The sequence below is a fragment of the Liolophura sinensis genome, chromosome 1 (assembly GCF_032854445.1).
Source record: "Liolophura sinensis isolate JHLJ2023 chromosome 1, CUHK_Ljap_v2, whole genome shotgun sequence".
In the NCBI taxonomy this organism is placed as follows: Eukaryota; Metazoa; Mollusca; class Polyplacophora; order Chitonida; family Chitonidae; genus Liolophura; species Liolophura sinensis.
The window spans coordinates 96196963-96433062 of NC_088295.1; the positions used below are offsets into that span (position 1 = coordinate 96196963).

The window sequence follows — 236100 nt, forward strand, 5'->3', positions numbered from 1 at the left end:
CCCGATGACGATTTAGAGTTTACCGACGTTGTTGATTCGTAGGACGGACAATATGGGACGACTGTACCCAGCGATCACGGATGAAGAGCCGACGATTACGGATGACTACCCCTTGGCCCCGACCGCGCCGACGATTATGGTTGAAAACCCCCCGGAGGGCGTGGCGCACGCCCATAGCCTGCAGTATATCAGCGAAATACAGAGGAAGCTTGAATCTGAGCGAGATCTCCGCCGGGCCTTGTACAAAAAGTACCGGCGGGGTGTCTTAGCCGCCGAGGCCCTTGATTCGGCCATGCTCACGGCCGGTTTGGGACTAGGGGTTGCAGGTGTGGGACTACTCACAACAATAATTGCAGCCCCTGCTGTCTTGGCCATGGAAGCTGTGGCCCTAGCTTGCGGTGTCTTAAATGCCGCCGGAAAATTCGTTAGCCGCCGACTTCACGCAAAGGCCAAGAAACATAACGATATACGGCTGTTGGCTGAGGTCAAACTTAACAGCATCCGTGTTCAGGTATCTACGGCATTATCTGATGGTGTTATTTCGGAACTACTCTTATCTGAAGCAGGAGATACGTGCTAAGTCTCGTAAGGCATTCAACGCCGTAGAGATCGATGAAAGCACGAAAAAACAGCTTATAGATCGCGGCCGAAAACTAGCTCGGCAAGAGCTGAAAAACGCTCTTTCCGAGTGATGTTCTGGGGAGGGCCCCGAGGTTAGGGTTGTTGCCTCATTAGCTCGGGCAGCAGCCGGTTTTCATAGTACTGCCGGATGGGCTCGGGGTGCTCCACCGAAGCGCACACGTCGTTGGTGAAGAGCTTCAGCACGAGCAGCCGGCCCGTGTGGACTTGGCCGTCTTCAAACATGCTGTGGGTGACTTCTTTGTAGCCTCGCAAGTCCGACTAACTTCGCCCAAATAGGCCGGCTGGTCGTTTCCAGCGCCTGCGCGGGAGATCCCACGATTATACATTGTATGCGCTGTATACCTAATAAGAAATTTCGATAGCCATCAGACCCTCCGCTGGGGGGGGGGGGGGGGGCTGGGGGGGGGGGCTCTATTTGTTCTGGGGAGGGCCCAAGGGGGACGTGCGCCAGAACCTGTATACTAGAACTTCTGGACCTCGACGGGAATGGGGGCTGGGAGCCTCTATTTGCCAAGGGGAGGGTGCGCCAGAACCCTCCTTCCCTATACTACTATGTTTATATCTTTTCACGAGAAGGGGCTGGGAGCCTCCATTTACCAAATGGAGGGTGTGCCAGAACTCCTATTCCCTATACTACTCCATATTTAAAAATGATTAACCTTATGATGCAGGTAATCATCGATCAATTAGTTCATCACCTACGCTGTTGAAAATCTTGGAAAGTCATATACACGACCATCTTATGAATTGCCTAGAAATGAACAGGACTAATTAGCTGTGCCCCAATCAGTCCGTATTTAGAAGATTCTATTCGTGTCACACCGCCTTAGCACAACTGACTGGTTCTTGGTCAAAGTCAATTGATTGTGCTGACATTCCATATTTAGAAGATTCCATTCGTGTCACACCGCCTTAGCACAACTGACTGGTTCTTGGTCAAAGTCAAATGACTGTGCTGACATTCCATATTTAGAAGATTCCATTCGTGTCACACCGCCTTAGCAAAACTAACTGGTTCTTGGTCAAAATCAATTGATTGTGCTGACATTCCATATTTAGAAGATTCCATTCGTGTCACACCGCCTTAGCACGACTGACTGGTTCTTGGTCAAAGTCAATTGATTGAGCTGACATTTCATATTTAGAAGATTCTATTCGTGTCACACCGCCTTAGCAAAACTAACTGGTTCTTGGTCAAAGTCAATTGATTGTGCTGACATTCCGCATTTAGAAGATTCTATTCGTGTCACACCGCCTTAGCAAAACTAACTGGTTCTTGGTCAAAGTCAATTGATTGTGCTGACATTCCGCATTTAGAAGATTCTATTCGTGTCACACCGCCTTAGCACAACTGACTGGTTCTTGGTCAGAGTCAATAATGTGCTGACATTATTGGTGCTGTCTTTCTTCACGTACGAAAAGCGTCTGATTTAGTTTGAATCAGTTTTCCGGCCATCGATGTTTTAATATATACAAAGGATCTAAATAAGCACTCCGCTGGGTGTTAAAGTTATATATTTGCTGGCAACAAACCTTTGTATACTACTGGCAGAAAGGTGGATAGAATAGAGGGAAAGCTCAATGAAGCAGTAAACCCATGGCGTTAAAATGACAAAACATGTGTTAATGCTGACAAAAGAAAGTGTACGTGTACCATCGTTACAACTCATTAAAAGATAGCCCATTTACCTAGTAAATTAAAACTTGACGTAAATTTTGGTGGTGTGCCTCTTGAAAAAGTGGAACAACATAAAGTACTAGGTTTTATGGTAAAATATAACTTATCTTGATAAAGTCATAATGACATGCTTGCAAGTTTTTACCATTTGATGCAAAGAAAACAATTTTATAACAGTTTTATTTTGCCACATATGGATTATTGTCTTTCTGTTGGGCGGATCAAAGTCTGAATCTTATTTATCAAGGTTGGAATTACTCCAGAAAAGCATTATATACGACTTACTTTCGATGTTGAGGCTGTTATAAACTCTCCTGATTTAAGTAGGAAACACGGTGGTTTCCAATAACCTGTGTTTAAATGTGCCTCAACGGTGTCGCCCCAAGTTATATGTGTAAGATATTTTTAATGTAAATGTACAGGACAAACAATTACGATCGTCCAGGCATGAGTATCGACAGAGACAGAAAAAGACGATCATCCAGTCGTGAGTATCGACAGGGTAGACAATTACGATCGTCTAGTTGTGAGTATCGACCAGACAGACAATTATGATCGTCCAGTCGTGAGCATCGACAGGACAGACAATTTTGATCGCCCAGTCGTGAATATCGACAGGACATACAATTACGATCGTCCACTTGTAAGTATCGATAGAGACAGACAATTATGATCGTCCAGTCGTGAGCATCGACAGGACAGACAATTTTGATCGCCCAGTCGTGAATATCGACAGGACATACAATTACGATCGTCCACTTGTAAGTATCGATAGAGACAGACAATTATGATCGTCCAGTCGTGAATATCGACGGGACAGACAATTATGATCGTCCAGTCGTGAATATCGACAGGACTTACAATTATGATCGTCCACATGTAAGTATCGATAGAGACAGACAATTTTGATCGCCCAGTCGTGAATATCGACAGGACAGACAATTACGATCGTCCACTTGTAAGTATCGATAGAGACAGACAATTACGATCGTCCACTTGTAAGTATCGATAGAGACAGACAATTATGATCTTCCAGTCGTGAATATCGACAGGACATACAATTATGATCGTCCACATGTAAGTATCGATAAAGACAGACAATTTTGATCGCCCAGTCGTGAATATCGACAGGACAGAAAATTACGATCGTCCACTTGTAAGTACCGACCGGACAGACAATTATGATCGTCCAGTCGTGAGTATCGACAGGACAGACAATTATGATCGTCCAGTCGTGAGTATCGACAGGACAGACAATTATGATCTTCCAGTCGTGAGCATCGACAGGACCGACAATTATGATCGTCCACTTGTAAGTATCGATAGAGACAGACAATTATGATCGTCCAGTCGTGAATATCGACAGGACATACAATTATGATCATCCAGTCGTGAGTATCGACAGGACAGACAATTATGATCGTCCAGTCATGAGCATCGACCGGACAGACAATTATGATCTTAGAGTCGTGAATATCGACCGGACAGACAATTATGATCGTCTAGTCGTGAGCATCGACAGGACAGACAATTAAGATCGTCCACTTGTAAGTATCGATTGAGACAGACAATTATAATCGTCCAGTCGTGAGTATCGACCGGACAAACAATTATGATCGTCCAGTCGTGAGTATCGACAGGACAGACAATTATGATCGTCCAGTCGTGAGTATCGACCGGAGAGACAATTATGATCGTCCAGTCGTGAGTATCGACAGGACAGACAGTTATGATCGTCCAGTCGTGAGTATCTACCGGACAGACAATTATGATCGTCCAGTCGTGAGCATCGATAGAGACAGACAATTATGATCGTCCAGTCGTGAGTATCGACCGGACAGACAATTATGATCGTCCAGTCGTGAGTATCGACAGGACAGACAATTACGATCGTCCAGTCGTGAGTATCGACAGGACAGACAATTATGATCGTCCAGTCGTGAGCATCGACAGCCGCGAGATTTTAAGGTACCGATTTCACGTCCTGCATTGGAAAGTCAATCTTTTAGGATTCAAGGTGCACGTCCTTTCAACGTACGGCCTATTATACAATTTCAGTTCAATCTCATAAATGTGCATGTAGACATGATTATTTACAGAAATTTTTAAATGCGTCATTTCCAGTTATACTTTTCACCCGTTTCATGTATCCAACCATACTTTATACTGCTCATACGTATTTATTGCAGTTCTTGTTTGTTTAATGTATATTTATTGTTTCTGCTCTCGGTCCACATGAAAACAGGCTGATCCTACATGAAGCAATCGAGTTCAAATAAAGTACATTATTTTTATTATCAAGTCACTACTATGTATGATCTAGATGAAAACTATGGCAGCGTAGCAAACACATAAAGTCACTGCTATATATGGTCTAGACGAACACTATGGCAGCACACCAATCACATCAAGTCACTACTATATATGGTCTAGACGAAAACTATGGAAACATACAGCACACATCAAGTCACTATTGTATATGGTCTAAAACTGTGACAGCGTACGGAACACATCATGTCAGTACTATATATGGTCTAGACGAGAACTATGGCGGCATACGGAACACATCACGTCACTACTATATATGGTCTAGATGAAAACTATAGCAGTATACAGAACACATAAACGAAAACTATAGCAGTATACGGAAAATTTGTTAAATCTATATATGGTCTAAACGAAAACTATGGCAGCATACGGGACATATCATGACCTTTTGTAAACGTTGTGGCGGCCATGTTTTCCTTCCCTCAGCCCTGCTAGTCATGTGACTAGACTTGTAGAGTATTTTAGCCATCTTTTGATATTTTGCTATGATGTAACGTTTTTGTTTATGCTCAGTAACATAATGCACTATTGGTTGTTATTGTCTGAGCACATTACAATGTATTTTCCGCAGATAAAGCCAGGTACTACTTGTATAACTTTGCGTAGGAACACTATTTTTGGAGGTTGTGCGGTCCTTCGGAAAGCGGGAACATTTAAACAGGTCATCAAGTACTTCCTAGCAAAGTAGGCTTAATACATGTGTACAACAGCACTGAAATACCTTTTCACTGTGTGTGTATCATATTAATTAACCATAGTTACTATTTTAATCTATTAATTATTGAAGTGTCATTAGACACTAAGAGCATTCGTTATCACAATACGCTGTTCTGTGACTACGGATTGATATACTTTTGAGTGGAAATCAGGGTACTTTGATCCTAGTATAGAAAGTCCCTTTGCATCGCAAGAAGATCCACCCGGTGTCTTCTCATATTCCTAGAACTTGTCATTGTTTACATAAGTAGTTCTTGCGTTGCCAAATTCGTCACGATTGCAACAAGCGTTGATTGGTTGACTGCTGTCACGTGACTTGACTTGCATGCCTATTAATACTGGCTGAGATGCGTATTTGGCAGATAGAATCAGAATGGCTTCCTATTAACATATCGGGATAAAAGCAATAATGCTGCTTACATTGTATATGCTATATTGGACTTTACCTGGGATATATACACTACGGCATATATAGTACCACATTTACATGTATACGTTTACACATTTACATTTACAGTAGTGTGCAGTTTAAGTTTATCCTTGTTTAAGTATACACCTTTAACAAGGATACCTGAATTTCTGTGTGCTATCTCCCCATGGCTGAACTGTGTGTTAACTAAGCCATTCATCTCATAGTCAGCTGAACTTGTTGATTTCATTCATCGACGGCCATTGCATCATCATGGGAATTTGATTCATTGCTCGATCGATTCATTTATCACAAATCCTAGCTTGGGTGGGAAATTCTAAGGTGATTTGCAGCAACTTTCACACGACTACATATTGTCTAGATGAAATCTATAGCAGCATACCAAATACATTCATTCCCTACTATATATCGACTATACGAAAACTATGGCAACATACGAAAAAAATCATATCAAAATTATATACGATATAGACAAAAACTATAGCAGCATATGGAACACATCATGTCAAAACTGTAGATACAGTCTACACAAAACTATGGCAACATATAGAACACATAAAGTCCTCACTATATATGGTTTAGACGAAAACTATGGCTAGACAAAAACTATAGCAGCATACGGAACACATCATGTCAAAACTGTAGATACAGTCTACACAAAACTATGGCAACATATGGAACACATAAAGTCCTCACTATATATGGTTTAGACGAAAACTATGGCAGTATACTTGAACACATCATGTCAGCACTATAAATGGTAACCCTGCTGGTCATGTGACTAGACTTGTAGAAAATTATGGCAGTATAAAAAAGACACCATGTCAACACTACGTATGATCTACACGAAAACTATGGCAGCATACGGAACACATCATGTCACTGCTGGATATGGTCTAGACAAAAACTGTATCGACATACGGAACACATCAAGCCACTACTGTATATTTATTTATTTATTTGATTGGTATTTTACGCCGTACTCCAGAATATTTCACTTATACGACGGCGGCCAGCATCATGGTGGGAGGAAACCGGGCACAGCCCGGGGGAAACCCACGGCCATCCGCAGGCTGCTGACAGACCTTCGGAAGGCGGCATAAGCTGGACTTGAACTCACAGCGACCGCATTGGCGAGAGGCTCCTGGGCCATTACTCTGCGCTAGCGCGCTAACCAATTGAGCCACGGAGGCCCCCACTATTATATATGATCTAGACGAAAACTATAGAAACATACAGATCATGTCAAAACTATATATGGCCTAGAAAAAAGTATGGTATCATATGGAACACATCATTTCAGTACTATATATGGTCTAGACAAAAACTATGGCAGCATACAGAACACATCATGTCACTCCTATATGTGATCTATACTAAAACTATGTCAACATACGAAACACATGTTATCAAAGGTATATCCAATCTAGACGAAAACTTTGGAAGCATACGAAACACATGTCAAAACTATGTACGACTTAGACAAAAACTATGGCAATATGCGGAACACATCATGTCACTACCATATATGGTCTAGAAAAGTATGAAAGCATACGGAACACACGTCACTACAAAATATGGTTTAGATAAAAGCTATTGCAGCATACGGAACAGATCATATCACTACCATATATGGTCTAGAAAAGTATGAAAGCATACGGAACAGATCATGTCACTACCATATATGGTCTAGAAAAGTATGAAATCATACGGAACACACGTCACTACAAAATATGGTTTAGATAAAAGCTATTGCAGTATACGGAACAGATCATGTCAAAATTAGATATGATCCATGTAAAAACTATGGTAGCATAGAGAACACATCATATCATTACTGTATATGCTCTAGACAAAAACTATGACATTGTACGAAACACAACCTGTCATTACATATATGATTTAGACGAAACCTATGGTAGCATAGGGTGAAGATTTCATATACGGAGCGTAAAATCAGAGCAGCGACGACAGTGCGATTGTTGACGCATGATTAAAAGTAACGGATGAAATACATTTCTTGTGAGTTTACCTCAGTTAGGGTTCTGTTCTAACATGCAATAACATTGCAATACTGGAAAGTAACCGCCTTTCGTGATGCTGAGTCCACCAGAACTTTCAGGATAGAGAGTAACACCACGGGAATATTATAAAGTCTATTTCTTTTAAGGTCTCGCACAATATCTGTACATTCGGTCATACTGGATACCAAAATTGTCTCGCGCAACACCGCAAGCTTTGTACTTTGACATGTAGAGCTTAAATACTGCTGCAATGAAAATGTAGATGGAACCCTTTTTATAAATTATATTGTTAAAATAAAACTGACGTAAAGTCACGTTGGTAGCAAGGGCAAATAAACTGGACTAAATGCAGCCGCGTTTCGTTCACACGAGCGACGCCAAAATGACTCAAAGCCACTTTCGAATTCAAACCAGCTTGACAACTGGCTATACGATTTAAAACGGTTTAGATTTGATTGGGATTAAATTGTGGCCGTGTGAATGGGGCATTATGGTCTAGACAAACAAGGTAGCAGTATATGGAACATCTGCTGTCACCACTATATATTGTCAAGACAAACACTAAAGCAGCATATGGAACATCTGCTGTCACAACTACATATAGCCTAGACAAACACCGTAGCAGTATGTGGAGCATCCGCTGTCACAACTATATATGGTCAAGACCAACACTATAGCGTCATATGGAACGTCCGCTGTCACAACTATATATGGTCAAGGCCAACACTATAGCGTCATATGGAACATCCGCTGTCACAACTATATATGGTCAAGACCAACACTATAGCAGCATATAGAGCATCCGCTGTCACAACTATATATGGTCAAGACGAACACTATAGCAGCATATGGAGTATCCGCTGTCACAACTATATATGGTCAAGACGAACACTATAGCATCATATGGAACATCCGCTGTCACAAGTATATATGGTCAAGGCGAACTGTATAGCATCATACTACATAGTCACAACTACTTTTGACTCTCCTGAACCCCCGTCCAGATCCGCCACTGGTGGCGTATGGTCCATGTGTCACAACTACTCAGCACTTCCCTGATACCTCGTCCAGACTCGCCACTGGCAGCGTATGCGCCATGTGTAGTTTATCTGCTGTCACATCTATATATGGCCTAGACGAACACTGAAGCAGCATATGGAACATCCGCTGTCGCAACTATATATGGTCTAGACAAACACAATAGCAGCATATGGAACATCCGCTGTCACATCTATATATGGCCTAGACGAACACTATAGCAGCATATGGAACATCCGCTGTCACAGTTATATATGGCCTAGACGAACACTATAGCAACATATAGACCATTCGCTGTCACAGCTATATATGGCCTAGACGAACACTATAGCAACATATAGACCATTCGCTGTCACAGCTATATATGGCCTAGACGAACACTATAGCAGTGTATGGAACATCCGCTGTCACAACTACATATGGTCTAGGACCTCGCCGTCGATTTAACCATAGTCATATACCTCCTTGTGCTTCCCAAAATTTCAAGATATATTCCTAAAAAACATTTCTTCTCTTTTGTAATAATGTAGTCTTTTATAGTGCGTTTAACCGAGATCAGGTATGAACTCAAAGAACAAAAGCTGCTACCCTTTCCAGGGAGAGGCAACTCAGGACTTCCCTGATCTCTTGTCCAGACCCGCCACTAGCGGCGTATTGACCATCTGTCACACCTACTCAGGACTTCTCTAATCCCGCATTCAGATACACTGGTGGCGTACGGACCATGTGTCACAACTATATATGGTCTAGACAAACACCATAGCAGTATATAGAATATCTGCTGTCACATCTATATATGGTCTAGACAAACACTATAGCAGTATATAGAACATCCGCTGTCACAACTATATATGGTCTAGACAAACACTATAGCAGTATATAGAACATCCGCTGTCACAACTATATATGGTCTAGACAAACACTATAGCAGTATATAGAACATCCGCTGTCACAACTATATATGATCTAGATGAACACTGTAGCAGCATATGGAACATCGGCTGTCACAACTATATATGATCTAGACAAACAATATAGCAGATCCGCCACTGGCGGTGTATGGACCATGTGTCATAACTCCCATGATCCCCCGTCGAGAGCCATGTGTCACAACTACACAGGACTCTCCTGACCCCCAAGTGTCACAACTACTGAGCACTTCCCTGTTCCCCCGTCCAGATCCGCCACTGGTGGTGCATGGACCATGTGTCACAACTACACAGGACTCTCCTGATCCTTCGTCCAGATCCGCCACTGGTGGTGTATGGACCATGTGTCACAACTACACAGGACTCTCCTGATCCCTCGTCCAGATCCACCACTGGCGGTGTATGGACCATGTGTCACAACTAGCCTACTCAGGACTTCCCTGATCCCCCGTCCAGATCCGCCACTGGTGGTGTATCGACCATGTGTCACAACTACACAGGACTCTCCTGATCTCTCGTCCAGATCCGCCACTGGCGGTGTAAGGACCATGTGTCACAAACTATGTATATGGCCCAGAGAAAACTGTGGCAGCACACAAGCGTAATATGTCATATCACAACTAAGTATATTTCCTAGCTAGAGAAAACTGTGGTAGCACACAAGTGTAATATGTCATGTCACAATTATGTATATGACCTAGAGAAAACTGTGGCAGCACACAAGTTGAATATGAGACAAATATATGCAGTATACCTCTTAGATGAAAGCTGTAGGCCTAGATGCGCGCAAGTAGCACATTTTCCCTGTGTAACTATGAAATATATTGTTATGGCCATTTCTGCCAGCACCGTTTTGTTTTTTCATTTTTATGTATTTATTTATTTGATTGGTGTTTTTAGGTCGTACTATAACAAATTTTCACTTATACGACGACGGACGGCATCATCATGAGAGGAAACCCATGACCATCCACAGGTTGCTTGCAGACCTTCCCATGCACGGCCGGAGAGGAAGCCAGAATGAGCTGGACGTGAATTCACAGCGACGGCATTGGGTTATTGCGCGAGCTGACGTGTTAACCTCCTGGGCCACGGAGACCCTATATTGTATTTATATATTTCATTGTTATTTACATGCTACTCCATTTTTTACTGATGTGATGGCAATGAATTTGATGTGTGGAGGAAATCACAGTGATCTCTGACAATTTATTGAAACTTTCCCACATGGGATGTACAGATAAACACACCATATATCTGTGGAAGACAAGTGATCGTCAGCAAATGTAGGGGTGTGATTACAGCCATTAATAGTGGCGATTAACATTCACTAATAAACTAAGGCTGCGTTCATAGTGATATATTGGATTATGTAATCAGTTACGTAAAGAACTGGAGAATGGATACACCATGCAGCAGTAGAGACTTTTGGAGAAAAGGGCTGCCTAAAATTCTGCTCAAAGAAACGTAAATTTATGGTCATTTATGAAAGGACAGATATTCAACTTATAATCCGTAGATGGGTAATATCAAAAATCCATCACAAGAAATACCAAAATAATTTTAGTACCGAATTACACCTGCTTAGAATAGAAAAGAACAGACATCGGATGTGAAATATTTGACATGTGAAAGTAGGGTAGCATAAAATGTAGCCCAGACCTACATACAGTGCTATTTAAACCAATATTTTCCATAAACTAACGTATTTTTTGCACATGACATTTTTTCTGATCTCTTATTAGAACTTGCAACTGCACCTGTAGATCACATATTAAATAATTAAATGAATAATTAAGAATAAAAAAATTAATAACATTTAACAACGTTAACCTGAAACTACAGAAAATGAAACCACACCAATTCATGACTGAACGCGGTCGGAACGAAAAGCACATTTCTTTTATATATTTGTTATTGAGCCTACTATTATTATTACACTCGTTATATGAGATTTGATTGTAGGCTACATGTTGACGTCATCGAAACGCAACCACAGTAGTCTTCAGTGTTGCAGTAAGGAGAATCCCTCGCATTTTCCTAAATGGCGGGGACAGTGACGTCAGTAAATGATTGACATCGCCATAGCAACCATTTACGTGTCTTCAAATTCCATGAATACGTAATGAGGTCACTCCGGATCGACCCGGCGCCATTTTGTCGGCGGAATTTGCCGAGAAATTAATTCCCTTGTACGCTAACCAGTGCTGAAATATATAACGTTGAAATCATGCCCATCGTAATGTTTTCATAAGTACCATAAGTAAATCGTATTAAAGTAACCTGACGGATATTAAAAGACAGAGCTCGCAAAATTTAAACTGAATATTTTGCGCGCCATTTTGCGACCATTCAATCCAGTCCCACGTCAGGCAAGGGAGAGTTCACCGTGTCCAGGAAAGCGGAATTCCAGGGTTTCCTGCTCTGATCATTTGCCGGAGAGAGGTGTTTTGTATTGGTGGCCAAGGATAGGTCTGGTATGTAATTGTTTTGTGTAGCAGGGCAAAACTGAGCGTTCAGAGCGATCGCGACCAGCCAGCAAGGCCGAGAGGGTTTATGTTTTGCTATTATGTCCCCCGTTTAAGTCATGTCTGATCACAGACATCGAGATAGACCCTGTTAGTTTTAAATCGTGTTAGCTGGTGCTCTCCAGAGACGTATTTCTTCGTTAGTTTTGTGTTAAATGGTTTTAAATGAATGTTGGTCGAGGAGAATGAAGCGATTGATTTTTCTGTGCTTGTGTATCGGAATTTTTAGACTGTCAAAATGCAAGGGGCGGCAAAACAGCATGGCCGTGTTGTTATCGTCTGGGCATGCTCAACTCAACTCCACTTCTGTTTTCATGTTCTTAGTTATTTCTCTTTCCCACTGGATGTTCTGGTGTCCACAAGCTGCATAGTGGTTCACTTCATTTATGTGAACATTTGTTGTGTGATATGGATATGGTGATCTCTAATGGTTTGTCTGTTCGGTCTTATTCTTTACACATCTTTGGCGTCGCACGCTTCTTTTCGATTTGACCGCCATTATCCAGCTTCCGCGTTTGATACATGTAGCTTGTATTCAAAGTAGGCCAGGAGTTCACGCGAGTGAATCATGTGTTGTCAAAGCGTGCACGATGCCCAATCGTCGCATTGTAAATGAGATTGGAGGCAGCAAGATCTGCACGTATTTGTTGTTTTAGATATATACTTATGAAGATTCCATTATTTGTCATTTTTCATCAGTGATGTCAAGTCACTTCTATATTAGTGTGATGATAGACTGGTTGCCAGTAACTGTTATTGCAGGCAGACATCAAGTCAGTAATTTCACCAGTGTCTTACAACTAACATATTTTTTGGAAACCAATTACTTCACTTTTTTTATTTTTATTTAATAAAACATTGGCATTGCACACTGCTCTTAGTTTTAGCAAAAAATAATGGAAAAACTTCAGTCAGCTGAGCGCATTCCTGGCTTGCATGCATCAAATTGCTGTGGCGAATTTCTGATCATGACGAGTTTCACAAAACCTTTCTGGTGATTCATACAGGTATCTACCAAAATGATACCAGTGTGTGAATATAACAACCATACAAGCAGTAGGTTCATGAATACTAAGGCGGTTACCAGCTACTTTCGTAAAGAAAATTGAGCAGGCATATATAGCCGCATACTTTGACCAAAGCTCCTATTTTACTTCTGTCTAAATCCCTGTCAGTAGCTGGTTATTTTTCTAGGGTAGCCTTCTGCTCCAAAAAATAGTGAAAGCCCTGCTTAAGTATAATCCAACTGTGCGACCCTACAGTGAGAAATACAAAAAAAAAAAAATTTCTGTACATGTATGTTTGCTTTACAGGGCCACTAAATCAAAATTGTTCAATATGTTGTCTGTAGTTTTAGTTTTCAACATTATGGACCCATAATCTTTCGCTACCTTTGGCTTTCTGATTTTTTCTTTGAGAAATTTATCATTGAAAAGGCCTTTCAAATTGCCTCTACTGGCAACATCAGAAATTTTACTTGTCCCAACTTAGTAACAAAAGTATTACAAAGATGTGAGCAGTGGCATGGATACAAGTTAAGCGTTTTCCCCATAAACAGTAATGGGGGAAAATGAGCAATTTTGTTTAGGACGTCCTATTATTTTGGCACCGGCCCCAATAGCACAGTTGGTAGAGCGTTCGCTTCGGGACCGGTAGATCCAGGATCAATCCTTGATCGAGTGACACCTAAGACTTTAAAAGAGGAAGTTGTAACGACTGGTTGACTTACTTGCCTTTGGTAAGTCGTCTCAGTGAAGCAGCACTAAATAAAAGAGCGGTGGAAATCCGTCCTTTAGCAAGGAGGCACATTACACGTACATGCACCCTAAGGATTCCTTCGTCGTCATATGACTGAAAAATTGTTGAGTACGACGTTAAACCCCAAGCACTCACTGACTCCTATTATTTTGGATGTACATCTGGCATACTAAAGATTTCTGTCACAGACTGCTTAAAAACGCACAAAGCATGTTCTTTGAATAAATGACGTGACTTGAGAAGTGAAGTTGATCTTTAACCTGGGTCATTGTCAGTTTTTGGGTTGTACAGTGAATAGTACATGTATATATAAAAGTAACGTTATACATTTAGAACATTTTTACACACCTTTGGTCTTTTTAGCCATGCAGTGTACGGCCATATCTTCTGAAGATATGCTCAGCGCAAAGGTAGACATTGCATGAAAAATAATTAACTCTGCATCCAGTTTCTTTGTAGATCATGTTGCTTTAAAGCAAAAATGGCAAAGCTACTAGAGAAGGAATGTTCGATTGTAATGAATTGATTGAAAACTTCTGTCATGAATTACTTCAGTGTAAATTTGTTTATACACATGAATAGCAACAATCAGGTCTTTGGGTGAATTTTAGCAGCAAGATCAGCCAACTTAGCCATTGGGTTCCCTGTCATGAATTGTGTACTTTAAACTTCTGATCTCTTTGAATCGGCTTCACTTGAGTCTGAAGATTTTGGCCAAAGATGGGAGAAAATGGAACTTGGGTTGGCTGATTTCATTGCCCTGTATATGCCAACTGCTTTCTGTTTTAGTTCGATAATGTAAACCTGTGGCTTACATTGTGCCAGTGGTTAACAATGCGTGAGCCTCTCACCAATGCGGTCGGTGTGAGACTGTGAGTTCAAGTCCAGTCCATGCTGGCTTCCTCTCCGGTCATACGTGGGAAGGTCTTCAAGCAGCCTGCAGGTTGTTGTGGGTTTTCTCTGGGCATAAGTGTAATATTCTTGAATGTGGCGTAAAACACCAATCATATAAACAAGGAAGTAAATATGTTGTGCCATGTGGATAATATTTACTTAAAAAACAAAAATAAAGCATTCACACTTTACTGATCTCGATTAAAGAACCTCAAGGCTATTTATGTTCAGAAACCAGATTTGAAGAATGTTTTTAGCAGCTTTTCAGGTTTCTTGTAAGGGGATTCACTGTACTTTTGCAATACTACTAAAAAGCTAAAAAAATATATATGATCCATTTCAATATTGAGAGCCATCTTTGTTGTTGAAATATTTTGGCATGTACAGTACTTAATATTAATACAAACACCTATTTGTTTGAAGGTAAATCCTCAATTATTGCAGCTTTTGTTGGAGAAGGCAAATTTTGCCCCTTTTCACATGTCCTGCCTATAGGCTATCAACAGTCAACTCTGATAAATGTGACATTACCCAGTGCTACAGATAATTTTTTTTTAGAGGGAGTACTCCCAGAGAGGGAGAACTGGGTAGACAGCTGCAGTACACATTTTCTGAAGTGCTTGTGCATAAATGTATACATAGGCCTACATGTACTGAGATCAGGGTTGGAAATTGTGCGGACGTGCCCAGCAAAAAAATGATCTTGTCCATCAAAATTTATGTGCAGCACGGACAAGTGTCCGGTTGAATATTTGGTGATGAAAATTTGCACGTAAATGAGACTCTTGCTTTGATCAGTTTCCCACACTGGTGTTAAGTGGATTGATACTGGTGCCTATTATTCGTAAGAAAACGTTAAATTTCTTGAAAACATCGCTACGTCGAAAAATCGCGTTTCCATAAAGTTTACCAGACTTCCTGTACAGACATTTGTTGTGACAAAAATAGATTACCCCTGTTCCGATGGCTTTTCATTGAGCAAATAGACGTGAAGTTCACGGGACAGGAGTGCCACTCTAGGAATATGGTAGTCAGCAAACAAAAATTATCGGTCCCTCAAAACGACCAGTCTTCTTAAAACTTTCAGGTTTACCAATCAGCGGACTAATGGATCAATAACTGTAGCTACGCGACGATGTTTCAAAGAAGAATGGAAGCGATATATTGCACCATGTGTAAAAATTACAATAACTGCAAATAACCCCTCTGGTCAGTTATTTTAACAGATTCTTGTCAAACTAAATACACAGTGCATTTAATCACTTATCGACCAACAGTTCAGTGCAGAGAAATTTTGTCCTGTGAGTTGGCAAAAATGTCTGGTAACTTTAAGAGATCAAGAGGACAATTGTCCTGCTGGCTTTACTTCTAATTTCTCTCGCTTTACCACTTGTTATAACATTCCAGAATAAGGTAATTATTTCAGCTCTCCCTTAAGAGGATTGATATTGAGTGAAGATAATCTAGTCATTTATTTTGCATTGATCAACCAGGGTTGGGTTTATTTCAATAACTCGCTTACTGACAACTTTGTTTTTCGCTGTGTTTTGGTAACAGTATAGGTTGCTGTTTTATTTTTGCTGTAGTAACCTTCGTATTAAATGCAACAAGTAATTCCAACCCCACCCCAAACATGTCTTAACCCATACACACTTGTTAACAACTGCCGTCTTGGGATCAAAACAGAATAAAACTGTTGTTGACATAATATAAGCCTATAGGCCTTGGCCTTTGCTAAATCCAATTGTACATAACAAGAATTTATTATTTTGTGCTTTAATTATTCGCAGTATATACTATAAACCTGAAGTGTTGCATATGTTGCTGACTGTTCTCATGATTGCTATGTATCATTGTATTAGCTTCTCTCTTCATGAAATCATGGGCACCTACCTGTATACAGCAGAAACTGGACCCTAAGTGATACTTTAACATAGCAGACTTTCCTGACAATTGATGTGGAATTGAAACCAGACATAGGAGAACGATATCAGGATAATTTTGTGCAATGCAGTAGCAGAACTTAAAGAATAGTAACCCAAATGATCATTTTTAGCCTTTGCTACATATTTTTCAAGGCAAACACTACAGAATGTCACAATTAAAGATGAATATCACAGTGTGCATTCTGCTCGTGTGCGGATGGTGGTACAGGAGGTTTTACTATAGCCTACAGTGTGGAAAACTTGCGTACATGATCCACTGTGGAGATTTACTTTTGTTTTAACAGTACACACAGATCTTTGGGCGTATACAGAACACTCTTTTCAGAAGTGTATCATCTAATTTTTTAATCATCAAGTGAGTCAGTTTGTGGAAATTTTGGTTAGATTGTGTAACTGGCCATTAACACTTTATGATGAAGTAGGCTAGCCTATTGACATATCCCTGTATGTACATGTATTAACATAGCAGTAGTCAGTTTTAGACAAAACTTCCCTCAGAATGTGATTATTTGTTTTGGCAGTGGTAACAAACTTGACCAAGAAGATGATGCTGATATCCCCATGTTATTCTATTGCTGTAATGATGTAACTCAAAATATGTAATGAGGGAAAACTACCTACTGAATATCACTTACAAGCAGGACAGGTATATACTGGTCTTCTTCAGTAAGAGACTAGATGATCATTAAGTTAAACGCATGATCAAACTTTTCTATGATTTAGGGCCATCTAAGTGTACATGTTTATGTAAATTGATTTTTTTTTTTTTTGATTGGTGTTTTACGCCGTACTCAAGAATATTTCACTTATATGACGGCGGCCAGCATTATGGTGGGCGGAAACCTGGCAGAACCCGGGGGAAACCCACGACCATCCGCAGGTAGCTGACAGACCTTCCCACATACGGCCGGAGAGAAAGCCAGCATGAGCTGGAGTTGAACTCACAGCGACCGCATTGGTGAGAGACTCCTGGGTCATTACGCTGCGCTAGCGCGCTAACCAACCAATATGTAAATTGACATGTATTTACAGATGCGAATGCAGACTGACTGATTCATAGATGTTGATAATCAAAGTCAAGTGGGACCAGTGCTTATTTTGTTCTAGTGTCTGGGACTCTCCACAAAATTCCACAGGCCTTGGAGAAGAGGACCAGTATTAATTTCAAGAGATTGATTTGAAAACTTCTACAGATAGTTAGTTTGATCAATGTGAAATGTAAAATAGTAGAATTTTAGATCTAAACTTTCAGCAAATTTGGGTGTTGGATCGTAGAATTTTACACAAAGACTAATTAATTTACTATCTTGGATGATTTCGGAATATAAATGTTTTATGCCTAGGCTTATCATTGTACTACTCGAGATTGTAGAATTTTTAACCAGGACAGTAAATTTTGAACAATCTAACACTGGAATAAGGAAAAAAATGCATCAAAAACACAATTTCAGGGCTTCCAAAACGTATAATTTTATCAATCTGCCCAGAATAATGCATCCAGAATATGCCTGAATGAACACCTTGCAAGCATGTGGAAAGTTTTTTCAACCTATTTGCATGTTTGCAAAGTAAATGATAGATGATCTGGTGGACAACTGTAAGACTGAAATTGAACGTCGTTAATCATCAGTGCAGTAAATCCCCTTTGCTGACAAGACTGTCAGCTGGTCAATTAATTGTTGTACTCCTCGTCTGGAGATTGTACAGGATTTTAGTTTAAAACAACGTGCTTAACACTCAGGCCAGTGGAGTAGGTGATTATGGGGATCTTTTTTTACATTGTAAGTGATCACTATATAAGCCTTAAAACACTTTGATTTGTAGTTGTACATGGTGTACTATAACAGTGGAGGACATGGCATGTGCTGTAGCCAAAGATCTCAGCTGTGATCTCTTTTATATGGGGTTAGGTATAGATCACAGCCGAGGAGCCTTCCAAGTTAAAATATTGGTATTTAAGAACAGCAACAAAATTTTGTGCAAAATAAACCAATACATACATTAACCTGGCAAAACTCCAATAAATTATGTTCGCCAAGACATTCTCTGTTCCTCTGCCAATTTTTTCCACATTCTGTAGTTTACGGCCAGCAAATCCAAGATAATTCACAGTTGTGACATACGCTCACATGCTGTGTTGACATTGTGACCTAATAAATCGGGTTGTTCCTCTCCACGCATGCGTGGTGGACCTTTCACAGTGTCACTGTGTTTGAATCAGCTTGTGGTCAGTTTTGACAGAAAGTGAACTGTCAAATTAAAGTTTGCATTGAAAAAGACAGGCAATCTTCGGCATCTGTTCCATTCATGGAAAGGTCAACAGCTTCTGTGCAATTGTGGCAAAGTGTGTGTAAATATTTCAGCTTTCAGAATTGCCATGCTGAATATGTGTATTCAGGATGAATCTGACGTGCATGCATCAGAATTGAACGAGAGTAACTCTTTGAAAGCATTGTACTGGAATTGGGTCCACATAGCTCTTGGGCCAAGGGTGGCCAGCAGTCCCTGCGTATCAGTATATACATATATATATATATATATATAAGCCACCCTTAGACTGAGGTCTCATGCTACATGTACTTGTGTAGTTGGGGAGTAGGGGGCCCACAGCTTGACATGCATGATTGCACCGACTGAACTCTTGCACCAAACACATTTTAATTTACAGTACAGTTTCATCTCCAGTAACTTCATCTGCATTGTTGATATGTCTTTCACGCTAACTTTAAGCTTAAATTTGTTACACGTGCGTCACATCCATAGGATGAGATGGCCATCTATCTACACGTCCATTTCGGGAAATAAAGTGGAAAGGAGTGCCATTTGGAATTGCTGTTTTCAAAACCTTTTGCATGGGAAAGATTGGAAAGAATGAAAAACTTGCTCCAATAAAATGGTCTTCAAAACTTGGGCTGTTTGGACAGTCTTGCACTTTGTTGGCTGTTACATCTATATGAGAACATCTTCATTGTGGAAGTGTAACCTCTTACACATTGTATGCTCATTATGACTACAACTGTTGGACATATTTGTGCATGTTAAAAGTGAACAGGGCAGTAAATTGCTCATGTTAGTCATGGTTGATTTACTTTTGAGTGCTCCTGAATTCTGTGAGAACAATGTGTCTGTTCTGTATGGTGATGAACATAACTAGGGTCAGTGGGTCTAGTAGGTTCATCGATTGGCGTCAGTCTATAAATGTAACATCTGATAGTGTATTCAGAGTTGTAGCAGTAGTGTGAATAATGAATTTCAGGTTGACATGAAGTTTTTACAACAAATATTTTCTGATCAAATTTATCTGCTTCTGTGTAATTTACAAAGTTTGTGTGTCTGATCCTGGGCTAAGCCTCGGCTAGTGGTGGTCAGATCATAGGTGTAGGTTTGTGCCAGAGTACATTGACTATGGCTACATGGTGAACGACCAAGCTTGAGCAGGCAGTGTTAAAATAGATCCTCAGTGCTGTGCTTGCCAAACTGCATAGGTGGATAGGGTGATGGTCCGTGAATAGATTTCAGTCATTTAAAACATCGGAAATGGAAGTAAAACAGTAGAATTTGGTGATCACACAAAAGAAAACCTGCTCCACTGTGATTTGAGGCACCCTTGACCTTACGACACCATTGTGGTACATACACTGCAGGCAGGTGAGGCTTCTCTATATGGGCGGCACAAACAACAAGAGGCAATCGTTATAACACAATGCAGGATACTGGAAAGTTACAGTAACATGGTCTAAAAAAGCTACAGATTGAGAAAATATGGGCCAGATCTAATCAAAAACACCCTTGAATTTCGGAGGAGACTTGCTAATTCAATCAGGCCTACTACAAGAAAATACTGAAGGACGAAGTTTACATGTATATGCCAAATAAAGCCAAAGGAAAAGAAGGATTTTCACTCCTAGAATGCAGAAGCTGTTAAGTTGTTTAAAACAGCAGTATGTGACATTGCATGTAACTGTAGTGAGCTGCCAGCCTCAGCCCTACAACTGCTGTAAGGCTACCAGGTGGCCCTCTGGACCGAACTGCATGCTGTACCTTGAAGCCGGTGACTGGCAAAATTTAAATTCGCATTTCTATCAATTACCAGTTTTATTCAATATAATTTCGTCCTTTTTATTTTTGCTGGTGATACTTTTTAAAACATAAAAAATTAGCTTGATTGTTGCTTTAACCTGTGTTGAGTGAAGACTGTTTCGTAACTGCCACTCACATCCCTGACAGCATGGTTTCTGCTGTAGAAATTAATATTTTGTGGACTACAAAACAGTGCGGAATTCTCCCCGGGTTCTACAATCATTCCACGGATGTCCTATTCGTGGGGGACAAACCAGACTGTAGCGCGTCCCTGTGGAGACCAGTATGTGAGCGAAAGCCTTTCCTTGTATCGCCCAGTCACTGTGATTTATACCTTTTTCAAGGCTCTAATGCAACTCCGTTATCTGTCAAAACATTTGTTGGAAAACTATTATGATTTTACTTATATTATGCTAATTAAGAGGGTATTGGGGTAATTACAGATTACTGGGGGTAATTTACAGACTTTTTTATGCCATTTTGGATTGAACTAAGAAGGTTAAAGTTGTTCTTGCAGACGGCAATCAAAATATAACAGTTCTCTCGAGAATTTCAACTCAATTGCATTTCAGAGCCAGAAGTAGGTCACACGACACTTCAAAATGGCTGTAGATGGCAAGGTTCTCGGTACTATCATAGTTCCAGCAGTCACTGTGACCACCAAGCAACAAGTTAATTAGTTTCATGGGTGAAGATGGTAAATTAAGAGGCTATAAATTATACAACTACGCCAACACAAACATTTTCTTAAAAATAATATCTATGTTAAATATGGAATTCATATCATTATGAGCAAATGAACACTTTTGCTTTGTTTAGAACAAAGTTTGACATATCTATTATGCAGAACTTGGAAGGGGCTTCAATGACCGAGGTGTTAAGGGTGCCAGCACGGCGTGATCACCTAGGAGACTCTCACTAACTCTGCTGCTATGAGTTCAAGTCAAGCTCATGCTGGCTTCCTCTCAGGCCGTTTGTGGAAGTCTGTTGATATGTACATGTGTTATTTGAGCGTTAAACCTATTTGGAAAATTTACAATATGCTGATATGTGATATAACCACTGAATCCTGGAGCAAAAACAGTTGCAGTTTGTTTACTCCACTACAGATAAATAGGTAGAAGTCTTAAAACTTAGTATCACGTGTATGATTAATATAATCAGGATTTATGAAATACACTCGTGTGTGCAACCAGGGACGGATACAGCGTTCTAATTTGGGCACCCTTTCAACCGGGGCCTACTGGCCACCGGCCCCGGTGGGTCCAGGGCGGTGCCCTGGTTGAGGGGGTCGAAGGCCCCTGAAAAAAAAATAGCGTAAAATTTTGAATGACACAGTTGAAGTACAGGAGTTTTCTGTACCTGTTTATCCAGGTCTCGGTGCTCTTTTATTGTTGGGGGAAAAAAAATACACATTTACAGTATGCACAGTATTTTTCATACTGATGGACATGTAGATCTATCAGTGGCTTATAGATTTAAGAAAGTGCAGTGGCTTTTTCTTTTTCTTTCATCAGTGTTACTTCCTTGGCATTTTGGTTAAATTTTCATGGGGGAGATGGGGAAAAAAATTGACTCTGACTCTGACTTTTTTGGGACGGTAAGAAATCGTCCTATTCCTCCACCGGTAGATGAAATCAAATCGGCAGTGCATTTCACACAGTGGACATAGCTAGAGCTTTGTATATTGTGCGATCGGCCAGTTGTTTTTGGTCTACCACAATGTAACACGCACAATGTGTTATAAACACACGAACAACAAAGACTGGGAATAAGGTAAAAGGTTGCACAGTAGTCGACGGCGCAAATGTACGACAAACGGAGGCCATGAAAACAGAGTTGAAATGAAAAACCGCGCGTTAAATTTTCTTGTATTTGCCAAATTTAAATTTGAATTGTTTTTTGAATTTGGGCTCATGTGTTAAGTGTTAACGGAGAACAAATTCAAATAGGGTATAACAGGTTTTTCTGGTGTTCCACAGGACAGAAGATATTTAACCTTGAAAACTTTTGAGCCAAATTCAATGAAAATGTGTATGTGGATTCACTGGGAGAGAGACTTGGCACAGCGTTTAAGTGCAACACCCCAAGCCCATGGCACACATGGTTGGAGAGTTTTAGATTTCCCCGCCTATTTTGCCAGTTAGTCATGTAAGTCACATGTGAGGTGGTTTGTCATCTACTTGCCATGGAGTTTGCCCTGGGCAGTCAGGTATGCTCAAGTTAGATATTCCATTAAACAACAGTAAAATGAATAAATATATGAATACATAAAATCAAGACATCACTCTACTGTCCTGTTTGGTTTGCCTGGGTTCAGTTCAGTTTCTCGGTTTGAGTGACAGAAGGCTGACCTACATGTATGTGGCAAGTTACCTGCAGCAGATGTTACATGTAGCAATACACGGTCACCTCCAAAGTCAATGATAAATTTCTATTTCTCAAGTAGTGTGGAATCATTTAAACATTTCTAGCTGGAAAACTATTGATGGTAGCTCAAATCTGTTGGTATATATTGCCCAAAGGCCATCTCTTGGGCTACAGTTTGGTGCAAGTTTCACATTTCTAGCTACCATAGTTCTCGAGTTAAAGGCCATTGACATTATGCAACTGAAAAAGGATTTTTGACCATATCTCAAAAACTTACCAATAAAATTCAATCATGTGACACCAAACAGCACTGCTTCATATGTTGGCTATTAAAAATGCCAAGTTTGCTTTTTCTACCTTTACCGGTTTTGGAGATATTGCAATTTTACGAGCTGACTATGAAAAAAATAAAGAACTTTTTAAATACATTTTAATGGCAAAACACCAATCGTAGCTGTGCGGGCTGGGGTTGATCTATCTACTGACATTTAAAAAATGACACTAAAATGAGCTATATTTGCAATTTAAAGAAAAACTATACATTTTAGGAATAAACTAAAACCACCTTTGTATTCAGCAGGCCAAACTGCATATAATTGCTATCTTGTTTTTTCAAAATTCATTCACAGGTGATCACCTGACTAAAATGACTGATAGCTAGTATTCACATTTCTCGACTGATTTGCATAAATTATTCAATCCTGATACCCCCAGTAGTCTTGTACATGTATGTGAATTTTAAATGCAATCAGATCAGCTGTTCTGGAGAAGAAGTTTTTTTTTAGATATCCATACTGCTCCAATATGACTGAAAAGTGGCTCACAGGTGGGTAAAATTTTATACTCCAGCAGCTAGCCCAAGCAATTTGGTAATGAACATGTGTAGAAAGTTGTGACATGCAGTTTTCTCGCAAAACAAAATTAAAAAAAAAAAACAGTTGTCAGAGAAGAGGAGAGATAGTCTGAGCGAGAACAATAGGCTTCTAAGCGAAGCTTGAAAAACCAAACGTCTCAGCATAGGTGCTTGGCCACCTATTTATAATTTTGAATTTTATAAGGTTTCTGTTTAACCTGATTTAAAGATACCTGAAGTAAGAATTAAGAAAATAGGACAAAAAATTTGAAGAAGGGTCTAGTGGAAAAATTGTGTATTTTATTTATAACGGATGTAATATGGAAATACATGCGTGCTATTTTTCGAGTAGACCAGTCTTCTAATTTTTTCTATTCTATCGTTAACCTGGATGGACCTAACAACCTTCAATGCTACAATTAACAGAAATATTTCTGTGAGAAAGTTGCTGACTAAGAGTGCTACATAACTCACATTTAAGTGTGTAGAGACGTTGCTATTTTAGATCATCTTGATCATATTGAAAAGGAAATGTATCCATTTAGTCTGGAATTTTAATACAGTTCCTGTGGGTACTATTGCATACATGTAGATTTAGTACAGTTTCTGTGGGTACTGTTACATGCGTGTAGATTTAGTACAGTTTCTGTGAATACTGTTACATACATGTAGATTTAGTACAGTCCCTGTGGGTACTGTTACATACATGTAGATTTAGTACAGTTCCTGTAAATACTGTTACATACATATAGATTTCGTACAGTTTCTGTGGGTACTGTTACATACATGTAGATTTAGTACAGTTCCTGTGGGTACTGTTACATGCGTGTAGATTTAGTACAGTTCCTGTAGGTACTGTTACATACATGTAGATTTAGTGGCTTTTTATTTCCTAAGATTACAGATCAATAGACTTCTCAGAAGTTTTGATGAGCAGTTCAGGCAGAAACGAGCCAGAAATGAAGACAAGAGGAAATCTCCCCTGGCAACCCAATTCACATCCCACCACACCCTACACCCCCTCGAACTCCACCCGGTCTCTTCCCTCCACTTAGATGGTGTCATGGTTGAGTTTGTGGGGACCAGAAGTGTGTATTGTTTGTACTAAATAAAGCCTCGCCTTCTTTGCCTATGCCACTTAAGAGAAGCAGTCTACATCGAGGCAGTGTCGCCAGCGATGAGACCACATGTAAGCATGTACATGTATATAACTTCCCTTACCATGTGTCATTTGTTTACCTAAGGTACTCAGGCTGTTCTATATGTATATACATGTAAATCATAGTCACTCTTGTCCCAGATTTTTGTTCAGTTTGCATCATTGTTTTTTTAACCTTTTATTGAGGAGAACTGTCAGTGTAAGCTGTGGACAGCCATTTTGTGAGAGGTATTCTTATGTGCATCTGGTTGTTGCGCGATCTGCCTGTTGACATAGCAGACAGATAAAGTTTACCCATCCCGCCTCACCCACAGCTTTCTCATTGGTCTGTGTTGTAAAGGGCTTCTTGACTGGCTGCTTGTAAATAACCTCAACAGCTTGGGGAAAACGACTGGCCAATTATGGAGGTTTGAATGACGTACATGTGACCTTTGTACAGAGCAGGTTAAGGCTAGAATTAGAAGGGGCTGAGGTAGTGATATCTGATTTGATGGATCTACACAGGGCTGTGTCTGTCAGCTGCTTGCTGTGTTGTGTTGGCCAGACAGTTGAACTGCCCAGTAATTTCACATTCAGAGGGGTGCCCGTGTTCAGTACATGGCAGGTCATCAGATGTATTGCTAGACGTCCCACATATCTCAGCTGGCTGGCTGAAGTATGTGCACCCTCTTCTGCCTGTGTTTTAGAGAGCGTGTAACCGGTTGTGCTGACTGAAGCAGTCTCACCTGTAACAGTTAAAAACCTGTGCACAGGTTGTTTGTGGATGAGCTGTAAGTCCACGCCACTTCTGTATACTACCTACATGTACAACTCTTCCGACTGTCAGAGTGAAGTTACGAACACGGAATGATCGAGGCTGCTGTCCCAGCCTGCACACATCACCAGTGCACTGGCACTGGCCACACTGTTCTCCTGTGTGCTGGAATGACATTTTTGTGATCCGTTCCCTGTCTGCTGCGGTGAGGCTCTGGCTTAATATAGACAGCAATGAAGCGAGTAAGAAGTCAGATGTGTTAGCCTGGTGTGAACTAGTCACGTTTTTAGGCTGTCCAGCTTCTCTTGTTGACACTACTTGTTGATTAACAGCCAGAGATTCTCAGGAAAGATAGACTACACTTGTATGTCATATAATTCTGCCCCAGATGTTTCTCAGTGCTTATGCTGAAGTTCAAGTTAACTGTACCAGTTGGGTTGTCTTTAGCTGTTTGAAACAAGTTATTTCCATGGACGTCAGTGCTATGAATTTAACAGAAAGGTGGGAGAGGTTTATCATTGTCTGATATAAATACTTACAGACTTTTAAGGAACTATTGGTGGGATTACCCTGTTCTTCAGGGAAAGTCTGATAAATCAGAAAGCCTTTGACTTCCTTGTGTGGGCAATTAAACAAGGAAGTAGATGCTATTAAGCTAGCAGGTATTAGTGACTAGATGTTAACGTTCCCATTGTATGACTTTACTGTGATATGGTACCAGGATACTTTGTGACCAAAAAAATAAAATAATATTTACATGGTGATTGACAGTGAGGATTGCTAATATGCGACAGTGCATTAAGGGTAGAAGAAAGGAAAGCAAAGAAGTTTTGTTTTGTAACGTATGCCAATGGTTCATGGAGAAAATGAGGAAACAAAGTTGGTAAAGTTTTTTTCAGTAATTTGTCTATGCCAGTGGTTCATGGAGAAAACAAGAGAAAACAAAGTGATGTTTTGTGCAGTGATCTATCTATGCCAGTGCTTCTTGGAGAAAACGAGAAAGCAAAGTCAGTGAAGTTTTATGCAGTGATCTTTACATGTCAGTGGTTCAGGAAGAAAACAAGGAAAGTAAGTCAGTAAAGTTTTGTGCTGTGATCTGTTTATGCCAATGGTTCATGGAGAAAACGGGGGCATGCTGGAGATGGAGAGGAATTCCATCACAGCCGATGAGTCGCTGATAGCCAATCGTACTTTGTGGCTGCGGCATGAACAGGTGGTCTACATGCAGGCCATGAAGCTTAAGCGTTAGTATTCTTCTTATTGCATAATCTCTATAGTTTGGTTACATTTGCAGAAGTTTAATCATGTTTTTGCTTCTTCCAGATTCACTTGTCACAATATGGCTGAAATATTGTCAGTCTGGCATTAAGCCATATTCATTTTTGCAGGTACATGTAGATGTAAGTTGTTTAGTTATTTATTTATTTGTTTTTTGTCATGTTGCTTAATAATTTTTCTAATTGTATGGTTTTTCTGCAGTTGTTAGTAACCCCATTGATAATTCTCATTACAATAATTAAAGATATAAGTTTATTTCTTGTTGTCTGAGGACAATGGTATATACAAATCTGGCTTAGTCTCCAGCAATGTTATATTAAGAGGTGTGTCAGGTTCTTGGCCAAATAGGTACGCTCTTACAGGTTCCACCTCATTACCCCTGCCTGTAAACCTTTATGTCGTCCAGGAAGTGACATCATATGCTTTTTGTGGTGGTAAATTTGTACTTCAATATATTCATAAATTTGAGTATCTGGATTTTATCATTGTCATGATACACGTGATGGGTGGAATTACAGCTCTTTGATACAGTTATACAAGGCTTAACAACAGGTGTGCTTTGGAAAGCCTTCTCTGTTGAACTGTTACTAAAGTTCTGGACTTCTTTATTGTTTAGACTTACACATAAGCAGGAATTTTGTGGTGTAAACAAAGCTGTAAATAAGTTTTTCCTGACATACATGCAAAAAAACTTAAGTGGCCCTTTAAAACATCTGTGAAGTAATGGAGACTTAGTGAACACAGCAGTGAAGTAGCATGTTTGTGAAAGATGTTCAAATAAAGCAAAATTATCAGGAGTTTGTAGATGTGGTAGGTGAAAAGACAAGTCACATGTATATATTATAACTGTTACTGTTGATTACCTGCACCTCAAATCTAAGGCCTCTTCGTCACTGACCATTTGATGGCAATGTGTCATACATGTACATATATGCCAAAGATGCTGCCGATGCTGAAATCTGATAGCAAGTACATGTACATGTAGCTTAAGTACAAATTCAGTGTATCATGATACATGCAGGAATGGCCGAATAAGTACCTCTTAGTGCATACTTCTAGGCCCAATTCATTGATTAAAGTCAGGAAAAAAAAAAAATAGTGCTGTAACTTATGGCTGCTCTGTAAATCAAACATGCATTCACAGTTTGTGAATGGTTTTCAAAACATCAGTTGTGATTTCATAAGGTATGTCATGGCATTTTGTTATGAAAGGTGAAAGCTCACTGGCATAGGGCAGAGTGAAGTTTTGTTGGTGAGTGGATGTTGACAACACTCCTACAGTATGCAGCTGGGGCTGTATGGAAAACTGCTGGGAGTGGGAGTGCTGTGAGACTGTGGAATGTGGTGAATGGAACCTAGGGTCTGCACTCTTTACACTTTGCTCTACAACAGATTTTAACATGTATCAGCAAGAATTTACTGCTTTTTGGCCTGTGATACATATGTATATGCCATAATTATGTCCATGCGCAGAATACTTAAAACTATGAAAAACAGAACATACTATACCCTGTCATACTATAGTATCTTTCTTTTCTGGGTAAAGAAGATTTGTAGTCCCGAAATATAGTACGCTGAACAGAAACTGAAGAAATGACAGCTACATGTACTTTTAAAAGAGGGAACAATAAGGGCTGAAAAATTGTAAATTCTAAATAAATCCTCCAACTGATGAAAAAAGTGGCTGTCACTCACTGCAAAGGGATATTTATAGTTTTCATGTCTTGAGCCAATACAAATGAACAGAACATGTATGGATAATGGTAGTTACTACATGTTAACCAAGTCACTCCTGGGATTAGACTAGAATCATGTGACAGTCAGGTGCCCCTTTTAGCCTGTTGCTATGTGGATGAGCCAGCATTAAGCAGAGGTTCTTGATAATGCGCAAGCTGTAGCCCTTCCTGAATGATTATGTAGAGCATAAGGTTATTGGGGTCAAGGTAGATAATCTACATCTGGAGTTGTCCGCTTGGTCAGTTAAAGGGGACTGCTACAGTAGACACAATATATACAAGAGGCATGTGCGCACACAGTTCTGACCTAACTGAGCGGTGTATGAGAATGATCTGCATGAACCTGTTAGCTGTAGTATTGCTACAAGGGAGCTCAGCCATGTGCACAACCCCATCCAGACTATATGCAGCATGCCCATACATGTTATAAGGCTGGGTTTCTAGGAAGTCTCAAGCATAGGTGTCGCCAGGAATTTTCTGTAGGGGGGTCCAGGATCCCTGCTCAGCTGGAGAAAGTCAAGGGGCAGCTCAGGAGTTGACTGGAGACCCGTCCTGACCACTTCACTGATCAGTGATCAAATGGTGGAGAAACGTACGATTTGTGGATGGGGTTGAAGCAGTGGGATTACTGCATATGGAGTATGCATTAGAGTTGGCGAGCTCTGATATTTTCAAATAGCTGCAGAGCTCTGTTTTTGGCAATTTCTGGTGATTTCAGCTTCAAATTATAATATGAAGCTGGTATAAATTAAATATGAGACCTAGTTTTAATGTTAGATTCCTAATGTTTGCTGGTTGAGACAGCTGGACTATTAACCTATCCTAATAAGCAAAGGTTCCAGGATCCGCGCAGTCCAAAGAAGCACTGTTTTGAAGATATTCTGAGGCCTATTTCATGCGACTAAAACTACATGTATGAGATGAAGCCTGAATAAACTGTGTATTTTCTTTTTGTTTTTATTATTTTGTTTAATCGTCAAGATTGATAAATTTTGTTAAGTGTTTTGTGTTAGTGCACTATATGTATGCCCCCAGCCATCTAGTAGTCCCCTCTGTAGATACCATAGATAATGATAGATACAGGATGTTCATGAAAGACGGTACTGCCAAACGTGGAGACCTTGTTGTGTGAAGATTTAGCCGGTGATAAGACATCATGGAAAACGCATGTTCATGCTAGGATTGGGCCTGGACTTTGGATCAGAGTTTTTGTCAGCTGTGACCAGTTCGCACTTTTATATAAGTTTTGAAGAACAGATACATGCTGGTCGTGTTTTTCTTTCTTTCTTTCTTTCTTTTTATGTTTCGACCATGTACCTGTACAGGAGCACTCCCGGTCAGCCTGCTTATGTTTTCATGTGACTGTATACCTGTACAGGAGCACTCCAAATCTTCCTGACTGTGCTGTCATGTGACCTCTACAGGAGCACTCCAATGCTTTGATATCTCTCTGGACCGCATGCATTCTAAAAGACAGCAGACTGCACTGTCTTTATAGAACAGGTTTTCCCTGCTGTGATGTTTGATGAAGAAATATGAGTCAGTCATGTACATGTATATACTCAGAGAAATGCTGCAGTTTGTGGATTAGCGTTGTGCTAAGAGTAATGCAAGCTGCATCCATAAAAAAATGAAAAAAAAAAAAACAAAGAAAAAAACAAACAAAACACACAAGTGTTAGTGATTTGTTTAATTCTGATCAATTCCCCATGTACACATGCTGACATGCAGTGAGTTATACATAGCTTCAGTATTCTTTATGACATGTGAGCAGATCTTCTGTGTGATGCCTGCAATGGAAAGTGTGTCCAGTTAGCATGTAAATTGGGCAGATTGAATCAAATAACAGGTGCCCTGTAATAGCACTTCATTAACTGCAGGTAGGAGGCTAAAACTTGTTGTGCTTCCAGTTCTGCTGTTCACAAGTTAGGACTGTTTGTACAGTGTCCACAGTTAACCCAAGGAATCTCCTTAAACCCATTGCTAATTTGTCCATTTCAAAGTGTCATGTAAACACTGGTAGAATTTAATATAAGATTTAATTGTGGGTTCTCCATTTATGCACAAGGAAACTAAAGTAAATGTATGTTGATTGTGCCCTGTGCTTTGTTAATGTTAATTGAGGAGATTAGCATTGATCTTCGATGTTCATGTAACCTTCAGCTGCAGGATTAATATGGACACTTCTGTCCATTGTTACATTATGAATAACTTCACTTATATTAGACGTATCATTTACACCTGGGGGCCCAGGTAATGACCCAGGAGCCTCTCAACGATGCGGTCGCTGTGAGTTCAAGTTCAGCTCATGCTGGCTTCCTCTCCAACCGTAAGTGGGAAGGTCTGCCAGCAACCTGCGGATGGTCCTGGGTTTCCCCTGGGCTGTGCCCGGTTTCCACCCACCATAATGCTGGCCGCCGTGGTATAAGTGAAATATTCTTGAGTACGGTGTAAAACACCAATCAAATAAATAAATAAATAAAATTTACACCTGTATGGGCAGACTGAATCTTGCTCGCACCCTACTTTTACTTTGAAGAGTTAATAGTGATATCTGTTTTGCAGCCTTCAAGCACCTCTACAGAATCCTGAACACCTTGATTTGGTCACATAGGTCAATGTAGGCTAAGTTTACTGGCTTACATGTACCGAGTGTCTGTTGGGCAGAGTTACATGTATGTGGTGGACAACCGGTTGTCTGCAGTACATGTAGATTGAGCTGACTGGCTTACGTAGTGTCTGTTGGGCACAGTTACATGTATGTGGTGGACATCAGGTTGTCTGCAGTACATGCGGATTGAGCTGACTGTCTTACCTAGTGTCTGTTAGGCAGAGTTACACGTATGTGGTGGACATGAGGTTGTGTGCAGTACATGTAGATTGAGCTGACTGTCTTACCTAGTGTCTGTTGGGCAGAGTTACATGTATGTGGTGGACATAAGATTGTGTGCAGTACATGCAGATTGAGCTGACTGTCTTATCTAGTGTCTGTTGGGCAGAGTTATGTGGTGGACATCAGGTTGTGTGCAGTACATGTAGATTGAGCTGACTGTCTTACCTAGTGTCTGTTGGGCAGAGTTATGTGGTGGACATCAGGTTGTGTGCAGTACATGTAGATTGAGCTGACTGGCTTACCTAGTGTCTGTTGGGCAGAGTTATGTGGTAGACATAAGGTTGTGTGCAGTGCATGTAGATTGAGCTGACTGGCTTACCTAGTGTCTGTTGGGCAGAGTTATGTGGTGGACATCAGGTTGTGTGCAGTACATGTAGATTGAGCTGACTGGCTTACCTAGTGTCTGTTGGGCAGAGTTATGTGGTGGACATCGGGTTGTGTGCAGTACATGTAGATTGAGCTGACTGGCTTACCTAGTGTCTGTTGGGCAGAGCTATGTGGTGGACATCAGGTTGTGTGCAGTACATGTAGATTGAGCTGACTGGCTTACCTAGTGTCTGTTGGGCAGAGTTACATGTATGTGGTGGACATCAGGTTGTCTGCAGTACATGTGGATTGAGCTGACTGTCTTACCTAGTGTCTGTTAGGCAGAGTTACATGTATGTGGTGGACATAAGGTTGTGTGCAGTGCATGTAGATTGAGCTCACTGGCTTACCTAGTGTCTGTTGGGCAGAGTTATGTGGTGGACATAAGATTGTGTGCAGTACATGCAGATTGAGCTGACTGGCTTACCTAGTGTCTGTTGGGCAGAGTTATGTGGTGGACATCAGGTTGTGTGCAGTACATGTAGATTGAGCTGACTGGCTTACCTAGTGTCTGTTGGGCAGAGTTATGTGGTGGACATCAGGTTGTGTGCAGTACATGTAGATTGGGCTGACTGGCTTACCTAGTGTCTGTTGGGCAGAGTTATGTGGTGGACATAAGGTTGTGTGCAGTACATGTAGATTGGGCTGACTGGCTTACCTAGTGTCTGTTGGGCAGAGTTATGTGGTAGACATAAGGTTGTGTGCAGTACATGTAGATTGAGCTGACTGGCTTACCTAGTGTCTGTTGGGCAGAGTTATGTGGTGGACATCAGGTTGTGTGCAGTACATGTAGATTGAGCTGACTGGCTTACCTAGTGTCTGTTGGGCAGAGTTATGTGGTGGACATCAGGTTGTGTGCAGTACATGTAGATTGAGCTGACTGGCTTACCTAGTGTCTGTTGGGCAGAGTTATGTGGTGGACATCAGGTTGTGTGCAGTACATGTAGATTGAGCTGACTGGCTTACCTAGTGTCTGTTGGGCAGAGTTATGTGGTGGACATCAGGTTGTGTGCAGTGCATGTAGATTGAGCTGACTGGCTTACCTAGTGTCTGTTGGGCAGAGTTATGTGGTGGACATGAGGTTGTGTGCAGTACATGTAGATTGAGCTGACTGGCTTACCTAGTGTCTGTTGGGCAGAGTTATGTGGTGGACATAAGATTGTGTGCAGTACATGTAGATTGGGCTGACTGGCTTACCTAGTGTCTGTTGGGCAGAGTTATGTGGTGGACATCAGGTTGTGTGCAGTGCATGTAGATTGAGCTGACTGGCTTACCTAGTGTCTGTTGGGCAGAGTTATGTGGTGGACATGAGGTTGTGTGCAGTACATGTAGATTGAGCTGACTGGCTTACCTAGTGTCTATTGGGCAGAGTTACATGTATGTGGTGGACATCGGGTTGTGTGCAGTACATGTAGATTGAGCTGACTGGCTTACCTAGTGTCTATTGGGCAGAGTTATGTGGTGGACATGAGATTGTGTGCAGTACATGTAGATTGAGCTGACTGGCTTACCTAGTGTCTGTTGGGCAGAGTTATGTGGTGGACATAAGATTGTGTGCAGTACATGTAGATTGAGCTGACTGGCTTACCTAGTGTCTGTTGGGCAGAGTTATGTGGTGGACATCGGGTTGTGTGCAGTACATGTAGATTGAGCTGACTGGCTTACCTAGTGTCTATTGGGCAGAGTTATGTGGTGGACATCAGGTTGTGTGCAGTGCATGTAGATTGAGCTGACTGGCTTACCTAGTGTCTATTGGGCAGAGTTACATGTATGTGGTGGACATCAGGTTGTGTGCAGTACATGTAGATTGAGCTGACTGGCTTACCTAGTGTCTGTTGGGCAGAGTTATGTGGTGGACATCAGGTTGTGTGCAGTGCATGTAGATTGAGCTGACTGGCTTACCTAGTGTCTGTTGGGCAGAGTTATGTGGTGGACATAAGATTGTGTGCAGTACATGTAGATTGAGCTGACTGGCTTACCTAGTGTCTGTTGGGCAGAGTTATGTGGTGGACATAAGATTGTGTGCAGTACATGTAGATTGGGCTGACTGGCTTACCTAGTGTCTGTTGGGCAGAGTTATGTGGTGGACATCAGGTTGTGTGCAGTACATGTAGATTGAGCTGACTGGCTTACCTAGTGTTTATTGGGCAGAGTTACATGTATGTGGTGGACATCGGGTTGTGTGCAGTACATGTAGATTGAGCTGACTGGTGGAGTATATTAAATATGAACTGCTGCTGCTGTTAAAATTACAAATACATGTATATAATATGACTTAATATCTGTATTAGGTAATACACCTTTGAACAGCTGGCACCTATATTAATAAAGCAGCTTGGTGTGCTTAAATGTTACATTTTCTGAGTGGTGAAGGCGCTTGTCTTTCTGTGTGTATGACACCTGAGGTGAGGGTTCAAACCCTTTGTTTGACAGGGTATCATAAAATTTCCCCACTGCGACTGTTTGTGGGGTATTAGTCGTTACTACTTGACAGTGATTGCATCGTATGTCCAGAGTAAGGCTTTTTGAAGACTACTTGTCTACCCCTAACATGATACACATACGATATATATGTCACAAGTGGAGTACACATCAGCAACTTGCTGAAGCTTGATCATTCTGATTTCCTCCTTTCATAAAGCTCACTGCCACTGTGGAAGGGAAAAACTATTGAATATGGCATTTGTCTAATAAATACAAGTATTTGAAGTTGTGTTAAGTCTCTACACTGTGTTTCTGTGCAATTTTCAGAGGTAAAGTAGTAAGCGCTGTTAGGTGGCCACATGAGCACTCATTAGCTGGACACATGAGCACTCTCTATAGCTGGACACATGAGCACTCTCTATAGCTGGACACATGACCACTCTCTATAGCTGGACACATGAGCACTCTATAGCTGGACACATGAGCACTCAATAGCTGGACACATGAGCACTCTCTATAGCTGGACACATGACCACTCTCTATAGCTGGACACATGAGCACTCTATAGCTGGACACATGAGCACTCAATAGCTGGACACATGAGCACTCAATAGCTGGACACATGAGCACTCAATAGCTGGACACATGACCACTCTATAGCTGGACTCATGACCACTCTATAGCTGGACACATGAGCAGTTTATAGTTCTAACCTCATAGCGAACCGATGTGCAGGAATTTGCATATGATGCATATAATTCTAGGCTTGTGATTGCTCATTTTGCCTTGGATTAGTTACTGTTATTGCTGACCAGGCGAGAAATACAGTCTCAAGTGTTGGAATTTTTTGATATACATACCTACGGAGTCACGAATGTAAATGCCACTGATAACAACACTTTTCGACACTACACAAGTCAATAACTTTCCTTGCTTTCATTATGAAAAGAGTTATAATTATTCACCAGCTAACAAGAAGATATCGAAAAACATCTTGTAACATCGTTTTGAGACAATTAAATGTCAAGCCCTTGCAAGTTGAATGTAAATGACACTCTAGCAGCTCACATAAGGCAAGGATTTTCATCATCTCAACCAATGTTGCCTTGCTCTTCCAATCTTGAGTCGTGGCGTCATTTTCAGCTGCACAGTGGTATAAATCCAAGAAATACCCATAACACTCTTCATTTTGGTAAATTTGTTCACAAGTCAAATAGGACTGTACTTAGAGGAATAATTATTGCATTATTATAACAGAATCACATGTTCAGTTTGATCAGTTTTACAACCAATCTCTTGAATAATTTTCATCTTAGGTCATTTAAGTACATGTTCAGTTCATGCTGCATTGCTTGGATTTGTGAGCCAAGCTGGCTGGAGTTTTGTGAGCCAAGCTGGCTGGAGTTTTGTGAGTCAAGCTGGCTTGAGTATTGTGAGTCAAGCTGGCTTGAGTATTGTGAGCCAAGCTGGCTTGAATATTGTGGGTCAAGCTGGCTTGAGTATTGTGGGTCAAGCTGGCTTGAGTTTTGTGAGTCAAGCTGGCTTGAATATTGTGAGTCAAGCTGGCTTGAGTTTTAATGGAATTTGACTTCTGAAACACCAGAAAACATTCAGGTTTCCAAAACCGCAAAACACTTTTCCAAGATCTACAGAATTCTCAGAATCTTGCAAAATGAGTAACTTGACCATGGAGAAAATTTAAACGCTGTGTATTGGTCTACAATATTCATTATTTTAAAGAAATTATGACATTGAAATGAATTTACTACTGGTTTCGGAACTGCATTTTCCATGTTTCCTTGAATCATAGCAGCAGCATGTCAGAGATAGCTCTCAGGCTCACTTAAAACTCTGGGTCATTCGGCTATTTATCATAAGCAAACATCTTTTTTGTGATATCTCAACATTGCTGATAGATGTACAGGTTAGTAAGTTGCACCTTAACTTTATTTAACATGATGTTCGCAAAATGTCTGATGATGTGGTTTAGATAATTAATGTATGGCTTAATTCAGTATCTGTATGTGAAGTTTGGAGTAGAAGTGTAAAACAGTGCTCATTTTGTGAATTCCTGCAAGGGCACATGTACCACTGAATGGTTTGTTGCATTCGGTAGAAGACACTTCATTCCGATTTGCCCCTTTGGTAATATTAAATTACGATCACAAATAAATCCAGGCATATTGGACTGAAACATCTAAACAATTCTTTTGCTGTTAATCCAATACAAAAGTGAGGGGAAATAATGCAGGCTACCATGTATACCTACGCAGTAGAGACAGACACAGTTGATATGGCAGTTAAGGATGTTAAGCTGGCCTCAGCCCTGATGGGAGTAGAGCTATGGCTGGCAGTGTGTTGCTATGAGCCCGCCCCGCATGTCCTATTCCCCACCATCTGGCCACAAATTCTGGCCTAGTTACATGCTCTGCACTGAGGCTAAATTTAGCAATGCTCCACAGCAACAGGCCTACATTAGATTGGAAATCTCGCAATCCCATTGGCTGCCATCTAACTGAGGAACCAATAGAATTGGTGACTCACAGGGCTGTGTCTTGATTGGCAGGTGTCTATTTTTAGCTGGTCACATGATCAAAACACAGACTGTAAACAGAGGCAAGCTTTTATAATGGCGCTATGGCTGTGATCAAAGCAAGTAGGTATTTCTTGTTCATGCTTTCGTGTTTATGCCCTTAAACTGCTCCCATAAGGGTTTGTGATGTTTGTGGAAATAATTCTTGTAGTAGTTGTTGATCAAAATAAGGAATGGATTCCTTAGTGGACTGTTTTTGTTTATGTTAATCATGTAGGTTTCTCTGCCATCATGGAGGTCACATGCTATGGCTTACATAATACAGTGATTGTGACCTGTCAGATAGAACATCTCATGTTTTGTGAATTAAAATGGTTTGCTTGGACACCAGTGGCAGAATCTACTGAACATGGTCAAAGGAGAGTCACATCAAAGCCTGCTGTATGAAGTAGGGCATTTGAGGATTGTTTTAGCTTGAAAATGAATTAGCTGTCAGACCTTGAACAGTGATATGGGCAAAGTGCAGCCCCCCCTCCCCCTTCACACACACACCATCTTAGTCATGTGATAGCTTTATCTGCTTGTACATGTATGCAGCTTTTAAGTGATAATTGGCATATGCACATGTATTAATTTGTTTGGCTTTTACATATAGAATTATTAACTTTTCATAATGTAGTATAAGACCCAACTCATTTCTTTTTTTGATATATATGTCATACATACATGTGATGTTTAGTATTACATCTGCCATCACTTGTTTCTTATGCATGCACATGTTTGTCAAGCTGTCATACATGTCATTTTGCATGCTGATATTTTGAATTTCACTGTATCCACATGCTGTGAAGCCTACTTTAGAATGACCTGGTTTGTTGCTGAAGCTGATCAGACATGTGCCATCTGTGATTAGATCTGCAGCTGTGTGGGTTTGTCTGAGGAGGGGCAGCCTTCACAGGAGGACAGACACCCCATACAGGGTGGGACAAGCTCAGTAATTGTGTACCCTGCTGCTTCAGTGCCATGTGGCCTTAACATTTCATATGAGCTCAAGGTGTTACTGTTAGTTTCTGTCCAGATTTTCTGAGGGTCACTTATCATGTTAGGTGTACATATATGCCTGGTGCTTCATGCACATCACCCTTTCCTCTTACACCTGAGTACTTCATGCACATCACCCTTTTCCTGTCACACCTGAGTGCTGGATGCACTTCACCCTTTTCCTCTTACACCTGAGTACTTCATGCACATCACCTTTTAACTCTTACACCTGAGTACTTCATGCACATCACCCTTTTCCTCTTACACCTGAGTGCTGGATGCACATCACCCTTTTCCTCTTACACCTGAGTACTTCATGCACATCACCCTTTTCCTGTCACACCTGAGTGCTGGATGCACATCACCCTTTTCCTCTTACACCTGAGTACTTCATGCACATCACCTTTTAACTCTTACACCTGAGTACTTCATGCACATCACCCTTTTCCTCATACTTTATTTGTTCACTATGTAGGACGACTTTGGAATTGAGCCATGAATATTCACAAGTGACATTAACCAATGAAATGGGGGCTTCACACCGATGAGTGTTTACCAAGACAGTGGCAGTGACATCCCTGATTTAACAGTCTTTCCAGCTTTCTGCAAAGCTTTTAGTTCACAAATGTTGAAATGTCATTTTTTGATCACAAATCTCTTATCCAGCTCACATGCAAAGTCAGTCTTGTTGTAAACTTGTTGCAGCTTTAAACTTGACGTAAAACCATCCAATAATATATTGTGTGGATTTTCCTTCTCTTCAAGCATGTTGGCCATTTGAGTAACTGTCTGATAACTCTGTCACCAAGCCGTTTTAACTGAGAACATTTTAATTTATCAGTGGGTGGAATGAATAAAACATGATGAGATCTACCCACTGATGATATTTGTGTTTGTGTGTGTTGGGTGGTTTGGATGGGTGGGTTTTAGTTGTGGGTAATGATCAAGCTTCATTCTGGATTCAGGTGGACTTGTTTAATGTGGTAACATGAGGACTTGCTTCGCACACAGGTGTTATAGATGGCCATTAGTCATCAGACATTCACGATTTCATGATGTCTTTATTGGCATATGACTGTAAGCTCATATTTTAAAGTCATGAAAACCTGAATAATTGAGGAGATTAAATCTGCATGTCTTCATAAATTGTATCATGCTCCTGAGATTAATTTCTCATCAAAATTATTTTTGTCATAGGATCTATTTTTAGGTCCTGATATTCATTTTCGATCTGTTCTATATATTTCTATTTACAATACTACTCTGGTGCATGTAAGTCAGACATGTACATGTATTTCTTGTATGATTCTCCCTTAAGGCTGTGACTGTTCCAAAGCTTGCATAAAGCTCTCACGAAAATCTTGTATACAACCAATTGTTTCATGCTGTCCACTCAAGTCTAAATGATAGATGTATGTAACCAATTGTCTACATTTATTTACTTTATGGTATTTTACACCATACTCAAGAACATTTCACTTATGCCTGCGGCCAGCATTATGGTGGCTGAAAACTGGGCAGAGCCCAAGGAAAACCCACAACCATCCACAGGTCCCAATAGTTTTGATACTGTTCACTTAAGTCTAAATTATAGATGTGAGTAACCAACTCTTGTATAAGATATAGATGTACACATGTAATCGGTTGTTTGAGGCTGTTCACTCTGGTCTAAATGATAGATGTAAGTAAGTAACCAATTTGTTTTACCTATGGTATTTGACTTGACTCTGACAGTGAAGTGGAGTTAAGAGTTACTCTGCGAGAGCATAGTTGACCTAAGGGATAAGTGAAAAGGTGCTCTAAAATGAAGACTGGTGTTAAGGGAAAAGAAACACATTATCCCCCTTCCCCCCCCCCCCCCCAAAAAGGAAAAAAACTTCAGTTTTAAAACATATTTTATAGTTCTTGATAAAACCCCTCTGTGTTTTTGCATATTTATCATTGGTAGCACATGTTCCAAAATTATGTCATCAATGAGCTTGCATGTACTGTGAAGCCTGGACAAGCCTAACAACCCAATTTTTCCTTCCCTTCCCAAAATTGTGTTGAGAGCAGAACTAAGGGTTGCTGGTTTCAGAAATGTTCATGCCCCAAGAAGAAAGCTTAGAAGCTTATTTGCACTTATATCATGCATATTAAGAAGTCTAAAAACGAAGCCTTTCTTGTATCCTTTATGCTGCTATTTTGTTATTTGAATATACTTAAACGAATACAAAATACTCAAGAAGTAAAATTCTCCGAACACATTCACCAACACACTGATGTAGATGTAGTGGACAGTTTCCTGTGGGTCTGTTGCTAATTACGTGTACTATTCTGTCATACATTGTAAGTTATACCAACTAATGCTAATAGGGTGCTACCCCAACTACCTGTGTATCACAAACCCTGCTATACAGCCATTCATACAAGTCCAAAGTACAAACCGAAATTCAAAACTTGATCTTTAGCATTGACTAAATTGAGCTTATGAAAATGGTTTACCGTGAAAGCATTAATATAGAAATAGCCTTTCTGTATCTATTTTTCTGTTTATTAAATTGTGCCCTATAAGATAACTTCGAGTGAAAGATCTAATGTGAGTTACCTCTGTTGTTGAACCACACTCTGGTAACTTCCTTTTATTCCCAAAGACCTACTGAGTTGTTAAGATGCCCTAGTGATTACTTCTTTGTGAGCTTTTGTGATTTTTTTTTTACCGAAAATTAGTGATGTTTTTGTCTTCAATAGATTTCACCAAAGAGAGAAAATAGTGACATGCTCTTTGTAGATTCTGTTTTTGGCAACCAAATTGAGTATAGTTATGTCTGTTGAAATGGAGTTTTTGTACTGAAAATACATGTATATTCAGTTTCCAACCATAAAAGTCAGTTTTAAACTCACTTTTGCAAACTGAAAATTGGTTTGTAAACACATGTATGAAACCTTGCCACAACTATGTGGTCTTTTGCAGGGTTCATATGATCTGTCTAATGTTTGTATATTTCAGAAGTCTCTATAGGTTTATATTTCTTCTTGTAATGGCAACCAGATTTGTGATTACTGGATTTCTTATTATATATTTCACATTGCACCTTAATGAACTAGTAAATGGTGTCTTGTTCACGTATTTTCTAAACCATATTACTGTGCATGTTATTTGGACAACAGTACAAGTGCATATAGATAGTGCAACGACTGGTTGACCCGTATCAGTATAATGGCTCGAGCGGGGATGGCTTACTTGCGTTCGGTAAGTTGTTTCAGTGTAGCAGCACTAGATAAAAGAGCGGTGGAAATCCGTCCAGTGAGAAGGTGGCACATTACATACACCCCAACGATTCCTTTGTCGTCATATGACTGAAAAATTGTTGAGTACGACGTTAAACCCCAAGCACTTACTCACTGTGGATTGAACACAGATGAAATGGCCCCTAGCATAGTCCTGTGGGATTAGCAATGACTACCTTATTACATCTACCATTCTGTCATTTTATCGGAATGGAGTTGACCAATTACTGCACTCCAACAGCATAGAGCTCCAGATTTCTCTGATTGTGTTATTTAGGCATTCCTGTGTTGATCCCTGGTAATTCACACAGTGTTCACATTACTCAAACAGTGTTCACATTACTCACACAGTGTTCACATTACTCAAACAGTGTTCACATTACTCAAACAGTGTTCACATTACTCACATAATACAGTGCACTGTTGCTTAAATTGGCATGTACATGCCACATCTGCTGGATACCTGTCATTAGTGGCTGTCGGGCAGAATTGATCACCTGGATGTACATGTACACGTCTCCTGTCAATTTTTTGTTCATATTTTGAACCATTCACAAGATCAGTAATACCCTTTATCTAATGATACAGTACATTGTATGCCAGCCCTGAAGCTGACAGTTGTGGTGACATTGTGATCAGCGATGATGTATCAACATCGAGTTGGTTGGACTGTTGTATCAGCCGACATTCTTGCCCGATGCGACGGCCAGATGTTAATACAACTTCGCGGAACATGTACCGTCTTGATGATCTATTTATCATATACTCCTTTTTTCAACGAAATCAACAAGAATGAAATGACAAACTTACAAGTTCAACCATGGCAGAGAAGTGCCTGATCACATCACTCATAAACCCATAAACAGACATAGTTTGTAATATTACATTACTCAATGGAAAGTGAAGGCAGATATTAAAACCGATTGAAACTAATTTGAAAATAATCCTTAATTTTCCACTTGATGATGCCTGGCGAATAACCATTGTTTTAAACGATGTCACCACATTTTCATTCGGTATCACTGCACCAAACAGGATCCCCAGAAACAGTGCTGACGTCACTGTGGGGGTTAGGTCAAAATATCACTAAATGTGTGATTCACACCAACAACACAAACAAATCAAGTGTCAAACTGGAACATGACTGAACTTACTTGAATAAAAAATATGATTACTGTGGTTTTCATCAGTGCTAAAATTCGGATGGCAGGTGACATTTTGTTGCTTGTATGTCACATCCCCAATATAGTTAGGGGATTTCCCCAGTAGGGGGCGCAAGTAAGGTCAGGGGGTTCAAACTAGTCCCAGAATGAGTGCTGATGTCATAGTCTGATACAAAACTTTGTCAAAAGTCAGGAATAGTGCAGCTGAAGCCCACATGTACATGTACCTTGCCAGTATGCCACATTTATCAGACTGGTCAGAGTGACAGCAGTCTAAGACATGCCGCCAGCTGTTCTGTGTGAATTTCCCTCTCTCATGATCTACAGAAGTAATAAAGCAGGATTCGTGTAATTTAATGCACATGGGATTTAATGAATTGTGGCTGACAGCTTCTGTGAAATCATTTTTTCAAGGTATAGGTTAGTTCGGTTTATTTTGCTTGTCACACCGGAAAGCTAATGCAATAGTGGTATGACAGTGGTTTCAGTAATCTTTGTTTTCGTTCAGAATACTCTTCCCTTATCTCCAGTTTTACAATGGCGTCTGTAATACGGGAGAAGCTTTGACACTCGAAGTTTACTTGCACTTTTATGATAAGGCTCTTGTACTTAGTGAGCAGCCTGATTAATCAATAAATAAGCTTTTCATTATAATAGTTTGATGTCAGCAAGCAGATTTACCTGTCTGTTTCAACCTATCTTACCATTGTTGTCTGATAGCCACATGTAAATCAATTAAGAGAATTGCAACGGTTATTTTTGGATGTGGAAGCCTCAGTCATTTGGCATTGGGCTCAGTTTGCAGATCTGATTTAGTATCAATGTGATGTACATGTCTGCACTTGCTTAATGTGCTGGGTGGGTAACACTTCAAGGGGCTGGACATCCACATTCTCCCCCCATTCATGAATTTCTTGTTTAGCTAGTCGACTTGCAGACATGTATAGACTTGAAACTTGCTGGATTCCACTGTGTATAGGGCTCTGTAAACACAAATCAAATTTTCAGTACAGGTAAATCTCGCCATGAGGGTCTTGACCTTGTGGGATTCCACAGGAAGAAACTGTCCGGCTTCAGTTTGGGAGATGGGAGAGTGGGATGATCTGTCTTCCATTAAGAGTTACACTTGGGAATGCATGAAGTGTCAAATTAACTTGTTCCATAGACACTTGGGCTGCATGTTCATGTAAACATTCATACATATACGCACTGCCAATCTCTTGCATGTACAGTTGATTATGATACCTTAATAGGTTTTGTGTTGGCCATTCAACATACATGTACATGTCATTTTTAGCCAGCTTGGTGGTGCCGATGTTCTGTGAGATGTTTCTGTTGATCTTGGGTTACTGTGTCCAGTCAGTTCTGTGATAGGAGGGTCTACAAACAGCCCTTTTTAAGACATTTTTGTTCAATGAGGGTGTCAGGATTTAAATTTTTCCTACATGTATGTATTGTAATGCCAATGGAGATATTTATTGCTGTTTTCTATGTTTAGAGATATGTCTTCAGGACAAGGTTTTACTTTTTTTGTACATTGACCTGTAAATCTGATTGGCTTTTAGCTCACCTTTAAGCAGTAAGGCAAGGTATTTTGAGTGTAGGGGGTGGGGGTGGGGTTGTAGTGCTGTTGGTGTCGGTGTCCGAGTAAGCTTTTTTGTTTGGGTCAGCTTTGTAAGGTTTTATGTTTGGGTCAGCTTTGTAAGGTTTTATGTTTGGGTCAGCTTTGTAAGGTTTTATGCTTGGGTCTGCTTTGTAAGGTTTTAGGTTTGGGTCTGCTAGTCTCACAGTGGTCACATCACCTTTATGACACTTGGTGGGAATGGTGAACATAAGTTGGACATTTACTCCATTTTGATTATAAATTAGAGATGTTTGCATTTTTATTCAAATTATCAGGTTTTGGACTTGGTCATTTTATCCTAGCCAGTACCACAGTAAGCCAGAGTAAGGTTTTTTGTTTGAGTCAGCTGTTGCCACAGTTTTACACCATCTTGCTGAAACTTGGTGGGGACGATGGGCATGCTTTGAAGACCTCATCAAATAAGTGATTTTAAATAATTAGGTATATTTTTATTCAAATTATCAGGTTTTGGTCTTACTCATTTTACCCTGTACTATTGTGGGCAAGGGTAAGGTTTTTGTTTGGGTCAGCTGTTGCCACAGTTTTTACAGCATCTTCGCTGAAATTAGGTGGGTACGATGGGTATGCTTTGAAGACTTCGTGAAATAAATAATTTTCAGTAATTAGGTGTATTTGTTATTTTATCTTTTTGAAACTTGTTGCTATTACTAGTGAACTGTTGGGTTTCTCACAGTCCTTCTTTATGTAGCAAATGCTATCATATTTTGACAGTTGTAACCAGCGAGATACCTGAATTTTGTCCTGTCCCTTCTTCATTGTTCCATGTACATTGACACTCAAGTTTTGTGCCGTGGAGTGTAAATATATAGTGTAATCTGAGTGCCAGTGGAGATGGTAAGATTGTATGACTTGTGTCATTGCAGGGCAGCTGTACCACAATCGGCATGTCACGGCGGTGCAGGAGCAATTAGTGCCGTCGCACCAGCTTGTCTCCGTCATGGCCGAGCAGCAGCAGGAGATGACCGCCATGCAGAACCGCATTCCCGCCTCTTTTCGTGATCCATGTGCTGCACCATTGCGCAAACTCAGCGTAGATCTCATCAAGACGTACAAACATATCAATGAGGTATGTTAAATAAATATATTGTCACTGAAAGTGTTCTTACTGGCTAAGGGTACCTGGGGTGTCCGTGGAAAGTCCACTATCCTTTGACCAATGAGGTTGTAGCTATTGATTCAATGTGTTATGTCAAGATGTGCAGCAGGTCCTGGTAAGGGCTGGTTCAGCAAATCCAGGAGCACATTTCTCAAAGCCATTTCTGACTCCAAATGTCGGCATGCGTACGTTTTTGGGATAGATAGTTTATGTTTTCTCACGCTTGATTTAAACTAAGATTTATTTTTGAGAATTGTGTCAGCTTCCTGCGCTCATAAATCTGCCTGATGTGTACTTACATTTGTCACTAGAGTAAGTGAAGAATTTTTGAGTAGGGTGTTAAATAAGTTTGGTCCTCTAATTCTCTGGGTGTGTATTTCCACTAGTCTGAGGATGATTGGTGCTTGACGTCATGCTGAAGGCTGTTTCACTTTTATAACAGCAATCAGGTTTATTGGAGCAGAAAATCAGAGTGCCCAGAGTAAACTGCTGGCTTTCACTAGTTGACTCAGGCCTCCTGCACAAGGTGATGGTAGCCTAAGTTGGCGGTAACTACCAAGGCAACATATGCTTTGAACATGTGTCGCCATGGTAGTTACAGTAAACTTAACCTACAATCACTTATCTTGAACAATCTGAGCCAACAAATCAGTATTTTACAAGTATGGTTAAATGAAATAAAGCATTGCAGATACATTTGATGAGCAAATTGGCTGTTATGGGCTGGGATTTGACAAATGACATAGTTAGGCTTATCAGTTACTTCCAATGTGAAGCCCTTCAAAAGTAATGGGTTACTAGGTTATTACCAAGCCAAACCTAATGCCTAATGCCTGTCTGTATATTCAGCAGCTGCAACTGTTACCATAGTAACAGAAGGAAAATCTGTTAAATAGTTATTTGTCTTGATAAACTGATAGAAGCAAGCCACATAAGATACTTGTATGTCCTTCCAAACAGTGTTTAATTGCAGTATGGTGTGCTCCTAACTGAGGTTAGCTGACAAACTAGTGCAGGTTTTCTCAGGACGTGCCTGTAAGCCTGGTGCCTGTTATCAGCTCACTGGCTACTTTGTGGCTCAGCAGAAGTCACTATAACCAGAGAAGCGTTTCACAATGTAAATCAAGTTGGTGTGAAGGTATGCCCTCTCCAAGGGCTAGCCCACACAAACTGAAGACGTAATGATGATGCAGTTTGGCGGGCGGGCTGTCCATTTTAAGAAATGCTGTCAGTCTGGTGCTCCTGGGCCCACCCATTTGGGTCTTGGTGCACACCCCGCTCACAAATACACAGCATCTCTTCCTGGGATATCTCTGGTATTCTGATAATTCACTTAGTCACATGCTGGCATCTTAAAATATCCTGCAGCCATAACTGCACGTCTTGTTCAGATGCAGTGGCATTGTTTTTCTACCCTTGCGATGCCCAAGACAGGTTGAGGTCACAGGATGACTGCTGACACTGTGCTGCCCATACCCAAAGGTATCACGCTCATCTCCAGTTCTTTATAACTGTAGTCAACCCAGACATAATAGCTTTTATGCTAGGCCGCCATAAGCTTGGGAATGCTTCCCACAGCTGAGCATGCTTTGAAAGAATCAATAACAGAATCTGTGTTGGTGTTCTATATGGTAAGAGAACGAAGCTCCTTCAGCTGATCCCCATCCTGTCTGTCATCACAACAGCCATTATTACTGGCTTCATTAGTCTCAATCTAGCAGGATATTAACATGTTTGATCATGTAATCATGCCAAACTTGTGGGTTTTATGTGGTAGTCTGGACCTTGTGTAGTTTGTTTTATTGGGCCCTGCCTTCGCAGGCTAATATTACAATACAGCCGATCAAGCACAAGGTAGGCACTAATACAGTTTGCTCCACCCTCACAAGTCAGAGCTCAATTAAAAACCTGCTTTGGTTTACTGTCATAGCTGTACCATGGGAAGGGAATTCAGATGTGACAAAGCAGTTCTTTAAAGGTTGCTATGACAACTGAATTGGGTGCAGGAGCTGGCTGTGGATTATTGACATGCTGTTGCTGGTCTAGTGAGTGAGTGGCTGGTAGCTATTGAAGGGCAATGAGAAGAAAGGGATATCTGGGCTGTGAGAACTAGGCCATGTGAGGTAGAGGACAGCTGAACTGCCTGACAGACCCACTATGTTCAGGGCTGATCCACATTCCTGCCTTCCCACAAAAATGCTGTACATAGCACAGTAGTGTCCTGCCATGATAAAAACTGGTTTAGGATAGTCAGGCAGCCTTTTAGGTGGTTATCTGTTTTTGTGAGACAGTGATGGGTCAGGAGTTTCCTTAGATGTAGGGGTTTGACACAGGATCAGTTGAGTGATTGTTTGCCTTTACGGGAGAGTGATTGGCCAGTAGGAATTTCTGGAGATGGATCAGTTTGACCCAAGAGTTTCAGGTAGACTTTCCAATCTGTATTAGTAGATGAAACTCTCCACTTGAAAGTTTCTTGTTTCTTAAAGGGTTAAGGCCCCACCTGACCATTCTCCACCTCCACCTGACCATACCTGACTCCCACCTGATCATTCTCCACCTCCACCTGACTCCCACCTAACCATACCTGACTCCTACCTGACCATTCCCCACCTCCACCTGACCATACCTGACTCCCACCTGATCATTCTCCACCTCCACCTGACTCCCACCTGACCATACCTGACTCCTACCTGACCATTCCCCACCTCCACCTGACCATACCTGACTCCCACCTGACCATACCTGACTCCTACCTGACCATTCCCCACCTCCAACTGACCATACCTGACTCCCACCTGATCATTCTCCACCTCCACCTGACCATACCTGACTCCCACCTGACCATACCTGACTCCTACCTGACCATTCCCCACCTCCACCTGACCATACCTGACTCCCACCTGACCATACCTGACTCCCACCTGACCATTCCCCACCTCCACTTGACCATACCGGACTCCCACCTGACCATTCCCCACCCATGCCCTATTTATGTCAACACTTATTATAGCATGTCACTCTGTGTCAGTTTCCATTTGTAATGTGGCATGTTGTGCTGATTTTCAGGTGTACTATGCAAAGAAAAAACGACGGGCTCAGGTGGCCCAAGGGGACGAGTCTGGTCATAAGAAGGGGCGTTCCAATGTTCAGGTGTATAATGATGGCTATGATGACGCTAATCATGATTACATTGTCAACACTGGTGAGAAATGGATGGACAGATATGAGATTGACTCACTTATTGGAAAAGGCTCATTTGGACAGGTAGGCACATTTTACATCTTCCTCTGGTTTATTTTATGAAGTAGTATGGTAGGTGTATATTTTATTGTTGGTATTTGTTGACTGAATGCAATGTATTCACCATTCCAGTTTGTAAAAAGGAGGTCCTATATCACAGATGTATTTTAAAAGCTGTCAGTTTTCAGTGAAAAATTACAGCTTTGTTAATAGTTTTAGAGAAGCCTTGTTAACTGGATGGTCAAATACATGTATTTATTTATTTTTCTCTACAGGTGGTTAAAGCATTTGACCGCATGGACCAAGAGCAAGTGGCCATTAAAATTATCAAGAACAAGAAACCGTTCCTGAATCAGGCTCATATAGAAGTACGCTTACTAGAGCTCATGAATAAACATGATGCAGAGAATAAGTATTATATAGGTATGTGACTTTTTGTCCTATGGGTATCAATACAGAGTACTTACTCCCAGTTTGTCTTTTCTGGCCTGTGAGTCATGTCAAAAGCCAGCTTATTGTGGGCCTTAGCATTGTAAGTGGGTATTTGTTGGGTACTTCATGGACAGTGTAACCGATCTTCTCCCACATCTTGTCTGCATCTCCTCACGTATAAATATTACCACTATCTTAACAGTGAAATAAATTTTAACATAAACATTTTAACTTAAGCAATTAAACGTAAACATTTCACAAATATCCTGATTATTGAGTGTATCACATAATAATAATATGTTTATTTGTGGAAGATAGCTTGATCAGTTTACAATGAAACTGGTCTTCTGAAGGCCATCACAGAGGAGAATAACAATAATAATAGTAATAATAACATGTTTATTTGTGGAAGGTAGCTTGCTCAGTTTACAATGAAACTGGTCTGCCCAATCTCTTTGCAGAGAATAAGAATTATGTGTTTATGAAAGGTAGTGCACTCAATTTACAGTGAAAAAGGTCTACCCAAGGCCTTCACGGACAATAATAATGATAATGATAAGTTTATGGAAGGTAGTGGACTCAGTTTACAGTGAAAAAGGTCTCTCCAAGGCCTTCACAGAGAATAATAATAATAATAATAGGTTCATTTAAGGAAGGTAGCTCGCTCAATTTACAATGAAACTGGCCTGCCCAGTGTCTTTGCAGAGAATACTAATAATGATAATATGTTTATTTCTGGAAGGGAGCTCACTCAATTCACAATGAAACTGGTCTTTCCTAAGGCCTTCACAGAGAAAACAGTATAGAAAAAACAGGGTTCTGCCCAGGAAATATTGAGTGGTGGGTACCATTTTCTGAATGAGTGAAGCGAATGAATGAAGGAGCACACAGGTGAGGAAGGGGGTAAACAAGGTCTTGTAAACATTGTGTCCCCTAGAGCAGAATAGTCTGTTTTAATACTCTCGATATCAGATGTTGAAATCATTAATTATGGAAAGCCTTTTGGGCGATGTGTGTTGATATAAATGAATAGAAAGTATTGTATTGTATACCAGAGCCAAATAAATAATAAATATGATCCCTATATCTTCACCAGTTTGACCCTTCAACTACTGGTTGTTGCTTGTCTTCAACATTTTCAAGGAAAATGCCATGTGGAACACTAGCACGAAATGGTAGTTGGAAGTGTTGTTACATGATAGGCTCTGTGTGTAGATCAATAGAAATGTAGGATGCCAAATACTGCACACTGTACTAAGTAGAGTAGCGTGTCAATTCTGTGTTTTTTTTTTCTAGGTTGATACTGCCTACATTGAAGTTTGTAATGCATTTTATAGCAATTCCTGATAACTGCTCTTTTTTTTCTTCTCGTATATGACCTTGGGCTTGTTTCCTACCAGAAAGAACTGAGAGTAGACTGTCTTTTCATGGTTCATTATGTACATTTGCATTTGCCACTGTGAACGGACGTTGGACACATAACGTCATCATAGCGACAGTCTAGTTCAGTCGTTTTCAACCTGAGCTATCGCTGCTTACTGAAGAGATACAGTGTTTTACAGTGTTTATGTCAAGTGCAATCACTGGAGGCAGTGTGATCACTTATGGGAAACGATCGTCATGAGATGTAGCCAAAGTGAATGGTACTGTCTGTACCAATTGTTAAATCTTCCACAAATGATGAATAAAGCTACCTTGATTTTGGAGTGCCGGGTGCATCAAGATTTGATGACTGACAGTGGGCGAACAATTCTAGTGCCTGGAGCGCCCGCTTTTCGCCCTCCGTCCCTGAGGAAACATGTACTTCAGAGTCCAATCAAGTGAAGCTACATACATTCATCAATACAAAAAGCAACAACACAACCAATAGAGCTGTCCCCGCAACTGTCCCAACCAGCAGGGACCTAACCTTGTGAAAAGATTTTCGATGATAATAATACTACTACTAATAATAATACAACATGTACATCTTAGTATAAATAATGAAAAAAGATAAAACAAAAGTAAATGAATAAAAAAGTACATTTTAGGTTTTAACGTACCACCTTTAGATTCTGAAGAAGTAAAGTTAAGAAAGATGGGATTTTATCTAATTGGTTGATATAGTGAAAGCGTACATGCATGCATGTACATTTCAGGTGTTGTCTGTAGATCATTAATGTAATTTAAAGTAGCGTGATTGAAATGCTTGATAGGGAGGGGCATCTTTAACATGGATTGAGGGGCTGTTCCATAGTTTGATGCCTGTATGTGTAAAACTGTCATGTACTTTGTCCTTCCTTTAGGGAGGTAGATGTTATGTTGTGTTGATCTAAGAACAATATTGTGCAGCTGTTTGTTTGGAGGGAAAAGTTGTTTTAATATAGTTTGGACAGAGATTATGTAATGTTTTATAGATGACACAAAGAATTATGTACAGTAATTTACCATTTTATGAAAATGACAACCTAAAAAGGAAAGCACATTTTTACAACCTGTGGGAGCCTCTCACCAATGGGGTCACTGTGAGTTCAAGTCCAGCTCATGCTGGCTTCCTCTCCGACAGTACATGGGAAGGTCTGTCAGCAACCTGCAGATGGTCATGGGTTTCCCGTGCGATCTCTTGGTGCCAGCATTGCTTGTTGTTTGAATATTTAGTAGTTAAACGTCAGAGGCTTAGAAGTCTCCTTTAGGCCGCCAATTTACCAGTTTACATGTGTCATCGGGGCATGGCATTGCAGACAGATTTTGGCAGTCTATGACCATGCATGTAGGCATGGCGTTGTAGACAGGTTTTGTCAGTCTACGGCCATGCATGTAGGGATGGCGTTGCAGACAGGTTTTGTCAGTCTACGGCCATGCATGTAGGCATGGGGTTGCAGACAGGTTTTGGCAGTCTACAGCCATCAATGTAGGCATGACATGGCCCTCTAGTACGTGCCAAACTCTTCCTTTTAAAGTTGAGTTTCACAGAGCTTAAAGTCCACGATTACCACGATATATGTACATATTAAGGCGAAACTGAGAACGCATGTTAATCATATGGTAGGAATAAAACCTTAAGCAGAGTGATGTCACAATGAATATTCAAGAGGAAAGGAGGCTTTTTATTGGACATGCCTAAATCATGGCGAGACTTTAAATGTTCCTCGAATCGGTGGATTTTGTTGAAAATGACGACATTTAATATTATTTTTCTGTCTCAAGAAAACTTGAAGAAAAAAAAAAATACAGCGCCTTCATTTCAGGTATAGGTTGTATACAGGTAAACATGTTCTTTCCTTTTGAATGAAAGGTTAGGTATGCAGAGTGCTAACACAGTCTGAGTAGCCTGGCGACATGCAACACTCACCAGAGGTACACCCATTGAGAAAAGCTAGCCTTGTCTTACACTAATTCAGTAGCAGTGCATATGCATTGAGAAAAGCTAACCTGGTGTGATACCACCTCACCAGAGGTACATATGTGTTTGCAAAAGCTTGCCTGGTCTAATGCTTACTGACCTGAAGTACGTGTTCACGTGTTGAGAAAAGCAGTCCTTGTCTAATGCTAACCCACCAGAGGGACAAATGTGTTTTGAAAAGCCTAGCCTGGTGTAAGCACTACTTCAACAGATATACATGTGTTGAGAAAAACTAGCTTTGTCTAATACTAACTCACCGGAAGTAAATATACCTTAAGATAGGATAGTCTTGTCTAATGCTAACTTTCTTCTTGTTTCAGTGAAACTCAAGAGACATTTCATGTTCAGGAACCATCTGTGTTTGGTGTTTGAGCTGCTGTCCTACAATCTCTATGATTTGTTACGGAACACAAACTTTAGGGGAGTGTCTTTAAATTTGACCCGAAAGTTTGCCCAGCAGTTGTGCACAGCATTACTATTCCTGGCTACCCCGGAGCTGAATATAATACACTGCGACTTAAAGCCAGAGAACATTTTATTGTGTAACCCAAAGAGAAGTGCGATCAAAATAGTGGATTTTGGCAGCTCTTGTCGATTAGGACAAAGGGTAAGTAACCATCTGTGTCTTGGATACATCTTGACAAATTTGAATACACCTGTTGTTTTGTTTTTTTTACCTTCTCCAGCTACCAATGCAGGTAGTGCTGAAGTTAACTCACTGCTTCCTTGATCCTGATGTAAGGACTGACCCATTGATATAACAGTGATCCAGAAGTTGAAAACACATTTTCCTTTTACATGCTGCAAGTGAAAATGCATTTGTGACATTTGAAACAGTTGCCTCAGCGCATTTGGGACAGTTGCCTATGTGCAGTAGGAACAGTTGCATTAGTACAGTTGGGACAGTTGCTGCTGTGCATTTGGGACAGTTGCCTCTGTGCAGTCGGGACAGTTGCCTCAGAGCAGTTTTGACAGTTGCCTCAGAGAAGTTGGCTCAGTTGGGACAGTTGCCTTGGCCCAGTTGGGACAGTTGCCTCAGCGCAGTTGGGATACATACAAGTAGTTATAGTATTGTTTCTGGGAATTTAATTTCTTTTGTTTGAGTTCCCCTAATTTTGAAATAAACAACACTACTTAATGTGTTGTGAGAATCAGAACAAAATATTATATTGGTTACACTGGTTTTAACTATGAACATTTACACAGCTTGTGGAAGGATGTGTTAAAGAAAAGTGGATTATTTGTTCTTATTTTTAGCAAGAATGTATGCCAATCAAAATACCTAACAAATAAATTGAAAATCACATGTCCTAAACCTTGTAATAGGCAGGACATTTTACCCATGGAAAGTTTGGTACTTGTGTGCAGCCATGATGTGCTTTTGGTGCCTGTAGATGTAGTTGATTTTTGGAGCAAAAATCTTGGTATCAGGATAATGGAAGAAGGAATAAGTAGTACAGAAACCACAAGCAACAGTTGATTGATGAAAAAAATCAACAAGGCGCGGGGAACTGCGGTGATTATTTTTAAGAATCAGCTGTTGTGAGTTGTTTCTCCTGCTTAAACAAGTTTGTAGTAACGTAACAACCACCAATTCTTTTTCAAGAAGCACATGGTGTCATTTCAAAATAATAAAAAAAAAAGTTACATCACAATTAGTATCAATGAATGCGTTATCGTGCCAGCTGAACCGCAGGAGTTGCATAGTGGAATATAATATGTAGCATATGTAGATCTTTCTTGACAATGTTACATGAAGTTTTAGTGCAACAGTGTTACAGCTTTAAGCCACTGGGATTCCAGTCAGTTGTACTCTATATGGATTACTGCTGGGTGTGTAACATTGTGACTCTTTCCCTGATTAGTTATGCGGGAGAGTAAATCTGAATTGATTGAAGCTTACACATAATCTGGGAAAGTCTGATAGTAGATTATACAATTTCTATCACATTGACATAACCAAGCCTTGAGATTTCCAAAATGTTTGCTATCAGATTTCAAAAAATTAGACCTACCAGTTCACTTTACTGTTCATATTTGTGCCTAAGAGAATTGATGACGCTACTCGCACTCCCAACATTTGGTGTATTTGAAATAAAGGCGAAGAACAAAACTGTCAGAGAGTGAATTTCACATTTATCAGAAGCTAATGGACGCTTCATATATAACATTCTTGTTATCTGTTAGACAAAGGATTGACCTCACAACAAATGTTTAAAATCGTCTAAAAGGAGAAGGTTTTAAAGCCTTGTGTTTGTGAGTTTGAATCCATCTCTACCATATACCAGTCGAAGGTGCTCTCATGTAGTACAAGTCATCACCCATCACTACCTTAACCACAAACTTGCAAGCGTGGATTCTTGAAAAATAATAAACTGTGCAGATAATAGCGTGTTTTAACAGCAAACGTTAAACTCTGAGTACTTGTCTTCTTTTTTGCAGATATATCAGTATATACAGAGTCGGTTTTACCGTTCTCCAGAGGTACTTTTAGGCATTCCATACGACCTGGCAATTGACATGTGGAGCCTTGGCTGTATTCTGGTGGAAATGCACACAGGGGAACCCTTATTTGCTGGCTCAAATGAGGTATTTCTTCATTTTCGGGCTATCTTTCAATTGTTGTTGTTAAAGCAGTGATCACTTGGGAAAGCTTAGTAAATCATATTTTCCATAGGAGGTTATGACATCATTATTCTGGGGGAATTTAGGAAAACTTGATTGAAAAAGTTTTGTGAAAGTGGAGGGTAGTCTGTTGGAGAAAGGTATGGCTGGCCTCTATCAAGAGATCTGACTGGCCTTAACAAGATGGTAATTTATTACTGTACAGAACAAATAGGAAGCGGAACTGTTGGCCTTTGGGGGTTGATAGGTGGCAGCGTAAAAGATCATGTTGCTTTGTGCACTTAGTGATACTGTTGCTTTGTGCACTCGGTGATACTGTTGCTTTGTGCACTCGGTGATACTGTTGCTTTGTGCATGGGGTGATACTGTTGCTTTGTGCATGTGGTGATACTGTTGCTTTGTGCACTCGGTGATACTGTTGCTTTGTGCATGGGGTGATACTGTTGCTTTGTGCACTCGGTGATACTGTTGCTTTGTGCACTTAGTGATACTGTTGCTTTGTGCATGGGGTGATACTGTTGCTTTGTGCATGGGGTGATACTGTTGCTTTGTGCACTTAGTGATACTGTTGCTTTGTGCACTCGGTGATACTGTTGCTTTGTGCACTCGGTGATACTGTTGCTTTGTGCACTCGGTGATACTGTTGCTTTGTGCACTCGGGGATACTGTTGCTTTGTGCACTCGGTTATACACACAATCTTCCCAGTCAGGAGAGACTTGCCAATTCCTCGGCGAGCAATTCCAGTGGAGTCATTTTGGGGGATAGTGTGATATTCTGATTAAGCTCCAGATGTCATCAGTTTGTGATTACTATACCCTTCTAACATCCTGCAGGAACCAGCAGTCAGATTCATGTCCCTGATTCATGTTCTGATTCAAAGCCCTGTTTTAAGTTCATTTAATTACATGTGAGATGTGCAGCAGCATATCTGTACTGAGTGCTAAGTGGATTGTTTCGAAGAAGGTTCACATCAGTGTTGGTTTCTTGCAATGTCACCTTCTCTGTAGAGTTCTGTTTACCAGTTGCCAGACAGACTTTGACCCTTGTGTAATTTACCTCTTGAGCAGAAAGGCTTAATATTGATGGTTACTGAGCATATTTCTCTGATAATATTGTGCTTTGATTGATCGACATTCTGACGTACTTGGGTCTGAGTTAACTTTTATTAACATCATATTTCAGAAATGATTGAGCTGAATAAAACTTAAAGTGAGATCATTTGTCACCTGTCTAACACATAGAGATGGAATTTCCCAGGAAATCTGGATTCCTCCAACCAGCAACCAGAGTTTCTCTGACCATAAACCAGGGTTTCTCCGACCATAAACCAGGATTTATGTGAAAACCTCTTCAGGACAGCAGTCCAGTAAATAGATAAAGGATAAAGGATGTGATGAGCCCTAGAACAGAGAGCTTATAGAAGTGTTATTGTTTGCCTAGGCATTAATAATGTCCATTTTTGTTCCAGTTTGATCAGATGATGAAAGTGGTGGAGGTTTTGGGTATGCCTCCGAAGCACATCTTGGATCAAGCAACAAAAGCAAGACGGTATTTCGATCAGTTACCAGACGGAACATACGTCTGTAAAAAACCAAAAGATGGGAAAAAAGTAAGTCCAGTGCATTTATAATAAGGACTCTCGTTTAAGGTGTAAATAATCACATAATTGTGATTTTTTTTTTTTTTTTTGATTGGTGTTTTACGCCGTACTCAAGAATATTTCACTTATACGACGGCGGCCAGCATTATGGTGGGTGGAAACCGGGCAGAGCCCGGGGGAAACCCACGACCATCCGCAGGTTGCTGGCAGACCTTCCCACGTACGGCCGGAGAGGAAGGCAGCATGAGCTGGTCTTGAACTCACAGCGACCGCATTGGTGAGAGGCTTCTGGGTCATTACGCTGCGCTAGCGCGCTAACCGACTGAGCCACGGAGGCCCCCACATAACTGTGGATTGTGTGACTATCAATTACCAGATGGAATATATGTCTGTAAAAAGCCAATTGATGGGGAAAAGTCCAGTGCATTCATAATTAGGCAGGGTGCGCACAGTCCGTGAAACTCCTTGAAAGTGCTTGAAAAACACAATTTCATTTTCAAGTACTTGAAAACCATAAAAAAGACATACTCCTGGAAACTTCTTAAAAATCTTAGTTTGTCCCGAACTTAAATATTGTCTGCCGACCACCGAGTCTGTATATCGGGAGCTCGCTGATAATTCTCCCATAATCAAGGCTTCTCCTGGCACTCACCATTGTCACAAATTTAGAACAATTTTTCGAAATGGCGATAAAATTTGAAAAAATGCAAATGTTTTTGGTGACAAATTTAGTTACTGAAGAAAAAATACAAACTTTATACAGAATCTACCAAGAGAGTTTGGGGGTTTTTAGCAGATTTTTGCAATTTTTCTTACGAAAATAATTCACTTACTTTCAATTCAAACGGCCTCATCTCGAAGAAACAACAACAACAACACGGTTGCATGGCAATTACGTGACAAAAATCTACTAAGGGGTTTCAGCATTGTTGCTAGTTGACTTACATTAAATAACGCTTGAAATTATTTTTGTTAAAGAATGAATGAGAATCATGGCATTTTGGGGAATGCCTTTCATCGCCAATTGTAAAAAAAAAAAAAATTATCAAGGGAAGTAAATCAAGGTAGAGTTACACCTGTAAATGAAGTTACCTCAAATGAAAAATTTAAACTTTTCCTCTTAATTAACTATTTTTTGGGATCTGAAGTAAATTAAATGTTTCAGAATATGTGCCGTTACGTAAATGTGTACACAGTCTGGTTTTCTTCCGTCAGACTGTATCACGCCAAAGTACTGATCATAATGTTGCATTTAAATAAACTGAATTTACAAAAATAATTTCGGAACAAATTTTTCTAATAGATGAAATTACATTTTACTAGGATCTTACAGATAGGTTGAAAAAAAGGATTGATTTTCTTTTCTCTAGAAACAAAAACATGCTGCCAAGCATTGGTCCATTATTTTGAAGGCAATTGTTCTAAAGGTAACATTTGATAAACTCCAGAGATAGCTGGAAGAGACCAAACAGATTCTAGCAGCTACGCCAAGGCAGATAAAAACGAATTACAGGAGGAGACCTACAAGAGTCATGGCTGCTAAGGAAGCATCACTAAAGAAAAAGTATTAACTACAAAATCTGAAGAGTGGCTATAGTGACTGGCTAAAAAAAAAAAACTGACCCAGAGGAAGCCCTGCATAATGATACGTGGCGTTCATTTTTTTTTACTGAGCCAAGGCCGTATCAAAGAATGTGTCCCATTACAGAGGTCAAGGGCAGATATTTCTTGCAAAAGCAAGCATACTATTCAATATACATGCATGCAAATTAAAGCATCTATAATTCAGACTTAAAATATAGTCCACAATGTGCACCATGGTATGTTTAAACTGGCCTTGAAAATGATAAAAAACTCCTTGAAAACTCTTTGAATCAATTACCAGATGGAATATCTCTGTAAAAAGTCAAAAGATGGGAAAAAAGTAAGTCTAGTGCATTCATAATTAGGACTCTTAGTTAACGTCTAACTGGTGTGAAATAAATAAGTCCATACACCACATACTTCTCACTACAGCCACATCCCATGTTGTTTTAAACTCCTGTCAATAGCTAATGTGGAATTTGATTGGACCATGAATCATGCATATTTATGAAGGAAAGTTTAGGGCTTGGAAGTGTTAATATGGCTCTGTATGTCAAGGTAGATAATGTTGGATATCACTAGCTTAATCAAAGATTATGTTGGATATCACGAGCTGGATCAAATACAGATGGATATCAGTGTGCCAGTTGAACAAAATATGCATTTAAACTTGGGGCAGAAAAGGCTAATACTACTAAATAGTTAATGACTACAGCTCCTGCTGTCAGAGGCTGTGCTTCCTACATAATCACTAATTATATGTTGTCCCACTTAACATGATCTCCTCAAGAATTACAGAGTGTTATAGAGTGTTTGTTGTGTTAAGAATCTCCCATGCCTTGCTGTCAGTCAGTACTGAGTGGTAATGTATTTTTGTACACCTTTCTAACTTCAGTACAAGTCCCCAGGCTCAAGAAAATTACATGATGTGATTGGGGCAGAGAATGGAGGCCCTGGAGGGAGAAGGGCAGGAGAGACTGGGCACACAGTCGCAGATTATCTCAAATTTAAAGACTTGATATTGCGAATGTTAGACTTTGATCCAAAGACTCGCATCACACCTTACTATGCGTTGCAGCATAACTTCTTCAAAAAGACGACAGATGAGTCTACGAACACATCCAACAGTACGTCTACAAGTCCTGCAATGGAGCAGAATAGTGTGTCCAGCCCCACAGGTGTGACAGTGAGCTATCTTCATACTTCATACACTTTGTAAATGGGAAATCTAACCTCAATCATGATGTACATGTAGTAATGTCATCCCCTGCTGCAGCCCATGGTTTTCTTTACTTCAGTACACTTTTATGTAATCCATGGCCTTGTCAGCCCTTTAGCTCAAACTTTCCTCAGTCATACAGAGAAATGTTGTGTCCGTGTACATGTAGGTGATTTAGGATGTCGGCTTGTTTCTTGGCAGACATTGTAATTGACCCATCTACTCATCTCTAGTTGTCACCTCTTTATCTTGCCTGTCAAACCTCACTGAGTTCTAGTGCAATTTGGGCCTCGCTTACATTGTAGGGAAGGCAGTGAAGCTATTTGAAATAGACCGCGTCAGGGGTCAGTTTGAAATGGTCATTTCCACTGGGTGAGAGGATTACAGGGACTGGCCAAACAAGTGTGTTACAACAGCCCTAGGTCTGCCTCTAGTTCTATTACTCCATTTACTTGTAAACCTCTTTCAGACATGTACACACAAATTCTTTCAGACCCTCCTACTATATGACTTGGCTCACTGCTCACTCAGTAACATGTCTCTGTTTGTCTGTTCTGCTGTTGTGTGCTTCCTTTGCTCATTGTATTAAGTCAAGTGTTCTGTCAGAATTTAAGTAATTGGGGAATAGTGTTGACTACTTAAGGTAACTTTACCGACTTCTGTTACGTAATTTTCTCAGATCTTGTCAAGTTACTAGTAATGTTAAAAATTGCGATATCTGTGGTGTAGATAGTAAATGTTGGCTTTGCTTCTCAGTGTTCTGAACAGGACAGTTTGCATTTGGGGTTTACTGATGGTTGCTTACATATCTTTTCAGTAAGTTCTCAGGGCAGTGGTCGCGCACGGTCCGACCCAACACACCAGCACCACTCGCAGCTCCATGTGCACTCGCATTCAGCTCACCAGGGGCATGGAGTGCAGTACACGACTATGGAGTGCGAGAGCCCAGGCTCCCAGCAGCAGCAGCAGCTGCCTCGCGGACATCACCCTCTGCAGCAAGTTTATCAGTGGAATTCAGACGTACAGCATGTGCAGGGCCGCCACAGTAATGGCTCGCATGGAACACACTCACATTCCTCGCATCATCATCGTCAACACCATTCTCAGCAGTCACAACTTCATCACTCGCCATTGTCGTCATCGTCACAGGTCACTTCCAGCCATCTGGCTCATACCAGCATGCATGGCAGCTCTCAGAGCCTGCCCCTGAGTGGTGGAACGCCTGGCTCTGATCCCAGCCTTGCCTTCATGACTCCTCAAGTCCATAATACGTCTGCGTCTTCCTCTGCAATGTCAGTGGAAGTGGTGGGACCCCAGCCCCATGTGAGTCTTGGCTCAACTCACTTACATTCAAACATGGACCCTCCCCAGCTGGCGGGCACTGTTAACATGCAGCTGGCTGGCTATCCAGCTGCTCAGTTTGGTCAATATCAGCACAACGCCTGGTCAGCACCAGGCTTTCCATTCAGCTTAACCTCAAACAATGCTAACTTAAGTCTCAGTGAGACGAGTAGTCAGCGCTCAAGAACAACTGCTGAGCGAGGGGACGACTCTCCTATGGTCGGGGTCTGTGTACAGCAAAGCCCAGTTGCCAGTCATTGACACAAACTGGCCAACTTTAGGAGAGAAGGCTTTCAATTGGTGTCACTGTGATGTAGAAATGTGTGGTAAATATGCTGGCAGATGCTGTGTATTTGTTCTTGTGGTGTGTAGTCAAAAACAAACACAAGACACTGCACCCTGCAATAAATACCAAGAAGGGAGAAGCCATGTGTGATATGCTAGTGCTCGATACTGTTGTTGTAGCAATCTATCTGCGGTTGTTGAGGATGGATGTTGCTGCAGTTAGGCACTAGTCTAACTCAGGACTGGATTGCAGATGTGTGTCAATTCTGTTGGAAGATCAAGAGAAGAAAAGCCTTGTTCAAATAAACGGGCAGACTCAAAGTCATGAATTAAAAAACACATGATCTCATAATTATTCAAACAGAATATCCCGGTTTTGCATGGAAGGGCTTGGTGTTATGGTGGTGAAATTAATTTTATTTCTGCCAAGCCAGCCTTTTCTGTAGACTAGCTGCTAATCATGATTTACAAGTTTTCAATGATTGTGAGCAGGGCACTCCCCACTACAGAGGCATTGGTTGCAGTTATGACAAGCAATTATAAAATTAGGATATAAAACGTTTATGCTACAGTGTACTGAATTGCCAAAAGGTGGGTCCTGGATATTCATTAGGACTTAATCTGTACAGGAACATTTGATCATTGTAAATAGACATGACGGCTATTTTGGCAATCCTGTTCACTTGTCCGTGCGTGTAAGTTTGTGTACGGGGACCTTATTGGCCTTCTCATCTTGTGGACACACTCGGCTGGGCTGTCTAGATGGTTACATTTCCTACAGCATGATTCTTATCTCAAAAAAGCTAGTCAGGACAGAGAGTGGGGCCCTTGCAGTAGCCTTCTGTGTCACAGCAGGAGTCTCCCAGATCAGCAGCCCCAGAGGTGTACATAGTGTAGATACAAAGAGATTTTAATGTGTGCGTGTGAGTGTGTGTTCAAAATGGGGACATTATCAAATTCCAAGGCCACTGTAATATCAAGGTGGCATGTGTTTAGCCGATATATGAAGTGACTGCCAAACACCATAGTATACATGTCTTGCAGTGTTTCTGACAGGCATCACAAGTCTGGAGTAGCTGTGCAAGGTTTGTACAGGTCTGAACAGCATGGTGTGGTTACAGATGCTGTCTGGCAGAGAGAGGAAAGCGGCCACAGCTGGGCAGGTAATGTCACCATTGACTAAGGCGGATCAGAACTGAAAGGACAAACTTTTAACTGTATAATACACAAGGAACATGTTATTGTCACTTATTTATTAAACTTGAAAATGACCAAGATTTTAGATAATGTTGTTGAACTATGAAGATAAGATTTTTCTAAGAAGATGTGTTAAAACACTATTGCTGAATGATAAATTCTTCCTGAGAGAACTTCGTAAATTGATTGCTACGATTATTATTTCTGGACTGTCCATTTTTTTTTTTTTTCATTTTGATGTATTTGTCAGTTTTATTATTTATCACACTTCAGTCTTAATTTTCTGTTGGAGTATACATATTTTATATAAACAGGTATAAAGGATGTACATTTTAAGCAGTAAAATTTTTAATCCTGACAGTGTTTTATTTTAAAGATAAATGTTTTATCCTCTGTTTTTCTTGTGATTTTCCGATAGCCGGTTATGAAGAATTGCTTTGCTTTGAAATTTTTACTGCTGCTGTGTGAGGGAAAGTTCTCTGTAAGGAAAGTTCTATATCTGTATATTAATTTGTACTTCTAGCACATTCAGGTAGAATACTTTCCTTCATTGTCTCAAATGCAACAGCTTGTCAATGTTTTGATTATAATGCACCCTATTGAATAAGACTTGTGCGGAGAGCCTGTAGGTAGTGAGCAGGTTTAATATAACATCAACTTTATCAGCAGTCACTGTTTCTTTTTCGTGTTTGCTGCATCATGATGAATATGGGAAGTGTGCTTCACCTTGATGTAAGTTTAAGTCTACAGAAACTTTTAAAGTAGAAGTAACCAATGTCCAACTAGAAGTCTGTAACTCTCGCTTATGTCAGCTATAAGCCGCAGTACACAAGTTATAGCCTTCTCTCTCCAAACACATACACAGCTAAAAAAAAAAAAAAACTTATGCTGGACGGAAAGAGAGTCTACTGGCATCCTTAAAATGGAAGTTTGCCATCAAATTTCAGGTTGTGTTTATTATGCATTGTGTAATCAGTGTATGCACAAGGTCTGGAAAACCTTGAAATTCCTGGAAATTTCAGTGACTTCACCAGGTCTGGAAACACCTTCATATTGAGAACCAAGGCGGTCTCAAATACAGAACATATATATAAAATTGTTTGATGTACTACTTTGTACTAGTACTTGAAAGTTGAACTATGGTAATTTTACATTGTTTTAAGCTTGTACATGTATAACTTTGGCACATTTCTTCGAAGTCGCCTGGGAAATTTGAATTTTTCAAGGTGTGATATATTTTCAGTAAGATCTTGTGAATGTCCACTGACATCGTTCAACACACACATCACCAGTTTGTGCCTGTTGGTGGTAATGAATAAACGGCTACAAACAATACACACATCACCAGTTTCTGCCGGTTTGTGATGATGAATAAACGGCTACAAACAATACACACATCACCAGTTTCTGCCGGTTTGTGGTGATGTATAAATGGCTACAAACAACACACACATCGCCAGTTTGTGCCTGTTGGTGGTAATGAATAAACGGCTACAAACAATACACACATCACCAGTTTCTGCCGGTTGGTGGTAATGAATAAACGGCTACAAACAACACACACATCACCAGTTTCTGCCGGTTTGTGGTGATGAATAAACGGCTACAAACAACACACACATCACCAGTTTCTGCCGGTTTGTGGTGATGAATAAACGGCTACAAACAATACACACATCACCAGTTTGTGCCTGTTGGTGGTAATGAATAAACGGCTACAAACAATACAAACATCACCAGTTTCTGCCGGTTTGTGATGATGAATAAAGGGCTACAAACAACACACACATCACCAGTTTCTGCCGGTTTGTGATGATGAATAAGTGGCTACAAACAACACACACATCACCAGTTTCTGCCGGTTTGTGGTGATGTATAAACGGCAACAAAATGCACACGTCACCAGTTTGTGTGCCTGTGGTGATGGAAGAGCGGCTACAAACAATCCACACATCACCAGTTTCTGCCGGTTTTGTGATTGTATCACAATACAGTAGTCCCTGCAAGGATTCAGTGTTGTGTGGCTGACCTAATGGAAATTCTAACACTTGCAGAAATCAGCATTAGTGGGGAGTTCATGAAGAATTGACAGACAATAGCTAGGCTTCCTTAGCAGTATCTCACACAGCAGCACCTCTATTACTAGTCTCTTAACCATCATTCAGCAATATTGTCAAGTTGTAGATAATTGTACAGAGCAGTGAAAATTGTCAAAGGCTGATTTTGAGGGGAATGCTGTTATTAAAACAAAGCAATGATAGATTATATTGCCTTTTTTTTTTTTCATGTGTTGAACATAGATACTTACCCTAAATGGCCTAGAATTTCACCCACAAAATATTATTCTGTTGGAAAATTATGAGTGTCAACACCAAAAATATCATCCCATGCTCAAAGCAAATCCCGAAACACCTTCCTAAAATCAGTATAATTTTCAGAATCCGGAAGAAATGAGCAAGTTAGTCAGGGATCAAATTCGTGGTCATTTTTGGGGTATTAGAGACTGCAGTCAGTCCAGCAGCACATCTAACTGCAGGAGGTCTCTGTGGCTGAGGTGGTTAGCATGCCAGCGTGGCACTATGACCCAGGATCCTCTGACCAATGCAGTCGCTGTGAGTTTTTCCGGTCTTCCTCCCCTATGTGGGAAGGTCTGTAGCAATGGTCGTGGGTTTCCTCCCACCATAATGCTGGCCAGCATCATGTAGGTGAATATTCACGAGTAGCTTGTCAACATGGTGTAATAACCCAAGAGCCTCCTATCAATGCGGCTGCTGTGAGCTCAGTTCATGGTGGCTTCCTCTCAGGCTGCATGTGGGAAGGTCTGCCAGCAAAAAGCAGATGGCAGTGGGTTTCCCCTGGGCTCTGCCTAGTTTCCTTCCACCATAATGCTGGCCGCTGTCATGTAAGGGTAATATTCTTAAGTATGGCGTAAAACACCAATCAAATAACTGCAGACGAAGTGCCAAATGAGCAGAGTGTGGTTTGTTTGGTAAAATGCCTAGCTGGGTGGAGTCTCAAATGCAAAATAAGTGCATGTAACAGGTACCAAGTGGTCAGTGCAAATCACTGAATGGCCACTTGTGAGGAAATGCCTGTAGAATATTGATGATACAAGGGTTTAGTGGCAAGTGTGACTAACACAATGACGGAGGAGCCTCTCCCCTATGCGGTTGCTATGATTTCAAGCCCAGCACATGCTGGCTTCCTCTCAGCTCATACGCGAGAAGGTTTGCCAGCAGGGGATGATCTTGGGTTTCCCCCAGGCTCTATCCAGTTTCTTTTCACTAGAATGTTGGCCTTCGTCATAAAAGTGAAATATTCTTGAATACGGCATAAATATAATTAAATGAGCTGATGGTGTGAAATCAGTTGATCAGCTGCGAGAAGGATGGTGACCATGGACCAAGGGAGGAAACTCTCGTCACACTACACAAGTTAGGAATCTATATAAAGCATGGGTGGACAAAAATGTTCACTGCAAGTGATGCAGTTGTACTTATCACAACTCTCACGATAATCAATTCCCAGTAAGGAGCTGGTAGTCCTCTCTGCACAGACCTATTCAGCACAGTGTGTGGTCTCATCCCTCTTCACTTGGGCTTCAATTTGTAGACAGAGCAAACCTTAAAAAATTTTCCATATTTTAGACTATCAATTTTTGCCAAAAATCTCAAGCGAGACTATTGCCTCTTTTAAAGTGAAAAAAAAAATATTAAGAAATCTAGTAACGCTCGTCAGATTGTTTAAAGATAGTACATGCTTTTTAATGTTCGAACTCTGTGGTTATGAACCATCTTGATAGTGTACTCCAATTTCATGAAGTTTTTCAAACTCTAAACCACAGCTTTTTATGCTGGAAAATCTCTTACTGCCCACAAGATTCTCAAAACATTTACATGCAACTGAAATATCATGACAGTAACCTGAGTGAAGAGTAGCCTGCCCCTGACAGCAGGCTCCATAAAACCCTTAGAACAACGGTATTTATAAGTGAAATCCAAATCTGAAAAGTTGTTTTAAATGGTTTGTAGCAATATAACCTTGCTATGTGTAAAATTCACATTTCACTTATACGTTGGCGGCCAGCATTATAGTTGGAGGAAACATGGCAGTGCCAAAAGAGACCCACAACCGTCCACAGATTGCTGCCAGACCTTCCCATGTACGCCTTGCACACACGGGGCACATAGGGCATTGAGATCTGTGCACAGGCCAGAGCACACATAGGGTCTACATACCACTAGAATTCTAGCCTGCCTACATGCAGACAATTCTGGCCTGCCTACATACAGGGTGTACAGGCCACCAAAATTCTAGCCTACCTACACCCAGATAATTCTGGCCTGCCTACATACAGGGTGTACAGGCCACTAAAATTCTAGCCTACCTGCAGCTGCATACAGATAATTCTAGCCTGCCCACATACAAACAATTCTAGTCTGTGTACATACAGGATGTACAGATCACTAGAATTCTAGCCTGCATAAATAAAGGGTTTACAGACCAATAGAATTCTAGCCTGCCTATATGCAGACAATTCATGTCTGACCACATATGGGGTGTACAGACCACTAGAATTCTAGCTTGCCTACAAAAAGTTTTCTACCATTAAACTGGTAACAAAACCACCAACAGTTATAGTACAGCATTTAATATTGGACTGATACATTTGACATTTTATACTTCATAAAAATGTCTTTCCATGTTTGCAACCTGTATATCTAGTGTAAAGAACTGCAAACTACTCCCAATACAGAGAATTTCCCACAAATTGAGTATATTAATTAGAACACTAAGACTTGACTTAAGACAAACATAGGCTAAATATTTAAGTTTAATTCACTTGAATCTGAATTTACTTAAAGGCAAATTTAAATCACAACAAATTACACACACTCACTTTGTCTTCCAGAGTGAAGCCAAGAGCATAGCTCCAGTCTATTCAGCTGGTCAGAGGTGAGTTGACATAGCCAGTTAATTGTTCTACCAGTGTGTAAAGGACAAGACCTATGAGTTTGATAACATAATACTAATGTCAGCATATATACACTGTCTGGTGAGGAGGCAGTGCTGTGTTGCAACTATTTGACAATATATGTATATGAATAGAAATATGAATAGCTTACAAGACACTTAGGACTGTTTTCTGGACATGGTATGGTGTATGTGGAGTTGACTTGTTACACAGTAGTGTTTTGACAGGTGACTTTGAATGTAGGCACTGATATATTCTGTACCAATAAACAAACATTTTATAAGAGTGGTGAACCAGCAATCTCAAATCGTATGCTACCTGATGGTCCCAGGCAAAGTCCATCCAATTCCGTGATAAAGTGTAGCCATAGACTGTGAAGTTTGGCACAGTGATCATTTCTACTACACTATTCTGTAAGTGAATTTTTATGATTTTGCTCATTTACTTAACTGGCTTTAGATTACATCTTGCTCAATGATACGCCACCTATATGTCATAAGGCCTATGTGTGTCAGTCCTGGGTGAAAACATTGCAGATACATCAGATGAACCAAGCCTCAGTGGTTTATTCACACAGTGTATAAGCAAGCATTTGTGAATAATGAATAAACCTTCCTGTTCTTTTGCTATACATTTATTTACCATTACTAGTTTCATGTTTTCTTCCTTTAGCTGTTCCCTTATTATTGAGACGAAACAATCATACTATTTTGTATTTAGTGGCTATTTTTCTATTTTTATTTTTTTAGATTTCTAGGTATAAGGGAATTCTTGAGCCATATAATTGTGAGGGAGGGTTTGTCACTTGAGCGTACGTATGTTTGCGTCCACTATTTGTTTAGGGACATAATGTATATGATCAGAGAACAACCAAACAAAACATGTTAAGGCACAGTCTGGACAAGATCTCTGAAAGATGGTTGGTAATCTAAAAAGCTATGGCAATAAAAAGTTATCTTCCCAAAACCCAGTAACCTAACATTTCTTGCTAATGTTGTAGTTCAGCACCTAAAATCTAGCTTATGACTCATTCATACTACTTTTACAAACGCATGCACTTACTAAAACTGAGAATAGATCCGGCCAGACCTGCAGTGGTTATTAAATTATTATTTCATTAGTGTTTTACGCCGTACTTAAGAATGTTTCACTTGTACTACAGAAATCAACATAATGGTGGGACTAAACAGGTCAGAGCCCTGGGGAAATCCATGACCATCTGCAGGTTGCTGTCATATCTTCCCATGTACGACCAGAGAGGAAGCCAGCATTATGGTGGGCGGAACCAGTCAGAGCCCAGGGGAAACCCATGACCATCCGCAGGTTGCTGTCATATCTTCCCATGTACGACCAGAGAGGAAGCCAGCATTATGGTGGGCGGAACCAGACAGAGCCCAGGGGAAACCCATGACCATCTGCAGGTTGCTGTCATATCTTCCCATGTGCGACTGGAGAGGAAGCCAGCATTTTGGTGGGAGGAAACAGGTCAGAGCCAAGGGAAATCCATGACCATCTGCAGGTTGCTGTCATATCTTCCCATGTGCGACTGGAGAGGAAGCCAGCATTTTGGTGGGAGGAAACAGGTCAGAGCCCAAGGGAAATCCATGACCATCTGCAGGTTGCAGATCCTCCCATGTACAACCGGAGAGGACGTCAGCCTTACTGTGGGAGAAAACATGTCAGAGCATGAGCTGGACTTGAACTATTAATTGGTGAGCAGCTCCTGGATCAGGTTATGAAATAAAGCCAGGTCAAAAGGTAGCCACACGCACACTTAGTGCAAATGTAAATGGACAACCAGACAAATGCTGTTCTGCATGATGTGACAAATCTATATATGTCTAATAAGACTGACTTTATGGTGCCTCAGATACCCCACCGTTCACTACAACGCTGCAGTAAAGATACAACCCTGCAGGATACAGTCCTTTGAAGTGCCCTGTGGAGTCCGGCATGAGCAAGATTTGATTTATACAAGTTCATATAATACAAACATCTATACACAGACAATGTACGCTGACAGTATAATATTGCTGCGTCTTCTACATGAACCTCATTGCACTTCGAACATTAGTTAATCACTTATATTAAACCTGAGTGAATGTGGGTCTCATGTTTATATAAAAGCATCTAGAAATAGCGGAATTCCAGTGAAACATTGGTGTTATGTTTAAAGTGTGATGTTGGATACAGACATGGGTAAAAGTGCACAGAATTGTAGCATATAAGACAGTTCAGCTCATCACCTCTAACATACTATGTGCATGGGTCACAAAATTCCAGGCATTCAGCTTAAACACTCTCTCTCTCACTCGCTCACTCTTGAAGGCAATGACAATGGTTTGTATCATGCTGATGTACGGTATGTGATATGTGCATATATCCCCAGGTGCTGTCACACATCCAACTGTTGTGCCCAGATGCTCTGGGTGTCATACAACCAAATGCTCTGGGTGTCATACAACCAAATGCTCTGGGTGTCACACAACCAAATGCTCTGGCCATCACACATCCAAATGCCGTGGCATACATCTGCTCTGTTGCAAATTCTTATCTAAAATAATGGTACAGTGAATGCTGAATGAAAGACACAAAAATCCATCACTAGCCAGTCTTCTTTGAGGTGGTCTGAAAAAGAAAAGAAATTTTTCACTGACATGGCTTATCAGGAAGAGGAAGGAGGGAGGATGGGGGAGACGATGCCTAAAACCCTTTTCCAGTTGCCCCGTGATTAGTTTCAAATTTGCCCATTTAAACAAATACATTTACATAGTGCTCTTTTGGATAATGTGGGGAAGCAAGACCAGTACAGTACTGTGGTAGTTGACGAGTCACTTCTGACTGGAGAGTAGGACATTGTGGGGAAACAAGACCAGTACTGTGGTAGTTGACGAGGTGCTGGTCTTGCTTCCCCACAATGTCCTACTCTCTGGTCAGCAGTGACTCGTCAACTACCACAGTATTGGTCTTGCTTCCCCACAATGCCCTACTCTTTACTGGGCAGTGACTCCTCAACTACCACAGTACTGGTCTTGGTTCCCCACAATGTCCTACTCTCCAGTCAGCAGTGACTCGTCAACTACCACAGTATTGGTCTTGCTTCCCCACAATGCCCTACTCTTTACTGGCAGTGACTCGTCAACTACCACAGTACTGGTCTTGTTTCCCCCACAATGTCCCACTCTACAGTCAGCAGTGACTCGTCAACTACCACAGTATTGGTCTTGTTTCCCCACAATGTCCTACTCTCCAGTCAGCAGTGACTCGTCAACTACCACAGTATTGGTCTTGTTTCCCCACAATGTCCTACTCTCCAGTCAGCAGTGACTCGTCAACTACCACAGTACTGGTCTTGCTTCCCCACAATGTCCTTCTCTTTACTGGGCAGTGACTCGTCAACTACGACATTACTGGTCTTGTTTCCCCACAATGTCCTACTCTCCAGTCAGCAGCGACTCGTCAACTACCACAGTATTGGTCTTGTTTCCCCACAATGTCCTACTCTCCAGTCAGCAGCGACTCGTCAACTACCACAGTATTGGTCTTGCTTCCCCACAATGTCCTACTCTCCAGTCAGCAGTGACTCGTCAACTACCACAGTATTGGTCTTGCTTCCCCACAATGCCCTACTCTTTACTGGGCAGTGACTCGTCAACTACCACAGTACTGGTCTTGGTTCCCCACAATGTCCTACTCTCCAGTCAGCAGTGACTCGTCAACTACCACAGTATTGGTCTTGTTTCCCCACAATGTCCTACTCTCCAGTCAGCAGTGACTCGTCAACTACCACAGTACTGGTCTTGTTTCCCCACAATGTCCTACTCTCCAGTCAGCAGTGACTCGTCAACTACCACAGTATTGTCTTGTTTCCCCACAATGCCCTACTCTTTACTGGGCAGTGACCTCGTCAACTACCACAGTACTGGTCTTGGTTCCCCACAATGTCCTACTCTCCAGTCAGCAGCGACTCGTCAACTACTACAGTACTGGTCTTGTTTCCCCACAATGTTCTACTCTCCACTAGGCAGTGACTCGTCAACTATCACAGTACTGGTCTTGGTTCCCCACAATGTCCTTCTCTCCAGTCAGCAGCGACTCGTCAACTACCACAGTATTGGTCTTGTTTCCCCACAATGCCCTACTCTCCACTGGGCAGTGACTCGTCAACTACCACATTACTGGTCTTGTTTCCCCACAATGTCCAACTCTCCAGTCAGCAGTGACTCGTCAACTACCACAGTACTGGTCTTGTTTCCCCACAATGTCCTACTCTCCAGTCAGCAGTGACTCGTCAACTACCACAGTATTGGTCTTGTTTCCCCACAATGTCCTACTCTCCAGTCAGCAGCGACTCGTCAACTACCACAGTACTGGTCTTGCTTCCCCACAATGTCCTACTCTCCAGTCAGCAGTGACTCGTCAACTACCACAGTACTGGTCTTGTTTCCCCACAATGTCCTACTCTCCAGTCAGCAGCGACTCATCAACTACCACAGTATTGGTCTTGTTTCCCCACAATGCCCTACTCTCCACTGGGCAGTGACTTGTCAACTACCACAGCACTGGTCTTGTTTCCCCACAATGTCCTACTCTCCAGTCAGCAGTGACTCATCAATTACCACAGTACTGGTCTTGTTTCCCCACAATGTCCTACTCTCCAGTCAGCAGTGACTCGTCAACTACCACACTATTGTCTTGCCTCCCCACAATGTCCTATTCTCCACTAGGCAGTGACTCGTCAACTACGACATTACTGGTCTTGGTTCCCCACAATGTCCTACTTTCCACTGGGCAGTAACTCGTGAACTACCACTACTGGTCTTGTTTCCCCACAATGTTCAACTCTCCAGTCAGCAGTGACTCGTCAACTACCACAGTACTGGTCTTGTTTCCCCACAATGCCCTACTCTCCAGTCAGCAGTGACTCGTCAACTACCACAGTATTGGTCTTGTTTCCCCACAATGTCCTACTCTCCAGTCAGCAGTGACTCGTCAACTACCACAGTACTGGTTTTGCTTCCCTACAATGTCCTACTCTCCAGTCAGCAGTGAGTCGTCAACTACCACAGTATTGGTCTTGTTTCCCCACAATGCCCTACTCTTTACTGGGCAGTGACTCGTCAACTACCACAGTACTGGTCTTGGTTCCCCACAATGTCCTACTCTCCAGTCAGCAGCGACAGCGACTCGTCAACTACTACAGTATTGGTCTTGTTTCCCCACAATGCCCTACTCTTTACTGGGCAGTGACTCGTCAACTACCACAGTACTGGTCTTGGTTCCCCACAATGTCCTACTCTCCAGTCAGCAGCGACAGCGACTCGTCAACTACCACAGTATTGGTCTTGTTTCCCCACAATGCCCTACTCTTTACTGGGCAGTGACTCGTCAACTACCACAGTACTGGTCTTGGTTCCCCACAATGTCCTACTCTCCAGTCAGCAGCGACAGCGACTCGTCAACTACCACAGTATTGGTCTTGTTTCCCCACAATGCCCTACTCTTTACTGGGCAGTGACTCGTCAACTACCACAGTATTGGTCTTGTTTCCCCACAATGTCCTACTCTCCAGTCAGCAGTGACTCGTCAACTACCACAGTACTGGTTTTGCTTCCCCACAATGTCCTACTCTCCAGTCAGCAGTGACTCGTCAACTACCACAGTATTGGTCTTGCTTCCCCACAATGCCCTACTCTTTACTGGGCAGTGACTCCTCAACTACCACAGTACTGGTCTTGGTTCCCCACAATGTCCAACTCTCCACTCAGCAGTGACTCGTCAACTACCACAGTACTGGTCTTGTTTCCCCACAATATCCAACTCTCCAGTCAGCAGTGATTCGTCAACTACCACATTACTGTCTTGTTTCCCCACAATGTCCTACTCTCCAGTCAGCAGCGACTCGCCAACTACCACAGTATTGATCTTGTTTCCCAACAATGCCCTACTCTCCACTGCGCAGCGACTCGTCAACTACCACAGTACTGGTCTTGTTTCCCCACAATGTCCAACTCTCCAGTCAACAGTGATTCGTCAACTACCACAGTACTGGTCTTGTTTCCCCACAATGTTCTACTCTCCCGTCAGCGGTGACTCGTCAACTACCACAGTACTGGTCTTAGTTCCCCACAATGTCCAACTCTCCAGTCAGCAGTGACTCGTCAACTACCACAGTATTGGTCTTGTTTCCCCCACAATGCCCTACTCTTTACTGGGCAGTCACTCGTCAACCACCACAGTACTGGTCTTGTTTCCCCCCAATGCCCAACTCTCCACTGGGCAGTGACTCGTCAACTACCACAGTATTGGTCTTGCTTCCCCACAATGACGTACTCTCCACTGGGTAGTGACTCGTCAACTACCACAGTATTGGTCTTGTTTCCCCACAATGTCCTACTTTCCACTGGGCAGTGACTCGTGAACTACCACTACTGGTCTTGTTTCCCCACAATGTTCAACTCTCCAGTCAGCAGTGACTCGTCAACTACCACAGTACTGGTCTTGTTTCCCCACAATGTCCTACTCTCCAGTCAGCAGTGACTCGTCAACTACCACAGTATTGGTCTTGTTTCCCCACAATGTCCTACTCTCCAGTCAGCAGTGACTCGTCAACTACCACAGTACTGGTCTTGCTTCCCTACAATGTCCTACTCTCCAGTGAGCAGTGACTCGTCAACTACCACAGTATTGGTCTTGCTTCCCCACAATGCCCTACTCTTTACTGGGCAGTGACTCCTCAACTACCACAGTACTGGTCTTGGTTCCCCACAATGTCCAACTCTCCACTCAGCAGTGACTCGTCAACTACCACAGTACTGGTCTTGTTTCCCCACAATATCCAACTCTCCAGTCAGCAGTGATTCGTCAACTACCACATTACTGGTCTTGTTTCCCCACAATGTCCTACTCTCCAGTCAGCAGCGACTCGCCAACTACCACAGTATTGATCTTGTTTCCCCACAATGCCCTACTCTCCACTGCGCAGCGACTCGTCAACTACCACAGTACTGGTCTTGCTTCCCCACAATGTCCTACTCTCCAATAGGCACTGACTCGTCAACTACCACTGTACTGGTCTTGTTTCCCCACAATGTCCAACTCTCCAGTCAACAGTGATTCGTCAACTACCACAGTACTGGTCTTGTTTCCCCACAATGTTCTACTCTCCCGTCAGCGGTGACTCGTCAACTACCACAGTACTGGTCTTAGTTCCCCACAATGTCCAACTCTCCAGTCAGCAGTGACTCGTCAACTACCACAGTATTGGTCTTGTTTCCCCACAATGCCCTACTCTTTACTGGGCAGTCACTCGTCAACCACCACAGTACTGGTCTTGTTTCCCCCCAATGCCCAACTCTCCACTGGGCAGTGACTCGTCAACTACCACAGTATTGGTCTTGCTTCCCCACAATGACGTACTCTCCACTGGGTAGTGACTCGTCAACTACCACAGTATTGGTCTTGTTTCCCCACAATGTCCTACTTTCCACTGGGCAGTGACTCGTGAACTACCACTACTGGTCTTGTTTCCCCACAATGTTCAACTCTCCAGTCAGCAGTGACTCGTCAACTACCACAGTACTGGTCTTGTTTCCCCACAATGTCCTACTCTCCAGTCAGCAGTGACTCGTCAACTACCACAGTATTGGTCTTGTTTCCCCACAATGTCCTACTCTCCAGTCAGCAGTGACTCGTCAACTACCACAGTACTGGTCTTGCTTCCCTACAATGTCCTACTCTCCAGTGAGCAGTGACTCGTCAACTACCACAGTATTGGTCTTGTTTCCCCACAATGCCCTACTCTTTACTGGGCAGTGACTCGTCAACTACCACAGTACTGGTCTTGGTTCCCCACAATGTCCTACTCTCCAGTCAGCAGCGACAACGACTCGTCAACTACTACAGTATTGGTCTTGTTTCCCCACAATGTTCAACTCTCCACTCAGCAGTGACTCGTCAACTACCACAGTACTGGTCTTGTTTCCCCCACAATATCCAACTCTCCAGTCAGCAGTGACTCGTCAACTACCACATTACTGGTCTTGTTTCCCCACAATGTCCTACTCTCCAGTCAGCAGCGACTCGCCAACTACCACAGTATTGATCTTGTTTCCCCACAATGCCCTACTCTCCACTGTGCCGCGACTCGTCAACTACCACAGTACTGGTCTTGTTTCCCCACAATGTCCTACTCTCCAGTCAGCAGTGACTCGTCAAGTACCACAGTATTGGTCTTGCTTCCCCACTATATCCAACTCTCCAGTCAGTATTGATCTTGTTTCCCCACAATGTCCAACTCTTTACTGGGCAGTGACTCGTCAACTACTCTCCACTAGGCAGTGACTCGTCAACTACCACATTACTGGTCTTGTTTCCCCACAATGTTCAACTCTCCAGTCAGCAGTGACTCGTCAACTACCACAGTACTGGTCTTGTTTCCCCACAATATCCAACTCTCCAGTCAGCAGCGACTCGTCAACTACCACATTACTGGTCTTGTTTCCCCACAATGCCCTACTCTCCACTGCGCCGCGACTCGTCAACTACCACAGTACTGGTCTTGCTTCCCCACAATGTCCTACTCTCTAGTCAGCAGTGACTCGTCAACTACCACAGTACTGGTCTTGTTTCCCCACAATGTCCTACTCTCCAGTCAGCAGTGACTCGTCAACTACCACAGTATTGGTCTTGCTTGCCCACAATATCCAACTCTCCAGTCAGTATTGATCTTGTTTCCCCACAATGTCCAACTCTTTACTGGGCAGTGACTCGTCAACTACTCTCCACTAGGCAGTGACTCGTCAACTACCACAGTACTGGTCTTGTTTCCCCACAATGTCCAACTCTCCAGTCAGCAATGACTCGTCAACTACCACAGTATTGGTCTTGTTTCCCCACAATGTCCTACTTTCCACTGGGCAGTCACTCGTGAACTACCACTACTGGTCTTGTTTCCCCACAATGTTCAACTCTCCAGTCAGCAGTGACTCGTCAACTACCACAGTACTGGTCTTGTTTCCCCACAATGTCCTACTCTCCAGTCAGCAATGACTCGTCAACTACCACAGTATTGGTCTTGTTTCCCCACAATGTCCTACTCTCCAGTCAGCACTGACTCGTCAACTACCACAGTACTGGTCTTGCTTCCCTACAATGTCCTACTCTCCAGTCAGCAGTGACTCGTCAACTACCACAGTATTGGTCTTGTTTCCTCACAATGCCCTACTCTTTACTGGGCAGTGACTCGTCAACTACCACAGTACTGGTCTTGGTTCCCCACAATGTCCTACTCTCCAGTCAGCAGCGACAGCGACTCGTCAACTACTACAGTACTGGTCTTGTTTCCCCACAATGTTCAACTCTCCAGTCAGCAGTGACTCGTCAACTACCACAGTACTGGTCTTGTTTCCCCACAATATCCAACTCTCCAGTCAGCAGTGACTCGTCAACTACCACATTACTGGTCTTGTTTCCCCATAATGTCCTTCTCTCCAGTCAGCAGCGACTCGCCAACTACCACAGTATTGATCTTGTTTCCCCACAATGCCCTAGTCTCCACTGCGCAGCGACTCGTCAACTACCACAGTACTGGTCTTGCTTTCCCACAATGTCCTACTCTCCACTAGGCACTGACTCGTCAACTACCACAGTACTGGTCTTGTTTCCCCACAATGTCCTACTCTCCAGTCAGCAGTGACTCGTCAACTACCACAGTATTGGTCTTGCTTCCCCACAATATCCAACTCTCCAGTCAGCAGTGACTCGTCAACTACCACATTACTGGTCTTGTTTCCCCACCATGTCCTACTCTCCAGTCAGCAGCGACTCGTCAACTACTACAGTATTGGTCTTGTTTCCCCCACAATGTTCAACTCTCCAGTCAGCAGTGACTCGTCAACTACCACGGTACTGGTCTTGTTTCCCCACAATGTCCAACTCTCCAGTCAGCAGTGACTCGTCAACTAACACAGTTCTGGTCTTGTTTCCCTACAATGTCCTACTCTCCAGTCAGCAGTGACTCGTCAACTACCACAGTATTGGTCTTGTTTCCCCACAATGCCCTACTCTTTACTGGGCAGTGACTCGTCAACTACCACAGTACTGGTCTTGGTTCCCCACAATGTCCTACTCTCCAGTCAGCAGTGACTCGTCAACTACCACAGTATTGGTCTTGTTTCCCCACAATGCCCTACTCTTTACTGGGCAGTGACTCGTCAACTACCACAGTACTGGTCTTGGTTCCCCACAATGTCCTACTCTCCAGTCAGCAGCGACTCGTCAACTACTACAGTATTGGTCTTGTTTCCCCACAATGTTTAACTCTCCAGTCAGCAGTGACTCGTCAACTACCACAGTACTGGTCTTGTTTCCCCACAATGTCCAACTCTCCAGTCAGCAGTGACTCGTCAACTACCACAGTACTGGTCTTGTTTCCCCCCAATCTCCAATGGGCAGTGAGTCGTCAGCTATCACAGTACAGGTGTTGCTTCTCTACACCTACCTGTAGCATCCAACAACAACTGCGTGATCTCTCTCGTATGGTTCCAGGGTCAGCTGCTCCTGAGGTTTCACTTTCTCTCCCTTCAGCTTGTTAACCTCTCCGGCAAACACAGCCTCTGCCTCTGCCGTTGAGTCTATGCAATTTGCCTGTGCAAGGGAAAAGTCAGGGTAAACAATTTATTGATTTATTTATTTGATTGGTGCTTGATGCCGTACTCAAGAATATTTCACTTATACGATGGCGGGCAGCATTATGGTGGGTCGAAACCGGGCAGAGCCTGGGGGAAATCCACGACCATCGCCAGGTCGCTGGAAGACTGGTAAACAATTAGAAGCTTACACAAAGAAGGTTCCCAAGACACCTCACTATGTAGCTGACACGTCTCACTATGTAGCTGACACGCCTCACTATGTAGCTGACACGCCTCACTAAGTAGGTGACATGCCTCACTACGTAGCTGACACGCCTCACTACGTGGCTGACACGCCTCACTATGTAGCTAACACGCCTCACTAAGTAGGTGACACGCCTCACTACGTGGCTGACACGCCTCACTATGTAGCTGACAAGCCTCACTAAGTAGGTGACACGCCTCACTACGTGGCTGACACGCCTCACTATGTAGCTGACACGCCTCACTACGTGTCTGCTGAATTCGAAAAGATTCGTGACTGGATGACTTCAAACAGGCTATCGTTAAACATTAGCAAAACCAAATGTATGGTCATCGGACCAGTATCCTCTTCTCTTAAGGACATTCCTCGGCTTTCTATGCAAAGGCCAGTTATAGATTATGTTTCCGAATTTAAATTTTTGGGTATAATGTTTAACAGCAAACTTTCCTGGACGTCCCATATAAGTTACATGTGCAAAAAAGTGTTTTTCTTAAATATGTAAAACGTTTATTCTATTATTATGTACTTATGATTCACCCAAAACCACCACCATCTTTTATACTTGTACTTCTTTGGGATTGATCAAGCCCTTTTTGACTTTATTCTCGGCATGCTTTATTTTCTTTAAACATGTTTACTGTAAATATACTTATGGTGAATAAATACAATACAATATAATATGTAAACGACGCACCTAACTCAAAGCTGATGCACCCTTTCACGTAGCTAATGCACTCATTTGGTAGTTGACACACCTCAGTAAATACCAAACACACCTCTAAGTACCCAACACACGTGAGTAAGTACCCGGCACACCTCACCAAGTACCCGACACTCCACTAAGTAGCTGACACACCTCATCGTGCAGCTGACACACCTCACCGTGCAGCTGACACACCTCATTAAGTACCCACAATATACCTTACCAAACATCTGAGCAGTCTTGCCACAACTCTACCAGGAGTATTAAGTGTTTACCTTGATTGAGATGACGACATGGCCTCCGGTCTTGAGGAAGTGGTGAGCGTTGATGGCAACAATGCGAGCCTGATCCGGCTGGGCCACATCAGCAAATATCGTATCAACCATACCTAAAGACAGAAAATCAGCCACTTAAACACGAGCTCTTACCCGTACAGGCTTCGTATAGAAATACTGCAAACACGAGACATAAAACTTTATAAAGATCTAATCTACTCTATAAAGACCACAAAAGACTTCGGCACTGTGGCCACTGGCATGGGCTATGGTGTATACTTTGCCTTCCAATAATTGAAGGTTAAGACAGAACCTGGTTAACATGTTCAATGAAAGATTACAATTCAAAGTATCTTAAACTGTCATTAAAATTCCTGTTCCTGATTTTTTTTCAACCCAGTTCAACTTTAGTGAAATATCATCTTTACATGGCTGCAGTATTTTCATTATTATCATTATCTCCATTATCAAGAGCAATGTGACATCACTTTCTCAAGCTCTAATGTTGGAAAATGGTCACTTTCCACGTAAGAGTGTGAGTTTATAGAAGTCATCTGGGCATGCCAATATTCGGTCCGCTGATTTAATAAAGAAACTCAGTACTTAATTATAATCATTAAAATTTAAGTTGTGTTTTGAAAGAAACATGGCTGTGTACAATTACAAATAAATCAATGTTAGAGTAATACCAGTGCATGGTAACTTTCTATTGGTCAAGAATTGTATCAACTCTTCGAGCTCTATGCATAGAGGTGGCTTCTAGGATAAGCTTTCTTCCCGACCTGATTATTTCGAACATCAGATAAAGCTCCAACTCTGTGATTGAAAAATTTTACTGCATGTTATAAAACCAAAGTATAAACAAAAACATTCCTTATCTGCAAAAAACACAAATGAGCCAAATTAAAGTTATTCAGTTGTGATAAATTCAGGGAAGAAAAACCTACTGCCTCAAATATTTAAGTTCAAACATCACACTGGCATGTTTTCTCTTTTCCACAAATCTGCGGTACTTTTCTCTGACTGGAATATTTATTATATAAACTGCTTACCAGACCCTAGAAAGAAAAATAATATACGCTTGTATATTGCTTTGAACAGCGTGTCTAAGTACATGTAGGGATTATTGTGGAGAGAATTGCAGAACAGCGTGACTAAGTACATGTAGGGCTTATTGTGGAGAGGATTGCAGAACAGCGTGACTAAGTACATGAAGGCTTATTGTGGAGAGGATTGTAGAACAGCATGACTAAGTACATGAAGGCTTATTGTGGAGAGGATTGTAGAACAGCATGACTAAGTACATATGGGCTTATTGTGGACAGGATTGCAGAACAGCATGACTAAGTACATGTAGGCTTATTGTGGAAAGGATTGCAGAACACCGTGACTAAGTACATGTAGGCTTATTGTGGAGAGGATTGCAGAACAGCGTGACTAAGTACATGTAGTCTTATTGTGGAGAGGATTGCAGAACAGCGGGACAAAGTAGATGTAGAGCTTATTGTGGAAAGGATTGCAGAACAGCGTGTCTAAGTACATGTAGGGATTATTGTGGAAAGGATTGCTGAACAGCGTGACTAAGTACATGTAGGGCTTATTGTGGAGAGGATTGCAGAACAGCGTGACTAAGTACATGTAGGGATTATTGTGGAAAGGATTGCAGAACACTGTGACTAAGTACATGTAGGCTTATTGTGGAGAGGATTGCAGAACAGCGTGACTAAGTACATGTAGTCTTATTGTGGAGAGGATTGCAGAACAGCGGGACAAAGTAGATGTAGAGCTTATTGTGGAAAGGATTGCAGAACAGCGTGACTAAGTACATGTAGGGATTATTGTGGAAAGGATTGCTGAACAGCGTGACTAAGTACATGTAGGGCTTATTGTGGAGAGGATTGCAGAACAGCGTGACAAAGTACATGTAGGGATTATTGTGGAAAGGATTGCTGAACAGCGTGACTAAGTACATGTAGGGATTATTGTGGAGAGGATTGCAGAACAGCGTGACTAAGTACATGTAGTCTTATTGTGGAAAGGATTGCAGAACAGCGTGACTAAGTACATGTAGGGATTATTGTGGAAAGGATTGCTGAACAGCGTGACTAAGTACATGTAGGGATTATTGTGGAAAGGATTGCTGAACAGCGTGACTAAGTACATGTAGGCTTAATCGTGGAGAGGATTGCAGAACAGCGTGAGTAAGTACATGTAGGCTTATCGTGGAGAGGATTGCAGAGCAGTGTGACTAAGTACATGTAGGGATTATTGTGGAGAGGATTGCAGAACACCGTGACTAAGTACATGTAGGGATTATTGTGGAAAGGATTGCTGAACACCGTGACTAAGTACATGTAGTCTTATTGTGGAGAGGATTGCAGAACAGCGTGACAAAGTACATGTAGTCTTATTGTGAAGAGGATTGCAGAACAGCGTGACTAAGTACATGTAGGGATTATTGTGGAAAGGATTGCAGAACAGCGTGACTAAGTACATGTAGGGATTATTGTGGAAAGGATTGCTGAACAGCGTGACTAAGTACATGTAGGGCTTAATGAGGAGAGGATTGCAGAGCAGTGTGACAAAGTACACGTAGGGATTATTGTGGAGAGGATTGCATAACAGCGTGACTAAGTACTTGTAGGTTTATTGTGGACAGGATTGCAGAACAGTGTGACTAAGTACATGTAGGGCTTATTAAGGAGAGGATTGCAGAGCAGTGTGACAAAGTACATGTAGGGCTTAATGTGGAGAGGATTGCAGAACACCATGACTAAGTCCATGTAGGGATTATTGTGGAGAGGATTGCAGAACAGTGTGACTAAGTACATGAAGGCTTATTGTGGAGAGGATTACAGAACAGCGTGACTAAGTATATGTAGGCTTATTGTGGAGAGGATTGCAGAACACCATGACTAAGTCCATGTAGGGATTATTGTGGAGAGGATTGCAGAACAGCGTGACTAAGTACATGTAGGGCTTATTGAGGAGAGGATTGCAGAGCAGTGTGACTAAGTACATGTAGGGCTTAATGTGGAGAGGATTGCAGAACAGCGTGACTAAGTACATGTAGGGCTTATTGTGGAGAGGATTGCAGAACAGTGTGACTAAGTACATGAAGGCTTATTGTGGAGAAGATTGCAGAACAGCGTGACTAAGTATATGTAGGCTTATTGCGGAGAGGATTGCAGAACAGCGTGAGTAAGTACATGTAGGGCTTATTGTGGAGAAAATTGCAGAACAGCGTGCCCAAGTAAATGTTGGCCTCATTGTGGAGAGGATTGCAGAACAGCGTGACTAAGAACATGCAGGCTTATTGTGGAGAGGACTGTAGAACAGCGTGACTAAGTACATGTAGGGATTATTGTGGAAAGGATTGCAGAACAGCGTGACTAAGTACATGTAGGGATTATTGTGGAAAGGATTGCTGAACAGCGTGACTAAGTACATGTAGGGCTTATTGTGGAGAGGATTGCAGAACAGCGTGACTAAGTATATGTAGGCTTATTGTGGAGAGGATTGCAGAACACCATGACTAAGTCCATGTAGGGATTATTGTGGAGAGGATTGCAGAACAGCGTGACTAAGTACATGTAGGGCTTATTGAGGAGAGGATTGCAGAGCAGTGTGACTAAGTACATGTAGGGCTTAATGTGGAGAGGATTGCAGAACAGCGTGACTAAGTCCATGTAGGGATTATTGTGGAGAGGATTGCAGAACAGTGTGACTAAGTACATGAAGGCTTATTGTGGAGAGGATTGCAGAACAGCGTGACTAAGTATATGTAGGCTTATTGCGGAGAGGATTGCAGAACAGCGTGAGTAAGTACATGTAGGGCTTATTGTGGAGAAAATTGCAGAACAGCGTGCCCAAGTAAATGTTGGCCTCATTGTGGAAAGGATTGCAGAACAGCGTGACTAAGAACATGCAGGCTTATTGTGGAGAGGACTGTAGAACAGCGTGACTAAGTACATGTAGGGATTATTGTGGAAAGGATTGCAGAACAGCGTGACTAAGTACATGTAGGGATTATTGTGGAAAGGATTGCTGAACAGCGTGACTAAGTACATGTAGGGCTTATTGTGGAGAGGATTGCAGAACAGCGTGACTAAGTACATGTAGGGATTATTGTGGAAAGGATTGCTGAACACCGTGACTAAGTACATGTAGTCTTATTGTGGAGAGGATTGCAGAACAGCGTGACAAAGTACATGTAGGGATTATTGTGGAAAGGATTGCAGAACAGCGTGACTAAGTACATGTAGGGATTATTGTGGAAAGGATTGCTGAACACCGTGACTAAGTACATGTAGGGCTTATTGTGGAGAGGATTGCAGAACAGCGTGACTAAGTACATGTAGGGATTATTGTGGAAAGGATTGCTGAACACCGTGACTTAAGTACATGTAGGGATTATTGTGGAAAGGATTGCTGAACAGCGTGACTAAGTACATGTAGGGATTATTGTGGAAAGGATTGCTGAACAGCGTGACTAAGTACATGTAGGGATTATTGTGGAAAGGATTGCTGAACAGCGTGACTAAGTACATGTAGGGCTTATTGTGGAAAGGATTGCAGAACAGCGTGACAAAGTACATGTAGGGATTATTGTGGAAAGGATTGCAGAAGAGCGTGACTAAGTACATGTAGGGATTATTGTGGAAAGGATTGCTGAACAGCGTGACTAAGTACATGTAGGGCTTATTGTGGACAGGATTGCAGAACAGCGTGACTAAGTACATGTAGGCTTTTTGTGGAGAGGAGTGTAGAACAGCGTGACTAAGTACATGTAGGGATTATTGTGGAAAGGATTGCAGAACAGCGTGACTAAGTACATGTAGGGATTATTGTGGAAAGGATTGCTGAACAGCATGACTAAGTACATGTAGGGCTTATTGTGGAGAGGATTGCAGAACAGCGTGACTAAGTACATGTAGGGATTATTGTGGAAAGGATTGCTGAACACCGTGACTAAGTACATGTAGTCTTATTGTGGAGAGGATTGCAGAACAGCATGACAAAGTACATGTAGGCTTATTGTGGAAAGGATTGCAGAACAGCGTGACTAAGTACATGTAGTCTTATTGTGGAGAGGATTGCAGAACAGCGGGACAAAGTAGATGTAGAGCTTATTGTGGAAAGGATTGCAGAACAGCGTGACTAAGTACATGTAGGGATTATTGTGGAAAGGATTGCTGAACAGCATGAATAAGTACATGTAGGGCTTATTGTGGAGACGATTGCAGAACAGCATGACAAAGTACATGTAGGGATTATTGTGGAAAGGATTGCAGAACAGTGTAACTAAGTACATGTAGGCTTATTGTGGAGAGGACTGTAGAACAGCGTGACTAAGTACATGTAGGGATTATTGTGGAAAGGATTGCTGAACAGCGTGACTAAGAACATGCAGGCTTATTGTGGAGAGGACTGTAGAACAGCGTGACTAAGTACATGTAGGGATTATTGTGGAAAGGATTGCAGAACAGCGTGACTAAGTACATGTAGGGATTATTGTGGAAAGGATTGCTGAACAGCGTGACTAAGTACATGTAGGGCTTATTGTGGAGAGGAATGCAGAACAGCGTGACTAAGTACATGTAGGGATTATTGTGGAAAGGATTGCTGAACACCGTGACTAAGTACATGTAGTCTTATTGTGGAGAGGATTGCAGAACAGCGTGACAAAGTACATGTAGGGATTATTGTGGAAAGGATTGCAGAACAGCGTGACTAAGTACATGTAGGGATTATTGTGGAAAGGATTGCTGAACACCGTGACTAAGTACATGTAGGGCTTATTGTGGAGAGGATTGCAGAACAGCGTGACTAAGTACATGTAGGGATTATTGTGGAAAGGATTGCTGAACACCGTGACTAAAGTACATGTAGTCTTATTGTGGAGAGGATTGCAGAACAGTGTGACTAAGTACATGTAGGGCTTATTGTGGAGAGGATTGCAGAAGAGCGTGACTAAGTACATGTAGGGATTATTGTGGAAAGGATTGCTGAACAGCGTGACTAAGTACATGTAGGGCTTATTGTGGACAGGATTGCAGAACAGCGTGACTAAGTACATGTAGGCTTTTTGTGGAGAGGAGTGTAGAACAGCGTGACTAAGTACATGTAGGGATTATTGTGGAAAGGATTGCAGAACAGCGTGACTAAGTACATGTAGGGATTATTGTGGAAAGGATTGCTGAACAGCATGACTAAGTACATGTAGGGCTTATTGTGGAGAGGATTGCAGAACAGCGTGACTAAGTACATGTAGGGATTATTGTGGAAAGGATTGCTGAACACCGTGACTAAGTACATGTAGTCTTATTGTGGAGACGATTGCAGAACAGCATGACAAAGTACATGTAGGGATTATTGTGGAAAGGATTGCAGAACAGTGTAACTAAGTACATGTAGGCTTATTGTGGAGAGGACTGTAGAACAGCGTGACTAAGTACATGTAGGGATTATTGTGGAAAGGATTGCTGAACAGCCGGCCGAGACAACATATGCTACTATCTGACATAATTTTTGATATAGTCGCTGAATGTAAATTAACTGGTTTGATGTGTGAAGGTTAGAAAAGGACACAAACCTGTACCACAGCATTCTGAAAAATGGACCTTCAGCCAAATGTAACTGAACTGTTCAACTATGGATGACACAACGTTGCCCAACGTGTTTGATTGGATATAATTATGAAGGAGGTTGGATAACTGAGTCATTTGCTCAGTTCTGTCATTTTCTCTTACATTTCATTTGGCAAAATCTTATTTTTTTCAGACTGAAATATGTTCTAGCCAGGTGCTATCATAAAGTTAAAGATGTAATGAATCCAGTGAAATTCTCACGAGAGACCTCTGTGGCCTAGAGGTCAGCATGCTGGCACAGCAGTGACTCTAAAGCCTCTCAGCATTGCTGCGCCTATGTTCAAACTATGCTGGCATCCTCTCCAGTCATATTTGGGAAGGTCTGAAAGCAACTTACAGATGGTCTCGAGGGTTTCATCAGTTCTCTGAGTGGTTCCCGCCTACTATTACAGGGATTCATAGAGTTTTTATGAACCAAAATTCAAAAATTGGGTTTTTGGCAAGAGCTAAATGGGGTTTGAAAAATTTTTACCTACTAATGTGGAATCTGAATTAAATTTTTTCTTACAAACCAAGGCAAATTTTATGTTATGTTGTGTAATTATCCACAGATTTCTATAAATATTCATTTCACAGTTTGACTTGTTAACGATTATAAGAAGAGAAGAAATTTGGCTTTTTCTAATAAAAACTGTTGGTGTGCAAAATTACATTTACAGGTTGGGCAAGAACAAACAAGAACTTAACAGCAGACCTTGAATCCAAGAAAAATGCCAACAATGTCCTACATACATTACATTTAAAGGTCGTTGACAGGGGGAGCATTAATAAAATAGCTTTTTTGCAGCTACTTCTGTGTTTGAATATTCCTACTTTCATAGGAAGTCAAATACGAGTTACCTCCCTTGTCCAGTAAAGTCTAGTACCTTGACCCTTGTTACCTCCCCCGTTCTAACAACCTACCTTGTCAATCGGGTCAAGCTCATGAACATTAACTTTTTCTTATTACTAATTCCTCCTGAGTGGTTAAGCTATCCAAGCGAATACTTAGTTTACTTATGTGTGTGCTTTAACCTAGTCAAGGACATTTTTGCCAGAAGTTATTGCCTTTGTGTGCTCAAAACGGGACGGACAATTGTATGACTTCCTATTATCAATACAAAAAACGACATGCAGATTGACAGCTACAAATCAAGGGCAGCTTTCTGAAATAACTTATCAAAGCCAAAGAGAGAGAATATTATGTGCCGATTAGACCATCCTTTTTTTGGTACCCAAATTGAGTATAGTTATATTTCTGTTATTGAAATGGATTTTGTTTCCTGAAAATATTTAGTTTCCAACCCCGAAATTGAGTAACTCAATTTTATGTTAAATATGACATGTAGGAATCCCTGCATAATGCTGGCCACAGTCACACTAAGAGAAATATTCTTAAGTACGATGTAAACAATAACCAAATAAATACAATCAATCGCAGGGCTAGGTCAAAAAGCTAACTTACCCACTACCATTCTATATTTGTGAGGATGTCTGGCATCTTCTATGATGGGAATAATGTTAGGTCGTTTCTTCGCCACATTCAGAAGGTCTCTGCCACTGCGATGTGAGAACTCCACAGCAAACACCAGCCCATCCTTCAAAGTAAGAACAACACAAGCCAAGCTCACATACATGAATACTCAGAGCTTCACAGCAGACACCAGCCTACCTTTCAGAGCAACAAGACAACAGGTAAAAGACAAGACAAGCTCACATACATGAATACTCAGAGCTCCACACCAAACAACAGTCTTCAGAGCAACACGACAACAGGTAAAGGACAAGACAAGTTCACATACATGAATACTCAGAGCTTCACAGCAGACATCAGCCTACCCTTCAGAGTAACACGACAACGTGTACATCAGACAAGTTCACATACATGAATACTCAGAGCTTCACAGCAGACAACAGCCTACCCTTCAGAGCAACACGACAACGGGTACATCAGACAAGTTCACATACATGAATACTCAGAGCTTCACAGCAGACAACAGCCTACCCTTCAGAGTAACACGACAACGGGTACATCAGACAAGTTCACATACATGAATACTCAGAGCTTCACAGCAGACACCAGCCTACCCTTCAGAGCAACACGACAACGGGTACATCAGACAAACTCACATACATGAATACTCAGAGCTTCACAGCAGACACCAGTCTACCCTTCAGAGTAACACGACAACGTGTACATCAGACAAGCTCATAAACATGAATACTCAGAGCTTCACAGCAGACACCAGTCTACCCTTCAGAGTAACACGACAACGGGTACATCAGACAAACTCACATACATGAATACTCAGAGCTTCACAGCAGACACCAGCCTACCCTTCAGAGTAACACGACAACAGGTACATCAAACAAGTTCACATACATGAATACTCAGAGCTCCACACCAAACAACAGTCTACCCTTCACACCAACATGAGAACAGGTAGAGGATAAGACAAGCTCACATACATGAATACTCAGAGCTCCACACCAAACAACAGTCTTCAGAGCAACACGACAACAGGTAAAGGACTAGACAAGCTCACATACATGAATACTCAGAGCTTCACAGCAGACAACAGCCTACCCTTCAGAGTAACACGACAACGGGTACATCAGACAAGTTCACATACATGAATACTCAGAGCTTCACAGCAAACACCAGCCTACTCTTCAGAGTAACACGACAACAGGTACATCAGACAAGTTCACATACATGAATACTCAGAACTTCACAGCAGACAACAGCCTACCTTTCAGAGCAACAAGACAACAGGTAAAAGACAAGACAAGCTCACATACATGAATCCTCAGAGCTCCACACCAAACAACAGTCTTCAGAGCAACACGACAATACGTAAAGGACAAGACAAGCTCACATACATGAATACTCAGAGCTTCACAGCAGACACCAGCCTACCCTTCAGAGTAACACGACAACGGGTACATCAGACAAGTTCACATACATGAATACTCAGAGCTTCACAGCAGACACCAGCCTACCCTTCAGAGCAACACGACAACGGGTACATCAGACAAGTTCACATACATGAATACTCAGAGCTTCACAGCAGACACCAGCCTACCCTTCAGAGTAACACGACAACGGGTACATCAGACAAGCTCACATACATGAATACTCAGAGCTTCACAGCAGACACCAGTCTACCCTTCAGAGTAACACAACAACAGGTACATCAGACAAGTTCACATACATGAATATTCAGAGCTTCACAGCAGACACCAGTCTACCCTTCAGAGTAACACAACAACAGGTACATCAGACAAGTTCACATACATGAATACTCAGAGCTTCACAGCAGACAGCAGACACCAGTCTACCCTTCAGAGCAACACGACAACAGGTACATCAGACAAGCTCACATACATGAATACTCAGAGCTTCACAGCAGACACCAGTCTACCCTTCAGAGCAACACGACAACAGGTACATCAGACAAGTTCACATACATGAATACTCAGAGCTTCACAGCAGACACCAGCCTACCCTTCAGAGCAACACGACAACGGGTACATCAGACAAGTTCACATACATGAATACTCAGAGCTTCACAGCAGACAACAGCCTACCCTTCAGAGTAACACGACAACGGGTACATCAGACAAGTTCACATACATGAATACTCAGAGCTTCACAGCAGACACCAGCCTACCCTTCAGAGCAACACGACAACGGGTACATCAGACAAACTCACATACATGAATACTCAGAGCTTCACAGCAGACACCAGTCTACCCTTCAGAGTAACACGACAACAGGTACATCAGACAAGCTCATAAACATGAATACTCAGAGCTTCACAGCAGACACCAGTCTACCCTTCAGAGTAACACGACAACGGGTACATCAGACAAACTCACATACATGAATACTCAGAGCTTCACAGCAGACACCAGCCTACCCTTCAGAGTAACACGACAACAGGTACATCAAACAAGTTCACATACATGAATACTCAGAGCTCCACACCAAACAACAGTCTACCCTTCACACCAACATGAGAACAGGTAGAGGATAAGACAAGCTCACATACATGAATACTCAGAGCTCCACACCAAACAACAGTCTTCAGAGCAACACGACAACAGGTAAAGGACTAGACAAGCTCACATACATGAATACTCAGAGCTTCACAGCAGACAACAGCCTACCCTTCAGAGTAACACGACAACGGGTACATCAGACAAGTTCACATACATGAATACTCAGAGCTTCACAGCAAACACCAGCCTACTCTTCAGAGTAACACGACAACAGGTACATCAGACAAGTTCACATACATGAATACTCAGAACTTCACAGCAGACAACAGCCTACCTTTCAGAGCAACAAGACAACAGGTAAAAGACAAGACAAGCTCACATACATGAATCCTCAGAGCTCCACACCAAACAACAGTCTTCAGAGCAACACGACAATACGTAAAGGACAAGACAAGCTCACATACATGAATACTCAGAGCTTCACAGCAGACACCAGCCTACCCTTCAGAGTAACACGACAACGGGTACATCAGACAAGTTCACATACATGAATACTCAGAGCTTCACAGCAGACACCAGCCTACCCTTCAGAGCAACACGACAACGGGTACATCAGACAAGTTCACATACATGAATACTCAGAGCTTCACAGCAGACACCAGCCTACCCTTCAGAGTAACACGACAACGGGTACATCAGACAAGCTCACATACATGAATACTCAGAGCTTCACAGCAGACACCAGTCTACCCTTCAGAGTAACACAACAACAGGTACATCAGACAAGTTCACATACATGAATATTCAGAGCTTCACAGCAGACACCAGTCTACCCTTCAGAGTAACACAACAACAGGTACATCAGACAAGTTCACATACATGAATACTCAGAGCTTCAGAGCAGACAGCAGACACCAGTCTACCCTTCAGAGCAACACGACAACAGGTACATCAGACAAGCTCACATACATGAATACTCAGAGCTTCACAGCAGACACCAGTCTACCCTTCAGAGCAACACGACAACAGGTACATCAGACAAGCTCACATACATGAATACTCAGAGCTTCACAGCAGACACCAGTCTACCCTTCAGAGTAACACGACAACAGGTACATCAGACAAGTTCACATGCATGAATACTCAGAGCTCCACACCAAACAACAGTCTTCAGAGCAACACGACAACAGGTAAAGGACAAGACAAGTTCACATACATGAATACTCAGAGCTTCACAGCAGACACCAGCCTACCCTTCAGAGCAAGCAGACAGTGGGTCCACAAGACAAGCTCACATACATGTATACCAAGATCACCACAGCAAACACCTCTGGCTCTGGGTGTCACTCGGGTAGTCTACAACTGTCTTGTGGGTATCTGTAAGCCACTGAAGAACACATGTATGTGACTTATGTCAGTGCTTGTGTTAGGAAAGGTTTCACGAGCTATTATTTTTTCACGTTATTTAATAAGTTGCAGGTCACATCTGAAATCACCTGCCACCTTTTTATATGATCTGCCATTTGACTTTATTACATCTATTTCCCCTAAACCCTCACTTGAAGATGCTTAAGGAATTACCACAAAAAAGTTTTGGTTACCATCACAACATTACGTAAATGCACATATCCATCTCTATTGCTGCAAACTGTCGACGTTTTTCGAAAATATCACACTTATAAATACCGGTAGGTAGTACTCTGATGTGTTTTCACTCGCCTAGTCATTCACCAGTTAACTTTGGCAACGCCCACCACCCAGGCATTCTGGAAATTCTTTGTTAGGGTTAGGGTTACGAGTATAACCCTAATATAACAATAACCCTAACCCTAACACTTGTACTGGTCAGCCAATATACAGCCAATTAGCAGGCATTTTAGCGATCAGCCAATATACAGCCAATTAGCATTTTTTTTTAGCAGGTCATATCGGGATTGTCCAGCTGTATGCAATTTTACTCCTGTTTTTGGCCATTAGCAGGCTGCTAAATCAAGCCCTGCATATGGGTAGTGGTTTTCAGAAATAAAGGGCCTTTAAACAAGATCCTGCTATAGTATTATTTACTCACCGCCCCTACGATATCAGACACGTGGCTGACGGTAGTGCCAGAGGCCGCCCCCAGGTACAGCACCTTACTGCCTGGCTTCATGTGAATCTTGTCTACACCTCCTAAAATGGCGGCCGCTAGCTTGGATCGGAAGGGGTTCCATGCTCTGTACTCAATCTTCTTCTCCCCTTCCTATCCAAACATAAAACAGACTAGATGGAAAAAAACACAATACATGAAATTTAACCAACATAAAATGCTCACCTCTAAAACTATCACAAAAGGCAAACAGCGGATAAAAAGACTGATACAAATTTTAAAAATAGGTTTTTTGAAAAAAATAATTCATCTATAATCTGGGAATGGTACTATACTCTGGGAATCTTTCTATAATCTGGGAATCTTCTATAATCTGGGAATCTCTTCTAATATCTGGGAATGGTACTATACTCTGGGAATCTCTTCTATACTCTGGGAATGGTACTATAATCTGGGAATCTCTTCTATAATCTGGGAATGGTACTATACTCTGGGAATCTCTTGTATACTCTGGGAATGGTACTATACTCTGGGAATCTCTTCTATACTCTGGGAATCTCTTCTATAATCTGGGAATGGTACTATACTCTGGGAATCTCTTGATAATCTGGGAATGGTACTATACTCTGGGAATCTTTCTATAATCTGGGAATGGTTCTACAATCTGGGAATCTCACTATAATCTGGGAATCCTTCTATAATCTGGGAATCTCTCTATAATCTGGGAATCCCTATAATCTGGGAATCTTTCTATAATCTGGGAATCTTTCTATAATCTGGGAAAGGTACTATACTCTGGGAATCTCACTATAATCTGGGAATAATAGGCTAGTAAAGTACATTTTTTATTGATTTCATTATTGTTTTCTTACGTCATAAAAGAATACAGGAATATTTCACTTCTATGACGGTACCTAGCAGTTAGGGAAATGTAGACCCTGCACTTGTAAACAAGCAGGTGTGTTGTACTCAGTAGGCACATTTCCTGCAGTACTCAGTAGGCACATTTCCTGCAGTACTCAGTAGGCACATTTCCTGCAGTACTCAGTAGACACATTTCCTGCAGTACTCAGTAGGCACATTTCCTGCAGTACTCAGTAGGCACATTTCCTGCAGTACTCAGTAGGCACATTTCCTGTACTACTGACATGTATTTCCTTCAATTAAAGGCTCTAGGTCCCAAAAACAATAATGCTACATGCATGAGGCACATTTCCATTCCATACTGAGATTTGCCAAGCAGCGGGATTTAGGATTTACAAATTACATGTAAGCTTACAGAATGCACTGTCATGCTGAGTGTAAAACTGTGTATATAACATCCCCATGGAGCCTGGTTTATGTGTACAAAGGTGCAGGAAAAGACAAAAGCTGACAATGAAACTGGATTTCTTTTGCACATTTCTGTTTCATAAATATAAAAACGAAAAATATAATCAGTGAAAACATTTCGCAAATTTGATAATCAATTCTACAGAGGCAATAATGGAGACTTTTGGCCAAAAAATCGAAACTGTGTTAAAAATCTCTGACATAGCCATGTTTAGTATTTCATCACATCGATTCCAACAACGTAATCTTTTCTCATATTTATGTGCAGTTTGTTCTGCATCTCTGGGAAAAAGAAGAAAATTGCACATAGGTGCATGATACATCTAACCTGGCTAAAACATATTTCAATCCAAAGCAGGCTACTCAAGCTTTCTAAAAAGTATCATACTTTATTATTTTAATAAGATTTCACCGACTGCTATCAGGTTGCTGAAGCTGTGACGCAGCCTTTATCCATTCACTGCATAAAACATCATGCTGAGATGGTTTTCAACCATTTAGCTATGTGTATCCTAAGAGCCATTTCACACAGTGTTAACTGTGGGACAGGTCTGTATCATTTACAGACCAGCACAGACATAAAATCACTTGATTTACAAGCAGTGTGATATTGAACAAAGGTGTCACATTATGTCAAACAGAAGGCATAGGAGAATACCCTCTTGGCCCAAACTGCACTCACATTATATCAAACGGTATGTATAGGAGTATACCGTCTTGGCCCAAACTGCACTCACATTATGTCAAACAGTATGTATAGGAGTATACCGTCATGGCCCAAACTGCACTCACATTATGTCAAACGGTATGTATAGGAGTATACCGTCATGGCCCAAACTGCACTCACATCACATCAAACAGTATGGATAGGAGTATACAGTCTTGGCCCAAACTGCACTCACATTATGTCAAACAGTATGGATAGGAGTATACCGTCTTGGCCCAAACTGCACTCACATTATGTCAAACAGTATGGATAGGAGTATACCGTCATGGCCCAAACTGCACTCACATTATGTCAAACAGTATGGATAGCAGTATACAGTCTTGGCCCGAATTGCACTCACATTATGTCAAACAGTATGGATAGGAGTATACCGTCTTGGCCCAAACTGCACTCACATTATGTCGAACAGTATGGATAGGAGTATACCGTCATGGTCCAAACTGCACTCACATTATGTCAAACAGTATGGATCGGAGTATACAGTCTTGGCCCAAACTGCACTCACATTATGTCAAACAGTATGGATAGGAGTATACCGTCTTGGCCCAAACTGTACTCACATTATGTCAAACAGTATGGATAGGAGTATACCGTCATGGCCCAAACTGCACTCACATTATGTCAAACAGTATGGTTAGGAGTATACCGTCATGGCCCAAACTGCACTCACATTATGTCAAACGGTATGTATAGGAGTATACCGTCATGGCCCAAACTGCACTCACATTATGTCAAACGGTATGTATAGGAGTATACCGTCATGGCCCAAACTGAACTCACATTATGTCAAACAGTATGGATAGGAGTATACCGTCTTGGCCCAAACTGCACTCACATTATGTCAAACAGTATGGATAGGAGTATACCGTCTTGGTCCAAACTGTACTCACATTATGTCAAACAGTATGGATAGGAGTATACCGTCATGGCCCAAACTGCACTCACATTATGTCAAACAGTATGGATAAGAGTATGCTGTCTTGGCCCAAACTGTACTCACATTATGTCAAACAGTATGGATAGGACTATGCTGTCTTGGCCCAAACTGCATTCATCTCCCCAATAGACCCTCGGCCTATTTAGTCGCATTGTTCAAATTATACAAATACATTTTTTTGTCGTTCATTTTAGCGTTTAGTCAGCAATTTCTAAACCACAAATATCAGACACTGCCTAATTTATCAAGGTTATGCCGAAGGCTTGTGGGAATGAGAAGAAGGATCTCATCAGACAACACTTAAAATTAATTAAATCTTAATATATAATTTTTATTTCTCTGAAATTATTAAAACTGAAGAATTCAAATATTACTCCTTTGTCTTTCTCACAGACAAGGAATGTTTTGTTTTATAAATTACGGTAAAATTAAGTAAAACACTGTGTTCAACGTCAAGGTTCTCTCTCTGAAGTCCACGATAACAGGGTCAGCACAGCTCCCATCTTAGAAGTCACCACTACAAAACTGAAGCATAAAAATCCAGCGACAGTTGATTGCTTAGATCATGCAGCCCCAGTGGGGCTTAGAATTACTTCCATTTGTATAAGAATTAAGTATGAATCTAGTTATACAACAATCTTATTGTAACTTTGTAAACATTTCATAGCGCTCAAAATCACCTGCATTCGGACCAGAACCAGGCATACCCTGGCTGTGCATCTGCAGACTATTTAATCAGGGTCACTGGAGTTCCTTGTAAACGATATAGTAGGCCTACTTTATCAACAGTTCAAGAAGTGGAAGAAATATCCTTATATACATGTACAATTTCCGAGAAATCCATTTATCACTTGTGCCTACATTGCCGAGGTTCACAACTTTTATCTGTCATAGGCTACCGCTTAGACTATTATACGGAAAATACCTTAACCCTTAGAGAGCTACAGTAAACAGGACGTCACCTTGCTCTCCATAATAGAGATGTGCAGAAGATGTGTCAAGACGAATTTTCACTAAACTTTTACTGGCTAGAAAAAAATCTACAAACATTTATTGCCTGTTTAAGATACTTTGAATGGTAGTCTTCCAGTGGACATAACCATAAATCAGGTACTGTCTTTCACTTGAATCCCTATAAATGAACTTCCTTGTACACTGAGCATTACCTTGCAAATTCTCTCTGAAGTTACATCTGGCACCACATTATACAAGTAAACACGTCTTAAATATGCTGATTAATACACAATGAGTCCCTATACCACTGCCAAATATTCTGACTTATGCAGCAGACAAAATGACAGGCCTAACTTCATGATGGATTTTTCTTATATGTATAAATGAGATTTCCTGTATTAATGTAGTTCCTATATGACAAAAGTGCAAGTCTGCAGGGTATCAGAAATTTCAACATACTGAAACCGTGGTAAAATTCATGGTTGTGTACTAGTGTACCCTGTTCACATTACATATTGAGATATTTCCTGTTGTTTAGCTGACTAAACCTACACAGAAATCATGGTTGTGTACTAGTGTACCCTGTTCACATTACATATTGAGATATTTCCTGTTGTTTAGCTGACTAAACCTACACAGAAATCATGGTTGTGTACTAGTGTACCCTGTTCACATTACATATTGAGACATTTCCTGTTGTTTATCTGACTAAACCTATACAGAAATCATGGTTGTGTACTAGTGTAACCTGTTCACATTACATATTGAGACATTTCCTGTTGTTTATCTGACTAAACCTATACAGAAATCATGGTTGTGTACTAGTGTAACCTGTTCACATTACATATTGAGACATTTCCTGTTGTTTATCTGACTAAACCTATACAGAAATCATAGTTGTGTACTAGTGTAACCTGTTCACATTACATATTGAGACATTTCCTGTTGTTTATCTGACTAAACCTATACAGAAATCATGGTTATGTACTACTGTAACCTGTTCACATTACATATTGAGATATTTCCTGTTGTTTAGCTGACTAAACCTACACAGAAATCATGGTTGTGTACTAGTGTACCCTGTTCACATTACATATTGAGATATTTCCTGTTGTTTAGCTGACTAAACCTACACAGAAATCATGGTTGTGTACTAGTGTACCCTGTTCACATTACATAGAGATATTTCCTGTTGTTTTATCGGACTAAACCTACACAGAAATCATGGTTGTGTACTAGTGTAACCTGTTCACATTACATATTGAGATATTTCCTGTTGTTTGTCTGACTAAACCTATACAGAAATCATAGTTGTGTACTAGTGTACCCTGTTCACATTACATATTGAGATATTTCCTGTTGTTTATCTGACTAAACCTATACAGAAATCATGGTTGTGTACTAGTGTAACCTGTTCACATTACATACTGAGACATTTCCTGTTGTTTATCTGACTAAACCTATACAGAAATCATGGTTGTGTACTAGTGTAACCTGTTCACATTACATATTGAGATATTTCCTGTTGTTTATCTGACTAAACCTACACAGAAATCATGGTTGTGTACTAGTGTAACCTGTTCACATTACATATTGAGATATTTCCTGTTGTTTGTCTGACTAACCCTATACGGAAATCATTTGAGGGTACTAGTTTCATTAAATTAAACTTTGAGGTCTATTTTCAACAATTTATATTTGAAAACGTTTGCACCATCGTTTGATCTTTGAATTGAAAATCTGGTAGGTTCATTCCGCAAGGCAATTTGCGGAACGAAATGGGTCTGTAAGTCCAGTTTACAACACACGCACACGACAATTTCTGGTGCGTATTTAAGACCCTTATTCACCTGATGCATCCTGCATGCATGCCGTGATTTTTGATTTTTATCAGTCTACACTTTATCAGGTTTTCTGCATATAACTAGTCTGAAATTGACAAACTTGCAGGAGTGATCGAAAAGACCCACCTATTTTCAGTTCAAACCAGATATCGGCGTTGTGTTTCACAAACAATGTCACGCTCCGAACAAGCGCGAAATAAATGTCAAGAGCCACAAAAACATTCTTCAAATGATGATTTGGCAGAGAAAAAATAGTACAGATAAATGAATTACTAATTCAGTGGACACAAATGGGGTGAACATCGCCCAGAGTGATAAATGTTGACAATGAAAACACATTTCAGAGGTTGACTTAGCCTTATGCAATTAGTCACATCAGTACCACAGGCAATTCTATGCTTCTACACAAAGCTTGCCTCCGCCATTTGTCCGCTGCATATCACGTCCCCATTCCTTCCACCAAAGACTATGTTGGCAATGTGCCAGAGACCACTGTACTGTGTTCATTCAGAGCACATAAATAGGACTTCACGAACTTGACTGCTCAGATACACATCATGATGTTGTCATTTTTATTTTTACCTCATTTTGTGGGTTCAGTTGGAGAGTTTTTAACCGCTTGTCTTCCTATTTTTCTCTTATCTGCTTGCAAAAATTGCCCGTCCAAAAGATAGGAGAAAATGGATTCTAAATTGACGAAAACTCTGGGGCTAGTTAAAAGTAAAATTGCTCAAGGGAAGGTTAAGGGGATAAAATACATTGCCTCACTGAAATTTATGCCCAAAAAAGAAGATCTAAGCGAAAAAATTGCACGACTAGAAATAATTACTCTGAGACTGGAAAACAACTGTCAAGAAAAATTCCTTAGCTTGTCTTTTTAGCCAGTACTGTGTGTATATTACATCCCTCAGAAGTATACAAAGACCGCTATCAGCAAATATTGGAAAATGAATGACGTGTCAGTTGCTGCCTGTCACATTGGCTCAAGCTCGACTGGCAGATGACCAAATGTACGAAGCTGTATGAAGACAGCAAGTGAGCAACACATGAACACATCACACAGAGTACATGAAATCACACAATTTGCTTTTGGGCGAGGCCAGTACTGTATACTTAACAGCCAAAATCCTAAACTTCACTCCAGACAAACAAAGCTTACCTCAACAGAAATTCTCTTTTCGCCATACACTGCTTCTCCAGGTACTAAGTTCAGAGTGACCAATGCATCCTCTTTACCTCTGGCTATGAACACTCCTGAGGACATGAGATAAATGAAATATCGTGTGTGCAAAAGGAAAGAGATGTTAACACAAGATCATCATACAGCATCATCACAATAGGCTGATACATTGCTGACGTGCCATTAATCCATAACCAGTCATGAAATGGTGCTAATCATTTGTGGCATACACATTCGCAGGCACACACCACCGTCCACAGATGTGCACCACTGTCCACAGGACTGTGGATGGCGGTGTGTGCCCGCACAGGACTGTGTACGGTGGTGTGTGTCAACTGCACCACTGTTCAAAGGATGCAGGTGCACACCACTCATCACAGGTAGCAGGTGCACACCACTCATCACAGGAAGCAGGTGCACACCACTCTTCACAGGACGCAGGTGCACACCACTGTTCACAGGACGCAGGTGCATGCACACCACTGTTCACAGGACGCAGGTGCATGCACACCACTGTTCACAGGAAGCAGGTGCACACCAAGGTTCACAGGACGCAGGTGCACACCACTCTTCACAGGACGCAGGTGCACACCACTGTTCACAGGACGCAGGTGCACACCACTCTTCACAGGAAGCAGGTGCACACCACTCTTCACAGGAAGCTGGTGCACACCACTCCTCACAGGAAGCAGGTGCACACCACTCTTCACAGGAAGCAGGTGCACACCACTCTTCACAGGAAGCAGGTGCACACCACTCTTCACAGGAAGCAGGTGCACACCACTCTTCACAGGACGCAGGTGCACACCACTGTTCACAGGAAGCAGGTGCACACAACTGTTCAAAGGACGCAGGTGCACACAACTGTTCAAAGGATGCAGGTGCACACCACTCTTCACAGGAAGCAGGTGCACACCACTGTTCACAGGAAGCAGGTGCACACCACTGTTCACAGGACGCAGGTGCACACCACTCTTCACAGGACGCAGGTGCACACCACTGTTCACAGGACGCAGGTGCACACCACTCTTCACAGGAAGCAGGTGCACACCACTCTTCACAGGTAGCAGGTGCACACCACTTCACAGGAAGCTGGTGCACACCACTCCTCACAGGAAGCAGGTGCACACCACTCTTCACAGGAAGCAGGTGCACACCACTCTTCACAGGAAGCAGGTGCACACCACTGTTCACAGGACGCAGGTGCACACCATTGTTCACAGGGCGCAGGTGCACACCACTCTTCACAGGGCGCAGGTGAACACCACTCTTCACAGGACGTAGGTGCACACCACCGTTCACAGAACACAGGTGCACACCACCGTTCACAGGACGCAGGTGCACACCACTCTTCACAGGGTGCACCACCCAGAGAACAAGCTAGCATTTTATCGAGTGGCGCTCTGCCATGCCTCTCGGAACGCCTGCCATCCCTCTGTGAAACCCCAGTACCTAGCGCCATGCCTAAAAATGTCCTTTGTAAAGTATTTTTTCCGTATTTTTTTTTTTTATCGAATAAAACACTATGCACTATAATTCCATCGGCATATGATCTCGTACATATGTGTAGTTATTTTTCGCCTCCAATTCCTGAGAGTTATTTCCAAATCAGAAACCTGTTAGTTAAGACATTTTGAGTGCCTGAGGTATGGTTTCCGAAGTTCCGGAGTTGGCTGGCTGCGCAAATATCTGCGCAAACGCTCAAATTTTGTGACTTGCCAAGCCATTGCTTACTAAACTACACATGTAGCGCCTAGAATGGCGATGCATTGAGTTGACACAGTAACAAGCCGAGTTCAGCTTGCCTATCTAGGAAGCGTCGGTCCATCCTAGAATAGTGTTTTGAAGACAGGATGATTTCCCCATATAAAATTTCAGTTTAACCTATTAAGTCAATATTTTAGCCTTTTAACTGGCTCCGAAAACAGGTGTTTTCAGGTGAAAGTTTGTCAAATACGCCAGTGCGCTGACTTTTAGTGCTGCTTACTACAGAGTCTCAGATTACCGTTAAACCTTACAGGATTTTGATGTAAGAAATTCTTTTCAGTACAGCCACAGTGCATGACCGCTGATAAGTTGTTTGCTTTCTGTTAGGGAAATTTTTGCTGTTTTCGTGGGATCGTGAACCCGATTTACTTTAAAAAGTAATTGATCCTGTTTCCTTTCAACTGAAGAAAGTTGAACACTGAAGTTAGTAAAAATAAATTTTGGAAGGCTGGAATGATAATATATGAAAGATTTTGTTGTCACGGCAACTACTGACTGATTGTTGTGTTACGCCAAACTCATGATTATTTCACTCATATGACGGTGGGTCAGTATTGTCAGGGGGGTGGAGGTAACCCCCGGAAGAAACTGGAGCAAACCACCAATCACTGGCAAGTCACTGACAACTTCCCCACTTGTCTTACAGCAGCCCCATTTGCACAGTTCTACAAGCGTCGTCATCCACCTCGCCACCAAATCCCATGAAATTAACCACTAAACTGCCTGTGGTGGAATGAGAAAATTCCCTGCCGTAGTGACCCCAGTCGAACCCTGGTTGCCGGCATGGAAGTCAGGCACCATGGCCTGCGAGAGCAATTATAGTCAGATGTCATATCTATCGAATTGGGTACAGCAGGAAGCCTTGCGATTAAGGATCCCATTTGATCATGAGAATTACAAAGCTTACTAAGATACAATATTTTAGGCCACTTAATTTATCCTGATGTTAGATGTAAAATTACCCTTTTGACACAACGAAAGCATTTCCGGCAATGCAAGTTTTCAAGGAGAGGACAGGTAAGATATAGTTTAGTAAACTAAGAATTCGCTAGGGGTACTCGACAACTTAGTAGGAATTGAGGATAAAAGAGAGTTGATGTTCAATCCGATTGACCCGACTGACATGTAGGTTGTTAGAACATGGGAGGTAACAAGGGTTCTGGGTCTGGGTGCTCAAAAGTATTTTAGCCAATACCGGAGTTAAGTCATATTATGTATTTATGATTTTAACAAAACCCATCAAACAATACAGCTGTGCAGATATCAACTGGAACAGGAACCGATTTAGGTCATATTAAATTTACTTTCTACACAATCATTTCTGGGATAAGTACAAAACTGAAGACTTGGCTTTAAGTTAAATCGGGTATTAAAGTCCAAGGACAAGTTTTGAACAACCAGCCTCAGGCACCCAATTGTGATCAACAAGGGAGGTAACTCACATTTGATTTTACTCTAAAACTTAATGTAGGGTATATTTAATTAAACCGAGAAATAACTAAACAAAGGTTTTTTTTAATGAATTCTTTCACTGAAACCACCTGTAAATGTAATGTATGTAAGACAATATTAACGATTTTTTTCTTGGATTTTAGGTCTACTTTCAAGTTCTTGCTTATTCTTGCCCAAACTGAAAATATAATTTTTTATCAAAAAAGGTAAAATTTCTGTTCTTCTTAAGATCACAGCAGTTTACAAAGGAAAGGGTGAAGTGAATATTATGAAATCTATAAATAATTAAAAAATACAACATAAAACTTGCATTCATTTGCAAAAAAAAAAAAAAATTTCCGTTTGTAAAATTTTCACCTGTAAGAATCCCTAGTTACTTGCACTTACTACAAACAATAATGTTTTGACATCCACACATGTATCTCACCTTCATGTCTGTGTGGCTCAACAACCACCTTTTTCCCACCTCGCATTCCCCCTCGGCCCCCTGAAGTGAAAAGAAAGGAAATGTAAAGCGTGGGCACACCACTGAAATCCCACCTCTTGATTATATAACAAAGTTGCATTTGTCACTACTTCCTGTAAATTGGACTAAACCAGACCCAAAAAGAAACACTTGACCAAATGTATATATACATTGATGAAATATCCATCAGGAAGTTTAAAAAGCATAATTTAAACTGAACAAAAAACAAATTCATGTTTTACTTGTTTCGAACATACTCATTTAGAACAAACTGTGTTGCCAGTGGGTAAATCTGGTTATATTGGACATAATGAGTGTAAACTAAAACAAGGTTAGGTATCTTGGCCCTATATTAAGTACAAGGCAAGATTAGGGATTAGGTATTAGGCACTCTCCACAACTGTAGGTATCAAGGTGCGCTTGGTGCACCCTCTAACGTCAACTGTAGGTATCAAGGTGCGCTTGGTGCACCCTCCACAGTCAACTGTAGGTATCAAGGCGTGCTTGGTGCACCCTCCACAGTCAACTGTAGGTATCAAGGCGTGCTTGGTGCACCCTCCATAGTCAACTGTATGTTTCAAGGCTTGCTTGGTGCGCCCTCCACAGTCAACTGTACGTTTCAAGGCGTTTCAAGGCTAACCATCTTATTTAGTAACAGGCATTGTGATACTGTATAGTAAGAGTAGTAGGAATTATGATATTCTTTAGTAACAGGGATTGTGATATTCTTTAGTAACAGAGACTGTGATCTGATCTGAGGTGAGGAGTTCTATATTTTTCCCTGAAAACGGTACAGTCAAGGAAACCAGATTACAATGGCTGCTAAACTTCACTTTTAGTTAAAGCTATTTTAGATGCTATCTCCAATAGTAAAGTGACCATATACAAAAACATAGCTGAATAATTTGTTGAAGAGGTTTATAGTTTTCTTATTGTGCGCACTTTAAATCTTGCAATCCTCTCTTCATAATGAAATACATGTGTATCAATCAACTGAGTCATGAGGCCAAAGTCTCCCTGGTATAAAAAAAAAAATATTTTTTTATCAAAATAAGACTGATCACTGGAAATGCCTGGATGTCCAATGACGCTGAAAGCCCTCCTTCCTGAATAAGGTAGAGTCACTACTGCAGAAGCAGGGTCAGATAAAAAAGAATCTGTTTATTTCAGAATGAGTTAGATGGAACTTCAAGGAGACTTGTTGTAATCCTGGAGATAGTGCTTCTGTAACTTACCTCTGCCTCCACCACCACCACGCCCTCTTCCAAAACCTAACAAAACAAAACACGAAAGTCACTGTCAACCCAATCAAATTCCCTTTTTCCAGAAAAGACAGCGTTCAAACCTGCATGCCACAAACTGGATTAATACTAAACCAACTTTTTAAGTCTAGCTGTTTGGTTCCGGCCACCAAAGCCTCACAAAAACTAAGAGTGGCACTGTCAACTTTTTGTCTTAACCACTGTTAAATAGGTAAGCACCATTAACAACTATACCACTGTCCACTGTCCATGTAGATAGTAGCCTTACTATGACTCACCTCTGCCTCCTCCTCTTCCTCGATCCCCAAAGCCTCCCCGACCTCCGCGCCCTCCACGATCTCCGCCACGGCCACCATATCCACCACGACCTCCAAAACCACCACGACCTCCAAATCCACCACGACCTCCAAAACCACCACGACCTCCACCTCGTGGAGAAAAGGCTGAGAAGAAGAAAGTGAAAGCCAAACAATAATGTAACGAAAGATAACATTTTCTTGCTCACCATCATTTCTAGAAGTTCATGTGTGATCAGGAAGCAAGCAGGGTTATTTGAATACCAAATGACAAAAGTGTTTTTCATTTTATATTATAACCCCCTTGAAGGTATAACGTACGTTCTCCATGAAACAGAACATGCACCGCATACAAAGAGATTTGTACCTAAGGCCCATGATTATTGACTGTTACCTTTTTTCCTGGAAATAATGAAATAATAATCTATTAATCTAATTATCGGCCGAATGTTAAAATTCTCCCTTTGTTGTGAGAAAGCTGTGTGTCCACTGTATTCCCGTGTGCCCCGTTCACTAACTACTTTATACCTTATCCCCATGTCCCTATGAATGTGATGCTGCATCAGGACTCGTTGCTATACAATATCATACACCTAGTAATGATAGCAATGACCAGCGAGACTCTCACTAATGTAGTTGCTGTGAGTTCAAGTCCAGCTCAGGCTGGCTTCCCCTCCGGCCCTAAGTGGGAAGGTCTGCCAGCAAGCTGCGGATAGTGATGGGTTTCCTCCGGGCTCCATCTGGTTTCCTCTCACTATAATGCTGGCCGCTGGCGTATTAGTGAAATATTATGGAGTACAGAGTAAAATACCAAACAAATAAATAAATCATAAAGCAAAATGCTTATAATCGCAATTCATTGCGTTCTGTAACTTTACTCTTTCTCAGTAACTGTACCTCTGTTTGTCCAAAATGTACATGGTACAATTATAAGTGGCTGCATGCCTGCATGGAAAAGCGTAGTCCATACACCAACATCCCCGTGCCTCAGCCACCTCACTTATTTTGGGGCAAATAATCGCTCATTGTTTTGATTACTGGTTTTGGATGATCTCCCTTGGAACATCATTACCATGTGCGCATAGCTTGTTTATATCAGATAGTGTAGGTTAGATGAATAAAGCAGATGTGTGCTGTTAAGCTATGGGCATATATCTGGTACTGAGGTTCCCTTACATGTATGTAACCACTATGTTGCTTTGGAGCTGTTCGTTTGAAAAGGCTGTGATGAGAAGTGCAACTTTCACGCAGTATTCTGCCTGACAGATGTTCTCTATACATGACAAATGTTCTCTATACATGACAAATGTTCTCTCTACATGACAAATGTTCTCTATACATGACAAATGTTCTCTCTACATGACAAATGTTCTCTATACATGACAAATGTTCTCTCTACATTACAAATGTTCTCTACAGATGACATACATACATGACAAATGTTCTTTATACACGAAAAGTGTTCTCTATACACGCAGGGCAATTGGGATTAATGGTTCTAAAATAAAAAACAAGACTTTAACAATTTGATCTGCCTGTTGTGAACTAAAGACAGGTTGCATGACCTACTTCTGGTAGCCATATTGGAGTACTGTGTCTATAGCAGCCCATGTTAACAGGACTCCAATATGGCTAACAGGCTACTGTTCTGTCAAAGTGATGATGTCACATGCAACCCCTATATACCCGGTACCGAGTGAGTGCTTGGGGTTTAACGTCGTACTCAACAATTTTTCAGTCACATGACGACGAAAATTCGTCTTCATAACATGTGTTTGTAATCAAGCACCTGTTTGGTTTACTAACTCCATATTTGTTTTAAGCTCATCAAAGGATGTAATACATTCTTTAAGCCGTCATGGCTTATTTTCTGCTTTCTGACCATAGATTTATTATCAAATCAGTGTCAAAAGCATCCACCATAGATATATATCATTACAATGGCAACGCTCATTGGACAATCATCTTAATTGCACCAATGGGTAAACCTGTTGAAAATGCATCCATCATTTTCCTTACTTTCCTTTCTCCATCTGATTTCCGTTTCACGCCAGGAGGGTATTCCGCAATGAACTTGAATGGATGAAAAATTTGGCATACTTGATATTTTCATGATTTTTATTAACTTTATATAGTGTTTTTATTAAACAATAAATCTAGACATGAGTTTTCATATATTTTGGTAGATATTTTCCACTGTTGTACAGTGTCTGCAAAAAAAATTCTAAAGGTCAAAGTGTCCCTCTTGAATAATAAGATTCTCAAGTTTGCATGTAGTATCCGTACACATAGACATATGACAGTCAGGTGTAATATTGTATTGACAATTTCAAGCCTTTAAGATAAAATTATCTCATTTTGTCACATACTACAACTAGCTGTGTATGCAAGTCACATACTACAACTAGCTATGTATGTAAGTCACATACTACAACTAGCTATGTATGTAAGTCACATACTACAACTAGCTATGTATGTAAGTCACATACTACAACTAGCTATGTATGTAATATAAAATCAGAAGCAAAGCTCTTTTTATTAGGTTTTTTTTCAAGGCTCTCAATAACGCCCCTGTTGTGATCAAAAGTTTTATAAATTATTTGTTTGTCCACTTAGGGTAATCCCCTAAAGCAGGAAACACTTGCTGTGTGCACACACTTTGTAATTCTTCTATTTTGGGGACATTTTGTCTGCTCTTTTTAACCAGTACACACTGTAACAGGGATAAATATTTTTCCTCCCACGTGGTTAGTACATCCATGCAACAACATATAAATGTCTTCACTTTTCTGAAAAACATAGAATTGTAATTTTCTGTTTTAATCAGTTCCAATTAATATGTCCTGAAATGTAGGAGGATTACGAGACACAGATGCATAGTTGAGTGTTGAGTTGGCTATGTTTACTGCTAAACATCTTTTAAATATTTATTTATCACATTCAATATTAAAGGCACAAGCAGGAAATAGTGCCATTTAAAGCTATTATTTGTGCAGAAAACTGACCTTTTTGGAAAAATAACACCCTGCCCCTTTTTGTTTGAAGCTTGTGGCCTGTATGTATCCACCAAAATGTAAACCTCTCCGCCAAATACAATTCAGAGATCTAGCCCGGACATGAATATGGACCTACAGACAGACAAAATCACTATCGCTATACGCTCCGCCCATTAAAATGATGGGAAGGGGAAAGAATTTAGTTTCCCAGGTCCAAGGACAATAAAAAAAAATCAAGTTTCTCTTGTTGATCTTAGAACAACAACAAGCTTACAGCAATCACTGAAAGCAAAAGAAAGCTAAAATATGAAGTAACAGTCAACAGAAAACTGAAAACTTGCTGTAATAACACTCTATTTTTCAGATTTTTTATAGTGTTGAAAGGTACCAGTATTCAAATATTTGAATACTATGGTGGGCTTTGTGAGTTATACTGACAGTATCTAGGAGCTTCGGCACCTTTTTCTCACCAGAAGAAAGTAATCTGGTCTATTTAGTGAAGCCTACTTCGATTTTTAGATGACTTTTGCTTTAATAAATATCATAAAATACAAAACACAGTAAATGATACACACACTGCAAAGATATATAGAGTGTCAGAAAGGGGAATCAATTATTTTTTTAGCAGCATTTCTTCAAATAAAAGGTGATGCCTTCATCCCACAGGCAAGCTCACATTTTTGACGCATTATGTCACATTTTTGACATACTATCACCTCCTTCTGCATCCTGTTTGGCACTGTAACTCCAATTGCTGCAACACTCCAATCAAAGTTACATGTATTTGCAACTAACTTTTCACACATGAATTTCCTTGGGAGCTCAAAGATATTAAATATTTTTTTGTATGTACTGTATTATTGCAGATATTTTTGACACTCCATATTGACTCAGAAGGCGAAATTTTTTATGTGTCAGAGTAAACAAAAAATAATGAGATATTTACCGTTCATTGTTTAATAATTTTTTAAAATAACGATTGTAAAAATGTCCTGGTTTTATTACACTGATACAGATTTAATGAAGTCGTAAGTATCAAAAGCGTGCAGTTTGAGATTGAGTATGCTGTTTACAAATGATGAACTAATCAATAATCACCTCACATACTGCATTTTCAACTGTCCTAATCACGGTAACCCTAAATTCATTAACAGGCCATATTTATGCAGAAATGACCTGACTGGCTCCAGCCATGAGGCCAATCAAACAGCTGGAACTATGTGCCTTCAGTTATGGTAAATAACCTGATGTTTTGCACGCGAGTTGCTGTTGTTTACTTTCACACAATTTCAGTTAGCGATAAGATGACAGAAGAGAGCGATTACAGTCAGAACTGTCCTCTTATTGCAGAAAAGTTCCTGCGTTTTTATATAGAGAACCCCCATTAAACACAGAAAACTCTACGCAATGTTTCCGAAAAAACTACCATGATTTACTTTTTTGGGTAGCACTGTGTGTGAGTAGGGCATAACAGGAGTGACTGGCTTTGTAAACAAAATGTTTTATGATTTCCTGCGGACCGTTTCCCAGACATGATTTACGTGTCGCCTGCCGCACACAAAATTAGTCTTGTGCCTTTGCCAGCAAAAATTACGTGATCAATGGTGGATATGAGGAAATTTCGAGTCCTGTGGTTGTACATGGCTTGTATCCAGATGTAGATAAAACCAATCTCTATGACCAAAAACTTTCATCTGAGGGGATTCAGTATTAAGTAAATTAAGTATTCATGTTTAAGAAAGATGGGTGTAAGTTAAGACTCTTTCAAATTGACTGTCAACTTCATCTTGTCTGTTGGTAGGCCTAGTTTTCAAGTATGGATTTGTGATATGCTAAATTCTGCTACAGCGTTCTATACAGAGTTTAAAAACAGATATGTGTCCACATGTGTAAAGATAGTGGACAGTCATGCTTAATCCCCACAGAGTTTTCTCTCAAATTCCCATTTATCACAAAATCAGAATAATAAAACAATCAACCTGTTGCTAAGTGCATGTACTAAAATGATTATGATTAAGACTGTGGAAAACATTAAACTGTTGATGGTAGGAGCACAGACTAACAGCTCAGTGAACGGTGAACTGTTGGTGGTAGGAGCACAGACTAACAGCCCAGTGAACGGTGAACTGTTGGTGGTAGGAGCACAGACTAACAGCCCAGTGAACGGTGAACTGTTGGTGGTAGGAGCACAGACTAACAGCCCAGTGAACTGTGAACTGTTGATGGTAGGAGCACAGACTAACAGCCCAGTGAACGGTGAACTGTTGGTGGTAGAAGCACAGTTGGTGGTAGAAGCACAGACTAACAGCTCAGTGAACGGTGAACTGTTGGTGGTAGGAGCACAGACTAACAGCTCAGTGAACGGTGAACTGTTGGTGGTAGGAGCACAGACTAACAGCCCAGTGAACGGTGAACTGTTGGTGGTAGGAGCACAGACTAACAGCCCAGTGAACGGTGAACTGTTGGTGGTAGGAGCACAGACTAACAGCTCAGTGAACGGTGAACTGTTGGTGGTAGGAGCACACACTGAACGGTGAACTGTTGGTGGTAGGAGCACAAACTAACAACTCAGTGAACGGTGAACTGTTGGTGGTAGGAGCACAGACTAACAGCTCAGTGAATGGTGAACTGTTGGTGGTAGGAGCACAGACTAACAGCTCAGTGAACGGTGAACTGTTGGTGGTAGGAGCACAGACTAACAGCCCAGTGAACGGTGAACTGTTGGTGGTAGGAGCACAGACTAACAGCTCAGTGAACGGTGAACTGTTGGTGGTAGAAGCACACACTAACAGCTCAGTGAACGGTGAACTGTTGGTGGTAGGAGCACAGACTAACAGCCCAGTGAACGGTGAACTGTTGGTGGTAGGAGCACAGACTAACAGCCCAGTGAACGGTGAACTGTTGGTGGTAGGAGCACAGACTAACAGCCCAGTGAACGGTGAACTGTTGATGGTAGGAGCACAGACTAACAGCCCAGTGAACGGTGAACTGTTGGTGGTATGGAGCACAGACTAACAGCTCAGTGAACGGTGAACTGTTGGTGGTAGGAGCACGGACTAACAGCTCATTAAAGTGAGAGCTTGTTTCTTACACTCTTGAACTGTCTGTATAATCCTCTCACCACCCCTGATGCTGTCCTGCGGCGCTCAGTCAGTAACAACCACAATCAACCTTATGAATCCTGTGATGCACTTTGCTAGTCCTAGGGCGAAACTTTAGGTCATTTACAGTAAACACACCAAGATGGTGTTGAACTGAGATGAAACAGTTTGTTATGTGCCTAAAAATTCCTACCACACACTATAAGTCTGCAACAAGGACGGAATGCATTTAGCCTTTCTGATAAGCAATAACTTGGGCCAGTGGAACTCACATTACATACAGCCCAGGTCCAGTTCTATTTAACTCCACATGGACAATTTCACTGTCCTTTATCACTTGTCACATTTCAACTCGTCTTTCTAGTTTACTAAACATCTGATGTCGAAGCCTACAGCTGTGAAAATGATGTAGGTGATATTATGGGATAGACAGAAAATGGTGTTGTGTCCAGATACATCACTAATATATGACTGATTGATGTTTTGATGGATTCTGTCCACATGGTGCATAGATATTAACCCTAGTGGCCCAGTCATTGTACTGTATGTGTACTGCATGTGTACTGTATAGAAATAAGAACAAGATGTGAAACAACGTCTTAACGATTTTAGAAGTAAAGCTCCATTAGTTTTAGGCTGATCTATATAGAACCCTCGTAGTCGTGCGCAGTCAGTAGTTAATCCACAATAGCCATGATGCAAACGGAAGCCATCAAAATGTCAACATGTAAACTTACTTGGATACAGCACCATTCTTTTCTGTCTCCTCTATCTCATAATCATCTAACATGCTATATCAAGGGATGCTATAACAGACAGAAGACATGGGCCCTGTGTCCTAATCACTAATCTACATGCTGTTAATTTGATGAGTTCTGTCCACATTGTGGTGCTGCACTCGAAGGATGGCATAAGACTTGAAGAACGGTGCAAGACTCGCAGGATGGTGCAAGACTCACAAGACGGCATAAGACTCGTAGGACACCACGAAGCATAATGCTCTATATAAAGGGTGTGTCAAAGTAATTTACTACTTTATGGCAGAACTCGCAGAAACCCAAACCAGCATATTTGATCTTTGGCATATATTCCCCACATATTCCCCGTCCATCTGCTGTTCAAGCAAGTCCCATTTCCAGATATCAAAATCCCTATCTGACTGGTCGATGATCTGTGCTGCCATTTCTCGACTAGTTTTCCTGTTTATTCCATCGGTGAATGTTATCTCTTTCGCTGTTGGTTCAATCCCGTACCATATTTTGGAAATGCTAAGTTTGATTGGACAGATAATGTAGGTCACAGAAATGTGCCAAAGAGGAATATAAAATGTGGTCCAATTTTCTCTCACCCGCCTCGAACATGCAACATTATAAAAGGGTATTTATTGGTCACGCCGACATCCACCATCCAATCATGGCCAGCCTTAGCCCTTGACTTGCAAGATTGCTGTTTAGAGTGTTCCCCTCAACATACGCTGTCTCAATCAGCAAGTATCAATGGACAAAGCTTTTTTCCTGTTATTTCTATGAAAGAGGTCAGAATCCGTAAAACTCCCCTAACACATCATATAAAAAATGAAATTCAATGAAATACACAGAACATAGCAAACAAAAAGCGGAATTCCACTTTAAAACGAAAAAAAAAATCATGTCTGTAGTTTATGAGCAAGAGCCCAAAGAATATGACAGCTTCAATGGAAAATAAACACACATTTAACCCTAACTGCCATGTATGGAAAACACGGAATGGAATGGAAGCTGTGGAATTAAGGATAACCAGGCAGATGAAAAAGCCTGTGGGTCAAAGAAAAGGCTAAAGGAATAGAACACCACCGCTTTTGTCCCATCTAACTCAAAAAATCAGGCTTTACTGATAGAACAGTTCAATGAACTAGGAACATGGTACACTTTAAAGGAGGCTCTTTTGGAACATTCCATGCCTGAATTTACAACTTTTATTTAATACTCCCAATAGTAGAAGTGTCATACTCATGGCAACCCTCTCAAAGTTTGACAGTCACTTAACTGTGTTCATGTATCATGCAAGAAAAGACTGACTGGATGGCAGACAAACCAATACAGTGCTACAGATAAGGGCATTCACCCTTTAACACGCTTAAAAATTACATGATCCCCTTCTAAAATTAATACAGAGGGTACTGTGTATGCCTGAAGAGTTGTGTGTACGCCTAAGTTCCCGAAGCTAGCATGCATGTGAGACTTAAAGCAGACAGTCCTGTCCAAATCAAAAGTAAATCTCCACAGTGACCCATGTGCTTGACGTTCTCCACCATGTGTTAATTTTCAGACACTTTAGGCTACAGTAAAGGCTCCTATGTCACCACCAACAGCCATGGAGAATGCCTACTGTGATATTCGTCTCTGTGACATTCTTGGGTGTTTGCCATGAAAAAGATGTATCACAGGATTTAAATGGGTCTGTGCGGTTACTATATTGCAAGTTCAGCGTCCATATTGCACAAAATCATCCTAATATCGCTCCCAAACATCGGACTTCAATTCCCTACCAACTGACAGTCTGCACTGTTAAATTATCATCGAGGGTCCAGTTCCTGACATATACATGTACCTATTATTCTGTGAAGAGAGACGCTAATGCAATGGAATAAAAAATATAAAAACACCTAGCAACATATGCACAGAAACACTTCAGATTTATATTATATACTGCCAAAAATTAAAGCACAAAATCCGTTAATGTAGGCCCTACATTTAGATTTAGCCTTTTTCAACAAATGTTTCATCACCTTTTGACCCAAAGGCGGCCAGGTTACCATAGAAAAAAAAAAAAAAACATACTGCAACCCCTTCTATCAAAGCATAAAGAATGCAAAGTGTGTTGCGAGAGTGTTACTGAAATAATTAACCCCACACTGGCTGATGGGAAATAAATGTATTAAATTCAAATTCATTGCTCTTGCAGAAAAACGGAAAGAGTTACTTTATTCTTGAATGTTTTTGGGCAATTTATACGTAGGCCTACATCTACTCCTGTATAACTACAAAGGAAAGAATCTCTGTACATGTCTGCCTATGTATATGTTTATGCACAAGTAGGCGTAAGGGCGTATGTCTTTTCTTCATCCCCTTTCACTCAATCAACTTCACACTTTTCAGGCATATTACTAGTAACTCAAAATAGTGAAGTGTTAAATATTTGGGGGAAAAAATGTGTTCTGCGGTAGTGCCTCCTCGGAAAGTCTGAAGTAATGTACTCCGTCTCTTTCACAGTCTGGATTACCATACTCCCTCTGACAAAACACTGTCTGTAGCACTGCAATACATCTTGGCAGTTTTGTTAATTGTGACAGACTGTAGTCATTAATGGTTGCCTCCCCACCCCTTCCCCCTATTTCCACACAACGAATTAATGCTATTGTTAGATTCTTAGCACCTACATTGGTGGCGTGCAGATAAATGTGCTATACTGGTATTGTAGTGGATGAAATAAATTTTCTTGTGACTCCAATGAGGGCAAACCTGTAATATTTCGGCTAATTACAGGAAGTTGGAGCAGTACAATGGTTCATTTTCCACAATGGTTATCTCCAAACGAAAGAAATTCTCACATTTCTCGTAAAAAATTTAGTTGGGCCAAATTTAGCAACTCGGTTATGTCACCCGAAACAAACATTTTTTTTTTAAATCATGGTTTGGCCGAATTATTGGATCATGCAGCTACAGAGCAGGAAGAAACAACACAAAAATTTTATGGAAAAAAAATATAATCTTACCCACATTTTATGAACTAAGTATTGTACTTCACAATAAGGATGCTCTAGGCGGGTTTACATACTCAAATAGAATAAAGGTGTACAGAGATACTAAAACAAACGTGGCAGTACACTCTAAAACTAGAACTACTTCGGTAAATTGGTGTCAAGTTTCAGCACCTCAGAAATGCCCTCTAAGGACATAGCTTCCCGACCCCCAAAAGGCGCAATAGTCATCTAGGAATAGATATAAGCCAGTACTCCTCTGCTAAATTTTGGCGAAGTACTGCACTGATACAACGATATATTCATCTGGAGCAAACCCTTATTTCTAAAATCGGTATCTTTGTTTCCGACCTTGTCCTTCTTTACATACGGTAGACTTACACATGGTACTATGCCCAAGGCGTTACGGTTACAACAACAACATAATAAACACTTTCGCATGATTCATCGTTCAGCTCGATTACACAAATTCGTTATAAATAACAGAAGCTATAAAACTGTTCATATGAAATTGACGTTATGAATAAAAATAAATATATACCTGGTGGACCCATTATCTGTGTTAATTCGTGGTAATTAGTATTCTAGTGACCCACGTGCTCTCGTTTCGCTTGGTTAAACCTATTCCCAGCATGCATTTCAAATTGTCACTTCCGATATTTCACGGTTCCTGGGACTGGCACGGGGAGACAGGTAACCCAAGCTGGGACTTCTACATGCCTACATCAACCAAAATCTCGTACAGCATAGACATTCGGCATAGACAGTAAAAGAAAAAAAAAAACCTGTAGCGCCGACAGTGTCATAGCTTTCAAATGGTCACACCTAAGCGGTGAAATACAACCTCTTGTCAATTTATCTCAGTTACTTACGGTTTTATACCAACTGTTCATGTAAATGCTTATATAGCAGCAAATTACACACCCACTAGCACCATGACTTAAGCAGAATTAGGTAAAAAAAAATGCCGTCGCAATGTCGCAATTTATTAGATGTTACTGGCCTAGAATTAACGGTACTTAAAGTGCTGTACGTGTTGTCGTCAAAGGTTGAACACCAGTGTTACATGACCTTTCCAGAGTTCGCTATAGTCTTGTATACATTCAACCTTCGGGCTTTGTCTGGTGTCTTCATGGCCATGACATAGGTCTACGGTAGGTGGAATGGTCACCAGTGGATATGGTTTTCTATAGCATTTATGGCATGCAGTTTTACTTGTCGTAATTTTTATCTCAACAGGCCCAGGGGTTCTAATTACAGAGTTAATAACAATATTAATAATATATATAGTTGTTACACAGTTGTCAGTGTCTGTTTGTATGGTGATGGATTGTACACGTATCTGTAATCCGCTTCGGAAGCGGTAGATCCAGGGTCAATCCTGGATCGAGTCACACCTAAGACCTTAAAAATAGAAAGTCGTGACTCCCTCGCTTGGCGTTCAGCATGAAGAGGATAGTCCAACGGCTGGTTGGCCCATATGATTGTAATGGCTCGGGCGAGACAACTAAATTACTGGCATGCGGTAAGTCACCTCAGTGAAGCAGCACTAGATAAAAGAGCGGAGGAAATCCGTCCTGCAACAAGGAGGCACAGTACATGCACGAAGGATTCCTTCGTCGTCATATGACTGAAAAAATGTTAAGTACGACGTTAAACCCAAGCACTCACTCACGTATTTCTAAAAATGTCACGTTTGTAGGCCTAATGATTTAGGCTACTATCTAATGCCGTGGAGCTTAGTTTTAAGAGCAACCAAGCTGATTTTATATTCTGTAATAATAATAATAATAATAATAATAATAAATGTCTTTATGCAGTAGATGTAGTTAGTGATACTGTTATCCTGTAGACTAGAGTTGCGAAGTATGATGCCACCAAGTAATGGCCTGGGAGAGGTACGCTGGTTCAGTGCAAATAACGCTCGAAAGTAGTGTTCTTGGTTGTAGTCTTTCCTGTTAGCAGGGCATGTACTTTGGAACTGTATAAATGAACAATTACGAGTACGTGACTAATTACAATGAAGTCAAAACGTATGTCATGATGGTATACAAACTTGTGCACGACAGATATTTTGTGAATGTGTTCATAATGTCGGTACAAAAACAGGGACAGTTTGATCATTCAAGTTCCATCACTTGAGTGTCGTAATGAGCAAACTCATAACTAAAATGCGACAGAAAGTACACGAAGATCTTCGTAAAAGCTAATTTGTGGGTGAGTACCTCAATTTGCGTGTGAAAACCACATTTAGGGTGATTTGGTTGAGATTAGTGATAGCCAGTCCCAGCAATTTGCAACAGTCCTCTTGAAGCCGGTCCCAGTCTATGTGACATATTACGCAGCTGCAAAATCCAATGTACGAGTCGTGCTTAAGATGAAGTATTTGTGGTCAATCCCATAGTTTGCTATGATGATAAAATTGACATCGGTTGAAAAATTCGAAGTTGTAATTAAATATTCGCAAAAAAAAAAAAAAAAAAATGTGTGCAAGGAAATCTCGATGTTGTTAACGGGCTTCTCGAGACTTCATCGCTGAATGTGTGCGGCCATATTTGATTTTGGAAGGTGGATGTGTATTTGAACCGTGCAAATATCCTTTGCCATCCGAAATTATTTCGCAAAGCGGAGTACTGAAGAAGAATAGGTGAATTGTGAAATAAGGTCTTTTCTGGCTGCAATCATTATTTCATCTGATAATAATATGGTTCTCAACGCAGGTTGAGTTTACAACAACGTCGTCGGTTAAGTCGGCGTTACAAAACAATGTTGTCAAGAGTGTCATAATTGGTGAATAACAGTTGTCCGATTTCAGTTTTGGTGCTTATGTACATCTTAAGTTATGATACCAGTTGTAAATAATTGACTGCGTATTCGTGCTTGTTGCAATATGTACTGGTTTTATTCAAACTTTATGTCGTGAAAGTGTCAAAAATTGTCAATAACAGATGTTTTCATGAAAACGTAACGGTTGGCGATTACATTTTTGAGGACTTAACGAAAAGCGAAAAAGGGTCATGCTTATTGACGTTCCACATTTGAATTAATCTAAGAATTGTGGCTTAATGGTATTTCTTAATCTTGCAAGTAGTCTTTAAAACAAGACTTTGCTATAACCCGAGAAAGGCATTGGAGCTACAACTAAATACATACACTGCACATCTATGATCAGGGCCGTATCTAGAAACATATGAAAGGTTCTGATCCCAAACTTCAGTGGTGAAATTGTGACTGTGCATGAAGAAATTTTAATGATGCAACTTAAAATGATCCTTTCTGAGAGCTGTTAAGTCTTTGAATGAAAGAAATTTGTATGAAAACATAGCTCTGTAGCTCTTGTTCCTTAAACTTACCTTTAACATTTCCGTGCTTCCCTTGCTAGATAGTATGCTAGTGCTGGGCACCAAATACGTTATATCCGTTGTCTTAGTCATCTCAGATATCAATTCCAGGTAACTGTTCCCTTGTGTTATGCCTGGTAAATACATACATTCATGAAACTAGTGGAAAGTGGATAAATTTTCAACTCCAACTGCCCTGTTTGAATGCAGAGCTAATGAAAACTAAACTTTTTATTGGTAAGCCATCATAACGTAATGCGTGGACCTTTTCGACCAGCAGGTGTCAAGCTGCAACTGTGTGCCAGACCATGAAATGTGCCACTTTTACTTTGAATGATTGAAACTTTAAATGGTGCTGCAGGGGTGGGGTAGATGATTGTTTTCTCGACGCGACCGATGGCTGGACAAAAATCGCTACGAGAATGCTGTGCACATGCTTGGCGAGATGAAAGTAGTCAGGTGGATACAGGTTTGAAGAATCCCATACAACACCTCACATACTCAGGACAAGGTTTCCTAAACTAACACGTTCATACCTTGTTCTCACGTTATTGTGACGGCTGATTGCCACGTCTGGACATCAGTAAATTTGCATTGATCCTGTATAGAGAGACGAGAATAATCTCCAGACATTCCCAATTTCATAAAATGGCGATCATAATGTCAACATGCACGGATTGAACATTGTGTTCACATGTGTGGAAATGTATGCTCATTACCAGCTTCATATTGCAACAGTTGTAAACATTGTGTTAATACAAGGCTAAATCGTTTGCTACTCACATTTTTTGGGGAAGTCAGTCAAGTCTTGGATAACTCATGGCTTACAGAATTCAACATTGACCAGTTAGACGAACTCATTGACTCGCCCCTTGGAAAAAAGAAAAAGTCATCACGATTATGAAATCTCCCGCCCAATCTAGACTAGCAGACAGATTCAAAATTTTACATGCCATTCTATCCCTAGTGAAGAGACTGCATTTTAATTTGGACTTTGTCTTGTTACTAAACCATTTCAGCAAAGCCATCATAAATTCATGTACCGGTATGGGGTTTATGGCAAAAATATTCACATCACTTAGATGTAATCTTTTTACCATGGGTAGAATTCAAAACAATTACCAAAACCGGTGGTCAGATCGGGTCTCTGTGATTGACGGGTCACACAAACAACGTTAGAACTTCAAAAGCTATAACCAGAGCTGGACGTAATTGTTATTTGCATGTCAATACCACCTGGCTGTTTATATTTGAAATCAGTCAGTTTTTCAACACAAAGAATGATATTGTTAAATCATGAAAGCTTTTGGCATGGTGTGAAGATGTATGTTTTGACGCAAACAGAGCAGGTGAAAGTAGGTTTTCTTGCCAGAAGAAACATGTAATGCCGAGTCTGATTTCTGTATTTAAAGGCGGAGCAGTGCAGTGGCTCGTTTTTAACGATGTGTTCAACGTACTAAAAAAAGAAAAACGCTAGAGTTGGACGGGCTACGGCAGGTCAATCCAATTACACGCAACAGACAAGCAATTTTCTGCATAAACAGATGAGCTTTTATAATAAGTTGTACCCTTCCGGCAGAGCGTCCCCCTCAGGAGCAGTAGATCCAGGGTAAATCTGGAGTCGGCTCAATTTTTTTTTTTTTTTTCCTCGCTTGGCATTCAGCATTGAGGGGACAATGTAGTGAAGAGGCCTATATTTTTGACTTGCCTGTTGACTCAAACTGACCACTCAGAGCCTATGCCGCCCCTTTACTGGCGAGAGTGTATCCATGCACTTGACATCGTTGGTCAATTGACACATGCAGACTTTCTGTGTTGTTTGTAGTCATATGGGTGACAACCATCAACCACCCACGATGCGCTATTCAACTTATGTGATCAGAATCCCCAACAGCCCTGACCCTGTTTTGTCAACTTTCCCTCGAGCATTCTGACCACGAGTGCTACTAAGCTGGTTGAAAAGGTCAACGAATTGCTGTATTTTTGTTTAATTTACTTAGTTTTAATACAGCTTGTTTAGTTTGGGCAACCAACAGTTTGGCAGCACAAACGTTTTCCAGAACTGAAGGGACTCTAGATTTGGCCCTGACGATGACTGTATTGAGATTGGGCCCATTACAGATGGTCTTCCCCAGACAATCACTTTGAGTACGCCAGCCAAATTATTTTTCTTCATTAAATGCTCACAGGCCATAACTTGCTGCTCGAGGATCAAGAACTCTTGGTGATGAATTGCCCGTCATTGTTATCAGTTACTGGTAATTGATGTAACTTCGTGAAATGTTGTTAAAACGATGTATTGAGAGCAGACATCTAAATGTCTACGACCATTTAAGTGATGTAGTGAGACATTTGGATTGTATGTACTGGAGCAGCAAATTGTGGCCTGTGCTTCTGTCTGGGCCAAGGATGTATGTTGAGCGATGTGCACCATATTTGTTACGAGTAAGTGTTCATAGAGGAAACTGACAGACTTGGCCGGTGAGCTCACGGTGGTCATCGAGGGATGAGCCAACATCTAAAATGGTCAGGCTGTGTGTCCATTCAGGTCCCTTTTTTTGCATGCAGAGGACATACGGTGAGACCATACCCTAAGTTTACCAGATTATACCACTGCCTCAGAAAATTCACCCTAAACTGCTGTTAATGAGAGTTCGCTTTTTGCTGATAGTTGCTTTAGGAGTAACAGAGGCCCAGCTTTACTCTAGTGCCATCTCCCCTTCTGTTTCCTATGCAGTTAAGATGAAGTGTAAGTAGTATAGAGAATACAAGAAACAGGACACCAATGCACAAATATTTTTGTGCATTGTGGCTCGGTGACCCAGGAGCTTTACACCGATGCAGCCATTGTGAGTTAAAGTCCAGCTTATGCTTGCATACTCTCTAGTTGTTAGTGGGACGGTCTACCAGCAACCTGCGAATGGTCCTGGGCTTTGTCCGGTTTTGTTCCACCATAATGCTCCCCGTCATCGTATAAGTGAAATATTCTTTAGTAACACACCAGTCAAATAAAAAATAAAATAAACTTCTCAATGTTCCATATCCTACATTATTACCAATATTTAACACAACAGCACACTATAGTTTCATTCCGTTGTTAACCCAAGGCCATAATAAATTGATCAGCAATGAAGACAGTTTTTGCTGCAAGCCGCCGCGAATTACCAGGATTGCTCCTGTATACAAACCGAAGTAGGTTAAGGGGCTGTCCATAAAGTATGTATAATTTTCTGGAGTGTAGATTTCCTGTGTTGAAGGAAATTGTCATCAATCACATATTGTTTCATCCTTAGATTTGAAAAAAATGCCATGTACTTTTGAGCACCAAATGTTATCGAGTTAAATTGTGCTCATTGTAAAAGTACTTAATTAACTCTCCAGTACAAAATACAGATGTACCTTATACCCATACCCATTGCATGGGTGTCTGCATCCAACAACCAGGAAAGCAATGTTGAACAAAATGTTAGAGGTGGCATCTTAAAAAAATACTGCATGCGTTGAACTGAGGTTTTGCACACATGTAGAGCACTCGTAACACGAGAGGGATATTTCATTGTTGATTTGTTGTGTGCATAGTAAATACCTGAGAGTGCTGTTTTCCCCAGGCTCTGCCTGGTTTCCTCTCGCCATATTGCTGGACACTTGTATAAGTGAACTATTCTTAGGTAAAGACATAAAACACGAATGAAATGAATTGAAATAGATGTTTAAAGGATATCTCAAAAAGTACTGCATGTATTGAGCTGAAGTTTTACATGCATATAAAGCATAATGACACAAGGGAGAAGTGCGATTGCTGATGTTCTGTGTGAATATTACCATATACATTTATTACCAAGTTCACAACTTCAGTACTTTATTAAGCTGAAGTTTTGCATTCATGCATCTCCTACAGATGAGCTTTTTTTTGTTGTGTTGCAGACTTAGTCCTCAACCTTTATCAATACTGAGAAAAACAAGTCCTGGAGAAACAATTCTGTCTGGAAAACAGTGAAGGAATCGGCCAATATGGCAACTAAAGTGGAGCAGAATTCTGTGCTGCCAAATCATTCTGGGCCTGTGAATGCCGAGCAGAAGACCAATAAGTACGTCTCAAGGTAGTTTAAACATAGTCTCCTAGTTTTGATGATTGTTTTTTGTGCTATACAGCTGATTGAATACTGAAAGAATATAGAAATAATAAATTTATATTTGATACCTCCTGCTAGGTGCTGTTTTGCTATACCTGTGACAATAGCCTTCTATTACTCAGTTTGGTTAGGGGACCTCTGTTGCCGAGGGGTTATCCTGGCACAGCTCATTGACCCAGGAGCCTGTCACCAATGTGGTCATTATGAGTTTCAGGATTGACTCAGGCTAGTTTCCTGCCTGGTCGTACGTACTGACTGCTTCGGTGGTCTAATGGTCAGAGCGTCCGCCTCGAAATAGGGAGACCCAGGATCAGATCAGGGTTGGGTCATACCCAAGACTGCAAAAATGGCACTTGTTGCTGCCTCACTTGAAGCAGAGCTCTTAAAGCAGTGTAACCCAGATGGACGTGGGTTGCCTAAGGTTACCATGTACAGATTTATCAGGTTACCATAGTTACATTGGAGCAACCTTTCATGGGTTAGCATTGGAAGTGCATTGTAGCCTTGCTATATCACGTCGCTTTGGGGGCAGGTTCCTCAGCTTGTGATAGGCTATCTCATGCTATCATGAAATAACTTTGGGTCATTATATATCCAGTATATAGGGTATATCTACAGTATATCTTAAAAGTCATGATTTTGACATTGAACGAAGTTTTGTTAATGCAAAAGTTGTTTTGTCAGATGCTTTCTTATTGTGAGTTTATTATAAACACATGAAAATTTGATGAGAATTGCCAGATGCCCATTACAGAGGCAGGAAAAAATGTGAAGAAATTGCCGGAAGTAATTTCACCGAAGGCACTTAACGAAATAGACTGTGTTATGGTCAAATATGAGCGTGCTTTTGTGATGTTTTCTTCATTGTTTTGTTGGGATTTATATGTTAGGATTATGCATTGAATAACAAAAATTTTAACGATGTTTGGAGTGGTGCTTTCATTTACTGTTTGTTTAGTTATGGGTCGCGAAAGGTTATCAAATGCGCTTGCGCTGTTTTGAGGATCGGAACGGTAAATGCCCTGTACTGGTTGGTACCTTGATTGCCTGTGATAGCGTATGTAGCGAAAAGATTTACACCATGTAAAGTAGCCTACATTCATGTATTAAACAGCTTCTAATGATATTTAAACCTGCCTTATGGCAATTAAGCGCTTTGTTATTCACCAAAGTCTTGAAAATAATGTGGAAGTTATCAAACAGTGGGTATGCCATTTGACCATAACCCCAGTGCTACACATAAGGAGCATGCAGACGTAAATGCACTAAAAAATTAGAGGATGCGCTTCTAAAAGTAAAACAGACCATACTGAATACGCATGATAATTTATTAGTACGCCTAAATTCATGAAAGCTATATCGTACGTGCAAGATTTAAAGCGGTCCTGTCCGAATCAAAAGTAGGTCTCCAAAGTAGTTTACTTGTGCGATTTCTGTGGAGAGAAGCTAATACAATGAAATACTAAAATCACGAGAACAGCTAGTGTCCAAAAGCACTTCAGATTCGTACTATATACTGCCATTAAATATAGCATACATAATAAATTTTTGTCTTCTAATGTAGGCCTACATTTGGATTCAGCGTAACAAACGTATCATGTTTTGATCCCAAAACGGCAGTGGGCCTACAGGTTGATGTGTAATGAATAAATGTAGGCCTATGAGCGTCATTCGGATTCATTCCCCTTGAGGAGCTGAAATAATTAATTTATTCTAGAATGTTATGACAAGTCCTAATCCTGGACAATCGACATATGTAACTATTGACCTACATGTAACTACAAGAATCTCTGTATGGGTAGGTCTATGTAGATAAATAGTGACCATATTATACAAAATAGTGAAGTGTTGAGTGTTTTCAAAAATTGTACACTGCGACAGGCTTACCAGTACTCCCTCTCTTGGAAAAATAGGGAGCATCTGGTATCCGATTCGTCCATGTCAGCTTGTATCAAAATTAACTCCTGAAACTTAGATGCCTCATTTTAATGTATATCATTCAAAGTCAGTGTATGGTCTCTAGTATGAGAGGACATACACGTCAGTGTATGGATTTCGCTAGTGGATTCGTTCTAGCGTGCACTGTCGGTCAGGTTCATCGAAAAAATGTATGAAAGGAGCATTTTGTTAAAATAACATCGCTCTCAAGCGGGTCCACCACACACATTGTCTCCCATGTAGTTTTATTGAGGGCGCATGAGTCTGCCACACACATTGTCTCCCATGTAGTTTTATTGAGAGCGCATAAATCTGCATGTATGAGTCTGCCACACACATTGTCTCCCATGTAGTTTTATTGAGAGCGCATAAATCTGCATGTATGAGTCTGCACACACATTGTTTCCCATGTAGTTTTATTGAGGGCGCATGAGTCTGCCACACACATTGTCTCCCATGTAGTTTTATTGAGAGCGCATAAATCTGCATGTATGAGTCTGCCACACACATTGTCTCCCATGTAGTTTTATTGAGGGCGCATAAGTCTGCATTTATGAGTCTGCCACACACATTGTCTCCCATGTAGTTTTATTGAGGGCGCATAAGTCTGCATGTATGAGTCTGCCACACACATTGTCTCCCATGTAGTTTTATTGAGGGCGCATAAGTCTGCATGTATGAGTCTGCCACACATTGTCTCCCATGTAGTTTTATTGAGGGCACATAAGTCTGCACTATATAAACAGCCTTTTGATTTGACGTGGCAATGGAAATTGTGCTCTCCTTCCTGCAGAATTTTCCCTATTCTCACTGCTCATATCGGATGACAATACTGCTGGACCTGAATAACAGAAAGTGCCATGGATATTAAGGTATCTTTTTATTGGTTCGAATGCCTGATTACCTGGTGGCCGGATCGTGAAGCCTGTAGCAACCAGTGGCTCGTTTCATAAATGGACAACTTCGTGGATAAATCATAATTTATTTCAAGACATTATTCCTTGCTGGAAGTGGGTATGACTTGTCATTCTGAATTACTCTCGTCAAAAATTTCACGCCAGCTGTATTAACTTATGCTGCAAAATTTATTTGTAGTTCACGTGACTGCCACCGGCAAGAAGCACTGGTGAGAGTAGTGTCCTAGGAGAGAGAGATTTTGTCAAAATTTACTTAAGCTGTTTGTAGCTCACGTGGCTGTTACTGACAAGAAGAACTGTTGGGAGTAGTGTACAGTGAGAGAGATTGTCACAATTTATGTGAGCTGTTTGTAGCTCACGTGGCTGTTACTGACAAGAAGCACTGTTGGGAGTAGTGTACAGTGAGAGAGATTCTATCACAATTTATGTGAGCTGTTTGTAGCTCATGTGGCTGTTACTAACAAGAAGCACTGTTGGAAGTAGTGTACAGTGAGAGAGATTGTCACAATTTATGTGAGCTGTTTGTAGCTCACGTGGCTGTTACTAACAAGAAGCACTGTTGAGAGTAGTCTACAATGAGAGAGATTCTGTCACAATTTGTGTGAGCTGTTTGTAGCTCATGTAGCTGTTACTGACAAGAAGCACTGTAGGGAGTAGTGTACAATGAGAGAGATTGTCACAATTTATGTAAGCTGTTTGTAGCTCACGTGGCTGTTACTGACAAGAAGCACTGTTGAGAGTAATGTACAATGAGAGAGATTCTGTCACAATTTATGTGAGCTGTTTGTAGCTCACATGGCTGTTACTAACAAGAAGCACTGTTGAGAGTAGTGTACAATGAGAGAGATTGTCACAATTTATGTGAGCTGTTTGTAGCTCACATGGCTGTTACTAACAAGAAGCACTGTTGAGAGTAGTGTACAATGAGAGAGATTGTCACAATTTATGTGAGCTGTTTGTAGCTCACGTGGCTGTTACTGACAAGAAGCACTGTTGGAAGTAGTGTACAATGAGAGATTGTCACAATTTATGTGAGCTGTTTGTAGCTCATGTGGCTGTTACTAACAAGAAGCACTGTTGAGAGTAGTGTACAATGAGAGAGATTCTGTCACAATTTATGCGAGCTGTTTGTAGCTCACATGGCTGTTACTAACAAGAAGCACTGTTGAGAGTAGTGTACAATGAGAGAGATTGTCACAATTTATGTGAGCTGTTTGTAGCTCACGTGGCTGTTACTGACAAGAAGCACTGTTGAGAGTAGTGTACAATGAGAGAGATTGTCACAATTTATGTGAGCTGTTTGTAGCTCACGTGGCTGTTACTGACAAGAAGCACTGTTGGGAGTAGTGTACAATGAGAGAGATTGTCACAATTTATGTGAGCTGTTTGTAGCTCGCGTGGCTGTTACTAACAAGAAGCACTGTTGGGAGTAGTGTACAATGAGAGAGATTGTCACAATTTATGTGAGCTGTTTGTAGCTCACATGGCTGTTACTAACAAGAAGCACTGTTGAGAGTAGTGTACAATGAGAGAGATTGTCACAATTTATGTGAGCTGTTTGTAGCTCACGTGGCTGTTACTGACAAGAAGCACTGTTGAGAGTAGTGTACAATGAGAGAGATTGTCACAATTTATGTGAGCTGTTTGTAGCTCATGTGGCTGTTACTGACAAGAAGCACTGTTGAGAGTAGTGTACAATGAGAGAGATTGTCACAATTTATGTGAGCTGTTTGTAGCTCACGTGGCTGTTATTGACAAGAAGCACTGTTGGGAGTAATGTACAATGAGAGAGATTGTCACAATTTATGTGAGCTGTTTGTAGCTCACGTGGCTGTTACTGACAAGAAGCACTGTTGAGAGTAGTGTACAATGAGAGAGATTCTGTCACAATTTATGTGAGCTGTTTGTAGCTCACGTGGCTGTTGCTAACAAGAAGCACTGTTGAGAGTAGTGTACAATGAGAGAGATTCTGTCACAATTTATGTGAGCTGTTTGTAGCTCACATGGCTGTTACTAACAAGAAGCACTGTTGAGAGTAGTGTACAATGAGAGAGATTGTCACAATTTATGTGAGCTGTTTGTAGCTCACATGGCTGTTACTGACAAGAAGCACTGTTGAGAGTAGTGTACAATGAGAGAGATTGTCACAATTTATGTGAGCTGTTTGTAGCTCACATGGCTGTTACTGACAAGAAGCACTGTTGAGAGTAGTGTACAATGAGAGAGATTCTGTCACAATTTATGTGAGCTGTTTGTAGCTCACATGGCTGTTACTAACAAGAAGCACTGTTGAGAGTAGTGTACAATGAGAGAGATTGTCACAATTTATGTGAGCTGTTTGTAGCTCACATGGCTGTTACTGACAAGAAGCACTGTTGAGAGTAGTGTACAATGAGAGAGATTGTCACAATTTATGTGAGCTGTTTGTAGCTCACGTGGCTGTTACTAACAAGAAGCACTGTTGAGAGTAGTGTACAATGAGAGAGATTGTCACAATTTATGTGAGCTGTTTGTAGCTCACGTGGCTGTTACTGACAAGAAGCACTGTTGAGAGTAGTGTACAATGAGAGAGATTCTGTCACAATTTATGTGAGCTGTTTGTAGCTCACGTGGCTGTTACTAACAAGAAGCACTGTTGAGAGTAGTGTACAATGAGAGAGATTGTCACAATTTATGTGAGCTGTTTTAGCTCACGTGGCTGTTACTGACAAGAAGCACTGTTGGGAGTAATGTACAATGAGAGAGATTCTGTCACAATTTATGTGAGCTGTTTGTAGCTCACGTGGCTGTTACTAACAAGAAGCACTGTTGAGAGTAGTGTACAGTGAGAGAGATTGTCACAATTTATGTGAGCTGTTTGTAGCTCATGTGGCTGTTACTGACAAGAAGCACTGTTGAGAGTAGTGTACAATGAGAGAGATTCTGTCACAATTTATGTGAGCTGTTTGTAGCTCATGTGGCTGTTACTGACAAGAAGCACTGTTGAGAGTAGTGTACAATGAGAGAGATTCTGTCACAATTTATGTGAGCTGTTTGTAGTTCCCGTGGCTGCTGAAGACAAGAAGCACTGGTGAGAGAGATCCTGTCAAAATTTGCGTGAGGTATTTGTAGCTCATGTGGCTGTTATTGACAAGAAGCACTGGCGAGAGTAGTGTCCTGTGTGAGAGAGAGAGAGAGAGAGATGTGGCTGTTACCAACAAGAAGCACTGAGTGTAGTGTACTATTAGTGACAGTTACAGAACTTGCCATGTTTGCCATCTTCTGGAAACAAGATCTGCACTAGAATTTGGTCTTACAGCTAGCAAATGTTTTCAGCCTGGATTTTGATCATATTTGTATTCATAATATGTTCATAAATATTATCGTAATACAGATTAATAGCATATATTTGAATGTAAACAACAAATGTATGTTCAAATAACTTTATTAGATGTTCACCACAACCTTAGAATATTATTATGCAATGATGATTAATACCAAATTACCCACCATACAAAAGCATTTGTAAATACCCTTTCCTCCTGGAATAAAATCTACAAAAAGATTATACCATATTTGCATGTTTTGACGCTCTTTTTGGCATCATTTTCAGCTTGCCAGTACAAAGTACAGGAATAGCTTAAGTGGGACCCTGAGCGTCGGCGTTGGCATCCAATAACCTGAAGTTTTACATGCATATAATGTACAATGTCACAAGGGGGATGTTCCATCGCAATGCTCTGTGTGCATTTAATTACTGTATTTACCAAATTCACAATTTCTGTACTTAATGTATTGAGCTGAAATTTGCATTCATGTGTCTACTACAGACAAGCTGTGGCTACCAAATCTGTCATGTTTTCTTCATCTGCTGTTGTGTAGCCCTTACAGCTGTGCTATAATTTGAAGCATTGCAGATTGTTTTGCACATAACGTGTGGCTATGCATGTATTCCGGATGTGCTCCACATGTAGATAATTGCTTTTGTGTCTATTGTTTATCTGACCTGAGATGCTTACTTTTCAGTGACAAGGGCTGGAAGACACAACTGAACCTCCCTCCAAAAGACAACAGATTGAGAACAACTGTGAGTATAACATGGCAAAAATACATCTGCGAGAATGCGTTGGAAATGACCACTTGTGCTGGGCATGAGAAGTTTCTTCATTATGATGTCTTGTTTAGATAGAGCAAAGTTATGAATGCATTGTCCATTAAATACAAGTGTTAAGACAAAAAATATTAAAAAATCAGTATAGCAATCCATAAAAATTTTTGAGTGTAACTGGACCCTCGTTAAAGTGTAAGTCGGTAACAAAAGTGTTTTTGAAGAGAGCGGGATATGTAGCCATTGCTTCTGTGGGACAGTGGGTCCGATTTACTTACATGCTTAAATTACCTTGAGGATGATTATCAAACTTAGGCTACATTGAGTAAGGCAAGCCCTCTGTTCAAATTCACATTTGCACTTATAATGCAGTTTCATGATTCTCATTGCTTTTATTGTGGTAACTGCTCTTAATATTGCTCTTATTTTAGGGGTCCTCGCTATTCTAGCTTGACACTTCTTGGAATAATTCAGACTCTTATTGTTAGTCAGCTCGTAAAAGTGCAATATCTCAAACTCATAAAGGTAGAAAAACCAAACTTTAGAATTTTAATAGCCAACATATGAAGCAACTTTTTGACGTTTTGTTCAGTTTGGCCAGACACGTGATTTAGTGGGCATTTTGAATTTTATTGATAAGCTGAAAATAACTTCTCCAACGGCTGGGCCTGTCAAGGAAAATTTTCATTTACAGTTTCTAGATGGATTGCCCTAAAAAGATTGAAAAAAATGATTGAGCTTGGTATGCATGTTAGGTCAAAACTGACCGATGAAATTAGCTCAAAAATAGGTCAACTCTTAGAACAACTGAGAATGATTAAACAGACACACTGTCTGATGCTCCTTGATGTCAAGGTTACAAATTTGCAAGAATTATTTTTGTACTTTGTATAGATTCCATGTTATGACCAAAAAAAACAATAAAAATTTGACAAAACTCTTCTGTGTAAATGACGGAGCTTCCTGCTTGACTGCACGAAACCATTCACTGTAGTTTTCCTGGCTACAGAGTGTGTATTCTAATTCTGATGCCAGCAGCAGTAGATCAGAGGCGCAGTCTCTCTCTACATGTGCACTGCTATCTGAGAGCAATGTTTTATTTCATTTTCACTGGTCTTCACAGAAGCCCCAATGGACATCGTTTCTAGCCGTCTGTGGTTCATATCCAGATCATTCCTGGCAATCTTTTTTCCCTTTTTATCCCATTCTCATGAAACTAAGACACTAGACTACCAGTTCAGCCATCTGTAGTTCAAGTCCAGTCCATTCCCTATCATTGTTAGGTTTTACAATATGTAGCAGTTTGAGATTCAAATCCAGTTCACTTTGGAAATGCATCACATACATTTTTTTCTCCACAATTTTAAATTTTCAGCATGACATATGTTTGAAGCCATATTGCCATTCACAGAAAGTGTTGACATGTCTCTGTCTTGCAGTGGCCACCCATAGTACACGATATCCAGTTGTTGGTAGCGATTTTCCTATCAAAGACCAAGGAAGTTTTTTTACCTCATAGCTCATTTTCTCATTTATTCACCGGGTGAAGCTCCCACCCATAGTACATGGATTGCCAAATAAAGTTCGTAATTTGCATATCAATTTGTGATTGAAAATTTGTACACGGACTCCTTACATTGTCTTTTACCACCACAACGATTTACATCTCCAAAGTCACTGTTCTGCAATCCTTACACATTCGCATAAGTTTAGCCAGAGGAGTGTCTGAGAGTCTTTAAAACACCCTGACAAAATTAACTTAGAGATAGGGAAAGTAGGAGAAAGTTTAAAATGAGACAGCCTTATTTTCAATTCTGGCTTAATCTGTGTGTAGACAATAAGCAGTCGTCGTTGTGACAGTATAATAATTTTGGCCTTTCTTGTTGATTTAATGGCAAGATATTAGCATTATCTGATTGGAGAATAGTGTCTGTATGACTGTCAATCATTTGTTTTTGTTTAGAGGTCAGTATTTGAAATTATCACACAATTTGAAGGTTATGCAGTTTTTACAAACTGCTCAATAGGCAGAACTACCAGTATTGTCAGAGGGCCTTGTTTTTTTCTGTGGTGTATAGTTTTGTCGCAGATTGTGATTAAATTCCGGAAAAGTGTGATTTATCCCACATTTGGAGGTGACATAAATAAATAAATACTACATTTGGCACTTTGGGAGTCCATATGCTATATAATGCATTTGTAATGAATTAATATCTGGATGAATGTACTAATATCATAAGTATGCTACCAGACATAATTTTGTCATAAAATCATGAATCTGGTCGTATTTCTTTTCTGGAAGTATACGAATTAGGAAAAAGCACAACTTCCACCTTATTTTGTGGTCGCATGACAGAAAACTGTTATGGCTGTAAAGCTGCCAATGGCTTCATTGAGCTGTGGTAATAAATACCAGACTTTTAGGGTTAAAGAACTATCAAAATGGCCAAAGTACAGCAATTAGCACAATCGCGAGTGTAAGTTGGTATACATATGCCTGTGAATTTATGACTAGAATGGGCACTCTCAAATGAACTGCGCATAGTATCTAAGTCTCTCAAGTGTGTATGTTTCACAACAAACACAAACCTCCCTCCCTGAAACGCGTGAAACTGACCACTGCAGTGTAAGTTTTGCCCATATATCTTCTGTCCTCAAGGAGAGCTCTTCGTTCCAAAATGCACATTCTACATATAATAGCTCCGGCTCTTATCTGGTTAATACATACCACCTTTTGTTCCACGGTTTTTCTTTTCCATTATCATGATTACACATTGGAGCGGCGAAGGGGGGGGAATGGGTATACGTTTTTTTCAACATAAGCTGTAGATCGAAGCATGGCCTCCATACAGTACAGCTCAGGCTAAAAGTCAGTTTACAGCTCATGTTGCCCTCTGAGATACTGAATAACGCTCTACTGACGCATCACAAACCCTCTATTGAGCTGTGTTAGAGATCTGCTGAAGTGCGTAGGATTATCGTCGAAGGTGTGTATATAGTTCCATGCACTGTAGTACTTATTCCTAGCCAGTTTGCAAGCAAAGGTGTAGTCCCCGTGTATTCAGCTAAGTAAACATATACTAGCTGTGAAAAGCGGAAAGTTTATCTTGCAATACGTAACCTACATCAAGAAGATCAAAATCAGGTGTTAATTTTGATATACATGTCTGTTATGTCATAAAGAACCTAACAGATATTTTATAGCTAACTTGACAAATCTTGGATAAACTTTACAAACCAACGCAACTTGTGAATAAAACACGTGCTATAACGCACCCAGGACATTGCCCCAACACAGACAGACAGCAGTCTAGTGTGACTGTGCCTTTGCATGATCCTTGCCTTTGCGTGATCCTTGCCCATTGCGTGATCCTTGCCTTTGCATGATCCTTCACACTGATGTCTTATGATTCGTTGCGTTTTTATAACAGTTACATCTAAATATAGTGTATTTATGTTACTGTAAGGATCGTATAAACCTCACATCAAAAGAACTGAAAAAAATAAACCCAAAATACATATTCAGGACAGAACCTGGCATCACCAGATGGCAGACTTTTCACAGTCTACTTCCAGTTGACAGACATGGAGTGATGTGTTAACAAAGTTTTCAAAAATGCCACCCTGGAAGTAGGCCGTAACAGGCCCTACAGAAGAGTGATTTGCACAGAAACAGTGGATTGCCCAGCAGTTTTGAGAGATTATTTCATTTCTGTTGTTTAAGATTTTCAAAACCATACAGTGTGTGTCAGTTAATAAACAATTAATGACACCTGTGAGTAATATATACTTACTCCAATACAGCATGCCTATTCTTCAGTTTTGGCAAAGTGTCACAACTGGACACAAGGAATGGAGGAGTTTTTCTCCCAAGTCTGTGTGAAACTTCTGAGTGTATTAAGCGTACAGTAATCCGCTTGGCTGTTGCTGCTAACAGCCATGATATTTTGTACACAAATATAGTATACATGTACATCAAAACATTACCATCCAGACAGGGAAAAAACAACTTGTAAACATGTTATTGATTAACGTATGAGCTGTTCACATAGATTTTGCTTCAACTTTTATTAAGGTTGCCAAATACAATTTGATATCAGATTTCATCTTGTTGTAGGTTCAAATAATGTATTCTTAAGCAGAAATTAAGAGTGAATTTATTTTCATGAAGGTATTTTGTAGTCAGTCAGCAAAGAAAATATTACAGTGTGCCTGACAAGCCAATTGAAAATTCAGATAAAGGGTATTGGTGCAAATGGGTAATTATTTCATTTTCTGCAAAAAAAAAATTTTCCTTCATTCGTTTTCTATGTAGGTGCTTTGCCAATATGGCTTGGTACAAACTACAAATTCTTCACAGGGTTATATTATATGGAGAAAATCCAACTTATCCTTCGTGTTTTCATATTTTATCACTTTTATACATGAAATTTGCATTGTTTTACTGTGTTGTTGCTGTTGCATGGCATGTCAGGATCAAAGTGTCAATTTTGTCTGCTAAATTACTGAGTGGCAGATAATTTTTTGGCAAATGACTCCCACAACAAGGAAAACCTACAGAAGAAACAAAAGATATTTGTCCACTTTTATTGGAGATGAAGAATGAGCTGGTTTCAACAGTCCTAATGATCCATAACAAATTTCACCTGGACTCACTCGTAAATCACTCCTTTGAAAAAAGATTGCCGGGCTGCAAACAAGAAGACACACTTCAGATATTTTACTTCAGTCTCATGTGTCGTGTTAGTTTATCAAAAATTCTTTTAAATCATGCATTCTAACGAAGAACTAAATTTTCCATCAAATTTCAACAGCCAGTGTGTAGGCATAACAATGCTCAGCCACGTGGAAGTGGAAGGATCACTGACAGTGCCAATGACTGTCCCAAAGCTACAGGTGCTTTACAAACTCTCCACGATGGTGCTAATCTCCTGCCTGGTTTTGAATTTTAGCATGTTGTACAGCTGTACTCTAACTATGTAACACTTGGATAAAGTCAGTCTTTTAATGTTATGCGCGTGAATTCTATTATGGTTAATGGTTACAAGATTGCACTCTAACCTTGGAAGCTGTTTTCTTGAACAGGATGTAACAAATACCAAAGGAAATGAGTTTGAAGATTTCTGCCTGAAACGAGAGCTCCTCATGGGTATATTTGAGAAGGGGTGGGAGAAGCCCTCTCCCATTCAGGAAGCCAGCATTCCTATCGCCCTGACTGGGCGGGATATCCTTGCACGTGCTAAGAATGGAACTGGCAAAACTGGTGCCTATGCCATTCCAATCATCGAACGATGTGACCCGACCAAAGATGAAGTCCAAGGTATGTAGATAGTCATTGATGAAGACCAGTTCAGCATAAAGAAAACACTTGTCTTTACTTGTTGTGCATTTTATTCACATATGTACATGCCGCTTTTTCTGAAAACATGCATTGTATCAAGGTATAGAAAGTGCTACAGCAATAAATTTGGGATGTCTGGAGAAATATTCTGCGACTCACTCATTTGTTTGTCAATACAGCCGTTAGTGTTGGTGATGGGTGATGTGACAGAATCTGACAGGCAGTATGTGGTGGAGAAGCATTTCACCAACTGTTGAACTGTGCAAGTTGTGAAATGCTTTTGGCTTGGTCAAAGGATCAGACCAGCCTTAGACGTCACATTCCAGTTAGCAGAATGTGTTTTTTAGTTGTGGATTCTATGTATGTCTGCTGTCACTAAGGTTAAGATTCTGAAGGGACATTGCGTTTTCTTTGAATTCTTCACTGAGATAGTTTTTTGTCCACTTTGTTTTATAGCAACCTATTTTATCTATCATGCTATTGCTGCGCCTTCTTAAGGTACCTGACCAGGGGTTCATAGAAGTCATTTTTCCATATCCCAACCACTACTTTTAAAAGAAAAAGGATTTTTTTTTCTTTTCAATTGAAATTGATTTTTTTTTTTTTTTTGTTTCGACCAACCATTTGAGGTACCAAAATTAAATATTTTTGTGTTTTACCATTCATTGATTGAAGTAATTATCTCTGCCTGTGTGATCTCCATTAAAACTGACCTGTATATTTTTGCAAACTGCTAATCGGGGCAAATTGCAGTTATTCTTAAATGTATTTAAGGCCGCTTGACACAAACTGTGAAGACCTGCCCAGAAAACTTACAATCAAGAGCATCAATCTAGACTGACTGAAATGTGCATTTGGTTTTGACATTGCTTTCAAGCTATATTTCAGCCATCAATCAAAATACATGTACAGTGGTCATATGTTAATGGTATAGGGAATATGGGGATGTCAGTCTCAGTCTATAAAAGGACGTGTCCAAAATGGTGTAGGTTGAAAGAAAGTTAAATATTTAAATTGAATAAATTAAATACCTTCCATGTAGATTACACTTGAAACTGATGGTGGGTTTTGGAAAACAGTTCTAAGACGATTAGCCTATTATTGCCTATTACTAATGGCAACAGTACAAGTAACATAAATTTTACCGCAAAACTGAGCTAATGAAAAAATGAAGACTCTTAGATAGTGAACTACCCAGTGGAATATAAACTGTGATGATTGTAAAAGAGAGGCTACATTTAGAGATAAAATACGTTTTAGGGCTACGATACGTGTATCAGTGACAATGGCTTGTCCCTTGTTTCCCAATTTTGGCTGGATCTCAGCCCGAAGCCCTGTGACGCACACATCCTCATGTTGTCTTTGAACAAAAATAAGACGATTAATTTGTGAATCGATTTGGCTAGTAGATGGTCATTTCTGGCCAAGAAGGTTTTTATTTTTCTGCTGAGAGCCATTTACCAAACTTCGGACTCGTGAAAATGCAACCAGGAGACGAAACTACATACTGCGTGCTTGACTTGAAAGGACTAACGCTATTAGCGCCATCAAGCGTCAGAGGGAGGAAGCCAGGCAGACCATGCGAGTCCAGTCATTTGGGGTATCATAATGTCAGAAAACAGAACGATCTGAATCCACACAAGTAGGTCAAATTTATTCGTGAGGATTGGCAGAATCTATACATTTCTATGCGGAAATACATTCGTACACAAGCCGTCAACTAATAAGGACGTTGTAGGTCACTAATTGCAAGGCCAAAGAAGCTCACTGTGGGTCGTTTTGATTTCATGTCCCTCCACTTTCAAAAATTGCCGCCTTCAGTCCTGGACAGCTGGTCATGAAGATTCCTGTACAAGGAAGATAACTCAGAATTTTGGACTTATTCAAATTGAATTTATGTAACACTTTTGAATATTTGTTTCAAAAAAAAGAATTAAATTGAATAAATATAACCAGATATGAGATTTTTATTCAGTCAATGGACCGAATACCGGCTAGTCCAGATGACTTCTCTAAACCCCTGCTGGCAAAGATTGGTGGTTTACTCCAGGCCACTAGGGTTTCTCCATGAGGTCGTATAATATAATGATTTTGAGCAGTGGGGCAAGAGGCTTGACCAGAGATTTTTGGCAAAAAATCAATCAGCGCAAGTCGAATCCAGCATTTGCTGTTACTTTAGATTAGTCAAGCAATAAGGTTCTAAAATTTATAAAGCGTGTAGCATTATAACTTTTTCAGACTTCAAGATTTATTTTAACATTAAATAAATACTACAGGTATGAGTCTGATATTTACTGGAAGGCAATAGTTATAGTAGTAATAGTGAGCTATTTTAGATAAAAACATAAAATTTGATTTGATCAGCAGATATAGATTTTTTGGCTAAATTTCTGGTATAGCCTTTTTAAACACCAATCAGTATGTCATGGTTGTAGGGCTACAGTTTGCCCGTTTCTGTGGTGCCTGATAACTCAGAGTTGCATCAACACCCATGGCATTCTTGTTTGCTGCTATGGTTGTGGCGTTGTTTTTGTTCGCAGCTTTGGTTGTCGCGCCATCTTGTTTGCAGCTATGGTCGTGGCACTGTTTTGTTTGCAGCTATGGGTTGTGACATCGTTCTTGTTTGCAGCTATGGTTGTCGCGCCGTTCTTGTTTGCAGCTATGGTCGTGGCACTGTTCTTGTTTGCGGCTATGGTTGTGACACCGTTCTTGTTTGCAGCTATGGTTGTCGCGCTGTTCTTGTTTGCAGCTATGGTTGTCGGGGGGTTCTTGTTTGCAGCTATGGTGGTGACGTCGTCCTTGTTCGCAGCGTTGGTCGTGGCGCCTTCCTTGTTTGCAGCTTTGGTCGTGGCGCCGTTCTTGTTTGCAGCTATGGTGGTGGTGTGCCATTCTTGTTTGCAGCTATGGTGGTGGCGCCATCTTTGTTTGCAGCTATGGTGGTAGTGCCGTCTTTGTTTGCAGCTTTGGTCGTGGCGCCTTCCTTGTTTGCAGCTATGGTGGTGGCGCCGTCTTTGTTTGCAGCTATGGTGGTGGCGCCGTCTTTGTTTGCAGCTATGGTGGTGGTGCCGTCTTTGTTTGCAGCTATGGTGGTGGCCCCGTCCTTGTTTGCAGCTATGGTGGTGTCACCGTTATTGTTTGCAGCTATGGTGGTGACGCCGTCTGTTTGCAGCTATGGTGGTGACGCCGTCTGTTTGCAGCTATGGTGGTGGTGCCGTCTGTTTACAGCTATGGTGGTGGTGCTGTCCTTGCTTGCAGCTATGGTGGTGGCCCCATCTTTGTTTGCGGCTATGGTGGTGGCGCCGTCCTTGTTTGCAGGGTATGGTCGTGGCGCCCTTCTTGTTTGTAGCTTTGGTCATGGTGTCGCTCTTGTTTGCAGCTATGGTAGTTGCGCCGTTCTTGTTTGCAGCTATCGTCATCGTGCCATTTTTGTTTGCAGCTATCATCATTGTGCCCTTGTTTACAGGTCTGAATATGCCATTCTTGTTTACATCTGTTATCAGTATGCCATTCTTGTTTACATCTGCCATCAATATGCCATTCTTGTTTACAGCTATGATCATTGTGCCAACAAGAGAGTTAGCGCTGCAAACTAGTCAGATCTGTATAGAGCTGGCAAACATATTGGCTGCAAAGTCATGGCCACCACTGGGGGTACAAACCTGAAGGATGACATAATGAGACTATACGACCCAGGTGAGAAAGTTGTGGAAACAAGTTAGGTTGTGATAAATCCTTTTGAGGATGTTACTTTCACAAAATGGATGTACTAAGAGGTCAGTCAGGTAATCATGGCTTTATGTGGCAAGTATCTCAAAGATGGTGAGACCTTATTTTCAAGTTTGACTCTTGATTTATCTAACAAGGATGGTGCCAGTAGTTGCAGAACGTGAGTGAATGTCTAAGCCTACGGGACTGAGCATGTATTAATAAGATTTAGGTATTATTAAAATTACTGCATAGTGTGCCTTAACACTTACACAATGTGATCATCAAGTGCACAAGTTAAGGCTGAAGATCGCAGTGATCTCTCAGAATTAGTAAATATAAGCCATCCTTATCCAGCTTTTTGGGCTGCTAGATCATGGACACATAGATTCTGGGAAATGAAACGCTGATCAGTCCAGGAACAGAACTGGGCGATGAAGTAGTAGATACACATGAGTTTGGCGAGTGTGCGGATTCGTTTTGTTTGGTGCTTTGACTATTTATTACTGTTAATATCAAAACAGGTTTAAAATATTCGACTGGCAATTAAAGGGCATTTTTTTTCTTCCCCCTCTTTTTCCCTTTTGTATATCTAAGGGTGAATTGTCATTCGCTCTGTTGGGGCCATGGGTCTGTTTACCTGGATGCAAAACACTCAGTGGAACTTAAAGCCACAGCCTTAGTGAGAGGCTCTGGAGTCGATCTGCTATGACAGCACACTAACCACTTGGCCACAGTGACCCCATGTTCAAATGGCCAAGAAGGTGTTAAGTAACCAGTGGATTATCCTTCCACATTTAAAAATCCTGGAATAAAAAATTCAGTCAGCAGTAAAGCTATGCAAACAGATAATCAAGGCAATTTGTGCCAAAACGAATAAGAAGTTCGAACGAAAAACTGAACGTGTGGATCCACTAATATGTGGCCTGGACAGGTTACTTTGTGGTCAGCACAGCTATAGTTAGTAAAACTGAACTCGTGGATCCACTAATATGTGGCCTGGACAGGTTACTTTGTGGTCAGCACAGCTATAGTTAGTAAAACTGAACGTGTGGATCCACTAATATGTGGCCTGGACAGGTAACTTTGTGGTCAACACAGCTATAGTTAGTAAAACTGAACGTGTGGATCCACTAATATGTGGCCTGGACAGGTAACTTTGTGGTCAACACAGCTATAGTTAGTAAAACTGAACGTGTGGATCCACTAATATGTGGCCTGGACAGGTAACTTTGTGGTCAACACAGCTATAGTTAGTAAAACTGAACGTGTGGATCCACTAATGTGTGGCCTGGACAGTTCAGAATAGGCTTGTTTATGCCCACATAGCAATGTCTGACATCAAAGATTCACATGTTTGTTCACTTTATTGTTGTTAGAAGTCTAATATGTGTAGGCCATGAATGTAAGCCATTGCCCTGAACATCTCTGCTGAACATTTTTTTTTTCTGTTTTTGGTTTCCGAATAAATGAGTATAGAAACGTCAGAAAGGGAGATCAATTTTGAACTGATTTGTCCTGGAAATTGCAAATTGAAGGACTGTCTGACAGTTCACCATAATATGAAGACAGAGTTTAATATCTTTTCTTCCAGTGCATGTGATAATTGCCACTCCAGGAAGGATATTGGATCTCATGAACAAAAACTTGGTGAAAATTGGAAAATGTCAGATGCTGGTTTTGGATGAGGTAAGTAGAATTTTGAATTCCATCGTAGGTTTTATATATGGCAAATTGGGAAAATTGATGGTCGTTATGGCTTCTGAGGATGAGCTTTTTGGTTAGTGATAAGTGTCCAACAACAGGGAAGGCAATGTTAAACAAAATGTCTAGTGGTATCTTAAAAAATATTATAGGTATTGAGATCAGGGTTTGAACACGTAGAACACAATAGCACAAGGGAGATAGTCCATCAATGATTCGGTGTGTATGTATTAAATAACCTAAATTACTGTACCTTCTCAATTAGACGCATTTTGAGAAACTACACCATAGTAGTAAATTCTCTGTGGGGAGTAGAGGATTACAGGAAATCGATCAGTGACAGCTATCCACTCCTCAGTCACGCCTCAGTCAGCCTCACCAGCTTGGCAACAGTAAAGGTAGATGACAAAGCACATGGTTGTTATTACCGGTACTGTCCCAGCAAACATCTGCTGTGATAACCAGTACTTTGAAAGATGAAACACTACCTCCGGCCTGTATTTCGGCCCACATTGTCGTGGGACTACAAGCCCTGCATTTGTAGTCTTTGATGAATTGGTGAATTTTTGTGAAGTGGCTAGCGAATAACCACCTTTTACATCTGTCTTCCGATATGGTTCTCTCACCTTTGAGGCCATTTTTATCACAACAACATGCAATGTGGGTTAAGCTACACGTTCTCATTTATGCGTCGAAACAGACATTCATATACCAGCTGTCAACCAGTAAGGACGTTCCAAGTCAATAATCGCAAGGTCAATTTCCAAAATGACGAAAAGCTGGGTGGAGACAGCAAAAGTACATACATGTAGTTTCATAAACAGCACTACACAATTTATATAGGGTGTATGTTTTTTTTTGATTCACTGCAAGGAAAATACTAACATACTTTGCAAACGTCAAATGCAGTAGAAGAAAAAATATTGGACAGAAATCTGTTAATAACAAAGTTAGTGTCGGAGCGTTTTTAACCCCCTAGTGATTTTACAAGGTGCACTAAACTGAGACTGTTCCATTCGCCATAGGGGTGATTGACCAATTCAAGTTAGATAAACAATTGCTTTTAGAGTCTTTCACTGAGTAGTCAGGGCCTAATCTGGCCTCAGAAGGGCAGGAGGTTGAACCACCAGTGAAGGGCACGTCACTTGTTTGAATATTTCAATTGTTACGACCCAAAACTGCCTGTATTATAAGAGATGGCTTGTTCAAATACACGGACAGTTTAGCCGCACAAAAAAGTAACCAAAACCAGCAGATTTTATTTTACAACAATTTATTAGGTTTAACAAGGACAGATAACAGGACTTATACAAATGCTACAGTACTTACGTTAACAAGAAAGGATAACAGTATCTATACAAATTACTAAAGTCTTTACATGTACAATGGTGTCAAGTCCAAACGGACGCATATATTCCACAATATATACCACACAGGCATAAATGCTCAGAGGGAAATTCACAAGCCGGGAAAAATCCACAGTATAACTGAGTGTATGACGAAATATACACACAAAATTCCACAGACAGGGTCCGTGTACTAATAAGCACTGTGTACACAAGAGCACAAATTAAATATACAAGTTCAGACTGAACAAGTCCTCAGTGGAGATAGGATATAACAAAGCCAGAGGCTATAAAGACAACCAAAATTCGGCACAAAAGGCCTACTAAAGTAACACACAGCGAAAGCATCCAAACTCTCAATAATTCTTTCTCCCCCTTTGACCTGCTTTCATAGGTCTTATATAGCCTGGTGGAATTGTCTAGAATAAGAAATTCCTGAACACTTGATGTAAACAAACAGGCAGCGAACTGAGCGTATTCTGGAACATTCTAAGGTAGATGCAGACAGCAGGCCCTGACAGTTAGCCTATGTAAACAGTGGCAAGCTAAATTTAGAAGCTGACGGCATTTGTGCACATAACACACCCACCCTTCAAGAAAGTTTTCCTAACGTTTTTTTTACTTACAATATATGTTAAACAATAATATATACAACATTGTAAAACCACATGCAATTAAACATTTTATACACAACTTATACACGAGACAAGCAATCTGCAATAACATTATCTTTTCCCTCTACATGTTTGATTTTAAGATTGTATTCCTGCAGCAATAAACCCCACCGTAGCGATCTCTGATTCTTTCCTTTAACTTTCTGTAGAAACACAAGTGGATTGTGATCAGTATTTACAATCACAGGTTGTCTCGAAGCTGTTACATAAACTTCAAAATGTTGCAGAGCTAAAATAACAAACATTCTTTTTCAACAGTTGAATAACTTCTCTGGAACTTAAGTTTACGGGAACTGGGTGATCAACACCAAGATTGTCTTCCTGAAGCAAAACAGCACCTACAGCAACATCACTTGCATCAACTGCTAACTTAAAAGTTTTCTCGAAGTTAGGGTGCTGACAACACAGGCGAACTTTTAAGTATGGCTTTTATCTCAATCAAAAGCAGTCTGGCACTCATCTGACCAAATAAACTTACTGGACTTTTTCACAGATGAGTCAATGGCTCACTAATAGTGGAAAAGTTTGGACAGAATTTCCTGTAATATCCAGCCATACCCAACAAAAGCGCTTAAGCTGCCTCTTGTTATAGGATACAGGAAGTGTGGAAATAGCACTTACTTTAGAGTCAATAGGCTTAACTTGACCTTGGCCGACATGACCCCAAATATGTGACAGTGGCACAACAAAATCACTTTTTTACAAGATTGACGGTAAGTTTAGCCTGACTAAGTCTCTTAAACAACTGGCGTATTCTGGAAATGTGCTGTTCCCAAGTGTCGGTGAAGATAATGTCATCTATGTAGACATGACACCCGTCCAAACCGGAAGTGACCTCATTCATCAAGCGTTGATACATAGCTGGGCTATTCCTCATTCCAAATGGCATTACTTGTATTGAAAGAGTCCATCGGGCGTAGCAAATACTGAAAACTTCACGAGCCCTAGGAGTAAGAGGAACCTGCCAAAACCCTTTTAACAGATCGAACTTTGATACATGTCTTGCCCGACCAACAGCGTCAATACAGTCGTCAATACGAGGTATTGGATAATTGTCTGATTTAGTGACAGCGTTGACTTTCCTGTAATCCGTACACATTGTATATGTACCATCAGGCTTGGGTACCAAATTACATGGTGAACTCCAGTTACTGTGACTAGGCTCGATAAAGTCATTGTCTAACAGGTACTTAATCTCATTAGACAGGTACTTAGCCTTTACAGGGTTTAGCCTGTAAGGGTGCTGTTTAATAGGTGAGGCATCACCAACATCAACACTGTGAAAGACGACATCAGTTCTTGATGGTACATCCGGAAACAAATGTGAAAACTCAAAAACAAGTTCAGACAGGTGCTGTTGCTGAATGGGTTTCCAGATGGTGCAGTTTAGAATCAAGTTGTTAAAGACATCTGAATTCTGATGCTTTGAAGAATTGAGTTTAGAATCAACCAACTGTTCGCCAATATCATCTGTATTACAGCAACTCTGGTCAATGTCAGCAGCAACAACATTAACAGAAGTACAACAGTGTTGTCAGTGTCATTTCTGTTTACATAGGGTTTCAACATGTTCATGTGACATAACTGACTTGATTTGCGTCGATCAGGTGTTTTAAACAACATAGTTAAGCTCACTCAGCTTTTTGTCAACAACATATGGACCAAAAATATCTGACATCAAAGCAGGTAACAATACTAAAACTTTCTGACCAGGTTGAAATGACCGAACAACAGATTTCTTATCATATCTACGTTACATATTCTTCTGAGTGCATTCAAGATTGGCTTTAGCCAATTCACATGCTCTGACAAGCTTAGCACGAAAAATCAGATACATAATCCAAAAGATTTACATTACTTGTGTCCTCTAACAGTATGTCCAAATACTAAATCAAATGGACTGAAACCCAATGATTCTTGTACTGACTCTCGAACACCAAACATAAGAAATGGAATACCTTCATCCCAGTCTTTCTCTGTATCATAACAATAAGTCTTAATCATGTTCTTTAATGTTTGGTGAAATCTTTCAATTGCACCTTGACTTTCTGGGTGGTAGGCAGACGACTTGTATTGTTTAATGCCTAGCTGGTACATAACTTGCTGAAAAATACCAGACATAAAGTTTGAACCTTGATCAGACTGTTTGGATTTGGGTAATCCAAACAGAGTAAAAAACTTTGTTAAAGCTTTGACAACAGACTTTGTGTTTATATTCCTTAAAGGAACAGCTTCGGGAAATCTGGTTGCTGTACACATAATAGTTAACACATACTGATTCCCAGACTTCGTCTTAGGTAGAGGGCCTACACAATCCATCAATACTTTGCTGAATGGCTCTTGGAAAGCTGGTACAGGCTCTAATGGTGCCTTAGGAATAGTCTGATTAGGCTTACCCACTACCTGGCATGTATGACATGATTTACAAAACTGGGTTACATCTCCCTTTAATCCTGGCCAAAAGAAGTGGTTCAGTATTCTGTAGTAGGTCTTGTTAACACCCAAGTGACCAGGTAATGGCATTTCATGTGCCACACGTAAAATTTCAGTTCGGTATGCCTTAGGTACAACAATCTGATGTTTAACAGCCCAGTCATCATCAACAGATACATACGGTGGTCTCCATTTATGCATAAGTATATCAGACTTGACATAATAACACACAGGTTCAGATGAAATAACACAATCATTGAGAGCTCTGTCAAACAAACATGAAATTTCTGGGTCTTTATGCTGTTCAGTTACAAGCCTTGAGTAAACATTTGTGTAAGAAATGTATCTTTGTAAGTCCATTACTGTGTTTTTGCCATTATCAGAAAGTTTGTTTGACATAGACCTCGTTACAGCACAAGAGGTATACAATTCTGGAATTTCTTTCTCAACAGGATCAACAGTTTGATTTAAACAAGGTTTATCAGTTACAATAGGATTAACCATTACTTTGTCACCAGCAAGATCATTACCAAGTAGTAGATATCTGATGACAAGTAAGCTTTGTGAAGAGGCACAGATTCAAATTCCGCAGAGCTTACACCTCTAATACATTTGATCCAGAATATGACTCATCAGAAAATGGCAAAACATCTTGTAACAATAAAGACTCAGAAGCTCCAGTATCTCTTAATACCCTGATCTTTGTATCACAAGACATGTCACTTTTAAGTGAGACTTTACCGTCACAAATAAATGGCTCAAAAACCTTCATAACATTATCCTGTGAATTCTGTGTACAATCTACTGGTGGAGTCTTAACATAATCAAATGCATCAACATTGTTCACTATATCAGACTTTTTAGCAGTAACACACAAACCACTAGGCTTGGGGCCACCCTCCTGTTCTTGCCTTCTCTTTAAAACATAACAATTTGACATGACATGACATGGCCTGGCTTCCTGTAAAAATTACATGTAACCCAGCTAAACTATCAGTAAATGTATGGTCAAACCTTCGTTGAGTAGTGTTCGAATTAACAGGTCTTCTTTGCTCACCTGAATTGTCAAAATTTTGAGTCTGTTTTGGTGGGCCTGAATTTGAGTTAAATGAACCGCTGGGAAAGGGTTGAGGCTTTCTAAATGTAGACGGCTTTTTCTGAAATGAGACCTTATGTGTAACCGTGTAAGTATCGGCCATGTGGCTGCTGCTTCTAAAGTATCAGCCTCTTTGTCCTCAATGAACGTTCTGACATCATTAATACACCTTTTAAAGTCTTCAATCAGGATGATCTATTTTAACTTTTCATAATCTTTATCTACACTTTTAGCATAACACCACCGCTCAAACAATTCTTCCTTCTGCCTAGCAAATTCAATGTAAGTCTGGATCTCTTTTCTCTAAATTTCTAAATTTCTGCCGATAGACCTCTGGCACAAGCTCATATCTTTTTAAGATAACGTCTTTCACAAAATCATAATCTGCAGCCTGTTCTGTTGATAACTCTGTGTATATATCCCTAGCTTTGCCAGTTAACACACTCTGTAAAAGGGTAATCCAAAACTTTTTAGGCCACTCTAAATTTTGAGCAATCTTCTCAAACTGTAGAAAATATTTATCTACATCAGTCTCGCGAAATTGTGGCACCAATCTTATGTTTCTAGCGACGTCAAATTTTGGAGGCATATCAGAAAAACTTAAGCCAGATCTATCTCCTTCTAGTTTCCTCGCTTCAATTTCGCTCTGAAGTCTCAATTTCTTCAATTCGAACACTTTCATTTTCCCTTTCTCTAAACAACCTTTCATTTTCCCTTTCTTTAAACAATCTTTCATTTTCCTTAAACAATCTTTCTTTTTCTTTAAAGAATTTTTCATCTTCCTTTTCTTTAAACAATCTTTCATTTTCCTTTTCCTTCAGTTCAAATTCCTTCAGTTCAAACTCCTTCAGTCTTATTACAGTGGAGTCATCGCCCTCAGGCCTGTACGCATCTAATGCACTTTCATCAAACTCCTGTAATTCTACCAAACATTTAGCAATACTAAACTGTATATCTTTCTTGCGTAAGGATCTTCTGATATTAAGATTCAGGTACTTGCTTAAAGCATACAAATCATTCTTATTTAACACATCAAAAATGTCCTGATCTGGTGCTTCCATAAACTCGTTGGGCTTAAAACCCGACATGATGAATAAAATCTGCTGACAAAATTTACTACAAAGTCAAAGACTAGACAAACGACACAACTTACACAAAATCCTTTCAATTCAAATTCAAATTCACTTCCCGGACGACCCAAACTGCCTGTATTATAAAGAGATTGCTTGTTCGAAATACACGACAGTTTAGCCGCACAAAAAAAGTAACCAAAACCAGCAGATTTTATTTTACAACAATTTATTAGGTTTAACAAGGACAGATAACAAGACTTATACAAATGCTACAGTACTTACGTTTAACAAGAAAGGATAACAGTATCTATACAAATACTAAAGTACTTACATGTACAACGGTGTCAAGTCCAAACGGACGCATATATTCCATAATATATACCACACAAGCATAAATGCTCGGAGGCAAATTCACAAGCGGGAAAATCCACAGTATAACTGAGTGTATGACGAAATATACACAAAATTCCACAGACAGGGTCCGTGTACTAATAAGCACTGTGTACACAAGAGCACAAATTAAATATACAAGTTCAGACTGAACAAGTCCTCGGTGGAGATAGGATATAGCAAAGCCAGAGGCTATAAAGACACCAAAATTCAGCACAAAAAGGATACTAAAGTAACACACAGCGAAAGCATCCAAACTCTCAATAATTCTTTCTCCCCCTTTGACCTGCTTTCATAGGTCTTATATAGCCTGGTGGAATTGTCTAGAATAAGAAAATTCCTGAACACTTGATGTAAACAAACAGGCAGCGAACTGAGCGTATTCTGGAACATTCTAAGGTAGAGGCAGACAGCAGGCCCTGAACTTGGCATATGTAGACAGTGGCAAGCTAAATTTAGAAGCTGACGGCATTTGTGCACATAACACAATTCTCATACATTTTTAAGGGCCTCAGTTCCTACGGTTGACCTCCACCCAACGTGAACACCACAACACGTACATAACCTGAAATTTAAGTCTAAGGATGGTTGTATTTACTGATATGTAGAGAACTCTGCCATCCCGGATAACATGTGCATCTGATCATCACTCTGTATCATAGCTACCCCAGGCCAGTAGTTCGTTGCAGGTAACAAACCCTGATTTTTGAAGTTGGGTCAGTCGATCGGCATTTTTTTTTTTTTTTTTTTTTTTTAAAGTAATTCCTGGCCCGGATAATCTGGATGCTAATTAAACTATCGTGGGTCCACTTCTCGTCACCTGCTTCAGGGCATACATTTCAGATTTGAAATGCTCTTTAAAAATATAACCAAGTTCTTTCACACTGAAGTGAAATATTCCTTTTTGATTCTGGATCCAACATTAAATTTGAGTGAATTTATGAACTTTATACCTAAACAGCTGAAGTTGAAAGGCACCAGTGGCTTTCGCCACTGTGGCGAAGGGACATCAATTTGCTTTTGCCACGCAGAAATTATATTCACCAAAACTGATGTTGCAAATGGCTAGTCGAAGCCTAGCGACTAAGTCAATTATCTGAGTCTTGTAATGAATTGGGGCCGTTTCATTTATTTTTTTATTTTGTATTTTATTTGTTTTTGTGGTTTTTTTTTTTATGCAAAGGGCGATTCGAGGGAACGGCAGCGCTGATAATTGCCCTTTTGACTTCGCACTGTGTTCTAGGGGAATATGCCTCGTATGAACATGTAAAATAGCAGGACAGCATGTGGAAATTAACAAAGCTGAAGGTTATCTGTATGAAATATTCCTCTTAAATGCATTCTAACTTCTTATGTTTTCGTCTAGGCTGACAAACTCTTATCTCAGGATTTTAAAGGCATGCTAGACAATATCATCAATCATTTACCCAACAAGCGACAGATCCTGTTATACTCTGCAACGTTTCCTGTCACAGTTGAGCAGTTCATGGTAAGTTTATCTAAGAATGTTTGTATATTATGTGTGTACATTACACTATTATAGTGGTGGTGGGAAGAAGAAAGTTTTTTATGGGTCTGTTGGTGAGAATCACTAGAGACCCATTACAGGGGCATGAAAGAATGTGAAGAAATTGCCGGAAGTACTGTCACCTAAGTACGACATGTTGGTTCGCTTTGCGAAATAGGCTTTGTGTTATGGTCAAGTATAAGCCTCCTTTTGTGATGTTTTCTTCATTGTTTTGTTTGGATTTACATGTTTTGATTATGCATTGAATAAAAATTTTAGTTACGTTTGGAGTCGGCCTTTTATTTATTGTTCGTTTAATTTCGTGTCACCAAAGTGTATTGAATGCGCTTGCACTATTTTAAGGATCGCAATGGTAAATGTCACCTACCAGTCAGCAGTGATTGCCTGTGATAGCATATGTAGTGAAAAGATTTACACCATGTAAAGTAGCCTACATTCATGTATTAAACAGCTTCTAATGATTTTTAGACCTACCTTACATGTGCTGAGCGCTTTGTGAGTCACCAAAATGGTGAAAATAAAGAATGTCAATGTTATCAGACAGAGAGTATGCCTTTTGACCTTGACCCAGTGTTACAGATAAGGAGTGTGCAGGTCTAAATGCACTTAAAAATTAGATGATATGCTTTTAACAGTAAAACAGCATACTGAATATGCATGACGATTTGTGTGTATGCCTAAATGCCTGAAAGCTGTAACGTACATGCAAGATTTAAAGCAAACAGCCCTGTCAAAATCGAAAGTAGATCTCCAAAGTAGTTTATGTGTGCGATGCTCTCCATGACTTGTTAAGTTTGGAGAAACTGAAGGTTGACTACCGGCAGTCGTGGAGAATGACTACTGTGAAATTAGAAGTTGTTGCATTCTGTAGCATGTGGCATGAAGATGTAGCAAGAGTTCAAAAAAAAAAAAAAAATGGTCATTTGAGTTGATTTACAGCAAGTTCTGCTATTGTACTGCATGAAAACATCCTAATATTGCCCCCAATGGATGGTTATAATTCTACACCGATCGTCAGTTATTTGTGCTATGTTAAAGTGTCATCGAGGGACCAGTTTCCATCGTGTACATGTATCAGTGATTTCTGAGGAGAGAAGCTAATGCAATGAAATACAACGATCACGAGAACGGCTAGTGTTCAGACACACTTGAGATTTAGGGAGTGTTCCCATACATCTTTTTCCCTTCCTTTTTCTTGACTTTTCGCTAGTGGAAACCCCAAATACAGACACGAATGGTGTAAGCTTAATTCGTTTTAGATCCAAGAAAAATGAACCAAAACCGATAATTTGAAAAGGCACATTTATTCGTGATTTCTTCAGAAGTAGTTCTTGTCAGCTAAAACAGTGTTGGCGAATGGCACTTATAACAGGGGTGAGTTTGGGGAAGAGTGAGGGGGTATCAAGTGCATTTAGCCTAGATCCATGCAGATTACTGCAACAACAGCAGCAGCATGTAGGCTAATATGTACATGGACAGCTTTCTGAGAAACAGAAGAAAGATTAAGTAAGACTGGGTGTTGCATTATCTTGATAAACACGATTGCTACACAGATGTATAAGATATGTACGGACAGGTGTTAGAGTCCCATTGGTCACACGTGCCTGCCCATTCACCATAACGTTCAGGCTTGTTCATTTCACTGGACCAGATCAAAGTGTTTGGCATGCAAAATCTTGATGAATGACACACTACGAGAGAGGTCGATAATGAGTGTATTTAGGCATTTAGCATAGGATAAAGGGCTGCCTTAGTAAGGAGTGCTTTATGTTCATTCATGACAAATAAAATTAGGCCCACAAGTACCCCCCAGTCTAAATTTACTTGCTGCTGCTGTATTTGGTTTGCACATGGCTTGTTCATTGTATGCTTTACCTAATCAAATTTCACGTTTGGAAATCGAATGTAAATGTAAAGCTATAAAGGATGATGTGAAACATTAAATAAAATCATATGGGGTAGTCCCTAAGGGGAAATTATACATTACATGTGAGCATAGTTCTTTGGGACACATGCAGTGTTTCGCACCCTTGCGCTGTGCAAACAGCTGGAATGAAGTTCATGTAGAGGATATTCAAATACTATAGTCATACAGGACCAGGAGAATTCGCATTATTTTCATCAGTACTTTGATTTGGATTACTTTTGTCTGCTTCTCTATATGTAAGCATAAGTATCACGCCATGCAAAATTCTTATGTATGTTTATTTCATAAAATTATATTTGATGGAATCACTACAGCAGGCTATAACAGAGATCTGCTTCTGTAAGGCATATTTGCAACAAGTACGAAAATAGAGGTAGCTTCAAGGATTATGGCCACCTTCCTCACTTTGGTTGTCAAAACCTCCTTGATTCCCAGGATAGCTCCCAGCATTGCGGACTGGTTCGGCATCAGTCTCTCCTGGTTGTCTCGAAGGCGGCTCACCTCCACCGCTAATCCACTGGATTTTGTTGTCGGTCTCTACTCGTTTTTCCAGTCTGTGGATTGTCTGAGATATAGCTCACTTCAGTAGTGTCACGTGGTGACACAGTTGCAGTCTCGGTGAGGAAACTGCCCACTTGTTCGTTGGATCTAGCCGACGGAATGGCATCCGAATGACTATTGTCCTGTCAGTTTCGTTCGAACTTGTTCAGCTTGTTTCAAATTAAAGAAAAAAAAAAAACCCAGGGCTTGTTATGCTGTATGTCAAAGCCGTGAAGAAAAAAAGGGCTCGTGTTTGATTATACCCCTTTGCAAGATCCTGTATATGGTTGTAATGTCACTGGCTATCCTCATTCTCCATTTAGCGACAATTTGAGATTGCCAGAAAAAACAGATCCATTTTCCCATAAAATCTCTGCGAGAGAAGAATTGAGCATGCTGCCATTTTGTACAGCTGGTTTCATTGGTAGGTTTAGGCCACATGACCAGCTTTGAGCCTATTCATTGGCCAGTTGAGAGATGGTGTGTCCAAATGGCTTTATAGGTGCTAGGGCACAGGTTTTTACTGGCAAAATTATCGAACGACTAAATAAATATTTGTATTTTTACTGTATGCTGATTTAGTAGACTCACCACATTGGAACAGATATTCACGCACATTTTAAGACCAAATATGACAAGTTGTACTGTGACTTTTCCTAGATTTTGTCGCCTACAGTTGTCTAAAACGGTCCAAAAACATGTGGATTTTGTTTTATGAAAAAAAAAAAACATGATTGTTTCAGTACTGTCGCTTTGAATCATTTTAGACAAAGGAAATATAAGCTGTTGTGAATTACATAAAACAAACAACTTATTTGAAATTGAGTTTCTGGGCTTTTGTTTTTTTTTTTCAAGGGACGTAATTCCTACCAAAACGACTTCACTCAGGTGAAGATCAGTGTCTACATTTCTTTTACAATATTTTCAGTTCATTTATGATAATGCAGAAATGCTGTGTGAGAAAAGTATACGTTGTTATTCAACATCTAGTGCAGTATATATATATTGTACTTCAAATTATGATTTCTGGTTATAATAATACTGTCGCCTGGATATATATGCCCATCAAACATTGTTATTCAACATCTCTTAAAGTACATATATCGGTTATTCATTATATAACTTATACAACTGTTTCTTGCAGAGCACTGTAGATGTGTATCATTTATTCATGAACAAATTTCAATTCAGTGCCATCTCACACATGCCACAGTCTCTCTATTCCTCAGTAAAAGCATTTACGTGATAAGGCTCAAAGCACTCAACACACAAATTCACATTGCAAATTTGACAGCCATACTTTGATTCTTTACAAATTTTCTGTCCTTGACAAGGTATGCACCTTTTTGATTTAGGCATGACTGAGGGCTAATGTGATCATCCATGGTGATCTGTCTCAGTAAGCTGATACCTGGGCTTTTGTTGAAAGTTCCTAATGAGTTATTTTGCCAAGTTTTGACGAATGTCAAGCTGGTGTCATTCATTGAGGCGACCAGTGCGGCTCCTGCGTTCATGGTTTTGGAGATTCCTTCATGAGTATAAAAGCACATGACATGGCAGTGTCCACCAAAAACTAAAACATGTATTTCTGAAACTTCTTGGATGTTTGGGCGGATGGATATTGCATTCTCAACTGGCCCTGTAATCAACACCACTCATGTGATTTCCATACAGGGAAACAACTTCTGGAGCTGGTACTTCCAGTGACGTGCCATCTTTCTGTTTACGTTCTGACTTTCAGATCACTGCTGTTAGACAAAAACTTCACCTGTCGATTGCCATACCAAGTGGTGGCAACAAGATTCCCGCGCTGGTAACTTGTACTCTCACCCCTCTTTTTAAGAAATACAGTTCTTGTGTAGAGCATCGGGCCATTCCTTCCTGTTGACACGACAAGTACCATGTTGTCTGGATAACATCCAAAATTGGACGGATGTGTTGGATTTTATCATGACCCGGTTGTCCTCTCGGGGTGTTGTTTTCTGAGTTATTTATATGGAAATACTGGCGAATCTTATATCTTGCCTTAACCGTAATCATTGGCACTGACGGAATTTTAAAGAGTCTTAGGTCCAGTAAAGCTTATAAGGAGGCAGACAAATAACTGACATCAATACATGCAATCCTATGCAGGCTTTGATCTCCTCCTTTGTTTCGTCAGTCCATCTTGGATTAGCTTTTTTATCGATGCATTGATGTGCATATAAGTTGGTTTGGTACGTCAGTTGGTCAAAGAGTGTATCAGGGGGGAAAAGCGTGACACTGCACCTTCAAAATCAGCCACGATGACGTCTGTGAAATTATTAGTGATCCATTTCCTCGTTTTAAGGGGCGGTGGTAGCAGTCGTTGCTGTTGTTGTTAAAAGCGAAGTTTCATCCCCTGCTCCGTGGTTCATTCGGCCGAGTAACTGACATGAAGTTAATTCTTCCTCCTCTTCAGACATCGTCACTTACATCTGACACTGAAATATCCGACCCAAATGTCGTCTGACATGAAGCCTTCGAATTCCCCATCGTCGCTCGAGTCTGCCATAGCGGAAGTTCAACTGTTTGTGTAACTAAGCAGAAGCATCAGTCAGTGCAGTTGTTGCGGACAACAACTGATGAAAAAGCCTGCAAAGCAGACTATATTTCATTGGTTTATTACCGGTATTTTTCTTTTTACTGCACCTATAAGGGCCAATTGAAACCCATGTTATATGCGGCTGTTGCCACTCCTGAGGAAATGAAGACATGAAACAAGCGCCGCTCAAACTGCTCGCGAGGACGAAGGGGTACGGCTAGCCTGCGGATATATCCGCTCGCGGGAGCCTGTGGGTTAAAGTCCTGTCATGATGAGGTGGGGCCTGGCCCTGCATTACAGGCAGTAACTGATAGGTCCTTAGTGGTTGGAGAAGACCAATGAATTTTACTAGAAGACAATTGGTCACTAGCTAGAAGAAAAATAAAAGACCAATAGACACATTTCACAGCCCTTGGGCTCTGCTTTTTGTTAGCTCACTTGTACAGATTACTGCAGGAGCTTCCTCCGTGTGTTTGTCAGCATCCTGTAAGAGATAAATAGTGGGTTGTGTGGGTTGAGCTCAAATTTTGGATGCATGTCCGATGAGGATTATGTTTCATTCCTGATGACGACAGGGAATATTAATCTTAATTCTGTAAATCACAAAATAGCCATTCATGTATATGTATCAGAATCCATACATATACAAAAATAATATAACCCCTTTTTAAACAAGATTCCACATCTTGCATAGTTCAAAATAGAAGCAGCCAGGAGCCTCTCACCGATGCGGTCGCTGTGAGTTCAAGTCCCGCTCACATTGGTTTGCTCTCCGACTGTACGTGGAAAGGTCTTACAGCAACCTGCAGATGGTCATGGGTTTCCCTTGGGCTATGCCTGGTTTCCACTCACCATATTGCTGGCCGCCCTATGAGAAGCGAAATATTCTTGAATACGAAAAGTGGATTGGAGTATAAAACCCCAATCAAATATAAAATGAATATACAATAAAGTCAGTGTAGCTCAGTGATAGCCCAGAACATCTGTACCCATCTGTCAGTTTGAAACAAAAAAGCAGTTGTAGCTTTTATGTGTGTGTTTTTTACAGAAAAAACATTTGAGCAACCCATACGAGATCAACTTGATGGACGAGTTGACCCTAAAAGGAGTCACACAGTATTACGCCTTTGTGCAAGAGCGTCAAAAGGTTCATTGCCTGAATACATTGTTTTCAAAGGTAAGTGGATGGATTCTGGTTAGTCTGCTGTAAATTCATGAATTTTACCATTATACTCTACAAGGAAAAAAGTGTTGCCCAATTTTTTAGAGAATTTCAGTTCTTGCCATGATAATTTTGCAGGTGTTGCAAATTTTGTACTTTACTGATCTCTAAGATATAAAAGCTAAGTTCTGCCACTTGTACAATCAGTACTGAGACATCAGCCAAGAAAAGGGTGTGGGGATTTCCTTGTTTAACTATTATAACGTACTGAAAGATCACCTCCAAATCACCCTGAACAATGGAATTACCATACTGGACAATAAATCTGTAAATAAAACACAAATCTCTGAAGAAAATCAACATACTATGTGCATCCAGAGACAGAGAACAATGTCAGTTAATTCAGGGTAGAGCTGGGCTTGACCCCATCAACAAATGGTGTAAATATTAATGGTCATGTAAGCTTCCCTGAGTGTCTTGTTAGTGAGTCTTAGTGCTGATATAATTAATGAACTCTGATACATCTGCCTCATCTGTTATTTTATGTGACCAATTGCATCAAGATAGTGGCGTAGATATGATTAATGTATTTACTTACCTTATTAGAATTGATCATATGCACTATCTTAGTATTTTTTCTTATTGTCAGTGTAAGTATGACAATGATATGAGTACTATATCCCCAACCAACTGCAGTTGTAAACTATGGAACTTTAAATCGAACTTTCTTACATGTAATGCTGAACTTGGCTTACCCAGTCATGGTCTAAGAATTGGCCACCTTAATGTATGTTACCAAAAGTCGAACAAGTGGAAATTTTACTCGCAAGAAGAAAGCAACCTGCAGATGGTCGTGGGCTTCCGCTGGGCTGTGCCCGGTTTCCTCCCACCATAATGCTGGCTGCCGTCGTATAAGTGAAATATTCCTGAGTACAGTTTAAAACACCAATCAAATAAATAAATACGTAATTATATCTACGAGTTTATCTCCAACAACAATCTCTTATCTCCAACAACAATCTCTTAAACGACAATCAACCTGGCTTCTGCCCCCAGCATTCCTGTTTCACTGTTCTTACCAAAATGTCAGAAAATTGGCGTAAAGCAATAGACGACAAAATCGTAGGACTCTTCATGATCATCTTTAGAAAGGCTTTTGACCTTACTGACCATCAAATTCTTCTGGAAAAATTAAAAATATATGGCTTCACCAACTTTGCAATGAAATGGATAACTTCTTACCTCAAATGTCGATTACAAAAAGTTAGTATCAATAACAAGTTGTCTTCGTCCCTAAATGTCAAATCAGAAGTACCCCAGTGTTCTATTCTTGGCCTTTTACTATTCATACTATACTTACATGACTGTTTAAATGGTTTCAGCTGTGACATTGAGTTTTATACTGATGACACCACAATGGACAACGCTTCGAAATCATTATCGAAATTCAATCAGAATTAAACTGAATAAACAGAATTAATATGGAACTTATTAATCAGTGGTGCTTTGAAAATATAATGCTTCTTAATGTGTCCAAAACAAAGTCCAGCTTTATTGGAACAATCCAGATATTAAAAAATTGTCATCAGCATTCACTCAATATCACGGTCAGTGGACAGTTGAAAATGTCCAAAATTTGAAGCTGCTTGGTCTGCATATAGATCGTACACTTTCATGGCAGTCACGTTGGCTCAGTGTGCAGTACTGTGTCTAGGCTATTGTCAATACTGACGGGGCAGAAATCTTTTCTCTTTAAAACAAGACTATTAGTTTATAACAGTTATATCCTTCCTTATTTATTGTAAGCTGTCCCTATTTTGGGCAGCTGCTCCAAAGGCCTACTTGATCAAGTATGTAAACTTCAAAAAACTGCTGCAAAATTTATCCTAAACAAACCTTAGATTAAATAATCAGCTGAAAGCCCCATCATGAACTAAGATCATGTACAAGCAATTAAGTAAAAACACACACAGAACAACTTAAGAAAAGCTTGTCATACTCTGCAGCTGTTACGTGAACAGTCTGCCTGCCTCTGTGTAATTTGCCTTCTCATTTAAGTTTAAAAATTTGCACCAAAGATGGCAAAAGTGCCAAACACATGGCAAAGCCTTGTATCCCTATGTGTGTGTGTACATACATATATGTATAACTTTGAATTGATAATGCTTCATGTAATATTTTTTATAACCCTATGTGACTGCCGAGTGGTTGTGTGAGTGAATGGAGGGCTTCAGGGAAGATCAATACTGTCATATTGACTGAGTTTGTTACCCTCTGAAAATAAAGGTATTATTATTATTAATTATTGTAAAGATTTTTAGATGTTGGAAATGGCAGATGATGCACAAGTGTAATTGGTTTTTGGTTTTGGTTGTAGCTCCAGATCAACCAGTCCATCATATTCTGTAACTCAACGCAGCGTGTAGAACTGCTGGCAAAGAAAATAACAGAGCTCGGCTATTCCTGCTTCTACATACATGCCAAAATGAATCAACAGCATCGTAACAGAGTATTCCATGATTTCCGCCAGGGCCTCTGCAGAAATCTTGTCTGTTCTGGTAAGAAAGACATTTCACGACTATCTGATTTCAGTCTCTCTAATCTATTACAAAAACTTAATTATTGTCCAAAATGAAAGCTCATATAAATTCATCAGACGTTGTGATTAGACTAGAGATGAAGACCCCTGGCTGAGAAGACAGTATAAGCGAAGATAGGAAAGTATGTCTTTGGCCACATACCATAATGTTATGTGTAGTGTACCTCAAGTACACACCAACCGTATACCTATACCACAGATATAAAGCCCGTCCCCCACAACACTGTTTCACCTGATGGTTGAGACAGTTGTGCGTACATCAGTGCTATTTGTCCATAGTCACTGTATAACTGTGTTGTGTTGTTTTTGTTTGTGAAGGCTTTGGGAAAGAATACTTTTTTACAGAGTAAGAGATTAGAGCCCAGTTTTGCAAAGGTGGCGTGCATATACGCTAATCACAGATATAAGACAATGGCATGGCAAGAATGACGTACAAAATATCATATAAAATATCGTAGGACAAATGTACAATAAAAATGCCGCTTTGTGAAACTGAACCCAGATTTAGCTTTTAGATATTTTACTTAAAACAAAATGATCACAAAATTACAAATTACTAAATAAATATAAGCTCTTGTCTCGCCCTTTACTGACAGCCATTCAGTGTGCAAATATTGAGCAGTCGTAGAACAGTGATATATTTGCCCCTGATTATTCCAAGATGGCTGCCCTCACCTATGTGCATAATTCCAGGCTGTGAGAAAACAGCCCAATTACACACAATGAGGCATAAAAAATAAGGCATAAAACACCCATCAAACAAATAAAATCCCGCAGGCGCGCCTTGTTACCAAATATGATTTGTAGACCAAAATTTTTTTTTAATATGCGTTCATTTCAGCTCTTCTAAATATGACCTTGATATCTGAAATGCTTAAGTTTCTTTTATTCATGCCAGATCTTTTCACAAGAGGAATTGATATCCAGGCTGTGAATGTTGTCATTAACTTTGACTTCCCTCGTCATGCGGAGACGTACTTGCATAGGATTGGCAGATCGGGAAGATACGGCCATCTGGGAGTGGCCATCAATTTGATTACTTATGAAGACAGGTTAGTAGCTGATGATAAGACACAATCTGACTCAGTGTTGAGCAAACGGTTGGTAGGAAAAGACATTTACAGACTGGAGTATTTAGCAGTTTGCTCTTTCTTCGGCTTTGTCAGATTTCCCTAAAGTGCCAGAGTGTAAAAATCTCTAATATTCCTTTACATTGCAGGATAGGTTTTCAGGACAATATGTTTTTAGAAGTGTAATTCTCTCCTGTGGGTTACTACAGGCTGTTTGAAAAGTTAAGGCCAAACCTTGATTTATCAACCGCTTGACATCCATTATAGGGCTTACACTAGGGCTCAGGTAAAGACTTACAATGCTGTATAATATGGTACATTACTTGTTCAGTATTCTGGAAAGACAGGGCAAGGGTTAAAAAGAAGTCCAAGATCTGTATAGGCTTATCTGTACGTGCGTTATTGACAGTGTACATTGTGGGATACGTTTCAGAGAGAAAGGTCTGCATTTTGGAGCGCTTGATTTTGTGGTTTAATGTGTCTGACACATGGAGATAAACATCGTAGCAGAGCATATGAGTGCTTCAGAGTTTGAGATAGCAGTTTTGGCTTTAAAGACAAAGAACATTTCATTTAGCTTACTGCTGTTCTCCATAAAACGTACATGACCTTTAAAGTCTGGAAATTCCTGGAGATGGTCAGTTTAAGGGCTGGATTTCCTGGAAAATGAAAGTCTTGACCTTGATTTTATTGTCAGTGGCCTTGAGAATCACAAAAGTAAATAAAATTTACCTACGTCAATTTCCAACGTATCGTATATAACGTGAAATTACATTTGCATGATACATTTACATGATAGATTTACATTTTCAACTAGGTCCACTATTACATCTGTCCACTTTGTGGTAGAAGGTTTTATTTGGTGCTCTTTGCATAAAATGAAAATTGCTTGTAGGTTATCTCCCTTGTCAAGAAACAGTTGATTCTGTGGCAAGGGATAACCTAGTGACAGTTGTGCTGTTAGAATGAGATGGAGCATTGTCATGTTTCGCTTTTGTGCATCCGAGTTTGACTAAATGTTGCATGACAGAAAATGGGAAATTCCAAGTTTCAAGACCTATGGCTGTGCAAGCCTTTGTATCAAGAATGGATAAAGAAAGATCCTCAAAACTGTGAAGTTGCAAACTGTAGTGTCTGTCAACGAGGTATAGACGTGTTATATGGGAGAAGCGGTAGTCATATGGCAGGGCAGTGACAGATACTCGTATAGCAACATCAACGTGACAAGTGCACCTTTTGAAGATTTAGTGATAACTCTTTCAACAGAAAAACCCAGGGTAAAACCTGTATGGATTTAGAAGTGTAATGAGAATATTGGGTCGCTGATGTGTGAGTCAGATTATTAAAGCCACGTTTGATTTATGCTCCTCTAATCAGTGCCTAACAACTTACACTTACACTGCAGTACACACGCCTGATGCTTAGTCATTAATTACCGGCCCTGATAGCACAGTTGGTGGAGCGTTCGCGTCGGAGGCAGTATGTACTTGATCAGTCCTGTGTCCGGTTTAGACCTAAGACCTTAAAAGAGCGGGAGATAACTTCCTCGCCTGCCATCCAGCTTTAAGCGGATAGTGTAATGACTGGTTGACCCGTATTAATATAATGGCTTGGGCAGGTTACCTTACTTGCCTTTGTTAAGGCGTTCAAGAGAAGCAGCACTAGATAAAAGAGCAATGGAAATACATGCACTCTAAGGATTCCTTCGTCCTCAAATGACTGAAATCTTGTTAGGTATGAGGTTAAACTCCAAGTACTTACTCATTGGTCATTAAATGCCGCTCTATAGCCCATGTTTTCTTAGTAAATCAAAGTTGTAATGTCCATGCTAAGTGTTTTTCTTCACTTAAATATTTCTTTGCTTGTTATTGTTGTACTGATAAAGCAGCTTCTTTCGCTATGTCCTACCTGTCTAGCACTGCACTGAAGTCAGGCTAAGAAGAAAAATATCACAACACACAAAAAGAAAAAAACATAAAATTATAACTTTGCAAATTGGACACAAATCTGCATTTTGTCTGTGTCATATTAATACTCTTCTTGAAAATCTGCTATAGGCCTAATAACAACATCAGGTTATTAACCTGCAAAGAGTTTAGAAAAAAATAAAAAAACATTGAAAGTTACAAAAACAGTAATCGAGGAGATATCTCTGATATTTCCTGGGAAAGAGGGCCAGGAACTTTTACAAGGGTTCGCATACAACCTTGAAAAGACTTGAAAACGAATAAAAAAAAAATCAAGGCCTTGAATAGCTTTGAAAACACAAATACATGCATTGAAAAGGCCTTGATACTTAACATTTGTGCTATGTTCATTTTTTTTTTTTTTAATTCTGTATTTGAGACAAATGTTTTTTGTTGAAATACATGTAGTTTTTAAAAAAAAGAATAGTACAGAATGACAGACAAGAATATGAAAGTTGTACCCCACTGTGGCCTGCATGTCTTCGCAAGGTACCAGTTCGGCACAACTCGTTAGTGTTACGAAAATCTCTGATCTTAAGTAGTAGCTTTGTTGTCTCTTTCAAACGTTTGTCATCATGTACACGTGTATCGAGAATTGAAAGATGGCGATGGATAATTATTGAAAAGTGTATTCACATCTTTCGAACGACAGTGTGATATGTAAGCCTAGTAAATACCGATGCATTGGAGTCGTCACTTCTCGAACAATGTTCCGACAACACTTTTATGGCGGTTGTTGAAGTCGTGTGTCGTCTGTATACGCTAACTGGACTATGCCTGGTCCGTTTTGACATGAAGTTGAATAATGGTGTGTGCCTTCAATGACTGACTCAAAGTATAAAGACTAGCTGTGCAAACACGTAGAAAAAAGCAAAGCAACATGCGGTGTGTGTAAGAAAGACTTTGGTATCGCCAAGATAAGCAAATAAAAAAAACTTACTGTCTCGTACAGGCGAGCTCTGGTAGCCTCGCTGCCAGTTTTAAATTTATTTTTCCTTTTATTTTTGCCAATCGCTGATGTTGAGTAAAATTTCCTTGGCAATATGGAAACCAAGTTAATGGCAAGCAGTGATATCTGTGATGTAAACAGTGTTTATGCACAGGAAATCTTTTACATCTGAAATTCGTGGAAAATTCCTGTTTAATTCCCAAAAATATGGCAGCTGGGTGAATGCTGCATCTATCAACAAGGCTATCAGAATTTGCAGACAGTCAAATCTGCATGTTACAGTACAGGGCTCTGAAAACTTGTACTGACCCATTTTTTTTTACATTAAAATGAGACCATGATTCAACCGTTCAGGTCTACATTGACTCTTTGGAGGCGATACTGTAGGGCTGCATTAATAAGCCATAATCATTCATTTATTCAACACTTGGGTCTATGATCAATGGTCTGTATAGTAAATTGTCCTGCTGTTGCGTGAATAATGGTATTTCTGATAAGATAGTCACATAACAAAGGTGTTTTGTTGCCAGGTTTGCATTACACAGAATTGAGCAGGAGCTCGGGACAGAAATCAAGCCAATCCCCAAGATAATCGACAAAGCCCTGTACGTGGCGGAGTTCCACCTGTCTGATATGGATGGCCAGGAAGAAGAGGACGCTAAGCATGCCACCCACAGCAAGATGAGCACGCACCAAACCATCCAGACAACCAAATAATCACGCATCAAGGCAGCTTGTTGAACATGCTCACCTTCATCTCCCGGAGTTTTCCTTAGCATGGCAACATTGCCGACAACCCCATTTTCATTGAAATCATCCATGGTCATTCAAATGCACACGTCATAGGCTCCGAACCAATGGGGATGAGCAGGACGGTGGAACTTCCGGGTGATATGGATCCATACATCTGATAAGGATTGCCAGTCATTGGACTTGTGTGGAGCTCATTGTAGATATCTCGTGTCAAGTGTATCAACACCTGTGGAGTTTTCATAAGTAAGAAACAGGTGTTTTCCATGAAGTTTAACAAAAGAGACACCCCTGTTGACATTGAAAGTGCCACTTTTTCCCCTCTACTTTTTGAAACAATTTGCGAAAGTTAGCACAAAATTGTAGATGGAGGAGTTCTGTTATATGTTGAAGAGATCATTCAACTTTTCTTTATTTCCATCTGAGCACAAAGGGGAGAAGCTGCTGACAGTTATTTTGGAAAGGAATGATATTTTATTCTTTAATAATGAAAAGGTTTAAACTGATTCTTTACTGATTGTATAGCCATGATTGAAAAGGCTTGTTTGCCCTATTTTTGTTGCAGTTTTAATGTGCCCTACTCGAGGGTTTATGAATTTTTTTTTTTTTTTTTTTTTTTTTTTTTTTTTTTTTTTTAAAGTTAAAGGTGGTTATGTTAAGAGGTTAATGGATGCTTTTGTCAACCCATAATGTGCTTGAACTCATTCAGTCATTGTTTCATATTTGGCACCAGCAAATATGTTGCAGTGTTGCCAGCTAAGGGAGACGTTGTATAAAATGCAACTTGTAAATAGTCTGTAAATGTATTTGACAAAGACAAGGCCACATGAATATAAATGTTAATAGAGCTAATGATAATGAAAGAGAGCGATAGCAAGTATTGGAAAGTGCTGGGATTTGACGTGAAGAAAAATGTCATTAAATTCTTCAAAAATTCCGTGCTTTTGAGGTAGACAACATTTCGTGAGCAGTGAAGTTAAGTGATTGGTGTCACCAGTGGTTTATATACCGGTCAAAGCAGCACATCTGAGGCGTGTTTCCAAAGCTGTCCTGGTGTCCTGCCTGGTTGTCCTCGTGAGGACATTTTTACATATGTTTCCACCGGATCACCTAGTATGATCACTTTGAGAAACACGCTCCTTACGTTATGATGATGGCTTTATCTTTCATGTTCACCACTGCGAATATGTGATGGGTGCGTTTATTGGCATTCAGATTACTCATGCGCAGCGTCAAACTCCCAGCACTCGATTCCATGAAGTCTGTACATAAGCTCATTCATCTGTCTCCGATGACATGGTTGTATTTCGTCACTGAAGCAAAGCCAACTCCTGTGAGTTTTGGACTTGTGGCCTGTAACACTACTTCTGTAACACCTGTTTTTGGAGACAAACAGCTGTTTGTATTTATTTGACCATGTGAACACATTTTGTAGTCTGAAGCTAGGGACATCTTGGCTACACTGCAGTTTCTCCGGACCGCCAGAAACCAAGATTTTGTGCTTCCCCAATTGCCTGGAACGTGAAGCCCTCCTTCCAAGTGAAGGAAACAAGAAATTGCTGTGAGAAATTTGAAGCTGGTTTCTGTAGTCTGTTTAACCAGTGTCTAACTTGCTTGGCATGGTCAGGGTTTCCTCAGTGTTACCAAAGTTGTCTCGACCCTTTCATTCTTTTAATGTGTTATTTATTTACATGTTGTTCAACATGTTACTTGAATGGACATTTCCTGAAAAGGGACGTTATGTAAATGTTGACTGACCGTTTCATACCATGAGTGAATGTAGTTGTGTACATTGATTGAATGTAGAGATGTTTGATTATGCCGAGAGTCACGTGGATGGATGTTCACACAACTTTGTACATAGAACTCTCTGAAGGTGAGTGATCCGAGACGGATTACAATTGTTCACTCTTAAGCGTCACAGGGATTCTACTATAAGCAAAATGAAATTGGATAGACTCCTTCGTGTTCATCAACGTTTCCTATTTGCTGTTGGAAGTACTGGCACTAAAATCTCCAGATCAGCTAGCAGGCAGGCCTACAGGCGATTAGCTGCTAGTTTTGCGTTGCGACAGTCCTGTTTGTTTTAGAGCTTTAGATTGTTGCAAGAAGTGTTCATTTCTGTTTTGTTTTGAAAACCCCACGTTTTTGTCTATTGTAAATCATCCTTTCACCTTTTTTTACACATGTCCACCATCTGATGTATAGGCAATAAGGAGGTATAAGCATGATGTGCCAACTGCTAAACAAACCAACCAGTCGGGACAGAGCTGCAGAAAGGACTGGCGGGGGAGTCATCAGCTTTGTGCACAGCAAGGAAATCTGAGTGTTCACTTAGTCTTAAAATGTTATTAGGCTTCCGTCGTTTTGATTTTGTTTATTAGGGTGGTTGATCTGGTTGTGTGGTTGTTACCCATACTCTTAACCGAACCTTCAAGAAGCGATAGATGGACGTTCTACAGCTGTACTAATAGGGCTGCAGTAGAATACTTATGAAGATAGTGCATTGGACACCTTTAAAATGAATTCCAGGTAGCAGTGCTGCTGTACACAGAATCCCTCCCGTTAACTTGGTGCTGTAGATAGAGACTACTTACACCGGACCTAAAACATCCAGCTTAATGTAAGGTTGGTTATGGAATTACATCGTGATGCATTTCGCAGCGGACCTGACCTTTTGCTACAGAGGTGCTGGGCGAGATGTGCACTATATAAATGAAGGTTATGGAGTAGACAATCAGTGAATGGCCCACCGTATCACTGAGTTGGCATGAAATTCAGGATGCATGTCGAAGGAAACGGTAAACGACAGATATTCATGTTACACTTTTCGCCCAAAGTGTTCACTGTTAAACATGTACATTTGGGGACTACCCTTCCTGTGAAATAAAATGGATGGCGAGTGATCTTGGAATGCAAGGCGAATAAATGATGCATGTGTTCCTAAAGATAAAAATTAAGGAAGAGGAAGTTGACAGACGGAATGTCAAGTGCCTTTTTAGCTCGTAGGAAGTGTATGGTCAAGAACATCTGCTTCCATTTTCTAGAAGAGATGTCGCCTCGTGGAAGACCTTGCTTTTTTCCATACATTTACTTGAGGTCAAATGTGACCATCCGATTAGCCCCCATCCCATACCATTTGCACATCCCCTTAATCCCAATCCCATATCATCTGCCCCTCCCCTTAATCCCACCATCCCAAACTATCTATCTTCCCCTTAACCCCCTTCCCCCCCATCCCATACCATCTACCCCCCCCCCCCTTCCATCTACCCCTCCCCTTCATCTTTCCTTTACCAATCCTTCTGGCCCGCCTCCCCTTCCATCTATCCCCTATGTTACCTTTTCTCACATCCCTCCCTCTCCCCTGCATACGTCTGTATCCCCTCCCTTTCCCCTTTCCCTTCCTTTAATGAACTGTTGTATAAGATCTGTTCATTAACCTAAAAGGAAACGTATCAGAGATGTTATATAATATCATTGAATGGGGTAAACCTGCATTTGGTACACCCGACCAAATGGGCAAGGTTTACTTACACTGATATTGTTTAGCATTTAGTGAGAACTTTGTGGGTTTGAAACTTGCGCGTGCAAATGTTAGTTTCAAGTTAACAACTAGGGTAAATATATGTCCCATTGTGGCCTCTTCCTACTGACTAAGATGTGTGACGAGGAATGGGAATATATTTACCATGAACTGGTTCATTTCTGTAGATCAGCACAACTGTTTCTACCATGGCACCCACAAAGGCTGTTAGTGGACACTCCTGCTGGTCTAGAGAAATGGATTGCCTACCATCTAATAAAAGATGAATATGTCGACACGAGGCGCGACATATTTAATCTGAATCGGGGACCAATGAATTTCAGGCGGTCTCCAGAGCTGATCTATTTTGTTCCCTTAAAGATTAAAGGTCAAGTCTTTAATCGTGCTAGGCAAGAAAGTAGATTTGGTCTGGCTGTATTTTCTGACCTGTAAGTCAAGGTGAGCGTTAGTTTCGGTTACGGAAAATTTAAGCAAAAATGCGAAGAGCTCCCCTGATGTACAGGTCATTGTGTAACGGAAATTTTCCGGTAGCATGGCGCTGACACACAAACTACATTGGCAACTTGGCCTTTTTAACACAAGATTTTACAGAAAGATACCTGTTCATATGGTGTACCTCAGGATGGGAAGCTAGCGCATGTATTATTCCACTCGAGCTGTTTACGTGTGCGCTCCCTTAAGACTCTCCTTAACGTGTGCGAGTTGCACGTGTCGGCGCCATGCAGGGAAAGTTAACGAAAACCTCTTTTTTTTTTTTTTCTTTTTTTTTTTTCCATGGCGTCTTGTGGGATGGGATGTTTAATGATTCTTAAAGTGGGAAAGGCAACGCCAGCTGTCTCAATCCTAGGTCTGTATTTTGACGAAAGAACGAACTTTCACGTGCAATTGATCTATTTCCCCCTTCTCTGCAGTCGTTAGAGCCAACGTTCTGGGGGATATACTATGAACAGTATGTACTTTCGTACTGAGTTTTTAAGAACTTTTGAACGCTAGCAGATTTACTTCAATTGAATCATTTTTGTTCTTTTTGGGAAAAGCCTATTGGAAAAATTATCACGCATGGAATTTTGTGGACTACAAAGTACTGCTACTGTTACGCCTTAAAACAAAAAAATGAAAATTGGTTATATTAAAAGGAAAATAATCAGCTGTGGTCTATGACCAAACAAGTTCTGACAGCGTATAACTTATTCACACTGGGTTATGATGTGATATTACTGTCGAACTACACGATGTGATAGTGAAAATGGCTGTCAAATATTTCACCATGTAAACACCACTGGACACAGCTGATTAAAATATTTCGAATAAACTATCTGCTCTTCTCTCTCGAAACGTTGTTGTTCCTTTATAACTGATCAGCAGAACCGTGGCAAAATCCGGATAGAGGTGAAACCAGTTGACTGACTTGGTTGGTGCAGTGAAACCCGTTTGGTATTGTACAAATCTAAGCAGTGGATGCGCAGGAAAAGCCGATATAATTGTGTTAAGATGCAAGTAGTCTGAAAACTGTTTATCTGCCCGAATGAGTTGCGGAAGTACTGGCGATTCGTAACTGGCTTCATAGTTGAATATTGAACCGATAATTGCCACCGCGCTTCAGAGCTAAATATCGAACCGGAAAATGGTAGCCAACTTTGAATACATCTCTCCATGTCAGTAGCCATTATCGGCAATAATAATCGTAAAGTCTCGATGATACTGGAATGTGTTCTTTGATTGCATCGAATTATTGCTCCAAAAAAAATTTATATGCATCAATAAAGTATCCAAAAGTTTAGAATGCTTTTTTTTTTTTTGTGATTTTGCATAATGGAGATGTCGCAAAAGCGGGCACCTTATCAGGAGACTGCCCCAGTTTAGTTCATGTTAGCCGATAACACACTTCCTTCTCGAACGCAGTTTTGACTTTTAGCGTTTTGAGCTAAAATGCTGAGACATTGTTTCTGGTTTAGTAACCAGGCGTATCCCACGGGCTGGTAAGAATATCAGATTGAAAGTTCATTTATGGTTAGCAAACGCGACCAAACGAAATAGCTTCGGTCATTTATATCCTTTTTTTTATCCCTCTTGATGTAACTATGGTTATATTGTCTTTTAAATATTATACAGCACATCAGTCCCTGTTGAACTTGAAGGTTGTATCAGGCTAACACAATATCGCTCCACATCGTGTTTAAACAGAACTCTGTCTACCATCCGAGACAACAGACTTTACTGCTGTCCTTCATTATTTGACAATAGCACTATTAAAACTTGCTTGTCCTCGTCAGCAAATGTGTAGCTCCCATGTTGTTTGAATTCGTTACAAAAGGAAAAATGTTCGTGTAACAATTCCATAAATAGGGTGGCATGACGGCCTAAGTATGTTGGCGAGCATTGACTTGGTTCTGCTTATCTCCGTTTGGGGTTGCTCATCGGGATCCTAGCCCGCCAGTCGGGCAGATAATGAGTCCGTAAGGTCGAGTTTGTTTGAAAGTATTCAGAAACTTAGATAGCCAGTGGCAATGCGGCCCCCGTACAACCCATGCTGTTTTTACGTCATTTATATTATGCTTATTTTGCTTCACAATGACTTTCACCCGATAACATTTAACAAGGCGATGTGTTGGGAGTTATTCAAGCACACTGCCTCTACACTGAAGTAAATTTATTACACGGCATAGTTTTCACTACAAACACACCCATGCCGTGTTTTGATCTCCTGTCGACGTCAGTGAAGTGGGACCTGATTGGGTTGTGAATCGGGCATATTCATGAAGGAAAGTTAGATTCCTAGAAACGTTATTATGGCTCACTAAGTCAAGGTACATGATGTTGGACATCCCTAGCTTGATTAAATGACGATGAAAATCCGAGAATTCGCCATCGGCGTACGTGGATAGCAGTGTACAACCACTTGTATTCCCCCGCGGCGCAGTTCAAACCGCCTACAGATGCAAGGGGCTCCTGTTTCATGTTGAAGCCTCCGTAGGGGTTGTCCTGATGACTTACCTAGGCATTGTACATGTACGCTTAAATCCATGCTCAATTTGAAAACAAAGAAATACATTTTAAGTGTTATTGGGACTAATGACCAGTAAACTATCACTGGTTCGTTGTCTGGTCAACAGCTTAGCTATGTTACGCATTAAATGAAATTTTATTCCTCGGTTTGAGGCAAAATATATTTACCTGGATGACGATCGTCTCATTCGTATACAATTATAAGCCTTGCCTTAAATCGCATGTAGCGATATGCCGAAGGCTTGGTGTGGCTTCTAGGATCAGCTTTCTTGCTGATTTGATTATCACGCACACCAGAAAAAGCACCTTAGTTCCATCTCCGTGTGTGAATAATTTTACAGCATTGTATAAATGCAAAATAGAAACGAAAAAAGAAAAACTGTAAAATGTAATTGGTTGTGAAACGAGAAAATGATTGGAGTCCATGTGTTTTATTGATAACAGACATTTCTATCATCGCTGGTTTTGATATGAAACAATGGTTTTACAAGTAAGGTTCTGGAGCGAGCAATGTTAAAGCAGTGGTTGAAACTACTCAATAAAAACGTCATCTGGTATCTATTAAAGCATTTTACGTCAATATCTGGTGTATCCGCTGTGTGCCTGGATGAGAGCCCGAACCGCCTACTCATACCAACTGTCAGCCTCCTGAAACTCTGAAGGGGAAGTCGTTGCCACTCCTTGTGCAAGGCGGATTCAAGTTGGGCCAGATGGTCGTCGGGTGCAATCAAGGGATCCTCCTGTACATGATCTGGCATAGTTAATTTCGATGTCCAAGCGTGGCATCCGACTGCAGTAACACAACACAGGATACTGTCAACTTACATACATGTCCTAAATGTGCCACAGATTGATAAAATGTGGACCATATCTCCTCAAAAATATTCTTTGATTACGGGGGACTTGATCGTAGTCGTGTGAGACTTTTCTAAAAGGAAGGCCGAAGGTCGAGGCTTGTAATATCACCCAAGAAAATGAGTGAGTGAGTGCTTGGGGTTTAACGTCGTAGGCCTACTCAACAATTTTTCAGTCATATGACGACGAAGGAAACCATAGGGTGCATGTACGTGTAATGTGCCTCCTTGTAGCAGGACGGATTTCTACCGCTCTTTTATCTAGTGCTGCTTCACTGAGACGGCTTACCGAAGGCAAGAAAGCCGAGCCATTGTACTGATACGGGTCAATCAGTTGTTGCACTATCCCCTTCATGCTGAACGCCAAGCGAGGAAGTTACAACTTCCTCTCTTAAAGTCTTAGGTGTGACTCGATCAAGGATTGATCCGGGATCTACCGATCCCGAAGCGGACGTTCTACCAACTGTGCTATCCGGGCCGGTCCCAAGAAAAAGAAAACACGTCCGAAGTTTCACTCCCGGGATGCAGAAGTTGTGTAGCTACTTGATTGTTTGAAACAGCAGGCTGTGACACGATACTGTAGTTTGTCGTACCTTGAAGACCCGTAACGGGAACCCAGACAAAATTTTAACTAGCATTTCTATGTGTTACCAATCGCTGTTTCCATTCAGTATAATTCAAACTTTATTTATTTTTGTCAGTGGTACTTTCTTAAAACATATAAGATTAGCTCGATTGTTACTTTCAACAGTGTTGTTTTACACTCTTCAAAAAAAGAAACGCAAAATGAAATTCAAAAATGATACTTACAATTTTGTACACATATGTTAACTCAAACAGTTTTGTAGGGTTGCACATTGTTACTGCAATGTTCCAGAAGATCATCCTTGACCAAACGCAACCAAAAATGATTTTGAACGGTTTTATCAATTAGGATTGTTATGATGTGCGTTGATGTCGTGCAGCAGGAAGTTCAGGCACAATGATTGTTTGTCACGTGCAAAACATAAGTACAGCATGTGACTATAAAAGACCCAAACGAATCTCACAATTTTATCCAATATCTTTGCAAGTACTGTACACGAAATTGGGACGTCTCAACGCTGCCGACCGAAATCAGGCAATTGGACGATTGCAGGCTGGCGAATCAACGAGTGAGGTGGCAAGGATCTTCAACGTTCATCCCAGCACAATAACTCGGTTGTGGGATCGATTTCGTCAAACAAATTTGACAAATGACAGTCCAAGATCAGGAAGACCTAGAGTCACCACACCTGCCCAAGATCGGTACATCCGGGTAAGCCATCTACGTGACCGCCATCGTACCGCCCGGAACACAGCACAAGAACAGTTTGGAGCCCGAGGAGTGTCCGATCAGACAATCAGGAACCGTCTCCGAGAAGTAGGAACACGTGCCAAACGTCCAAAAGTTGTCCCCTCCTTGACACGACTACATCGACGTGGACGGTTTGTGTGAGGTGAGCAGACGGTATGAATGGGTTATTGTGATGTAAGCAGAGGGATAAATGCGCTATTTTGATGGAAGCAGAGGGTATAAGTACGGTAGTGTGATGGAAGCAGACGGTATCAATACGGTAGTGTGATGGAAGCAGACAGAGTAAGTACGCTAGCGTGATGGAAGCAGACGGAGTAAGTACGCTAGTGTGATGGAAACAATTGGAATAAGTACGGTATTCTCTGACGTTATGCATTTGTTGCAACGTTTAGTTTTGCTCTATTAGTGGATTTTCGAATCCCATGTGTAAAAGTGTCAGTTCAGGTAATATAACTTGTGTCGACATTGTGGACTGCGATATTATATAATTAAAGACTTGCAGGATAGAGAGAAAAACCCAGAGCAGCGGCGACAGAGTGATAGCTGACAAATGGTCACACGTAACCGGTGAAGTACGGCCTCGTGAGAATTCACCTTGGTTAGGGTTTTATTTTATCTTTTCATGTTGATGCTTAAAGAGTAGAAAATTATACACACCTTAGCACAATGCCTTAAGCAGAGGTAGTTTTAAAAAATGCAGTGGCGTCAATTGCAATTTATTAGACGTCACTGCTCTAGAATTTGACATGGAACAACATTAAAAAAACGGAAAGGGACCCAATCTCGGGCATGCCTAGTCCACCAGCAGAATCCTGCTTTATGCAGGAATACAATATAATTAGGAACATACAGGATAGAGAGAAAAAAGCAGAGCAGCGAGTGAAAAATGGCGATTGGTTACACGTAACCGGCGAAATACATGTGAAGTTAACTCAGTTACGATTTTATTGTAACTTTCACAGCAGCTATTGTGGCTGTCACAGCGGCTGTTGTGACTGCCACAGCGGCTGTTGTGACAGCCACAGCGACTATTGTGACTATCACAGCGGCTATTGTGATTGTCACAGCGACTATTGTGACTACCATAGCGGCTATTGTGACTGTCACAGCGGCTATTGCGACTGTCACAGCGGCTGTTTTGGCTGCCACAGTGGCTATTGTGACTGTCACAGCGGCTATTGTGACTGTCACAGCGGCTGTTGTGACTGCCACAGTGGCTATTGTGACTGTCACAGCGGCTATTGGGACTGTCACAGCGGCTGTTCTGACTGCCACAGCGGCTATTGTGACTGTCACAGTGGCTATTGTGACTGTCACAGCGACTATTGTGACAGCCACAACGGCTATTTTAAGGTCTATTGTGACTGCTACAGGCGCTGTTGTGACTGCCACAGGCGCTATTGTGACTGCCATGGTGGCCACTGTGACTGTCACAGCGACTGTTGTGACTGACACAGCGGCTATTGTGACTGCCACGTGTGCTATTGTGACAGTCACAGCGGCTGTTGTGACTGCCGGGTATGCTATCGTGACTGCCACAGACGCTATTGTGACTGCCACAGTGGCTATTGCGACAGCCACAACGGCTATTCTGAGGGCTATTGTAACTGCCACAGGCGATATTGTGACTGCCACAGCGGCTATTGTGATTGTCACAGCGGCTATTGTGACTGCCACAGTGGCTATTGTGACTGCCACGTGTACTATTGTGAGTACCACAGGCGCTATTGTGACTGCCACAGCGGCTATTGTGACTGCCACAGCGGCTATTGTGACTGCCACGGTGGCCATTGTGACTGTCACCGCGACTATTGTGACTGCCACAGGCCCTATTGTGACTGCCACAGGCGCTATTGTGACTGTCACAGAGGCTGTTGTGACTGCCACAGGCGCTATTGTGACTGCCACAGCGACTATTGTGGCTGCCACAGGCGCTATTGTGACTGCCACGTGTGCTATTGTAACTGCAACAGGCGCTATTGTAACTGCCACAGGCACTATTGTGACTGCCACAGGCGCTTTTGTGACTGCCACGTGCGCTATTGTGACTGCCACAGGCGCTATTGTGACTGCCACAGGCGCTATTGTGACTGCCATGGTGGCCATTGTGACTGTCACAGCGACTATTGTGACTGCCACAGGCGCTATGGTAACTGCCACAGGCGCTATTGTGACTGTCATAGCGGCTATTGTGACTGTCACAGCGACTATTGTGACTGTCACAGCGACTATTGTGACTGCCACAGGCGCTGTTGTGACTGCCACAGGCGCTATTGTGACTGCCACAGGCGCTATTGTGACTGCCACAAGCGCTAATGTAACTGACACAGGCGCTATTGTAACTGCCACGTGTGCTATTGTAACTGCCACAGGCGCTATTTGCCTGTATGAATTTTCGGCGCTAGGCCATTGCGGTTATGTGTAGTGTAATAATTATGTTTGAAAACACAGTGTATTTGAAGCAGATTCTGTTTCATTTTGATGTAAATATCCCAAACTTGATGTCACATTATTCTATAATAAAATAATAAAAATTGTGTTATAAATGCATATCTGAAATGCTAGGTGGAACGAAGCTCCTGTTGAAGTACATGTATATCAGTGTATGTTCTCGATAACTGAGAATTGTCCAAAGACAAGTGTTTTATGACAGCTGCTTACAGTTTATGCAGTAGAAATATACTGCGTAATGTAAATCGTGAATTGGCGAAGGCTGTTGTGCAGAAAGTTTGTTCAGTTATCCTTTGGAATGAAAGTAGTACGCATGTACGATGAATAAAATGACTGGCAGCACCTATGCTTACGATACAGAGACAATAGCTGACTGGACCTACGCTTACGATATACAGACGACCTGAGTGGACCTACGCTTATGATATACAGAAAAGCTGGCTGCACCTTCGCTTATGATATACAGAATAGCTTACTTGATCTACGCTTACGATATACAGAAAAGCTGACTAGGCCTACGCTTATGATATACAGACGACCTGAGTGGACCTACGCTTATGATGTACAGAATAGCTGACTGGACCTACGCTTATGATATACCGAAATGATGACTGGACCTAGGCTTACAATATACAGACGGCCTGAGTGGGCCTACGTTTATGATATACAGAAGAGCTGACTAGACCTACGCTTACGATACACAGAATAGCTGACTGAGCCTACGTTTATGATATACAGAATAGCTGACTGGACCGACGCTTATGATATACAGAATAACTGACTGGACCTACGTTTATGATATACAGAATAGCTGACTGGACCTACGCTTACGATATACAGAATAGCGGACTGGACCTACGTTTATGATATACAGAATAGCTGACTGGACCGACGCTTATGATATACAGAATAGCGGACTGGACCTACGCTTATGATATACCGAAAAGATGACTGGACCGACGCTTATGATATACAGAATAGCTGACTGGACCGACGCTTATGATATACAGAATAACTGACTGGACCTACGTTTATGATATACAGAATAGCTGACTGGACCTACGCTTACGATATACAGAATAGCTGACTGGACCTACGCTTATGATATACCGAAAAGATGACTGGACCGACGCTTATGATATACAGAATAGCTGACTGGACCGACGCTTATGATATACAGAATAACTGACTGAGCTTACGCTTACGATATACAGACGACCTGAGTGGACCTACGCTTACGATATACAGAATAGCTGACTTGACCTACGCTTACGTTATTACAGATAGCTGACTGGACCGACGCTTATGATATACAGAATAACTGACTGGGCTTACGCTTACGATATACAGACGACCTGAGTGGACCTACGCTTACGATATACAGAAGAGCTGACTGGACCGACATATATGACATACAGACGACCTGAGTGGACCAACGCTGACGATATACAGAATAGCTGACCTAACCTACACTTACGATATACAGAAGAGCTCAGTGGACCTACGTTTATGATATACAGACGACCTGAGTGGACCTACGCTTACGATATACAGTAGAGCTGACTGGACGTACGTTTATGATATACAGACGACCCGAGTGGACTTACGCTTACGATATACAGAAGAGCTGACTGGACCGAGGCATATGATATACAGAAGAGCTGGCTGGACCAACGCTTGCGATATACAGAATTGCTGACCTAACCTACGCTTACGATATACAGAAGAGCTGAGTGGACCTACGCTTACGATATACAGGAAAGATTACTGGACCTACGTTTATGATATACAGACGACCTGAGTGGACCTATATCGTATATCGTAAGCGTTGGCCAAGCCAGCTCTTCTGTATATCGTAAGCGTAGGTCACAGACGACCTGAGTGGACCTACGCTTACCATATACAGAAGAGGTGGCTGGACCAACGCTTACGATATACAGAACAGCTGACCTAACCTACGCTTACGATATACAGAACAGCTGAGTGGACCTACGTTTATGATATACAGACAAGCTGAGTGGACCTACGCTTACGATATACAGACGACCTGGGTGGACCTACGCTTACGATATACAGAATAGCTGACTGGATCTACGCTTACGATATACAGAAGAGCTGACTGGACCTACGTTTATGATATACAGAAGGGCTGACTGGGCCTACGCTTATGATATACAGAATAGCTGACCCAACCCACGGTTACGATATACAGAATAGCTGACTTGACCTACACTTACAGTAGGTCCACTGTAGAATAAAAGGAAGGGAAGAAGTGATAATAACCTGACACACAATGTAAAGAAAAAGCAGGTGCATAATTTTAATCACTGAATTTTTTTAAAACACAGGAAACCTATAGTGTAATGTTGACCTCTCTTAACGTAATGTTTGCATCTGTAACTTTGTAGATGGCAGAAGCCCCTGATGTGTAAAGCTTTACGGTAGCTAGTGGAATAACCTGGAGACGAGCGAACACCAATTTCACTAATGTCACCAAGCAAGTTAAAAATAAAATAAAATCAATATTAAAAAATTCTAAAAGATTAATCAGCCTCTAAATCATTGATATTCGTCAATGTCGCATGTAGAATAACAATTCGACAAGAGCCGTTTGTTAGCCATAGACCACACATGACATACGCTCCCCCGCCGAGAACTTCTCACACTGGACCGCGCCGCTTTCCCTGTGAAAATAGTGAACGATAACAAATGGAGTTTGCAAAAGTCTGAAGCCACATGGTTGGTAGTCGCCTTTGCCGTACCTGCACATGATGTCCACAGAAACTGGGAAACTGGCAACACTAGGCTCGGTCTGCTGGTGGTGGAACACACAAGACAGATCAAAGGCCAGGCACAGTTCACGGGCACCGTCCTGAATCAGAGGGACTGAGATCTCTTGATAACCATGCCTGGTGACAACAGCAAACACTGTATCAGGTAATCGGGAACTCTGTAACATCGCGTTTACAAAGAGCGTAGCTTTGCCCACCACTTTCTGGTCATCACGAGAGAAAATAATGTTGTACCATCCTTGAGCATCTGTGAAATACAGCAAAGAAACGATTTACTAGCTTGGCTTAGTAGAAGAATGGTAACTATAGTTTACAACATCAACTAAAAGTCAGACAAAGACAAAACGCAGCAGTATTCAGATACAGCCAGAGTACATGTGTTCCCTACTATCACGACTTCTGCAACAATCTCACCATGGTACCCTCACTAAAACGACGTCAACAATCTCACCGTGTCTACTCTGCAACAACCTCACCGTGTCTACATAAATGACTTTGTGTCTACTTTACTAAGAAGATGCCACCGTGACTATACCACTTACTTTGTGTCTACCTCAGACGACGTCTAAACAATCTCACCGTGTCTACATTACTCACTTTGTGTATAACCCACTAACCTCTCAACAATCTCACGGTTTCTACATCACTTACACAGTGTCTTCTTCAGCAACACGACGACTACTACAATTTCATCGTGTCTACATCACTTACTTTGTGTCTACCCGATAAATCGACGTCCACAACAATCTCATCGTGTCTACACCACTCACCCTATGTTCACTCCACTAAAACGACGTCTAAAACCATCACTGACTTTGTGTCCACCCCACTAACAAACACAACATCTACAACAATCTCACGGTATTTACGAGTCACACCGTGCTTACCCCACAAACACGACGTCTGCAACGAACTGACCCAGTCTATATCACTAGCACCGTGTCTATCCCAATAACACGACAAGTAGAACAATCTCACAGTGTCTACATTACTCATTTTGTGTCTAGCCCTCTATCACGACGTCTACAACAATCTCACCCTGTCTGCATCTTGCACACCGTGTCTAACCCACAAACACGACGTCCACAACAATCTCACCGTGTCTTACACAGTGTCTACCTCACTGACTCGACGTCTATTACAACCTCATCGTGTCTATATCACTACATCTACCCCCGTCAAAACCGGCATCCACAACAATCTCATCGTGTCTTTATGTCCGCCATGTCCCTCGCACTAACGCGATGTCTAAAGCAATCTCATAGTGTCACATTACTGATGTGTTAGTGTCTACCCCACTAACAAACACATCTACAACAATCTCACGGTATTTACATTAGTCACACTATGTTTACCCATCAAACACAACGTCCACAAAGATGTCAGAGAGTCTATATCACTCGCACCGGGTCTACCAACAACAATCTCACGGTATTTACATTAGTCACACTATGTTTACCCATCAAACACAACGTCCACAACGATGTCAGAGAGACTATATCACTCGCACCGGGTCTACCAACAACAATCTCACGGTATTTACATTAGTCACACTATGTTTACCCATCAAACACAACGTCCACAACGATGTCAGAGAGTCTATATCACTCGCAACGGGTCTACCCCACTGTCACGACCACTACAGCAACCTCACTGAGTCCACATCACGCACACCGTATCTACCTCACTAACACCACGTCCTCCACAAGAATATCTCCGTGTCTACATCATTCAGCTTGTGACTACCCATAAACACGACGTCTACAACAATTTCAGCGTGTCTACGCCACTCACACCGTGTCTACTTCAGTGGCACGATATCTAGCACAATCTCACTGTGTCTACCCTCATTCACACCGTGTCTACCCCACTAACGCGATGTCTGCAGCAATCTCACCGTGTCTACATCACTCGAACAGTGAGACCCCAATGTCAACATTATTCACACATTATTCCAATATAGCGACACCATATCTAGAACAATCTCGTCTCGTAACGACATCTGCAACAAATGTCGTAGTCATTGTCGTACTCACACCGTGCCTACTTCAGTGGTACGACGCCTGCCACGTCTGCAGCAATCCCATCATGTCTACATCACGCACACAGTGTCTACCCCACTGAAACGACGTCTAAGGCCACCTAACTGTGTCAACATTGCTCACAACTTGTCTAAATTAGCGACACGCGATGTCTACGACAATCTCAACTAGTGTACCCTACAAAGACGACAACTAACATGACGTCTACAACAATCTCACCGTGTGTGCATCTCTCACACCGTGTCTAACCCACAAACACAACGTCTACAAAAATCCCACCGCGTCTATATCATTCACTTTTTGTCTACCTCACTAAGAAGATGCCTACGACAATCTTACCGTGTCTACATCACTCACATTGTGTTTACTTCATTAACACCACGTCTAAACAATCTCAAGTTGTCTACATCACTCACTTTGTGTTTAGTCCTCTATGATGACGTCTACAACACTTTCACGGTGTCTCCATCTCTCATACTGTGTCTAACCCACAAACCCACAAATACGACGTCTACAACAATTTCACCGTGTCTACATCACGTACATAGTGTCTACCTTACTGACACGACGTCAACAATAATCTCACTGAGTCTACATCACCCACACCTCTAAATCCGCGATACGACGTCTATTACAATCCCATCGTGTCTACATCACTGACAACATGTCCATCCCACTAACACGACTACACCAATCCCACTAAAAAAATCTCACAGTGTCACATCACTGTTTTTGTGTATACCCCACCAACAAAAATGGCATCTATACCAGTCTCACGGTATCCATATAGGTCAAGCCGTTTTTACCCCACAAACACAACGTCCACAACGATCTTACAGAGTCTATATTACTCGCACAGTGTCTACCCCACTGTCACGACCACTACAACAACCTCACTGTGTCTACATCACTCACACTGTGTTGACTCCACTAACATGTTTGTAACATACCCACCGCGTCTACATTACTCACTTTGTGTCTACCCTATTAAGAGGAAGTCTACAACAATCTCACCGTGTGTACATCTCTCACTTTGTGTCTACCTCACTAACATGGCTTATGCAACAATCTCACACCCTATCTATCCCAATATAAGACGTCAGCAAGAAACGCACGGTGTCTATATAAATCGCTTTGTGTCTACCTCACTAAGAATATGTATACAACGATCCTACCGTGTCTATACAACTTACTTTGTGTCTACCAAACCAACACCATGACGTCTAAAACAATAACTGGCTTTGTGTCTACCCCACTAACAAACACGACATTTACAACAATCTCACGGTATTTACATCAGTTACACCATATTCACCATGTTCACACGACGTCCACAACGATCTCACAGAGTCTATATTACTTGCACCGTGTCTTCCCAACTAACACGATACCAGCTATATAACCGCGTCTACACTACTAACAAGACGTCTACAACAATCTCACCGTGTCTACCACACTTATCCGACTTCTGCAACAATCTCACCCTGTCTACACCACTAACAGGACGTCTACAACAATTTTACGGTGGCTACATCACTTACATCGTGCTTACTCCTTTAACACGGTGACTGCAACAAGCCCACCGTGTCTTTATCACTCACTTTGTGTCCACCTTACCAGCACGGCTTCTGCAACATTCTCAGCGTGTCTACCTCACTAACACGGCGTCTGCAACAATCTCATCGAGTCTACATCAGTCACACTGTGTCTACTTCAGTGACAAGACGTATACCACAATGTGACCGAGTCTACCCTCATTTACACCATGTCTACCCTACTAACGCGACATCTGCAGCCATCTCACCGTGTCTACATCACTCAAACAGTGGTTACCCACTGACACGACGTCGAAGTCAATCTGACTGTGTCAAAATTACTCACACCTTGTCTACCTTAGCGACACGATGTCTACAACAATGTCAACGTGTCTACCTTACTAACACGACTTCTGCAACAGTGTCACCACGACTACGCCACTAATTCGACATCTACAACAGTCTCACCATGTCTACCCCAATAACAGGACGTCTACAACAACCTCACTGTGCCTACATCACTCACATTGTGTTTGCTCCACAAACACGACATCTTCACAAATCTCACCTTGTCTACATCACTTACAGTGTGTACTCTACTGATCAGTCGTCTAAGACAATCTCACTGTGTCTATATCAATCACGCTTTGTTTACCTCATCGACACGATGTCTACAACAATCTCACCGTGTCTACCTCACGCCACTCATTTTTGCCACATCGCTAATCCACAACAATGTTACTTTGTCCCCATCATTCGCACCGTGTCTACTCCACTGATACGACAACTACAACAATCTCACTGTGTTTACATCACTAATACCGTGTATACCTCACTAACACGACTTCCACAAGAATCTCTCCGTGTTTACATGACTCACTTTGTGACTACCCCACTGCCACGACGTGTACAACAATTTTACCGTGTCTACGCCACTGACTCGACGCCTACAACAATCTCACCCTGTCTACCCCACTAATAGGACGTCTGCAACAATCTCACGGCATCTTCATCACTCACACCGTGTTTACTCCACCAACACGACGTCTGCAACATTCTCACCGTGTTTACCCCCTAACCCGACTTCTGCAGCAATCTCACCTTGTGTCTACCCCACTATTCCGACTTCTGCTCTGCATCAATCTCATCGTGTCTACCCTACTAACCCGACTTCCGCAACAATCTCACCGTGTCTACCCTACTAACCCGACTTCTGCAATCTAACCGTGTATACATCACTCCCTTTGTGTCTACGCCACAAACAGGACGTCTTTAGGAATCTCACCGTGGCAACATCTCTTACAGTATCTTCCCTACTGATCCGACGGTTAAGACAATCCCAGTGTGTCTACATCACTCACGCCTTCCCTACCTCAGCGACACGATGTCTACAACAATCTCACCATGTCTACCCTAATTACACTTCTGCGACAATCTCACGTGTCTATCCTACGAACACGACCTCTACAACAATCTCATCGTGTCTATGACACTAACTTGACGTCTAACATGACGTCTACAACAATCTCACGGTGTCTACATCACTCACACTAACACGACCTCAACCAGAAACCCACCCTGTCAACATTACTGACTTTGTGTCTACCTCACTAACACGGTTTCTGCAACAATCTCACCGCGTTTATCCCACTAACCAGACTTCTGCAACAATCTCCAGGAGATGACCCAGGAGTCTCTCACTAATGTGGTCGCTGTGAGTTCAAGTCCAACTCATGCTGGCTTCCTCTCTGGCCGTACGTGGGAAAGTCTTGCAGCTACCTGCGGATGGTCGTGGATTTTCCCCGGGCTCTGCCCGATTTCCACCCCCGTAATGCTGGCCGCCGTCGTATGTGAAATGTATGTGAAGTGAAATATTTTGAGTACGGCGTAAAACACCAACCAATCAAATAAATAAATAAATAAATAAATCTACTCCACCACCATTTACACGACGTCTGCAACGATCTTAACGCGACTATCCCACTAACCCGACTTCTGCAACATTATCACCATGCCTACCCTACTAAGACGACTTCTGCAACATTGTCACTGTGTTTACCTACTAACCCGGCTTCTGCAACAATCTCACCGAGTGTACAACACCCCTTTGTGTCTACACCACAAAGTCGACATCTTCACGAATCTCACCTTGTCAACATCACCTACAGTATCTGTAGTATACTGTATTGTCTACAGTAACTGATCAGACGTCTAAGACAATCTCACTGTGTCTACATCACTCACGACTTCTCTACCTCAGCGACACGATGTCTACAACATCTCACCGTGTCTACCTTACTTACATGACTTCTGCAACAATCTCAAGTGTGTACCCCACTAACACGACGTTTACAACAAGCTCACCGTGTCTACCTCACTACCACGACTTCTGTAACAATCTCACCGTGCCTACATCACTTATACAGTGTTTACTCCACTGTCACGACGTCTAAGACAATCTCAGTGTGCCTACATCACACTGTGTCTAACCTACTAAGACGACAATCTCACAGTATCACATCACTAACTTTATGTCACCCTAGTAATAAACACGACATCTACAACAATCTTTCGGTGTCTACATCACTCACACCGTGTTTACCTCACAAACACGACGTCCACAACGATCTCACCCTGTCTAACTTACTAGCACGACGTCTACAACAGTCTCACTGGGTATACCCCATTAGCACGACGACAACAACACTTGCCTACATCACTTGCACACTGTCTTTCCCACTGACACCACGGCAAAGACAATCTCACTGTGTCTACATTACTCACACTATGCCTACCCCACTAACACGACGTCTCAAACAATCTCAAAGCACATCACTCATTTTCTCACTCCACTAATAAACACGACATTTACAACAATTTCACGGTGTCAATATCACTCACACCGCGTTTACCCCACAAACACGACGTCCACAACGACCTCACGAGCCTATATCACGCTCACCTTGTCTACCCCACACAACGTCTATATCAATCTCACAGTGTTTACATTACTTACATCGTCACAGGTGAATTGCACAGTTGCCATTAGCCTACAGTCGGCCCATGGGAGTATCTCACCTTTAGGTTGGCCGCTGTGCTGACGTACGGTGGAGGAGCAGTGGTCGTGGTCCCCAGCACTAAGCGCTCTGAGGACTTCCAGACTAGCTTCTTGTAGTTTCAGCTCGGGAGTACACCTCTGATCAGAGTTTATACCATTAGTTATGGAGTCAGAAGCAATCTCTTCCAGAATATGTCCTAAATGATGATTTCCTGCAAAAAGAAATTGCAGTATAGTGTTGGTGGGTATTGTGACGAACAAAAACTCCAGTTACCTTGCGAGACGACGCCTTGGTGCAGACACAGTGGGGCGAGAAGGTTGCGACGAACAAAACGTGGATTTACCGTGAGAGACGGCGTAGTTTTGGAGAATCAGTTGGGTGAGAAGGTTACGACAAACAAAACGTGGATTTACCGTGAGAGAAGGCTGCGACATACAAAACATGGATTTATCGTGGGAAATGGCGTAGTTTTGGAGACGCAGTTGGGGGAGAAGGTTACGAAGAACAAAACGTGGAATTACTTTGAGAAACGGTGTAGTTTTGGAGAAACACATGGACGAGAAGGTTGCGACAAACAAAACATGGATTTGCCTTGAGAAACGGCGTAGTTTTGGAGAAGCACATGGACGAGAAGGTTGCGACAAACAAAACATGGATTTGCCTTGAGAAACGGCGCAGTTTTGGAGAAGCACATGGACGAGAATGTTGCGACAAAAAGAACATGGATTTGCCTTGAGAAATGGCGTAGTTTTGGAGAAGCACATGGACGAGAAGGTTGCAACAAACAAAACATGGATTTGCCTTGAGAAATGGCGTAGGTTTGGAGAAGCACATGGACGAGAAGGTTGAGAGAAAGAAAAAGTGAATTTACCTTGAGAGACGGTATAGTTATGACGAAGCAATTGTGTGAGAGCGTTTCGACGGCCGGGCATCAGGGCACTGACTGCCTGCAACAGAGCTACACAAACGACTAACTTTCTCACACAGTTAGACATCCTTTCTGCCTTGAATTCTGTCCAAAACGTTTTCGAGTTATGAGGGATATGAGGAAAGATTCTGGCCTTTGCAAGCATTTATACGTCATTTACGCCCTGACATGTGACAAAAAATGTTGTAAATTACCCTCCATCCTTTGATTTTAATCCATCTCTACAACCAAAAAAGGCGTGTTTAGACGAAGATAATTACCCTTTTATGTGAAAATGTCTTTTGATAACAGTCTTCTATTGTTTTAGGATAGCTGGCCTCAATGACTCACCGTGTTAGTGAGTAGGTGTATTTTATCAAGAAAATTTCCGCCAAAGGACAACATGGGTAATCTTCCCTCGCAAATTACCGCCCATCACTAATTGTCAACACTGGTAATTATTCAGTGAATACACAAATGTCATATTATTAAGACACTTTACAGTAAATTTATGGCAACATTTCTCAGAAGGAAGAACAAAGAAACAAACTGTAATCCGCACCATGGAAAGAATCACTTTTTCTTTTCTTTTTTTGGGGGGGTATACCCTCTTGTAAAAATTTCACTGCTCACTACTTCGGATATCATAATTTGATAATACCAGGTGAATTTTACTAAGAAATATTTTATGGATTCCGTGAAAAGTTATGAATTCTGTGATGAAAATATATATTGATTCCGCCATAAAATAGTATACTAGTTTCGTCAATAAATGCTTCATAAATTCCAATATAAAATAGTGTGCGAATTTTGTCATGAAACAGTCCATATATTCTGTCCAATATGTAACATAATTTTAACAATAAATTGTTCAGGAATTCCGTCCAAAAAGTTGACCTTACTAAGCCTAAAACAGCACCTAAATTCCGATTAAAGATTAATCTGACAAGCACTAAATTTAACCTGACTAAACCCTAAGTTAGAAGGTCCTGCAGCACCCTACGGATGGTCGTGTGTTTCCCCCGGTTTCGTCCTACCATAATACTGGCCGCCGTCGTATAAGTGAAATAAAACTCCAATCAAATAAATAAATAAATAAATAAATAAATAACCTGACTAAACCTATATTTAACCTGATTAACCCTAAAACAGATCTTAAATTCCGTCAAAAATAAAATTCCATCCAAAAATATTGATGGCTTCCGCCATAAAATACTATACTAAATCCGTCAAAATATGATACATGGCTCCCGCTATAAAACTTGACATAAATTACATCACTTAATTAATACATGAATTCTGCATTTATGGGTGTTCAAATGTTGTACACTTTTCAAAGCAGTGTTCCGTTGCAAGTGGACACTTTTGTACAGAGGCCAAACCGGATTCCTCTCTGGGAGATTTTACGACAAGAATGATAGTTTCTATTTTGACATTGTTAATAATCCGTAGCATACTTGGACTGCAATACTACCGAAGGGTCCTGCATATGGTATGTACATGTCTCGATTTGTACCTTTTGTTAGATCTTGTCTGTTGTGTAGCGATTTCATAACCAACGAGATACATATTTTATTATCGACAACTTATATATTAGCATGGTGCATGATTCGAGTTCGCCTAGAACACACCTTGCGCCTTTCCGACATCACTGGTTGACTGGTTCTATTTACATGATTCCGTCTTAATTTCGTACTTTATATGCTTTGTTAGATCTGTGGTGGTGTGTGTTATACCTGTTCGTCGTTTTGGGAATTGGTCTTGCGATTATTGATAAAAAAACAACCAAAACCACCAAAAACTAAGAAAGGATATAAAGTACGAAAATGGGATGGAATAATGCAAAGGGAAGCCGCCAACAGTTTTCAAACCCAGAAGCCTCTCCATTGTGGTCGCTGTGAGTTCAAGTCCAGCTCATGCTGGCTTTCTCTCCAGCCGTACGTGGGAAGGTCTTCCAGCAACCTGCGGATGGTCGTGGGTTTTGCCCGGGCTCTGCCCGATTTCCTCTCACCATAATGCTGGCTGCCGTCGTATAAGTGAAATATTCTTGAGTACGGCGTAAAGCAGCAATCAAAACAAAATAAAATAAATAAATAAACAAACAGTTTTCAATGATCGTAGAAAGAAAGCAAGGTATGTTCTATGCTACTCAGTGAAATCAGTATTCAAATCTTGTACCATGCTAAAATATAAGTTGTGGATCACAAATATGTATCTCTTGGGCTTTAATTACAGTTGTTGATATATCCACCGTGGGGTGCCAATTCAAGACGATAAATATACAGACTCAAGGCCCGGGTTAAACGGAATTAACCACAACCATGAAGTAGAGCGCCCATGATTCTGGATGCTCTGTCCATATTTAGTTACAAGAGAATTGTACTCATTGTAAAACGTGTGGAACTTTGGGTGAAATAATTTGATGGAATAACCTTGACACTAATTTTTGCAGTAATAACGTTTGACACAGGATGCAACAAATGCTACAAGGCCATATGCAGGAAGTTGGCGAGGGGCAGAAACATAAGGTCTTGTTAGAAAGTACTGTTAAAACAGTGTATTCCACAGATTCTTTTGGTGAAAGTTCACAGCTGCCACTATAACACCAGCGTACAGATGGTGGCACATGTAACGAGTGCTGTCTGTGTAAACACCAGCGTACAGATGGTGGCACATGTGACGTCTGCTGTCTGTGTAAACACCAGCGTACAGATGGTGGCACATGTAACCGGAGTATATATTGTACGTGTGCTGTCTGTGTAAACACCAGCGTACACATGTAACCGGAGAAGATAATGTGCGTCTTTTGTCATTGTAAACACCAGCGTACATATGGTGGCACATGTAACCGGAGTATATAGTGTACGTCTGCTGTCTGTAAACACCAGCGTACAGATGGTGGCACATGTAACCGGAGTACATAGTGTACTTGTGCTGTCTGTGTAAACACCAGCGTACACATGTAACCGGAGAATATAATGTGCGTCTGCCGTCACTGTAAACACCAGCGTACAAATGGTGGCACATGTAACCAGGGTATATAGTGTACATTTAATGTCTGTGTAAACACCAGCGTGCAGATGGTGGCACATGTGACCAGAGTATATAGTGTACGTGTGCTGTCTGTGTAAACATCAGCGTGCAGATGGTGGCTATAGTGTACGTGTGCTGTCTGCGTAAACACCAGCGTACACATGTAACCGGAGAATAATGTGCGTCTGCTGTCACTGTAAACACCAGCGTACAGATGGTGGCACATGTAACCAGAGTATATAGTGTACATTTAATTTCTGTGTAAACACCAGCGTGCAAATAACTAGAGAGTGTAGTGTACGTCTACTGTCTGCGTGCAAAATAACTAGAGAGTATAGTGTACGTCTACTGTCTGTGTAAACACCAGCGTACAGATGGTGGCACATGTAACCAGAGTATAAAGTGTGCGTTTACTGTCTGTGTAAACACCAGCGTGCAGATGGTGGGACATGTAACCGGAGTATCTAATGTACGTATGCTGCCTGTGTAAACACCAGCGTAAAAATGTTGGCACATGTAACCAGAGTATATAGTGTACGTTTACTGTCTGTGTAAACACCAGCGTGCAGATGGTGGGACATGTAACCGGAGTATCTAATGTACGTATGCTGCCTGTGTAAACACCAGCGTAAAAATGTTGGCACACGTAACCAGAGTATATAGTGTAGGTTTACTGTCTGTGTAAACTCCAGCGTACAGACGGTCGCACATCTAACTGGAGTATATAGTGTACGTTTGCTGTCTCTGTAAACTCCAGCGTACAGATGGTGGCACACGTAACCAGAGTGCACAGAGTACGTTTTGGAGTCAGATGACGTCGTAATGGTTCTCAGTGTGGGCTTTAATCGTTTTATTAGCAGAGATCCATCTGCCGTTCACATCGTCGTCATGTCGTGGCTTGTGTTAGCTAGCCCCCAATGCTGGCTAGCAAAGGTCCGTATCGACAGCTTGGCACTGGTACAAAGATAGAATCGATAGCTGGAGCGTTTATTGGTCGCCAGTGTAACCCTCTCTCCAAGTCCAGGTACCTTCTGTAGCACAACGACTTTCTCCAAGCATCGATTGAGTTTCATGCCGATTCTCTCTCTCTCTCTGTCTGTCTCTCTCTATCCTGGCTTATGTCGAGCCCTTCGTGTACCATTTAGTGAGACCATCCAGTTATTCACCAACACCAGAAGTCACTGCCTTGAGTACTCTGCGCTGGTAAGTATGGAAACGCTTTGTATGGATCTGAACTCTTGTAGTACCTAACTGCTCATCATAGATTCCTTCAGCGCTGTCTTGTTGCGAATAACTGTGTAAGTTCCTACGACAAAGGCTTTTACTTCAGTTAAAAAACTACAGTTTAGACTATTCGGAATATTTGACAAATTTGAACACGTTGTTTGTCAGCTGAAATGACGAAATTTGTATAAAATATTTGGTAAATTATACCCACCACAACAAAGATTACGCGCTGGAATTGCATTGTAACATTTGCCTTCGATATTATCATGATCAGGTTTGGGCCATTGTCGTACATATTTAACACTGACGTTAGATTTCACAGGTTTTTATGTCTAAGAAAAATAACAAACCTACAGGGTAACATTTAATACTTGACCTGCTATCGCAGTGATCTTGTTCGTAGCCAGAAAATGTCGTCCAAAGAAAATCGTTTTGCTGGCTTAATTTATTCATGGGATAAATCCCGGAACCCCTATTTGCAGAATTCACGTAGTCTGTATTATTTCTTTGATATTTATTCATAAGAGAAAGCAACATATAACTGCAGCATACTAGCATTTGTCAATTGTGTGTAAATAAGGTCTGGTCAGGTATAAGTCACATTGATATCTACTCAGATCGCAGACTGATGCAGGCTTACAAATTAACCAGTTAAGAAGTAAATCCTTCAGTATTTCTCGGCTCCGTGTTGATGGCGCCTGGGCCAGAGGGTCGATACTGGTAAAGACATGCGAGGCGCTCACGGAGTGGGCCGTAGTCTAAATCCGCCGAGGAGAAAATTCTCCTTATGTTTTCTATCGTAATGATAGTCTAAAATTTCAATCCCTTTGCTGTTTTCGAATCAAATGAATTCATCTGAATTCCTGATGTTCCTTTCTCGGACACTCGGAGCGCATAAAAAGCTGAAACGGACAGTATCCGTTTGATCCTCTGCTCTGCTCTATTTTGGATCTCTAATCGATACTAGCCAAGATGAGAGGCAACCCTTCACTGGTTTGTGTATAGGTCTAACATCGGAATAGCTATGGTCCGTGTTGCAGCCTGACGGTTTTCAACGTCCGTCCAGTTATATAGACGCTGTACTCATCAATACATCCTATCGATTCCCAGTATCCGCTACTCAAATACTGTGGAGCCATTCACATTTCACATGCCTGGTAACTCGCCTGGTTATCACCCAGATAAGTCGCTAAATGATTCCCGCAATTTCTATCCACCAACCCTGGTCTCTTCCAGTGCAGCTCTGCCGTAAGAACTGTAATCATCTGTCATTATTAATCAGTCATTGCTAATCAAGTCTTGACTGATAAAAAGAGACGATTTCTCCAGCTTATTACGTCTTTGAATGAACGTGTTGAATGGGATGGTGGCATTATGGCCAGAAGGGTACCTAGTGTTTCTATCATTTTGCGAGCTATTTATCAACTGAATATTGATCCCAAAAAGTATGGGATATTCTATAAAACTAAGCCATATAAAATTCAAAATCTTTCACCAGGTGAACAATACAACCGAGACATACGATGAAAGAATACAGTGTTCCTTGATGGTTAGTTTGTTACGAGAGGTGGAAAATAATCCCCACACTCCAATACCAAATTTACCATCCAGGTTCAATGTCGCCAAGACCGAGCCAGTACTCAGTTCGAATAAGTTCCTAAAATATTGTCAGTGGCTGTTGGTGTTAACGTACACGCGTATACGACAGATTCTAAATTTAGGTGAACTGTCTGGACTTAGTGCTAGCCCTGGTGGAGGTATAAGGCTACGCTGTAGGAGGCACGCAGTAACAATACGGGGACTGTGTGCTCTAGCAATGACATACCGACACCCTTGACCAAAGAAAATAGCACCACGCGTGTACTTCTAGGGGATCTTTTTAACATTTGTTGTATTTTATATAAGTGGGTGGGGATCCTTTAACATTTGTGCCACTGGATACGACTCAGCGGGGATTCAATTAACGCTTGACGTATTGGATGTGACAGGGTGGGGAATCCTTTAACATTTGTACCATTGGATACGGCTCAGCGGGGATGCAATTAACTCTTGACGTGTTTGAAATGACTCAGTGGGGATTGCTGTAACATTTGTCTCATTGGATACAACTCGGTGGGGATTCCATTAACATTTATCACATTGGAAACAACTGAGTGGGGATTCCTTTAACGCTTGACGACTTGGATACGACTGAGTGGGTATTACTTAATGCTTGGTGAGTTGGATACGGCTCAGTGGTGATTACCTCAAAGCTTGGCGAATTGGATACGGTTCAGTGGGATTCCTTTAACGCTTGACGACTTCGATATAGCTGAGTTGGTATTATTTAATGCTTGGGGAATTGGATAGAGCTCATTGAGTATTCCTTTAATTAGATGTGATTATGTGTGTGGGTCCTTTAACATTTGACACATTGGGCTCGACTGAGTGGAGAACGTTTAACGCTGGACGCATTGGGCTCGACTGAGTGGAGAACGTTTAACGCTTGACGCATTGGGCTCAACTGAGTGGAGAACTTTTAACACTTGGCGCATAGGGCTCAACTGAGTGGAGAACTTTTAACACTTGACGCATTGGGCTTGACTGAGTGGAGAACGTTTAACTCTTGACGCATTGGGCTCGACTGAGTGGAGAACGTTTGACACTTGACGCATTGAATTCCACTGGGTGGGTGACCTTTAACTATATCGGTTCTATATGGGTAAAGTGTTGGAGGCTCTATATGCATAAAGTATTGGAGGTTCTATTTGAGTAAAGCGCAGAAGGTTATATATATATATAGAGTGTTGGAGGTTCTGTATGAGTAAAGTGTTGGAGGAACTATATGAGTAAAGTGTTAGAGGTTCTATATGTGTAAAACGTTGCAGACTGTATATGTATAAAGTGTTGGAGGCTCTATATGAGTAAAATGTTTAAGGTTCTATGTCAGTAAAGTGTTGGACTTTCTGCATGAGTGTTGGAGGCTCTATGTGGGTAAACGGTTAGACTGTATATGAGTGTTTGAGGCTCTATATGAGTGTCTGAGGCTCTATATGGGTAAACAGTTGGAGGCTCTATATGAGTGTTTGAGGCTCTATATGGGTAAACAGTTGGGCTCTATATGAGTGTTGGAGGTTCTGTATGAATAAAGTGTTAGGGGTTCTTTATGGGTAAACAGTTGGACTCTATATGAGTGTTGGGGTTCTGTATGACTAAAGTGTTAGAGGCTCTTTATGGGTAAACAGTTGGAGGCTCTATATCAGTGTTGGCGGCTCTATATGAGTGTTGGAGGCTCTATATGGGTAAACAGTTCGGCTCTATATGAGTGTTGGACTCTCTATATGAGTGTTGGAGGCTCTATATGTGTGTGAGAGGCTCTATATGTGTGTGGGAGGCTCTATATTAGTGTTGGGCTCTCTCTATATGAGTGTTGGAGGCTCTATATGAGTGTTGAAGGCTCTATATGAGTGTTGGAGGCTCTAGATGAGTGTTGAACTCTCTATTTGAGTGTTGGAGGCTATATATTAGTGTTAGGCTCTCTATATGAGTGTTGGAGGCTCTGTATGCGTGTGGGAGGCTCTGTATAAGTGTTGGAGGCTCTATATGAGTGCTGGACTCTCTATATGAGTGTGGGAGGCTCTGTTTGAGGGTTAGAGGCTCTGTATGAGTGTTGGACTCTATATATGGGTAAACAGTTGGAGGCTCTATATGAGTGTTGGACTCTATATGAGTGTTGGACTCTATATGAGTGTTGGAGGCTATGTATTAGTGTTGGACTCTCTATATGAGTGTTGAAGGATCTATATGGTTGTTGGAGGCTCTATATAAGTGTTGGAGGCTCTATATAAGTTTTGGAGGCTCTATATGGGTAAACAGTTGGACTCTCTACATGAGTGTTGGAGGCTTACTTACGTTATGCTCATTATTTGCTCATTCCTACTTGATTTCATAAGTGTCTGGTAAAAGAGATGTGTTTTGAGAATATTTTCAGGTTTCAAGACTAAAGTGTGAGAATTCATTGTCAGAGTATCAGAAACGTTGCTTGCATTTGATTCTAAATCAACAGACTTGTTTTGCAGCTTATTAATGGGTTTTCATCTGTAAACAATCCTTACTGTGATATAATATCGAGATTATCTTTGAAATTCAGTGTCGGGGCCGTTCAGTTAAGAAATGACTGCGTTTGAAAAGATGTAATGGTAATAACATTGTTTTAACACTTTGTTTTACAGTCTTGATTTGAGACCTGCTGGATGGTGTGATTCACTGAGTGTCAGATAGTGCGGAGAGTGTCGTGACTGCGTCAAGACCAAGTATGGCGGTTGAATTTGATTCAGAAATTGGTGATGCCAGATCGCGCAAGTCACCGATCGAGAATGACAGAATGCAGTTTAGGGAAAACATGCGTGACTTTAACAGCGCAAACCCTGTCACAGGAAAACGAAGAGACTTCATCGACTCTATGCTAACCTATGTTAACAAAGACCTCTTGATTTCTAAGATTTTTTACTTCTTCTTTTTTGCTGCTTTTGGTTCACTTTTCCCGCTGATGGCCGTGTACTTTAAACAATTAGGGATGAATCCAACACAGGGAGGGGTCCTAATAGGATTTCGACCTTTCGTCGAGTTTTGCAGTGCACCGTTTTGGGGAGGTGTGGCAGACAAATGGAAGAAAGGAAAACAGCTGCTTCTCTTTTCTTTGTTTTGTTGGGTGGTATTTACGCTCTCCATCGCCTTTGTTAAACCACCAGCCAGATACTGTCTCCATGATAATTCCACACATATTGTCTTGCAAGATGTCCAATCCCGCCGTCGACGAGACACAGGAAGTGCGTTTGATTATCTCCCTTCCACGTTCAGTCACCAACTTAACCCATTTGCAGGCCTCTCTCATCTTGAAAACGACATAAATAATTTAAGCGTATTTAATGGCGACACCGAGGTGTTTGATGATTATGATCCTCTGAGATACGGTTATTCCGATATCAAATATAGACCAAAACGAAAAGCGGTTGGTCAGTCACCATTACATCTCCGACCAGAAGAAATTGCAAATAAAGACGAGCACGAAGTTCGTGGACTGGTCAGCCCACTGTTTACAACAATTGTCTATAAGGAAAAGGAAGTGCACTCGGCGTTTTTAGCCTTGCTAATTTTAGTCATCATCGGGGAGTTCTTTAGTGCTCCGGCCATTACCTTGGCGGATACAGTGACCTTGACTTACTTAGGAGATGACACGGATAACTATGGTCGTCAACGGATGTTCGGTTCAATGGGATGGGGACTGGCTATGTTCTTTGTCGGTCTGGCTCTAGATCACTCGGATTCTTTTCCTGATCACCCCTGCGGGATGCAAGATCGGGGAGAAAAAAACTACATCATCTGTTTCGCAATATTTTCTGTGCTCATGAGTTTGGCATTTATTACAGCAACTCAGTTCAACTTTGGTTATGACGGTCAACCACGAGAGGTACAGCTGTCAATGCTGAAGGATGAGGTGAAAGACAAAATCATTTCCAAAATAACAAGGAAAACGCGTGTTGATCGGCAGAGGCTGGTCGACGAGAGTAGTGATGAAGAGTTCCCACCGAAACAAACAAGTGACAACTACTCAGGGGAAGGCGCCCCTGTGCATGGCTACAGCGATCTGGACAGGCAAAGTAACAGAGCGGCGCTGGCCGCGACTGGTGCCAGACCGCTTCATATTTCCCTTAACAAACAATCTGACATGGTAAGCGATGCCACAAAGAAATCTAATGACTTGGATTGTGGCGACATTCAGTTTGAGACCGTATTCATGGGAAAATGGCTGGCCGTCGTCAAGATGCTAGCCACACCTAAATACATTTCCGTGTTGTTTGTAGCTTGGTTTATGGGTTTTGGCATCGGAATAATATTTACCTTCCTCTTCTGGCACCTCCAAGACCTGGGCGGCACTCCCACCCTCTTCGGATTGGCCTCCGTTATTAATCACATCTCGGAGCTCTTGGCATTCTTCCTCACCTCAAAGTTCATCTCGTCTTACGGTAGGTTCAGTCTATACTGCTCCGTTCTCATAGAATATGAAAAAAGGATATGCATGGGTTAGTTGTAATAGATACTGGCACAACCACATATACCATATAGAGTGTGAATGTAATGTAACAGTGGCAGGCACATAGACATATATCATATAGAATGTGAATGTATTATAATACTGACTGGCACATCAACATATATCAAACAGAATGTGAATGTATTATAATACTGACTGGCACATCGACATATACCGTATGGGGGCATCCATGACTCAGTTAACGTGCTAACGCAGCGTAAAGACCCAGGAGCCTCTCACCAATGCGGTCGCTGTGAGTTGGTCCTGCTCATGCTGGCTTCCTTTCCGGCCGTGCATGTGTAGGTCTTGCAGCAACCTGCGGATGGTCTTGGGTTTCCCCCGGGCTCTACCCTATTTCCACCCCCACCCCCCATAATGCTGGCCGCCGTCGTATAAGTGAAATATTCTTGAGTACGACGTAAAATACCAATCAATAAATATATGATATATTTATTTATTTATTTATTTGATTGTTGTTTTTTTGGCGTACTCAAGAATATTTCACTTATACGACGGCGGCTAGCATTATGGTGGGTGGAAACCGGGCAGAGCCCGGGGGAAACCCACGACCATCCGCAGGTTGCTGCAAGACCTTCCCACGTACGGCCGGAGAGGAAGCCAGCATGAGCTGGACTTGAACTCACAGCAACCGCATTGGTGAGAGACTCTTGGGTCTTTACGCTGCGCTAGCGCGCTAACCAACTGAGCAATATATCATGTAAGATGTGAATGTAATATTATGGTGACTGGCACATCGACACATATCAAACAGGATATAAATGTAATATAATTCTTACTGGCACATTGATATATATCAGGCACGATATGAATGTAACATAATGGCGACTGGTAGATCAACGTATATCATGTATTTATTTATTTATTTGGTGTTTTACGCTGTACTCAAGAATATTTCACTTACGACGTAGGCCAGCACTATGGCGGGAGGAAACCGGGCAGAGCCCGGGGGGAACCTACGACCATCCGCAGGTAGCTGCCACATCTTCCCACGCACGGCCAGAGAGAGAGCCAGCATGAGCTGGACCTGAACTCACAGCATCCGCATCGGAGAAATGATGTAAATGTAATATTATGGTGAATGGTGATAATACATCAACATGTATCATTCAGCGTATGAATGTTATATAATAGTGACTGACACATCGACATATATTATATAGGATGTGAATGTAATATAATAGTGACAGGCACATCGATATATATTATATAGGATGTGAATGTAATATAATAGTGACTGGCACATCGATATATATTATATAGGATGTGAATGTAATAAATTTGTGACAGGCATATCGACATATATCATATAGGATGTGAATATAATAAATTTTATAATAGTGACTGGCACATCGACATGTATTATATAGGATGTTAATGTAATATAATAGTGACTGGCACATCGACATGTATTATATAGGATGTGAATGTAACATAATAGTCACAGGCACATCGACATATATTATATAGGATGTGAATGTAATATAATAGTGACTGGGACATCAATTTATTATATAGGGTGTGAATGTAATAAAATAGTGACAGGCACACGGACATAAATTATATAGGGTGTAAATGTATTATAATAGTGACAGGCACATCGACATATATCATATAGGATGTGAATGTAATATAATAGTGACAGGCACATCGATATATATTATATAGGATGTCAATGTAATAAATTTGTGACTGGCACATCGACATGTATTATATAGGATGTGAATGTAATATAATAGTGACTGGCACATCGACATGTATTATATAGGATGTGACAGGCACATCGACATAAATTATATCGGATGTGAATGTAATATAATAGTGACTGGCACATCAATTTATTATATAGGGTGTGAATGTAATAAAATAGTGACAGGCACACGGACAAATTATATAGGGTGTGAATGTATTATAATAGTGACTGGCACATCGACATATATCATATAGGATGTGAATGTAATATAATAGTGACAGGCACATCGACATATATCATATAGGATGTGAATGTAATATAATAGTGACTGGCACATCGACATATATTATATAGGGTGTGAATGTAATATAATAGTGACAGGCACATCGACATATATAAAATAGGATATGAATGTAATATAATAGTGACTGGCACATCGACATAAATTATATAGGATGTAAATGTATTATAATAGTGACTGGCACATCGACATATATCATATAGGATGTGAATGTAATAAAATAGTGACAGGCACATCGACATATATTACATAGGATGTGAATGTATTATAATAGTGACTGGCACATCGATATATATCATATAGGATGTGAATATAATATAATAGTGACTGGCACATCGACATATATAATATAGGATGTGAATGTAATATAATAGTGACTGGCACATCGACATATATCATATAGGATGTGAATGTAATATAATAGTGACAGGCACATCGATATATATTATATAGGATGTGAATGTAATATAATAGTGACTGGCACATCGACAAATATTATATAGGATGTGAATGTAATATAATAGTGACAGGCACATCGATATATATTATATAGGATGTGAATGTAATATAATAGTGACAGGCACATCGACATATATTATACAGGATGTGAATGTAATATAATAGTGACTGGCACATCGACATGTATTATATAGGATGTGAATGTATTATAATAGTGACTGGCACATCGACATGTATCATGTATTTATTTATTTGATTGGTGTTTTACGCCGTACTCAAGAATATTTCACTTATACGACGGCGGCCAGCATTATGGTGGGAGGAAACCCGGCAGAGCCCGGTGGAAACCCACGACCATCCGCTGGCTGCTGCCAGACCTTCCCACGTACGGCCAGAGAGGAAGCCAGCATGAGCTGGACTTGAACTCACAGCGACCGCATTGGTGAGAAACTCCAGGGTAATTGTGTTGCGCTAGCACGCTAACCGACTGAGCCACGGAGGCCCCCTGTACCTATAAATAGTGTATGTACATGTTAACACCCTGTGTCTATATACAGTGCATGTACATATTGACACCCGGTACCTATATATAGTGTATGTGCATATTAACACCCTGTAACTATACATAGTGTATACACATGTTAACACCCTGTACTTATATAAAGTGTACGTACATTTCAACACACTGTACCTATATATAGCGTATGTACATGTCAACACCTTGTACCTATATATAGTGTATATACATGTCAACACACTGTACCAATACATAGTGTATGTACATGTCAACACCCTGTACCTATACATGGTGTATGTACATGTCAACACCCTGTAACTATAAATAGTGTATATACATGTACCCACCCGTACCTATATATAATGTATATACACGATAACACCCTGTAACTATATATAGTTTATGTACATGTTAACACCCTCTACCTATACTACTGGAATAAAGTAACTGTGCATCATCTGCAGTTATGCCATGTTCTAATGAATTAAGATAAGAATATGATATTTCGTATTCTGTTTAATCACTGTTTAACTGCTGACAGGATAATCTCGAAATCTTTATGATTTGACACTAGGCATCATGACACGCCCTCGAAGAGATGTGGTGTCAAAAGTCAGTTCACAAACTCAATATCGTGTGTGTCCACCATTGGCGTTGATGCAGCCTTGACAACGACGACGCATAGACGACACTAAGCGAGTGAAGAAAGCTTGGGGAATGTTGTTCCATGTCTGAAGCAACATTTGTCCCAAATCAGCTAACATCAATGGCTGATTCGGGCCCTGACGTAATCGCCGTTCCATTTCATCCCATGCGTGCTCGATAGGGGACAGGTCAGGAGAAACTGCTGGCCAAGGGAGTACCGGAATGTTGTGCTGTCTCAAGAAATCCGTCACAACACGAGCGACATGTGGACGGGCATTATCTTGCTGAAGTGTGATGTTACGTCCATGTCCTTGAATGAACGCTTGCACATGAGGCAGAATGATATCGTCCCTGTATCGCAGGCCTGTCAGATTGCCATTCACAATGACAAGTTGGGTCCGCCCATGAGATGTGATGCCTCCCCATACCATAACGCTGCCGCCACCAAACGCTCGACGTTGAACAACGCACGCGTCATCATACTGTTCACCAGGACGTCTGTACACCCTTGCCCTGCCATCAGAGCCGTCCAGGTGAAATCTCGACTAGTCAGTGAACAGAACACCATCCCAATCTTGTCTCCTGTACCGTACATGTTGTCTGCACCAGACAAGACGTGCCTATCGGTGACGTTGGAGCAAAATCGGACGTATGGCAGGACGTCTGGGCCGGATGTTGCGCTCCCGCAGTCGTTTCCGTACAGTCCTGCAACTGATTGGGCGTAAGCCAGGAATGGTCCGAGCAGTCAAACTGGAACTCTGGAATCGATTCCTTAGATGGGTCAGCCGAATATGGTTGTCTTGCTGACGTGACGTCACACGTGGACGGCCGGACCGGGGCAAATCTCTCGTGTTCCCATTCTGTTGAAAACGTCGCCATAGAGAGGATATCGTGTTTCGATGGACACCAAAATGTCTGGCAACTTCATTCTGGGCCATTCCAATCTCCAGCGTACCCACGGCGCGGAGACGCTGATTTTCTGTAAGCCGTGGCATGTTGCACGCATAGTTTATGTTGAAGTTAACGTGTTTTCCACAACATTTAGAGGCTAAAGAATAATCAACAGTTCTTCAATTTTCGAAATCAGGTGTGTGAACTTCATGTGTCAAACATCTTGCAGAATGTGAGTCATGTCATTATACACGAAGTGCACGTACCACGCGCGATACGTGACATGACATTTCATGAAAAATGCTTGGCTAAATGTTTATTGACGGTTAGGTTTATAACTTTTCAAACATCTTTTGTTTTGTCCCATTTTCTGTGATGCACAGTTACTTTTTTCCATTAGTATATATATGGTGTATGTACATGTCAAGACCCTGCAACTATATATAGTGTATGTACATGTTAACACCCTGTACCTATATATAGTGCATGTACATCTGAACACTCTGTACTTATTTATAGTGTATGTACACGTTAACACCCTGTACCTATACACAGTAAATATACATGTTAACACCCTGTACCTATATATAGTGTATTTACATGTTAGCACCCAGTACCTGTATATAGTGTATGTACATGTCAACACCCTTTACCTATATATAGCGTATGTACATGTTAACACCCTGTACCTATATATAGTGTATGTACATGTCACCACCCTACATCTATAAAAAGTGTATGTACATGTTAACACTCTGTACCTATACCTATGTATATGCACAGGGTGTTAACATGTACATACACTATGTATAGGTACAGTGTGTTGACATGTATATACACTGTTTATAGGTACAGGGTGTTGGCATGTACATACACTATATATAGGTACAGGGTGTTGACATGTACATACACTATATATAGGTAAAGGGTGTTAACATGTACATGCACTATATATAGTTACAGGGTGTTGACATGTACATACACTATAGTTACAGGGTGTTTACATGTATATACACTATATACAGGTACGGTTGGGTATATGTATATGCACTATTTATATGTATATGCAGAGGGTGTTAACATGTACATACACTATCTATGGGTACAGTGTGTTGACATGTATATACACTGTTTATAGGTACAGGTTGTTGGCATGTATATACACTATATATAGGTACAAGGTGTTGACATGTACATACGCTATATATAGGTACAGTGTGTTGAAATGTACGTACACTTTATATAAGTACAGGGTGTTAACATGTGTATACACTATGTATAGTTACAGGGTGTTAATATGCACATACACTATATATAGGTACCGGGTGTCAATATGTACATGCACTGTATATAGACACAGGGTGTTAACATGTACATACACTATTTATAGGTACAGGGGGCCTCCGTGGCTCAGTCGGTTAGCGTGCTAGCGCAACACAATTACCCTGGAGTTTCTCACCAATGCGGTCGCTGTGAGTTCAAGTCCAGCTCATGCTGGCTTCCTCTCTGGCCGTACGTGGGAAGGTCTGGCAGCAGCCAGCGGATGGTCGTGGGTTTCCACCGGGCTCTGCCGGGTTTCCTCCCACCATAATGCTGGCCGCCGTCGTATAAGTGAAATATTCTTGAGTACGGCGTAAAACACCAATTAAATAAATAAAATAAATTTATAGGTACAGGGTGTTAACGTGTACATACACTATATATAGTTGCAGGGTGTTGACATGTATATACACCATATATATGTACAGGGTGTTAACATGTGCATACATTGTATATATGTATAGGGTGTTTATATGTATATACACTGCATATAGGTACAGGGTGTTGACATGTATATACACTATGTATAGTTACAGGGTGTTGACATGTATAAACACTGTGTATAGTTACAGGTTGTTTACATGTAAATACACCATATTTAGGTGCGGGTGTTTACATTGATATATATGGGTGTTATTCTCCAATTCATCCGTTCATATGGCACAAATGCCAAACTATCTATAACATGATACATAATTAAAATGTTGACAAAAATCATGCAATGTTTTTTTTTTTGTTACAGGCCACATAAAAGTGCTTTACGCAGGTCTTCTGGGCAATGTATGTCGCTTTCTGTATATTTCCTGGTTAAAGAATCCCTTCTGGGTTCTGCCGTTTGAGTTCGTGCAGGGTAAGACTGTCCGTTATTCTCAATGACCTGTTCTTCTCACTGGCCAGCTGTTCTCACTGACCTGTTATCCTTACTGTTCAGCTGTTTTCACTGGCCGGCTGTTTTCACTGTTCAGCTGTTTTCACTGGCCAGCTGTTTTCACTGGCCAGCTGTTCTTAATGTCCAGTTGTTCTAGTGTTAATTGAAAATATTGAAACACGAAAGTATTATTGGTGTAATAAAATATAAATATTTCGGTTTGCGAAGTATTCATCCATTATGTTGAATAATCCGTTATAACCAATATGATCACAAATTCCTGAGAGAGATGTTGAGAGAATAGCATCAAAGAGTTTCTATATGTTGTATTTTAACAAGCTTGACAACTCTGTTAGAATGTGCATCGAAGCTTTGCAAAGAAAGAAATTAAAAGTTGCTATTAGTGCAGGCGATGAGTACAAAACTGTGCACTTTCCATGAAAACATGAAACTTTTTGACCTTCGGGAGACTTTCAGATGTAGAGCTATCACAAATATGGTTTCTGTCAAACACGGCGGCCATTTTCTTTCCGACCTTTGCTGACAAAGAACTGAGATAAAGATGAAAATCAGTAGTAATGTTATGCCTGTACAAATACTACTGTATGTATAGTATAAGAAAAAAATATTTATTTTTAGGGTTAGGGTTAGGGTTAGGGTTTTTAGGGTTGGTGTCTTTAGGGTTATGATTTGGGTCAGGGCTTGGGTTATTGTTTTTAGGGTTAGGGTCTGGGTTTGGGTTAGGGTTTTTAGGGTTAGGGTTTGGGTTTTTAGGGTTAGGGTTTGGGTTAGGGCTAGGGTTAGTTGTGATAAATTCAGGGACAAAATATTATTGCTTTAAAGATTTAATTTCAAACCTTATACAATCAGATATCTTTTTGTTCCCATAGACTTTCCGCATCCCTAAGGAATTGACTGATATTTATTATTTACAAACTGCTTACCAAATGCTAAAATGAAGCAAAGTGTAAAAGAAAAGACATCAAAAAATGTAAAGTCGCTTCAGAAGAGGGGTCCATATAGACCTAAACGGTTCATAGCTATTTTTATCACGTTCTTTGTAACTATATAAATCGCTTTTTAATCGAGAGTTCTTACGAGGCCATGGGATACGCCATTATAGAGAAACCGTATACACGATGTAGCCCTTATCATTACGACCGAAGCATTGTGGGATCCTTTTTGAGACTTTGGGGAAGATCGCCCGACATATTCTACTACCACTTTCTCGTTGAAAATGGCTTTACAGTATATTAGAATTGTCTCATAATCAGAGGGAATACGGCTTCTCTAACACTTATTCAACTCTTAAGTTTTTTAAAACTTTAAAGTGACTCTTTATTGATACATATTGTATATACATTTGGTCTCGTGTAGCCTTCAGAAAATTGCTCTTTTGCCTTGACCAGAGAATGTACAATAGATGCATGTGAACATATAATTTTTAAACATCCATGCCCTTTCTTGTTAACTTGTTTGGTAAATCACTCAAGGACTCAGGAACAGATCAAGTCGCATACAAATCATAACTCATAAATAGTGCAAGCCATGGTCACACTATTTACTTCCTGTCTTTGAAGGTTTAACTCACGCTGCCGTGTGGGCCACCTGCTGCTCGTACGTGATCCAGTCTGTACCTACTGGCCTGCGCTCCTCGGCCCAGGGAATTCTTCAAGGTCTGCATCATGGCCTGGGTCGCGGCTGTGGCGCTGTCTTTGGTGGGATTCTAGTTCATTATTACGGTAAGTCCACTGAAAAAACCCAAAACATGCCGTCATTATTCCGCAGGAACGTGTGAATGCCTGGACAAAGCCGAATCAGTTAAAAGTGAAATAAAGTTAATTCCAGTCATTGAAAATTAGACACATTTGGAGAGTAATATAGTTCTTATGTGTCTTTTCTCTGAATGAAATGAGATTTAAATTTTTCTCCACATACTTAACACATGTTCTTATTCTGTTCTATGCAGACCAAATCTAATACGTAAACTCTATATTCAACAGGAAGTGACGTGACATTCAGAGCATACGGGGTAACATGTATATTCGTTCTAATCGGCTTTTTCGGCGTGAATTACGTCATCCACGGTCGGGATCACCTGACCTCTTTCCGAAGTAACGAGCCCCACCAGATTTTGGAAGAAGCTTCACACCTAGCTCCCCACGGCGTACCAGCCAATCCGCTCTCCCGGAATTTGTCCAACCATAAGTTGTCTGATGTCGACACCAGAGAAAAAGGTGAAAAGTTATTTATTTCAGTTATTTAATACCGAGCCTGAATGTCTAAATGATTGACTGATTTAAGTGACCGTGGGGCAGTTCAGATTAAAGGAAAATAAAGCATTAAAATGAAGTTTGTGAAGACAATTAAACACTGTCCTGGACAATATTTGCTTTTTAGGAATTTTTCCAACCAGCTGAAATGGCTTTAAAACGTATAGATTTTACGGTGGTCTGTTCAATGACTTTAAATCCATATTTTCTTTCTTGAAATAATTGGTTTAAAGGTCCATTCCAGGAATGCTTTCATATATCTAAACATTTATGCGGATGGTTAGCTGTCTTTGTGTGCTTAGTGGCAATAACTCGATGTGCCACAGCTTGTACCTATATGGCCAGAAAAAGGCCACAGAAGAATGGGTTGAAAACATTTCTAAATCTAAGTCTAAAAAATAAATCCAGTTATACTTGGACAGTGTATACTTCGACATTCGTTTAACAGCCCTCAACCAATAAAGATGTTCCAGAACAGTAATGGCAAGGCCAATTCCGAAAAACGACGGAAAACACAAACCACCAGACAGGAAAGAAAAGTATATAAAGTACGAAAATAGGACGGAATCATGCAAACAGAAGCAGTCACTACATTTCAGTGATGTTGGAAAGACGCAATGCATGTTCTAAGCAATTGAGTGAAATCAGTATTCAAATCGTGCGCCAGAGGGCCAGGACACTCTGTTCATATTTACTTATTAGAACATTGTACTCATTATAAAACTTAAGAATCTTGAAGTGAAGGCGTTAGATGGAATAACCTTGACACACTAGTTTTTGCAATAATAACTGGTGACGTTGATTGAAATCATGTACATGCGATATGCAGGACCTTATGCATATTCCTATCGAAGTAAGGATAATTTACCGTGTCAAAATTGAAACTATCCCTCTTGTTGTAAAGTCCGTGAGAAAGGAAACAGTTTTTGCCTTTGTAGAAATATATGTCCAGATAAGATGTACCATCTGGAAAGTCTGTAGTTTCCCATCCAACGAAGGTGGGTAAATATTTTTCACAGCCTTTGCTATATATGTATTGTTTAAAGCTAGCAGATAATCAATATACCGTTTAGTGAAAGAGAAAGATCGGGCCTGATGAGTATCACTCCTTAATTGTTTCTGCATATAGTCGTATTCATATGAGAACAGGTATAAATCGGCAAAAAGGGAGGGCACAACTTGTACCCATCGGAACCTATACACTGTTGATATATGGTTTCCCCGAAGTTCACATAGATGTTATTAATGAGAAATTTAAGCAACTCAATGAACATCGAAGCATCCCATGAATGATATCCCTTGTATGTAGTGGAACTGAAAAAGGCTTTGTTGCCTCCGACATTAATATAGCGGCGACCGGTTTTATTAAACACCAGAACAATTAGTGATGAATTTTTATGTATTAAATCCGTGTGAGAAATAAAAGTATCCTCCACAAGAACCTGATGGTAATAAATCTTGCAGACAAATGTAATATTATTAAGGACTTTGTTAGCGGAACGATAGCGTATTTTCTCTGAAGGTCATCAAGTACCTTTCGCATGGTAGGATCCTTCAGAACTTGCCGGGCTGTCACATAAGCATTAAAATTGATATCACATGAGCATTAGTACTGATATGATGGATTACATTCACAATCTTTTTCTTAACTAGCTCAGGCCAAGTGTCCAGGACTGAGGGTTCTACTATTAAGACTATTGTTTGGACAAAGTTTCAAGTAACAAATGCTACTTGAGATTCATAAATCACCTGAAAGAATTGCTACTTATAGCGTAAGCTCCTGCTGTTAAATTCCTGTTCTAGTTTTCTATAACTTCCATGTAATAACTAACACCCAAGATCTTTTCTCAGGTAAAATGGCAACAGAATTTATTTCAGGGCAAGCTGGGCCCGAAGAAAAACAGCAATAAACATACATGGTAAATAGTTGTTATATCATGACCCCTTACAAATCAACAGTATAACTTCACGTGTGGTGGTGGTAACAGGCCAGGTCAGGTAAACACTAGTACAGCATAGTCATAATACCCGATAGTACTCAGCATGCTATAATCTAGGCTAAAGCTACACGTTGTCCATCTACATATGTGTAGTAAATCTATATTATTCTTTATTCCATGTAATTCTCCATATTGAAGATGCTATACAATATGGAGAGACCTCGAGGTGCACACCGTAGAGGTTGAGGTAGATTCGTGGTTAGACTGACTTCTCCCCAATACACGACGGCGGGTGTAAGATGCCTAACACCTCACCTGAAGATTTACACTTTATTTAAGGATTTACAGGTGGAAAATGATTATACATTATACGCTGTGTAAAGTGGTACTATACTCTGCTCCTTGCATTAGTGCTGATTAAGCTACAGAGGCTCGTAAAGGCGAGATTGTTTACTTTCAGGTATGTCTCAGAGCTACGGATCCACAACACCTGACGCATTCCTGGCCCCCAAAAATGCCTCCAGCTCTGGCTTTGCTCAAGGTAAGCTACTCAGTTTGATATATACCCGGAGTTCCAATTTGCACATAATCGCCTGTCCCTGCACAAGATAATCCACATTTTATAGATATATCGTTCTATTTTCCCAAATAAGAAATCAGATTTTGTACATCCACTATTCTTATTTGTCTTTTTAATACGAACGCAGATTTCATAGGCTGACTTTTTTTTTATCTATTCTCCATTCGCGATGGATGTAAATCAAATTGGACAGGTGTCGATATCTTTTACCCGGCTTGAAAATATTGATATATAGGAGTACTTGAATGATGTCAATATTAATAATTGTCTGATGTTCGATACGGTTTTCATTTGCAGACGGCCCAGCTTTTGATCATGCTTTTAATCCCAACAATCCGTTTACCGGCCAGTATCAGAACAATGAGGTAATCCCAATAAAATGTGTAATATTAAAGATCTTTATCTCAGTGCTTGCTTGTGATTCATAAAATTTTATTTTACTTAAGAGACATGCGAACTACATCTTTTACACCACACAGTTCTTATTTTTTTTCATTTGTAAAGTTCCTTTATGAAGGTGAAAGCTAAGTATCGTCTTTATTGAAAAAACAATTACGACAAAAGAGGTTGATGAAATTTTTATGAGGATGGCCAGTGAGCACTAATAGGCTAGTTCTTCATACGGTTGTTAATTAAATTTGACATATATTTACAAATTAATTCCAGTGGATTTGTACACTAAAGGATGGATTTTTTAAAATGTTTGCAGAGAGCCGTGAGGACGCCGCCCCAAGATATGAAAGCAAGTCTTCAGCAGTCAAGTCAAAGAAAGAATCCCCTGTTCGATTTCTCCCCATAGGAAAATGTCTAATGGGTACATCTAACACCAATGTGTCACATTTGCCCTTTGGCGTTTAAAAGGCAAATCCTATAGAGTCTGTTTGATTGGATTACTTTTATTCTTTACGATGTCATCAGTAGAATTGATTTATTGGTAGTGTGCCTGTTCTTCCTCGACAAATGTTGGCGCATGCACATGAGAGAGCAAACATCATCACAGAACCAGAGAGCCCAATCATCATAACAGAACCGGAGAGACCAACTGTAATCAGCATCTCATAGCCCAAAAGCCCAACTGTAATCAGCTTCACAGAACTGGCGAGCCCAATCATCATCTCAGAGCCGGAGAGCCCAACTGTAATCAGCACCTCAGAACCGGAGAGCCCAACTGTAATCAGCATCTCAGACCCCGAGAGCCTATCTGCACTCAGCATCTTAGAGCAGGAGAGCCCAACTGTAATGAGCATCTCAGACCCCGAGAGCCCAACTGTAATCAACATCTCATATCCCGAGAGCCACAATGTAATCAGCATCAAAGAGCCGGAGAGCCCAACTGTAATCATCATCTCAGAACCGGAGAGCTCAACTGTAATTAGCATCTCAGACCCCGAGAGCCAATCTGCACTCAGCATGTCAGAGCCGGAAAGCTCAACTGTAATCAGTATCTCAGGGCCGGAGAGCCCAACTGTAATCAGCACCTCAGAGCCCGAGAGCCACACTGTAATCAGCATCACAGAACCGAAGAGCCCAACTGTAAACAGCTTCACAGAACCGAAGATCCCAACTGTAATCAGCATCTCAGAGCCGGAGAGCCACACTGTAATCAGCATCTCAGAGCCGAGGGCCCAACTGCAATCAGCATCAAAGAATCGAAGAGCCCAACTGTAATCAGCTTCTCAGAGCCGGAGAGCCCAGCTGCAATCAGCATCTCAGAGCCTGAGGGCCCAACTGTAATCAGCATCACAGAACCGGAAAGCCCAACTGTAATCAGCATCACATAGCCCGAGGGCCCAACTGTAATCAGCATCTCAGAACCGGAGAGCCCAACTGTAATCAGCAACTCAGAACCTGAGACCCCAGCTGTAATCAGCATCTCAGAGCACGAGACCTCAACTGTAATCAGCATCTTAGAGCACGAGAGCCCAACTGTAATCAACATCTCAAAGTCCTAGAGCCCAACTGTAATCACCATCACATAGCCCGAGGGCCCAACTGTAATCAGCATCACAGAAATGGAGAGCCCAACTGTAATCAGCATCACATAGCCCGAGGGCCACACTGTAATCAGCATCTCAGAACAGGAGAGCCCAACTGCAATCAGCATCTCAAAGCCATAAAGCCAAACTGTAATCAGTAGCACAGAACCGGAGAGCCTAACTGCAATCATCATCACAGAATCGAAGAGCCCAACTGTAATCAGCATCTCAGAAACGGAGAGCCCAACTGTAATTAGCAGCTCAGAACCGGAGAACCCAACTGTAATCAGCATCTTAGAGCCTGAGGGCTCAACTGTAATCAGCACCACAGAACGGGAGAGCCACACTCTAATCAGTAGCACAGAACCGGAGAGCCTAACTGTAATAAGCATCTCAGAGCCGGAGAGCCCCACTGTAATCAGCATTTTAGAGCCCTAAGGCCCAAATGTAATCAACATCTCAGAACCGGAGAGCCCAACTGTAATCAGCATTTTAGAGCCCTAAGGCCCAAATGTAATCAACATCTCAGAACCGGAGAGCCCAACTGTAATCAGCAGCACAGAACCGGAGAGTCCAACTGTAATCAGCATCACAGAACCGGAGAGCCCAACTGTAATCAGAATCACACCTTGAACCTTACTAGTGGTGGATAAGACACTGTCTGTCATCCACATTCGTGAAGAATTGCAGCTTAATGACAAATATGCGACTCCGCCTCCATACTCCGAATGAGCGTCTCACAATGGTTACGAGCGTTGGAGGGGGCACAACTAAGGAAAACTTTCGTGTTGTCAATAATAACGTGGAGAATTCGAGAACATAATCACCAGCCTCTATCGGACTATGCATAAACAGCCCGCGGTCGTGGAAATTAGTATGGCAGTATTGTTTGACACAGTTAAGAAATATTGTAAGCAATCTTACAAGGCGTGAAATTCTATATACATGTACAAAGAGTTAGAACAGAATGGATTAAGCTCTGTTTGTTTAGGGTATTTGGACTTCTTCAGCAGAATGTGATGTACAATGAATTAGCTAAAAATGTACAGGAATGTGAACGTATTCAGAGCAATGGAGAATGGTGTGTCGTATATGATATGTCAAAGATGTTTTCCTTAAATAAAACCTTAAATAAAATGAAGAAATCAAATCCAGTTTGGATTTAGAAATGTCGAAAACAGCGGAAGTTCACGACGCTCTAGTTTCCTGGTTTTACTTTATAGTTAATACACAGAGATGTACTCACCTACAATAAGAACATTTGGTGACAGAATGCATTGCCATTACCATCGATTTGTTCTTCAGGAATTACATCCAGATATATGATTCGCCTACATTTTTCCTAATATCCTGTATTCTTCATGGCTGCCCAATGACAAAATTAAATGTCTGGTTTCCCGAAGACAAACAAACAAATCAATATGTAACCAGAGATCATACAATATCGGATAGTTTCGATGTTTCTTCAACTTCTAAATAGATGAAGTATTAAAAGAAAGTTAGATAACATACATTTAACTTTATTGTGTGGCGCTCGCACTGTAAATCATTAGAGATTACGTTATGAGTGGTGCATTTACCAATATCTCACAAGCTCTAGAACAGAATATTCGTAGATAGTATGTCGTAGTTATGTATTTGCACAAAGTAGTTATTGAATACATTTCATAGGTAAGACATCTTAAAGTAAAATGTTGCCACAACCAGTGTCTTGCTGACCTTGTTTTCTGTCATTATTCTCTGCCCTAGTTTAAACAACTAAGTCACTCTATTATTATGTGGGGCTGTAATGTCTGTTGCCCTTGGTATTAGACGGCAAGACACACTGAGTACAGGGCAGCCCTGTTCTTGTATACTATGGTTGTGTGTGGGGTAATGTCTGCTGTCTCTGAAATTGAAAGGAAAGTGGGTTTCCCCCATAATGCTTGCTGCCATGGTATAAGTGAAATTTTCTTGAGCACAGCGTAAAATACCAATCAAATAAATAAATAAATCAATCAATCAGTATTGAAGGGAAGGACACACTAAATACAGATCGCCCTGTTCCTGTATAGTATGGTTGTTTGGGTTGTAATGTCTGTTGTCTCTGGTATCCCGGCTTAAGGCAAACTAAGTAGAGGGCGGGCCTGTTCTTGTACAGTATGGTTGTTTGGGGTGTAATGTCTTTTGTCTTAGGTATTAGAGGGGAAGACACACTAAGTACAGGGTGGCCCTGTTCCTGTAGAGTATGCTTATGTGGTGTGTAATTGCTGCTGTCTGAGGAATTAGAGGAAAGGTACACTAACCGCAGGGCGGCCCTGTTCCTATATAGTACAGTTGTGTGGGCTGTAATATCTGGTGTCTCTGGTATTAGAGGGAAAGGCACAGTAAGCTCATGGTGGCCCTGTTGGTATATTATTGGTATGAGGGCATGTAATGTCTTCTTTATCTAATATTAGAGGGAATACACATTAAGCACTATACACTATACACTTTGGAATGTAATAATTGTTGTCTCTGGTATTAGAAGAAAAGACACACTAAGCACTCGGCCCTTTTCCTGTACATTATGGTCATAAAGGGATTTATTGTCTCCTGTATCTAGTATAAGAAGGGAAGACAAACGAAGAACAGATCGGTATAGTATGGCTGTGTGGGGTGTAATGGCTGCTGTCTGAGAAATTAGAGGGAAGATGCAGTACGCACAGGGCGGCCCTGCTCCTATATAGTATGGTTGTGTGGGGTGTAGTGCCTCTTGTCTCTGGTATTAGAGAGGAAGATATGCTTAGCACAGAGCAGATCTGTGGCTGTATTGTACGGCTGTTTGGAGTGTAATATCTGCCGTCTCTGGTACTACAGCGGAAGACACATAGCTATAGGGCGGCTTTGCTCCTGTACACTATAGTTGTGTGGGGTGTAATGTCTGCTGTCTCTGGTATTAACGAGGGAAATACTGCAAGTACACGGCGGCACTACGTCAGGATAATTTCATTAATTTGAGTTTAGTGTTAGGTCTGGTAATAGAGGGGAAGGCACAATAAGCACAGAGCGGCAATGATCCTGTATAGTATGGTTGTTTCGTGTGGAATATCTGTTGTCTGAAACAAGTCTGAAACTAACCAAGCACATTGCAACGCCATTCCTGTATTGTATGGTGGACCTGCTCTGTTCTTAGTGTATCTTGTAATGTATGCCGTCTCTGGTATTAGAGGGGAAGACACACTAAGCGCAGAGCAGGTCTGTTGATTTATATTATGGTGATGTGGTGTGCAATGTCCACTGTATCTGGCACTGGAAAGGAAGACACACTAAGAACATGGATGCCTTGTTCCGGTATACTACGGTTCTGTGGGTTGTACTGTCTGCCCTCTCTGGAGAGGGAATACACACTAGTACAGGGCGGCCCCGTTCCTGTACACAATAGTTGTGTGGGGCGCAATGTCTGCTCTCTCTGGTTTCAGGAAGAAGACACACTAGTACAAGGCGGCTTTGCTCCTGTACACTATGGTTGTGTGGGGTGTAATGTCTGCTGTCTCTGGTATAAGGGAGTGAAACACACCAAGTACAGGACGGCACTATGTCAGTATAATTTGATTATAGAGAGTATAATGTTTGCTGTCTCTGGTATTAGAGAGGGAGGCACCCTAAGTACAGACCGGCCCTGTTTCTGGATAGTATGGTTGTGCAGGGATAAAGGGGGGGGGGGGGGTAATGTCTGTTGTCTTTGGTATTAGAGTGGAAGACAGACTAAGTACAGGGTGGTGTGGTGTGTAATGTCTACTGTACGTGGTATTATAAAGGAAGACACACTAAGAACATGGAGGCCTTGTTCCTATACACTATGGTTCTGTGAGGTGTATTGCCTGCCGTCTCTAGTATCAGGTGGAAAACAGACTTGTACATGGAAGCCTTGTTCCTAAACACTATGGTTCTGTGGGGTGTATTGTCAGCTGTCTTTGGCATCAGGGACGAAAACAAACTTGTATATGGGAGCCTTGTTCCTGCACACTATGAATGTGTCGGGTGCAATGTCTGCTGTCTGTGGTATTGGGGGAAGACACAGTAGAGAAGGGCGGCCTTATTCCTGTACACTTTTGTTGTGTGGGGTGCAATTTCTCCGGTCTCTGTATCGTTGTTGAAGACGCAGAAGTAGAGGGCAACCTTTTTACTGTACACTATGGCTCTGTGGGTTGTAATGTCTGCTGTCTCTGGTATTAGCGAGGGAAAACACTAAGTACAGGGCGTCTTTGTTCCTAAACACTGTGGTTGTGTGGGGTGCAATGTCTGCTGTCTCTTGTATCGGGGTATCTAGTAAAGGACGGCGTGTGTGTGTGTGTGTGTGTGTGTGTGTGTTTGGGGGGGGGGGGTAATGTCTGTTGTCTCTGGTATTAGAGTGAAGACACAATAAGCACAGAGAAGCCCTGTTCCTGTGTTGTATGGTGATGACGTGTGCAATGCCTGCTGTATTAGAGGCGAAGGCGTACGAAGTACAGGGCCGCCCCTTTTCTTGTGTAGCATGGTTGTTTGGAGTATTATATCTGCTGGCTCTTGTATCAGAGGGAAAGACGCTCTAAATACAGGGCGGCCCCATCCCTGTATAGTATGGTTGTTTGGGAGGTAATGTCTGCTGTCTGTGGTATTAGAGGGGATGACACACAATGTACAGGTCGACCTTGTTTCTGTATAGTATGGTTGTAAAGGGGTGTAATTTCTGCTAAGAGTAAGGCGGCCCTGTTCCTGTATAGTATGGTTGTTTGGAGTGTAATGTCTGCTGTCTCTGATATTAGCAATGGAAACACGGCGGCACTATGTCAGTATAATTTGATTATGTGGAGTATAATGTTCGCTCTTTCTGATAATAGAGGAACAATAGGCACAGAGCGGCAATGATCCTGTATAGTATGGCTATGTCGTGCAGAATATCTACTTTCTCTGGTATTACTGTGGGCAACAAAGTAACCACAGGCCGGCCCTGTTCTTGTGTAGTATGGTTGTGTCGTGTGGAATAGAGTGAGTGAGTGAAAGTTTTAACGTCGCTTTCAACAATATTTCAGTTTTATCGATTTTATAAAATGTCAAGTAGTATTTTATTACTACTACGGATAAGTCATTTACTAGTCAGTCAAAAGGACATCAGAAGACACATAACAAACACAGATGGTAGTTTAAAATCACAGCTTTCCTACCATACCAATAGCAGCGAGAAAATCAAAAACAGTATCACTTTCTACAGAATTGAAAAGTTCTGCAAGAGAGCTCACGTGATGAAAAGAATCTCGCCACAGTCAAGCAATAGGTGCCGTTGATCACAAGCAAAACAATGAGGCACTTCTTCTCCTTTAAACAAATACCTATGCGTAGTGCTTGTGTGACCGATACGACACCTCCTCAAAATGCAAGAGCGGAGACTATGCCGTGAAAGGTAAGGTGATGGACCAACAAACTGATGAATATCATGCAGTTTGTTGGTTGTCTAGTCATTCCAATGAGCTTGAAACAAACGCTTGACATAGGAGCAAATAAGTGAACGGAAGTCCGAATATGGAACGTCAGTTTGGGTAGTAACGGAATGCAGAGCCGCCTTTGCGGCTTCATCTGCAGCAGTATTCCCTGGGATACCCATATGCCCGGGCAAACAACAAAAGACAATGACAAAATCTTCATTAAGTCGTTTGAGCATCTCCCTGACATGAGAGAATGTCTGGATGTACAGGCGAACCAACCCGAGTTGCCTGGAGGCAGGAAAGGGAGTCAGAGCAAATGAGAAATCTGCTACCTCCGAGCCCTGGGATGGACCAAAGTGCGCACAAAATTGCCTTGGCGTCCGCAGTAAATACAGAACAGGAATTTGGAAACCGACTTGAAGTGGTTCTGGGCCCAAGGACAGCGGCAGAAGCCACGCCATCATCATCCTTGGAACCGTCAGTGAATATACGGTGATAAATGGATACTTTGAACACATATTGCTAAACTCCTGTTGGTATACTAGAGGGTTGGTGGGAGATTTCTTCAGGGAGGAGAGCGAAGTATCAACCTGAGGCTCAGAACATAGACCCGGTGGTTCTTCTTGGATGCGCATGTGGGGGGGGGGGGGGGGCGATAGTATCCAGCCCAAATCCAGCTGCTTGCACATGCTCCTGGATGCGGAACAATGGATGGCCTCCGAGAATATAAGTCTTTAAACTCCGGATGAAAGACACAATCAAAGGCTGAGTTGGATGGATTGGCTCTAAGCTTGGTGATAGTTTAGTTCTTCGAAGCTCCAGGGAGGTTCGTTTGCCTCAACATAAAGACTCTCTACAGAACACTGTAGGCATAGTCTAGCTTAGAACGAATCAGTACTCAGTAGAGCTGAAGTAGGGCTTAATGATCCCCTCTCCATCGAGCACTGGAGACAATCTTCAAATATCAAGCGCGGTTAGGCATCTGGCCTTAAGGTAATTAATTTGAGATTTAAATGTAAAGTGCTTATCGAAGATCATCCCGAGGAATTTTGCCTCCGGCACAACCTTGATGGGGGACCCATCTGAAAATACGCTGGGGTCTTCATGGGGGAAATACTTCCGACAAAAGTGTACACAGTTAGTCTTCGACTTGGAGAACTTAAATCCGTTCTCCAGTGCGCAGGCATGGATTTTATTAAGGCAAAGCTGCAGCTGTCTCTCGATGGTGTGCATATCTTTGTCTCGACAAGAGATACCAAGATCGTCCATAAAAAGGGACGCGTTCTTACTAGGAGATAAAACTCCGGCAAGGCTATTAATCTTATTAATAAAGAGAGTAACTGTTAAAATGCTGCCTTGAGGAACCCCCTGATCTTGTTCAAAGTAGTCAAACAGGGTAGCCCCAACCCGAACCTGGAAGTGTTGATGGTCTAAGAATTTACGAATGAAGTCAGGAAGCCGACCTCTAAGGCCAAATCCATGCATATCTTTCATAATACCATATTAACAAGTAGTGTCATATGCCTTTTCCAGATCAAAAGAGACAGATTCGACATGGTCACGATTAACGATACCGTTCTTAATAAAGGATTCTAGACGAACAAGATGATCAACAGTACTCCGATTCTTTCGAAATCCACATTGAATGTCGCTTATCAACTCGTTAGTTTCCAAAAACCAGACTAAGCGATCGTTAATCACCCTCTCCATAGTCTTGCATACACAACTGGTTAAGGAAATAGGACGATAGTTATTTGGATCGGTAGAATCCTTTCCGGGCTTGGGGATGGGGACAATAATAGCGTTTTGCCATGAGGCAGGGAAATTACTAGAAATCCTAATGTTATTAAAAATTCCAAGAAGCACCCTGAAGGAAGATTCTGGAGGGTGTCATAAAAGCTGATAGTGGATATCATCTGGCCCTAGAGTTGCGTCATGGGCCTTGCTCAGGGACGCGGATAGTTCATGTAGAGAAAATGTAGCATTGTAGGATTCTTCATCTGAGGAGGACTTGCCTCGGCCCGTTCCTTGTTACGCTGGAACTGAGCCAAGTAATTATCTGAAGACGAATGGTGCGCAAAAGAAGCCCCCAACCTATTGGCTGTGTCAAGTTTTTCTGTCAAATAATCATTCACGTCTTTAAGATGATTGACAGTGACATTGGATCCCTTGCTTTTGATGCGTTGGATCATATTCCAGACTTTTGACATAAGGGTACGATAATTGATCTTTGAAACGTTTCCAAGAGTCGCGTTTGGACTGTTTGATAGTCCTACGCGCTTTAGCTCGAGTGCGCCTAACATCGTCTAAATTACCGGGAGATGGTCTCCATAGGTACACGCGCTCAGCACGTTTCCTGAAACGCCTAGCTCGTTTACATTCCTCCGTGAACCACGGTTTCTTAATACGAGGAACCGCACATGGTTTCGAGATACATTTGGAGGCTCTGTCGATTAGCTGATCAGAGAATAAACTGGATCAATTGCATCAAGAAAAAGGTCGCTAGTAAGTGTTAATCACACGGTTTAGGTAATTGATCATATAAATTGTGCAGCTCTTATTGGTGAAGAGTAGAAGAAGGTGGTATATAAATAGAACAGATTGTTAATACTATACCCAGTGTGAGACGCACCGCGACCGCCTGCAGTGCCAGTCTATTGTGTATTACGCCCTGCTTGATCAAAAGAGAAGAACCGCCTGATGCCTTTTCCATTCTTAGACATGGCAACAGCGTGATGAGCTGCATAACCTCGACATTGATAACTAGGATCAATCATTAGAGTTTCCTGCAAGCTAAAAGCTATAGGATTGAGGCCTTGAGCTAACATCTGGAGCTCTGCGAGGTTACATCTCAATCCTCTACAGTTTCACTGTAAGATCTTTGTAGTAGCCATTATGAATATTTATTTTTTTTCCTGGACTTTTTATACATCGCTGCCCTACGCTCAGCAAAATCCTCCTGTGTCATCGTTATCAACTTCCTTTTTAACCTTGTCAACTTTAGAATCGCGTCGCAGTGTGCAATAGTATGACCCCAGGGATGTTGAGACAGGTACCAAGACCTCGCCCTTGCCATTGGTATAGGCAGGCATGCCTTCGGGTGCATCCATTTCCGAAAGATTCCTCCATACTGGATTCTTCGCCAGCCCTAGACATATCAGATTGCTGAGAGCTGCCCTGAGGATCAAGACAATCCGCTATATCTCTAGGATCTAACTGTGACATTGGGTCAGGTCTGAGCGTGCTACCCCATAAGGATGGGCTCTTACCAAGTGCACTTTTGGAGGGCGTCACGCCACAGAATTGCGCCTCCGTAACGCAGGATGGCGTAGTATTCGAAATATCTGACGATCTAAAGAGTGAGGAGGTATTCGAGATTTGACTCATGCTGACAACCCACTCCCAGCTATTTGACGTCTGGGATGCCTCGCAAAGGATCTGGGGCCCACCTACTACTGGCGATTCGCTTAACTTCCTGACCTTATTTGTAGCATCAATGCGCTTATTTCGGATCTTTTTGCTGGAGGACATGTAGTTGGTGACAACCTGCCACTCTCCAGCTTCCTCGTGTCAGCAGTTGAGTTATCCAAAGTCCCCTTATTTGGTTGACTCTAAGGAACAGACTCGCCAGAAACCCCAATTTCCATATCATCAGCATGTCCCTCACTATAATTACCATCATGTCCTCGACCTTCATTCTCACCTTTATTGTCACCTTCAATTTCATAATCATTACTATCTTTATCATCATCATCATCATCATCATCATCATCATTATTAATGCAATCGTTATCGTCACTATCGCCATTGTCATTTTAATAGTATAGTATGGTTCTCACGTGTGGAATATCTGGTGTCTGTGATATCAGGGAGGGAAACACACTAAGCACAATGCGACGCCGTGCCTGTATTGCATGGTGGTGTGGTGTGTAATGTCTGATATATCTCGTTTTAGAAGGGAAGAGACACTAAGCACAGGGCGGCCCTGTTTATGTATATTATGATAATGTGGTGTGTAATGTATCTAGCATTGGAGAGGAAGACGCACTTAGTACACGGCGGCCTTGTTCCTGTTTACTATAATTGTGTGGGGTGTGATTTCTGCTGTCTCTGGTGTTAGGAAGAGAAACACACTAAGTACACGGCGGCTTGGTTTCTTGGGTGTGATTTCTGCTGTCTCTTTTCTTAGGGAGGGCTATTAGGGAGGGCTAACACACTAAGTACACGGCGGCCCTATGTCTGTATAGTTTGATTATGTGGAGTATAATGTCTGGTGTCTCTGGTATTAGAGGGGAAGACGCACTAAGTACACGGCGACCTCGTTCCTTGGGTGTGATTTCTGCTGTCTCTGGTATTATGGAGAGAAACAGACTAAGTACACGGCGACGACCCTATGTCTGTGTGGAGGGAGGGTTATTTCTCTTTCATAAAATGCTGTGCTTGTTTACTTAGTTTCCCTTTTTTAGAATTGTTTACATGCATTTGGCGACTAAGTAATGTGATTAGAAAAGTTGTGTAACTAAAGTTACTGGAATGGCTCGAACTTCCGAAGCTGAAGTGACCTGGATCAATGTTTTTCACAATTTATAAAACCTGTGATGACTAGGTTATACATGTAAGACAGGGGTTGTGCCAGCTATATGGGAATATGGAATAGAATGGGAATAGCGTTCAAATCCGCTTCCTCTCACCAGGTCTCTTCATAAGGTACCATGCTTGCCTGGGCGAACTGGCTTGGGATAGCCTCAAACTGTAACATGGCAAACAGTAACATCTCACCACCCATCGCCCATTCCCCAATTACTAAGTTGAAGTAGGGACACATGTAGAAAAGAATGCCAAGAGTTCTTTTTATGTTGCCTCATGTTTGAATACCTGTCTTCCCCTTAACTTAATAAATTCCAATATTGTTTTGTTACAACCTGTGTTTGAGTCCCGTTTTTTGGAGAGTTGGCAGTCTGGCATGTTGGCTGATTCGAGTCACTTGGGGTCCTAACTTACAAACCTGGGTAGGCCAAGGAAGACAACATTAGTTGTCTCCCGTTACATTTTGGTGCCGTGACCAGGATCCCAAGATAACGTCTTTTGTGCCTGAATCGGAGAGCGGCTCTCCAGAGATTGGCTCTTTACAAGAGTATAGAGAAGGTGTTAGGTTAAAGGAGACGGTTAAGCGCAGACATAGAAGTAGGGAAAGCAGAGTACAAGAAACGTTTCAAAAGCATGTGGACAGTGGGGTATGGTTACCTGGGATAAATGCGAGCCAGGCGTTTGATGAGGTAAACATGACTTTGACAGAGGAAATATGTAGGTTAGAGGGGGTAATTCAATGTTTAATGGCAAAACGACGTGACACGGGAAATAGGCATGAGGGCCTCAAGTCAGAGGATAGTTCGTTAGGGGTTAAGTTGGCTCCTGGGAACAGTACGCCGCACCCTAGTTTACAACTTCCTAGTTCCTTCTATAAACTGGAAAGACGGGAGAAAGACGGGAATAAAGTTGGTGGTCAGTTTGTGGCGTGGAAGGGTTACATTATGCATTTTGAGCAGGTTGCCAGGTGGAATGGATGGGAATCCAATGAAACGGCACAGCAGTTGGCCATGTGTCTAAGAGGAGATGTTCAGAAACTCCTGGGTGACTTGTCGAAAGAATGTGTAGGGAATTATCAGGAACTGAAGTCCGTATTGGTTGACCGGTTTGACCCCAAGGAAAGAAAAATGGCCAATCCATGTGCATCTAGGTCACGAGTGCTGTCTGCATCATAGTCACCCACTGATTTCGGGTATGCTTGGCGTCGCTTAGGTTGTTTAGCATTCCCTAGTATGCCCTTGGAGTATTGAGAGGTCTTGGAGCAACGTGTTATGGGTGTTGGAAGTAAGGAAATGAAAGAACACATTATGTTTCCACAGACCCTTGAAGCTGCTATTGCTCATGCTGTTGAGTATGAAACTGTGAACGGGCTGAATAAGCCTGTGTACAAACCACAATTTTGCACAGAAACTGGCGTGGGATATGTCAGAGCTGTGAGAACTGCTGATGAATTTATGGTATGAAGTGTTGCAGGGCAACTTCAGGAGCAAATTACTGGGTTTTCCCTCTCCATTAAGCAGCAGAACTTCAGAAAACTATCAAGTTTAAAAAGGGTAACAAATTGAACTTCCGTGACAAAAAGTGCTATGTGTATTACAAAAAGGGTAATCTGCCCTACGACTGTCCCCTCTAGGAGACACTGGTGAAAAAACTAGAGGGACACCCCTTTAAACTAGACCGGGCTGTGTCTGAGGCGAAGGATACAGACAGCCTCCTCTTCAAGTCGGTACACTGCAGCGTTGGCGCAGTAATAAAATCTTGTCTGGCAAAATGGAAATCGCTGCTAACACTGTGGAGATGTTGATAGATAAGGATCTGTCACAAGTTTGATGTCGTAGAAAATGTAAGACAAGTTTGGAGTGGAAAACCCGCTGTTAGAAAAGACAGATGTGATGCTTACCAATGCTGACGGAAGAGCTTTAATGATTTTGAGCAAAGTTCAGGTATAATTCTGTATAGATAGTCAAGCGTTTGTACATGAATTTGTCGTAGCTGCCTAAGACTTGCCCTGAATACTGGGATAGACTTTTCTTCAGCAAGACATGATCATGGTGGGGGGGGGGGGGGGGGTGAAATAACGTATTTCTTTAACAGTAGGGCTAGCTCACACTGTGCTATGATCAGGTTAGCCTCAAAAGTTGTGAACCCAAAGTGCCGGGAATGGGCTATATTGATGGAGAGGTTGGATCAGGTGAGGTATTTATGGCTGAATGGTCAGTTGGAGTAGTCAGAAAAGGTTTGTTGGTCTCACGAGCCCTTGCTAATCCAGAGAAAGTGGTCTTGACTGTTATTAATGTTACAGATAAGCCTATATATATATACTGTCCCAAAAAAGAAACGCATACCCGGTTTTTGCGGAGGTGATGCAGTCTTTTCAGTTATGCATAACTAAATAAGAATTGCTATTCTGCAAATATTTTTTTACACAGATTAAGGAAGGGTCCATATCTAGACAACAAGGCCATCAAGTTGAGGTAAGACACTCACAATGAGTCTCCCACTTGAGAGGAATGTCAGTAATCTGTTGTGACCACCACGGGCACGAATAACAGTTCTGACACGCCTTGTCATGGACTGGATGAGACGCTGGATAGAGGCCTGGGGAATGTTCTGCCACTCCTCCTGCAAACATGCAACTTGCTCTTGAAGCGTTTGGGGTTGAGGTTGACGTTGGCGTAGACGTCGATCAAGTTCATCCCACAGATGCTCAATTGGGTTAAGATCCGGGGAGCGGGACGGCCAGGGTAGCACATTTACATTGTTTTCGGCGAGGAAGTCCCCTGTGACACGTGCCGTGTGCGGTCTGGCGTTCTTGCTGGAACAACTCCCGCTGAACGTCAATGACAGGTAAGAGGTGTGGCTGCAGGATGGTGTCTCGGTAGCGTACGGCCGTAAGGTTTCCCTGAACGTGGACAAGATTTGTACGACCAGTATACGATATTGCTGCCCACATCATCACACTCCCTCCACCAAATCTGTCCACTTGGCGTACGCAGTTAGGGGCATAACGTTCGTGAGCACGTCTGTAAACCCGGTTTCTACCATCACGTCTCTGCAATAGGAATCTGGACTCATCACTGAACAAATGCGTCGCCAGTTGCGTAGATTCCATGCAGTCACGTTGTTACACCATCGGAGGCGATTGGCGCGATGGTGAGGACGCAGCACGATCCCAACATAGGGCCTCCTGGCTCTCAGTCCATGTTCCCTCAGCCTGTTCCGCACTGTCTGACCTGATATCCTCCTTAGTCCCGGTATGCTGGCTGCTGTGCTTTCAGCTGTAGCACAACGGTCACGCAAATGGAGGACCCTTATGTAGCGATCTTGGGCTGCTGTAGTGACACGTGGTCGACCTGAACGCCGACGGTCATTTGTTGTCCCAGTATTGTTGTAGCGGGCAGCAAGCGTGAAATCGTGCTCTGGCTGACGTGTAGACGCCTAGAAATGGACGATTGGGATTCTCCAGCTTGAAGTCTTCCAATGGCAATATTTCTTGTGACGGTGTTAAGACGTGGCATGTTGAATCAGCTTGAAAACACCACTTGAAAGACGCCGATTTCGGCCCGAAGTTGCGGTTTTATAGTCACACACTGCATGCTTTCCATGCGTAAGTTCGGCGTGTAAGACTGCACGTGATGCAGTGTGGTGCTGTATTTTTACTTCTTCCAAAAACGGGCCTCCAAACTCAACATTTTCAACCAAGAAATGTTTTGAGGAATAAAATGTGTGCTAACTGTGACTATTAACAATATTAAAACACATTTTGCTCATGAAATGAAGACAAAATGTATTTATTTCATTTTAAAATAAAACAAAACACCTATGCGTTTCTTTTTTTGGATAGTATACTTGGCGCCATTAAAAACGCACGGTTGAAATTGTATCCGTGCGCCACAAAAGTCGATTGATCAGTGACTGTGCGTGGTTCATGGTTTGTGAACGTTGCGTTGCAGGTTGTGCACGACCGTGTGTTATTCCGACGCACCCTTTGTGTGCGTTACGTAACAGTGCGGAATATCGGCCATTGAGTGCTGTGTCAGCGCTGAGAGCACATGTCACTGCACAGTTGTGGTGTGCTCAATACGTTACACCACGTTAACCACAAAGACAAACAACATTTCAAAAAAAACGGTACATGCCCAGACTTATGGCTCAAGAAAGAGAACGTGCCATTGGCATGTTACGTGCGGGACTCAGTCGTGCCAAAGTGGCACGTCACATGCAATGTCATCCCTCTACAATTAGCCGCCTCAGTACCAGGGAGCATGAAACTGGCACTGTTGCCGACCGTCCATGCCCCTGTAGGCCAAGAGTCACTACGGCACGACAAGATTGTACATCGCATTGCAGCACACACGTGACAGTTCCGCACTGCTCGTGAGACAGTGGGGATTGGGAGGCCCAGGGTGAGCCCCAACACCATACGACGCCGTCTCCGAGCAATACGGATGCATGCTCGCATCCCCTACCGAGGGCCCATATTGACACCTGCTGCACGCCGAAATCGATTGCGCTGGGCTCAGCGTCATCAACGATGGCGTGTGAATGATTGGTCTGTCCTTTTTTCTGAAGAGAGTCGTATCTGCCTCGATCGTCCTGACAGACGTCGACATGTGTGGCGTAGACGTGATGAACGTTTCGAAAACGTATGCGTGCGGGAAGGAAATCGCTGGGGTGCGCTAGTGTTATGGTGTGGGGAGGCATCACCTCTAACAGACGGACTCCCTTGTCATTGTGGATGGCAACCTGAATGCTCAGGGTACGTGAATGACATTCTTCGGCGGTGCTGCTTTCATTTCTCCATGCCAACGCTGCCGTGACGACGTTTCAGCAAGACAATGCCCGCCCACACTCTGCAAGATTAACGCAAGACTTCTTACGACAGAATGATGTCGACGTCATGGAGTGGCCGGCCTACTCCCCGGGAATCTATCGCCAATTGAGCACCTGTGGGACCACCTGAAGTCTGCCGTGGCCCAACGTCAACCTGCGCACGCAACCGACGTGAATTGATCCAGGTGCTGCAGGACGAATGGATCTGATCCCACAGCAGAGAATAATGAGACTTGTCAGCTCTATGCGTCGCAGATGTACGGCTTGCATTGCTGCCCTAGGTGGACATACCATTATTAAATGTCAATTTCACTTTCTGTACTCGTGATTTCGATGTGAGGAATAAACGTCAATCGGCTTTCACAGTTGGTTGATTCGTTGTCCCGTTGCGACCGGCCCTGCCTTGTTTTCCAATATAAACGTATTTCACAATTGGTTCCCACTGACATTTCTCACAATATGTCAATAGCTAACGACCGTGGGTTTTTAATGGCGCCAAGTATACATTAGAGACGATTCCATATGCCTGGAGTGCATGCGGTGGTCGAGGTGCCCGTGGCCGAAGGCAAGGAGGGTAGAAAGAAAGTCAACCTTCCCGCACACCTCGAGTCATTACTGAATAGAGGGTCTAGCTTTCTGGATAGTCAGCAGACGTTGCAGTTAATGGGATAATTTGTCAGTATCGGCATGTCTTTGTAGCCCCTGATGGGAAGCCTGGTAGAACCGATTTAACCAAGCACTCAATCAATACGGGTGATGCCAAGCCAACTAAAGTTCCTCCTCGCCCAAAGAAAGATCGTCGAGGAAGAGCTGGAGAAAATATTAACGGACGACATACAGTATTCGTAATTCCCAACCACCTGTGCGGTAGGATTGAAGTTACGTGATAGACCGTATGTCTGACATAGGTTAAGATGGAAACGGGAGTGGTCGGAATAAACCACTGTCCTTCGTCAGACATCTTACTCACGTGACGGTGGTCAACTTCATGAGTTAAAAATCATTGCATCTCATAAATAAATGATAAAAACTTCTAATTTTAGCCATGCAGCAAACGAGGCAGCGAGAGGTGGATTCGAACATACGACTTCCCTGTCTCAAGGCTTGTGGCAGAAGGTAAAACAAAAGTCATATTGTACATGTACCATTACAGCAGGCAAAACATTAAAGGAATACTGTCAAGGTCTTATGATCATCGGTATTTATTTAATAATTACCTCATAATCCCTCATTATAACGAACCTGGATGTTTGTTTACCCCTGGACTCGCTTCCCACGGCGATAGTCGGCTCTCACGCTAGGGAGCCGTCAGCCAGAGTGGAGTTAATGAGGTGCCCGTCACGTGATCCCAGTGACGTCACCGTAAGAACGGGCCCATACTGAACAACACTGTTTCACATACCACATACGATCTTAGGCGCGAAAATACCAAAATAAAATAATGTCAGACTGTGAAACGGACATACTAGAAATTCCAATGTGTATACCACCTATAGACCCGTACATGTATGATCCTATACGAACGGATTCAGCGCGTGGAACCCATGAATTCAGCCCAGTAAACCGTTCCCCTCACTCATCCGACAGCGAGTCTGACCACGTCGACAGCTTTCAGAAACCAGAAGATTTTCGGACCGACAATTTGACCTGGTGACTACATTTTATCTCAGTTAATTCCTTGCTATTTTCCGATTTGCTGGCACTATATGGCCTTATGCTGGCCGCCGTGGCGGAAATGAAATATTCTTGAGTACGGCTTCAACAGCCTATCAAATAAATTGGTCGCAGGTATCCTGGCATTTTCAAAATATCACGGGAGTTAATACAGACCTTTAAATCACAGCATTTTAAGTGCAAAACTAGGTTTTGTTGAAGTTCACAAACAGAAAACGATAAGCATACTGTAATTTCTGGTTACTAGGCCTATAAGCCGTAGCTCTCAAATTATGGCCCGGTGTTTGTCACTTTTCTTTCCCTTCCTGTGTTATTTATCACTTTGTCCCTGCCGGTGCCTCAAGCAGGTTAGTGCCCTAATATCCTCGGCTTTGAGGTAATGCCTTGATTCAGAGGTCTGTGTTAACCCACATGTCAAATATTACGATTAAATCATAAGATTCAGTCTTTTGAGATTCACGTAAACTTGGTCTAAATGTCCGAATATGTAAGTAAAAATTTATCGAGGTGCATATTTGTACAACAGCAAATATGTTACGCCGACAGCTGAAGCTTTGAATCGACAGCTGAAGCTTTGAATCCGCTTCTCATCGTATCAAGGAATCTGTACCAACATATGTATGATCTTCTCTGAATATCAAATCTGTTTATTTTCAGGTGTGATTGTGAGAACTGTGATATTATGCCAACTAACGTAGAATGCCTTTGCTGTCAGGAAGTGCCAAGGATAATAGAAATGACTGACGAAGAGCAGCTAGATATAAATTGCATCACAGAACACGAAGGCTTTATTGTAAACTGTACAAACAGACATGTCATCCTAACGTCCATTTATGAGTTTTTGGAAGACTATGGCTATTTTGAAAGGTATCAACTTCATCTTCGTCATCGCTCATTCCATCATCACATTCTCTCAGAGGTGGCTTTGCAACCGGTTTGCCTTTCAATAAATCACACTGGATCCCCACTGTTCGCACTTGTGGCTTTGCTTGAATCCGCCATGTCCTATAGAAATAGGTAAATAATATCACATCATTATTTCCAGTGTGCACTTGTTTTGAATCTTTGCAGCCATAGGTGATACAGTTCAGGTACAATAAAATGCACCTAGATCAACATACAAACTTTATCAAGAGAAGACAAACTTAAATGACACATTATTTACTGACATATATCTTTGGCCTAATAGCAAAAATAAGTTTTACATCATGTTATGTATGTATACACGTCATGAAAGATAGTCACCTCTTAGATATTGTCTTCAAGGGTGCCTTTCCAATTTGGGTTGCCACTGATCTAGTTACAGGTGCTTCTATAACAACCTTCTCTGTCATCACTTGAAAGCTTTCAGCTTCAGAAGGTAAATGGCTATTTTCTCCAGATGTCTCAGGATCAGCATTTTCCTTGTCTTTTTCGAATTCCTCCAGGAGTTCATCCAGTGCCTAAATAGTGAAATAAGTGTTTAAATACAATATACATAAAAAAATAATAATTTTATGAACTAATGCTTATTGATTATGTTGAACCACAGTAAAAAATATTCCACATATGGTAGCATTGTGGTAGCTTTAATATACTAATGGAAAAAAGTAACTGTGCATCACAGAAAATGGGACAAAACAAAAGATGTTTGAAAAGTTATAAACCTAACCGTCAATAAACATTTAGCCAAGCATTTTTCATGAAATGTCATGTCACGTATCGCGCGTGGCACGTGCACTTCGTGTATAATGACATGACTCACATCCTGCATGATGTTTGACACATGAAGTTCACACACCTGATTTCGAAAATTGAAGAACTGTTGATTATTCTTTAGCCTCTAAATGTTGTGGAAAACACGTTAACTTCAACATAAATTGTGCGTACAACATGCCACGGCTTACAGAAAATCAGCGTCTCCGCGCCGTGGGTATGCTGGAGACTGGAATGGCCCAGAATGAAGTTGCCAGACATTTTGGTGTCCATCGAAACACGATATCCTCTCTATGGCGACGTTTTCAACAGAATGGGAACACGAGAGATTTGCCCCGGTCCGGCCGTCCACGTGTGACGTCACGTCAGCAAGACAACCATATTCGGCTGACCCATCTAAGGAATCGATTCCAGAGTTCCAGTTTGACTGCTCGGACCATTCCTGGCTTACGCCCAATCAGTTGCAGGACTGTACGGAACCGACTGCGGGAGCGCAACATCCGGCCCAGACGTCCTGCCATACGTCCGATTTTGCTCCAACGTCACCGACAGGCACGTCTTGTCTGGTGCAGACAACATCTACGGTACAGGAGACAAGATTGGGATGGTGTTCTGTTCACTGACGAGTCGAGATTTCATCTGGACGGCTCAGATGGCAGGGCAAGGGTGTACAGACGTCCTGGTGAACAGTATGCTGACGCGTGCGTTGTTCAACGTCGAGCGTTTGGTGGCGGCAGCGTTATGGTATGGGGAGGCATCACATCTCATGGGCGGACCCAACTTGTCATTGTGAATGGCAATCTGACAGGCCTGCGATACAGGGACTCATGTGCAAGCGTTCATTCAAGGACATGGACGTAACATCACACTTCAGCAAGATAATGCCCGTCCACATGTCGCTCGTGTTGTGACGGATTTCTTGAGACAGCACAACCTTCCGGTACTCCCTTGGCCAGCAGTTTCTCCTGACCTGTCCCCTATCGAGCACGCATGGGATGAAATGGAACGGCGATTACGTCAGGGCCCGAATCAGCCATTGACGTTAGCTGATTTGGGACAAATGTTGCTTCAGACATGGAACAACATTCCCCAAGCTTTCTTCACTCGCTTAGTGTCGTCTATGCGTCGTCGTTGTCAAGCCTGCATCAGCGCCAGTGGTGGACACACACGATATTGAGTTTGTGAACTGACTTTTGACACCACATCTCTTCGAGGGCGTATCATGATGCCTAGTGTCAAATCATAAAGATTTCGAGATTATCCTGTCAACAGTTAAACAGTGATTAAACAGAATACCAAATATCATATTCTTATCTTAATTCATTAGAGCATGGCATAACTGCAGATGATGCACAGTTACTTTATTCCAGTAGTATACTAGGTAGAAGTGAACTGGTGAATACTATTGTTTCTATAAAAAAATGTAAAGATGTGACAAACTGTTTATAATTTAACATCTTCAGTCGCAGTTATACAGGGCTAAACTGAAAAACCATACCAAAAGTACATATAACTTTGCAGACACGCCGCAGGATTATTATAAATTAAAAATAACACCGTATACTACTTTTTAATAGTAACTGGACTACATGACAACATAGCTATATATAGGCCTATATATTATCATTATGTACTCTATACTTTGCTCTGAGACTTTTACTGTAGTTTTCAACAGTTTTATTGTTGAAAAAATTAACTGGGAAAATTCAGTTTTTTACAATATTTGCGAAATCATTTTGACACCTACCCTCTTCCTGTTACGTTTTGTGAAAGCTTTTCTGTGGGGTGTGCTGACAGGTCGAACAGACTGTTGTTGTTGTTGTTTCGGTACTTCAGACAAAGGACTCGATATCTCAATTGACAGGGGAATGTCCGGTACAGCACCTGTTGTTAGCCGTGCTACTGCATTTTCATAGCCCAGGCTCGCCAACTTCTCTGGGTCTCGATCAAACATGCATTTGGAGAAATGCTTACTGCACAGTTTGTGGTGGTACTTGAGATCGAAGTCCCTCTTGCAATAATGAAGCCAGACTTTCCTCGTGGTCGCATCTTTTGGAAAGGCAAAGAAAGAAATTCCACCTCCCTTGACAAGCTGACTATTGCATCCGTAAGCTGCACAGATCACAGGCATAACTACCTTTCAAAAATTTCTCAAACAACAGCAAATTTGGGTCGAAATAAATGCCTTTTGGTCGCGTGTTTATAGCCTTCTATTATAGAACTTCTGCACGCATGGAGCCAGAGTCTTCTTACCGTGACGTCACGGGCTCAGCAGCCTCGCTTTGAAATTCACAATATGCATATTCAGCCGAGCGGTATTCGTCGCCGGTTGCATCAGAACGACTACAAGCAGGCCGTTTGTGGTTACAGGGGCCCAAATACTATCAATATGATCTTTTTAAACAGTTTGGAGGCACAAATAATTTATTTTCTTGACAGTATTCCTTTAAAAGAAATAATTTTGATTATATGTACATTAACATGGGCGTATGAAAGAGGGTTCACAGAAAGCAGACGTACTGTGGAGAAAATTTAGGATCTGGACCGTTAGGAAAAGAAGATCCCGAAGCAAAGAAGTGTCACATGTGGTTCCTGAACACGATAATACAGATGATCCGTTCATGTCCACGAAAACTGAATACTCTTTTGACAAGTCACATGATGCCGCAGTACTTTTTAGCTTTTAGTAAGAAAAGAGTTTGAACTCGAATCCTCTTATTAAGTGTCCATGGTGTCAAAAATAATTTGTGGTTGAAATGTAAGGTAAGAGCCAAATGTCTCCAGTAACAAATATACTATCCAAAAAAAAAGAAACGCATAACCCGGTTTTTTGCGGAGGTGATGCAGTCTTTTCAATTATGCATAACTAAATAAGAATTGCTATTTTGCAAATATTTTTTTACACAGATTAAGGAAGGGTCCATATCTAGACAACAAGGCCATCAAGTTGAGGTAAGACACTCACAATGAGTCTCCCACTTGAGGGGAATGTCAGTATCTGTTGTGACCACCACGGGCACGAATAACAGTTCTGACACGCCTTGTCATGGACTGGATGAGACGCTGGATAGAGGCCTGGGGAATGTTCTGCCACTCCTCCTGCAAACATGCAACTTGCTCTTGAAGCGTTTGGGGTTGAGGTTGACGTTGGCGTAGACGTCGATCAAGTTCTTCCCACAGATGCTCAATTGGGTTAAGATCCGGGGAGCGGGACGGCCAGGGTAGCACATTTACATTGTTTTCGGCGAGGAAGTCCCTTTGTGACACGTGCCGTGTGCGGTCTGGCGTTGTCCTGCTGGAACAACTCCCGCTGAACGTCAATGACAGGTAAGAGGTGTGGCTGCAGGATGGTGTCTCGGTAGCGTACGGCCGTAAGGTTTCCCTGAACGTGGACAAGATTTGTACGACCAGTATACGATATTGCTGCCCACATCATCACACTCCCTCCACCAAATCTGTCCACTTGGCGTACGCAGTTAGGGGCATAACGTTCGTGAGCACGTCTGTAAACCCGGTTTCTACCATCACGTCTCTGCAATAGGAATCTGGACTCATCACTGAACCAAATGCGTCGCCAGTTGCGTAGATTCCATGCAGTCACGTTGTTACACCATCGGAGGCGATTGGCGCGATGGTGAGGACGCAGCACGATCCCAACATAGGGCCTCCTGGCTCTCAGTCCATGTTCCCTCAGCCTGTTCCGCACTGTCTGACCTGATATCCTCCTCAGTCCCGGTATGCTGGCTGTTGTGCTTTCAGCTGTAGCACAACGGTCACGCAAATGAAGGACCCTTATGTACCGATCTTGGGCTGCTGTAGTGACACGTGGTCGACCTGAACGCCGACGGTCATTTGTTGTCCCAGTATTGTTGTAGCGGGCAGCAAGCCGTGAAATCGTGCTCTGGCTGACGTGTAGACGCCTAGAAATGGACGATTGGGATTCTCCAGCTTGAAGTCTTCCAATGGCAATATTTCTTGTGACAGTGTCAAGACGTGGCATGTTGAATCAGCTTGAAAACACCACTTGAAAGACGCCGATTTCCGGCCCGAAGTTGCGGTTTTATAGTCACACACTGCATGCTTTCCATGCGTAAGTTAGGCGTGTAAGACTGTACGTGATGCAGTGTGGTGCTGTATTTTTTACTTCTTCCAAAAACGGCCTCCAATCTCAACATTTTCAACCAAGAAATGTTTTGAGGAATAAAATGTGTGCTAACTGTGACTATTGACAATATTTTGCTCATGAAATGAAGACAAAATGTATTTATTTCATTTTAAAATAAAACAAAACACCTATGCGTTTCTTTTTTTGGATAGTATACATTTTTTTCACATCTTCCCTGCCAAGAACTGCAAAAATGTCAAACATTTTCTAACGTCGGTTTTCAACATCAGATTTTGCTAATTTTGTTCATATATATGTTCTAGGCGAATGGGTAAAAGTATTCAAACCCTCTACCATTTTAGCATGTAAGTTGTCAGTAATCAAATAAAATATCTCGTTTTAGGTGGAATTCGACACAGACTGCCTGAAATTCTGGACGCTTTTTCTATATTTACTTACAAGAGAATGACACTCTTTGTAAAACTTAAGCAACACACATTGAAGGGATGACCAAAAGACCGTTCCTATCTGATTGATAGCTTGAGTGGTGTGGGCAGACACCCTAACTTGTCATTTTGACCCTCACTCTAGAAAGTATTTTCGTTGGTATTTATTTATCCGTGAATAAATGAATGGATGCTTGGATGTTAAAGTCGCTCGTAGCAATGTTTCAGTCATAACAGAACAAGGAGTCATTAGGTGTGTATACGTACAAATCTTGTGATCTTGTGGCAGTGCGAGTCCATGCGGCCATAGTGATGTCCTAGTGTGGAAGACACCGTACATTGTACTGACACCGGGAAAATCAGCGATATTTACTTTTTCCAACATCTACAGCCAGTGATATTTTAAACACTTATCAAAGTTGAAAATTATATCTACTCGAAGTATTCACTAACGATCATTACACTGGTAAAGACTGAATTTAGGCCATTTGTGCTACAAAATCGTTCCACCCAGTACTGTAAATATTAAAGCTAACCTAGGGATTTTTCATTTATCTTTTGTTACGACTGTATGCGGAGCAAAGGACCTTTGATTAGAAGTTCTAGATGTGTTTTGTTACATTGGTTGGTGTTCTTATATCAAGCTAAATGCTAAAGGTCTGGCGATAGGGATGAACGTACCGCGTTATGACGCATTTTGAGTGTCAATTTCATCAGTTTTAATTTGTAAACTATACTACCAGGCAAAAGAAAGGTTTCACCCACTTCTTGAGCCCATAAAACAAAAACAAAGGCAGATATAAGAATTAAGAAGATTGGTTTATGAACAAGAATCATTGTGAAATATTCTCTCAAAAAGGCTTTTAAATATTGGCATTCAATTGGCCACAAAACACAATGAAAGAGAAAAGGGGTCAGACGAAAAAATTACACAAATGTAAAGTTAAATGGCAAGTGCATGTAAAGTCACAGTATCCACAGAAATGAAGGACTACAGTCATCAGTAGCGAGTGTGGCCATCCTAGGCATCAATGCAAGCAAGCACACGCCTCCGCATTGACGTCGTCAGTCGCCGGATGACGTCAACAGGGATAACGTTCCATAGGTTTAACAGAGCTTGCTCAAGTTCCTGTTGGTTAGTTGGAGGAGGCACCAGCTGTCTCAAACGGCGGTCAAGGTGATCCAAGAGATGCTCAATGGGGTTCATGTCTGTTGAGTTGGCTGGCCAGGGCAACACGATGACGTTTGCGGTCTCGAGGTAGTCTGTAACAATGCGGGCAGTGTGAGGTCTTGCGTTGTCGTGTTGCAAGATCGATCCTCTTGGCTATCGTTGGAGGAAAGGAACGACGACAGGTCTCAGTACCTCATCAACGTATCGCTGGCCAGTCAGATTACCTTGCATAATAACCAGCTGCGTCTTCATTTGGTCACAAATCCCTCCCCAAACCATGACGCCTCCGAGTCCAAACGGATACACCACTCGTACGCAGTTTGGCGCGAGACGCTCGCCTCTTCGTCGGAAAATTCGAACTCTGCCATCGTTCCTGAATAGACAGAACCTGCTCTCGTCTGTAAACAGCACTCTCGCCCAGTGCCCATCGCAATCTGCGTTGACGGTGTAAAAGGGTCAAGGCCATCCCACGGAAGGGGCGGTAAAGTCGTAAACCAGCTGAACGAAGACGACGCAGTGTTGTTCTGGGGCTGATGACATGGCCTAGTGCCGTCGCCGCTGTTGACGTCGCCGTGACGAATCGGTTTCGGAGGTGGAGCTGCCGGATGTAGCGATCTTCAGCCGCAGTTGTTACCCTCGGTCTTCCCGATCTTGGTCTGTCTTGGGTCTGGCCTGTCTGCTGATAGCGTATCAACAGCCTCCTGATGGTGGTTTGGCTGCAGTTGAACGTTCTTGCAATGTGACGTTGCGAGACTCCCATGGTGGACATACCGATGGCCTAGTCTCGTTGCGCTTGCGTTGTCTTGGCATACTGTTTGTGTTTTTTCGGTCACTGAATGTCTGCTCTTTCGAGCAAGAGTATTTATGCAACATTACTGCACGTGCATCACGAGCCATGCCTCAAAAGGACGTTTTGCATGTGGTCGCAATTCACAATTCCAATTGCTGCGTTCGTGACGATGCGTTCTGGTAGAGGAAACGATGCAGTCATACACTAAGTCCTGCTTAGACTCAAACCCGGAACCGCGCTTTTACTGTTTTTATGACAAAAAATACGGTGAAACCTTTCTTTTGCCTGGTAGTTTAGTTCTGGAGAGCAAAATTGTTATCTAAACATTTATTTTTAGATTATAAAATTCAGAGTACCTAGCATGACTTAGAATGATGTTCAGACAAATTTGTCAAAAGTTGACCGTCTGAGGTTAAAAATATGTAACTTATATACTTATATACCTTTTCTTGTATAATAACATGCCTTATACTTTGTATAACACCAGTATGAATCTTTCAGAGCTTTAAATATAAAGGGCCGAATTCATAAAGGTGTTCTAAAGTTTACACGCGTGTAAAAGCACTAATCATGCGATCATCGCCTATTTAATCTTAGTCGCCGATTCACAAGATGTGATTAAATGACACCCGATCAAAATTTAACCACACGCGCCTAAACAACAAAGGAATGTTTAATCGTCAGTGAGGGGTATGTTTAACTGCTCCGACTAAGTACTTTACATAGGGAATTGCTCTAAGTTTAGTGCAGAACGGTGCTGACATGGATGCCGTAGCAGTGTTAGAGTTTGCTCAGGACGAGGCAGGGGGAGAGGTACAGATGCGCCGTGATCATGGGTTTTTGAGAATAAAATTAATCCCTTAGAGAAATACGATTATACAAAATTCATCAGACGTTACAGGATCTCCAAAGAATCGTTTCGTTGGCTGTTGAGTTTATTACAAGATGACCTGCTGCCCGCAACCAGGAGGAACCATGCACTAACTCCTCGTCAACAGTTGACAGCTGCATTACGATTCTATGCGAGAGCATCGTTTCAGATGGATGTTGGAGACATGTGTGGAGCGTCACAAGCGTCGTGTTGAAGGGCTATTCATCGTGTCACTGCCCCGATTTGTGCCAGGAAAAGGCAGTTTATTCATTTCCCCGACACACTGCAAGAAAGACGAGTAGTTGCACAGGGGTTTTATGAGATTACGCATTTCCCTGGTGTTAATGGCGCTGTCAATGAATGAACAGCCATTCATTCACAAGTAATCCGCGTACAGCTAAACGGACGATCATCAAAGCTCCTGACTTATCGTTTGGACAGTCGTTTAGCTGTCCGCGGACAATGGTGTTTTATCTTCCGTGTAAAAGATAAGCGCGTTTTAACTGCACACACCTTAAACGACTTTTATGAATTCGGCCCAAAGTGTTTAAGACACTGGATCCCATGCATCGGTTAAGCTGATTAACTGTTAAGAGATTGTGATGATAGTTTTAATAAAGTGGTCTTTGATTGATGTTTGACTCCTTACGCACAATATGTCACCTGGGAAACCCACGACCTTCCGCAAGTTGCTGACAAACCTTCTCACATACACCAGAAGAGGCCAGCATATGCTGATCGTGCACTCACACCTGCTGTATTGGTGACAGGTTCCTGGGTCTGCATGCACCGTTGGCGCGCTAACTATCTCCGTCACCGAGTCTCCTGGAAACTTTGGCCTTGGATTTTGTTGAACTGGTCGACGGCCTGACCAGTAAGTGACTGGATTTCACTGATTTGCCGTACTATTTGCCAACTGTCATACTGTGGTCGTTGATCTGGTTCTTGCTCGCCTCTGTTTTCCTTGTTTTTATGTTAATGTTTGTTGAATGTGAGGAGAACACAGTATTTAAGGTATCCAAATGGTAATTAACAGAGACCTTTATTTAGAAGTTACAACTACAAACTTGTAACTTCAATCTAGTATTAAACTAGAATTACTTTATCTATTCTAATTTAGTTCCAAGTTTGTAACTTGAAACTTGGAAGTTACAAGTTCCATCTTTTTTAAAAACTTTTTGCTTAAAAACAGCTCTCTGTAACACCACAACCTCTACGCATTCATTTGTTGAATTTCTATATCATTGTAAGGAATATTCAATTTGATTACTATTTCTCACTTACAATGTTAAAGCCCTTTACTCATTCACTACCGAGGCCTGCTGGGGCCGTCAGTACCACAGCCGCCGGAAGCCTTATCCCCGGGAGAAATTGTCAATTTCCACTCAAAATATCAAAATTCAGATTTTTACTGGATTTTATGCATTAAGTATAGGCCTTCACCTGTGGAAGTTTTTGTAGTGAAAAGTGTGCACGAAAGATGTTTAATCACACTTTCGTTTGACCAAAGCAGGAAAAGGCCAACATCGTAAAACCCACCCTAGGTTGTAGCACAACAAATCTCTTAAGCTGAAAACACCCACGTTGCAAAATGACAAAGCGCAATAAAAGGATCCAGGTTGTAGAATACCAAATCGCCGCTATGTTGAAAAATGACAAACCGAATAAATGACCAAAGCTGTAAAAGACCAAGATCGTAAAACCCACCTACATATTGTAGAATACCAAATCTTTTCAGTTGAAAAATCCCATCTTGTAAAATGGCCAAACGCAGTAAAAGTATCCGAGTTCTAAAATACCAAATTGCGCCTGTGTTGAAAAATGACAAACGCAGTAAAAACACCAAAGCAGAAAAAGAACAAAATCGTAAAATCTACTTTCATCTTATAAGGTTCCAAATATACTCTCCCAAAAAAGAAACGCAACATCCCCTCCAAAAGATCAATCATAAATTCTTCAAAAAATTGGCGTGATTGAGACATAACAACATGATCATATTATAATGTAAATGTACAATAATTGAATTTAAACACCAGATAGTGTCTGTTGGTCACACGTGACTTAAGGGTCGGCCTTTGTGTAACGCTGCGCGAGGGATTCGTAGAGAAAAACTTAGGACAGTTGCCTCTGCGAATCATGCCGTATTTTTAAGCGGATTTAATGGGTATAAAAGACACATAACTGTTCCTTTGAATTCAGTCACTAAGTTGCTTCTCCAACCTGCCAAGATATGCCAAGACTAGACACCGCTACCCGGAACATCGTCATTGGTCGACTCCTCGCCGGTGAATCACAGAATGCAGTCGCTAGACTTTATCATGTTCACCGGAGCACGATTTCCCGGCTCTGGCAACGGTACCAGCAATCCGGTTCAACAGCTGACCGTCAACGTTATGGCCGACCTAGGGTCACAACAGCAGCCCAAGACCGTTACATCCGGTTACTTCATCTCAGAAACCAAACCGTAACAGCAACAGAAACAGCATCAAATGTCCCAGGTCTTCGACGAATATCGGCACAGACAGTCAGGAACCATCTCCGTGAATACGGCTTACGTCCCAGACGTCCTTACTTTGGCGTAGTACTGAGACAACAGCATCGACGCGCAAGGGTACGATGGTGCAACAGATTAAGGGACTGGAATCTGCTAAATTGGAGGCGAGTCTGGTTCAGCGATGAATCCAGATTCATGCTGGAGAAAAGAGATGGCCGTACACGCGTCTACAGACGCCGAAATGAGAGGTTCGCAAGGAACTGCGTCCTTGAAGTCGACAATTTCGGTGGAGGATGTGTGATGGTGTGGGGTGCCATATCATACGCCCGAAAATCTCAACTGGTGCACATCCCAGGCAACCTTAACGCCGCTCGATACAGAGATGAGGTTTTGACGCCACACATGCTGCCCATAATGGACCTTCGTAGGGAAGTTTTTCAGCACGACAACGCTCGGCCGCATACAGCTCGTGCTACGGTTGACTTTCTGGAGAACCAGAACGTAACAGTGCTGCCCTGGCCGTCCAAATCACCAGATTTGAACCCAATAGAACATTTGTGGGATGACTTGGGAAAACGCTTGCGCAGTCGTCATCCAGCGCCCCCAAACTCAGCAAGAAGTGCTACAGGCTCTTGACAAGAATGGAGAAGAATTCCGCAAAACCGTATTCGCCGATTGATCATGTCTATGCCGAGGACGGATTCGCGCTGTATTACGGGTTAATGGTGGGCATAGCAGATATTGACTTTGCAGTGACGTCATCTGAGTGCTATGGACTATAATGTGATAAATTTTGACATTGTATTACTTAAAAGTCTGACAACCAGTGTGGAAAATTTCAGTGTGATGTGATGCTTATTTTTGTATTTAAGATGATGTTGAAAAATTCATATTTGGATAAAACGAATCGGAATGTTGCGTTTCTTTTTTGGGAGAGTATATGTTGGTTTAAGAAATACCATGTTGTAAAATGACAAAAACGCAGTGAAAGGTCCAAGTTGTAGAATACCAAATAGCCGCTATGTTGAAAAATGAATAACCGAATAAAAAGACCAAAGCAGTAAAAGACAACAATCGTAAAACCCACCTTTATCTGGTAGAATACCAATCTGTTAGGTTGAGAAATGCCATGTAGTAAAATGACAAAAAGCAGTAAAGTATCTAAGTCGTACACTGCCAATTCCATGTTCTAAAATGCCATGTTGTTAAATGACAAACAGAGTAAATGACCAAAGCTGTAAAAGGCCATGATCGTAAGACCCACCTACATATTCCCAGAATACCAAATCTCTTCAGTTGAAAAATGCCATGTTGTTAAATGACAAAAGACAGTA

General features: G+C 41.3%; 6 protein-coding genes across 14 annotated transcripts; 4 read left to right on the forward strand and 2 right to left on the reverse strand.

Annotated features, from left to right (window-relative positions):
- The first annotated feature begins 12029 nt into the window (after positions 1-12029).
- On the forward strand, positions 12030-64767 carry LOC135462200 (dual specificity tyrosine-phosphorylation-regulated kinase 1A-like). 9 transcript variants are annotated; one of them, XM_064739608.1, is made up of 10 exons: positions 26165-27372; positions 45341-45543; positions 48640-48837; positions 49089-49236; positions 52948-53234; positions 55070-55216; positions 56722-56862; positions 59333-59615; positions 59962-60078; positions 60474-60612. In XM_064739608.1, exons 1-9 carry the CDS (start codon positions 27231-27233, stop codon positions 60030-60032), a joined length of 1620 nt encoding a protein of 539 aa, XP_064595678.1. In that variant the 5' UTR covers positions 26165-27230; the 3' UTR covers positions 60033-60078; positions 60474-60612. The 9 variants fall into 9 exon arrangements, with proteins under 9 accessions (XP_064595676.1, XP_064595675.1, XP_064595672.1 ...); XM_064739606.1 differs by lacking the exons at positions 26165-27372; positions 59962-60078 and adding an exon at positions 12030-12263 and having other exon boundaries at positions 60474-64764; XM_064739605.1 differs by lacking the exons at positions 26165-27372; positions 59962-60078 and adding an exon at positions 24938-26144 and having other exon boundaries at positions 60474-64765.
- A 13120-nt stretch (positions 64768-77887) lies between these two features.
- LOC135482213 (rRNA 2'-O-methyltransferase fibrillarin-like) lies at positions 77888-114710 on the reverse strand. The gene is made up of 9 exons (XM_064762084.1): positions 114643-114710; positions 104248-104412; positions 103943-103978; positions 102669-102728; positions 99002-99096; positions 92031-92201; positions 87423-87555; positions 79329-79441; positions 77888-78101 (listed from the first exon to the last, which is right to left on the reverse strand). Exons 1-9 carry the CDS (start codon positions 114653-114655, stop codon positions 77952-77954), a joined length of 936 nt encoding a protein of 311 aa, XP_064618154.1. The 5' UTR covers positions 114656-114710; the 3' UTR covers positions 77888-77951.
- Positions 114711-116634: 1924 nt separating this feature from the next.
- On the forward strand, positions 116635-161916 carry LOC135481964 (ATP-dependent RNA helicase cgh-1-like). The gene is given in 12 exon segments (XM_064761761.1): positions 116635-116748; positions 121367-121542; positions 128436-128496; positions 133603-133837; positions 137409-137468; positions 137471-137551; positions 139158-139252; positions 147646-147768; positions 153886-154014; positions 156377-156557; positions 157497-157650; positions 161115-161916. Coding segments are annotated over 11 exon segments (1395 nt in total). The 5' UTR covers positions 116635-116748; positions 121367-121453; the 3' UTR covers positions 161302-161916.
- An 8060-nt stretch (positions 161917-169976) lies between these two features.
- Positions 169977-172502, forward strand: LOC135466146 (uncharacterized protein C11orf24 homolog). Its single transcript, XM_064743521.1, has 2 exons — positions 169977-170028; positions 171040-172502. The coding sequence occupies exons 1-2, from the start codon at positions 169977-169979 to the stop codon at positions 172500-172502; spliced, it is 1515 nt and encodes a 504-aa protein (XP_064599591.1).
- Positions 172503-186962: 14460 nt separating this feature from the next.
- On the forward strand, positions 186963-208125 carry LOC135481968 (major facilitator superfamily domain-containing protein 6-like). Its single transcript, XM_064761764.1, has 8 exons — positions 186963-187099; positions 191335-193128; positions 199783-199890; positions 201489-201650; positions 201912-202145; positions 204582-204662; positions 204999-205066; positions 205411-208125. Exons 2-8 carry the CDS (start codon positions 191418-191420, stop codon positions 205498-205500), a joined length of 2454 nt encoding a protein of 817 aa, XP_064617834.1. The 5' UTR covers positions 186963-187099; positions 191335-191417; the 3' UTR covers positions 205501-208125.
- A 16310-nt stretch (positions 208126-224435) lies between these two features.
- LOC135466154 (52 kDa repressor of the inhibitor of the protein kinase-like) lies at positions 224436-227020 on the reverse strand. The gene is made up of 2 exons (XM_064743533.1): positions 226637-227020; positions 224436-224636 (listed from the first exon to the last, which is right to left on the reverse strand). Exons 1-2 carry the CDS (start codon positions 227018-227020, stop codon positions 224436-224438), a joined length of 585 nt encoding a protein of 194 aa, XP_064599603.1.
- Between the last annotated feature and the right edge of the window lie 9080 nt (positions 227021-236100).

What these genes read in the sequence shown, in the direction of transcription:
- LOC135482213 (XM_064762084.1), bottom strand. An exon ending in AGGAAGAGGAGGAGGCAGAG is followed by an intron (nt 103,979 to 104,247) that starts GTGAGTCATAGT and finishes TTGTTTTGTTAG; the next exon opens with GTTTTGGAAGAGGGCGTGGT. An exon ending in ATGTCGTCATCTCAATCAAG is followed by an intron (nt 78,102 to 79,328) that starts GTAAACACTTAA and finishes TCCCTTGCACAG; the next exon opens with GCAAATTGCATAGACTCAAC.
- LOC135466154 (XM_064743533.1), bottom strand. Translation starts at nt 227,020, where the DNA reads ATGCCTGTGATCTGTGCAGCTTACGGATGCAATAGTCAGCTTGTCAAG. An exon ending in CAAAACGTAACAGGAAGAGG is followed by an intron (nt 224,637 to 226,636) that starts GTAGGTGTCAAA and finishes TTCACTATTTAG; the next exon opens with GCACTGGATGAACTCCTGGA.
- LOC135481968 (XM_064761764.1), top strand. Translation starts at nt 191,418, where the DNA reads ATGGCGGTTGAATTTGATTCAGAAATTGGTGATGCCAGATCGCGCAAG. An exon ending in GCCGTTTGAGTTCGTGCAGG is followed by an intron (nt 199,891 to 201,488) that starts GTAAGACTGTCC and finishes CTGTCTTTGAAG; the next exon opens with GTTTAACTCACGCTGCCGTG. An exon ending in TGTCGACACCAGAGAAAAAG is followed by an intron (nt 202,146 to 204,581) that starts GTGAAAAGTTAT and finishes GTTTACTTTCAG; the next exon opens with GTATGTCTCAGAGCTACGGA.
- LOC135462200 (XM_064739601.1), top strand. Translation starts at nt 27,231, where the DNA reads ATGCCAATGGTTCATGGAGAAAACGGGGGCATGCTGGAGATGGAGAGG. An exon ending in GAAAAGGCTCATTTGGACAG is followed by an intron (nt 48,838 to 49,088) that starts GTAGGCACATTT and finishes TTTTCTCTACAG; the next exon opens with GTGGTTAAAGCATTTGACCG. An exon ending in CTTGTCGATTAGGACAAAGG is followed by an intron (nt 53,235 to 55,069) that starts GTAAGTAACCAT and finishes TCTTTTTTGCAG; the next exon opens with ATATATCAGTATATACAGAG.
- LOC135466146 (XM_064743521.1), top strand. Translation starts at nt 169,977, where the DNA reads ATGACAGTCCAAGATCAGGAAGACCTAGAGTCACCACACCTGCCCAAG. An exon ending in ACCACACCTGCCCAAGATCG is followed by an intron (nt 170,029 to 171,039) that starts GTACATCCGGGT and finishes TAACTTTCACAG; the next exon opens with CAGCTATTGTGGCTGTCACA.